This window comes from Pomacea canaliculata, linkage group LG12 (assembly GCF_003073045.1).
Source record: "Pomacea canaliculata isolate SZHN2017 linkage group LG12, ASM307304v1, whole genome shotgun sequence".
NCBI classification, from domain to species: Eukaryota; Metazoa; Mollusca; class Gastropoda; order Architaenioglossa; family Ampullariidae; genus Pomacea; species Pomacea canaliculata.
In genome coordinates, this window is record NC_037601.1 from 20,368,688 (window position 1) to 20,657,045 (window position 288,358).

Genomic DNA, 288,358 nt, shown 5'->3' on the forward strand with positions numbered 1-288,358 from the left:
ATACTGGGTAGATAAATTGTATATCTGGGCTAGACTATTTTTCACTGACAGTCTAGAATAATACATTGAATGTTCGTTGTACAGATTGCCCCTGAAGTGCTTGTTGTCACACACCTAACAGCCGCGCCAAACGATGTATTTATGTTTGGAACAAATATCTGGGAGCTCTTCACCATAAGGGAGGAAGCAGAATAAATCCAGGCAACGGACGATGGACATGAAACCCTGCGCTGATATTCCAGGCACGAGTAAGCTATTGAAAAGTATAATGTTATAAGTAATTTCCACAAAATGGTTTCTCTGATGCAGTTTTTGTAAAAAGACTGAAACCTTTCCTGAAAGTGGAAATGAGTAGCTGCTTGATAAAGAGTTGCAAGATAAGACTACGCGTTTTATTCTTAGTACGACGTTCGAACAAGTCAAAAGCCACACGCATTTCCAGCCAACCTACCGATTCTATCAAAGCCTTTTTTGTTTCCAGGCTCATAATTACTCAGAGAAGAATGTCACATACGAACCACTAAAGTTGTCCAATCTGGTTTAATGAGTCTGATTTGCAGTGCCCGCCACCAACCTACTGCAAAGACCACGTGCTGAGCAAAATCGTGAATATCTCGCTAGACACTCAGCGACACAGCGTCCATAGGACCTCTATGTAGATTATATTCTTGCGGTAGGACAGTTCTATCCCATATCTTCTATAGTAAAGGTAATTTAACAAAAAGAAAAATCTAATTTTACCCGTTCGACAAAACCCATTAACGACTCTTTACGGTTCTGTGTTTGTTCATTGTTCATGACTAGCTATATGACTGATTTAATATTTGTTAATAAATGATAAAGGATGAACGACTATTGTTGCACAACTAAAGATAACAACATTGTCGTTTTGTACAAGAAAGAAATACAATACAAGAAAGGAGCTTAAGAGACAAGATAGTAAAATCAAGGATGAAAGAAAGAAAACATAAGTAAAGTGCAAGAGGTAATCATAACTAAATAAATAAAAGAAATGCCTACGTTGAAATTATAGTCTTAGTTAAATGAGCATTGTTGGAGATTCTCATTACTGAGCTTTATAAAAGATGATTCGCTTCAGGAGAAGATTACAAAGAAATGATGTAGCTGTTGTAAGAAAATTCCAGCAATGTCTTCCAAAATGACAACGCTACGACACAATTCTTTATGATATGCCTTCCATTGCAGGTTTCAAACCTTTGGCAAGCTCGTTACAAGGCTCCACTCAGTGAAGAAACAGACGAACTCCTGCTGTACCAAGCACGAAACAGATTTCCTGCTGTTATTCAGAGGCATCTTCCTAGCAAGATAAATATGGAACCCAGAGGACCACAATTCGAAGTCATAAAGCGACCACTAAAGAACACAAGGAAGGCATCGACCAATCGCACTTTCTCTTGAACGATAATGAAATCACCGTTGTTCGAAAGAGCTGCAAATCGTAACCATTACTCACCATTACAAGACCACGAAATGCCTTATCTCATCTGGACAGTGTTCCAAAACATTCAGAGGATCTTAGAGCGCAGCAGGATAAGGAGCGAGAAAGCTTTAAAAAGCGAGCATCAAGTTCGAATGTAACCATGTCGATTTTGGAAAAAACGAGCGAACTGAACAGAAAAGCACAATTACAAGAAATGGAGCCGGAGAAAGACCAACAGAACAATCTGTCGATCCTCAGACACGGACACGACGTTTGTAAACAATTCCATGGACGTGGAAGAGATTCTGACGACCATCTACACACGTTAAACAATTCACAGGGATGGTATTTCCCGTTGACCATGGTCACACGTGCAAATGAACACGCCATGACAGCCTGTAATCTCTTCCGCCAAGGGGCAAGATCTGCCCCATATCACCAGATTGAGAAGAGATCTTTACTGTTCCAAAGGTCACACATGTCCGGTAACTTCAATGAGACTGGCCGTACAACACCAAGAAAGTCCTAGTAGACAAGTAAATGGTGACAAGAAGACACCGTGAACAGAAAGACGACACACAGAAAAGTGCCTTCCATATCCCAAATTGTAATCGGGACAGCAATACAAATTTTATGAGCAGTAGAAACTAGCATTACCCATCATCGGGTGGTCATCCAGTTTCGGATCCAACACAGCCAAGACAATTCAGTCTGAGAATGTTCATAACATGACGAAAATACGATAACTGACACGAACTGGGATTCAGCTACTGATTTAACAACTAATTCCTGAAAACAGATAACTTCTCTTGGTTCATTCGGTCACAACCATATTCTTCTGAGTGCTGAACCTCATCAGCAGGAACAAGCACTCAGAAATTCTCCCAATGCAGTTGCAGTCATCACACACTCTTTTCTTTGGCCGGACCACACTCAAAAACATCTATAGGTACTTGACATATGTATACGTGACGTACCGCTCAGAAAAAGAAAACTGAACCAGAAACATTAACATTAAATAACACAGAGCAATACACTGAGGAAATGGAACAACAAAGCAGCTCATTAGAACACTCTGATCATCGTCGCTTCGTCTTCTGCCTCGTGGGTTTCTTCAGAGTCCGGAAGATTATTCGAGCACAGCATGCTAGCTGCCAATATTGCAAAGAAGTTTTTGTCAGGAGTGCAGTGAAACACTTAACAACACGATGGACGGTCCACACTGAACAGCCAGCAACAGCTACAGCGCAGTGTATGCCTGCATGGACCAATGATCCCCTCAATGCAAGCCTGTTATGTCCACATAAAACAGAAACTTTAAAGAACAAAAGTGTTGTCGAAAGAAAACACAGACTGAAGGAGACGCGTTCTTTTTGGAAGTCCAATACATTGCCTCCTTTAAAATTTAATAATCCATATCTACCAAAAGTTAGCCACGTAGGATTGGGAAAATGGTAAAATGGACAGTTTTTCTAGAGACTTCATGGTTCTGGTAACAAGCTGAAATCTATGTATAGCGTCCACCACACTCTGTGATGTAAAGCTGATGAGAACACACTGTTTGCCTTTGATGATCTTTTTACACTTGTCAGATGCTGTTTTGTCTCTAGAAGAACTGAAATACATGTATGAGTCATGTAAATGAAAACCCCAATCGGTGCGCCGAATACTCAATCCTATTAATTAGACACAACTGATCACATTACACTTCATTATATAAAAAATCAAATTTGTACGAGGCTATTTTTCAGCTGCATCCCACACACTATCTTACAGAAATGATTGTGTGAATGTTATCGTGAGCATTTAGATACAAAAAATTATTTCAGTAGATACTGCATGGCTAATGCCAGTTTGTCCTGCCGCTTAAAGATGACTGTGCAGAGTTGAACCCACTGGGATCTGCGTGCGACCGTAGTCCACGTGACCTATGGTCACTCAAAGTCAAAACTACAGCGATCAGTAAACTGACAGTCAAGTGAGTTCATGTGTAATTAATACTCACTTTCAGCAGCCAATGAGCTGGGTGCAACAGATCAAAGATGTCATGTGATGAGTGAGAACATCACAATAATGTTTTCAAGTGTTTTAAAGGATGTATCGCTTTTAACTTAATAGCTGCACATATGTGGTAGTTTTTTTAAAGGACAGAATCAGTGACGACTGTGAATTGGTTCTGTCCCAGTATAAGACACGATCCTTTCCTTTAGAGTTTCTTAATCTTCTCCATTCACGCTAAAGAAAACTAACCTTCTCCGTTAGTTTCTATTATATCGGGTGACCGATGGACCGTCTTGCTAACCTGCCCTAACCTCATCTTGAATGCATTTGTTTCTTGTGGTCCTATGGTCATTGACCTAATCATTTCTTTTGACAGCTTTGTTGTTCTATACTACTGTACTGCGCATTGAACCTTGCTGTGAGTGACAGGCGTGTTTCTCACTCACTCACTCACTCACCAGAATTTTCCGATGTATCCCTTGACTTCTCGCCACCTTCCCGCTCTGTCAACAGCGTACATAATACCTTGAAAGAAAAGTTGTACTTCCTATGGTCGAAATTGCAGACTACTTGATGTTGGAATACAATAAAAACTTATTTACTCTCATTACACATAACAGGTTCAAGCGAGATATTTCTCAGCAAAAAAGTTTTATTTTAATTATTTAAATCAATGCCCTACTAGAAAATTTGCGAGGTGAAACATTATCTCATGCACGCTGTTCGTTTCGTAATCAGAGCCCGAAATATTGGCGAGAATCTTGATATCGGGTTCACTTCAAGACTTTCTTTATAAGACTCACATTGAGATTATGTGACCATGTTCACGATTTGGTTTACACGACCGTCATATACAGCATTGCAAAATATAGCTATTATTAAATAGCTTGCACCTGGTTAAGACAGCCGTTAGTTTTAAAGTTTCTGGACAGGTCTTGCCCTCCTCTTCTGTGAGTCAACTGATCAACCTTATGTTGCTGATGTTAATGTAACCGGTCAACATTCTCTTCATTTCACTTTTTCTTAGCTTCCGCAGATTTTTTGCAGTGTCTTAACCCTTTAAACTGCGGCCATCACTCTTTAATCACCGCTCGCAGCTAAAGTATTCGCATTGTTCTTCGTGTTACATCACGGAGTTTGATTGTCGTGAATTACTGTGATATGTACAGAATAATGAGTTTGCCTGATGGCTGGGATATAGCGCTTTACAATTTATTATTACTATTAGTATTGGTTTGTGTTGATCTATCACATCGAGGATTTTAATGTATAATGTCTATAGTGTCATGCTCTCTGATATTATTGTTTCCAAAAGACAATATAAATAGTTTGACTTCGTTTATTTCATTAAAATGATCGCTGCGCACTGAAATAAAATAAAATAAAATATCCTTAAATAAAGCAATCATACATACCTCTATTGTTGATATTCTATCATTCTGTCAGATATACATGTAATCAGAAATGTTTGAAGTGCCGTATGATTGACTGGATGAATTGTTGTTTTTTTACAGGCTTGCGTTTGTTTACTTCTACATGTATTACGTCTTCTCCGTTTTCCACGTATGCTACATGTTCAACATAATTGTGATCTCGCTGGACGTTTTGTGCTCATCATCTGTGTCATCGTCCGCTTTTGTGGGACTGTCCGCTATTGTGTCGACCCTGCGCCTTCATCGCCTCGTCAGCGCGTGAGCGCGACCCTGCTGTGCCAGTGTGCGGCCCAGCCATCGGGAGGGAGCACCTAGGGTCGAGGTCGACAAGCGGAGACTCCGTGACCAAGGTCTACGGGAACGAGAGCTGTGGGGTCAGCTGGACAGCTGGTCCAGAGGAAGAGGGGGGTGGTTCCGCTGATTCTACGAAGACTTTGAGCGGACACTTGACTGTGCTGTGTCGCAGTGCACTTTGTATTTTCTATGCTGTGTGTGTATTTTATTTGTAACCTCTTGGGGGAGGCAGCACTTTGTGGTGACTCACTCACTCACTCACTCACTCACTCACGCACTCACTCACTCACCACTCATCACTCACTCACTCACTCACCACTCACTCACTCACACTCACTCACGCACTCACTCACTCACTCACTCTGCACTCACTCACTCACTCACTCACTCACTCACCACTCACTCACTCACTCACTCACTCACTCACTCACTCACGCACTCACTCACGCACTCACGCACTCACTCACACTCACACTCACGTCACTCACTCACTCACGCACTCACTCACTCACGCACTCACTCACTCACTCACTCACTCAACTCACTCACTCACTCACTCATCACTCACTCACTCACTCACTCACTCACTCACGCACTCACTCACTCACTCACCACTCAACGCACTCACTCACTCACTCACTCACTCACTCACTCACTCACACTCACGCACTCACTCACTCACTCACTCACTCACGCACTCACTCACTCACTCACCACTCACTCACTCACTCACTCACGCACTCACTCACTCACGCATCACTCACATCACGCACTCACTCACTCACTCACTCACTCACTCACTCACGCACTCACTCACTCACTCACGCACTCACTCACTCACGCACTCACTCACTCACTCACTCACTCACTCACGCACTCACTCACTCACTCACTCACTCACTCACTCACTCACGCACTCACTCACTCACGTCACTCACTCACTCACTCACTCACTCACTCACTCACTCACTCACTCACTCACGCACTCACTCACTCACTCACTCACTCACGCACTCACTCACTCACTCACTCACTCACTCACGCACTCACTCACTCACTCACGCACTCACTCACTCACTCACTCACGCACTCACTCACTCACTCACTCACTCACTCACTCACGCACTCACTCACTCACTCACTCACTCACGCACTCACTCACTCACTCACTCACTCACGCACTCACTCACTCACGCACTCACTCACTCACTCACTCACTCACGCACTCACTCACTCACTCACTCACGCACTCACTCACTCACTCACGTCACTCACTCACTCACTCACTCACTCACGCACTCACTCACTCACTCACTCACTCACTCACTCACTCACTCACGCACTCACTCACTCACTCACTCACTCACTCACTCACTCACTCACTCACTCACTCACTCACTCACGCACTCACTCACTCACTCACTCACTCACGCACTCACTCACTCACTCACTCACTCACTCACTCACTCACTCACTCACGCACTCACTCACTCACTCACTCACTCACACTCATCACTCACTCACTCACTCACTCACGCACTCACTCACTCACTCACTCACGCACTCACTCACTCACTCACTCACTCACTCACTCACTCACTCACTCACTCACTCACGCACTCACTCACTCACGCACTCACCACTCACTCACTCACTCACTCACTCACGTCACCACTCACTCACTCACTCACTCACTCACTCACTCACGCACTTCACTCACTCACTCACTCACCACTCACTCACTCACCACTCACGCACTCACTCACTCACTCACTCACTCACTCACTCACTCACTCACGCACTCACTCACTCACTCACTCACTCACTCACTCACTCACTCACTCACTCACTCACTCACTCACTCACTCACTCACTCACTCACGCACTCACTCACGCACTCACTCACTCACTCACTCACTCACGCACGCACTCACTCACTCACTCACTCACGCACTCACTCACTCACTCACTCACTCACTCACGCACTCACTCACTCACTCACTCACTCACTCACGCACTCACTCACTCACTCACTCACTCACTCACTCACTCACGCACTCACTCACTCACTCACTCACTCACGCACTCACTCACTCACTCACTCACTCACGCACGCACTCACTCACTCACTCACTCACTCACTCACTCACTCACTCACTCACTCACTCACTCACGCACTCACTCACTCACGCCTCACTCACGCACTCACTCACTCACTCACTCACGCACTCACTCACTCACTCACTCACGCACTCACTCACTCACTCACTCACACTCACTCACTCACTCACTCACTCACTCACGCACTCACTCACTCACTCACTCACTCACTCACGCACTCACTCACTCACTCACTCACTCACTCACTCACTCACGCACTCACTCACTCACTCACTCACGCACTCACTCACTCACTCACCACTCACTCACTCACGGCACTCACTCACTCACTCACTCACTCACTCACGCACTCACGCACTCACTCACTCACTCACTCACTCACTCACTCACTCACTCACTCACTCACTCACTCACTCACTCACGCACTCACTCACTCACACTCACTCACTCACTCACTCACTCACTCACTCACGCACTCACTCACTCACTCACTCACGCATCACTCACTCACTCACTCACTCACGCACTCACTCACTCACTCACTCACTCACGCACTCACTCACTCACGCACTCACTCACTCACTCACTTCACTCACTCACTCACTCACTCACTCACTCACTCACGCACTCACGCACTCACTCACTCACTCACTCACTCACTCACTCACTCACTCACTCACTCACTCACTCACTCACTCACTCACTCACTCACGCACTCACTCACTCACTCACTCACTCACTCACTCACTCACTCACTCACGCACTCACTCACTCACTCACTCACTCACTCACTCACGCACTCACTCACTCACTCACTCACCACGCACGCACTTCACTCACTCACTCACTCACTCACGCACTCACTCACTCACTCACTCACGCACTCACTCACTCACTCACTCACTCACGCACTCACTCACTCACTCACTCACTCACTCACGCACTCACTCACTCACTCACTCACGCACTCACTCACTCACTCACTCACTCACTCACGCACTCACTCACTCACTCACTCACGCACTCACTCACTCACGCACTCACGCACTCACTCACTCACTCACTCACGCACTCACTCACTCACTCACTCACTCACTCACTCACTCACTCACTCACTCACTCACTCACTCACTCACTCACTCACTCACCACTCACTCACGCACGCACTCACTCACTCACTCACTCACTCACTCACTCACGCACTCACTCACTCACTCACCACGCACTCACTCACTCACTCACCTCACTCACTCACTCACTCACTCACTCACTCACTCACTCACTCACTCACTCACTCACGCACGCACTCACTCACTCACTCACTCACTCACTCACTCACTCACTCACGCACTCACTCACTCACTCACTCACTCACTCACTCACTCACTCACTCACTCCTCACTCACGCACTCACTCACTCACTCACGCACTCACTCACTCACTCACGCACTCACCACGCACTCACTCACTCACTCACTCACTCACTCACTCACTCACGCACTCACTCACTCACGCACGCACGCACTCACTCACTCACTCACTCACTCACTCACTCACTCACGCACGCACTCACTCACTCACGCACTCACTCACTCACTCACTCACGCACGCACTCACTCACTCACTCACTCACTCACTCACGCACTCACTCACTCACTCACGCACGCACTCACTCACTCACGCACTCACTCACTCACTCACGCACTCACCACTCACTCACTCACTCACTCACGCACTCACTCACGCACGCACTCACTCACTCACTCACTCACTCACTCACTCACTCACGCACTCACTCACGCACGCACTCACTCACTCACTCACTCACTCACTCACGCACTCACTCACTCACTCACTCACGCACTCACTCACTCACTCACTCACTCACTCACGCACTCACTCACTCACTCACTCACGCACTCACTCACTCACTCACGCACTCACTCACTCACCACGCACTCACTCACTCATCACTCACGCACGCACTCACTCACTCACTCACTCACGCACTCACGCACGCACTCACTCACTCACTCCACTCACTCACTCACTCACTCACTCACTCACGCACTCACGCACTCACTCACTCACTCACGCACGCACTCACTCACTCACTCACTCACTCACGCACTCACCACTCACTCACTCACTCACTCACGCACTCACTCACTCACTCACTCACGCACTCACTCACTCACTCACTCACTCACTCACTCACTCACGCACTCACTCACTCACTCACTCACGCACGCACTCACTCACTCACTCACTCACGCACGCACTCACTCACTCACTCACTCACTCACTCACGCACTCACTCACTCACTCACTCACTCACTCACTCACGCACACTCACTCACTCACTCACTCACTCACGCACTCACTCACTCACTCACGCACGCACGCACTCACTCACTCACTCACGCACTCACTCACGCACTCACTCACTCACTCACGCACTCACGCACGCACTCACTCACTCACTCACGCACTCACGCACTCACTCACTCACTCACTCACTCACGCACGCACTCACTCACTCACTCACTCACTCACTCACTCACGCACTCACTCACGCACTCACGCACTCACGTCACTCACGCACTCACTCACTCACTCACTCACTCACTCACTCACTCACGCACTCACTCACTCACGCACTCACTCTCACTCACGCACTCACTCACTCACGCACTCACGCAACTCACTCACGCACGCACTCACTCACTCACTCACTCACTCACGCACTCACTCACTCACTCACGCACTCACTCACTCACTCACTCACTCACGCACTCACTCACTCACTCACGCACGCACTCACTCACGCACTCACTCACTCACGCCACTCACTCACGCACTCACGCACTCACGCACTCACTCACTCACGCACTCACGCACTCACGCACGCACCACTCACTCACTCACTCACTCACTCACTCACTCACGCACTCACTCACGCACTCACTCACGCACTCACGCACGCACTCACTCACTCACTCACGCACTCACGCACTCACGCACTCACGCACTCACTCACTCACTCACTCACTCACTCACGCACTCACTCACGCACTCACTCACGCACTCACTCACTCACTCACTCACGCACTCACGCACGCACTCACGCACTCACTCACGCACTCACTCACTCACTCACTCACTCACTCACGCACGCACTCACTCACTCACTCACGCACTCACGCCTCACTCACTCACGCACTCACTCACGCACTCACTCACTCACTCACGCACTCACGCACGCACTCACTCACTCACTCACTCACTCACTCACTCACTCACTCACGCACTCACTCACTCACTCACGCACTCACTCACTCACTCACTCACGCACTCACTCACTCACTCACGCACGCACGCACGCACTCACGCACTCACTCACTCACTCACGCACTCACTCACTCACGACACTCACGCACTCACTCACGCACTCACTCACTCACTCACTCACTCACGCACTCACTCACTCACTCACGCACTCACGCACGCACGCACGCACTCACGCACTCACTCACGCACGCACTCACTCACCACTCACGCACGCACTCACGCACGCCATCACTCACGCACGCACGCACGCACGCACGCACGCACTCACGTCACTCACTCACGCACTCACGCACTCACTCACGCACTCACTCACTCACTCACGCACTCACTCACTCACTCACGCACTCACTCACTCACTCACTCACGCACGCACGCACGCACGCACTCACGCACGCACGCCACGCACGCACTCACTCACGCACTCACGCACGCACTCACTCACTCACGCACGCACGCACGCACGCACGCACGCACTCACTCACTCACCACTCACGCACTCACGCACTCACTCACTCACTCACGCACTCACCGCACTCACTCACTCACCGCACCACGCACTCACGCACTCACGCACTCACGCACGCACTCACGCACTCACTCACGCACGCCACGCACTCACGCACGCACTCACGCACTCACGCACTCACGCACTCCACGCACGCACGCACGCACGCACTCACGCACTCACTCACGCACTCACTCACTCACGCACTCACTCACGCACTCACGCACTCACTCACGCACTCACGCACTCACCCACGCACGCATCACTCACGCACTCACGCACTCACGCACTCACGCACTCACTCACGCACGCACTCACGCACTCACTCACTCACTCACGCACTCACCACGCACTCACGCACTCACTCACTCACTCACTCACTCACGCCTCACGCACTCACGCACTCACGCATCACGCACGCACGCACGCACTCACGCACTCACGCACTCACGCACTCACGCACTCACGCACGCACGCACGCACGCACGCACGCACGCACTCACTCACGCACTCACTCACTCACTCACTCACTCACTCACTCTTTTTTTATTTGTCACTGTCAGATTTGAACACACCACCTTTCAGTCTTCAGACCTCGTCTTTAGCCACCAGGCTATACAGCCGTTAGCAAACAACGTGTCTAAACTTTGTGAAAAAGTCAAGTTCGCGTTTACAATGAACAAATCCGCTGAACCGAGACGCACACGTCCCAGAACCGGTGACGTCATCGACAACGAGGCTGCTGTTAACGAAGATGACTAGTGCACGACGGACCACGAACACCCTACTACTGTCCCCCTAGGTCCCTCCAACTGCCAGGAACACACACGTCATACTCAATGGAGTGAACAAGATCGGAGTGACAGACGGCAACAACCTACCCGATCCTCTCCCCTCCAGACATCATTGTACGCGTGGTCAGAGTTGCCTGCCCAGTCAATGGAGGACATCGAAAACGGACAACAGTACCCTACAAAGAACACCAACAAGAAATAAGTGACAAGATGGCCGGTCCTCCACAGTTTCATGACAATTGCTATCCCATAATGTCGAGGACTTTGTGTGGACGGCAAGACACAAGCAAGACAAGGGAGAGAATAAGTTCCACTGACCCAGTGACTACGCGACACGAGGTGTCCGTGTTAATGGTCACCAGGACACAGCACGGGACTCACCCGTGAAAATATTTCACATCTTCAACTGCGACATCGAAGGTTTGCTCGTGAAAACACACTATCCTGGCTTTGTACAAAGCATTAACGTGTTTGTTATTGTGTTTGTTATTGTGTCTTACAGACATTGCTTGACGTCAGCAGTACACTGCAATGTTTCTCTGACTTCCAACGATATTTCAGTCCTGCTTCGACACTTACATCGCAAGGAAGAGCTGCCGGCCGATATCCTTGTTTTAGTAAAAAATGTATTTAATAAGTTTTTGCATAGACTGCAGTGTACGGTTGACAATTTGATTTTATTGCAATTTGACACCGAGTTTAACGAGACAAGTTCTGGACTTAAACCCACAGATGAAACGCAGGGTTCGGAGACAGACCAGGAGGAGATCGATCCTCGGCCCAGAACCGGATCCGCTGGGGTGGTATGGTTGCGGCACTAGGAGGACAAAGAAGACTAAAAAGATAAGTGGGTTTGTGTGTGTGTGTGCTGCTTCCACCATTTTGTAAGTCTATGATCATGTTGAAAGCACAGTTACATCTGGACTTACAGGTCTACCACAGAGACGTTAATATTCGAATTCCACTTCTACCTACCACAGCGTTCTCATGGCAACCTACTATTTCTACCTACGCATCTGGTTTTGTAACATCATTTCTCATCTCCATCTCTTCCCCAGAAGCACATTTTCCCGAGTTCCTCGACCATCTCACCGGAACATGGAGATGAAGCTGAGTTTGTAAGGTGGCCAGTGACAAATCACTGTCATGTGACCCCAGCTTTCATGCTCGTTGACCAACGGTGACCTCGCCACCAGCTCTGTCCATTTTTCACGGTTCCTCAAAGCCCCATGGGGAGTTAATCACACCAGCGCTGTCCACACTTTCCATGTATCCTCCTCCCTGTATCTTTCCTCTTCTTCGGTCTTCTCTTCTCCACTTTCCTTATTGTTTGGGCATCGTGGTGTTGATTCCCTCTCCGATTTAAAACAAATGATATCCCAGATGGTTGGCCTCTTCGAAAGTGAGACGTTTGCGATTTGTTTGTGGCTGTCGAACCTTTGCAGTCAGATGTTCCGAAATGTTTGTAAAGGAGACATGCAGGACATATAAGTCACAGGGCAGAGACATTCATTTCGTCCTTTTCAGTTCGGAAAAGAATTACCTGCAGCTGATATAAATTACATCAAGCCTTATGAAACTGATATAAAGCCTTGTGGTTACTACTTCATAGCAGCTCTCAGTTCCACGTTCGCTTGGCCCAGTGACAAGAAAAAGCTCTTCTAGGAGCCTAGAGCCAGTAAACCACTCACAGTTAGCCCACTCAATGTATCATCATCGTTATTTCCTCAGCTAGCACTGTCATAATCCACTTACCGGAAATTGGTCATGAAGCCTTTGTTGAAGCGAGACATTCGATGAGATAAAATCTGAGAGGAAGGGGAACTGCCAGGGTCAAGACTGGAACTGTTTTCCCGTCAGACAATGTTTCAAAGTACAGCACCCTTACCTTTCTTTAGCAACCAGTAGGCGAGAGAAACAACAAATGTTTAGCTTAGTCTCGGAAATTTTTCTAAACCAAGTACCTCTTTGACAGCGCCATCGTTAGGACAACAAGGAAACGACTTTCTTTGAAGTTATAAGTTGTCGGTAGCCGTGAGATCAGATCCCGTCCCCAACACACCTTTTTTTTTCTTTTTTTTTTTTTTATTACCTTCTTTTCCGTACTCCCACCCGGCTAGCCTCTTGGTGACAAATTATGGGTAATGATCAGTAATGGTTACTCGATGGCCCTGCCACCCGCTCAACAAAGCTGGGTGAGGTCGGGCATGCGCACAAGGGTTGTTAACGCAACGGTGCGAGGCGGAGCGTGGCGGGTGGGTCACGTGATCGGAGTGACAAATGAGCAGCGAGGGCCCCGTGGGTCCCTGTGGGATCACCAGCAACCGCGCAAGCTGACCTGCTGCGTGCGACAGTGTGGTGTGGCCAGGAGTAGGTTCTTCAGAAATCATGTCGGTTTGATTAACGAAGCTTGCTGCTAAATTCAGCGATAGCCTCTCTCTGACTCTCCACTCTTTCGACCCCTTGTCCCCCTTCCACTCCCTTTGATACACACCTACAAACGCACGAGTGCACGCAGGCACAAATGCATGCTAATTAACTGCATTTCTGTTGTAACGCTTGTAATAAAGTGTAATTTATTTTGTAATACTCATATATGTTACAAACTTTATGTGCACAGTTCAACTTCTCAAAGACTGTATGTGTAGACTGGTTGCTGGTCAGCTCGACCTTCTACTGAAATGGCGCCTGTTGCCATAACACAGGTGTGAACATCGGCTAGAGAAGAGCTGGACAGCCGGACCTGCCTGGAGAAAAGTAATCCGCACTCCCTTAGTGAATTCACGTGAATACAGGTATTCCTGTGTGAACATTGTGTATAAACCAAAGTTCAGTGAACTGTCTGTAGTGACATTAAACACATCAACAGGGACGTGGCTCATCGCATGCCAATCTCCAGTCTGCTATCCCGCCTCCTTCCCTCTCTGTTCACCATCCCCTCCCTTGCTGCCTCAGGAGTTCACCCTGACCTTTCAACCGCAATCATCTCTATCTACACTTGGCAGACACCAGAGTTTGAAAAATATCAGTCTCATCAAAATAACCGACCTGAGGTCACTTGTAGGCGGCCATCTGGATGCACATCAAACACATGAACAGATGGCTGGCTTTATGCTTACAAACACTACCTGATGGAACATTACATGTGGAAACACAGTGGCTAGTCAAGCAGCTAGTCTATCATGCCTTTGGCTTGAGTTTGTACTGAGCAACGCAAGCACTCGTAACCAAGCTAGCTATGTGCTAGCATAATGCTAGGCACGGCCAGGGTGAACAGATAAACATGAATAAATGAGCGAAGTAGTTTACTGGCAGTACGTCCCGTGGAAAGCGGAATCATCTGTAAGCTTTAAATAGCTCCTTATAAATCAGGTAGCCACTTTTATTTTTACTGAAAAGAATGAGCAGGATGGAGAGTGGGGGTGGGGTGGGGAAGCAGAATCCTATCCACAGGCCACAAACCAGTGACCATATGCAGTAACTTCCAGAACACGAAGTCTACCCTTATTCTAAGGGGTGACTAATACATTTACTTTTGCATTATCCTAACATAAAAATTCCATTTAAAATGAAAGAAAAACTGGATAAAAAATAAAATACGTTAAATGAACAATGTCAGTGACACTAACTCAGATGAAGTGATGATCCAGACATTTTAGAGTTGGCTAATATCGATGCAGTCTTGGCTTGCATCACATTAGAATGCTAAATTTTGATTGCCCGAGGGTAGTCACGTGACCGTGGTGACGGGCCTGGCGACCTACCCGGTCGTTAAAATATGCGGCGTTTCAATCGGAGCGCCAGTTGAGAAGGTGAAGAAATGGGTGATTTACCAGTCGACACACCACGTGACCTATCAGACGCGCGCGCAGCAATCAGCGGAAGGGGTAGGGGTTCGGTTACCAATTAGGTCGGGGAGTGCCGGCGATTAGCTGCCGAGCCTTGCACCTTGGCCCAGTGGGCCGCGGCGGACCGCAAGTCAAACAAGTGTGCCGCGCGAGGACCGGCCAGTGCACGTGCGACGCGCGGCGACACGGTGCGCCTAATGAGGCGGTCAGCTCGTGCCGCGAGGGGGCGCCCGTGCACCAGACCTGACGTCGGGCTGTTGTGCGGCGTCAAAAGTTGCAGCAGCTCGTCGAACGCCGCCGACCTCGGGTCCGAGTCCCCGATGTACCACTCCCGTGCACCCACCCAGCCTCAAACATCCTCAATAGCCTCCCTGGCAAAAGAGAAGTGGTGCGCGGGGAAATGACACGCCGGAAGTGGCATGAAAGTGATGGCGCCTTCACACACCAGTTGGCAATCATTGACTAGGTTACCGCAGCTTATTCTTCCATTGTCGGAGGAAACCAGCGAGCAGTTTGCCCTCGCCCCCGCTTCTGTCAGACTGTAGGCGGGACCCACATCTGTGTGCGCGCGTGCGAGAGAGAAAGAGAAAAAGAGAAAAGGATAATCTTTTAGGAGTGAATAAAACTTACATTTGATAAACACCTCCAAGAAAAGACAAACGTATAGTTCAGAATAAACGCAAAAATAAAAACGGTATCTGAGAGAATGTCGATGCCAGATATCAGATATCAGATATAAATTATAGCAAATTGTATTGAAACAGATTTTTCAATGGTGTGAAGAGACACGCTGGGTCATTAGTGTCAAAGTGTCAAATGATACAGTAAATTATTTAACACCTACATACAGCAAGGTACACGACAGTAAACCCAGACATTATTCGTGACTGTCTGTGGTAAAGTTTGTTTTAAATATACATTATTTTTCATAAAATAAGTAAACTATAAGCTAAACTACATCGTCCTCGTCATGTTGTCATTTTAAAATTTGGATGACATGTAGATTGTTAAATTGTTACATATTTTTAAAAAGTTGATTTTGTCAGAGCTTTCTAGCATCAATGCTGTTAAATTACAATAGATAAGTTGATGTGTTTGGCAAAAATATGTCGGACTTCTCTATTATATTTTATGTGAGATATGTTTGCACATTCACAGCTGGTCCATGCACAAAAAAAACAAATTCAAATTTCCGAACCCACAGTCCGAACACTTCCACTGTCACAACACATCTTATGTTCCTTCCGACCATTCAATTTCCCCTCCCCCCTAAAAAAAAATCTCCAGTTGAAAAATGACACCAAGTTCCACTTGAATATAAACACAAAGTTTCCACTTCTATGGTAACACAAATATGTCCACTTGAAAGTAACACAAAGTTTTCATGACACCATGCTCTTCATGAAGTTATTTCTAATTCAGCTCTGGTTGGTGAGCCGAGGCGGATACGATGAATAAGCGAGATAAACAACAAAGTGAGAAAAAAAAAAACCCACAAAAACTGGAGAAAAAGTCTTTAGCTAAATGGCAAGTTCAAAACTTAACTAACATTCTTCAAACATTAAACACACGCTCACCGAACAATCAACAAAGATACACATCACCTCAACAGATACAAATCTGGTCAGATGTGGCCAGTCCAGTCAAGGCTAACTTCCCCAATTCTGTTCAGACTTGTTAAATAACACAAATCTGGTCAGGATGTGCACAGTCGGTCAGGACTACAAACACCAAAGTCGGTTCAGACTGTTGCAAACAAAACGTACGGACACCTGATGGACACCGAGGAGACTGTTACTTCTCCCCGCCCCGTCAAGGAAAAACTCACCAACAACATCCCAAACACTCAAACACTCTTTCCTTTGTTCTTCGAACCCAAAACAACCTAATCAAACCGTTGATTAAAAAACAACAAAAAAACAAGCCCGGCGGCCATCCCTGTGTGGCGCGCACTCAGACAGTATTGCTGTCTTTCAACCTCGCCCTTCCAGTTTACTTTTCCCTGTCTCCTTCTAGCTCAAAAAAAAAAAAAAAAAATTAAAAATATAGCGCAGCAGGTTTGTGACATACCTCAATCATTTATTATACTTTCTTTGTTTAAACGTCTGGTAACAAGATTCTCCAAATCATGAGTGGGAGTCATATCTGTGGTCCTGTCGGTAGAGGTTGTTGTTCTACTAATCACTGAAAGACTTTGCAAGAATTACATATCTTGTATTATTTAATTTTAACATAATGATTATTTAAAATTGGAACTTTTGTAGTTAAAATATTTTTTTGTGCTCAACCACTCTTGGCAAACAGACAACAACAACAAAAAAAAAAAAAAGGAAAAAAAGAAACAATGTCTAACTTTGACATAAAGGACGAGAGTGATTAGTGTTCATGGAGTGGTGAAAATACTAAATTAAGGATGATGAAAACCGGTCCAGCTGATATTCAGTCTGCATCAAACCTTAAATGTCATGTAACATCATCTTGATGTGATAAATGTATGTGGACTGCCACTGTTTGGCAGTCGTAACAAGTTGGTTATTTAACTAATAAGCTTTGTCCGTCAATGGAGAAGCAGCCAGAGACATTGGTGTGGAAAAATGTGCCATGTCGCATTATGTAAAAATATGTCATGTTTGAAATGAGTGTAAATGGAAGCCTGCAAGGAAAAATAACTTTGGTACACGGGAAATGGCCAAAAACAGCTTTACATGTACGATCATCGAAACACAAATAATTTCCGGTCAGTAGGTCGCGCACGATTCTCGATTGGGTATGGAGCCTCACAGGGTGAAAACGTACCCACTCTTTGACTTCTAAATTTTGTTTCATTTTCATGTAATTCATTATTTTAGAGGAAACATCACGGCTTCGCTAGGGCAGTTGACTCAAGACTTGGAAACGTCACGAAAGCGGACGAAAACAAGGGAGACGACGACAACCTCTGCTCGATCTCTTCAATAGTGAACACAGAGTAGTCAGCTAGTAAGAGAGTCAATCGCCGTCCTTGATTACTGCTTGGAATGCAAAACTGTCCTTCTTCATGCTGAAAGAGAACGAGAAGTTTTCAAAAGTTGTTGTCCGATCACTGGGCCAGGAACGCAGTTAATGAGCAGGAAAACGGCGAACCAAATGTTGGAGGTAAGTTTTACTATTTTTTTTTCTTCCTTTTTTTGTTTGTTTTACTAGTTTATAGCTTTAAGTAGGGTGATGTATCCACATTAATATCTTTTGTTCTTGGTCACAGAACTCAAATTTCATGTGCCTCGACTACTTGCAGGGCGAGAAGTGCGTGGGCTTGGGACACCTCCTGCCTCAGCTCAACACCCTCAAAATCCGCATCGAGCAACAGAAGTCCAAGCTAGAAATCTGTGGTCCCTGGCTACTGCTGTCCTGAATGGGTTGGAGACCAGATTTGCTGATGCCTATAAGGACCAAGACCTGCTTGCAACTGTGTCGAACCCAAGGTGAGGGAGAGTTTTCGTTATTTCAGTGTATTTTTTCTTCATTTATAAGCTACTCTCTGTCACTGTTCTTTTGAGAATGAGAAGAATGTGAAGCGCTTAGAGCTCAGATTACACGAGATATAGCGCTATACAAATATCCGTAAAATAAATTAAAAATAAACTTTTGACGGAAGGTGGGGGAGGGGTGTGTTGATTAAAAAAACAAAACATAACTGGTCACTGGTCTTTTGACACTTGCCTACAAATCAAAATAAGTACCATAAAAACCAGTACATTTTATAAAATTAATTAAAAAACAACAATAAGAAAAAAAAATTTAACGAAATTAACAAGCATTAATTATTGTGCATATTATTGTTTCAGGTGCAAGTTGATGTGGGACTGAGGGACCAAACCCTGCGTGAGAAATGCAGATCCCTCTTGACTGCAGAGGCAGCATTGATGGACACGCCAATTGATGGACACGCCAGTCCAATCCCAACCAAGCTGCTCAGCTCAACAGGCAGACTTCATCATTTATGAAGAAGTTACCAGCACCCTGAGACAACTACGCTTCCTGATGTCTGGATTGTCGCAGAATGTCAATGAACTGGACAAATAGCCCACGGTCAAACAACTCTATCTGCGCCAACACCGTTTGCCAAGCAGTGCTGCGGTTGAGAGATAGTTCAGTCTGGCAGGACTTATCATGACAAAGCTGCGCACTAGGGGACAGACAGCACTTCGAGGCCAAAGTTCTGGTCCAAGTTCAATTCCATGGAGGACTGAAAGCATGTAGATTTGTTTTAACAGTATTCACAAATTATCAGCACTAAGTCAAAAGTTTTGTTTTTATACCTTTGCATTTTGTTGTTAATATGGAGTTTTTGGTAGTCTCAGATCAGGAATAAAGGTCAATGTATATAAAACCAGTTTTTGTGTTAGCAAGTAACAGTGTCTTGTGTGTATGTTTGATGTTTGTGTATGTTGCTACAGCCAGCTGGCTGCAGCTAACTTTTTATAACATCACGCTTTTAAAAGTAGCCAAAAGAAGCTGGCTACATTTTAAAAGTAGCCCAAAGTAGCTGGCTACGTTTTGGAAAATTGTAGCTGTAGTGTAGCTGGCTAGTTTTGAAAAAAAGTAGCTGTAGCGTAGCCGGCTACAAATTAAAAGTAGCTTGCCCATCCCTGGAAATGCTATACCCTAGTCCCTCTTGACACCGGAGCAAGGGAGTGAAGAAACTGCTTTTATTATTTCTTTTATTTGGCCTTGGGATGCTGACAACAACAGTTCAAAGGCAGTTGTTTGGGGTTTGGGTGCTCTTTCGGGGCAGTTGGTTATGATGAAATTGCATCGGAATAAAATTAGGCTCTGGGGAGAGAACAATAAGACTCTAGACAGCAAATATCAGGCAATTGTGCAATGAAAATCGGAAAACAAAAGTATACTTTTGTATTTAATCTCTAGTCTGCATTATTCATACGACTGAAAATAAAAACAAAATTACGGCTGAGTAAAACAATTGGATCACACGATGTACAAGTAAATAAACAAATCGCAGCTAAATTATCTTCAGATAATTGCCCACATGTACATTATTGAGGTGTGGTGGACACCCCAGCACGAAAGCTAGTAAGAAGCAATTTTACCTCTGCAAATCGGAAAAACTCCTCTCCTGCCAGAAACACACACAGGTGCATAAGCACAGACATTAAAAAAAACAAAAAAAACAAACAAAATAATAATAGAATGGTCAAGAACGAACTTGTCCATTACCAGCGATAAATATTTACTAACTTTAAACAAAAGTTCATTATTTTGTTAGATGAACTGTATTCAGACTAAACGACCCACCTTGGTAAAGATTGAAGTCTCTAGAAGCACAGAGTAAAGAAGTTGTGGGAAACGAACAATGTCGTGTGTGGGTAGAGAGAAAACAACACACCAAATAGCCAAGTCGAAGTACAAAGGCCGAGTGACAAGCCGCGGCTGACAGGCTTATCCAGTCACAATATCTGCTTCTTGGAGTAATTCTTTTTTTAAAAGGAGTTGCACATTTTGATAATTTCAAACCTAAAATGTATTCCTGGCAATAAAACCGTCGTTTGGCCTCGTCGAGCATTTATGAAAATTTCAAAACTGTTCAACAAAAATGTCGTTCCACTGTCATTTATTTATAATTTTACAAAATGCTTCCAAACTCTGCGTGTGACTGTAATTGTAAGAATAGAGTAAACTGTGTCTCACTACAGTTTTCAGGAAACATTAACATTGTTGCAGTGACCATTTAAATAGTCATCCTTTTTTTTTTTACATTATGTTAACAAAATTATTTGATCACAACACATAATTACCTCAAAAACCGAATAATAATAATAATTGTTGGCAATAATTCTCTTCTAGCGAGAGAGCAAACAAGTGAGCGAGTGAATGAGCGATGATATGTAAAAACCTTCCGTGAAAGATGTAGACTCGAGGTAATGTTGTATTGCTAACCTCTGAATGACAAGCATGACAGTCCTAACCATCGTCGTTTTTATCATCATCACCTTCTGGTCATCCCTACATTATTTTTTTATAATATTATGTCAGACTGTCAAGAATTCTCTCGCTTAATCGTGACGTGACAACAAATCATCAACTTTCCCGTAGACATGTAACAAGGCCGGACTGTTATTTATTCAACAAGATTTTTTTTTAAAGTTAGCTTTAAAGTCAGTTTGTTACGTCTGAGCGGCCGATAATACCTTTATTGCAACAAAATCAACTTACAGGGTGTAATACTTTCAGTACTATTATTCCTTGCTAAGCTCGGGCCGACACGAGTGAGTGAGTGCACGGGTGAGTGCAAGACCAGGGTGATTTGACGCTTTTAGCGTAGGCACCCAGCACATTTCAGCAACGTGGCTGTCCTGACAGTTCCTATATTTCCGGATGGGTGAGTCACCGACGCCAGGAGTCACGCGCGACGGAGGGGAGTCTGCTAAGGAGGGTAGTGGTGGACAGTGGTAGGCGAAGGGGGAAATGATTCACGACAGCGGGACAACTTTGTCGTGGCCTAGAATGTGAGTCGCCACCCAGACTGTCCTGCCTGTTCTGGGGCTTAGTGCAAAGTTACCTGTTGTCTAGCAAGCGAACTACGCACGCACGCAGATCCTTACAAATGAATTTCCATCGCTACTTTTCTTGTTCAGATGTAATACCAGTCATGTAAATTTTTCATGGTTATGACAATATTTATTTACTGTGTGCTGCACTCGTCAACAGAGTTATGCGTTCAAGCAAGAGTTGTTGTTGTTGGGTGTGTTTGGGGGGAAAGCGGGAGAACACACAGAGGGAAGAAAACTTCACTGTCTCAAGACAGGCGGGAATCGAACACTGGTTCTGCGCGGTAATTAGGCTACTCTACACCGACTGGTAAGATATTCAGTGTCTGAGCGTTAGTCCTGATAAACGCGTGCTCAGTGAGTGGGAGTGGTGAGTGATGACTCTAACAATGAGACGCCTGCACCCTAACATTACTCTAATACTCCACGGCAACCCCATCCTCCACAGTGGATCTCCATAAATACGACTGGCTTGCGAGGCAGGGCAAAGATTACCAACAGACTTGCTTTGGCTTCATTGCACTTGGAATTTTGAGGCTCAGAGTGTTTGTAACTTGTGTCAGAAAGGTTGTTGCTTCTCTCTCTCGACTGTTCATCAGGACTGCGAGTGCTTGAACTTCGTGCTGTCCAGAGTCGTCAGGAACATTTTTGTCTCCTTCTGGCAGTACGTTGTTGACCCAGTACAAGTTCCATGTTGTAGCCAAAGGCTGGCTGTAGTTTGACGAAGATCGGAGCTTCTAGTTTTTTCTACTAAGTTGTTTTTAAGTTAAAAAGTTTTTCTGCAAAGTTTACGCGACTGCTTTCGTAGCAGTGGCGTTAGGAAGATGTTTCGGCTTTGGGGGGGATGGGCAAACTCCTGCTGCAGTGAACGGCGTTCGCACTCGCACATTACGTAAAAAGGATGGGGGGGGGGGGGGGTGTGGTGTAGAGCACGCAGTGTCGTACGTGTGTGAGTGGTGTGAGCAGTGGTTAGGCGTAGCATCACAACACGTCCTGGTTTATTGTTAAAAGGCAAAGCTCAGTATTAAATAAGAAAAAACAAATTAAAGAATGACTCCCGCTAACGCATTCACAAGAAATGTGATAAACGTTATAATCATTAATCATATTAATCAGAGGTTGCAAGTCAGTGTGCCAAAAAAACTGCGTCTTCGGTGATTTCTATTAATGAACTCCATTGCATCTCGTCCCAGATTAAGCAGATCAACCCTCTCTTTAAATCATGCATAATGAGACTGTTATTCAAGCGCGTTTGTGTCATGGAACATTTTTCAGGTATGTTTTTGTTTGTTTGTAAGGCAGAAAAACTGCGTTCTGCAGTTGCCGTCGGTAACTGGTATAGTAAGATACCAGTTTCAAAAGCGTATCGATCTCGCTTAAGCATTTTCTCACTAACGTTTGTGCCTTCCGGCAAGAGCAATCCCCGTCTCCTGTGCATGTTACCTACTGGTCAGCTCTTCCAGTACCTCTATTACTAAATACACTACCGCCAAACAGTATACCTAAACAAGAAAACACCAAACCGCCCGTGACAGTAACGTCCTCGAATGCAACATTCCAGCTCTGCACATATACCAGCGCACACACCTATGCCACTGCGCGCTGCACAGGCCCGCAGATCACACTCGGGTCACACACCGTGGGTGACAGCGAGTGGGTGGGGGATGTTTTATGTTGGTCAAAACCGAAAAACCGCAAAGAATAAGGCGTCGCATATATGGGGGAAGGGGTGGAGGGAGACGAACCGATGTACCGATGTACTGTCCGGCTGCTTGTCTTCCTGAGGTCAACACGCCGCATAGCATGAACAATACAACGGACTGTCCCCGATCTGATCGTCAGATGGTGTTTGGGCTCCACTTGCCTCAGGCCCGCTTTTTGTGACGGTATGAACCGTCTCCTTTCTCTACGTTCCCCTACCTTTCTTAGTTTTATGTTTTGTGAGGAATTACGTCTAAATATTGGGGGGGGGGGGAGGGCAAAAGGATATTCTGCCCCTCCTGTAATTTCCTTGGGGGGGGCTTGCCCCTGGTTCTCCTACGCCACTGGTCTCGTAATCTTCGGTTGAAACTGTGTTTTCTTTTTGAGCAGTAATACAAACACTCTCACTCCGTGCACTGTGAACCATAAGATTCGTGATTATATCGAACAACCAAGGTTTGCGACCAATAAGAGCTGTCTGTACTCAGTGTGATTTATGACATGAACTGAAGCATTCAGTGGCCTGGGTCTCGCCAGTGGTGTCCCTTTGCCCTGCTGGCGAGAGGCCGACAGATCTCAATTCCGGTTTTCTTTTTTCGTAGATTTGCTTTACCCTTTGTGTTTACTGTTTGAACTGTGCTTCTGCTACGCCACTTACTGGATTATTCTTCTATGACTGCGCCACGCAGCTTCTTGTGTATCGACCGCTTCAACTGGCTGACTAGCGATCTCTAGTTACATCTGCGCCATCTTGAAAAAAAACCCAACCTCTAGTTAACAAGGCTTTTACAATTTAAAAAAATTTCATTACCTTTCCGACAACAAGAATTCTGTTTATTCACACATGCAAATGCACAAACATTATCGCAACACAGTCTCCCTGCAGTGTCAAAAAAAAAAAAAAAAAAAAAGTAGCAGACGACTCACGCATGTCAAACTCATCATGCGTACCTTGCCAGCCATGCCACATTTGAAAAGGTGTTACGGAGGCTGCACGGTTCACAGGGTGATCCCATTTCATCTTTAGGACTGAACCAGACTTCACTTTTAAAAAAGTGATAGTATTGTTCTTATAGGACCAGCGAGTAATGCTGATAATAGTTAAATCTCTAGCACTACTAGAAATCAGTGCTTTCGAGACAACATGGATGCGGCACAGAATCGGCTCGTTACCCTCTTATTTATTAGCAGGGTAATGTAATATATTCCTCTACACTTAAAGCACATTGTGCACAGAAAGTTTTCGCCACATGTATGTTTTCATGATGGCATACCATGTTTGTTTTTTGTTGGTTTTTTTTTTGTTGTTTTTTTTTGTTTTTGTTTTTTGGTTTGATTTGTTTGTTCATTTTCGTTGCATCTATTTCTTTATCTGTTTGATTAGATTAGCTGCAGGTTTCTTCTGCTCAGTCATCTAGCTCATCTAGCTCCTTCTTGATATAATATTCTTTGAAACAATCAGCTTGCTCTTCAACATTTCGTTTTAATCTTAGCCGTTGTTTGAACAAGCAAGCCAACACTTGTTTCTTAAAAGAAATCATATTACTACGAATAAAAAGATTTTACCTCCTGGACTTGGAATAAAGACATGAAAGCAATTTTCACACTTTTAGCTGCACTTACAGGCAGTCAAAACCGAAAACCCATTTTTGTTGTTGTTATTTAGTTCATTCAATAAACGGAATGCTTTTTGAGAACAGCGAATGCTATTCTTTTAGAGAAAACCATCCACATGAAAAATTTAATTTCGTATATGTTGCAGACATTTATACATATATGGAAAGCAGATACTTCTCTCGTGCAAGTCAGCCAAGAAACATAACCACCTTGACTTGACCAAAAGTGCGACCGACAGATGGCGTGAAGGCGCAGTATGTACACGGCCATCATCCTTCGTCCTGTGTGGTTTCCACTCACTCCACTGGGCAGTCTTCAAACGCTGTAGGCTTGTGCGCATAAAGGGTGAGTACATACACAATCGATTCCTTGTTACACCAGCTGGCGCATGTTTACCAGCATGCAGCGCTGTGCAGTACTGTATGTATCCCTTCTGCCACCAAGACACGTATGTCGTTTTATTATTCAACTGAAAGCATCAACTTTTTCGCTCGCCTTCTTGTAAACCACCCTTCTGTATATCTGTATTTCACGTAAAAAATAAAATAAAATAAAATACACCTATGTGGACATACACATGAACCCTCGCAGACACGCACGCATGCAGTCACATTGGTTTAGTAATGCTCGTTAGGAAAGAGATAAAGACACTTTCTTAATTTTTAAAGCTGCAAAATCAACTGTTAGATGTAGACCACGGATTGTTAACTGTGTTCTCGGGTCAGCTTAAGCCTTAAGGTTGGCCGGTTGTTAAACCAAACGGAAGGAAAAGGTCAAGTAAGCTATTAGCCGCTACTGCTGTTTCTTACCCCATGAATACACTGATCGTAGCTAGAATACCGACTGCTGATGTTTTCTTTGATAAATAATTACGAGACCAACTAATTTATACACTGTAGAAATTTATCAGAGACAGAATGGCTAGAGTGTGTGCATCATTTGGTGAGTGAGTGCGTGAACGAATCAGTCAGTAAACTGTAACTAAAAGGCACTATTTCAAGTTTTGAAACCTTATGCTGGAATGATATAGCTGTGAACAGCACGCAGCTCTCTTATCTACAGCTGCGTCGGTGTGCTTTTCTTGAATATGCCAATAATGTTGCACGCGGTTGCCATGAGATGAAGATCATATGATTTGTTAGTTATATTAACATTAGCTCAGACGTTTTACGGAGTTGAAGAAATACCGACGTTGCCTTCATTTGTTCAGAACACGGAGTGAATACTGTGTAGATCCTATTCAAATATTCGTTTGTTCTGTGTACAGGTTAAAGTTCAGTAACGGCGTGGTAGCTCTGTTTGCCGCAGTGGCTTTACGACGTCGGGAATATGTTCTGTGGCCGACAACCCAAACACTATAATGCCTCCACCATGGCAGTGGCTGCGGCTCAACCGCCGTAAATACGCCTTGAGCACCTCTCCCGACAGCGACTACAGAGAGATAGACCTTAGCACTGGTCACATGCCCTTTGACCCATCCGTCCTTCCAGAGTCTGCACCACGTCGAGGGCTCAAACCCTTCTGGAAGAAAAAGGCAGAACCAGACCGTAGCGAGCCGTTCTCAGACTATATTCAGACAGGACTTCTGGGCACAGAAGGCAGGTGGAAGGCTTTGGGAAGGACAGAGAGTAGTTACAGCCCTTCAGGTTCACAGGAGCCAGGCCTCTGTTCAGCTGCAGCCTGTGATCCGCCATTAGCGCGTCCTGCACGGAGATGTGACAGTCTTCATGCAGAATCACAGGACGTTGCAAGCATGCGCAGATTTCTTTACGGCAGACCGGAGGGAACTCGCCTTTGCTTAGCTTCCACTAGCGACTGGCTGACCAAGCGGAGTGTCGTCGACCGCGTGCCGGACAAGGGTCGAGATGGCAAATCCAAGAGGCCGCACGTCTGGGACATTTTTCCTGACAATAATGTGCACAGAAGCGCTAGTCGCGCCAGTGGTAAGCAAGGAAGAGACACAAGCGTTTGGAACCGCGCGACGCAAGGCTGGAAACCATCTCTGCTTACGTCCCTCGCGCTGTTGATGACAGCGCCATCTCGGCGGCCCTGAATGGCAGGAGGATGGATGATTTCAATCCTGATCCTGCCTGGAACCTGGCCTTGGGAAGCTTTGCTTCCTCGCCTGAATCATCAACCGAAACGCTTCCCGAACGAACACCTCGTTCTCACTTATTACTTGGAAATACTTCAGCCCTTGAATCTGACGTCACTGCATCGTCGCCATCACTATCATCTTCATCTACACGACACCAAGCTACGCCATCTGATGGCTTTCAAGCAAAATCGAACATTTTCATAGACTTTGAATATTCATTGGATGACGCGAGGTTACAGCCATACCCATCGTCGCTGGACACGATGTCTGACGATACACACGATCGACAGACCAAGCTTGGAAATGGTGCAAATCTCGATGCAATGTTCAGCTCCAACGGTGAAGTATTGTACTAGTTTCCTGGGGATTGCAGGCACTGTCTTCTATTTTAATTGAAGTATCGACAAGAAAGTGATGTAAAATGAGCTAAACATTGATTTTTCCTTTCTGACAAATATGTGTAGATAAGTATATACAAAAGACCCATAGGACCTAAAAATACTTCAAATGTCAAATGTTCACTATTTATTTTATAAATAATTATATATATAATGTGAGAACCAACTCGACACTTCTAGAAATGTTCACGCTTATCTCTGTAAAATCCGAACAGAACAAAACTGGGATAAAAAAAAAAATTAATAATAAAGATGACCATGAAGTGTGATTTGTTTCTTTCATTCTTTCTCATTCTTTCTTTGCATTTCAATACATTTCTGAAAACGCTTAATACGTTTAAAGCAATTCGAAGCTGTACCAGAAAGAAATTATAGACAGCTATACATTTTATATAGTTTAATATATATGTCCCCACGAATTTTACATCTCGAAAATCTTAAGGTGTGTGTGTGTGTGAAATATCAGTGTCAACGCAGATCGCAATTACTAACATATGAACTTCAGACGATCAATATGGATCAATATCAATAATTTACATTATCAAACCCATGTAGCTCGTAGGCTCACGCGACCATGCACGTATATATACGTTCATATGCACACATGTATAGTCTTTCTCTCTCTCTCACACACACATGTACATTCTCGCGTATACTCCCATTAAAGGCTGTTTTTAAGGGCCGCTACGCGAATATATTGAATATAACAGAAAGAGAAAATATAACGACACAGCTGACGGCCATGTGGCCGAAAAATATTATCGTGTTTATGATGTTTCTTGTTAATTAGTACGCTGTATTTATTAATAATAATAAGTGCAAAATTTGTAAAGCGCATTTATTCACACTCCTACGGATCGTATGCTCTTATAGCACTTAAGAACAAGAACGAAACATGGACAGCATACGAGAGACAGGAAAACAAACAAATAACATGAGCTATAAAAGAATAAATTAACTTTAACCGTAAGCATACTAATTATAAAACGAAGAATATTAAGAAAATTAAATACAGAAAACACGAGATCGAGGAAGCAAATAACAAGAACAATAGATCGATGAGATCGAGTAACATGATTGCAAAAGGAAGGATGTGAAAAATGAATAGCATTATGTGAAAGGTTGTTATTAATAATAACAATAGCATGCATATATGGAATTTATAAAGCACAATATATCAGCAAAGAGGCGAACTGCATTATTGCGCTGAACAATTAAAGATCCATGGAAAGTACACAAGCCAAAGCGTGCTTCAGAATGTCTATATTGTGGTCTGTACATGCGTGTGAAATATTAAAATTATTTATTTTGACGTATATATATATCCCTCTCAGAGAAAAAAAAAATTGCATATATATATACAGGGCCGTGCAAAGGGGCAGGCGGACGAGGCATCTGCCTAGGGCCCCGCGCTTCAAGGGGCCCCGCGCTTTTGATTGATATGGTAACTAGGCTAATGTAACCTATTGACGAACGTTACAAATAAATTAATCGTAGGCTTATGTTGTAATGTGTATGCAGCGTGCTGTCAATGATTATCTGAGGAAAAAAGTGACTTTAGATCCCAACTAAAACCGTGTGAATAAGAACGGCCTGTATATATAACTACATCTGCAATTTTAAGAATTAATAAATGTTTACTCATTATCTGTTCTCGTCAAACTATCGCGTGATCTAGAAACCGCACAGCAGTAAAGCAGAGCTAGTGCGGACGCACATTAATAGCTATCTAAGGTGACCAGACGTTTCGTGCCGATGATGGTGTCGTCACCGTCAAAAAACGCCGAAAAAAGTGATTTTTAAAGACAACGGGACATTTGATGGACTTGACATTGGGCGTCCCGCCCGATATTCAGGCGGGACACGAAGGTCAAAAGCGGGAGTGCGGACGTCTGGTCACCTTAAGCTATCAGACTATTAGACTATATAGATTACATATGCATGTCGATATATTGTTCCGTGTCATAGGTCAGACATCGCGTTATACAGATCGACATTCAGTGTAAAAATAGCTCTCACGTGATAGGAACGGCGCTAAAAATGGAAGATGACACGTTTCGCTGTGGTACCTAGCAGTATGGAAATCTGAGAATTCGAACTTATAGCTTCCTTCTCAGTCTATACTTTCCAAAGATGCCATTTACTTTAAGCATATAAATCTGTATAAGGCAATTCTTCTGGAATGACAGACATTTGTAAAGAAAGGCAGGTATGCAGGCAGAACACCCCTATACGTGCCATAAAAGGTAACTTCATCGTGATATGTTGTGTGCCGTGTACTACGTATGTAGGATGGCCGTTCTGTTTTCATTCACAATCAACTAATGTGTGCCAAAATGTATAGAAGTACATAAATAAACACGGATGATGAGCTGTACACGACATAAGTGGAAACATGAAGAGCAATTTCATTTTATTAGAATATTTAATGGAATATTAATAGTGGACGATTGCATTGAAGTTTGAGGCTTAATTGTTTTCAGATTTTATTATTTTTACCTAAAGGATGCTGTATAATTTTATGATTATTTAATTCTTCCAGAAAAATTATTATATTATGTTAAAATAATAAAACTATATATATTTTTTTCCTTTATATTTTGTATTCTTGGCAATGGGTTGGCACAGGCTGATGAGGTAGAAGCCTTATCTGCAATATATGGAGATGAGTGGTGTGTTATAGATGAGGAAGCTCATATTTTCTGCATTCGTGTCAGTGACCAAACCCAGAATGGAAAATGGACCCTTAGCATTCAGGTACTACTGAACATTAAAACCAACAATTTAATTTTTTTTTTTTTTTGGATGCATTTCATATTTACACTTTTTTTTATGGCTAATTCTTTTTCAAATTGGTTGATGTGAATTTGAAAATAAAATTTGAAAAAAGAATTTTGAGAGATATATATTGTAAGAGCTGGAAGATGAACTTTTAAAAAATACTACAAAATATGGATATGTAATGCTTTCCTGTTTCCCTTATCCCTCGAAATATATAATTATTACATTGTTCAAAATGGTGTATTATAACTTGCTGTATTCCAGATTCATTTACCAGATGACTATCCTCTTCAGTCACCTCCACAGTTCCAGTTGAAGTGAGAATTACCAGTTTCATTTCAATCTTGAACATGTTGCTTCATATGTTTTCAAAACAAACAAAAAAAGCTTATGTTTTACTAAATTTCACGCAAGCCTGTTTGATCTTTCCTCTTTTCCTGTCTACAAGTAGGTCTATGACGCTGTCGATAAATTAAGCAAATGGCCCTTTTTAAATGTAACACTATGCTGTTGAATGTGTGTCTTTTGATTCTTAAATGTTTACAATATTGTTTTTCCTCTCATCATGGTCTTGGGTTAAAGTTTCTCCTGGCTTATTAATCCGTCATTTGCTTTGAATAGTGTATTCTGATGTGGTCTTTTACACCTTTTCGACAGTGCACCATGGCTTCGAGGCATGGAGAGAACCAATCTTGAGAGCAAACTTTCACAGGTTTACTGGTTAGTTGTATAAAATCTTTTAACAAATTAACCATTAACTCTTAACAAAAATAATTGGATTGTGTTGTTGATGTGGATCTTTACTTATAAAATATCCATTTTTTCCCAAATAACTATATCAGGACTGTTTTATGCTGTTTTCTGTCTATAGATTACATTTTTGGGGATTGCAGGATAATAACACTTTTTTTTAGCACTCTAGCATAAATTTCTTTTTATAGCAAGTCACTTGTTTTGATATTTTTTTTTTACTTGCTGTAATACATTTATTAGCTTATCATAACATGATAACAAGAAACATGTGTGTGTGACAGTGCTGTAATACTTAAATATGTTGATAATCAACTATGCTTTACTTGCAGTGACAATTTAGGAGAAGATCTGATCTACCTTTGGGTAGAAGCTGTTAGAGAATTTCTGCAGAAGAAGGCAGATTATGCAGGTTTGTTTGTGCTTTTGAATATTACAATATGAACGAAAGAAAAGCTTTCCCAAAGATATGATAGGTGAAGAGTCAGGCTTGGGTATTTAGCACCATGGTCTAGACATTAGTTACTCAGGGTGCGTTGCCAGATACATCCTCACTTTTTATGGTTGCTAGGGCAGGGGAGAGTATGATAGAAGGAATGGCGTTAAAGAAGGATTATCATGGTAATTAAGTGCAGTCTGTCAACTTTAACTGACTATAAACTTTCAGATGCTTTTCTTTTCATACCCATCCTTTACCATGTTCCTACTCCAAAATTTTTAAGGTTCTTTTGTGAATTTTTGACATATTCTTTGTGCCAATCTGAGTTAAACTAACTCATTAATCTCTGTGAAAAGTTAGGAAAGAGTGTACTTTTAACTGTTAAGGCTGCTTGATAATTTGTTATGTTATCCAATTATATAACAGAGCTGTCCATCCTTTCAAAACCAGAAATTTTACCACTTTTCTGTAATAGCTTGATAAATCCCTTTTCTTGCTTCTCTACCATTGTCTGTTAATGTAACAGAAGTAGACACAAATTCTTCTGAATGGAAATCTCAGCGAGTGTCTGTCCAGACACAAGAGGCTGATGATGCTGATGATGGGTTTGATTTGTCACTACTGGAAGGAGTTTTGACTTCTTCGTTAGAAGATGTTGAGGATAAACATGAAGGTACACTTTTCTTGAATTGGGGGAGTCATTGGTGGTCTTCTTTTTCATCATCATCGAAATTGTTATGATAACCGGCAAAGGATGCTGGCGATAATGATTATCAGCAATCTTCAGAATATTTTCTGCACTAGTATAACTGTGGATGAAAGGTATATACTAAATGAAGCATTTGAAGTTGATATGGAAAAAAGCAAGATACAATAACTTAATGGTATATCTAAATTTCTGTAAATTTGAGTCGTAAGGAACTTCTCCTTTATGAATGTATAAGCTCATTTTCCACAGAATATGAATGCCCCAAAATAAATCATGGAGAAATAATAACTGATCGTCGTAGTACCTTCCAGCCACATCTAGCAGTTGTCTTCTTCAAGCAGCAGGTAAACATGTTAAAAGGTATTATAAGTAAATTAATTTTTTGTAGAAGTTTTCTTGAAAAACTGACATTGATTGCAAAGCAGTCATCAAACAATAGCATCCGTTTGTGGCAATCCAAAACTCATGGGGCTTAATTTGTTACTTGAATGTGACTTTGTATTTCTGGCATGCATTTTGAGATATATGGCGTGACTTTTCAACCCCATTTTAATAATTTGCCATAGTAATAATGTTAAGTGTAGGAGAACGCTTTGAACAAAAGTACATGTTTTACATTACAATTAATTTCCTAATGTCAGAACAAATAACTATTGTATCCTGGTAATTATATTCTGTTGCTACACAGAAAATATTTAAATTGATGTTATGTACAATCAGGTGCGACAGGTCCTTGAAAAACTCATACAGAATAAGAAGATTGCCAATGCAACACACAACATGTATGCTTATAGGTACTGAGATTAAAATCTTTCTGGCAGCTGAGTTTTTTCATTTAATCAGTACTGTTTTGTAAGGTTAAAAGTAGAAGTTTGTGAAAGTAATAGTATTTCAGGACTTGTAATAAATAGATTCTTAAATTTATACTTTTGATATTTGTATTTTAATGCTGTTCCTTACAGATCAAATATTTGTTGTTTTTTTTTTGTTTTGACAATAATTGCTGACCTGCATGTATCAAATAGCAAGTTTGTCCTGTTTACTTAGTCACGCCTTCTTACACAGCTCATGCAAAGCATAGCTATGTTTTTAAGGATTTACATAAAACTTGCAACCTCTGTCACTAGTAGTCAAATCTGCTTATGGTATGGTTGAGTTGGCATGTAGGTCGCAGAGTCAACCTGTTTGAGTTGGCAAATGAAAGGGTAGATGGGCTTAAGGGGATCATACATTCAACAAACAAAAAAAAGAAAACTGTTGGAAAGTTGATTTGAACATTTGAATTGATATTCATATGATGAAATTCACAATACATGATATGATTTTGATTCTTCTTTACAATAAGAATAGTACATCATGAAGGCAGCACACCAAGTATATTCCAGGGCTGTGATGATGATGGTGAAACACATGCAGGCTCTCGTATGCTTCACTTGCTTCAGGTAGGGATGTTGTCTCATTCATTTATTTTCTCCTCTGCACCAGTTAGAAGAAACAAATCCTTAGCTGAATGGTATCATAGTAGTTATAAAAGTAAATAAAAATCTCATCATTCTACTAAATGCGCATGTGTGCACTTTTTGCTCTGTCATACAGAAGCTGCACCCTGTGTGTGGTCCAACCCTGAGGCTGGAATAATAAAATTATTTCTCAAAAGATATTAAAACTTTTAGTGCTGTTTTGGAGAGAGTTCTTTTCATAAAAACATGAGAAGATCCTATCTTACAAAGATATTAGTGAATTGCACTATAATATTTCTTGGTTAGTGGGTTAAAAACTGCCTGTATTTTACCTTGATCTCTAAAAGAGGATGTATATACCAACATTAACCGATGTTACAGATAGTAAATGCAGAAAATGTGATGGTGGTGGTGTCTCGCTGGTTTGGTGGCATTCACTTGGGGCCAGATCGCTTTAAGCACATCAACAACTGCACACGAAGTATTCTGGAAAGTCATGGCTATCTTGCCCAGCGTGTAAGTTTCTTTTCCTTGTTCTTTGGTGGGAATGACATGAGAACTTTCAATGGTGACAGAACTTTTAATAGTTTCAAGAATGATGGTAGCATCAGTAATGCATGTTCACATAAAGCAAATCAATGTGTTTTGTGGTTTCCAGTTGCTGATTAAATTATAAATAATAAAGTATAATATTTGATTATTAATGCTTAAATCTGCAGTAATAGCTTTGCTTTAAGGAAAAAGTGGTTACAAAGCAATGTATGTGATATACATCCTTTTAATTGTTCTTTCTGCTAAATTTTCACTTTTAGGAAGACAAGAAAGGTCCACGGAGTGGAAAAAAAAGGAAATGATCTGAAGGAAGTGCAACTTGTACAGAAGTTGGTGCTATTGATTACAAATGCTACCATAACTTGTATACTGGACTTTGTATTTGTAGCTGCCACCTGTTCTATTATTAGTATTTTGTACAGTGATGATCCGAACAGTTGAGAAATTATCATCTCCAGGTGATCATGTGATAACAAAAAATAAGCATAAAGGAAACCCATAAAATAATGTGTTTTGATTAAAAAGCGAAAGCCATGCTGGCGAGAACAGAGAATGCTTGTATAAAGGCTTTTTTCATTTTAATTTACTACTTTTGGTTAATGATTCCAAAAGCTGTTTCATCTGCGTTTTCATAGTTCTTAGAAGATGTTGGAAACAACTATAAGTGGCTTTTTGAGTGGATAGATGTTGCAACGAATTCGTTGTCTTAAGACATGGGAAAATCACCATCAGCAGTAACAATAGCAACAATGAAGACTTTTGATTGCCTTTATTTTTTTAAATAAACTTGAAAAGTTTATTGCATGTGAAAATAGTTTGTCCATTTGTTGACTGACAAATTTGGGAATGGGATCATATACATTTATATTCCACCATCTTTTGGTGCTTTGTGCAAACGCCATCTTTTGAGACTATGTTCCACACTGCTTGCCAAGGGAGAATCCTTTGTCGAAATCCTGCTAACATCCCATATTACCTGAGTGAGAAGTTATGCATGCAATGTTTGGTAAATGAAACAATTATTTCTTCATAAGCATTGTTTTGTTAGGTCTGTTCAATACTTTTTTGACGTTCTCGGTTTTATAGTTTTCTGAGTAGGCATTTTGCAGGTTCCCTTTAGATATTTTACAATGGGCATGTATTGATCAGAAAAGAAACCCAAATGAAATTTGGCTGATTTTTTTTTTTTGGGTTTGTGAAACAGTAATTCATAAAAAAAATAGTACAAGAAGATTAATGAAAAAAATTCAATGAGTTATTATAAGGCAAAGGCAATGTAATAGTTTACTTAAAGCAAACAAAGTTGTCAGTTATTTTACATTTAATAAAACTAATCATATAACATATGTATGAATGTAAAGAATAAGTTGAGATGTAAGGTGGTGTTGCAGTAAACTGAAAATCAGTTCTCTTTGAGTTGTGTGACTTGTCCTGGAAGTGGTGTATAACACACACACGAAACAGATTCACAGAAAACTTTGTGCTAGCTCCGATGAATAAAGTAAAAATTTCATGCATTCTCAAAAAAAAATGTCTAATGCAGGGGTGCCCAACCTACGGCCCACGATCAAGGTGCACATGCCTTATCATTTTTAACGTCATGATTCTGGCAAAACCGCCATGTTCTGGCCCGCTAGAGTTTATATCACGTCCAGTGCGGCCCTCGGGCAAGAAAAGGTTGGGCACCACTGATCTAATAGGGGACATAATATATGGTTCTAGTGAAAGAATATTAATTAGAATTGTCTAACAGTAATGAAAATGTTTTTAATACATCGGTTAGCCGTAAACCAATCATGATATACCAAAAACTAAATGCCATTTCTTCGGAACACTGCCAAATAAATTTTAATAAATAATTTATATTCAGTTTTTAAAAATTACAATATATCTACCGAAGTTTGTGGTAAAAATATTATTTCCTTCTACTTTCGTTTTCTACAATGGGTACCGTAAGGGCGACAACCTGTTACAAATTTTCTGACGCAAATCAGCTACTTTTTATTTTGCTTATAAGATAGAAGTGATGCTTTTACAAATAATATAAAACTAAAGATAAACTTTATTAAGTTATACCAATATATTTCAAGGGAAAGGGTAGTCTTTGAACTTTTATTGCCATCTCTTTGTATACGGAAGCGCGGATTAATACGTGAGTGTGAAATTAGTTCTGATCCAACATGGCGTTCTCCCGACGACGTGTCGTTTTCTGCGCGTTACTAACTGTTTTCTTACTGACAACGTTCTTTGTGTTGAGGATGCATCAGACACAGACAGCGATAATGATTTATCAGTTGTTCGGAGGGTGAAAAGAGCATCGCTTGACAACCGTGGTGCAAACGTTCCCCCCAAAATTCCCAGTGGCAACGACGATGTTCTTGATAGACTCCCAAATAATCAAATTCAGGATGACAGAGAAAATCGTAGAAATCCTGGCATAGGTAACAGTGATCAAGGTGACACGCCAGTCCGTAATCGTGGAGATAATCCAGATATGCGTATGGGTGGTTTACAAGGCGGATTACCTACTGCGGATAGACAACCAGAAGCAAAGCCAAATGCCCCAGGTGTAAATATACCTTCAGATTTGGGAGGCATACCACAAAAGCAGCAGTATGGAAAAATCAAATTGTCTGCCACAAAAGAATGCGGAGCAGACGTACAGAAGTTTTGTAGTGTGGGTGTCAAAGACAACAACTTCGCTATTCTTGACTGTCTTCAAAATGATGAGCGGGTTTGTATCGATACCAGTAGTTTATTTTTAAAAGCAGACAACGAATTTTCCTAAGAAGTTAAAACTAATGCAGCATTTATATTCATACTAGGATATACTTATGTAGATGTGCACATGCAGAGAACTTTGCACGAATACTGATCGAAGAAAGTGCATAATTTTAGGAAACCTATATGTTGGGCATTATATATAGTCATTACTAATAGCTGTGCCTCAGTGTTATTGTCTCCTTACACAACCAAACTAAGAAGCAGATGTTTATGGCAGCTTCAGAATACAATCACTATCCAGATATATCTTGTTTAAGTAAATGGGTTGGATAGCAAACATGTAGCAGCATAGACAGAGAAGAAGACAGCCAGGAATGGAGAGAGCATTGAAGTGGGGTGTAGTGAGAGAGAAACCAGAAAAGAAACCAGGAGCCATGCCAGTGATAATAAATAAATATACATCTACTCATAAGTGAAGTTTGAATCTCAGTTCATTTGCCACTCTGGTGCACTTTCATTCTTGACAAGAAAACGCTATTAAGCTTGGTGTTAGTATGACATGCAATCATTGTCTGTTACAATATTAGGCAAAAGTCAGATTACTTTGTGCTTGATTCATCTTACAGTTTTCTTTGTTATCTGCTTAGTCAAAATATGCTTGCTTTATGTTTTTGTTATGCTGTACTAGTGTATTAATGAAAACTTTAGAAATCTCAAGGTTAGCATATTTCTCGTTAAGGGTGATGAAGGAAGGGTAAGGGTCTTGTATTTTATTCACCCGCCCTCCTCCAGAGCTGTTTACTATCGTCATGACTTCTTCATACTCTAATGGCTGTGTTTATTCTTAACAATCTCTTACTGTTGTGAAATTCTCGTCAACATTACAGTCTAGGATCTTATATCAAACATAAAAAGGGTCAAATATCTGTTAAGCATGTGTTAATACTAATGTTATAATAACATTTTAATAATTATTGTTGGGAGATACATAGACTTCGTGTATTTTTTTATCTTTTTTATTTTTCATTTCAGCAGTGATTTGATCTATTTAACGATCTTTGTTGATTAGACACTATTATTAAAACTCTTAGGCATCTCTAGCAAAGTTTGTAGGATGAACAAATCAGTTCATGATGTCAGTATAAAATTCACATTATAAGACTTCTCAAGAATCTCAGCCTGAACTAGCATGCTGAAGCAGCTCTGGGTACATTTATTGAAATTATCCTTAGTTCCTCCATAATTTAGTTTGGGAATACAATTAAAAGAGTCACAGATAATTAAAGGCCATTACCGTATGTTTAACAATTTTTTGCCATGATTTTTCATGTCTTCATGTTCTTTATATCTATTCAACCTTATTCCTCCTCATAAAAAAAATTGTCTCTAAGCTCTAATAAACACATCTTCCACTTGCCACTTTAATCTTGGTTCTTTTTAAACAGCACACAATAAATGTTCGGGTATATTTGAAATGAAATATTATAGTCTGTTGATTGATAATTTATTTACTGAACTGTATATTTACATAATTGCTTTGTCCCATTGAGTTATTTTCCATTGAATTTAGACCTATATACAGCAGATCAAATTCAAATTCTTTCCAGTTGGTTAAATCTCTACAATCTCTAGAAGTGACTGCAGTGTATGGTAGATAAGCAATTACATATGCAGCAATATGACACAGGCTGATTTGTATTTAGTACAGAACTAGAAACAATTTGCAGTATTTAAAGGCAAGGAAACAAATGTCCTGTTAAAAATTCAGCAGAAAGGTTTGTTTAGACTGGGAGCAAATGGAATAAATTTGTCCTTATCAATGTAAAAAAGAAGTGTATTTAATGGCTTGAAGCTACACAAGCTACCAGTTTTCAGTCAGTTGACAAATAACGTAAATGTTTAGAATACTGTTCAGTGTTTTACTTATATGTGTTATAATGACCACATTTTGTAAATAATATGAATGCATACAAATAGTTTCACTACTTTGTCCCACAACAAGACAAACATTTTTAAACTATTGAACGTGGCTTTTTGTTTTGTATAAAGCAATGAAACATTTAAGGTATTAGTGGTGTCCATTATATATTATTCATTTTTGCTGATTAATTTATTATAAGCAAAAAAAAAAAAACTGAAAAATTTAGTCTTTATGATAAAGTCTTCAGTCCTCTAAGTGCTGCCAGCATTCCTGATAGAGCTGATAGATGCCAGTATTCTTGATAGAGCTTATCAGGTGACTGCCACATGCTAAATCTGGTACAATGTTTTGATCTGATATGTAACTGAACTTTGTACCATGTCATATATCTTTGCATATTTGAAATAGAGATCACAAATGGATGTAGACATACAAGGAAGCGATTATTACATTATAACATTTTTGTGTTTTGGGCTTGTTTTTGGTGATTTCTTAGATCATTCTTAAGAAAGTATGGCTATAAATACCCCATATTATTAATTTGAAAAATAGTGTTGGCTGCACACTGGCATGAAAACTTAACACCATTACAAAAAAATTAAATAAATCTCCAACAATAATAATTAATAGAAACAATTATGATAATATTGAGCAAATGGTACTGTTAGTATTAATCTTGCCAAGACTATCCAATCTCTAAATATGGGTTGGTATGAATGTGGATCATGTATACCATGAATTTCAGACATTAAGCTATTTTCTCCAGCTTTAAACCCTGTGGCACAAGTAATAACTAGGCTTGTTTGCGGATTTTTTTGTTTCTTAGACATGGTTTAATTTTTGGATGAGCTCTATGCTTAAAGCGTCAGCTGTTAACATTTGTTACAGTGTAAACTGTTCACATTTTAAGATCAAAGCCACAATTGAAACATTCAGATCAGTTGCTAAAGCACACACTCTCATGCTGAAAACCAGACAAAATGCCTATGATACAGCTTTCATGCTGAAGATGATCGATCGATCTGGCCATTGAAAAAGTTGTATATATTTGCAATTTCTAAACCAGTGTGGCTCATTTAAGAATAAAGTAGAGATTTAAAAAAACATTAGGTGAAGTTTTACTTCAGGTGCGCTCAATAGACCAAAATTTACGGTATATATTAGTGAACTGGGCTTGTTGTCATGCTTCTGTATGATCTTAAGATTAATGATAAACATATAAGTAATATATATACACTTTTCTTTTTCAGACAAGTGGTGAGGTGTCAGAAGATTGCCAGCATGTAAGCTTGTAGAGCTGCACACATTGCAGTGATTTACTTCCTGTTGCTTGTCCTTGTAATTTATGATCATAAGAGGTCTTCCAACAACTAATCCATCAATATAATATATGGTAGCTCATTCTGCTCTGTGATTGATCAGCTTTTGATAATAGAGTAATACCAATAGCAAAAAGATCAAATGTGGTAAAAAATTTCACTTGTCTAAATTTGCATGGATAGGTATAGTTCACAAAAATGATCATTGACTGATTTAAACAGAAAAGAAAATTAGAATTGGCAGAAGTGCTGACCTTTTTTTTCAAAAGATTAATCATCAATACAGCATTATTGTTCATTCTTTACTCAAAAAAATACAAACTACAAAGGTAAAAGTACATTTCAGAAATTTGGGGGATGAAGTGAGTTAGGTGCCTTCTGAAAAGCAGAATTATTTGAAGCTTTTCTTTAAAGCAAAATGTATAGTGGTTATCTCTAATGGGCTAGTAACTTCCTTTTGCAGTTCCTAAAAGGTTAAATTTTAAGTACTTTTTTAAAAGGGTTAAATAGATATGAGCATGTATGCATGTGTCCAAATGTTTTATAATAGTATAAATTATATATTCTTATGGATGTCTTTTATCATTATAAAACTCAATAAATTAAGTCTTGTTACAGTTTTTTTCCTCTGTTAACTAATGAACTTCAAATTTAATTTCTGTAGATGTACTTTTATGGGAGAGAACTTTTTAGTTTTAAAGGATAATTTCTTGTTTGGTGGTGGTACAACTAATATGTTTTGAAAGTATGAATTAAAAAAAAAATTCACCTTTTAAAAAAAATGTGTCCAGATTTTCTCCTTGAAGTTAATCGAATCAGCTAACAGATATGAATCTTTTCTTTTTGTTTTTCAAGTGTAGATATTTATTTTTGTTACAGTATATCTGGGGATACAGGCTGCAACTCACAAGAGATGATCGATTTGACTCTGCAGTAGCTGAAGTTTGCAAGGCAGAATTGATCAAAGTAAATCTTTAAATTACAGTACTTAAAATGAGAGATAAGCTGATATAATGTAGGCAAACACTAGAGTTAGTGTGTTGACAGCATATCTCTTATTTTAATATGGTTGTATTTTTGTCTAAAAGTTGTTATAATGTGGATAATCATTCGCTCAAATCAGTTTTGTCCCTTTGGTTGAGAACATGGTAGTCCTTGAATTCATGGCTGAGCACCCAGTTATAAAACACTGATAGTGGATTTGCTAAATTTGTTTAAAGTTAAATAACAGTTTTTCTGCCTGGTGGTATGAAACACTTTTTACTCTAAGTTAGCCTCACACTGCCAGAAGTTTCATTCAAGATATAGGGTAAAAAAACTAATGAACATGCCTGTTGATTGCTTTTGGTTTTAGATACAAGACTGCCACGGACTTCCTGCTGGACAGGGGCAAATTATTCCATGCCTCATTGAACACTATGAGGAGGTAGACTCCAAATCATGCCAAAATTTCCTCAACAAGATGGCCACTATTGTGTTTGCAGACCACCGTCTTATCTTTCACTTTATGGAAAACTGTGAATATGACATCAACAAATTGGGGTGTGGCCGCTTTCCTCGTGGACAGAACGAAGTGGCTGTGCCTGATAGTGTATGTCTGCTACTTTCCACTGTTTGTGGTGTTTATAGTCAGGGAGTTAGTTTTGATTGTGGAACATCCAGTGCATTTGATCCATCCACACATCAGTTTGATATAAAAGATGTAAATAAGTGAGGTTAAAGGATGAATATACTGAAAATATTTTAATAGACTTTTGATAAAATGAGGGATATAAGACGAAAAGAATATATTTTTTCTAATATATTCTATATGTTACCCATCTTGGATTAGTCTAATATTGTGGACATTTTCTTTTTTTTTTTTCTAGTTTCAGATGCAGTCTCCGCATTTTCAAGGACAGACTATTGCATGCCTGGCCAAGGACATGGCCAACCTCAAACCCAAATGCAAGAAACAGGTCTTGCGTGTTTATGAGCTTCAATCTGATGATTACCATCTAGATCGCCCCCTGTACTATGCTTGCCAGCATGACCGTGAGAACCTGTGTGCTGATGTTAAGGCAGGCAATGGAGCAGTTTTCCAATGCCTGTACAATCATCTTGGAGGAAAAGATCTGTCACCTGAGGTAGTCAAACTCAAACTTGCTGAAACCTTGATGATTTCATATGTTAGATGACCCATAGCTGTGGTATGCAGATTTGTTTTCTGGTTCTGCCTTGCTTTCTTCTTTGTGCTTATCATTTCTTCTCCTCAAGTTACCACCACTATCATGCCACTGTTTGCAGTGCCAGGAAAAACTAGAGCTACGCCAGAGAGTGATGGCAGAGGATGTGAAAGTTGAGCATGTCTTTTACACAAGGTGTCGTGCTGATATCCAGAAGTATAGCTGCCTTGGTGGTTCAAACACCGAACCAGATACCAAACGTGCCCATGTTTTGCTCTGCCTAGAGAGTGCACACATGGATGGTATGTATAGGGGAGATTGCTTGGTTCTTTGTGTGTTTGTGGGCTTGGGTGCATGCATGTTCACAGATATTTGTGTGTGTCATTTGTTAGAATAGTGACAAGAGTTTTGTTTTCAAACCTAAGTTAAATGGATTGCAAGCTTTCTTAAATCTTTGTTGTATGGCGTTTTGGTAAGCTATGCTGATAAGATGTCAGAAAAGCGTAAAATAAAGTTTCATTTACAGTTTAATAATAATAATAAATGTAAAATTTGTAAGGCGTATACTCACACTCCTCTTAGCGCTTAAGAACAAGAACAAAACATGGACAGCATATGAGGGACAGGAAAACAAACAACATATGAACTATAAAAGAATAAACAACTGTACTAAACGAAGAATAAAATCAAATACAGAAAACACAAAGAGAAAGCAAATAGCAAGAACAAGAGCTGAGAGTAATATATTGCAAAAGGAAGGGTGTGAAAAAAGACTAGCATTATGGGAAAGGTTGTAAGGAGTAATGTTTACAGAAGAGGTGTGTGTTCAGTGTACGTTTAAAGGATTCAATAGTGGGTATGGAAAGGGAGAGAGTTCCATTGTTTCCTGCTCAGTAACCAAAATTCCTGTGGCCATATGTAGTGGTGACAGGAAGAGTAAGGAGACGATCATCTGACGAGGAGCAGAGTTGTCTAGCTGGGGCGTAAGGAAGAGCAGTTCAGAGAAATAATCAGGGCAGGCGCCAGCAAAGAAATTAAAACACGTCATGGAGAGTTTGTACTGGATGCGAGAACGAAGGAGATGGGTAGCATGGTCCTGTTTCCTAGCTCTAAGCACCAGATGTGCAGCAGAGTTCTGTACTGTCTGGAGTTTGTGAAGAAGGTATTCAGGGCAGCCAGCAACCAAGGAGTTGCAGTAATCAAGTCTTGATAGAACAAACGCACAGACAAGAGTGTTGGTAGCATTGTGTAGTTCATAATAGGCAGACTGACAAACAGTTGTAACTTGTTTAGCAAGAGTCATGTCTGTAGTGACAATGAATCCCAGATTCCTGATGGAGGGTGCAAAGGGGATGTTGGTTTCGCCGACCTTGATGTTACTAGGACAAACGAGTGAAGATGGATTTCTTCTTCTCAAACATAGGAGGGCTTCAATTTTATCATCATTGAGTTTAAGTTTGTTTGACACCATCCATACTTAGACTTCTTTAATACAGACTTCTATGGTGCTGGAAGCAGAGTGAGACAGCCGGTGGAGTGGAGCAATACAGGTGCATATCATCAGCATATGATTGATTAGAAACATTGTGAGACTGGATACAAGATGAAGGTGGCTTCATATAGAGAATAAACAGAACTGGGCTGAGTACTGAGCCTTGAAGGATGCCACAAGAAAATGGAGCAGGGCGAGATATTTGACCATCAGCAAACACAGTCTGCATCCTATCGGTGAGATAGGAGTTGAACCCCGCTAGGCAGGTCCAGAAATCCCGTAGAGGGTGTGTAGTCTACAAAGGAGCAGAGTGGTCAATGGTGTCGAATGCAGCAGACAGGTCCAGTAGAGTTAAGGCAGAAACATCACCACTGTCAAGGGCAGATAATATGTCGGTGGTCACTTTAATTAGTTTCAGTACTGTGAAAGGGTCTATATGCTGACTGATCATGGGGGATGAACTGGTGCTCTTGTAAGTAGGCCCAGAGCTTTGTCAAAACTACTTTCTCTATACCTTTGAGTGAAAAGACAAGTTGGAAACTGGGCAATAAATGTTCAACACATTGACATCAAGTGTGGATTTCTTAAGAAGTGGCTTCACCAGGACATTTTTAAACAAAGATGGAAAAACACATGATAATGAAATGGAAGGAAGTAAAATGTCTAAACGCTCAAGAAGAAGACTTGTGGGTATTGGGTCTAACTGACAAGTTGTTGGCTTGACTTTCAGAATAATTGTCTTTATATTAGCATCAGAGACTGGTCGAAATTTGGTCAAGAAGAATATCACAGGAGAGGCTGTCAGGCACCGATTAAGTCCAAGGATGATCGAATGTCCGAAATCTTGTTAGCAAAATAGTCACAAAATACTTGCGGTAGCTGTGAAGCAGAGTAGGCAGTGGGCAGTGGCATTGCATTGCTAATTCCAGTCATTTGATTGCATATGTCAAAAAGTGTTCTGGGGGAGGTGCAATTATTTATTTGGGCCTGAAGATATGATGTCTTGGCCTTGTTGACACATTTTGCAATGCTTTGCTTGGGGTTATAAATCTCTTTGTGGATGGTGAGTCCAGTCTTCCGTCAAACACGCTCTGCTCGCCAGCGAGAATGCTTCAGGTCACGGAGCTCAACATGGACCTGTGAATACAAAGGTGCATATTTGGATTGGCACATCAGACGTCGAGACACTGGGCATAGTCATCAACAACTCTATGCAAAACACAGTCAAGTTGCTCAGGAGAGGGTGGCTGAAGCAGGGCCATTTGGACCGTGACTTTTCCCCCCAGCATTAAACCCTGTGACAAACTGCAAAGTGGCTTGTTTGCTGATTTTTCAGATTCCGATTAATTTTTTTATCAGCTTCAGGTTAAAGTGTTAACTGTTCACATTTTAAAATCAAAGCTGCATACAATTGAAGCATTCAGATCAGTTGCTAAAGCACACACTCTCATCATGTCAAAAACAAAACGAAATGCATACAATGCAGCGTTCAAGTTGTATATATTAGCATCTTATAAACCAGTGCAACTTATTTGTGAAAAAAGTAGAGACTTTTTTTTGAAATTTTGTGTATATAGGTGCGCTCAATAGACTGAAATTAATGGTAGTAGCTGTAAATTTGAGACTGCCTGCAAAATACATATTTTAGGTGTATGACATTAATTTTAAAGGGAAACTTAAGTTGATGTGGACTTATTTGTGGTCTTTTTACATCTTCCTTTTTTTTTGGGTGCCTTTACAGAAAACTGCTATGATATTACCTGGATGTTAATGCCTAGAAGTCAGTCAAACTGGTGATGAAATATCAATGTACATAAATCATCCAGGTAGCATCTAGCAACATGCTAGGCACCAAGCGCCTTCATGAAAATGCTGGATTGAGAAAAAGAAACATGTTAAATTGTGAGGAATATAGCTGCGCTTATTTTAGTGCTGGCATGTAAGGTGATTCAAGTGCTGAATTTTTATTTATTTCTTCAAATTTTTTGTTGTTGATTGCTTATTGTCCTTTCATTCCTTGCTTAATCAGCCTTGTCAGAAGACAAGGCAGCAACAGGTCTAGCTCCAGAGTGTGTGCAAGAAATGATGGCAGTCCGCAAACTGCTAATGGATGACTATCGCATCAGTCCAGAATTGATGGTTCGCTGTGACAAAGAGATAAGAGAACACTGCTCTGGATTGGAAGCTGGAGGTAAAAGTCTCCATTGCCTGATGGCACTTGCAAAGGAAAGGAAACATAAAGCCAAAGAGATTTCTTCCGAGTGCAAAGCTGAGGTAAGAATGAAATATTTTCACCACTTACAGTTACAGGATTGTTCATACTTCTAATTTTTTTTTTTTAAGCTTATAGGAAGATGCTTTCTTGGCTGATTTTAACAATAAAGTTATAAGCTTAAACTCATGACGATGTCATCTTTTGCAAGCATATTTTGTGTCACAGCTTTCAGGGCTTTTGAAAGAAATCAATGTTGGAGAGAACTTCATGTTAGACAGACCTCTACATCTAGCATGTTCAAAAGTGGTGGAAACTCTTTGCAAAAATGTACACCCAGGACAGGGCGCGTAAGTGTTGATCTTTTCAGTCTGTGAAATGCAGTATAGAGGGGAAAAGTCAGCATTTCATTTAAATTCCAAACTTTCTCACAGGGCCGATAGAATCATCAATTGATTTAACCATGAGCTATAGTTGATTCGACTGCAGCCAACAGTTGATTCAACCATGACCATAGCCCATGGTCGATTTGACCATGACCATAGCCAAAAGTTGATTCTACCACTTCCGGTAGTCAGTTCAACTGTATCATCTGTGCAATGATTTTACCACTGTGCAATATATACATGAGCAAAACAAATTGTACAGGCTGCAAACAAATGCAAGAGATGTACACAATATTCACATGAAGTACAGTAAATATAACAGGTTGGTGGCTAAAAGTTAATATGAATGTACACATTAAATAATATGTACACAAGTAGATGGGGTTAAGTAAATTGCTATTGTGTAAGTATGCGTTTTTGCTCACTCGTATAGCCTTTGCACCTTATTCAAACAGCATTCATTTTTCATTTGATACAATACAACTTTATTGATCCCCAGGGGCAATTAAAAAATGATGGCAATGGTAACTAGCCTATGCATGGGATGCAGCTAGCGTTGAACAAAAATTCAGTTGCATTTTTTTTCATCAACTACATATAATTAGAAATGATCCTATCATTACACTGAATGTACTTGGTGGTTGAATTGATTGAAGCCAGTAGTCGAATTGATTGAAGCCAGTAGTCGAATTGATTGAAGCCAGTAGTCGAATTGACTTGGGGCTGTGGACAAAGTGTCTTGAGGCTGTAGACAAAGCAGTTGAAGTCAGTGGTCGAATAGGTAAATGGTTGAATCAACCAGAAATCTTTCTCAAACACAATTTCATTGCAGTGAAAGTGTAAACTTCTAACAACCATAATAAAACTTATTCATAAATCTGCTAGGAGTAAAAAGTAAAGAGCAATCCAATAATTCTCTTTTTATTGATTTATTATGTCTATTTGATCAAAAGATTAATTGGTGCATTTGTAGTTCAGGTTTGAATAGGAAATTGTGGAGACTTGTATGGTGCTAACTAGAATCTTTTCTTCTTCATCCCTTCCTCCATAAAATTTTCATACATGTATAACCATCCCAGAAGATATGTTTATGATTTGTTTTGGCATCACTTTCTAGAATAATAAACTGCCTAATGGACAACATTGATGAGGATGAGATGACCGATGAATGTGAGCAGCGCTTACTAGAAATTCAGTATTTCATGGCCAGGGATTTCAAGTATGTTTTTTGTTTCACTTTGAAAAGTCATGAACTATAACATTGATATTTTATCTCTTGATAGTAAGATGCAGATTAATTTTTAGGTCTGCTTTTTTAAGGAAGCTAACTTTAACATTCTTGCAAAGCTCAGGGCTATCTACCATAGTTTCTCTTTCTTCTTTTTTTTGGCTCTTAATGCATATTTCTTCTTCCATCTTTTATTCACTGCAGTCAGTCTATATATACAGAGTTTAATATTATACAGGTCATTCAAAATACCTTTCAGTCTTGACACATTTGTTCAATACACAAAGAGAAAATAGATTGGTAATAGGTATTTAAACTAGCAAGAGTGTGTATGTATATGGGCACACATGTACATGTTTACATGCTATTTATGCTTGAACATTATGCCATTAAATAATGACAGCTACTCCAATATATAAAGTGTTCTGAAACTGTGAACAGATTGGACACTGACTTGTACAAGTCATGCAAGCGAGATGCTAAAAAGTTGTGTCATGAAAGTGGGCACTGGGCAGACACTGAGTCCACAAATCCTGAGCAGGGTCCTTTGGTACTTGCATGTTTGCATCGTCACTACAAGAATCACAGTAGCAGCCCGGAAACCCCAGTGAGTGCAGCATTAGTGTTTATGTCTTCTTATATCTTTTTGGGCACAATTCATAATCACAAATAATTTTTGACAGTGTGTTGAGGGAGTGAAACTGAACTGTTTGACGAGAGAATTTATGTTTTTGTCGTCATGATTCAAAGCATTAATGTGAGCATACAGGTTTTGACACTTACAAGTTAATGTGACAAATTTTTTCTGGTATTTGCAGCAACTGTCACGTGTGTGTGTGCAAGCTATGCAGAGGGTAATGAGACAGAGGTCACTGGCTGTGAATCTGAACCCAGAAATTGAACATGCCTGTATGGATGACCTAGCTGCTCTGTGCTCAGAGGACCCTGAGGATGTGGCAAAGGGCGCAGTATGTACAATGTGCATTTTCTGTCAATGATGATAAAATCTTGTTGCTTGCAAAAATGCTCTTAAAGGGATTGTAACGGCAAAATAACACTGCTTAGATCGCGTAAAGAGTAGGATAAATTTGAATCTCGTCTATTTATATGTGTGTTCATGTGGAAAACGTTGAAGGTTTTTAGTAGAATGTTGTGTTTAATAAGAGAAATTACACGGGACTCTTTTTTTGCTTCCACGAAGTCTCGTTCTCCGTCACGTGACCCTATGACGTGTGGTTTCCATAGTGAGAGCCATGCCTCGAGAATGTGCTGCACCCGATTGCCACGAAAAGATGGAAGAAGATTCAAAATTTTCTTTTTATCAGTTTCCGAAAGACAGAGCCCTACAAACAGAGTGCGTCATACGAATAAAAAGACGACAAATCTTTGCAATGACCACAGACACTTCCTGTGCGTGTGACGTCATAAGGAGACTGATGTCACAAGGAGACTCGTCTGCTTCACCATCTCGGGAAGATATCATGGTTACTTGGCGGAAGGACACAAGGGTCGATTTCACTGGATTTTTTCAATTTTTATAAACATCGGCAACGAAAATAGTGCTAATAAGTGGTAATTAAGTGAGAAACGAATCCTTTATTTCTCCTGTATTGCTCTCGTGCTCTGTAATTGTAACTAAATATATTTTTGAAACATTTGACCGTCGCCAGAACCTTAATTATCACAAGCCTTGAGTATCCCTTTAAGAGGATGGAGTGTCTGTTATTTTCCATGCTGTTTTCTTTCTTTTTGTGAATAGTAGAAATCAAAACATGAAATTTATTGAAGATGGCTTGCTGTGTCTTTTGTATTCCTTGTGGGTGTGCAACTTTTCTTTTCTGCATGTTGGCACTACCATGCTATTCATATAAATGAAAGAGAAGTGTCATTCAATAATATCATAATTTTTCAACATGTCAGATATTACAAAATGAGCTTATAATATTAATTTTCTTTTCAACAGATTATCTAAGTGTTTATGACTTTTGAAGTGTCACACTTTTGAGCATCCTGATGAACAGGGAAATATGAACAATGCTTTTGCTTTGTGCAGGAATTGGAATGCCTTCAACAGAATTATGACAGCCTGAAGGAAGAGTGCAAGGCAGTCATGAGGAGCTTCCAGGAGGATGAAGCAGAGGATATTCGCATGGATCACATCCTCATGAAAGCCTGCACTCCAATGATAAGGAAGTTTTGTGAGGTAGGCCTAGCTAAATTATTTTTTGCATAAATAAGCTCATTTTTCATAAAAAATTTACATGGCTGATCATTTAGCTATGTAACCTAAGGTTTATATTAAACTTTCTAAACATATATTTTAAATTTTTTTTCATATTGTTAAGTCAACTGTACTTTAACATGCACAATGCATGCGCTTTCATGAGAGTATAATATTATTCTCTGCTAATTATTATGACCTTTGCTACTACTTTTTTGGGGGGATATTTTCTTTTTTTTCAGGAACTTACAATGTTCAGATATTTCAATTTTACAGACTGAATTTAATTTTTTAGATTCACTCAGCCATTCTCTTTCTTCCACCCACCCTTCTGTGCATGAGGTTGATTTTGTATTGCTGGATATGGTAATGTGTTCAGGATGAACTGGAAGGTAATGCAGAGCCTGACGAAGTGCTGGAGTGTTTAGTTGAGCACAAGAACCATGCAGACATGTCACAGAAGTGCAGGGCTGGCATTGAACATCATCAGCTGGTATGCATGATATTGTTCTGTCCATACATAGTTCATTGATACTGAGGTTGCTGGAAAGTATAAGAGGCTTAAAATTAGGGGACTCAGTCACTTACAGAGCTAGTATAACTACACAATTGGTAGCTAATGGAGCAAAACCCCCCAAAAAAGCTCATTACGAAGAAACAATACAGTAAAACCTCTTAGTTAAGATTTGTTAAAGACCAACCAGTTTGAGTTTTTTGCAGATATGCGCGATATAAATCTAACTTGTAAAATTCAGCCTCCAAAACTAATCCGTTAATTATTCACTAGCAAGGTACTTGATTCGCACCTGCGATCAAAAAGAACCACTAACAGTGCACTGCGTCACGTTGGTACACCATTCACAACGTTACTAGCCGTCAGCACCAATCAGATCGACAGTTCGAGTTATTTGGACGTTGAAAGTCTGCATTTCTTGTGCTAAAGTAGCAGTTTTTCAGAACCACGAGAAATGCAGACTGTCAGCATCCAAATAATCCAAACGGTCACTCATTCTCTCTCTGATTGGTGTTGACTGCAGGCAACTTTGTGAATAGGGTACCAATGTGACATAGTACACTGTTACGGCACTCGATCGCAGGTACAAATTGTAGCGGATAATTAACGGAGGGGTTTTGGAGGCTGAAATTTACAGGTTAGCTTCATATCGCCTATACCTACTGATATCTGGAAAAAACAAAAACGCAAACCGTTCAGGTTGGTCTTTTAAAATCCATTAAAATCAGGTCGTAACTGAGAAGGGGTTTAGTAGGGAAATCGATCAGTCTGCTTTCATTCCATGAACCATGAGTGCAACACCTATAAATTCATGCTTATTTATTTAAATGTTGAAAATAAAAGCTCTTAAAATCATATCATAGTAAGGTGACCAGACGTTTCGGGGGCGAAAGCGGGTCAACGTGGCGATGATGGTGTCGTCACCGTCAAAGAACGCTGAAAAAAGGTGATTTTTAAAGACAACCGGGACATTTGAGGGACTTGCCAGAAAGCCAGAAAGCGGGACATTGGCCCGATGAGCAGGCGGGACACGAGGTCAAAAGCGGGACGTCTGGTCACCTTATATCATAGTGCTTTTCTTTGTAGTTTTTGCTTTCGCTTGGTCATGTTTACTGATTCCACTATTATTGCACTTGGTTGAAGATATATAGCAGAACAAACTCACCAGATAAGAGCAATCAATCAATACATTTAGTACACAGTTACTAACATCTTATTTTTATAAATGGACAACGTTTGCAAAAGGTTGTAACTGAAAAACAATTGACTGATTTATGCTGGTAAACAAATAGACAACATTGATCAAGCAGTCTTTTCATAATGTACAAAATTTTACATTATTTGAACAGAAAGTCATAATATAGGGCAAACGGTCAGCCTGAAGCATCCTGATTTTTAAAAAAAACTTCCCTAATTTGTGCAACACGCAACTTCTGCCAAAAGAAAATCATAATAGAGCGTAAACTGTTGTAAATCTTGTTTTGGAAGTAGTCATAATAGAAATGGCATTTATGTATTATATATTAAATACATTCATGAATGTTTTTTAAGTGGTATTTATGAGGGAATCACATTTGGGAAGGTTTTAATAAGGTTTTACTGTACTATAGAAGTTGTGGATAACTGAACTTCCTGTTGCAGGAAAAATTGCTTTTAGTGTTAGAGTTCATGATTTAATACTAAAAGGATTGGTAAACTGTAAGTACTTTGCCATGTCTAATGATGTCTTATTCTTTTTCCTTTAAAAGGAATGCACTGTAGGTGTCTTAAAATAAACAGTCTATGCTGGTTTATAATACCAGATTTTACGGTTTTGCACGAAAATGGTGTCTGAGAGAAGCATACAGTAATCTTGTCACAGCCATAGGAAGACCATGTCAAATGTCTTACTTTGTGCTGGACAGATCTCGATGAAAGACTTCCGCTTTAATCGCAAATTCAAGGAAGCCTGTCAGCGCTCAGTGCAAGAACTCTGCAAAAAGATGATTACCAAGTGAGTTCAGCATCTAGAAGTTTTACTAGTTGGGAAAGGGATAGTTCTTAATGTTTACAGTAATTGGCTTACTCTTGCCTGGAGTAAATAGTGAGAAGTCTTTATTTGTAGGCTCAGAGTATTCTCTTTCTTTGCATGGTCATCTGATCAATTTCTTTTCCTTTTCTGTTAAATAGCTCGCAACTTATTTGTGTGTGAGTACATATGCATACAAATATGTCATGACCCACATTCAGACGTGCATTCTTTCTAAAAAAATCAAAACTCAAGATCACTCCAGTTTGGGAAGTCAGAATGCTTAATACACAATTTACAATACAATAAATTTCAAGATCAAGCAGTTTAAGCAATAAACACTTCTCCATTCACACGAACAATGTCAAATTCACAATAGCACACACCCAAAATTAATACAGAAACTAAGACTGCACACAGCCTTGTCTTTGTCAGTTTCTAAAACTGCAAACTTAAATCACAATAACACACCCAAGATAAATGCAGAAACTGAGACCACACGCAGGCTGGTCTTCAGCAGTTTCTAAAATTGCAAACTTAATTTGACAATGGCTACCAAAATATTTCAATTTCTAGACATTATAATTTTAAGTTCCGTAGAGCACTTTTCTAATCCACAAAAAAGTCCATGTGATCATTGGTGTTAAGCAACACCACACAATAGTCCTAAATAGTCCAAATCAATAAACCTACTCATACTCTGTAGATGAAAGTGGAGAATAATAATGGGGGTACGAAACCCTTCCCCTCTACTAGTGGAACTTAAAAAGGAAAGTCTTACTTTATGTCATGCTGACGCCAGTGGAAAATCGTCGATGTCCTCGATAGCCCACTTGTATGTCCTGCGTTAGAGGTCCCCCGACGTAACGGTGTGGTGCACACGGACGTGTGTATCCTCCACTCGCTGCACAGATTTAAAAAAGACAAAAGACAGTGATGGCCCTCCCTGTAGTTGGTGGGTTGTCGTCGCTGATAGGGATGAAGGTGGAGCCCAATTGCTCAACACTCTCAGAAGCGCTGATGGGATGCGTTCCGCCCTATCGCCAGCTCCGGTTCTTTCCCTGGCAACATTTCTTCCGCTCGGCGATTGTTCCCCCGCACACAGCAGCAGAACGGCGTAGATACTTCAGCAAACTTACGTAAGGCTTCTACCAGAAGCAGCAGTTCGGCTGAGGTAGCAATCCCCAAAAACAGCAGCAGTGGCTCAGTGTAAATCTGCAGCAATAGCAGCAGCAGCGAGTCAGTGAAATAAATCAACAAGTCCACAAAGTTAATAACAGCCGCCCACTGGCCGCTTACGGTCGGGCTTAAATACCCACCCCAGTCACACTAGACCAGGTGTGAGCACTGCCCGATTTGCACGTGGGGTTTACTGAATTTCTTGGCCCACGCTTTCCATGAAAAAAAGGTCAACCACAGGTGTCAACCTTCCCCCATCCCCTCTCTACTACGCACTTGTCCGTTACAAAATATGACAAGGAATAAAACTAATCTGAAACAGTAAGGGGGAGAAGAGCAATTGCAACTGAGATTTCTTTGGATGATAGTTCAAGAGTTCATCTAGGTAGCCAAAAAGATAGTGTTGTCTTTCTTGTTGATTGAGAGTGATGTTCCTTCGCCTAACTGGCTGGAGGGGACCAGCTCTCTGTCGTTTTGTGTTGTCTGTGGATCTATGTCAAGTTTTGGTTTCTCCTACTCATCTGTGATGTTTGTTATGCCATTTGCCTCTGTTATGGATTTTTCTTTAGTGCTCATGCTGCCTCATTTCTTATAATAGACATCTTCCACTAACGGCTTTTGTCTCCTTTTCTTTCATCTTGCTTTGGATTTTTGACTGTACGAGATTTTGTGCTTCCTTTACTGACACTTTTAGCTGTTCTAGCATTGTGGACCAGTGTGGACCATGCCATTTATCATTTTTTATTTATGTTTTACCATTGTATGTTGCTTCGTGTTCTGTAGATTAGATTCTGGATCTATGCACTTCAGCGATGTCGTCTAGTGATGAGATGTGTTTTGCGTGTAACTGACTGCTGTTGCCTTCGCTTCTTCAGTGCCAAGACTGTGCTCTGCTCTCAACTGTGTTGCCTTAAAACTTCAAATTTGATGTAGAAAACTTAGATTGCCAGTTCTCTTATGTACAGAAAGAAGTTGTATTAATCAAGCAGTTAAAACATTTGAGACTTTTCTCCCACATTACTGTGGATAGTCATACCTGTTTTGGGCTATGGTTCTTGCCGTCACCTGCTGCATGCCCATTTTCATAGCGATCTGCTGGAGCTAGAGGTCACATATATCTTGTGTATAGGGCTAGAAGTCACAGATATCTTGCATGCTCTGGAAGACTTGCATAGCAAAGTGTCACACATAGGAGTAGGAAGGCTAGCCATGTTTCAATATCAGCTAGCAGACAGGTATGTCCATAACTCTCCACAGTCATAGGACGCCAGCGCCTGTGAACAGTCTGTCTACCCCAACATGCTGATGGTTGCCTCCAGTATTTCAGTCCAGAAATTCTTGAACAGATCATGGCTATTTCTCAGTGATTGTAAACCTAACCTGATGATCTTACTGCTAGAAGTTAGCTTTTTTCAGTGACTGTTTTTGAAACCAGCATCCATTATTATTATATTTGTGTGTTTTTCTTTTTAGTAAAGCACTATGAACTCACCTTTAATGTTGGCGTAAAGCGCTATATAAATAAACATATTATTAAACATTGTGAGTATAGCCTATATCTTGACAACATATTGTACTTCACTTAAATGGGGAAATTTTTTATCCATTTACTTATTGTTGAACAAACTGAAGATGCTTTTTTTTTTTTTGCATGTGACCCTGTGGTATTGGTGTATTCTATTGCTGCATGGTGTGTGAGAAATGAAGTATGTGGTATGTTTACGTGTTGATTCGATTTTTAAAATAATGATGCATGTGTTTTTGCAGGTATGATGTGGTCAACTGCCTCAGTGAGCATGTGCGCAATGACACTTTACTGGACCGTAAACATCGCGTGGAAGCTGACTGCAGGAGCCAGCTAAAGGTGGAGCTACTTCAGAGGGTGAGCAGAGCTAGCAGTAATGTTTCATCATGAAGGGGGGGGGGGGAATTGGTGTTTTACACCGTGTCAGCAACTAAGGCTATATTACGGCAAGCAGCCAGCCCTGTAAACAGATGTCACGTGCAGAGAAAGATCAGCGTGCCCGAGACGAGAAATGAACTCAGGGCAGCCAACCTTCACTGTATTGGTGACAGGCGCTAACCGTTGCGCCACCGGACCGCTGTTTCATCATGGATAACAGACCCTTATGCAGTCTCACTTATGAAGTTAGCTTTGCAGTGTTGACTTTCGATATAGGGAGCTTTTTGTTCTAGTTTTCTTCCTATCAGAATAATTCCATCTAGCTTTAATTTAAAAAAAAAAAAATGTTTCTTTAGTCAATTTGTTACCACTCATTACAGAAGCAAACATCTAGACAATCATAGTGACTGCATTGCACACTGTAATACAAACTGAATAGTTTAGCAAAACACATCACACACTGTAATACAAAAATGGGCAGTGTCATAAAACACATCATTCACACATTGTAGTGGAAACACTGCAGTGTCACAAAACATTTTGCGCTGTGCAAAAATAAATGAATAAATAAATCTGTTGGCTCCTTTAAGGATTACTATGCATTACTTCCCTTATAGAGCTCAGTCAACCAATCTGGTATTATATTTGAAAGTGAATCAGTTGGTCTATTTACATCTCGTCTCGTTAATGGTCAGCAAAATGTGATTGCCATATTTATGTGAATTGTCATTCACAGCTTGTTTTATTGTGCAGATAATATACAAACTGCATCTTTATGTGCATGGCCAGACCATGCCAAGACATTTATTTAAGAAATGTTCTTTAAAATTATGCGTCATTGATGGCTGTCTTTACTGTAGATTAACAGGCAATACAAATCAAAACATCTTTATTAATCCCTAATCAAGGAATCTGCCATGAGAATATAACTAAATAATGCTTTTTAATCTTGCGTGTGTTAACATCGTCCCAAAACAGTTTTCTTTCATATAGCCAGGACAGAATCATTCAGTCCCATAGACTTCTATGATAAAGATTTTAGTCAGAGAGATTTAAACATTGAGCATATAAATAAAATTCCTGCATGAGAAAGAAAATAAATGAGGTTTATTGTAGGGATAGAGTTGTGGCATTAATAAGACACCGAGCATGTTAAAACCTTTTGCTTGGTAATCACTGGGTGCATTTAAAACATTGATGAGTTCTGGTCCTTGCCTAGTATCACTGACGCGGTCTTTTCTACTTGACAACTATATTGACTAGTACTGTTTTGGGTAATGATATAAAATTATCGTGTCCATCTTGACAGTTCTGGTATAATAAATTCAGATTATGGTTCTGATGATATGCAGGGTGAGAGCATAAAACTGGACCCAGAGCTTCAGCAGGCTTGTTCAGATGATGTTCAGAAGTACTGCAATAATGTCAGTCCTGGAAATGCTGCTGTAAGTTTCTTATTCATTCGCTTCATGTACTACAATTCAGTAGCATGTCAGTTTGGTGCATCCTGTGGGTACCTAGTGCCTAAGATTTGTTTTGTTTTTCTTTGGTTTTTTTCAGATAAAGTTATATTTCTTGCCTACAGTGTATAAATGTGTGGAGGAACAACAGAAGGGGGATGTTTTAAGAGGTATCATAGGTAGACAGGGGTGTGTCTGTGATGGGTTAGAGGTACATATGCATGTGTGTCCATGAATGGAGGGTGGGGGGAGTGATGGAAGCTTAGGGAGATCACATTTACCCCCAAAAATGTTATTGATGCCTTAATTCTGTAGCAGTAGCGGTTGAAAGATATTCTTTGTTAAACAGGTTCTGGAGTGCCTTAAGAAAAATCAGCGTAACCTAATGCCAGCATGTCACAAAATGCTGTTCAAGAGGGAGGTGAGATTTTGTTTGTGCAAGGAATCTGGATAAATGCTCACGTTGTGAAGAATGCGTTAAATTTTTCTTGTGCTCAATTTTTTACCAAAAGATATTATGACCTATAGACCTAAAGTGCTGTAGTATCTTTACCCTTGCATCAAATATATGCATGTATAAGTATGGCCATGTCTATTGTGTACTTATTCAGGCATGCCTAAGCATGAGTAACTCACATTTACAAATGCATGCATAGAACATTTTTTTGTGGATCTTGTTAAAATATTGTCTTTTCTCTGTCTCGCAGAAAGATGAATTTGCCATAGCTGACTACACCTTGACTAAAACATGCAAGAGAATGATCAAAGTAAGAGACTGATATTTATTGGATGTGCATGAGCAAATTAATAGAGATATATGGAGGTTTATCTAAAAAAATGTAATCATAAGAACATGTTCCCTTCGTAACCTTTTGTCTCTATGGAGAGACATTTAAAATTCTAACTTGTATAATTTGTATCCAGAAACATTGTGATGATGCCAGCTCTGAGCCAGAGATATTAGACTGCCTAAAACGAGTAAAAGATGAAGATGGATTTGATGCTTCTTGTCGTGCTGTTGTGATGAGGCGGTTGATCACTCAAGCACGGTAAGTGAGGATTTAGAGCATACTCAGTGTGCATATTCTAATTAGATGACAGATACATGCAGAGAAGTCTAAAGTAATGAGGCGTTTTACAATACAACTTTATTAATTCACAAGTTCCAGATAGTATTTGTACTAGCAATATATAGAGATAAAAACACATTCCTGTTGAAATAATTTCTCTCACACACACACACATTCACAGCAACAGTAGATACAGTTAGTGACTTGAGGATTGCAAGGTCACGGCCAGTAGAGTTGATCAAGTAAATGGCACGTGGAATGAATGAGTTGCGGGGACAATTGGTTCTACATACAGGCATCGCATACCTACAGCCAGACCACTGTACTCACATGCCAATATATCATCAGAAATAGAGGAAATGATGGATGCCTTCCTAAGGATTTACTAATGACAGAGAGCTGCCAAGCCCCTCTGCCTGATTCCTGTGATCTTGGAACAGATATTAACAAGGGAGACAAGGCTGTTCCTGTTCCCAATAAAGAGAGGCTGTAGATCCAAGAGATGAAAAAAAAAGTGATGAGACTTTCAATGAAGGACTGACAGAACGGAGTGAAGATGACAGAGCCGACAGAGATAGATTTGAGTTTCCGTAGGAGATACAGGCATTTCTGGCTCTTATGGAGGATCATGTCCTGTTGCTGTCCCATTTAGGCTTGTTATTGAAGATAGTACCTAAACATTTATAAGAGAACTAACTCGATGGCATCATCATGGATAGTACTGATGACTGCCTCAGTCTTGTTCATCTGAAAATCAAAGATCATTTCCTTAGTATTTGAGGCATTCAAGACAAGGAAGTGTTTGTCTCACCAGTAAAGGCAGAAACACCACCACTGTGAACATGTTCACTATCATACAAAAGTGACAAATAAGGGCAAATCAATCATTAAGATAGACGACAGGAAATTAAGATAGGGACTCTTCCTTTAGATCTGTTCTCTGAAATGACATGCAGTTGACAGATGGTTTCAGTTAATGTGTTGCTTGTTATCCCCATATTGTTAATACTGGCTTGCATCTGTTAAAAACTTTCATTTAAGCTTTAACTCATGAACAGCTAAATCTGATGCTTTTATTTTCTCCCCAACACAGATTATCGACTTAATCCCAATTTGTGGAAAGACTGCATTCAAGACATCCCCAAGTTTTGTGCTAAGGTGCTTGAGGAAGAAAAAAATGACGAGGAGCTGGAGGGAAAAGTCATCAGTTGTCTAAAAAGACAGTTTGCTGTTAAGGTAGATGCTTACCAAGTGACTTCATGAACTGTATACAGTTTGTGGAGCTTTTGACACTCAAATAAGTAGTGTAAATTTTTAACAATTAAAAAAAAAATTAACACACATAGACTGCATGCCAACTAGGAGGAAAGAACTGGTGTTATGGGTGATTGGTAAAAAAATTTTAATACTGAAAAAAAAAAATCTAGTCAGGGGAGACCATCTGTGGTGATTTGAAAAACAAGCTGCAGTCCCTGTTTACAGTATACCATCTTATAAAATATTGATAAGTGCTTCATTAACAGTTGTTAATAATAATATAATATAAAAAATATTTAAAAATGTGGATTTGTTTCTCTGTGTGGTTTTCTTGAGAACCCATTTCCATGTTTTCCAACTTCTTATGTGCAGCTTCAGTTGTTGGGTGGGAAGTTGGAGGGTTACCGGAGGATTTTCCTATTAGTTCATTTTGCCTTGATGCTTATTGTAGCAGAAATATTTTTACTGATTGGCAAGTGTACCCTTGAAAAATTAAAGATTTCTTATACTGTTATTTATATTCTTGATTGCCACAAACATGCCACTTGTCACTGAGAACAATAACAGTGGTGATGCAGGGAGGTGGTGGCAGTTGTGGCAGCCATTGTACAAACTAAAGCTCATGGCTTCTTTTTTCTTTTTTCCTAGCGACTTTCAGTCTCATGTGAGCACCAGATTCACGATCGTGTGAAGGCTGCAGCACTCAACATTGCTTTGGCACCAACACTTATGAAATCTTGTATGAATGAGGTAGGCATGTGATGCATTATGGGATATTAGGATAGTATTACTTTTGAATGATTTGACATAGATGTCATTGTCTTAACTACAGGACAAAGATTTCATAAACTGCTGTATTGGTAAGGTATATATCTTTTTGGTAGTTGCCCTCAGGTGGTACTTTCAGTTCTCCAAATATCTCTGAGTCAGCTGTTAACAATTGGGAGTAATTTTTGGCTTGATGTTTTTCCTGTTCCTATTACCAGCTGATGATTGGTTAGTTTGAATCTTTTAAATCCTGTAATTAATGAATATCTTAAAGCATTTAGTCTTTGTACCTGTGGATACAATCATATTCTCAAATTTCAGATCCAGCAGCACTGCCAAAAGGAGATGATATCCAACATGAATGATGTAGAGAAAATGCAAGTGCAAGACTCTGGGCCAGGTCGTGTTCTTGAATGTTTAAAGGCCAAACTGCACGAAAACCGAATTACCAATGAAGCCTGTCGCAAAGAGATTGTTGATATAATATCAGAGAGCCACATTGACATCAATGTTGACCCTCTTCTTCAGTCAGCTTGCCAGCGTGATCTCATGAAATTGTGCTCACACATACCTGTTGGCCAAGGCAGACGTGAGTGTATTTTTAAGGGGTGGGAGTTGGGGCATTGCTTTTTATGTTGTTTTGGAGGTTGGGGAAAGAAGCAAAGATTGATACTAACAGAGATACTTTGAAATCCGTAATAATATAAAATATTTCGCCTTCCTAAATTCTTATAAAAAGAGATTTTGTGGTTGTCTTATTAGTCTAAGCATTAATGACAAATACTTTTTATAAAACTGGTTTTGCGTTTTTTGAAAGTTTTTTAACTCGATCAGTACAGACTTATCAAGACAGTTGAGCTGTAGCTATGAAGAAGGAACGTGGATTGATTCTTGCGATTAAAATGTCATATTTACATGCAAAATCTAATCAGTGGTGGCTATATCAGCAATTGCATTTCCCTCAGTGAAAAAAGTTGTGCCTCTGTCTCATGTTATCCTGTTAGTAAGATCACATGACCTAAATCAACAGTCTGGTAAATAAATGCAAATATAAATGCAAATGCATATATAATTAAAAATGAAAGAAACAGCAGTTTGAGTATCAGATGGGATACATGATGACTGTTCATCCTTGGGAAACTTGGATCTTTCTCTGTCAGATATGGCTCTGTGAGTCATTAAGTCACTTTTTTCCCTTTTATTTCTTGATTCCAAAACCCCTTGCTAAAAAACAGTGTAGTCTCCCTTGATTACTAGTCAGGGATTTAGGTATGTTATCAGCAAATCCTCAGAAAGCCATTCTCAGCATTTCTGATAATTTACTGGCACACGAGTTCTTTCTCTTGCTCTTTGGCTGCTGATACACAGTGCCAGTGAGACTATTCACCTCTGTATTTAGTGCACCATCCACTAGACCAACTCTGCTGGCTGTGCTGATTGTGTCAAGCTTAATGTTGTTGCTTAAGGCCAGACACCGGTCGAAAAATTGTCAAAAATTTTTCATTTTGGCCATTTTCAGATTACTTCATACTGTCAAAGTTCATATTTTGTTCTATTCACTCGCCAAGTGGTTTTTCATAGAATAATCTAGAAATATGTCTATTTTGTCAATGAAAACATCTACTTCTATCCTATTTACTTTTCCGAGCGCAGAATTAGCGAGAATAGAGAATGTTTGAGACATAGCAACACACCTCGCCACGTGGGAACTGTGTCACATCGATATCGGTCGAAAGGTCAGGACATGAATTTTCAAACAAAGGCTGAGTCAAAACCCTTAGAAGGCCCCAAGCTATGATACAAGCTCTTTTCTAGACGACACAAAGGGTCGGAAACTTCCTTATATGGATGCATGCGTAACATACTTTGCATATAGCCAATCAGAATTCACTAATGCCGACCTAGAGGGTCATAGGGCACACGAACACACTTCGGCTGTGCTCTCCCACACGGCAACTGTCATGGCCTCCGGATGTATAAACAAATGGCGACAGCAAGTCAAAGCTAGTTCTGGGATATTTTCTTTTCTAAGACATTAACGTTGATATTAAATGTTTATTGTGACTGTCAGACGCTCATTTCTTCTCACAATACCACGTGCGAAAGAATAAAAACCACGTGGACATTCTTAGACCGTCATAGCAGAAAAAAAGTAACTTAGTGAACCGAATGTCGAAAACACCATCAGTCATGTGGTAAGCGAGCTGAAAATAAAGCGAAGTTTTCATTTTTGCTGCAAATCTCGTAAGTAATCAGGACTAGATGCGAACATTTACACATTTGAGTCAACTTGCAATGCTAGTTATTTATGTACTTTGTCAGAATGTAGGGAAACAGAGCTTAATCATTTGCACAGAAAACAAAGGATGGTCTTACTCCAACCAAATGTAACAAACAGAATGTGAAGACAATTATGTATAGCATTCCTAACAAACAATGAAACTGCTATCTAGTCAAGTTTGAAGCCATTCACTAGAGAGCACATCATTGTCAGCCCTAAAAGGCCAGACAGCTATAGTGCTTTTCCAGAAATCTTGACAGAAAATAAGAACCCCCTAGCCACAAAATCAACCATCTTTAATCCATGTGACTACAGAGGTAATTCATAAAATAATCCTAGCATACAGAGGAACAGAACATGAGCAGCTGCTTAAATTCTGGTGCACTCAGTGATGTATCTCTAGATTTCATGAATAGGTTATTCTATTTGCCCCAGTGGAGCATAGGGCTGCAAGAATTGGTTATACTCCCCTATAAGCTGAAATAATTTCTTTAATTGATGTTCATCTCATCACCCTGCAACTGAAGGCTAAGAAAGATGAGAGTGTTTCCTACTAATGCTGCTACTTCAGTAGATGCTCGTATATGCGACAGCATCACTAGCAAAAGACCAAAGATTGAAGCTAGTGGACACTGCCTCTGCAAACACCATTGTGTGTAAAGTCAGCAGTTGGGACACAACACAACCATGTTGCTACTGACAAATTGCAAAAGTCGTTCTATGATAGAAAAAAAAACAAGCAGCGCGACAAGTGCAGTAAAAATTTTTGTCAGGGCTAATAGCTGATACAAAAAAATCGCGTTGCTTAATATTATTGTAAGCAATATCGACACATTTTGAGCTGTAGAACTATGAAAGATGTTTGCATTTGCAAGTGCTAACTGTAAGTAAAGAGTTAATTATTAAAGCTTTAACATGTTTTTCTTTTCAGAAATGTCTTGCCTCCTGTTAGTCCTTGATGAAGAACCCCGTTCCATGACTCTTCAATGCCGAGATATGCTTTCAAAACGCAAAGAGATGTGGGAATATGCTGCTCAGGTAATTCGTTTGAGACAAGGTTCTAACTAAAGTAAGCTAACTGTTGGCTAAACATTGTCTTTTTAAGGGGTAATTTTTCTTTGTGTTTTTTTTTTTAATGATCTAATGTAGAAAGTGTGTATGTGTGTGTGTATATGTATTTATATAAAATTTAGTTTGGATGTTAAATTTCTGCTAGCTAATATACAAAACTATATGTTGAAAGTTTCTGTAATCTCTTGTAGTTTTTGTGCTTGCATGCCTACTATTTTTCTCCTGAATCTCTACTACAGGTTGCACCTCCTGAGACCTTCCATGATATCTACACATCTGTGGTGACATCGCCATCAAAAACCTACTTCATTTCCATTTTGCTTGTTGCCATTGGAATAATATTCATTGTAGGCTTATCCTGTGGACGAGTAACAAAAAGAGTGAGAGCAGAAATGAAAAATAAGTGATTGTTTCTCACAGGTTTCGGAGATTTTGTCGTGTGACTTGTGGATGGATGGATGTGAAAAGTGTGTGTATTTGGGTGTTTGCATGCATGGGTGCATGCTTGTGTTCCTGCATACATGCATTTTTTTGAGGGTGATGATTTCTTTTTTAATGTATCTACATGAATGTGTGGAGGTGCACTGATGAGACACCATACGTGTGAAGATTAAATGTCTTGAGGTTTTTCCCTTCTTTTTAAATTTCATGTGTGACTTTGGAGAATAGATTTAAAGTAATGCATTGGATATATTCTTCAGTATATAAATGCTCTATGGGGGTACTTGGAATAAAGGTTTATTTTCCATCCTCCAGCCCCATTTTGCTGCAGGTTTATATGACATGTAAAGTATAAAGCTTGCTTAGAAAGCAACTACAATTCAGTTATATTCACTCATTGTTTTTCATTGCTTTTCTTTAATCCTTATGTTTATATTGGTGGTCTCATTATGTTGATCATGAATGAATGCGAAACAGTTATGACTTGATTTTGAACAAAGTTTAGAATTCTTCGTTTTCTCTCTTCCATTATTTTTTGTTAGTTTGTTATCTAAGTTACCTGGGTACTAATTTCTGATTAGGAGTGGCCAGCGATAAAGAGATTTATAATCAGTGAACAGTTGCCATTTATGAGACAAAGTACTAATTCTCACTTGTCTACCAGTAGAATTCTTTTGCCCCTCATGGTGCATACATGAAAAAAAATCAAATTTTTGATGAACAAAATACCTTTAAACATTGTCAAATTTTTCTTCTATATTTAAAATTTTTGAAATTATGGTAAATTTTACAGTTCATTTGGATATTTTAATACAATGGCCTAATGATGCATCAGTTTGATGCAGTTGTCTTAAAGAACAACAGGGTGTAAATAAATTTAATATCTTTCTTCAGATGATGAGACTGCTTTTACCATCCCTTTTATTATTGGGATTTTTTTCTGTCACCTCATAAAGTGGTTTATTTGATGCATTGGTATTTTGATGTATCAGGAAAAAACAGGAAAAAAAAAACCTTTAACATAAAGGTAAGTGTTTACGAGCTTTACTTACAAACTTGGGGCTTTGCCTGTTTTGAACTTAAAGAAAAGCAGGGTTATATTGTGCAGTTTTTATAAAAATTTTTTCATTTGTCTTTTATTTCAAACCGTTGAATTTTGTTTTTGTTTTTTTCTTGCCTTTAATATTTACAATACAGATGTCCCAAAGGCTTTAGCATTGTTTAGAAGTTGTCCTCAGGACATCTTCCACTCCCTCACACCACTCTTGTGAAACTGTTTATCTGGCTGACATCCATGTCCACTTTCACCCAGAAGTATTATAAACCAGATGCTGGTGTACTTATGACTATATTCAAAACTGTATTATATGGAAATGGTTTATCAACTGGAACCATTTCGAAAGTTGTTACTTTATATGTTGCATGGAAGCAAGAGTTTTCAAAGAATTGTTAAAATAGTTTGTGCTGTGCTATAAGAAGTGTTTTTGTAGTCATTTTAGTAGGACAACCTAATCACAACAATGCACATCTAGTTGTGTTGCAGTCACTGAATTTGTATCAGCTAAGACAGCAGCCATTCACATCGTCAAATTTCAAAAAGACCTGGGACCACTAGACTCCGTTTTCCTTAAAACTGTATTTTAAAGGGGAGACTGCTGTAGGTTGTGCTCTCTACTAGACTTTGAAGTATAAGACAACTACGCTTGCCACTAAATATAATTTTGAGATAAGCTATGGAGCTCAGACACAGTGTGGAGGGGAATCATGTCAGAACAGTACATACATTGACTTCTTTTCTGTGTTATGATGGTTGTATGAAAAGTGGTGATTACCATGGATCAACATAAAGTTTTTGTTACATGCTGTTTTACTAAGCCGTAACTTGTAAATTTCAAAGTATGTGACACATATTTTTGTTTTGCATATGAAAGAAAAACCCTTTGAAGTGATATTTTTAATAAAAAGTGAAAAATGCTCTGTAGTTTGTTTTTGTTTTCTAATCGACCCTTGAGCTCTCTTTTTCAGGCTGCTTGTATAGTTTGTTTATTTACTTCACCAATTTTTTTTAGCCTTCTCCACCAAGCATAGTTTTCTGATGATGTTTATAATCTGTTCTTATAACAGGCTGCTGTAAAATTCATTTTGTCATCAGATGCTAATGCACAAGTATGTGTGTGTTTGTGCATGTATGTGTACATGTGGTTATGCTTATGCATGTGTGCATATACTCTTGTTTATATTTGATTAGGTGCATATGTGCATACATATTCAAACTAACCAGATATCACTTTTTTCTTAAGGAGTACTCTTTTTATTGAAATAACTGGTGTCTTAAAGTGGGGATTCTAAATATAACTTGCCTTTATTGAGTTTAACAAGAGATTGTTAAAAATAAAATCTCTCTGAACATGTTCGAGAAAAGACACTGTTCTTTGATCATTGTGGTAAATTGCAAAGATGGTTGAGAATAATACTGTTTCTTAACTTTGGTAAATACACCATACTTGACTGTACGGTGTCCAGATAAAGCCACTTCTTAGATTGTTGTCATCCATGCATGATATTAAAACCCATATCCCATCTCCTTACATAAAGATGTATGGGAGTCTTATACACAAGTGTCATATTAAGAGTGAAAATTATTGCTTTGTCATAGGTTTAAGCACTTTTTCCACCACAATGACACTGAGAATCTTGTGTTGTATGGAGATGTGGCATAGTGAAGCTTCCAGTCTGCTGGCTTGAAACTTTTTTCTTCCAGTGTTATTGAGTCTTGAAGTTTAGTGCATTTGAATTTTGTAATGATTTTAACTTATTTTGTTCTGCTGTTGCATTGGCTTTGAAAATTGCTCACATTTAATGCTTATCTGAAAATTAGTGACCTTTGTGTGGATTGTGCAGAATATTCTTCAATAATTTGAATATAATAGAATCAACATAGTAGGTTGTCATTACATTGTATAGTCCTGGTTTTTTAGGCAAGTATTTTGCTTTGCTGACAATGTCATAATATTTGATGAGACCATCTTATCAACCTGGGTTCTTTAAATTGTTCTCGTTTTATACATTTAGGTAAAATATGGAAGAATTACTAACAAATTGTTGAATGAAAAACTGGGCTCTGTATGTCCTTTCTGCCCAAGAGTTGGTCTTACTCATTACAGGTGGAAAAGTTGCCGAACAATTTTTTTTCTTTTTAAATTATGATATTGTGGACTTTTTTTTGGTACTTATTATCTTTTCTACCCAGGATTTCTATGGGAGAAGAGGAATAAGGAACACTGAAAAATATCAACAAGAGACAAGCTTGACTAACTGGTTGGTTCAAATGCAAATTTACTTGCATTTAGAAGGATTAGAACTGAAAGTACCCAGTTAACTGGTAATAAGGTACAAGAACAAATAGATAAAATACTTCACATGAAATGACAGTCAAGCGATGTACACCCATTCAAGGAAATGTTTCTGATGGAAAGGCAGATCACATAGTCCAAGTTTGTTCTCAGATAGCCAGAGCAATAATGATCTCAGCTTCTGCCCATTCCTCTGTACTGCCACAGGCTACTCTTCTTTATCTTAGGCTTGCCTGTTGTGGCATAATATTATAACTAATGTTTGTATCAGAATTATGAGGTTGGAGTAAATGCGAAAAAGATGAATAATTTCCTACGAAAAAGATAAATAATATTAACACAATGTGGTCATCTCAAGAAAGAACAGTAGGAAACTTCAATTTCTTGAAGGGTTATTTAAACTGGGTTTTGAAGACACTGGCTTTGTGCTGAAGTAAGCTCAGTGGCAGGATATTCTCTCCTTCCCTAAACCACTTTAGAAAAGGTAAGGAAGGTTTGCTTAAAAGTGTGGCTAGATGTAGGATTCAATTGAAACTGAAGCAACAATAACGCATATCATTTAAAAACAAAAAGTAGCCAAAAGATGTTAGTTAAAAATATAATATGACTTAAAATTGTCAGACACTAAGAATAGTATTGGTGCAATCCTTGGATCTGTACAATCATTTTATGCATCTGGTCCTAAAATAACACCATGAATCTAACTTTTTTCAATCATACTTTGTATACCATGCACTTTGTTTATAATTACAGCACCTACTTTATAATGTATTACCTATTTGAAACTAGATTTAAGCTAACAATTTTAAAAGTTTAAAATGAATGTTACACCAGACCCATGCACGTGCATGAACTGACATTTGCTAATGTTCCATGGAAGCAACAAGATATGTAAGAAGTTTGCATCTTTATTGTAATATGGAACACGTCATGGGCATGTATGTAGGCTGAAGGCTGCATAAGAAAAGACATTTTGTTTTAAGCAGATCTTAAAAATTGTAGACAGACATTGCATGCCAGTGATTCTTGCTTAAATTTTGATCGCACTTTTTTTTGATTTGGTGACAAGTTTTCTTTTTCAAACTGAACACTTTATGCTTTGTGTTACTAAATGTTATTTTTACGAATGAGATCACATCCTAATGTGGAAGACTGCATTAATGACCATCTTCAGGAACAACACGGCTTCCATGTAATGTTTCATTGTAATTAGGCACAGTCGCCCAGTATGTGCCAAACTAAGGTCAAAGGGTTCATTTTTATCTGTGGTGGTGTGTTCCATAGGTTTATTTCGTCAATTTTGTTTTAAACATCATCTTGGCACATATTGATGTATTGACCATGACGTGTTTAATCTGAAATCTGCTTTAAATTTGGTAGCAAGATGGGGGATGAGCATAACATAGAGCAATCAAAATAAATTGAAGAAAATTCAAGTTACTAAATGAAGATGTGACAGAATTTTTTTGGCTGGCGTTAACAAGACGCCTTCTCCAAAAGTGCTTTTAAATAACATCTGGTTACTTCCTTTAACACAAAAAATTTCTGCAGCTTGTACAGGTGGCAAAACTGGAAACTGAACAAAGAAGTAACATCCTCATTTTCACCATTTAATCAAAGCAACCCGACGGCATTACTTTTGGAAAGAAAACTTTTTGTTTTATATGTTGTTTGTAGCCAAATAAGTTAGTTTCTGGGAGTAGGGACATTTGGTTTTTCATTTTAATGGTGAAAGTAATTTACTTTGCTCAACTTGTAAGTGGATGTGGTTCATTGCCAGACAGATGGTGACAGGCCCAGTGGTGGTTTCACAAGAACTAAGGAACTAGCATTGTCATGCTGGCAACATTTGCATTGAACAATGGAGAAATGAACATGAGATCATATTTTGTAAATGGTCTCTTTATGCCTATCTACATTTTTTAAAACTGTATTAACAGTTTTAATTCATCAACTATTTTTTTTTTTAAATTTCAAACCAATTTACATGGATGGGAATCAATACATAGAGATGGTTATTTGTAGGGATTGAAAGATTTGTATCTTACATGTTTGGCAACATGCCTATTGTGCAAAATCTAGTTGCTTCGGTCAACTTATGAACGGTTAACCTGATAGCTGTTCCATGTAGTAATGTGGAGGCACAGTCAGATGAAATGTGAATGTGAACAATTCCAACCTGTACATAAGAGCCAAAGGATCTCTGAGGTTACCTTAGTTACTGTGAATGTGTGCACTTCTGAGCAAAAGAGATGACAGGTCTGTCGATCAGTGATTCTTTTAACTTTGAAATCTTATTAAAAGATAAAAATTTAAAAAATTCTTGTTTTCATAAGCCTTGCAAATGAGATGAAGATCGATCAGTGTTATCAATATTATTCCTGGTGTTGCTCCATCAAATGATCTGACTTTAAATTTCTTAGAACACGATTCATGCTTACAAAACATGCATCTGCACACTCAGTTTAGCATTTCAAGGGACACAGACTGAAACCTTTGTTACCTGAAGGTATTTTCCGCATTGGCTGGGTTTTTGTTGTTATTGATGATCTGCATACATATTTCCTCTGTACAGGCCTGCCATCAACTCCCATCTCACCTTAGCTTTTCATCTTATTTCCTTTACGTGCATCCACGACACGCGCTGTCGCACGCCAAGCCAAGCCCATGATCTCTTCTTTCTCCTGTTTTTTCTTGGACATTCCCGTCTCCTGTTCCTCCTTGTTCACAGGCATGCACATGCACCTGCAGGTTGAATCTACACGCGCACAAACCGACAGGCAACTGTTGCTTTATTCTTCAAATTGACAAAGACATGGAAGGGATGACTGGGCTGAATGCTTGCGGAACACTTCATTGTAGTCATTGCTCTTGTGAGGTCCATTCTTTCCCCTGCTTTCTAGCGACAACTTGCGAATGTGTTTATTTTCCCAGGTTAAAGCTCAAGGTGCCAGTTGGTTCAAAAGACCATTCCGTGAATATTCCTTAAATGTACAACTAGGCGACTCTGTAATGTGGATAACAACCAGGGTACTCTTTGCTTTTTTTTTTTTTAATGACATCAAGACTATTGCAAGATGTACAGCAGTATTATTCAAGTCCATACAGTTTACTACTCCGTTGGTTTCTATATTTTTTTGTAATGAGAAGTCTGCTGTAAAACAAAATCACATAAGGAGAATGTTGTAGAAAGATTTGAAGGAACAGGATGCCGGAAGGAGCTCTGCTCACACGATCGTCTCCCTCATGCACCCGTACTCGTAGGGCAGCAGCGAACGCGACGTGGTGGACGGGGTGGGGCTGACGCGGGGACCGACAGTCTCGGGTGTCATTGGCGTTGTCGTCGACTGCTCCACCATCATCACAGTGGGCGTCTTGGTCTTCTCGCGATGTACCTCCACAGCGCACGTCACCTGGTTCTCGGGAGGGATGGAGCGGGGGGCACATTCCTCGGACGCCGCTCGACTGGGAAGCCCGTTGACCTGGGGGACGCCGCCCACGGAGGGTAAGGGCGTCTCCACTGGCGTCATGGAAGGCTGCGGCGTGGTGGTCATCGCACCCCCTAAGCCTACGATGTTGTGGTTGTCGCTGCTGCGAGTCACGCGCACCAGGTTCGTGTCTTTATCTGCGTCGGTAACCGATCCTGGAAATGATGGCAGTGACACGATGCTGACCTTGCGGACACGCTCGGGGGCAGTCAGTCCTCGTGCCTGCATCATAAGCAAATTACTGGGTCACACTGGGTCATGAAGGAAGGACACGCAAGGAATGTAGGAATACGAGGTACACCTCATGTCTAAATATACAGATATATAAGCGGCCGGCACTTGTACGAACACTGGAGCACAATATGAAGTAAACAAATAATTACAAACCGTAAATATACCAAAAACAATTTAATTTCATTAAGAAGAGGCTTCAATGTTTTAACAAAAAAGGTCACAGAAAAAAATCAGCTTTCTTAGAAATTCAAGCCATTATGACCCATCATGCTCGCAAAAAGTGACATTACAGAAATAAAAAAGAGAGAAGATTTTATTTTAATAAAACTCAAACGAAAGCTAAAAAAAATAAAAAAATAAAAAAATCATGACCATTACTTTTATGAAGCTATGCGAATGTTGGGGAGCAAAAGAGCGATGAAAGAACACGGACACACAAATGCGAATGGACACGAGGACGGGTAGGACGCAGAGAGTCAAGTGCGGTAATAAGATGGAGGCAGTAGCCACTGGCACATGCACTTACCTCCCTTTGTTGTCAGCTTCTTCATCCGCCTTGTGGGTTGAGGACGCGAGCTGCGTGGTGGCCGGACTGCTGTGTCGTTTCTGCAGAGCTGGATGCTCGAGAGTTGCTGCTGGAGCCGCGGTGTCAAGGTGGTCTTTGCTGTCCTCCGGCGTGATAAACTTCTCTGTGCTTTGAGTGGGGAATCCTGGCAACGACCGAGTACGAGACTATTACACAAAGAATCCCCAGAATCCCCAAGTATTTTTCTGGGAGCTACAGAACCAAAAGGGAATCAGAGAATGGAGAAGAACGAACCAAACTGGAAACTAAACACACTACACCCTAGGATATTTATTATTTAACCCCGACAGAGTACATCACTACACCACACTAGACCCACCTGAATCTTGACTGTCATCGTTGATGCTGATCTTCTCCGCTTCATCGCCTGTCTTCTCCTTCATTTTTCTCCTTTTCTTCTTCACATCTTTTCCCCTCTTCTGTTTCCACATGTCGGGTTCCACGAACTCAGCATGTCCCTCTGGGCAGAAATTCGTCTCCTGGGAAACAGGGTCATATTCATCAGAACAGTGATTTCTTTCACCAGTCTCTACATCGGAGATGTCTGAATCTTCCGCACCCAGATTTTCGTCATCTACATCCAAGTCTGGAGTGGCCTGTTCAATTCTCTCAACGATGAGTACTTCGTCACATTCATTGTCGTTGACGTCGATATCTCGGTAGTCATCGCCGTAAAAGTCTGTTTTAATGTGAGGCTGCAGCTGGAAAGAAAACAGTAGAATGTGATTAAACACAATCTTTTGGATGTGTTCAACACAATACTCATTATTCGTTGCATGTTTTCTTTCTCTCCCATTTTTGTCTCTAAGCTCCAACTATTCTTGTCTCGTCTAGGACCTTTAAATCCTGTTGGACTTTTTAAAAATTGGTAATTAGCGTTTGATGTGTTTTGATACGATACGTGAACATATCCACATTATCTTCAAAACTCAGCACCTGTTCGTCACTTATGTCGAAGGCCATATTGTTTCTCTGCGCATGGTCGATGTTCCGTGTTTTGTGTTGAGGACCAGGTACCTGCAGGTGATTCCCATTGGAAGTGGTAGAAGAACGTTTGATAGAAGAGCCCAACCGCTGGGCCACCGTAGACTCCGGGTTTAGCACCTGTTGGAAATTAATTTTTTTATTATCAGCAGCTGCATAACAAATATGTATATTAACTCAGTCATGACACACAACTTTCTTTTGTATATATAGATATGTATACAAAAAGCAGCAGTGACTCTGGGGGAAAAGGCGAATAAACTAGAGACTAGACCAATGAAACGAAAGTTAAGAAATGTTTTATGTATAAGTTTGTAATCACCTTCCTATCAATCATTCAAATATTCCTGCATAATTTTTCCGTAGTCGTTTATGCATTAGACTTTTTCTGCACTAGACGTTACTCTCAGAAACATTTAATCATTTAGACCACCACCTGCGTAGACAGCCCTGGTTGTTACCTGTAGAACAGTCTTGACCAACTTGGGTGTTTCTGAGGGTGGTTTTATGATTTCTTCGGCCACTGTCTTCTGACACTTCTTTTCCAGCTTGGCGTTTTCCCTCAGTAGCCTCCTGCAGACACAGCAGGCAGATGGTTACAAGGCTAGAAGCACCACCAAGGGCAAAAACGAGTGCATCATTTTGCTCAATACTCAACATTCGAAACATTGTTTTCCCACCCGGGTGCTCCATTCTTCGCGGGAAAAACGATTCCATCAAAGCATGCAAGTTCCCCAGGAACTGAGCAGCACTCACTTGGCCCGCTTCTTGAGGAGCTTCTGAGCCTCTGGGTACTCGGTCATGGCTTCCTCGAAGTCACTCTTGGACAAAGTGAAGACGTTGGTGTAGCCCTTGCAACGAACGTCCGCAGTGCGTCGGTTGCCTCCCCCTGCCATCGCTAGCAGACTTATCTCCCCGAACACGCTGCCCTCGGTGAGGGTCGCCAGGACACGCTCGTTATTCTCTCCTCCCAGCACCTCCACCTGGCCTTGACTGACGATGTACATCTCTTTCCGACTTCTCCCTGAAAATCATTATCATATCAATCAATCAATCAGTCACAATCAATCAATCAATCAATCAATGTCTGTAAGTTTTGTTTCTATTTTAAGCATTTAGCCAATCCGAAAGCTAAAAAACTGGTAATGACAGATGAATAGTCAAGTCAGTAATGAAGTACAAGAGATATGTATAACGTGGAGGAAAGAGACCTACCTTACGACAAATGTAGTCGCCAGGCAGAAAAACATTGGGCTTGAGCTTCAAGACCAAGTCATACAGCAAGTTGCGCTCACAGTCCTGGACACAATGACAGCCGTCAGTAATATACAATACAATACAACACCGTGGTGAAAGGGGAAAAAAAAGTATTTACGAATTTTACTCATATCGGAAAAAATGTTGTCCTCGGTTAAATGCATCCATCTTCCGAAATTTCCACAGGTAAAAAATAGAAAAGAGAATGAATAGCAAGGTGATGTGAAGGAAGACATTGAACGAAATTGGAATCAGTTGCGAGCAGTGGTCACCTTGAAGCAGTCACTCACTTTAGCAAAGTCGCTAACAGCCGGCAGGTAAACACGATAAACAGTAGTGGAACGAAAGTTATGACTGTAAATAAGGTTGGGTTGTCAAGCACAGATGACGAAGTTTTGGTAAAGGTGTACGTTTGAAAGTTGATTCAACTGACACTCTATCTTAGATACACAGACACAGGCAAGAGAATCATTTTAAGTTGTTAATGCATTATCATATAATGCCCCGAGGTTGAATTCCTTACAACTCTATATTTTCTTTAGGTTTCTAGTAACAGACACAAAATGTCAAAACTACAAAAAAAAAAAACAAAAAAAAATACGGATTGGGTAAAAAAAACCCAACAACAAACAAACAAAAAAAATCCTGTTAGCACGTACCTGAAAGAGTTGCACTTTACTGAGAGTATTGAAGTGAACATTGATAGCGAGGTCAGCCTGGAGCTTCCGGGGCAAGGCTGCCACTAGTGAGCGTTCGTCTACAAAATAAAAACGTGATAATATTTCACTGATCCTCGCTAATTCAAATAATAATATAAACGTAACTAAAATAAATAATAAATAAATTCATAATAAATTATAGAAAAAATCTTTGGGAAAGTTTTATAACCAATCGCTTGACCGGGGAATCTGGATTACCATTAGTTAAAATTACACCCCGATGATGTCTTAGTGAAGAAAAGTACAGGAGCACTAAGAAAATGGCACGCGCACTGAGAAAGGTACCCGGATTAAAGAAAAGTACGTGTGCACTAATACAAGTACCCGCTTACTAACCAATCGTCTTGGACTGCTCCCAGTTGTACAGGAACCACTTGCGCACCCGGTCCTGGATTCCGTGCGAGATGTTGATGGACTGCATGTACCACATCGCGGCGTCCATCTTCTTGCGGTAATTGTCCTTCACCTGCCCGGCAGCCTCCACGATGTCCCGAATCTGTGTCAGAGTCAAAGGTTGAGGTCTCCACTATACCTCTTGCAAAACTTCATTTACTATCTCTGTGGACTTTGTGGCATTCATGCATTTTTAACAGTGTTGGAGGTTTGTGGTGGGAGTAAGCAACTCACCCTCCCACACACTCAGTCACATGCAGGTCGTCTCGGGTTGCTTAGTGATTGGTTTGGCGGGAAAGTGCTTCCACCTACAGGTAATTTCGTGCTATGAGGAGGGAAAGAGGTGGGGGGGGGGACCTAGAGAAAAATTCCAACAGCGGGACCTGAAAATAGGTGTCACATGCAGAGAAAGTGCCCCGATACGAGATCTGAACCCAGGGCCTCTCACTGCAGTGGTACAAAGCGAGTTTTAACTACTAACCCTCGTGAAATCTCAGGTGGTTGGCTGGTTGCTTTGACGAGAAAGTGCTTCCACCTAGAGTAGATTTTGCACTATGATGGGACAAGGAGGGGGAAGGAAAGTGGAGTACCCGCAGAAAACCACCTACTGGACACCCTTGTCGTATATCCTGTAGGCATATGCCGATGGCTCGCCCTCTACAAATGAATATGACACTGAGTGATCGATGTCATGATGATTATATAAATTACCAGACGTTTATTGCCACGTCGGCAGACACAGAACCCTTTGTTTCAAATTAATCTAATGATACGAGCTTCTTTATATATTTAGCCATACATGGGCTTAAAAAAATCACCCATCATTTCATACGGAACTTTCCTTGAACAAACACTAAGACAACTAATAGAACGATTACCGAACGAACTGGCCTAAACCTAAAGTGTAAAATCTGACCTGGCCGATGAGGAGAGCGAAGACAAAGACGCCAGACAGCCAGTAGAAGGTCATAAACATGTACTCGAGGTTGTTGGTGGGCTTGGGGTTGTTGCCAATGGAAGTTGCCGTTTTCGTGGCCAGGTAGAAGCAGCGGATGTAACTGCAACAAGCGACCAAAAGATTCCTCTCTGCAGCTTTCCCCCAAAAGTAAAAAAAAGAATACAAATTATGTCAGCAGTTATGTGCTGTCCCTTCGTGTTCCCGCAAAAAAAAACAACAACAAAAAAAACAAAACAAAAAAAACAACAACAAAAAACAAAAAACAACAACGACAACAAAAAAAAAACAAACCACAAAACCCCAAACAAACAAGAAACAAACAAAAATACAGACGTAAATATATTTTCAATCTCATGACGCACACTCTCTCTGTATACTTGAAACAGGACACTTAAATATCTTTAGGAGAAACGTTGAAAAAAGATGATGGAAGGGGTTGGGCTCCACTCTTGTCCCAGTGAACCACTCATATAGTTCTCTGTCCCTGCGGCCTAAGCGCTTTTACCTTTGTTTCTTACTCTAAACTGACTTCTGAAGTATGGGCAGTGTGTCCTACAGTGTGTCCACACTTCAGTACAAGTGACTTACGCATTGCCCTTGCCACTGTACACCCAGCGGTTGATGCCGATGCCCTCGTAGACAGACACAGCGTAGTAGCCGCACGTCTCGATGTGGATCAAGTACAACATGTACGTCATCGTCTTCACGATCCTGCAACAGCAGTGCACGTGCTGTACACAACGGCCACCGACCAATTTTTTAATTACTCCAAACGAACACAACAATATCGGCAAAGACTGGGCTCTAGAATGTTCGACATGCTGCAGACAGGCCATCATTTGAAGACTCCACATCGACATCACTGAGCTGGTCACTTTTGAAAAACATTCAACTTCATGTAAGTAACAGCAGGAATACAGGTTTGTGTCTCTCACGAGAATTCAGGGGTCAAAGAGCATGCGCGGCTTGGAGTGCAAATGTGCGACACGACTGACCTGACAGCATGTGCAGATGACTTGGCAGCCTGGTCGCAGCGCTCGTAAAACTCCCAGAAGGTCTGTATCTGGATTATCACAGATCAGGCTCGGGCATCAGCGGGTAAAAAGGGAGAAAGCGAAAGATGCAATGAAGAAATAAATGGAGGGAGATATCACAGATCTGAACAGGCAAGTATAACATTGTGTGTTTGTTACATACGAGAAAACAGCGAGTATAAAGTGTGTGTGTGTGTGAGAGAGAGAGAGAGCAAGACCAAGTGTGTGCATGGGTTCATGAGTGAATGGAGTAAAAATACTTGCCATCGGGAAAAAGAGAATACCTGCGGGATATCACTAATCTTTAAAATTCACTATTTGCTATTTTCATGTCATTTTATGCTGTCATCTTAACATTTATTACTGCTAGACACGCACACACACACACATACAAATAGAAAAAAAGTGGAAGAGAGACGAAAGAAGAACATTTCATAACTATGAAGAGAGAAATACAAAGCAGAAGAGTGGAAGGAAAAGTGGGAGGAAGATAGGTCCAACAGGGACCGACATGCTGCTAACCGAAGAGACGTGTCACGTGACGAAAGAAAGCAGTGACATGGCGCTCACCTTAAAGATGCGAGGAAGACGGAGCCACACGCTCGTGCCACTGATCCCCACCAGGATGTAGAAGAGGTCAAGGGGCATCAGCGAGAAGATGTCGAACTGAAACAGACATAACACGGGTCAGTGAATTTCCAAATCGAATGAGTGATCCGTGTCCTCGTTGCTTTGCGAAACAAACTGGCAATGACCTGTGACCTTACCGTCATTTACATTCTGACGATGGTCAGCAGTGTCATGCCTCGTGTGAACCAAACATGAGAGGTCAGAAGTCGATGATTTCGCCTGATTTGTGCTCTGAGAGGCCAGTGATTTCGCCGATACATAGACATTGTTAAGTGACAGCCAACAACATTATCCTAAAACTATCGCACAAAATAATAATAATAATAACTGTCATGTTAGCGCCATATGTACACGCGCGATCTAAGAAAGAAATTGTCACGTGACTTGAAATCCTTGAGAACTGTAATATGGGGAAGTAGGCAGAACCGAAGGTGGGAGTTCAGAGCAGGGAGGAGAGAAATAAAGAAATAAAGATAAAGAAAGCTATAGAGAGAAAGAAGGTGATTTTTTGTCTTACCTTAAACATCCATTTGCTGTAGTAGTGCTTCTTTGTTTTCTGTCTGTCTGTCTGCAGCACAGAATAAACCAAATCATTCAATATAGCTTTACGGATCATTTTCAACAAACAGTTTCATTCAGAAAATGTTATGTAAGTTCTTGAGATAGCCTCTGTTGAACCACCACGTTGCCGAGGTCAGGTCTGGATCAAGCAGAAAGTAGAGACCTTTCAAACCAAATGTGTGAGAAAAATCTTCAAGATACTCTGGCCTTACACAATTACTAACTAAGAAATCCCTATAATCCGAAAAAATAGAAATGGTTAGACCATGTCTTCAGGAAGGAACCAGCACCAGCACCCAAAATAGCCCTTCATTGGACAGCTGATGGCAAAAGGAAGAATGGTCGGCCAAAAGAAACATGGCAAAGGTCAGTAAGAGACAGAACTAAAGGACCAGAAGCTGTCCTGGAACAGCATGGCTGTCTCTTGAGGATGCTCATGTACCACCTTAGGTACGAAGAGGATTAAGTATTTATTTATTCATTCGTTCTCAGTCTCAGGCTAAAACTGTAGCGATTCACTAAAGGAAGGTCGCACCTGCAAGGATTGCTGACGGTCATCAAGAATCTGATTCTTTGTAAACATAAATAAATAAACAAACATTTGGCACTAACCTTACGCAATTTACGAGCGAAAATTACTTTGTGGCGAGTAATGCATTTTGGTCTGGGAGCTCAATGTCATTAATTTCGCCAAAAAAGACAAGAAACAAGTCCTATCTCCAGCACCACTGGCCAGGACTGGATCGAGTTATGCGAGATTAGAATCGAGATTCCTTGGTATCAGTTACCCCTATGGGAGGACAATAATTTCGACCAGCATATTCTCCCTTCCCTCTATTTGTTTTCGCAAAGTATTTCCGTCTTTTGGACTTCTGCGAGATTTTATTGCCCATCTGCCAGGAGGATCCAAGTGGTTCTGGAAATAGGACTAAATGTATTTTGGAGATCGATGATCATTGCTCCCTAAACGCAAACATGTCTAAAAAGTTCCATAAATGGCTAAAGTTCATTGAACAGAATCCACACCAACATGCTGGGAATTTATTACATATGTTACAGCTTTCGTCGATGCATATGTTCGTGCGCGCGAGCACACACACAGACTCATGAACAAAAGCATATCTGCTTTTATAAATGAAAATATTGAGCTGAGTGGTCCTGGAAATCGTGACTGTTGCATACCAGAGTCGGGATGAATATCCCTAAATTATTAACTGTCCGCTGTCATGGAGAGCTTAGAATGAACCCTGCTTCTTCCCACAGTCGTCCATCAAAACCTTTCTCTACAGTCTTATAACCGCGTGTAACCTACCTCAACAATACCGTTGTCGGTAAATCTGAGTCTCCCTTTAAAGATTAGTATGTCCAGAATGTAGATGATGTCGCAGGTGTAGTCAAAGATGAGCCAGTAGACCGTGTTTTCGGTGTCTGGTAGGGGAAGACGGCGCGCAGTGGGATGACAGTCACGTTGTACATGTAGGCGACCATCACCACACACAGCCAGGAAGATACAGCTTGCCTGAAATAACAGTGAAATAGTTTCTTTTTCATTAAATAGCAGACACAATGACATGATATGACACAAAGAAGCAAATCTTCTCGTTTGAGGCTCGCTATTCAGCGAGATTCCGTGTGCACTGACACAGTCTCACAAGATGTCCCGCATGTCCACAGCTTGCCCAGGAGACCATTACCCTCGGACCGGCTGGTTAGTATCTTGTTTGACACAATAATTTTAGTGCTTGACACAGTAATTTCAGTCTTTGATCCGAATACAAATGCGCAGATGCGAAGTTAATATTCTGACAAGCACAATTACCGACCGTGTGGACAAAAATGCAAATTTGGTTTCAAATAATGAAACCAAGAACTGTTAAAATGAAATCAGAACTATTTGCCGCTGTAACACGACTCTGTTTTGTTATAGGGCTATAAAGTTCGCCACTGCAATCCTTTAGGCAGTTAAACGAAAATACAATAAAATTATTTATTGAGCGCATTTCCGCCACAAAATTAAATTAAACCAAAATATACACGAAACGAATGAAGACAAACAGTGAATATGCATCAAATGCGTTATAACCATTGTGAAGAGAAGAAAAAAACAAATAAAAAAAGAATGAAACACTTACTGTGCGGTTCAATGGTCTCGGGGAAGCGCATTTTTCTCTTGAAACATTTGGGCAACTTGAAGCGGCAATGGCCGACGCCGACGAAGGTCTCCTGGCCAGGCTCGGAGAAGGCGTCGCTGGTGCGCGAGCCCAGCGGAATGAAAGAGTTGAAGCGAATGTTGCGGGGCTGAGGCTTGTCGTCCAGGGCCGAGATGGCTGCAAGAGAAGTTTAAACACACTGCATGTCCACGTCACCATTGTACAACCCGCTCACATGCTCATTGCGCCTTACAAATGGCCTCTTCGATCGCTTGCCATGGGGGGAAGGAATGAGAATGCAACGTCTTCTTGGCCGACATGGGAGACATGTTCTTCAATATCTGCAGAATGTCAGAAGCACGAAGACTGGGAGCAAAGATGGATAACTGCTGTTCAGTGCGTGTTGGCAAAACTGTTATTAACGAAGGAGAAAAAATAAGGACTCGCTAAGACAGGACGATGAACCAAATGTCGATAGCTGGAAGAAACATGAGCAGGACAAACAAAAAATATCGCCACACAATGGACACAAGGCTCACACGCACCAACACTCATAATACCAATACAAGCAAAAAAAGCCTCACACTTGGAGACACGTCCACAATTTTGTGATTAGCAGAAACTGAAGGAAAAAATTAATCAAATAGAATATGCTAACTTACTTTTTTTGTTACTTGTAACCCCTCTATTGTAATTAAGATGCAAGAATTATTTCAAATGTCATAATGATTCCCGCGCGATTATATTACAATATTAAAAAATTAAAATATATTAAAATGCTTGCATATATCTCTCTCTCTCTCTGGTGAATAGCATCCAGCTAGAATTAGGCACAATTATTATTAATTATTATATTATTATTATTATTATTATTATTATTATGCTACATCGATCAAAATCTGACCGCTGCAACTAAAGAAACTTTACAGAGAATGGAAAATGTCAGCGAAAATAAAGGGAAGCAACAGAAAAAACTAATATAAGAGAAAGAAGGGAATGAACATCTGCCATGCCTCTGGGTTTGCTACCTGAGCGAGCGTCTCCACTGGAAGAGAGACGAAGGGGTGGGAGGCTGTGAGATTCGCTCCTTGCAGCGCTGGGTGCGACTGGAGAAGGCGCGGACAAGCTCGTGCATGCGGTCGCCCAGACTGCCACTGACATTCGACAGGCTGCTGGTCCCCAGGCTGAAACGAGGCCTAAAAGTCATCAAGAGCATCAGCATACCATGTGACCGACTTAACAAGGTCGACTTAACAACAGGACCACCTTAACAACGTGGTCGACTTAGCAAACAGGGACACGTGACCTCAGATCCATGTTCATTAATTTGAACTTTGAGTCATTGATGATGGAGGGAAGACCTAGGTTTGGATGGTTTGTCTTAAACGGTAAACACCAATGTTAAGGATTGTTTCTACTCAAAAGTTTGGGCTCAAGATTTACAATCGTGTTGAAAATTCTGCATGTTTAAGGGTCGGCCATGTTTATACTCGTTCGGAAAGGAAACAAATTAAATTCGTGACGAGGGAGGAACTATTTGGACCAAGAAGTATTATGTCTCCTTGCACTGCCCAAGAGCTGTGTTTTATAAATGATTGTAAGTAAAAAATTGTTTTATTTTCCGAAATTCTGATCGGCAACGATTGAGAACATCAGTATCTATTACTTAATCTCAACTTGTCATTTAACATTTTCCTCTAATATCAATCAATCCAACAAAATGTGACAGGCAACACTAAACAGTCTACATAAGTTGGATGCAATACAAAATCACACATAACAATTACAACACTCAGGCAGAGAAAATGAAAGACCACAGTTAAATATGAAGCAGATTAAACACAGGAAAATACACCACACCGACAAGTAAACATTGTAAACACTTAGCAAGCCAATCAGACTACTAACATCACAGAGAAAACTAAAGATGTGATCAGAATTAGTTTCCTCGAGCAAAACACACTTTCAGAGCTTGTAATGGCGATTGGTTTCAGTCCTGCACGTCGGACACAATCATGTCATTGAGCAGAAATAAATACTGAAATATGCAAATGAGTTGCTGAACGACCACTCCTGTCTCCCTGCAGCTGCAGCTAATGGCAAGGAGTCGATCGTCGGCAAGATAAGGATAAGGATAAGGATAAGGATAAGGATTTGTCACTGGTTCAGTTTCAGCATGACAAGGAATTTTTTTTTCATCCGTTTCAGTCGCGTAGTATGCACAGAGAAAGGTCAACAACACAAACATCAGGATTGTATATAATCATATTTACGTTGTCATCTTCAGCCAATCAGACAACAGGGACCATAATATAATAATTAAGGGTTTCTGTGTATAAGCATGACATCAGGAGTTAATCTTTTTCCCGCTCATGTTAATGTTTATGCATGCGAGTAAAGGGATTTTTTCCCAGATGTTGGAAAATTGAGTTTTATCCAGTCATTGGAAACAAAATGCAGGCTAGCAGAACTTTAATGTTTGTGATTCTGTGGGGAGAAGCCTAACGGCCAAGTTACAGCTAAAAACGACCTCATGTCTCTCCTGTCCTTCTGATGCACACGTCGCCCCCGTTATCTGATAAGTCCTTCTACATCGACATCTCCATCTCGACATCTACATCTACATCTACATCTCCATCTACATCTACATCTCCATCTTCTCCCCAGCGCGGGTGGGGACTTGAAAGCGCGAAGCAGGTACTCAACTTTCATACCTTAACAAAAGCTGAGCAAAACAAAACAAACATAGTACATTTCTACAAGTCTGGAGACATTTTGAGAGAGTGGAAAAGCTTGGACTAGAGGGTTAGAGGTCGAGAGATGTTAAGTTGATTTTTTATATAAATTTATATAATTATAATCTATACTGTAACTAAACCATTGTTGCTTTCAATATTCAAGGTAACTATTATCTTGAATTGCACTTGTGGATAAATAAAGTTGTGTTGTATTTGTGGAGGTTATTATCCTGCAATTTTCGGTAGAAGGTGGTTTATTCGCTAAGATCAACAGTTCAATAAAGGCAATAAGGATGCTTTTTGAAATACACCACAGAAGAAAAAAAAAATTAGTAAAAAAAGTCGAATTCCGTTGACGTTGGGATAATCACGAAAAACCCAATATCTTGTTTCTCATCAAATGTGTGTGGGTGGTGTTATCTTACCTTCACATCAAACTAACATCGCCTTTCTCGCATCGGCGTTCTTTTTTCTGGACAGGAATTTCAGTTTTTTTCTCATTATACATTTGCAACAGAATTTCTTGTGTTCTGAATCTTCGTGTGAACTAGCCTTGTGTTAAGGACACAAAATTCGCTCACAATGTTTTTAGATTTCGTTTAAGATGAGAACGAGCACAGAAAACAAAAAAATAAGGCTAGTCGCTAAATAAAACGTGTAACCGAGGAGAGAGTTGGAGAGGAGACAGCGACCGAGCGAGAAAATAGAAGAAAGATTAAGGGAAGAAAATAAGAGATGACCTAATGACAGGTTTGTCCGAATAAGCAGCCTCCCAGCTGTAGGCAAAGGGTGAAAAACGAATATTGATGTTTCTGTGATCATCCCTCAGCTCGTCGTGAACATAGTAACATTCTCCTTCTCCACATCGGGACACGGAGACGGTCAGAGAGGATGCAGTGGAGAAAGAAGATGGTAGCCCGAGCAAGAAATCAATATGAACTCGATTTCATTTCACGAACATGAAAAAGAAATTCTTTGTGTGCAAACTATCACATGTCCATGCCAGCCTTTTAGTTTCTAATTATGAACAGTGTCCCTGTGGCTCGTTAATGTGGAACTGTAACAGTTACTGGAAAAATCCACATCAAAAGCCATCATTGTATTTGCATTATTTTTTCACTAATATTAACTGTTTATTTGCCTTCATTTTGTTCATTTTCATCGTTGTTTTTTCCCAGTAAATAATGCCAATTATCGCTTCTCGCATGTACAGAGTAAGGGTGGCTTAGTCTTTATTGAAACTGTTATACCTGTAAATTCATAATAGACAAAAAGATCGAGCTCAACCGAGACGATTGAGGCAAGATCGAGATTAAGATTTTGTGTTAAGGTTTTATTCACTCTTTCTATATAGCTTCTGCCTAAATTATGTTTGAACAAAGGGAAAACTTAATTAAAGAATAAGATCTACGCAAACTTTATCACAGCAACACCATTAGACATGCATCTATCATGCACGAATAAAGATACAAGATTCAAAGGAATATAACCAATGCCATTGCAACATCTGAACATTGGCCGATACCTAGCAAAGATGACCCTCATCCTCCACCCCACACTTTGATACCGGAATCTTTTGTGTCCTCAGTTGCCAGATGAAAAAAAAAATTTTTTTTCAATTTGGCCAGATTTCCTCTCAGCCAGTCAGCTTCTGGAAAGCCTCATCGGAATTCTGTAAATATTTGTGCGCTAATAATTGTCAACATTATGCAGGAAATGGATTTGTGGCTCCGAGAAAGAGTTGGTGAAAATGTTACAGACGCGTGAATGAAATACACAAACAGTTTACTACACACAGACGGTGTCTTCCATTTATGCACAAGAGTTTGAGTGGATTTGTTAAATTTTATTACTGGCGTCCACATTTCCCAGACTGCCCTCTTCCCATCTTTATTTTCTCACTTTTTACACCCACAAGCACGTGAGCATCATGATGTATTTACGCCCACAAGGTTCTGCTCTGTTCATGGGAGGGAACAACAAACGATCGCAAAGAATCAGCGAGAGCTGTTGACCAATAAAAAGCCTACTTCGGTCTTGTCACACCAAGATTGTGTTCATCACACTAAAGAACTACAAAATGAACTGCCTTACCAACGGGTCCTGTGGGAAACTTGTGCACTTCTGTAATGTTCCGTAAGTCCAGCCTCCTCCTTTGCCTCCTGTCATCCCACGCGGATGCTTAGAAATGTTCTTCTCACAGGGTGACACAGATTTTTAAAACGAATCGATAAACAGTTCGATTCTTTTCCCGTTTGTTTTTATAGGAGGGACACTTAGGACAAAAGGCGAATGAGCAGCCAGACCTGTGGTTTCTTGGCGGTTAGGGCTGACATGAGAGTCGCAGACAGTCTGCCAGTCCCCGGGAGGTGCCGGTGTCACCTACAGCAGGACCGGGGGTGTGGCGGCGCGCGAGGCACAGCACGCGCACGCTTTGTAGTCAATGGGTTCCTTGAAGGGCGGACGTGGAACTCGTCCATTCCAGCGTGCCGAGGTTCTTTGCATTCTCATCAAGGGAACGGTAGGAAAATAAAGGACTATGTACATTGCAAAAAGGTATTTACAAAAATAGGTCATTAGGTCGGTATGTATTTGGCATGCGTTGATGACGATGATGATGATGGATGATGATAGACTTTCAAATGAAATGGAGAAAGAAAAAGAGGAGGCACATAAAAAACAAAAAAAAAAGAGACATGGAGATGAAAGACAGCTTCGGAAGGAGAAACATAAAAAGCTCGAAATTGAATTTACGAAAAGGGTTTGAAAAAGAGAAAAACATCCATCATGGACATCGAGATTAATAGAGTAGAATAGGATAGGAGATCTGGAAACTGCTTTTGATGGTTGATGACACGAGCTTCGTTTTCGCAGATGACATTTTTGTCTGGACACTGGTGTTTAGAAGCCTGACACCACAACCAGACGGTGCCAGACGGCGAGTCGTTATGAGCTGCTCCAGCCACAACTACACCGAGGTGTGGGTCAAGGGGAAAAGGTCAGAGGGTCTAAGACAAAAGGTCGAGAGTACCTCCCCGGTCGCCGAACCCGCTCCCTGGCCATCCAGCACTGGAAGGTGCGTGACCTCCGCTCATATTGCTCAGCTTCAGTCAGGGTGCCACCGGCCAGGCGGGTATGGCAGCTCGAAGCAGTCACAATCAAAGGACTCGTCTACAAGTGTCTTGCGACCTGACTCATATATTACTCGCCAGCACTGTAGCTGAGAACCACTTACCACCCTCTCTACACCCTACTCTACTGATAGTGTCGGCTGCATTCAACCTAAGGTGCCATGGCACAGACTTGCTCGAACAAAACCTTACATCCCTATAAAAGAACCTTTCTGTACAACTGATAAAAGAAAGGAAGGAAGGAGAAGATAAGCGTGTCAGAGTATCGATTTCGGTCCGTTGCCCCCAAAACGGGAATTTTCTCTGTCTGCAAGCGTTCATTAGTCTGTCCTACGAAATACTGAGATTTTCTCATTTATAAAGCCTAAATTACTAAGACTGACTTATTTCCTGAGATTTATTTACGCAGGTAGGGAATTGTGAATTTCTTATTAATCACTTACTCGAGCGGTTCCACAAGCAGTGGCAGGACACTGGCCACCGAGACACGATGGTCGCACGCGAAGGTTCAGATCTCGTTTACTACAGACACATCAAAACAAACCTTCTGTTAACAACAAACACTAAGAGTAAGAAGTGTTCAATTTTGTTTTCTCTTTTGTAGGAAGACGGGACAAAACCGAGTGAGCGGACAGAACTCAGTTCCTGGTCTTTGGGGCTCCACGGGAGAAAGTCGCAGTCCTAACCAATACTCATTCCGGCAGTGTCTATCGACATGGAAGGGAATTTAGCATTTCTTTATCTCTTTCCTTCTTTCTCTGTCCCTTGACTGTGACTGTTCGTAGGGGGAGCATAATGAGATTCAGCCATGGTGAGGGCGCGCCAGTCGGACCGTTCAGTAGGTCTCGAACTTGGCGGCCTGTCAGGTCTAGCACCACGACCTCAGTATTCTGTTGCGAGGTGGACGATGAACAGACTGCTGCAGGCTCAAGGACTTGGAGAACCAACTTTCCTGGCGTTTTAAGGCTATGACATGGCGGTCAGCCATGTAAACGAGCAGGACATCCTGACCGGTCTTAACCCCTTACCAGCCACACTCACTTCCTAACACTTTATACACTTCTGTCATCGACCCGATGCAGAAAGGACACCGACGAAGGAAAATGAGGAAGAGGGTGTGATTACGTGAGCGAGAAATCGAAGCTGCGGGATTAACACATCAGATCTGCTGACATCGAGCTGTCCCTCCTTCTGTCCCTCCTGTCCGTCTCTATATCGACTTTTCCCTCGCAGGTCACCCATACTTCACAGGGCGGAATGAATGGAATGAAAGAAAGCAAGTACATATGAAGAAGAAAAAAAAAACAAAAACCGAGTATACAGAATGAAGAATGAAGAAGAGATATATTTTGCTCCCTATTTTTGTCTGTTACCTTCACATATCTTAAATTATATTTTAATATCCGTTGACCATTGGATGTGCCATAATCAATCTTCCTCTTTCAACCTTCCCGTCATCCAAACACATTTTTTTTTTTACATTTCAGGGTTATCTGTATGCTACCTCGTTTCTGGCATGCGAAAAGGTTGTTTGCTCTTGCATACGGATCAGAACAAACAAGACCTTTATTGACTTCCATCAACGAAAACGAGATTTGTCGCCCCTGGAGGACATACCGTGATGACCCCCGTTTAGCAAGCCATTTCCCCCACACGCCGAAAACAATGCCAGGCAGAGCGCGAAACGAGAAAATTCGATGCTCACATGTAACTTCTATCATCTAATTGTTCTTTTTGTTGTGCGCAGAAAAGCAGTTGAGATTGTCTTGATGATCGCTTTTTTTTTTAATTTTTATAAACCAAACCTCAACATGTACAGCTGAAAATTTAAATTTTATTGGTGGAATAGCTTCTTTGGAGTCTCGTACATAATTCTGGTGAAAGGAAATTATTTATTATTATTTCATGGGCTTAACAGTGTACGAACACATTATAAAATAATATAAAGTTTCTATATCTGCGTTTGGGCTTTGGAGGTTCGGTATTTTGTGGGAAACTTGTGTCAGCCATGCTGTGGTCACCCATGTTGTCACCGGTACTGACGTCACACGACTCGGGGACACAAATGGAGATTTGAACAGGCGAGGATATCATTTTTAATTTTTGGAGATACGTGTTTCTCCTGGGCATCGATAAGTGACATGAATGGAGTCTTTCAGCGTGATATGTCACCACTCGAGTAGGTCTTTAGGGAATCTTTGTGCTCACAATCTACAGTCATCTCAATAACAAGTGTGATTAGGATTGTCTGTAGCATCTGTGATGTAACTGATTAGTCCCCTCAAGTGAATAGGCAAACATTCGTGGTGAAGACTAAAAGAAATTTTAGGATGCAGACATATATTCAAGTGCAGGAACAGACAGACTGATGTGCGGGAAGTTCTCGCAGACTAGCTAGACACATCTCGCTAATAGTCACACCAGGTAAATAACAGGTATACTAGCTCTAGTTATACTACTCTACAAGTCACGTCAGCTACATACTTGTCGCCAACAGTCACACATGGACATGGACATGCTCATACGAGCATAAGCATATAATATATACATTCAGCGATAGACATACACCGATACACGCACACACCCATACAGGCACACAACGACACACACAAGCGCACACAAACATACACACACTTACTCTCTCTCTCTCACACACACACGTACACACACAATGATACACCCACTCAAAGGAAGAAAATAGGGATGTGGAGGGGAGTGAGAGAAAGTTGCATTGTGAACAGTGGGACACCATACAGAGCGTGGCCAGCCATATGACAGGTGCTCCCATCAGTAAATATCTAACAAATATTGACACGAGAGAGTGAACCAACCAACAAACGAACGACCATAGATTACTGCAAGCACAACACGAGAAAGAAGGTGCAACGACGAACGGAGCGAATCTACTTGCCAGCAGTGTACATCACGACAAGCGTGCACACAGCGGCAGCAGCAGCAGCAGCCGAATGCAGCTGCAGCGTGAATACAACCTGTCCAGGGGTGATTAAAGGGTAGGGGGTAGGACCACCATTGACAAACACCAGACAAGAGCGGGGTGTAAAGAGCTTCCAGACGCCCAGCAATCGCAGAGGAAGCAGGGGGAGACTGGGGTCAAGGCAGGGCATGGGGCATGATTACCTGCTGAAGGGCAGGTCAGTGTCTGTGCTGTAAATGGACAGGCCTCTGCTGCGAATTGAACCCGACATGCTGAAATGTTCAGGGAAGACAATTAATATCGTGCAAGTCACCCGGAACTCGTGAGGTAAGTCTTTCACAATCTCGTTATCCTGAAGGTCAAGGGGTTAAAACATACTGAGGTCATGCGTTCAACTATCTTGAAGGTCAAGGGCGAAAGGTGAAACATCATGAAGGTCAAATGGTCAAGGGTAAATATCTTAGAAGCTAAGAGTTGAATACATCCTGTGACAAACAGCAAAATGAATACACCTCTCAGTTGTTTGTCTAGCTGCGTCTTTCCTTCTTGACCTCAAGTCATTTAAAAAAAATTTCATTAACCAAGTTTACGAATGAACTAATTTCTATCACATACTCTAGTTAAACCTCTTGCGAAGAATAAAAAAAGAAATAAATAGAGAAAAAGTAAGGGCAGTCAGTAGTAAATATTCCCTGAATAACAGGAAAAAAATGGAGGAAATGTTCGCTTTTTGTGTGTCCCTACTGCTCGGTTCGATTCGTTCCAGCGCTACATTTTTTTCTAACTCTGTGTCGTCTCCGGGCATCGACCAGCAAGGCAGAAGAAAATTAGTTCTTGGCTGAGAACCAGAAATTAGCACGTCGACACGTTTTTTACTCGTGCTATGAAAACATTGAGTAAATAAAATTCAATCTATATGCGAATTTAAAAAAAATTAGATAAGTACTACTTTTGAAATAGTCTGAGATATTTGTCGCCATGGCAAAAAAAAAAATTGCTTGTAGTTTTTGAAACAGCTATGAAACAAGTAAAGAATGGCTGCATTCTTTTACAAAAAAATTATATTGTTAAAGCAGCCCACTTCAAAGGATAAAGGCGAAAACTAAATGGCGAGCACCCTAGCTATGTAACATTATTCTCACATTCGTCTTCAGAAACTCTCGAGATAAGATGTAGAATCATGAAAGTATATATTCACATGCTGTGACAGAAACCGCATCAACATTTCCGTGTCAAGGGTGTTGACTGCTCATTTTGTTTTGAAAGCCTCGTTCAGAGCCGCTACTCGATTTCCTCATTCAATTTCCGTAATTCCTTCATACTTTCCTTCCCTTTCTTTCTTTTTCCTCACATTCTTTTTTTTTTCTCTTTATGTATTTCTCATTTGCTCCATCCTTCTTGGTTCTTCTCATGAGTTTGCAATCTGAGCTTTGTAATTTTTTTTTTTGCAAACGAAAACGCCAGGATATAATCAAAGGGCAGCTACCGCGTTGTTATGAAGAAAGATGAATCAATGTTTACGTCCCCTTGTTGACGCTAACCTCAAAATCATTGCCCATTGCTTCTCTCAATTAAAATGTTTTGATAAATAAATTTCGGCATCAAATTTACATGCTTCTGTCTTTTAACCGTCTGTTAAAGAACATTTTCACCAAAGTTTGTATATTTTCTGACCCAAGCGCACTCTATTACACTTATTATTTTTAAAAGCCAACAAAAGAAACAGAAAGAAAACCTCTACAAACGAAAAAAAAAAATGGCAGAAGCCATGAAAAGTATTAAAAAATAACAATTTTATATGAAATAAGCATCTGTATGCGTGTAACAATTAGAAACTATCTAAACCCTATTACAACTATTTTTGTTTTGGGTCTAACGTTACAAGCACGTGTGCGTGTGTTTATTTCTTTTATTCAAAGAGGTAAAAGTATTGTGTATAAGAAATGACCAGAAATGCAGTAATGCTAGACATTTAAAGGGTAAATGGAATTAAATCCAAAAGAAACTTGCGATGTATTATTTCCCATCTCTTGTGTTGTAAAAGACACAGTAATTGGCATACTGCTGGTCAAATACACAATTTGTTAGTGTCTCCTCCTTGACCATAAAAATAAATTGTTCAATGTTGTCTCTTAAAAAAATAAACATCGATGATTATTTTACTTAAATAAATATGTTTATAGTTATAAAACATATAAGAGAAATTACAAAAACACAATAAATAAAATAAATGTTGGATACATTTACATGAAAGTACTGGCTGCATGCGGAGCAGCAAACATGTACGAAATGGAATATAAAGCATCACAAAACCACATGCACACTCAATGAGATCATACTGTCGATTTTGCAGGCAGCAAATCATTTTTGAAAAATAGGAAACTAAAACAAGGGGTCTGTCATATATAACAATGCAAAGTGCTGGCACAGAAGCTTACTTGGACATAGTCTCGAGGTCAAGGTTGGCGGGGGTCTGCAGGAGGTCAGAGGTGCTCCACATTGACCGCGTGCTGAACAGCCCGGGGCTGGGCGCCGCCTGCGACCGCACGTCGGAGGAGACATCGATGGTCAGCGACGACACTGGCTTCAGGCGACGTTTGGGGGAAGCCAGCGACATCCCCACAACACCGGACGAGTCTCTGCTCCATGTTGAAGCTAGACTCTGGCGTCTGGCTTCTGAACAGTCACGAGTGGAAAAGAAAAAAACATTTTATGAAAAGTAGAACAGAAGTCAACAGTAGACCTGTAACAATAAGGTCATTGGGGATGGAGGTGTTAAAAAACTGCATTTAATGGAAGATCAATTGTTTTCAGAGACCGCTGTCTCTCTGCTCTCCAGCGCTTTCCCAATTCTTTACGGGGTCAAATGGTCACCCAGGAGATGGATCAGCTGGAAAAAAATATTGTTAGCCCCAACGGGTATCGAACACACTAGTGTACGAACGCTTCCGGTCTCCTAAAATGAAAATGTTGTGCGGCATGAGTCATCACATATGACATTCTTGGCAAAAATCTCAAGATTGATGGCTAAAGGGACAAGCTAATTCTGCAGGTAACCAAAATCCAGATTTTGATTGGCTGTTTCGTTCGATAATTTACACTTCCAAGGGCAGCTGAACCAGTAAACAACTATTAAAACAAGTAGTGCCATCCATATAGGCATAAATTTAGACTTTTTCACTCAATTTTTTTAAAAGGAAGAGACAATGTATATTCCCTTATTTCTAATTTCTGCTGTATTTTGAAATGAGTTTGCTGCCACCATGACGAACTGTATTTTGTTTATGGACGCTAGTTGCTTACAACTGCGCAGCATAGGATTTTTTTTTGTTGTTCATGCAAATACTGTGAATTTTGCAGAATAAAGCGTTCAGTAAGAGTCAGGTGCAAATCTTTTGATCCGACATGTTTAACGGTTCTATTTTTTCCTATAAATCAGAGTCTCCTTTAACGAACAAGCAACGGATGCTGCATTTTACAAAAAATTCCTACAGAACGAATAGTGATGTAGTTGTTGCATATGTTTGTAACTTTAATATTATGAACATAAAAATGATGAGATAGAGAATAGTCTGGCCTAAACAGGAAGCAAAGTTCTTGTAATCCACTGAGTTGTCGAACTGAGTTTGGAGTAAGGACAGAGCGAGCAGAAAAACAAACATAAACATAAAACAAGATAAAATGATTTAAAAACTAATTAAAATAAATGAAGATAAAGCGAAAGTAGAAAAGAAAATTCTATATTTTCAATCCACTAAGGTCTGACTGGAAAGGCTGGGGCAGCTGCATTGACAGCTGCATTAAAACAACACGAGCAGCTGCGCCGGCTCCACCACTCTCTTCCACAGGAAATATTGAGCAAGAGTTTGCGTCTCTTGAGAGTTTGAAGCCTAGAAACTCCCAATAATCGGATGCAGCTAAATGAAATCTGATTCCACTTAGCATTTTATTATTTTCAGCAGCAGTTAGGACATCGATTTTCACACGCACACGGCGTGCGGGAGCGGAGAATGGAACTCGCTGTGAATAGGTTCCTCGTTATTACTCGTTTATATGCGGCCTATAAAATGTTGAGTAGTATAGCTGATGAGCTTTTCTGATGAGAGAAAGAGGGCGGGGGGTTTCCAAACAAATACACAATTCAAGTAAAACTATAAAACTTGGTGAGCATTACCTGTTGTTCAGTACCTGTGATGGACCCAGCTGACAGTTGTTATGCTCAATGATTGTGGTTTTAATATTGTTTTCACAAACACCAGACAGAAATCTCATAAAATGATCAAAGCGAAAAAGACAAAAGATAGCCCCTCTGGGAGAGGCACTTAAAAGACCACAAAGACAAACACGTTTACAGACATAAACTGAACCTTATTCAGGTCTGAACACACAATGAAATCAGTCATCAACCCACACTTAACCTGAGTCAGGTCTCAATAAAACACTCGCACACTGCTCACTGACTCACACTTGCACGTGAAGGTGTCCGACAAGATTTATGCCCGATATCCTCACTGAAAAAATTTTGCTTTTCCCAATCAAACCTCAAAACTTGTGAAGATTTGTTTTCATCCACGAGAGCATGTCTTTGTATTCAAAATAAAGACTCCACGTAATGTTTCTGTAAAACCCTTTGACTCATTCCATAAATTGTCTCAGTTTTCCTTTTCTCGTTCCGGTAACCCTAACATAATCCGGCAAAAAGAGTTATGAATGAAGTGGACAGGACACACCCTGCACAAACCAGCTGACACCATGGCCAGGCAGGCCCTTGACTGGAACCCTCAGGGGAAGAGGACAGTTGGGAGACCGAAGCAGACTTGGAAAAGAACAGTAGAGAGCGAGGCAAACAGACATCGGAAACACCTGGGCCCAACTGAAGGGAGACTGCCCAAAACTGGGTCCGTTGGCGAGGTGTTGTTGTAAACTAAGCTAAAACATACTGAAAGGTAAATAAAATAACGATATTTGCATTAACTGTAGGAACAGTAAACAATTAACAAGAGTTTGAAAGCACTCAATCAAACAATTTAATTTTGCGACCTGGGAGTGAGATAGTGGTGTTGTTCCAGTAAATACATAAACATGTGTACAAAGTCCTATGCACAGAATATTGTCTACACGAGCAGAGCTGCGGACAGAGGGAGGGAAATGCGGAGGTGGACTGAGGTGACCCAGACGAGTGTCGTGCCTCTGTCAGACTCTGTAATCCCTGTCAGCATAAACCATCCACTCCATTAGTCCATTAGCCGCACCCTCCTGTCGGATTCTCTTTCATCACCGGCCTGAACCCGATAAAATGATTTACAAACAAATTTCGACACTCGGGCTTCTAATTATGCGAAGACGGGAAAAGACTCCGGAAAGAGTCATTAAACAGAAATTTCATGAAAAAGCAGAGAGAATGAGAGAGAGAGAAAGAGAGAAAGAAAGAGAGAGAGAGAGTTGCAAATTTTACACAGAAAGTAAAAATGAGAAACAGTATGTACATGTACACACACACACACGAACGCACGTGCACCTGCAGCTCGCATGCACGCACCAATGGGAATATTTCAAAGTCTCGAACCACACATAATGGACCAACACTACCGCCACCTCCCGGTCGATCCCAGTCGCAAAGATCCATGCTCGTGGGATGCTCCCTAGTTTCCTTTCATGAGGTATACACAGTTTACTCTGGTGCATTACCTAACGGCCGGTAATTCAATTTCCAGTCTCCAGTTTCCCGATAATAGTTACTGTGACAACGGTTTTTGGATCCTCAGCCCTTTCATCATTCGTTGTTAGAGATGTGGACTTCAAGAGATCCTGTTAGTTCGCCACACCTGCAGCCTTGACCTACTCCAGCTGACATCGCACAGCCAAGATGAGTTTTCTCCCCATAACCACTCCCCCTACAAGATAATTTATCTCCCTTATACCACTTCCCACAAGCTGGCTTATCTCCCCATACATCCCATATGACACTTCCCCACAAGATGACTTATCTCCCCATATACCTCTTCCTCCCAAGCTGATTTATCTCCCCATATACCGCTTCTCCACAAGGTGTTTGATCCACCTACTCGTCCCCCCCCCCCACGATGATGATGTCAAGGGAAAATTATCGCTGACCTTTAGGATGAGAGAGAGTTTCCCACAAAGCCTCTGTTTTTCATGTCTCTCCTGGCAGTTATTTCACGGCAGGAGGAGCAGAGGTAGATTGATGAACTGCAGGCTGGAAACCAACTTGTTTTCTGGACTAACAGTCGGGGGTTGTGTGCCTCCCACATGTCGGACATCCCCATGAGAACTGATGGCGAGTTTACTCTCGACACGGTCCGTGCAAATGCTGCCAGTCCCTCCAGTGCTCGTGTCAATTTTCCACATAATTCGAGAATCCTTTATTATTATTATTTGTATTTTATTTTTTTCCGGCGTGCAGCAATTCTGAACACATTATTGGTTGTTAATGGCGAGACGGAATACGCAGAATTATTATTCAAATCCCTTCGATTATTGCCATAGAAACGTGCTGCGTTCATTACTTCCATGCCTCTGTATGTAGTATGACTACAAACTACAGAAAACGCAAAATGTGTCAATTAAACAAAGAGCTTGATATTGTTTGAATTTTGTTGATGACCAATCCATGTCTGACCCTTTCTGGGGATAAGAAAACTTCGCTTCTTATGTTGTTACGAGTTAGTGACCCCTGGCTATGCCCGTAGTAAATAAGAAAACCTGTTTGAAAGTTATTTATTTACCTACTCAGTTTATCATCTCTTGTTAATAATGTGAAAACAATGTCAACGCGATTTAAAAAGTGGAAATCCATGATTGATCAGAGTTAGCTTGATGCACGGCCAAGCCCTCCGCTCTTTCCATTTTATTTTTTAGTGAGACTTGCATCCGAGAATATCTCAAGGCTGCTTTCATCTTCATGGCTTGCACATGTGGTTGATAGTGGAGGGAGACCTGGGTGTCTTTGCAACAAGTTAAGCTCACTTTAAAGGACAATATTTCCATTTTTCTAATGCTTTCGGGAAGCCTTTAAAAAGTCTACAGACCAAGCAATTCATATAGTCCTCGTTTTTTACCTGTTCCAGACCACCGAAAATGGCATCAAACTTCCTTTTCATGTCTATATATATATATTTCTCGATCCTACGATTTTCAAGAAAATGATTTTTAACTCCTGGCGGATTTTCCTAAAGCTCAACGTAAAAACATCTTGATGAAACGAATTTTTAATGAAATGTTCGAGATAAAGAACTCTTGTAACTCCATCCTGCACATTCTTAATCACATTCTGGAACATTCTCAACAGTGTCGAATCACTCAGCTAATAACACTCAGCAAGTATTCTTTTACGGTAATAAAATGGTCAAAGGTGACATCCTGTGGTACTCTCCAATCTTTAAAGTGTCTGGGTCCTCGAGGTCAATAGCGGATAAGAGGATGAGACCAAGGATAAATCAGTCAGCCCAGCACTTGACAATGGAGTTGAACCAAGTCACAGGAGCCATCAGCAAGGTCCATGGCTTCCCTAACATCAGTTTACTTCTCTGATTCCTTGCAGGCCATGTTGATGAGGACCTTCTGCAAGACTTGCATCTGGCAGTTGGTCTTTCGTGGTTCTGATGATACGAAGATCCAGGGGCTGGAAGCAGGGTAGTTTGAAGCAGGTACTCGAGGTGTTCTCTGAGGGAGGCAGAAGTTGTGGACAAAGCATTTATCGATCATGAAAAACTCTTTTGCTTCTGAAGCTTCATGCTTCAGCAACCACCTTTGAAAATGCTGCTGGGTCATCTAACTTTTCTGTTCGCTTCACAGTCACAAGAGAAAAAAGTCTATAAACAATGTCGTCAGCAGGAGATTCAGTTGCTGCGTGCTTGCAGCACATCAGCACCGACAGGCAAAGCTTGAATGTCTGTCCTCCCGACAAGCATCACTTGTCACAAAGTGCGACTGGGATAGCAGGTGATGGAAAATCGCAGTTTGGTTTGTATTCCAAATGTCTTCATCGGTGTGTGATAAGAGGATTTTCTAGGTTTCGACTAATTGCCATTCATTCATCTGTTACTTCTCTGAACCTATCGAGAAAAATTCTCCTTGTCCGAGGAATGCTGCACGTTGTATAATTTTTTCTTGTAAAATTGAGCCACTCACTGATTCTTTGAATCAAACAAAAGGAGATTTTTAAAACTCTTCGTGTAGAGCAGTCTTCATCTTCTTTTATTGTGGTGCTGTGCTGCTCCCCCGTAGTCTTGCTTCAGTTTGAAGAACCGTTGATAGAGTGGATTGTACAATGTTGAACTCGTCAACCCCATCTTCCCCATCAGCTGCAGAGACGATCTGAGTTTTCTCTTCCCACATCAACTGGAGCCGCTTGTTTAAAGCTTAGCTCCCTGTTGTCTCATAAGGACGACCGTTATTTTAACCCTCTTGCAGTAGACAATACTTTCTAGAAGCTTGGTGTAGCTGAATGGAACATCAAGTGAGGGTTAGGGTTCAGATCCCGACGCTTCACACGAGGCAGGTCGCCGCCCGACAAATCCTCTTCCCACTTTGAGCACTTTGTGTAGTTGCTACACTGGCAAATGGAATTAGCATCCCAGAAAAGTTCGTTCCAACGGAATTTAAAGAAAAATCTCTTTTGACTTGAATTTAGTTTGAAGTTTTAGTTATGTTAAAGAAATTGTTATATTGAAATTCTTTTTATTGATTTTACATGTTAAGCTGTATGAGAATTTCCAGGAAAAATTGGTTTTATCGAGATTCTACCTGTGTAGCTTACTTTCTCGCTTGTCCGAATGGGTTCGCTATATCGAGGTTAGACCCGGGTATGTATGGGTAGATAAGGGCAGCGTATCTTTGAGGTTAGTAAGTTTGAAGCACCTTGTTCGGGGTTGTTCGGACATGGGTCGCATCTCGCAAGGACTAGCCATTAACCTTCATGACATTTAGTTATTCGATCTGTTGGGTCTTGATGTGGATGCTTGTGTGAAATGTCGACCCTTTACTACACGTACACAGCAAAGTGAACACTAGAACCTTTTCCAAACGACAGAAAAAAGTGAATTAGCCACTGAGAAAAATAAAACACACTTAACATTAACAGTACATCCACATTTTTCTAAAGTATTTCTCTTCTGTCAGCTTGCCTCATCGGAAATAACAGACAATAAAGACGATGAATTCTTTATTACCTGGGGGCAACCGACACAACATAATCAACAAGTTCAAGCGTGGTTTGTAAACAAGTTGAATTAATAATTTTGATTTATTTGTGATTTTTATTTTAAACTCTAGACTTGCTGTTTTAATTTTGAGTAGTGTGAATAAACATAAATCGCAAATCATAGAAGCTTTTGATTTGTTTATTACTTTTCTGTGAGCAGCTTTCTTGTGGAGGCTTACACGGCTAACGGTTAATATTTTATGAGTTTGAAATGTCACTGAGACAACGAGGTAAAAGCGAGATGAAGTTGCTTTTGTCAAAATGATGTAAGGAGGCCATTAGGATGATACTTTTGTATACTTAAACATGAGAATGTCAAAACTCGACAGACATCTGTGAATACATATTTTATGTGCATCGAGCATTGTCAACGGCGTGTCACATCCTCTGTAGTTTGTTATCAATCTTGCTAGAAATATTTACTATCCTGTGATATGAATGGCCCTGTACTAAAGGCTTGGACTCGTACAGCCACTTTCTGTAACTGTAAGGGTACTGGATGTAGTAAATAGTGACCCACACTGTAAAACACTGATACACCCTAAAATATAGTCTGATAACTGTGGTCAACGAAAATAAAGTCAAATTAAAAAATGGAAATATACAAATAGCTAATTATTAAAACTCGCTCCAATTATGTCAAGAGCAGTCAAGTCAGGTTTCTGCTAAAATTAGTTTCTTTCAGGTGTGTGTGTGAGAGAGAGAAAGGAAAGACAGACAGGCAAAAGGAAAGACAAAAAATATCTACTCAGTGAAGGTTAAACCATATGAACAGAGAGATAGAGAGGAAGAGAGACACAGGCCAGGTTAAGTGTATTGAAGGTTTAAGGTCATAAAGAGAGGCAGAGTGACAAAGTCCTTAGGGAACTGAGCAAGAATAACTGCAGTTAGCTTCAAGTCAGCAAAGCCACTCTCTCTTTGAACCAGAAAACCAATAAAATTAAATGTAAAGCCCTAAGCAAAACTTGCCTTCTTCTGCAGAATTTTGAAGAGTTCTGGTAATGTGATCAGTAAGATTGAATATACGTACACACACACACATACAAATTAACACCATATACACATATAAAACAACTGGCTTGAATGCAAACAAATTTGTGAAAGGCTGAGAGACAGAGATGCTGACCTACAGAACAACAGAAGTGCCGTGTCTCACTCTGTTAAAAGCTGTGAGCAAACACAAGAACCTGATCTCATGCACACACACACCCACAGCTCCCAGAGTCGTGCTCCGTGGCTGCACCAGGAGCAGCTTCTCCAGGTTCCACAATATTCATGTGCAAACACTCTGCTGAATGACTTGCATGCACAATACCAAAACCGGATTGGAAACAGGAATCCCAACCAAACATTTACCTTCCCAAACACAGCCAACAAGCAGATAAGGGCAGTCTGATGAACAAGTAGACATGTCGGCGTTTGATGGAGAGAAAAGAAGCCTAAAGCTTTTAACAGGATTTTTTTCAAAAAGTTTAAAGAAAAAAAAAATCTTACTTTTGACGTCCAGCTTCGTCTCCTCGAAACATTTTCTGTCCTTGTCCTTGTCCTTGCCCTTGCTGCGCAGGCTGCCCGAGGCACGTGACGGGGCAGGGTTAAGGCTCTTGGGGCATTGGCCAGAGGTCAAGAGCGGGCAGTCGCTGTCGCACTGGTGGAGGTCGTCCAGGGAAATGTTGTCCCCGTCGTTGACGTTGTCGAACATGCCTGTGGAGCTCCGACGTTCTCCCGTCCCCGGCCACAGGTAACCCGCCACCTTCCAGATCATTGGGGTTCCCTCACCTCTCCCCCCACTCGGGCCACCCTCATCACACGTACATCCAACCGACGGGTACGTATGCACGTCAGCCCCGTGTCAGAGGTCAAGGTGTGACCTGTCCTGTCCAGACTCAGATTAGCTGTGCGATGTTTGTCTCAGCCTCTAGGAGATATCCACGTTTTGCTGATGGCGTGTCTTCGGCGTGAAAGTCGATCCAGAAAATTTGACCTTTTGGTCCGGTGGCGAAGCCGCTTTTTCTCGGGTTAGTCCAAGAGATCATCAAAAGCTGCCCAGAAGCATTCACCCATTGACCCGTGGTTACATGACATCCACTTGGCTTTAATCTCCCAGCAGCCTTTCCGCACAAGACCTGTGATATTCCCAGAAGCACGACATCAGAGAAGGAGAGGTAAGTCACTGGGCAGAGTTACCGGAAACGACGAGCAGATGCCTCCACGTGGCCCAGATGCCTCTAGTTGTACATGACACGATCAAAGTACCTCCTGCTGAGGCCAGGAGCCAACGGATGAATGTAGGAAGAGATCATCAGGGACATGAGAACTGCAAAACAGGCGACATGGCTACATGGACCTTCCCAGCCACCTTAAAGCTCAACTCGAGTGCTTTGTGTAAAGCTGCATACATCACACCACTGCCATGGGAATGGATCCGAGTACCTTTGTGTTTAATATAACACACACGCAGCACCCTAGATGTACTCGCTATACTTTACTCCTGATTACAAACTACTTGTACTTCAATGACTGTCAAAGGAAGCAGCACTTTCCAGTTTGGTTCATTGAAATTTTCCTGTTTTCTGTTTCTTAAAGAGGCAAAGTTTCAGTTTCACTATTTAAACTCTATTTTTAACTTATTGACTATAAATATTTTTGTTTTAAAAACATGACATCTCATCAGAAAGGAGGCAATAAAACATTAAACGTCCTGCGGGCCTTTTCTCCTGACGATGTCTAGTGTCCTTTCATTAAAAACGGGAAACCTATCATTCTTTTTTCTAGCTTCACAACGCCTTGTTTACAATGTAAGATAATAAGTTTCACTTGCATCGTGAAATAAACATTAGACAGTAATGGATGAACCTGTATTTTTAATAGAAAGTTTAATAGAAACTTGTAGTAGCTCAAATAGTGACATTTATCCTCCATTAATGTTTTATTAAATATTTCCCTCAGGTTGGCATGGACAGTGGCTAGAAACTGCAGATTTTTGCATCAAGCATTTACTGTTTATACCCGTAAACAATTTATGCCTGCAAACAATTTATAAATTTTACAGTTTGGTTACCATGGTGCTGCTAATCATTCAAACGCAGACACGTGCAGCAATATCTTCCTTACAAAAGCTGTACAAAACCTAATCTGAGGTCAGTGTAAGACAAGTGTTTAGTGCAATTATGCTTTTGTCCACAATAATAGAAATGTGATAACAAACTCGGAATTTTCTTCATAATTTATCGAGTGATTTATTGAGTGACCAGAAATAGTGAAGTACAGATGTCGGTGCACCAACTGACTCATCTCTATTCATATCAACACCGGTCTGTAACTATACTCATTTCTAGGAGTGGAAACATCTTTAATCAAATACAGCTACGGGTTTAATTGTGTTGTTAACTTACTCTGGAAAATACTTTCGCTCAAGAACAGATTACTCACTGACAGCGAGGGCGCAGGTCACGAAATGCTTCACTGACGATCAAGAAGCCGATGGTGGACATCAAGTCAGTGATGACACATCTCTCACTTCACTCTCACTGCCAACATCACAGCTACAGAATACTTCATTTCTCTTGGACTTACAGCACAAATAAATACCGAAACATAGACTGGAATCGCTGATAATATTTCGGTCTGCAGGAGACGATCAGTCGGCTTCTCGACCACAAACGACACGATGTTCAGTTTGCTAACGATGGTACTCTAGAGAGCGAGAAGTGAACAGCAACTCTGCTGGCAGACGACACCCCAAGAGAACCACGTCACACAGTAAGACTTCCGCCTGGAGGTCCGTGCAGACAGAAGGCAAGAGTTTAATGAGGCCTGCTTTGCCATTCAGTCAGCCAGCTTCTGACCTCTGGCTAAGACCTGACGACGAGCTCCGTGCACTTTGTCCGCCGCCCGCCGTGCAGCTGCCGGGCGCATCGCATCTCTTGCCTCCACCTTTCTTCCTCCTTCCTTCGCCTGCAAGTCGTCTTCACCCGCCTTCTGCACGCAGGACGGGCTGGCATCGATCGGCGATGGAGGCGAGGGTACAGCACCCACGTTTGGGAACTGCTGCCACCATTCTTTTTGGCCGCGTCCTTTAGCTGGCAACTTTCTTGTGATCCTGCTTGGCTCGCTTGTTTGCTCGAGCAAATAGGCACTGGGTTTTTTTTCCTGCACGATTTACAATAGGCTGTGCGGTGTTCCACGGTTCCAACCCACTTTCTTGTCAACCAGCCGACGCTTTGCAGGTCGAGGATTGCTCGTGTCTGATTCCCCTTCACGAATTAAGGTTCTCGTCATTGGAGGCGAAGGACCAAACTATTTCTGGAGGAGAACAGGCCAGGGTGTTATACTCCTGAGAAACGACATCTTGCGCTTTCATTCCTTTACCGGAGAATTTATCAGAAGAGCCATGTGATGGTAATTTCGTCCATAACATCGTATATATATCTTTACCGATTTATTCATTTTTAGGTCGGCAGGTCTCTACTGAATTCTACATCTACACAAACAGCAAATCCATGCTGAATTATACATATCTTGGAGATTGACCAGACACTTTATACTGATCACGGTTGAATGATGTTGGTCAGATACATAATGGTTGCCATGGCATTTGCGTATTCAATATAAAGTGCACATCATGTGCCAACGGTCGATGGATGCGCCGATCTCTAAGGATTACAGAGTGAATTGATGAAGACGAGGAGAAAATATTTGTTGCTACAAAAATAACAGATTATCGTGTGCAGCTTCTTAAAGCTAGAAGTCAGAAGAATTTTTGCTGCAGAAGTGAGACCGGCCGCAGTGAACCATGACATTTATCTCTGTCCATGAATAATCACACACTCCAGGACACACGATGTCTGCACGGACCACTGCGCACACATGAACTGACTCACCGGTGACACATAACTTATATGTAAAAACACATTCCTCATTTCCATGTGATAAATTTTTGTTTCTTCTTTACGATGAAACACAAACCTATACAACTGTAGTAAGAAAATGGCACAAAGTGTGGCGATGTCTTCCTATAGACTTTCTACAAACATGAACACAAGTCAGAAGCCATCGCCACTGGAAGGAAAAACAAATCCAATCCATCAACACGAAACTGAAATTAAAAATAAACAAAACACCTTAAAGTCTTGTTTAGAACGGCAACCTGGGCAATAAGCAGCTGCCTCAGTTTTATAAGGATGTTCCTTTTGATTATATATAATGTGCCCGAAATATAAAAAAAATTGAAGATAATCGCGGAAAACCTATCAAAATAAAAAAAAAAAAATTAAGTGGTAGCCATGAAGGAACCAACACACGCGAGCCTGTACTAGCAGAGATGGTGTCAAGAGGGCAGGTGACAAAGTAACGACCGATCACCGACATTTTTTAAAAACTGGGTTGTCTGCCCTCTTCTGTGACAATGGCCTGCCCAGCCAGCGACCGATGAAGATGGACAACAGTTGAAGAACGACTAGCAGCTGGCTGGTGTTAGTCTTGGGGATGATAATGCTGCAACAACAACATTTAATTTCTGTCTGACAGTGCTGTGCCTCAGAAATGTGGTTTCTACACGTGTCTGTTACTTTATTTTGTGGATGTTGGACTTAGCAGTCCTCCAGCCCCGTGTTGCCTGTCAGCCATTGTCACGCAGGACTGACGGCCGTTACCTCCACATTAGCACACGACATGAGGCCAGGCATCGCTTTCATCTATCGGCACTTACCTTCGGGGGTAACAAGGGAGATTAGAATTAAATACATGCAATCTTTTCTAGAGGGGCTGGATAGTGTGCTTCTACAGACAATTTGATGGATGGAATCAATATTATTTATGTTTGCGAGTGGGTAGGGTGCGTGCACGTGCGCACGCGTGTTTTCTCTCTCTCTCGCTCATGCACTACACTTATATATATATTATTGATTTTATCAAATTATATTTGCGGGTGTTTGATACACCCACCCACCCCCTTATAGCTACAGAGAAAAGAGAGAGATTTGTGAAAAAAAAGATTATTTTGTGATTAGATTCACCGCCATGAAAAGTTCCTGCGAAGCAGAAAGTCAATTTGTCACGACTCGCGCGGAAATAAGTTTCTGCAGACACCAGGCCAGGAACATGTTTTGCTCTGCGAATATGATCAATGCTTTTTTTGATGTTTTTAAATGTCTTAACAACCTGCTGACTCAGGTGAATTCTTTTCATTGATTTTTTGAAATATTTTCTTGAATTTTTTTATCACAGGGAGGAAAGTTCGATTCTATGCCTTCTCTTATGTCTAAGGTCTCAACTACATCCACACTGACAGAACTCTTTGCACCTTAGTCACTTTCAAATTTGTGTAAACAACACTCAACAAATTAAGCACTAAATATATCAGGTGACAAATATCGTATATGTCTTTCCCGCAACTGAATATAAGTTTCTTGAATGTTCCAGACGAAGCATTGCCTCTACTTTAAATGTCATCCTCCATGTCTGTCCAGTGATGCAAACTCGGGAAGCTTCTTCAGAAACTATTTTCAGCATAAAAGCATCATCGGTCTTGCTAGTGATGACCAGTGGGATGTATTTCATAATGTCACATTTGTGTAGCGAGCAGAGAGGAGGACATTCTTCTTGCTTTTGTTTAAGCCTCACAGGAAAGAAGTGTAATCTGAAGCAGTAAATGAATGCTGCCATGGAAGATAGAATATTTGTCTTGTCAGTAAACAAACTATAGATGTTTTGCTTCAGATAATCGATCTCAGAGAGACAAAAGTGCGAGGACATCCGACTGTTTTTAAGGTTCAGTTCAGTCAAGATATGAGTTTTTTTTTCAAAGTCATTTGTTTTGGTTCAGCTGCCTTGGGAGAGGCAAAAAGGAAAATAATGAAAACAAATGAGACAGGGTCGGACTGAGAGGGGGGAGGGGAGAGAAAAGAAATAGTGACAAAGATAAAAAAAAGAGTATGGAGAGAGGGAAACAGAAAAATAAACACTGGCCAGTCAAAAAGATGAACTAGTCTGCTGGTGATGGAAGGACGGGGTTGTTGAGCAAACAAACTGAACAGAAGTAACAAAAAAATTAGCCTCGAGCGGTGAAAGATGGAACCTGTAGCTGAATGCAAGTCTTCTGAGGGACACAATGAAAGACACAAGATCAGAAACCAACTAGAAAGAACCACTGGATGTATCAATGGGGATACACATTCTACTTTGATACCCATTACAAGAACATTTAAAAGCAGAAGAGGAGCTCTCTGGCTGAACTCTTCTCCTCTTTGTGTATTCCATGTTTTGGGGTCAAGGAGTACGAGTGGGGGGGGGGAGATGTTTATGATAAAGGGAGTTAACAAATGGTCCTTCGATGTGGAGGTCTTAATGAAAGGTTCATCAAAAGTATCATCACATCCCGAAAAAAATTAGGAGAAAAGACTGTGGGATGGTGGTTCCCTTGAGTAAACTAAATTCGATCAGTACACAGCAGATATGCTCTCGTCTTTACATACATCTCCCTCCCACACCTCATTCCATTTGGCACCAGCGACTGTCCTTCACCGTTGGCAGAATGCCATGTTCATCCTGTCCAGAAGTTTCTCGCTCACCACCCACTCGCACAGTTCATTGTGTGGAAGTTTTTGTAGTCGTTGTGAAGGCAGGTGAGCGGCTGTACACTGCATCCTTTGAAGATCCCCCTCATAGATTTTGCCAGCTTCTGCCACATGTTGCTCGCCTGCACTCAGCCTCCTCCGCATCTTGCAATCATGGCTTGCTTGACATAGTGTTTGAGTACACGCGACTGATGCACACATGCGTTTGTATGTCTGAAAGCTTACATACTGTGGGTGGATGGGCGTGGGTAGGTCTAAGGACCTGTTAACAGCATTGCAATAGCTTACTATCTGTTCTGTTTCCATTAATTTGAGAGACTTTACCTGATGGACAGAAACGCACGTGTTCATCTTTGAACTTTAACGAGGCTCTCAGGCTAATCGTCATCCCGCTAAGTGCGCTTTGCACAATCTTTTTCCATTTCTCGGGAAAGATTTTTTCCTTTGGACTTGTCAATATTCTTTTATCTCGCTGTCCATAGAGCTATTCCGCAGAATTGACTATTATACAGAACTAATTATGAGGTTTCAATACACTCCTATTCTGTTCTGCAAATAGAACAGGGAATCCAGTTCACTTATTAGCAGCGCTCAATCATTCACTTTAGCAATCAATTTAATGTAAATGAACCCCAGCAAAATGAAAGAAACCCAGAAAGCGAAAACAAATCAAATTAAAAGGATGTCATATGCTGTTTGTTATCAAATATTTGTCGGTTTTCTCAATGGTTATGTTATTACAATGTAAACATTTGCCATGCATAGTTCATTTTGACAGTACATTCGTCCTTCTCTGACTGTTTCTCGTTCATATCTCCATCCTGTGAAATGTTTCACACAAAGCCGTCGATCACTATTGTGAATTTATTTAAGTTATGATTTCATTTCCTTCTAAAATTTCGGAAATAAAAGGGTTCTCGTTGTTTACCTAATGTTTTTATGTTTTTATTGACCAATTTCTAAACATTAAACCCATTTGACAAATGCTTGGCTTCTGGTCAATATACGATGCATTTCCCCAAAAAGATTCAAATTTTGGCGAAATAAGAGAAAGTTCCAGAGAAAAGGCCGCACTGATGGTTCTCAAAGTCAACCTCACATAAAAACTCTAGTAGAAGAAAACTTACTCTCCAACTGAAGGTTTGGAGGACAGTCCTCCCCATCGTCTCATCTACCTAGAGGACACAAACAAATCTGTCGTCGGCCCACAGTGGATCAATAAAAAGTTGATGCTGACCTCCCTGAACCACAATACGAACTGTTATCGATCTGTCGGCGGCGAGGACCAAAGGCGGCGCGCGCAGGGAAAGTGTGTGAAAGCGACACGGCTGATTACAAAAGGAGATCGATATGACAGATCGGCCTCCTTCTCCTGACAACTTACAGGCTCATCGATAAACAAATCTGACAGACAGCTGAATACTGAATACAGCTGAAAAAGGTGGGGAGGAAGCCTCTTCGTCTTTTATCTTGTAAATGGCGACGCTGTACAACATGGTTTGCTGTATTTTCTCCTGAATAATAAACTTTACACTTAGAGTGTAAGCTGATGATACTGATGTAAACAGATATGTGTATTCCCACTCCTCTCCCATCTCCTCAAGCAGGTACATTCCCGTTTCAAACATATATAGAGAGAATCGACCGTAAGTGGTTCAGATCCCATTACGGGCACATATTTTTTTCTGTACGTGGATTCTATTTAATTGCTTCGCCATGATAAAGCATTAGCTGCTGAATCGATACAGAACCCTGATCCTGCTCCCAGCATACCACACACTTTAAAATACATAATAAACATTTTTATTATTGTTGTCATTGTTACTATTAGTAAGAAACAAAGGGAGTAACAGACAAGGCATGGGAGGGGAAAGTCTTGTATTCCACGAAGCATCTCTCTGACGATGCCAGTCATGGTGGCAAATACTTGGTAAGTCTGCGGACCGACCTGAACTGTGAGTGCCAGTGTGACTGGGTGTGTATGTCAGTGCCTCTTCATTGTGTGTGTGTTTGAGAAAGAGAGAGAGAAAAAGAGAGACTGTATGTTTGTGTATTTTATGTGTTTGATTGTACGTGCACGCGCGCGTGTGTAACCTGACGTGAAATTATCTATAAATTTAATGTCATACTGCCATAGATATTGTTAGCATAAAATTGCTATTTCATTTTGTTTTCGATGAAAGAATTGTTAGAGTTCATGAACTTTTATAAGGAGCGAATGACTGTCAGTGCTCACAGACGGAATGAGAAAATCGTGCTGACAAGCGGGAGGATGGATTGACATTTTACCCCGAGCCTGGAATGAAAGCTGTATTGTAAAAGACAGGTCAAACTTGTTTTCGACAAAAGGTTATTTCAGGTCTTATGACCATAAAATAAATCATTATTTGATAATAATACGCATAGGAACATAAACGTCAAGTAAAAGACTTTATGCGGATACCCATATTTACTACTCCCCGTGTTGTTTCATTTTAGGACGAATAAAATATGTCGTTAGGACCATGTCTCCCTTGGCAATCTGGCATTGTACCTCTTTTTATCGTGCAGTTCAACACAAATCTCGGGTGAAACAGATGACTGTCGCATGTCTTGCTACGGCAAATGGCAGCTGTTGTCAATGTGTATTTTACGGACGTCCTGCCTTTACTAAGTGAGTTTCTATTGGCTTAACCTGTCGTCGTCAGTTGAAAGCTCAGGGATCTTCTCAAAGAGAAGATAAAAAGGAGTGTGCATTTTCCGAGTTCAACAATAACTAGATAACTTTGTACTGCCCGCTAATGTTAGAAGTATCAAAATGTCTTGGAATAAAAAAGGTTCCTCACTTTTGCTTTACATGAACACATTTCACAGACATGGTAACAACAGCATCATAGACCTACTCGCCGCCATTGCAGAAAAATTTCGAAAAGGGGAAGAAGTTGGTGAAGTCGAGTTACGTCTGCTTCGCTCTGTCAATACCCTTAGTCCTAAACCCTAACACTAAGTCCTACCTAGTTAATCCCTGCAAATGTGACATTTCTGATTGGACAGCTTGTATGTCAGTCTGTTCGTGTGGCGCTACACTGCATTGGTGTAGACATGAAGTCTACTTGCTGTCTACTTACTGTGGCTGAGGTAGGGGACAGCAAGATTGTCCTTGTCCACCCCTGACAGGGAGTAGCTGTAGCTGCCCCGGCGATAGGATACGAACCCTGGAAAGGTTGGTTCACTCGGCGACCAGATGGGATCCACAGGAGATGGCGCCCGCGGGAAGAGGGAAGCAGCATCGTGCGCAAAGGCAGGGTTATCCTGAAACACGAAGGGTATACATCGGAGATAGCAGGCTTTTGTTGGATATGAATCTGCTTAAGAAGGGAGGGTTGGTGAGAAGGAAACTCCCCTGACTCCCAAACATCAATGTTGTAAATACATCGTTCTCTGATTATGACTTCAGTAGGAACAAGTTAATTATGCACAAAGCAGAGACTGAAATGAGAACAAACCTCGAGTTGTTGTTTTGTGAGAACGTACTTGTACCAAAGATGATATATTACAGAACAAAGATCTTTATTAAACATATAGTCTAGCAAGCGGTTATCTCCCTTAGTTTGTCCATGCTTGAGTCGTACATTTACTACTAGTGACCTTCACAGCTCACATTGTTCCACACAAGAGTATATATTATCATGCAATTTGTGTTATCGTTTGGGTCTGTACATTTGCTTTTTGATATAGTTGTTTGATACTTTTCTACACATTTTTCCTGACTTTAGACACTTTAATATCCTAGTTTTGTTCTTTTGTTCTTTTTTTCTTTTTTTCTTTTTAAATTTGTTTTTGTGAGCTTAAGATTTTTTAGATTCGTTTACTGCAATATCCATAAAAGCAGATTAAGAGATGATGAAATAAAATCACACACACACACACGCAGTGCGAACAGAATTTTGTTGGCGTGGTGTTTAATTTACAGGGGCCCATATTTGAAAACTGTGGAGGCGGCCTTTAATATATATATATTATAAGAAATATCTGATGCACACTGAATCACTGTGCATCAAATCAGTATAGTACTTGGCATAGCAACTTCACTTCTGAATATCCGGATAACTTTTAGTGACGATATGAAAGGTCTAACTGAGATATCGCTGAAGATCATTGATAGAAGGAAGAGGTCTTTAACTACTCCTTTTGTGCAAGAAGAAAGAATTCTGACGGAATTTATAATGAATGAATTGAGAGATACACATATTGTATAGGTTATTTTTGTGAACTGCTAAAAACCTGTCAAAGTGCAGTAAATATATTCATCAGCAATAACAGCAAACTGAGTAAAAGTAAATTTATTCCTTTACCTCCCTCGGGTTTGCTACAAGAAAACTAAGAAAAATAATATTTTGAAACTGTGTTTTATTGTTGCCTTCACTATATGTTTATACATCACATTGTTTTAACACAACATTATTTTGTGTCAACCGCGCGATATGTTTAGCAACTTGTTCAGATTGTAGTTACTGCCAGCTGTGGGGACAATTCAGGGGAAGTAATGCAGAAAAGTGAGTGATTGAGTTCAGTCAGATTACTTCCCATGATTTGCTGTTTATTTGCTACAACCACATCGACAACCAAAGTTTCCCTTTCGCTATGTCTACATCAGGATAAGGAGGGTAAGAATACAACTTTTCCAAGAAAGCACTTCAAGTGAGGCTTATGTAATCATTGCCCACCTGTCCACCCCGATAAGGAGGCGAGTCGGGTGCCTTGGTGATGAGGTCTTCCTGAGAACCCATTGGCACATGCGGATGGGTCACCTCGATTTTCGGGGTATCCTTGGTGGGAGATCGAATGTCGAGAGCTGACTCCATGGTCGCACTCTTCCAACACGTGCCTGTAATCTACCTTCAGTCGGACAAAGTCTCACCTGAAATGATAGGGAAAGCAGAAAAAATAATTTAAAAAGAGAAAGAAAGATTGTCACCAGTAATACTCCACTGCAAATATATAGTGCTTGTAAACAAACTGCAAGACCTTAAAAAACAAGAGGGCAGGCTTATAAACAGAGAAGACTTTGCATACTCACTATCATATATATTTTACGATTATATGTTATATTACGATAACATTACGATATAGATGTTTATCCGTTTCCACCGTTTTATTTCCCTGTAGTGCCTGCTCTCTTCTCATCATGGAAAGACAGTCAATATTGTATTAACAGTCTTCATATAGCTACAGACAAATATTTAAGGGAAAATGTAAAAATTTGGTGCAAAGCTGCCTGGTGTTATCGACCTAAGACACTGACAATACTTTCCTCATATCGATTTATGTATCTTGCATACGCACAAAAAAATAATCAGATACTGTTGTCAAAAATCGGTTCTTGTCTGTCTAGGCACATGACAGTTCCAGACAGATTGATTTCCAACAGAGTATCTGAAGTAAACACCTTGACTCCTGTACACCCTGTACTCATGACTGGGCTGAGCAGTGTCTGTTCTTCAAATCGATTTGAGATTTAGTATGTGCACGAATATGATGTGGTGATTAAAAAGCATCTAGAAGTATATTAATGTAGGTAGCGGTCGGTTAGAGGACTGCCGGAAGGCAAGTAGATCGATACTCATGTGGCGCAAAGCACTTTCCCAGTCCACCCAGCCATCGGCAATGGGTACTTGACTCCAGAAGGTGATTCAGCGAAAAACAGGAAATGGACACCTTCCATAAAGCGGACCCCAAGAAAGTCTCGAGCACCTCACTTCCCAAAGACATAAAAAAGGTTAGGGGAGGATCTTTTATCGTCGTTTAATAGATGAAACTCTGATCGTTGGCTGGCTGGTTGGTCTGAATGGCTGGATTACAAATAAAATGAACAAGTTAATGGTTGATGTAGAGGGGTGGGAGTAAGTTCTTTTTTATAGCGGGTGGGGAGGAGAAGGTGAGCAAGTTAAAGCTTTGATATATGGATATGTGTATGGGGAGCAGTGGTGGGGGGGGGTGGGAAATTATCTTTAGTTCCATCACAACATCATCGGCAGAGGCGTTAAGTGCGTGTGTAAACATTACATTGTTACATAACTTTCTTACTTTATGTCAGTTATGATTATTTTGATGGCCATGACTTCAGTGAAGAGTCTGAGGCTTTGAGAGCTTTGTCTAGGGCCACGACACGACACTGCTGGAGGTTATGGGATTGTTTTGACAGCATCATCTCACAACAAGCTCTCGTATCTGATGCTAGTTGTATCCTCCTTTGTCGCAGGTCTAGTTAGGTGCGTGTGATGGACGGAGAATGGAAGTTAACTACACTCTCGACTACTCCGTATATACCTGTGCTCAATACGCTTTCACTAAATTGCTAATTAATAATTTTACAACTACTCGAGCCCCCAGCGTACATCCCCAATAAACGATCACGAAGCAGTTTAGTGAAAACAAGTTAATTATTGATTGAAAAAATGTCGAGAGCTTGCACAAATGTCAAATCACTAACATCAACTAAAGAAGATAAGATTATGCAAATTACTATCCTGGGTAATTATCTAGGATGTTCCGCAATCTATCTTCCTACCACTAATCCAGATATCTAGTGGGTTAAAAGAACTTTAACTACCACACATCATACGCCGTATATGTTTCCAGGCTCCACACGTGACACATCCATCCACCACTTAACTCCACTGAATGGTCTTTGCTGTCTGGAATAGAATGGTCCTTGGTGGTGTGGCACACAATTACCCTTCGTTGTCTAGAGCAAGTGTCTCTTGCTAAATAAAAATGTTCTTTGTTTATGTACACCATTGTCCTTGCTGCACGGAGGGCACTCCTGGTAAGACGCAAAAGAGATGGCGGCTACTGACCGTTGATGTTCCTTGTCTGGAACAGCTCTCCATGGTCCCAAGACACGAGACACGCTTTGGAAGGAGTTGGGAGGTGCGCTCGTGCGTGCCATCCCCTTGGAGTAGTGTGTAACCCCTTCCCTGTCATCCGAAGGTCTGAAGCTGCTACAGAGGAGAAGCAGAGCCTGGCTTTGTGACCAGAGTAATGTAGAAAGACACTTTAGAGGGTGAGTGGTTACCCTCCCGACATTCTGTCTTCAGAGTGGGCTGCACACCTCTGGGTGGGTCTCTTGTCATGTGGTGGTAGACTGGTGACAGCGGACTTAACACTTGATAAATGAGGCTTGACTTTAATCAGTCTCTCTCTCTCTCTGTGATGTGTATGCTCCAAGAGTTTGGTGGCGTAGCAGCGATCCTCACTCCATCACAATGTTAAATTGCCGGCTTAGAGTATCCATGGTTGGTCAGCCACTCTCAAACCCACACTCATCGCTTACCTGTCTACATAAATACAAGCAATCAGCCCTAACGACCTACACTTTAGACACGTGAGATGAGAATCCTCATCCCTAGAAATCGTAGCCAGCGCAACACACCCCTTGATTAATATTCAATCTCCCACCCCACGTTCCTACTTGGATACCTGAAGTTTAATCTGTTTCGATAGTGTTTTATGGGGACACGACATACCCACTTAAACACGACACTTACCCACTGCTCTACCCCCCTTGCTCTCTGGGTGAGGGCATTCTTACACAATCGGTCTCCCAGCTTTGAACATTTTCTTTTTTTTATGGAAGGTGGTATCAAATACTGGTCCACCTCAGGAATGTATGTTGCTCCCAGTTCTCTTTCAATTATAATGAACTAATTTGTAATCCATCAATACTTATCTTAATTAAATATACAGTTTTTTGCCACACGAAAACTTCTATTATAATACAAAAATTGCTCGATTGGAAATAATACTAATACTAATACTGGTTATCTGTATAAATGCAAGACTATGACTTCCGCCAGCACCCTCTGCACCACCAGCCACTTTTAATCGGTTGTACGAGGTACTCTGTGTGTGTGTGGTATGCGTATGTCTGTGTGTGGTGAACACAACAGAAACCTTACAGGCAGCATCACATCTACCAGAAACTGTACAGTCGGCCCTGAAGGAAGCAATCGGCGAAGCCCAGTAAAAGGCACAGGACTGATGAAGGGTTTTTTTTAACAATGGCCGCCACCAAGTCAAGAGACAAAGGCACGATGAACTGGGTTTTAGAGAGAGAATATCGAGAGACAATGTGTCTGACAGCGCGGCAGCTTGACTATACAAGTTTGTCGTACAAGATGTAAGTGTGGTCTGGCAATCCATTTCACTGCGTACTACGGGTCACCACACGTAATGAAAGTCCTACATTTGCTTGATTGCTTTTCTGAAAATAGATTAATAGAATTGTTACATCTTCCACATTGTTTTACTTCGATGCACTGACATGGCATGGTCGACTGACGAAAGTAACCCCAAGCCATACTTTAATATGAGTTTCCTTGTAATGAAAAGGAGGACCAACTGACCGACCGACCGACCAACCGACCGACAGACTGAGATTGCATTATCAAACTTGAATGCACTTATTGCGTGCCTAGACAAGGTTTAATTTCTATGTTCCCTGTCGCCACTTATCCCCCAGACAGATCCGCTAAGAGAAAGGTTTTTCATCGGTCCAAGGCATATGGATGTCTCGACACAAAGCTGTCACGGTCTCTTTGAAAAAGACGAACAAAACAAGGAAAACATGCAAGTGCTAGACGACGAACGTAAATCAATAAACCATTGTTGTTTATGTTTACTTCAAGTATCGCTTTATGCATTTTAAATACATGTGTGCGATTTTGTGGGTACATGTGAATTGTTGTTTATTGACTATGATAACAGTGATAACCACCTAAATCAAATTAAATTGACATGTAAGTAGATAGCGATAACATGCATAGAAATGGTCTAAAACATGATTTCGGAATGGAAAAATTCTGTTCTTGTTTAAAATCGTATAATGTACATGACACACAGAGACTGAGACAATATTCTTACATCTCTTGCACATAATATACATGTTGGGTTCCAGCGCCTAAACACCTTCTGTCGGCTAGAAAACAAACAGCCTCCTACCTTTACTGAGGACCCGGCCTCAGGTCCCCCGGGAGGAACTAGCTGCATTCAAACACAAACACATTGTTCAGCAAGTCTGGGAAAGCGTTTGAGGTTTTGCGCTTTCACCAGAAAAAAACCTTCAAATCTGCGGTCGATGTTTCTTTTGTTTGCGTCATCGCCAAACGGTTTGTTTTTCAAAGTTCAAGGACTCTTTACGAGGGCTTAGAGACCCAAGGTATGAACGAGAAGCTAGCCATTAGGAGACGGTGTATGTGTGTGTGCGTGCGGGCAAACCGACCTGCACCTCCTCCCCGCGACACACTCCCCTCCCCCCGTGTAAACAAAAACAGTTGAGACAAGGTGGCAACGACAGGGCCGCCAATCATTACGACCACTACAACCATTATTTCATTTTTTTTTTTCATCTTACTTGGACACAAGGCATAAAAAGTGTTGGAAAAAAAACTGATTTATTTTCTGGCATTGCATTTTTTTCTCTGCGACTCTTGTCCATTACCTTGGAAACACTGCTGTAGAGAAGCCAACATGACATTGCGGCGGGCTATCCATGAGATAGTATCGCACGAGCTCTAAGCACTGATTACATGGGAAAGGATTGATGCTGGCAGACACTCATTCCTCTCTCACTCTCACTATTCATTTAGCGGGCTTCTAAAAACAAGTAACAGTCTGTGTTCGTGTATGTTTTTGTGGATGGTTGAGAGAGAGAAAAAAAAAAAAAAGAAAGATCACTTTCAGAAATATCTCCCTTAAAAAATAAGAACCGAGCAGAAAGAAGGCATACGGTGGTATCTTTCCTAGAGATAAATTTCAACACAGACTGATTGACCATCTGACAGAGCACACAGCCTGCACAGTCGGTTGAGAAGAAAGCAGCCGCGCTGTAAACATCAAAAGCAGCTTACCATGCGTGGCGAGGACTGTGGTCACGAGACTCCTCCATCCTCATCACCACATGCCCAGACAGTCACAGACTCTGTGATTCCGAGGCCGGTGAGAAATCGACACAAGCTAAATATTGACTGAGGGACGACGCTCCCAGTCCATTAGACGCCCATCACTAAGCGCACAAAGCCGCTCCTCCCGACAACAATTAACAAATACAGAAAGACGACCATTCCACTGGAAAATGCGCTGTCATCCTCCGCCTGTTGAAAGAAGCAAGACATGAGAAAATGTGGAACTCACCTGACCAGACAATCATCAGGTGATGCTGCTCCACGGGCTTCGCTTACTGACACCAATGCAGTTAGGCTAAGCGCCGCTTGCTGTCACACTTCCTTCCTTCGTGCAGTATGGATTCGTGTCACAGGTAACTATAGCAACGCCTCGGCGACAAGGCCGTACTAGTCTAACGGCGCCGACGACCGAGACTCGCTGGAAGGATGCTCCTGGGGAAGGAGGTGGAGGGGAGGAGGGCACTGGATGGAGAATTGGAGACGGGGATGGAGGGGGTCAACGTGGCGAAGCGGGTATATCTTGTGTTACGCACTTGTTTGTTGTTTGTATCGAGAGTGGAGATAAGTCAACAACATACAAAAATAGCCGCCAGTGACGATGACAGCACTAAGTGGGAATAACAATCGTGAAGAACAACAGTGACATTATCCGTCGCCCATACAGTGAAAATAACAATCTCTATAACAAACGGCAGTAATTATCAATAACAGTTATGCATTAAGTGATGACAGTAATCATGAAAAACAAAAGTCAGTGACATTAAAAACAATCAGTGTCAGACGTCAGTGACAATAGCAATCGTTAATCAGAGGTCATTATGAATAAAAATAACGATCGTTAGAAACGTTCATCAATGAACAGTCAGCGACAATAGAAACAGTAACAGCTCAAGCATGTCATCCGCTTTAAGAAACGTAATTCGAAGTCATTAAATTCAAACTGGGAAAATTGGGGTGGAGGAGATGGTGATTTTCTTTTAAAGCAATTGATCCGCCATTTTGAGAGTAGCACGTAGTTTATTTTATTAACCATGTCGACAGCACGTGCTGAGTCGTGACGGCAGGCAAAATGTTTGTGACCCCCGGTGGTCGCGGAGGTCACAAACTGTTGCTTGTTAAATCAGAACCTTTTCCCTCTCTCCCTTCCTTCTCTCGGAAGAATTTTTCTTGTGTCGCCTTTCTCTTTGCGTATGAAAGGGCGGTCTGGGCTTCATGTGTATACATTCCTGCTTACCTCTAATGAGTGTTAGCGAGTCTACCTTCCTAACAGATTAAGTGTTGTAGCGAGTTCCAAGAACAGTACGGGAATACACTTGTGCTTAGTCTCATGACTTTGCTGTTGTCCATGCTGATCTTCATCCCATATGCGCTGGCACTGGCGGGAGTTTGTTAGTGAGGATCCGTAACTCACCATTGGTGTCCGCCATCAGATCGATGTCATCAGTAAAGCGGAGGTTACTGAGTGCGCTCCCCCCGATCGACAACGAGATGTGATGGTCCTGGAATGTATCTCCAGGTAGATGTTAAACAATACTTTGAACGAAGGCAGCCCTGACGCACACCAAACTTCTAGAGGAATAACTTATCCACTTGGTTGTTGAACAGACTGAGGTCCTGGAGGCGTTTCGCGGTGCCTTGATAATGTGTACAAACCCTTCTTCCAACCTGAATGTCAGTAGCACATTTCGTAGCTCCTCGTGCTGTACTCTATCGAAGGCCTTCTTGAAGTCGATAAAATTATGGTAGAGATCCTTACCGTGATGCAGGTGCTTTTCCACCCAACTGTTGAAGATCTGATCACCAGTGCTCCCTCCTGCCAGACTATTACTCTGCTAGCAGCTCCGCTACGGCCAGAGTTAGGCGATTCTGGATTTCAGTGTAACCTTTTCTGGGTGACTTATCAGGCTTATCGTTCAATAGTTTTGACATTGCCTTGGGTTACCTTCCTTGGGTAAGGGTATGGCCAGTGACTGCGTCCACTGCTTGGTTGCAATTTTCCGAAATAGTGTTACAAACGCCTTAGTTTTCTTTTCCCCGCCACCTTTGATCATTTCTGCTGGTACGTTGTCCATCCCCGGAGATTCACCTCCCTTTAGGCTCTGAAATACCCGCTCGACGTCATCCCTTTGGACCTGCAGGTTGTCCGGGTCTTCCTTCGTTTCCTGGAGGATATTTGGGTCCATCAGAAGCTGTAAAGCGACCATCTATCTAGGACTGCTTTGTCGTCCGAAAGCAGGCGACCCTTGCTGTCTTTGGTTGCTAGCGAGGGTCTTGAGTAGGCAGAAAGCCTTACGGTTGTCACCTCATACCATCCCTTCATTGATCTCACAGTATCTGTCCTGACTGTATCTTGCCCTGACTGCCTTCATGTCTTTCCGAATTTCGCGGTTGTCATTGTAGGCCTCAAGACTTTTTCTGCTTCTCATTCTTCTGGACACGTCGGAGGTCGAGAACCTCCCTCATAATCCAGGGTTGGAGACATTATCTCCTTCACAAGGACCAGAGTGCATATCGATGAGATAAATAAAAGTACTTCTGGGACATATTGTGGAAAACTGCTTCCTTGATAATGCATCATCTCATTTGCTACAATACATCCAACCAAACACTACACTCCCTTTAGTCAACAGGCTATTAACTTCCTCTACAACGAAGTTGAGCAAACATCCTCTTATTTGAAGTATTTAATGATGTAAGCTTATTACTGGTCAACAGAAAAAAACCTCAGGTTTCCTGGCCTCTTCAGCATTCCACTTCAATCCCTAAACTCCCTGATGTAGTGGTTGTTAGGGAGAATTGGAACCAAAAGCCATAAACCTGCACTTTTCTATTGCACGCTTCTACAACAAAACATCACTTTTAAAACTTAAAAAAAACAAAAAAACTTTAACATTGTTTTGAAAAATCTGATAAGAAGTAAGCACAATTTCATGTTCTCTTTTGCTAATAGTGTGTATGCAAGTGCTTTATCTGTTAAAGGGGGAGTGGGGAGCAATTCAGTACTTCCACAATGATTTATTCGGCAGGTTATCGAGAACGCAAAAGAAACTGGATGCACAATGAACGTGCTGTCAGCAAACAAAATTCAGCCTTTCTGTGAGCAAACACAAAACATGATAAAAAGAAATATATTTTTCAAATGCACAGGTTTAATTAGACATTTCAACACACCTTTTTAAAGTTTGTTGTTGGATCATATATTAGTGTGTAGAGGGCAAATCAGAAGCTGGTGAAATTCATCTTTCTCCAAACCAGCAGTGAAAACTATTCTCGTTGAATTCTGGCCCATTTCAGAATAATATCTCTTTCATACTGACTGTTTCAAAAATCTTGACAAATAATCATAAACAGCAAATTTCCTTTTTTTTAAATTTTTTTTTTCAGGTGTTTCTTAGTGTCCTGACATTTCCAGAGACTGGAAATCATTTTTCAAATTTTCTAAGAGGTCACAATTTAAGTCTTTCCTGACTCCTATAAACTGTCAGCTGAAAAGAATTTTATTCCAATTCTTTTCATGCATTCCCATGCACATGACCAAATATTTACCAAGTACACCTGAAAATCAAGTTGTATGATAAATATTGAACTATTTCATTTTTTTTCCTTTGGACATTTGGCTCTGCAATATCTGCATTTTGTTTTTCTTTCCATGGCACAGCCAAAATCCCATTAAGGAAAACAGCAGGTAAGCAGACGAGCGCATGAAGGAAATGATGAGTTGCCACAAATTCCACTTGTATATGTCATGTTACCCACCCCTGGGTTATGCTCTTTTGTATTTATGCTCACATGGACTGCATTGCCAGCCAGCCTAAGGAAGATCATAATAAAAAACAGTTATTTTATCCACTGCAATCCAAAGCAACACCTAGCAGGCATATTAAGCTGCATTTAAACCTCGGAATAAAGCTTTCCTGCTGATTGTATAAAAATTTCTGGGTTACTTTGCTCATGTCCAGGTATTTTCTGATCATTTATTTTCCTGTTCCCTCCTCACTCATTTAAACACACCACCAACCCCTAAACCACACATCCTTTCTCTTCACATCATATACAAGCAAACAATTTCAAGCGTGGATAAAATGCAGGCTCTAAAAAAAAAATGTATGACCTGTCTGGAAAAGACGATAAAAGACAATATAACGAAATCCCCATGAACATTTATTAACTTTATTACACCAAGTTACATCAGGTAAAACCAAATAAAAGTGAGGTTACCATAAACATCAGATCACTGTGGACGCCCTCCAAGACATTGGTTGATGACATTCAAAAGATGAGGATTCTCTAGGGCAGCAGCAACTCTTTCTTTGTCAGCCAGCTGCTTGTTAACTGCAAGAAACATCAGGCTTATCACAGCATCTGTGGTCTTTGCCATGGAATATACAACTGGAGTTTCAATAACAGTTCCCAAAAATAGTTTTCATCAGTCAAGTGTCCATAAATGTATTGAAATTATTTACATAAAAGTCTCCATTACAAGTAACAAGAACAGACTGTTCATTATCACATTTTCCTCAGCAACGCTGAAGCTCATCAAGGGATTTAAGACTATGTAAAACCTCTAAGTTGATTTGATGACATCAGTTGTCCTAACAATCGTGTCACCATCAATTTTTTTTTATATGAAAAAGTACTTCTGGAAAAATTTCAATCTTTGAATCAGTTTTCCACTTTTCCTGTCAAGGGAAGTAACTCTTTAAATGTGGCTCGCCTTTATAAAATGATTGGAATTCATCCATTGTTCAGTTCTGGAATAAAATGATTAAATATGACAGACATATGGGTGGCTCAGACTAAATGGGCTTAACATATTTGTCCTTCATGGGCTCAATGAGTTAACATTTCACTACATAATATGAAATGATCAAGACATGAAATAAAGGGTACTAGTTCTCTAGTGCATGCTGGCTAGATTCTGTAATTTGTACAAAACACATTTAATATTAACAAAAAAATCCCCATTAAATCATTAAGGGTTTACTTGAAATTGAAAATAAAATTTTTACCACTCCCATCAATTTAAAGTTAACTTACTGAAGAGGTCATTCCAGGGACAACAGGCCTTTTCTTAAAAAATATTTTTCTCAAATATGTGACATTTCATCAAAATGTAAATACACCCTGTCTCAAAAATCATTAGCACCATAAAGTAGGTGTGCATGAGAATACTTATGCAGCAGTGAAATAAGTCAATCATGGCCTTGGATGTTGCTGTGTTGCTAAGATTTTTACATTTAAATAAACCATTTCACACATTGATATAAAGTAAACTGACGATACACTACAGATTGCTCATAAGTAAGAAATGCAAAATAACTACTTATTACTAAATGCACTTATAAGAATGTACATCAAATTGTGTCTGCATTCTACTTTCAACAATAACTTGCTTTATATTGTGCTTCAATTCTCAGCTAAAAATCTCTCACTAGTTACAGCCAACCAATAAAACGCAAAACAAAAACAAATCTTTAAGAGCTTAAATTAATTTCCACTGTACTATAAGATGACTTCCAAAACCTACTTGCTTTTTCCGATACATGGCTGCCAGGAGTTATCTCAACTTGAACCTGAAAAAATTATTGCATTTCATGATGTCTTAGCATTACCGACTTAAACAATTCATGCTGCTTCCAAAGTCAGTGAAGTAAATACAAAAACCCTAGCAAGGAAACCTAATTCATTATAAAATATGAAATTCTTAATTCTTTGTGTAAAATATAGGGATGACCTGAATGATGTTAAAAGTAATCTTTCAAATAACAGCATCTTGAAGATCAAATAAAAAAGTAACTTTTTGTCAGAATGTCATGGTCAACAATATTAAAAAAATTACCTTAAAGCGTGCTGGGAGAGTTCGTAAGAGCTTAACTCGGATAGCCAATCCAATGAGTGTAGCCATGGAGCAATGCGGAATGGTTGGGGTAAAACTAATATCCACTTCATTGCGATCATCATCAACCTGAGTAGATAAGTTTTATGTAACAGCAAAAGATTCATCATCCTCTCAGATCCACACTCTCCTTACAGACATTAAGCTTTTACCCTCATGGTTTTATGTGCATGTGCACAATATAAAAAGTAAAAAATCTTAAGAATGTCATCAGAAATTGTGATTTGCAAACAATGTTTTATAACTTTGTCTTGTTGCTTTCATGAACTTACTTTGACTTTTGACTCCTCCACAACATTCAGTTCCTCAAGAGAAAGAGGATGTTCAGGATCATTAATACTTCGAATCAAGTCTGCAAATGCAATGTGTATAGCAAGGAATGACAATGATCTCTATTATCACTCACATTATTTTTAATAGTTTTAATACATATTAATGCATATAGTTTTTAACAAGTATAATTTCCTAATCATAGGGTAGAGCTGTAGACACTTTTTTGATTGCACTATATATCTACTAGATATCAGCTAGAAACTACATTTGTTATGTGTTGTATAGTGGTCAACTGAGTAGCTGCAATACTTTTTTAAAATGTTGACTTTAGTTATATATTGACTTTAAATATTTGTTTTTAATATGCTTTAATGCAGTTATATTATTTCTTGGTCGCTCTTTCTCCAGTTTCTTATTAATAAAGCTGTCAAATTTCGACAATATTTACTTGAAAATAATAATAAACTTTCATGTGGGTGAAGATTAAAACATTAAAGCTCTCTGCCACTTTCACTACTTTAACTGTTAAAAATAGAAGGTCGATTGTTCGCAATGTTGATAAGAAAGTAAGGCAAAGAATGAGAAATATTCGATTAAAAAGTGTGCTTTCGATATACCAAATACTTCTCTGTCATCAATCTTATCAACAACGTTGTCATCCTCTTCTTCGGGCAAGATCTGTCTTTCTTTCGATCGTTGAAACACCAGAGGGTTGGCGTTTTCAGGTTGAGCCATCGCGAGCTAAGGTACGCAACCCACTGCAGACATTACCGGAAACTGCTTCAAACACGGAGTTTTCAAAATAAATAGACCTCTGTTTTGTCAACTTCACTGAGTCCTTCGTCTCTTTCCTACTTCTTCTACACAAACATCTTATACAAATAATTATTTCAGACTTCCTTCATTTCCAAATGCTTTTCGGTAAGCGGAGTCACCACGCGTCTAGATAAAGCTCTCTCGTCCAGCATTCATTGGACAGAATGCATCAACACACTATCACGTGATGTGTCGTCTGCTTCTTCAGCTTCAGCTCGAAAAATCATTTTCTCGTTTTGTATATTGGGTACGTCTTTGATGCATTAATATGTATATTATTTACAATTATACATGTTTACATGTTATATAAAATATCATGAAGTGTGTAAGCTGCATGAAATGACCAGTCAAATATTTTTAATGTTCGCTGAACATTTTTTAATTCGAACTCTGTCAGCATCGGCGCCGAAAACCCTCGATCCCTACCAGGTTGGCTGGTTTGAAGGTAAAGTGCTTCCTCCTAGAGGTGGTTTCACACATCTAAATAAACAAAAAAAAATATATATATTAAATACAAAATATGGGAGTGGAAGGAAACTGGTGCCCCGAAGTCGTGCGGGTCACGTGGTCATATCTACACTGTGGTCAGAAGAGGTTCCTGCATGGTATGGTCACCATTTCATAGCCATTCTCGCCGGTTTGTTTGTAAGGTCTTGCGGTTCGCTGTTACTGCCTGTCATCAGATCACTGTCGTCTCTAAATGCAGTTTGCCTGTGGGTCCCCCATCGACGGATGGGGAAGTAATTAAATGATCTTAAAGGGTTTTACTCGCTAGAACAAGAAAAGTACTTTCAAAACATTGCAATTAAAATTAGATCCAATTAATATTAAGAATTAATTTATAATACCTGCAAATAATAATGATCTTTTAAAACACTGCAGTAAAAGGAAAACAAAAATAAAACAGCTTGTCTAAAGGTAAATTTAAAGAACTATTGCATGATCATGATGATTACAAACCATGCAAGACAAGTATTTGCTACAATTTTTTTTCTAGAGCTATCTGCCAATGTATGCTATGCACAGTACGTGCTTGCACATATACAAATAAACTCATAACGGCAAACAATTTTTTACCTTTTACTAGAGCTTGTTCATTTGCTTATCCGTTGGAAATCCATGAAAGGATAATATTGGACGTTTGTAGACGTACACTAAGGTACACACCAGTGTCGACGATCGTTTTTCATCGTATGAGCAGACATGGTTGAAGAGCGCTACGCACATCAACAGCCGACATCAACCAGAAGAAGTTTTTTACCCTCGGCTTTAGGGGGAAGGTCACATGTATGCCAATTCTCCAAAGTTGTCCACACAGGTCGCGGGCAGCCGATGAGAAGCATACGTGTATGTCCCATCATGTACTTGTAGGTGCTCTGTATATCCAGTAATAGACGTTCCTTAATTGGGTATCCCTTATCCCATCAATTCTACTTTAGCTGTTTCGAACACTCAATACAATGGTGCCCTCACACTTGCAGCTGCTTTTATCATTGTGCTGAATAAAGATACAACTGAGGATGTGTTTGTGACTGTGTTCCAATATTACTTGTAGATCACATGATTTAGAAAGTGTCAATGCTGCACATCTAGTGCTTGACCTTTGTTTAAGCTTTTTACCAGCAATCGTGTTGCTTATTCCTTTTCACTCCTCTAGGAGCATACTGCAGAGCCGCAGCACCAGTTGTGGTTGGTTTTAGCAGCTCGTGCCTGTACAGTAGGCACTGCAGTAAGATTTCTCCTTTTTATTGAAAATCCAGACTTGGCTTTACTGTATCAGACTGGATAACAATCGCTTTTAAGATGTTTTGAGCAAATTCTTGAGTACTGTGTGGGGACGGTTTGTTTGATCTCCATATCCACATCTCTGAACAAAGTATAACCAGTATCTTTAGGAAACGACAAAACAAACACCGAGTGTTGAAAGAACATTTAGCAACAGCAACTTGTGTCCTGGTTTGTTTTCTTTTACTGAGGATTGCATCTTTCTTATTTGAATTCAGCTGATGCAGACAAAGCTACTTTTAGAAATACTGTCCTTTTGTCACTTCCTCCTTTCTTGAGAAATTCAGGTTTGATTAAGTGAAAACAATTGATATAATATTTTTCGTGCCACTTTGTAAAAAAGTTCCCACCGGAATATGTTTTAGTGATACTTTATGCAATGTTTCCAGCGATTTTCGCTGAGCAGTCTTTAACAGGAAAAAAACCTGACAAACTCGTTCAGGTGCAGTTATTTCACATTTTAAAAATTTTGCGGTTCGTAAATATTCTAAGCCGATAATTATACCAACATAGGAATTAAAAGGGAAATTAAAGTATCAGCCATGGCATGGCTTGCATAACAGAAGGAAAGGAATACAAACTATCTTGTCAGCAGTATTTTGCTATTAATTTCTGATTGTAATAATTTTATAACCAGGGTATCTTCAAGTATTTCAGTAATTTTTGTTACATAAATTGTCAACAATGGTACAACACTTCCTATTCCTGCCTCTGGAAACTGCAGAGCTTTGACCATTGCAAGGCCTGATGAGATTTTCCTATTTTCCTGAACATTTCAAGGCTCGAGCTATGCTTAGGATTGTTCCACAAAAGAAACATCTGAATAATAACAGTAGTGGAGCTGAAGTTACCATGTCTGAGAGCACCAAAATACATCTACAACTGTTTTTTCCGTTCTTATTATGTTTGTGTGTTTTACTTTTCTTTCTTTTCGTTTTTTCTTTTCTTTTTTTCTTGAGTATGCGCTTTGAGCCTGCCTATAATGGTGGGGAAAAAGCAATATACAAATTCAACATATTATTATTATGATTAACAACGCATCTCAGTGCATGAAGCTTGTCACCGGTTTCAGATGAGGGTTTTCTAAATAAATTGGACTCTTCGATGTAACATAAAAGCTATGATTTTTGTCATAGCCAAATATTTTGTAGAGAACTCTTCCGTACCTAGAACTTAATCTAACATAGCAGCAAAAGTCTATCCCTCCACCTCCAAGAGTCGAAAGGGTTGTGCCGACTTCCAGAAAAATGATCCGCACGTTGTAATAACTGTTGTTGAATGAGCTGATCGTGGGCTCCAAATCGTCCCAAATATTTGCAACTGCTACGGGAATCGTCAAGATGACTGAAAAGATTGAAGTCATCAGTATGGTTAGGGTCATCTGACGCTCGGTTCGCAGTTTGATTTACTCCTGATTGTTGATTGCAGGTCTCTTGTCGTCAGATTGTAACGCCGTAGAGCGCAGGCCGTCAGCATATTTAAAACTATCTGCAAAGTCAGTGCCAAGAAGACTTGTACGACTTTAGCAGAAAAAGAAATCCCGACAAAGACATCTTCGTGGTTCAAGTAAACTGACGACGGCACGTAAATGTAAATCGTCGTTGAGTTTGTTGTCAGAGTGGTGACCTCAGTATTCAGCATGAGGTAGATATGCCAGAGCGCCGTAGTTAGGTACGTACCCAGTGTCAGGGCCATGGAGTACTGGCTCAAGAAGAAGGTCTTGATGTGTAGAGGTCTGAGCACAGCGTACAGTCTTTCCACGGAGACTAGGCACGTGACCACTTGAGATGCTCTCCTACATATGATGCCGCTATAGTTCAGTACTCTTTCCCAGAAGAACATCCAGAATAAACTCCTTGAGGGCTTTTCTGACTATGAACGAGTGAATTACTGTTGTTGCTCTGCCCAGCATGACCACAATCTGCCAGCGTTAGGCCGATGACGTAGGTTCCGGTGGCACTGCGCATGCTTTTGTGGCAAAAGACAGTCAGATTGCACACTGCAAGAGGCATTGAAACAGCTATAATAAGAAAACGGATAATAAATAAAATATTTAATATGATATCTCTTTGCTCGGTAGAAATAAGTTGAGGCTGATTTGGGGCTAGGTAGAACAGTGTGTTGGATGTAGCATTATCTGGTGATGACTCTGCCATTATGTTCGTATCTGTCAAAAACAAATGTACATAATCATTTCTTCGTCATTCAGCCAAGAGTTAAAATATAATTAGTGTTATATTCTGGAGATACTTATTGTTTTCTACAATGATTAATTTAAATTATCATCAATAAATTTAAAGAAGCCAAAGACTACCATTTAAGTGACGACCAGGCCATCGTTGTAATCTCTGTCAAATTTAAATGTACACCTTTATCTGAACGTGTGCCCGTGAAAAAAAAATAAACAGTGAAATAACAAATACTAAAGTCTCTCAAATTAAGTGGAATGTTACTTTAGTTGGCAGTCTGCGCCCTCATCTCGAAAAAATCCTGTTAGAACATTGTGAACATTGAGACAATGGGTGTTCTCAACATCTAACACTGTACTACACTAGCACAAAAGACTCTATATTACAAGCGTCTTTGTTAGCACTTTCAAGTCTGTCACTAGTGTTTTGCTATACATTCAACGGCAGATACTTGCCAGAGAAAATGCACAAATATGAACAAACTCTAATAGCAGCACTTACGATGCAATCATCTGCTTATTCTTTTTGCTTGACAGGACATCGACTGTCAAAAGACTACGGTTATGTCCTCTTCTTTTGCAATTTTTCCGAGACAAGTATGGAAGGTGAAACAGGACCTCCAACAGAAGCCCGTGACTGACCTTCGCTGATAATGCTTCATGGGTAAATATTTCATTTCATACTTCTTCGATCTTACTTCCGATACAAGATTACTTCACATTTACACGTACATAAAGAAAAGCAGTCAAGTGGCTCACATGATGAGTGCTCTATGACAGCGCTGTTAAAGAAAACAAACTTTACTTTACTTTTTAAAACAGTCAGTTTGTCACCTCTGACGGTCCTTTTATTCTTCCATCCATTAGTCAATGAGAGAAAAACATACATTCATATGTATGAGAGAAAAAAACGTACATATTTATGAAAAAAGCTATTTATACACTCAATCATCGCTTTTCTCAGACGATACTGCAGCTTCATGCGGACAGTCTTCGTTTTTTCTTACACATCGAAGCATCTCTGTTTGATATTTATAACGAACTCTCGACGATCGATGATTTAAGTGTTTTGGGAAAAAAACCATGATTTTCTTTTAGAAAAAAGTAAACAAAACGCTTCTCTCTATCTGATTGCACAGAAGCGGGGATCTCAAAATTTCAAATTTCTAACATAAATACACATACACAAATAAATCTGCTATTTTATTTTGGTCATGCTATTTATGAGACAAACATCGTGAAGATCTTGTTCAGAACAAAAGACTAATTAGAGTACAGTAATAGCAAATATATATATAATGTCGCCCAATGATTTCCGCGTAACACATCATTTATATTCCGTTTTGGTCAATTATCTAAACTACTGGAACTATATTTGTCTTTTGTGCTTTGTAAGCATGAAAATTGCTATAACCTATTTCCGTCCCCTTCCTTCTTACTGCGCAAAGGACAAAAATGAAGGCTTTCGTAGCTGGGGGCTAACCGTTTCATTATTGTGTGTTTTTACAAAGTTCGTTGTGTGGGTGGGTGGGCACGTGCATGTGTCTGTGTGCTTGTGGATTTGCAATTAAAAGTTTACACTAAAACATAATTTAATTCATGATAGAATATACTCATTATTTTATTAGTTTATACATATTTCCTACATAGAAATACTAACATGATACAAATGGTAATTATAAATTTACATGTTAATAAATATTAATATAAAGCTTATTAATGAGCAACTCTTTTCTTCTCCCCGTCTCACTCTCGACACCCTTCTCCCACTTAGTCACGAGAGGTTTTAAATGTCAGCCTTAGCGACTTTTCATTGCTGCTTCGATTCTTCCGAGAGATCGGTCGTTTAATCAGCACCCAACAAGTAGGTGTTTTATTTTATTTTTCAATTAGCTTGCCAGGTGTTTGTCTGTAGGTTAAATATTTGAATAAGATGTCGCAGTCCCTATTTGATTTATGTCTCCATTATTATACGCGGGTACAATGCAAATTAAGGAGCGCTCTACTGGCGTAGTAATTTACGGGTTATTCTCGTAACTTTTCTAAAAATAAGAATTTGTTTGTGTTAAGAATAGGAGCCGTGGAGACAGCGAACAGCAATAGGAGATAAACTAAGCATGTTCAGAGAATAGACAGGAGTCCGTTGCAGATGGCGCTACTCTGTAGCCTGACCCCGGCTCACTTTCGTCTGTTACGTTTTTGACTCGTTTTGATGTCTCTGTGAATTTTGTTTCTACCAACTCGTGCACAGATGGACATAACTCGTACTGCAAAGTGTCTGACTAAGTGGGGTGCCATATCAGTAGACCAGCCCGTATTTTGTTCTCGGGGACTTCAACCGCTGTGATGTAAGTAAGCAGCTTTCCTGTCTCTATCAACACGTGATGTATCCACCCGCCTCGACAGAATGCTAGACAGGTGTTTCCGTAATGTGTTGGAGGATTCAAAGTGCCGCCCACCGCTTGGCGAATCAGACCACAACACTGTCCATCTGCTACCCACATAGTCAGCTACTTGAGCGCGAAAAGCCAACAACGCAGTGTATTAGGACCTGGATATCTGAAACAACTGAGATCACAAGAGGCTGCCTCGAGGCTACCGATTGGGATTTGTTCTTCAACAGCTGTGGAGCCAACCAGGACTGTCTGGCAGACACAATCACCCCTTACATCACCTCTGTGAAGAGTCTGTCATCCATACCAAGCACACCTGCAGCTACCAGAATAGCAAACCATGGCTGAGTAAAGAGCTGAAAAACTGACTCAATGAAAAGAAGCGAGACAAACAGAAAGCGAAAAATAATGATATCACATAGACTTTTATACGCACGTAAAAAATTATATCACATCAACTGTTGTTCCCGTCGTCGTTTTAGCCCAGGGGTGGGCAATTAATTTCCCAAGGGCCGCATGAGTCATTGGGATGGTTTTAGAGGGCCGGACTAATATAGTTAACTCAGTTTTACCCAATACTGTATATACAGTATATATCTACTGGCGGGCGGGCGGGCCAGCGGGCGGGCTGGTCAGAGACAGGAGGCGGGCTGGATCCGGCCCGCGGGCCGGCCTTTGCCCAGGTCTGTTTTAGCCTATAGTATATAAATCTGGCAATATTTTGTGAACAACGGTTATTAGAACATTTTAAGTACATTAAGGTAAGCGTTTCTATATTTTTCAGATCATTCAGTTATGTGCACACAAATAAAAATGTGTATTTCATCATCGAGGTCTTTCACCCCATGTTTAAATACCGAATAAAGTTTGAAAATAACTACTGGCTAAGAAATTGTTCTTTCGTTGAGGAAAAGGGAAATTACTCCCTTTGTACTTGTGTATTTTTCATCGTCTATTTTTATATTTTTGAAAACAATATTCTAGGCTTATTATAATTGTTATGCTCATCATGGCTTCCTGTTTCTGCTTAGTGCGGTAATAATACTTTTGTCAGTATATATTTGAAGACCCGTAAGTAAAAGTACCTAACGTGGTTTTAAATTTCTCTTTTTTTTTCTTTTTCCAGTTGGGATATAAAGTGAGGGAGGCATATTGCAAAAGGTTAAACAATAGTTTGACGAATTGCTATAGAAATGTAAATCTCGACAAAGATATAAATATAGTTAAGAGGACTTCCAGCCGAAATTTCCTGCGTGCAATCGGGAAAATAAAACATTTAGACCATTGGCCACCCCTAGTTGCAAATAACTATGGGTGTGTTCTTCACTGGCGTTTTGAATGAAAACAGCCTGGATCGGATTTTTGTCTGGAAAATACCAGAAACTAAGTCAGCGGCGGAGCTGGAGAAAGACTCCCCTCACCTGATGCCAAAATATCAAGGTGACCAGTTTATTTACCGTATTTTAGGTGTCAGATTAAATTATTATTCTTATTATTCTTGGTACTATTCCTGCGCGGAACTATTGGGTAAGTTAAAGCGGTACTTTGTTTTTATTATCGAAATAGGCAATGCATGTTTATTAATCCGAATTTAAGTGAATTGGATCAATCCATTAATGTTTCTTAATGAAACAGTGTATTGGCTACAATAGACTCATTTGTAAGTGAATGGGCAGAAGTCCGCCATAGTTTGCGAATACAACCACCGGCGATGGTCGACAGAAAAGGTCTCATGCCGTGTAAATTAAAACTTAACATCGCTCATATAACCAGGTATTGCTATGTCTGAATATCGAAGAACCTTCATCGTGCATATTCTTCAGGCCTTACTTACAGTACACATTCGTTTATTCGTATCATTTATGTGGTGCTATCCGGAGCAAGACTTTTAAACCGGCTTCGGAAAGTTCATTGGTTTTAGAGAGTAATATTTTTGTGCAAGTGAAAAAATTATCTTGTTTTGTGTTGTCAAAATTTTGTTCAGCTTAACAATGCTGATTCTGTGCATCATTATGCGTTTTCAATGTGGACTCTTCAACCCATGATTGCCGGAAGCTGCTGCAAACAAAGACTTATTCAAATTAAATAGAGGCACTGACTTAAATAAATCATTATATGTGTCTTAAAGTCTGCGCATCTTCCAAAAATAATATATAATTAGTTCCTATTATCTATGATTCCCAGCTGTTATCGCCCGACAGATCGCGATAGTAGACACGAGTCTACATACAGCGTATGACCCTTCACCTTTTAAACTAAAAATATCACGATGATATTGCTTGTAATTATGTGAGTGCTATGTTGTCTGCTTTTTATATTGTAACTCGAAAAATATAGGTCTTCTCATTTACATTTATCCACTCATTTTCTCTATCTTTGATGAATATTATGTCCAAATATCGGATGAATTTAATTTGTTTTGTACATAGACACCAAAAGATCCTTTTTTAAAATAAAAGGAGTGAAACACGGTAGAAAAGAAACATCAAACGCTTACTTTCTAATTTATAAATAAGAAAATATATCCAATATAAAGGCGGGGATTTTTTGAGAGACGACATTGGACCTAAAGGAATTATTTTCCCCCTGAAGTTTATGCAGATTAGTGATTGGATAAAATACTTCCTTACGACCGAATTCTTGGGAATAAATTTCTGCTGGATTGATTGCCCACCCCTTCGTGATTGCCACTCAATTCTAGCAACTTACATTCAAACTGTTTGAATAAGATGCCTCTTATTTTACATTAATGGTCAGCATTAGGGTTACATACTCTCCACACTCCGCCATCCGTGTTCTCGTACAATTAAACTTCCCTTTCTTCGCTGTTATCGCTGCTAGTCGATGATGATAATGGATCAGGATATACGACCTGATTTCTTTATATATTCTGAAAAATTTAATCATGTATTTTGTTAAACTGGCATTCATCAATATTATTTAGAAAAGCCTTTGAAGCTGCATAAGCATACCTTACATTAATCCGAAGAATAATCACAGACTGATTTTCGTAGGCAAGAAAGACGAACATTATATATCAAAAGGAACAGAGCAAAATTAAGCCAAGATAATAATATTAATTCATACAAAGTACTAATAATGTGCTTTTGAGCCAACTTGTGATATATATATAAAGAGAGCATGTATCAAGAAAACTCTACTCATACGTTAAAGGATAACACGTTCTGCAACAAACTAAATGCAAATCACAAAGTTTGAATTATTACATGTTTAGTAAAAGTTTGGCCGGTGCCTTCACCAAATGTGTGAGGCTTTTTCTCTTCGCAGACGCAGCAGATATGAGATGTTAACATTATCACTCACTCAAACTTGATTTTTTTATCATTCTATAAGCGCAAGGACTATGAATATGTAACAGAACTTATTGCTGACGGACTATTCAACTTATTGTTACCGGCAACATTTCAGTATACAGCACCTCAGTTATCTCTTGATTTTGTATCGCTTGTTACTGGTACTTGAACTACACTTTCTAAGTCCGTCGATTTCTCCGATTTATTAGTAGACTTCTTTTCACAGCAAAATATCAGGTGAAGAACATATCTGTATCGAGAGCTTAATCTCATATAACAAAAAAAATCGACCCCTCCACAGCCAACTGCCGAAAGGTTGACGGAAAGTTCTTGGAAAAGAATCCTCATGTTGTAGTAGTAGGTCGATGTACTCGACACCGGCTCAAAATCATCCCACGTATTCGCGACCGCTAGAGGCATGGTCAAGATGACCGAACAGACTGTCGTTACCAGTATCGTCAGTGTCATCTGGCGCTCTGCTTGTACTTTGGTTTCACTCTTCATAGTCGACTGCATGTCACGTGTCTTGAGGTTGTGACGTCGCAGGGCCCAGACTGTCAGCACGTTCAACATTATCTGCAACGACAACGCCATGAACACTTGCACGACTTTAGCTGACATGGAGAGTCCGATACTGAGGTCCTTGTAGTTCTGAAAGAACGACGACGGTACGTATGTATGGACCACTGTCGAGTTCGTGTAAGAGTGACCACATTAAAATTCAGCACGAGGTAGAGATGCCACAGCGCTGAGATCAGGTACGTACCCAGGGTCAGGAGCATGGAGTACTTGCTCAAGAAGAAGGTCTTGATGTGTAGAGGTCTGAGCACAGCGTACAGTCTTTCTATACAAACCGTGCACGTGACCACTTGGGATGCCCGCCGCGAGACAATGCCGGTGTAATTGATATACAGAACCATATGCCTCCAGGGTAAACTCTGTGGACCATCTTTAATACCGAGTAAGTTTATCACGGCGGCTAATCGGCCCACCATGAGCACAATCTGTGCAAGAGTGAGACCGATGACGTAGGTTCCGGTGGCACTGCGCATGCTTTTGTGGGAGAAAACAGTCAAAGTGCACACTGCAAGAGGCAAGGAAATGACTACCGTAATAAGACGAATGATCATTAAAATATTTATTGCTGTGTCCTTCTGCGTGTTAGAGAGCAGTTGAGGTTGATCTAGTAGAATGTAAATCGATGTCGTGGATGTAACATTGTCTAGTGATGACTCGGCCATCGTGGTCATATCTGTCAAAAACAAAGGCATAACTCAAATTTTTACTTCTTTCTCTGAAAGGAATTAAAATACAATCATATCCAGACAAATTTACTTCTTCCCTTCAACAAGTTGTTCGAATGATCGTCAATGAACCAAAGCTTTTCCAAGAGAATTCAAGTTGTAATTAACGTCTTTAACTACTTGCCGAGCAAATGATATTTTTATGAGAGAAAAAAACAGAAATCAGAAAGGAAAGGAATTTTAACAGAAAAAAATCTTGAAATACTTAAAGTAAAGCCACAAAAATTTCAGAAAGAAATTTCTTCAGGCAACAGTCTAGGCCAGCACACTGAGCCAACCATCCTGGAATATCTTCGGTGAACAGGGAATTGTCTTTCAGGAGATATTATCATTTATGAGCTTAGTGCAGCAGCTAGTGACTGTTCCACAGTAGCAGTAGTACAGACGATTGCCAGAAAGCACACAGAGGAACTAAACACAGTTGTAAAACATTGTCTATAAAGGTTATTCCACCCTTTTGTCTCACAGGCATCAACTGTAAGAAGATTGAGATCGCACTTCTGCCTTCACCTCCACAGAATAGAAGATGAAACATGAGTCTACAACAGAAACTTGCTCTTCACTGATCATCTTCCCAGTGAGTGTTGTGGAGTCCTTCACTTTTAACTCAAACACCCTTTAAATTCATACCTAACCCCACCTCTCATTAAGAGGCTTACCTGAACGACTCCTATATAAGGAGATATACCATGGACACGTGGGTAAAAGATAAGCTCAATAGTCCGAGGACTGCTTAAAACAGATCAACAAACTTGGCATTATATTAGCAAGCAAGAGTGAGATACCCAGATTGTTAGCCTGTCCGTCCTCATTAGTAAATGAGACAACTATATTTATATTGGCATGTACGCATCGCTTTTCCTAACGAAGTGGCAGCTTCACCTAAACTTCAAGGCTTTGAATACAAAGAACTAGTGAACATTTTATACACAAAACTCAAACCCGGTCGATGATTTCGGCATGAAGGGGAAAAAATTATCTCGTTTTTACAGTCAAAATGAAATGACCTGTATTTAAATATTTTAAAAGAAATTTACAATAAATGGTTTTATGAAGCTAGAAGCCACTAATTTTCAAAAACCCAATAAAACAGTAAAGTAAATAAACATGAATATCTCAGTTACTTTAATTGAAATTGGAATGATAGAGGTTTTGCTCAATAAAATGTAGCAAGATGGTCCAAACTCACAATTTCTTGTAAATATTGCAGCAGTGAAGTACTACAAAATAATTTTCCAGTTAACGCTTTAGTCTTAAGACAATTAGCCAGTCGACTGTAATATTTGTCTTTCGAAAAATGAAAAGAATTATATTAGTTTTGCTCTTCTCTCTGAGTAACTGAAGAGTTCGGTTCCAAAGATTCAACTAAATTATTTAGTTTTGTACAACTGTTATTTTTAATAGAGAGCTATTAGTGAATTATTATTTCTTCTTTTCGACATTTCCCTCTAGCTTTCCCCTAAAAAGCTTTAAATGTCAGCCTACAAGTGTTTAATGCTAATTAGGACCTTCAACATTTAGAAGATATTCTGTGTAAATTCTAATATTTACAGTAAATTGATTTTACTTTTCTCTAAAACTACTTAAAGAAAGAATAATCAATTGATGCATTACTTTTGAAGACAATTTTTGGATTCGTACTTACTTTCCCTTCCTCTGCGAGTTTTGCGTATCTTTGAATGTATGTTGCTTTGGTCTTCTCAGATTGTTTAGAAATTCATGACTTTGGTTTTGTAACTGTATATGAATGGTATATGAATAACTGTCTATGAAACAGATAACTAATGGTTACAGCTCTATCGCCTAACTCTCAGGGCTCACATCAGCCGCTTCAATACCTGTGTTGTCGACAACCTCACCCACCTGTGGCATGGGTGATGGGTCCTTAGAGGGTTGGGGAAGGTAAGAGACAGTCTACCTTTTTATCTGAAGAATTATTTCCTTTTCCCTACTTACCGACTACTGGAGCGGATTGTAGTGGGTAAGGGTGGTAGAGGGACTAAGAAGTCTTCCTACAGCCTGAGTTGTATCAGGCAGCCATTAGCAGTAACTACTAGTATCTAGAGTTCTTTGATGTAGTTCCCTTGTCTCTGTGACATACATGTGCTGTAGGTTTTCTGAATCAGTTGTGTTTTCCAATTAATTGTTATAACTATTTCGTCTCTCCCTCGGGGCCTGTTGCACTAATCACTATGCTCTCAGTGTCTCCTTATGCAGTTAACGGGGTAGAACATTCCAAACAAATGATTTTCTCGGTAACGAATGCAGCAGCAAACTTCAAGAAAAACCGACGACTGCTGGCATTTGTTCTTGATGCTGTGTCAGGATCAATAACTTTGTTTACATTTCCTTCTCTACTCTCTCGCAGCACAACAGGTATTAAATATTGAAGGCATTCGTTTGACCACTTTCATCATCATAATATAAATGTGCACTATAGAATGTTCTGACAATTTTTTTTGTTGATAGTCGTGCATGTGTGTGTGTGTGTGTCTGTACTTGCAATCAGGAGATAGACCTACTTTTTGTTATTCAAGGACTGGAAAATAGAAATAATTTCCTTATATTTTACAGAACTTTTACAAGCTCTTAATATATATCTTATATAAATTATTACTCAGCACTTTCTTTGTTTCTTTTCTCGATATTATTCTTCTATCATCTTTCACAGAGATTTTTAAAAGAGAATTTCTTACATTTTCATTACTGCTTGTGCTTTTCTTGGGTGTTGGGGAGTTTAGAGACACGCATTCTGAATCACTCAATAGGTATTTGAAGCTTACTCATTAAATCTTGAGCCGACAAGTCATCATCTCTGATAAATTTTAGGAAATAATACGAGCTTTTTTTTTTTTTTTAGTTTATGTATTGGATGCATGACCACAATGAGAAATCCAAGAGAACAGTCCGACCCTGGAATAAGCCCAGTTCATGGTAGTTTTCCTCACTCGTTATAATTGCACGTTGTGCCACTCAACGCAGTGCAGGTTTCTTCTGACCACCTACCTCCCGCTCCCATACCTCACCTGACAAAATAAAATTGCATACACGCAAAACACACACACACTGCATGTTTTTAATGTATGAAAATTGCATACACATATATTAATGTATTATATACAAATATGAGTTACATGGACAGGCACATCCCGCTTTTATATGAGTGCAATCACCATACAGTTACAGCTGATTTGATTAAACGGAAATATAAGTAATGATCATATATATATATAAACGCACCACATCAATATCATTATGTTAATTTGTGTAGAGAATCAGAACCCATAATCCATGATCATAAAGAAACAAAGTTCATCTCAAACTCGTTCATTTAATATTACAATTGTTTCCTTCAACACTTAACATATTTACTTATTCATTTTCTCTCGGGCCAGTGATCAAATTACCAACCGTTTTGTTCATGTTACATATGCTGTTAGTAGTTTATAAACCAGCTATTGTGACTCACTGCTGTGAACGAATTTTTAGCAACCCTCTCTATATCCGATGCTGAGATGGAACCATTTCAGAGATTTTTTTCTTTTGGTAATTGAGGGTCTCTCTTTCCTAGATAACAGTTTTCTAATCATCTGTAAGCACTTTACAATCTGCAATAATTTCTCTTGTGTGCAAAGGTTGCATTATTAATTATTATATAAGGGACTTAGGCAAGAAAATAAACCAGTTTCCTAGAACTCATTAATGGCATGTACTTATTATTGCTCTTTCAGTATTATATCCAATGTTTGCTTAATCTTTGGCTCTCAGTTCCCTGTGGGGGATGATTTTGAAGATAGACATAATACACAGGGGAGTACTATTTAAGGTACGAAATAATGAGATATGTAAATATAATATTTACATACACACTACTAAAAGATTAAGAAGTCTTATTCTATTTAACAGCTGATGATATTTAAAAGAATTTGTGTTTGCAACATAATATACTATAAGGAGTAACTTTGGATTCATACCAATGTATGACAAAAATCGTGAAACACATACCATTTCCGCTGATTTTCACATTTGATATTTCCCTGGAAATGCCGAGACCTGTTAAGTTTTATTGTGGTAGATTTTTAGAATATATTATTATATTTCTCAAAATAAGGTTTAAATAAGTCGTTTATTGCTATAGTCGTAGGATCTTGTTTTAATTTCTTGAATTATGGTTAATCAATTAACCATAGCCTGATCTTAATAGTCATTGAAAACAAAAACATTGTTTAATGTAATGCAGCGACCTGATTGTTTGCATAGGAAAAAGTGCTTATTATTTACACTGTGAACAAAACTTATTATTTTTAATTAAATACTAAGCAACCTGCCCTTTCTATGAGAGCTTCAGGAAACAGACTCAACTCAACAAGACCTAAAAATGCTCTTGCAGTAGTTTTTGAATTTTCCCATTCAGTAATCTTTTCACATATGAATATTTTGTCACAATGGAGGAAATTGAAAATAAAGTCTGTGTGTAATTTACGATGAGTAAAAATTACAAAGAAAACTTCTCCAACATCATCAAACTGATTCTGTAGTCAAATCGTCGATTTGTAAAGCACATAGCCTGGCTAAACAACAAAATAATTTATAAAAATATGCACCGTTACACTCTGGATAGTTTTGTTAGTGTGATGAAACTGAATTTATTTAAATTCATGAAACGTGTTAATCTTTGGATCCCCCAAAAAGGAAGTGCTATTCAGGCTTAATCTTTTTCTTGGAAATGTTTCTCCTTCACGAGGATATCAAGAGACAGAAGTATTAAAGTCTGTTACACAGCGACCAGGAGAAGATGACAAAAATTCTGTACTCAACTTTAATAATTTTGGCAAGGTCATTTTTGCCAACAGAATCTTCATTAATGAACATTTTCTGCTGAGACTGGTTGCTGTGCAGTTTCTGGTGGAGTTATTGCTAGGTTTCTGTAATCGTTGTACCAAGTCTTAGAAAGCTGGAACTGACTGAGGTGGCAGCAGTCAACCACACGGTGACATAACATGCTCCGGTTGAGCTGAGATTTCGACAGGCATTATGTCTTTAGGTTGTCTTTTATTATTGCATAAAACTCACTTGTTTAGTGTAAGTCCAGTTAAAACATTGTTTTTATTTCCCGACGGGAGTGAAGGTTACATCTACGAACATGTTGGTATCGGTCAGTTCTTGGATCATCGTATTTTTTCCATCGCGTGCACTTGACTTTACACGAAAGCCTGAAGTCTGATGCTGCTATTGCTATTTCCCAGGTTAGCATCCAGGAGTTCTGTTCTAATATTGTCCAAACAGGATGAGGGCCACCCAATAGATGAGGCATCGGTCAAGGCTATCATCTCTATGTTTAAATTTATCAAAGAGTTATTCATTGTTCTTTCTATTGATACATAATTGTTAGAAATGTTTTTAAACATCTTGAGAGCTGCCTCCGTCGTTCTTTTTTTTTTAGTCTGAACAGGTTAACAATTAATTTGTTTTAATTTCCCTAAGTATACAGCATCACCAGGAAACATAAAATTTAACTTACCGTTTCATGTCTAACATATTTTATGTTTAATATATTTCACACCACTATGACAATTCAAGAGGTCAAAACACGCGAAACTTACAAAATGATCTTTAGACAAAAGGCACCTTAATGAAATTTAAAAATTTGTTTCATTGTAGACACAGGTAAAGTCGTATGTGTGTGAGGTCGACCTTTATTCGACCATTGTGTCATTTTACACTTTAAGTACGAGGTATTGTGTTGGTGTTATAATGAGGATTTCTGATCGCGATAATCCTCCATATGACCGAGAGGATGTGTTAAAAGCTAGGACGGATTGTTGTAAGAATTCTAGTTACTAAGGATGAATCTTTCTCACGGCCATTTGCTTCAGAACCGATGATGTACTTGTGAAGGTACTCTGCCGAGCTCAACAAGGTTTAGGAAATCACAGTGTAGAAATACTTTATTTCGGATATCACATACTCACAGGGATGCTAAATTTTATATTAACTTTTACATATTACAACTGTTTCTCAGTGGATAATGCTTTTAATGTCGCTGGTGTCTGATAAAGGTTTTCTGAATAGTTCTGGCCATCCGGTTTGTTATGAAAACTAGAACTTTTGTCAAAGCTAATAACCTGGTGGAGAACTTCTCTATACTTGGAGCTTAATCTCACATAACAACAAAAGTCCACCCCTCCACAGCTAAGGACCGAGAAGTTGATGCCGATTTCCTGGAAAACAAGCCGCACGTTGTAGATTCTGCTGTTGACTGAATCGCTCATTGGTTCAAAGTCATCCCATACATTGGCTACCGTTAGAGGAATCGTCAAGATAACCGAACAAATGGTGGTAACTAATATTGTGAGGGTCATCTGACGTTCCGCTCGCAGCTTGACCTCACTTCTCCGCGTGGACTGCACGTCACGTGTCGCCATGTTGTGACGTCGCAGGGCCCAAACCGTTAAAACGTTTAAAGCTATTTGCAGGGTGAGGGCAACAAAAACCTGCACGACTTTAGCCGACATGGAAAGTCCCACGCAGAGGTCCTTGTGGTTCTGATAGAACGACGATGGAACATACACGTGTATCGTTGTTGAGTTTGTTGTCAGGGTGACCACATCGGTGCCCAGAATGAGGTAGATGTGCCAGAGCGCCGATGTTAGGTACACACCCGGGGTGAGGAGCATGGAGTACTGGCTCAAGAAGAAGGTCTTGACATGTAGAGGTCTGAGCACAGCGTACAGTCTTTCCACGGAGACTACGCACGTGACCACTTGAGATGCTCGCCGTGCCACGAGGCCGCTGTAGTTCAGCACATACTGCCAGAGATATTTCCAGGCTAAACTCTGGGACCCGTTGCCCACTACAAACGTATTGACGACAGTTGTTGCCCTGCCCAACATGAACACGATCTGTGCAAGCGTTAGACCGATGACGTAGGTTCCGGTGGCACTGCGCATGCTTTTGTGGGAAAAGACAGTCAAGGTGCACAGTGCCAGAGGCATGGATATGACTGTGGTAAGTAAACGAATAGTTATTAAGATATTTGTTGCTGTGTCCTTCGCCTCGTTAGAAAGCAGTTGAGATTCATCTGATGTGATGTAGAAGGATGTTTTGGATGTCACGTTGCTTAGTGATGACTTAGCCATTGTTGTCTCATCTTTAAAAACTAAACTTCTACATCCATCTTTCTATATTTCTGTCGAAAGAAAATAAACATAAAATTAGCTTAATGTCTGCTAGATTCTTTCTATTAATTATTATTTGTTTAACAATCGCTAATGCTGACCTTGTTCTCCCACAATAGTAATGAATGGAAGGGCTAAAGAATGCTGTGTAAGGCAGACGATTTGAAGAGAGAAGGGATACATAGGAACTAACTAGAGTGACAACCGAAAGATCACAACTTTTTGTTATTTGCTCTTTGAAACCACTGTCAGAAGTCTGCAGACGCTAGGACATGACTGGCATCTATCGTCACTCATGTCATTAAATGTAGAAACAGTTGGAAAATTGAAACATGAGGCTTAAATATTAGCCGATACTAAGTCTTTCACAAAAGCATTCACTAACTCAAAGTTTCTACTTTCAAAGTGCAGAACTGGAAAGAAGTCAAATGACTTACCTTGCTTCTTCATCAAAGAAAAAACACAATAAAAATGTCGATAGACGACATGCCGATAAACTTCCTGAACACTTCTTTAAAAAGTGAACCCGTAAACTGAAACAGAATCAGTGAGCAAGTCACTAAGACAGTCAGGTACTCAGTCAGCTTGCTAGTATTTATGTCCGTCTACAATGCATTGCAAATGTGCCGTACATATATTCGTACATGTATCCAGCCAATACTCCTCTGTCTCTTTCTGTCTCTCTCTTGTCTCTCTCTCTGTCTCTCTCTCTCTGTCTCTCTCTCTGTCTCTCTATCTCTCACAGGACGATCACATTCAATGCCACACTCACCATGTTATTATTATTCAACAAAAGAGTCTGTGTCTGTCCTTCTTGTCTTTATAGGCAGCACTCATCCCCAGTCGATGATTTCATCATTGTGTGAGCAAATATTTCAGTGATGTGTTGATTCTCACGATTTGGAAAGAAATTTTAAGAGTAAACATGTCTCTGTCTATGATTATATATAACTACAAACCTCTTATGTTTAAAATCCCAAAGACAACACTGAAGATGATGGCTGTGCACCAACAAATCTGTTCTGTTATTTGTTCATTCTGTTTATAAGACGTGCAGGAAACTAAAGCTTTCGAGTTTTCCTAACTGATAATTTTCTTGACAATTAACGAAGCAGTATAACCTTTTAAGGCTTGAACCACAAAATAATATTTCTTTATTTCCACAGAATGCAAATTACACATTACGTTTTTAGAAAATTAGCTGAACTGACTACACTAATATTTATCTTTCGGGCTTTTCTAAAGTTTATCTTTTGGGCTTTTCGTGAATTATGCTTGTCATTTTCTCCATGTGTGTGTGTGTGTGTGTGAAGTTCTGCTCGTGACATCAGTTTTATTTAGCTTCACCATGGGACGATTTGTGCCTACAATATCCAAAATATTAATAAAAGGCTCATCAGTGAACGATTTTCTTTATCATTTTCTTTCAATTATATTTTATCCTCGGAAGGTAAATTTGAGATTACAGATAAGTGGAGTCAGCTACTTGTGTTTTATATTTTTAGAACGATTGTGTCCGACACAGTCAAGTACAGACGACTAGTATGAGACCACAAACATTCTCACTGAGGAATAATGGATGTGAAACATTTTGTCTACACTTGTCAGGATTGTGAGTACTTCACTGTTATTCATCTTGTAAATTTGTCTGTGCAAAGTGGTTTAATTGTTATATCACTGATGATGACTTACATGATTTCTTGCACAACACTCTGAAAGTTACAGCCACTGAAACTTGCTAAGGATTATTTATCACCGATGCTTGCAGCGCCTCATCCACTGTTTCTGGCGCGTTCTTCATTTTCATTTACCGCGGTCCCTCGCTTCCACTGAAATTTTCACCTTCCTGTTGATACACATTCAAAGTCTCGGACTCAGTAAACAGGGAGAAAAAGCGAAGCAACATTTTGATGTCTCCAAAACATGTCACCAAAAGAGGCGTGGTTATCCAAATTTTATGAATTTAGTTACAAAGGGACACTACCTTACGGTCTTTCCTACTTTCTATTTACCTTCCCCTGTTTCACCAACCTCCTTGATGTTTCTCCTTATTTTGATCAGAAGTGTAACCTGGAATCACTATAATTTTTTTTTTTTAAATTGAAAAAAAAGACTTGTTTGTAACAACCAGCAAACACATCAGCATGTAAATAAATAAACTCAAACATGAATTAAAATGTTTACTACTCCATGATTTGCTGTTGTGATGTTATTTTAGAAGTGTATACAAAGTCTAGTGGCCAGGGTCAGTAGGACTGGCCAGTCACACAGTTTCCCCGATGTCTTATTTAGAACAAAGAAACAACGGACATCCTGGCCCCTGTTTTCTTTGTGCTAAATATGCCAAAATGAGAGAAAAAATACTACTTACAGACATCGTCGTGTGTGTCCTCGTTATCTGCTGAGAAGAAACAGTGAAGTGTCAGGGAGGTTATAGCTAACGAATCGAAGCAAATAATGCGGAGGGTCTTGAACAATAATTCAGCTGTTACTGAACTGTCTTCTTATGTTAAAAGCCATTATTTTATATTAGACTTTTTTGCAATACTTGACATTAGCTGAAAAAAAGCTAAAAATATCCCTTAGTAAGTAAATTAAGACAGGCTTTGATATTCCCCCTCTCTCCACCAAAAACTTAAAAAAATAATCGCAGGACAAACTAGTTTTACTTGCTGGAGATAGTGAAACAAAAACGTCTTTTCGTTAATCCATTTTTCTTCCTTTCTTTTTTTCTTATTTGTATGTATAAAATTTATCTTTTTCTTTTCGAAGAATACAAAACGTTCTTCTTGTGAGCTTTGTGAAAAGTGAGTGTATCAGTGTATCCCTTCCTTCCTTGGAGAGAACACCAGGGAAAGAGATAACATAAAACAAAGACAGCGATAAACAACAGAGAGAAAGAACAAATTCAGACACAGAAAGGCGCACGAGGGAAAACAAAGATAAAGAGAAGTTAAAAAGTAGGGGTAGGGTGGGGTTGAGAGAGACAAGAATAAGGCACGAGGAGAAAGAGAGAGGAACGAACAATTTTATTGTTTAATTCATCGATAATATCACAAAGGGTAGTTTTATATTATATAAATAAATGAAGCTATGTACATTGTACATATTACAATAATGTAACCACATACAGAAAGAGAGAGTGAGAGAAGAAGAAGGAGAGAAGGAGAAGGAAGGAGAGAAGAGGATCAATATTTGTCAGTGTATTGCATGTTGCGGGTACATTTTTTGTACATTCCAAAGACTGAACTGAGCGACTGCGGCGATGAGCTTTTCTGAAGAAACGCTCCTGTTACCGATGTTGCCGGGGAAACATGTCGTGCAACAGGGTGCTATTACCCCTTTAAAAAGCTCCCTGGCTGCCCATAAAATGGGGTCGACACAGCCATGAAATGGTCGAATCATTTATGATGGTTTTGTTGACAACATCAGTCATTTGCGAGTGTCATGATGGCAAACGCATGGTCGTTTCAAAGTTCGCGGCAAGATAATTGCTTCCCCACCTGTTGTTGAGCCAAAAGTGTAGAAGTAGAAGTCTCCCCCAGGGAGAAAATAAGCAGTTCAAGCACTGTGGATGCGCCTTATTGTGGATTTATTGAATATAAGCAACTTAGATATATATAAGGCGAGATCCTAAAGTATGTGTCTGGTCGGAAGAAAAGGCAAGTTTAACCAGGTGAGCGTGCCAGTCTGTACAAATTGTTTCAAAATGAGATATGTACACACATCTCCCATCTGAAACCATGAAAAGGTATTCTAATTTCACCAGAATATGCAAAGAATTTGGTTATTTTTTTTGTTTCTTCTTTTGTTCTATTCTTGAGTAGGCCGCTTGGAAGCAGTTTTTACCAAACTTTCAATAAAAGCTTGAAGATATTATTTCTACAAAGAGTCTCAAAATAAAATATGAAGAGTAATTGCAAAAAATGATATTTTATAGTTATGAACCCTATAGCTATTCATGAAGCTTTTTAAAAAATATTTATTGTATTCCTTTCACTAGGTTTTCACCCTCTTGTTTTAGTAAGCTCGCATATATTTTGGTTGCAATCTTGTAATATTAAATTTAACACACTTTTTTTAAAAAAAAACTAAGAGGAATTCCATTAGAAGCGTGAGAACTGTTAGTTGTTGTCCTTGGCTGGCGCTGAAACTTCATTCAGCTTGATACAAAAAAGCTAGCGACCGGTGTCTCTTAATATCTTAATTGGGTTTCGAGATGGCGCTGATCTGCTCCCGCCCATTCAAAATAAAGAGAATACCATTTTCTGTTGCTAGCTAAGTGTTCTAATGGGTCAAGATGGAGGAAGCCATATGGAGTTGTCCTAAGGAATAACCATTTGCAGAACACTAGAGCTGAAAGAGTAGAAATAGTCTATTTTCTTTTTTTTCGAAGAAAAATATTTACGATTTGGAGGGTTAAACATTATTGACTATCGTTTAACTCTATGGTCCTCTTTCTCCGCCTATGTTCCAGAGGTTTTGGGTCTGGTTCTGTCTCTTTAGTTTTTTTCCTCTCCATTCCTTTTTTTTCCTACTCATCTTTCATTCTCTATTCCTCTGTTTGTTTCTTTCTGACTATAAGCGTGAGTGAGCATATGTGGCTGGCAATGGCAAGCCAAGCCAGTTAATTTTGAAAGTTATCTTCTGCAGCCCTGATACGGAGGTCTGGTCTTTCTCTTCGCACTTTCTTTCCCATGCACTTACCTCTGAGGTCTGTCTGTTCCTCCCTTTGTGTGTGTGTGCGCGCGCGAGTGCGCTCATGCGTTTGTGCATATCTGCTCGCACATTTACTTACATGTTACGGTGGAGTTACACTTGTTTTTGCATATTTATGATTCAATATTTTGTTTTTTTTTTAAGTGCTGTCGACTTTCGTTTGCAATAAGAGATGTAGAGGTTTTAACAACCGAGGTCATGCTACACGATGCATCATGCAACTGAACCTGGGAAGTGTGTTTGAGTATTTGTTAATAACACTTCATTTGTGCCTAACAGATACAGCATTCAATATGTATGACAAGTGTTTCTTATTCGTTAATAAGTGATTGATTAACACGTTCCTTAGGGAATTTTATTAATCAGTCTTGTTTAGAGGAGGTCTGCGCATGTGTCAGGATGTAGGTGTTTGACATCGAGGAAATGTCTACAGCGACTGGTCTTAAAATACCTGAGAAACTATGACTATGGAACACATTGTAGAAAAACGTACACACAGCCTACCTACAAAACAAAATCATTTAACTCGAATGTGCTCCTATTTGAAAGCTGATTCAAGGTAGTCATGGGTATTTTCCGTCGTGACAAATAAACAAGTCTTTACAGTGCCTGTCGTCATGACTACATTAGGAACATTCATTATTGTCGGAAGACACAGCTAATAGGAACATACAAAGAAACACTAAGAACATGTTATGAGAACAAGACTTACCTGGTCTACACGCGCCTAATGCAGTTTCTGTGTAGGGATTCAAGATTGACACGACACTGATGTATGGCCAGGTAAGCAAAGGTGTTTCTTAATGTTCTTTTCCACGCACGCGCGCCTTTTTACCTGAGAAAGTGCTATATTTAGCCTTACAAGCACGGACTGCCCTTGTTTCCGTCTTGTTAACCCAGCAAGCGCTGAGTAAAAGCTTTTATCTTTCAAACGATAACGACTTTCTTTTGGTTCCTTTTTGTTTTGATAAAAATACCTTTTGTTCTTACGAAGGTATATTCTTTTCTTTTTCACTTTGGGTTTTTTCTTTTTAATTCAGTTCTTTATTATGATTTAATTTTAATCTTTGAAATATATCATCATGCATAAAAGGCTCTCTATCTTTCTATATGCACACTTTATGGCGCTCGTAAAAGGCTCATTTTCCATACCTGACAACCTGTCTTTCTATTTTAAAATCAGGAATAAATAAGTCACACTCACACTCACGCATGCTTTTATTTGTGTTATCTTTCACCGTTTTATTTTGTTTTGATATAACCTTAGTTGTTGGCACGGCGCAAAACTCAACCAACCACCTTGTGATGGAGATGATGCTTGTGTTATGTAGGCAGTTCGATGAGTGCAGAGAGGTGACTTCGTTTAATGTATCTTGGTGATTGGCGGTAAGTCGTGCCACCTATCAGCAAAGATAATCAGTATGACAATATTTTTATGATAAGCTAGTCTTGAGAGAATTCCATCTTCATATCAACACCAACCAACCAACCAACCGACCCACCAATCCACCAACTGACCGACCGACCGACCAACCAACCAACAGAGCTCTATTCCATGTTCTCCATTGGATGTTACTTCTATCAGAGGATAGAGGCTGTAATTTTCATACGCTCACTTCCTTTTTTAACCTTGGCTTTGGATCACGCGCACTTTCCTCTACAACTGAAGACGGCCGGAAGTGCAAGTCATGTCGGCTCCTAGCAGGAGAAAGGGAGATAAGTCGTTGTCTTAAAGCACCCGGGGTCGAGCTCTGTCGTCTAAATCAATTAAAAATCTCGTTTCTCTGTGAGTGGCGTCGGTGCTGGACAAAGGAGCGTCATGCTGGGCGTCAAGTGTTTGCCGAGGGTTTGGGATAACGAGCGTGCGCCTGGATGCTACATGCAGCGCCACCTATGCTCCCATCCCTGCCTACCTGTGACCGACAACCACCCCACTTCAGCTTCACTTGTACAGCAAAGTGCAGAAAGCGGAAACTGGGGGCAGCGGCTTCAGTCATCTTATAACTTGGACTGACATCGTGATAATGGGATTGACAATAAGAACACGACGATGAGGAAGAAGACGTGCAATAGCATTAGTTACTTCTCCAGCAGCCTAGCATCAGGCAGTCAGAGATAACTCCGCACGAGGGAGAGATGTGTAGACTACTACGATAAGCCTGTCGTAAGAGTTATGCATCTCGGAAGTGGAACGAGGCTTCTTATTCTGACTGGTTTCAACCCTTAATTTCTTCCCTTGAAGTGATATCAAATATCTTAGAGTTTAGTTTCTTCCATGTTTTGATATTTTGAATATGTGGCTGGTTATCAGTCAATGAAAGTGGAGTAAACATTTGTTTACAAGACTACCACCACCTTTGCTTACTGCGTTACTTTTATTTGTTTCTCTCCTCCTCACCCTCCTCTCTCTCTTTTCGTTTTTCGTCGAACTCACTATACCGTCGTTTTCTTTCTTTCAGAATTCCACTCCATCTATCTTGTCAGATCCGGTGGAACTCTACCTAGTCGTACACATGAATTGAAATCGTTATTTGCACCTGCTGTGGGTGGGAAGACGTTTGGACAGCCGACTGAAGGTGTAGGGCAGGACAGTTACGCGCTGTTAACAGCAGAATATGTCCTACCTCGGAAGTTTTACACACACCCGAGCTAGAAAATCCGGTGCTCCATGGGTGGACCACTATCTCTGCACTGGCTTGAATGTGGTTTGAATATTTTTGTTGCAAGATGCTGTTTGAAGTACAGAGATGGAGTACATTTACTTTCGGTCTCGTTAGCTTTTACTTCCTTCTTTTTCAACTACATTTCTGTTCTCGCTCCTCTTTCTCCATCCCCATAGACATACAGATGCCGTGTCCTGTCATAAAAACACAGCTCATGTTTCTAAGAAAGAGTACTAAACAGAGTACCAAACCCGGTGTAAGCCCTAAATGTGGTGTGAGGGACATGTCAACAAATATTTAGTCGCACCGACTTAGTCGCTGTGTTTGGGGCCTTGTCGCAACACGTGACCTCGTCAGTCCCAGAAGCCAACGAGGACCATGTACTATCTCGCCGCCGGAAATAGAAGACGGCAATAAAATGGACTGTTGTATCAGGTTAGCACTCACATGTCAACATGTTGCACTACCTCCTCTGCCTCCGTAAGCACGTGTACAGGTGATGGCCTCTCCTCCCGATAGTCCGCCTCCGTCTATGGCGCTCCATCACTGTCAAAATTCGGCGATTGCAGGTGTGCGAGCTGGCTGATGGTAGGTCTTTCCCTACAATGAATTTGCTGCGAAAAACAATATGTTAAAACATCTGAAAGCAAATTGTTGTTTGTGTAACTGTGCTCAAGCTACAGAAACATAGAGAACATACCGATCTATCTTAAACTGTCCTGTACTTCTCCTTCTTTCTGGCCATCTGAAAAGAGTCTAGTCTGCGGCTGAAATACACGAGATTAACTGCATAAAAAGTGGACTGTTGATGGAATGAGTGATGAATTATCAGGTACAGCTGGCAATTAACCTATTGAAACAAATTACCCTTGAGAGCTTCCTTGTCATCTGATGCCTATGCAACGTCAGTTCATTATCAGTGCATGAACCGGATGATAGATTGAAAGTTCATTTGTTCAATTCCTTATCCAACTATACTTACTTACACTGGGAGAAAGGTTTTCATGTATGAAAAAAAACACACCCTGTCTCCACAGCAAACTGAGGTGGTTACAAGCACAACAGAAGGAGTTGGTAAGTTTTAATCGGCAGCTTTTGACGGAGACATGTGGAGTATCATATCCGTTACCTGACATTTATTTCGCAGCTCATGCAGCACGCGCCGCGGATGCACACGACTTGTGTTTCACACGCTCCTGCCTTTTCAGACGAGCGATAGCACAGGCCGGTGAAAATTTAACACGACGGGTGTGATAACATCTTTCTGTGCAGACCCTACCCAAGGTGAGGAACAGAACATGTCTGCTTGCTCATGCACCTCGTGTCAGGAGGATGAAAATTCCCGCGTCGTGAGAGAAAAGTAATCGAATGAATCAGAATGTAAAGGGTCTGGGGTATGTTTGGGACATTGGGTGCAATATTTGTCCACAAACCACATTAGATCGGAAGTATTTAAAGGGAAGATGGAATAATACTGTGGATGAATGTTTTCTTTACTTCAGGTCAGGTGTATGTGATTTTTATTTATTTATTTTTAGTGATTACAAGCGTGAAATGTTGTCTGGTGTAAGTCTCGTGAGTACCGTTTGAGTAAGGTATCGTACTGTACCAATTTATTCAACGGTCAAGAAAACGGACCAGATCCATATTTTGTTTTCATTCTGGTGTTAATTTTCCCCCGTTACTTTTTAAAATTTTATTTCCCTATCTCTTTTTATTCCTTTGTGTGTACAACGCTTTAAAATTGAAATTCCTTTTGTGAAAAGCAATAAATATAATGTGTTCAAGTACACTGGACATCGTATGCGATCGTGATTACAGGTTCCACTTCGATCACGTGGTCCTAAGCAGCTGTGGACAGTCAGTCACAGTCAGCTGTTTACCAACCATGGTCACCATCTGTAAGTTGCAACTTGTGTTCAGGGGGCTTGCAAGGGTATGGCTTCCTGTGTCTATTCAGACCTGAACTCAGTTCAGACTAGACGGGGGAATCGTGTGTGGATCGACCCCGAAACTGAAACTAAGTTGCTCATTAAATTCTGGCAGATAAATATTAATCCATCAAAGATAATAAACACACCAACCAATCTTTTACTACTACTAAATGTCTTTTATTTGAATTTCCAGTGGCTAGTCGTTCTGTCATAATTTTTCTTTCCTTACCCTCCTTTTCCCGAGAGAAGTTTAAACATAATTTCCACCTGCCATCATTTGCATGTGTTTCACGCCTGCCATGAGCCGCAGAATGCGTACATCCTAGCAACAGTGAACACGAAAATCCTCATCTGCAATGGGCTATAGTTTGTCAAAGTTTTCCAGTCCTCGCTCTTCCCACCAGTTCGGAGGACGAGGGTCAAAATGTTTTCAAAGTTGTTTGGAATGATTTCCTACACGAGAGTAAAGATTGCTTGTATAGTCATTGCTTGGAGCAGGTTCAGTTCTCGCCAGAGCACGTCCAGTGCTAGATGGAAGATAATGAATCACACCAGCATCCATGGTGAGGTCGGGACCGGGTATAGAGCCCTTTTGTCTCTGTGGGGATCCCATTAGTGGGGTGGGTAGCTTTCTGCGCGCGGTTCATGTTAGCACAGTGTTGTCTCCGAGTCTTGGGGGAGTGTGGAGAGAGAAAGAGGAAGGGAGGAAGAAGAAAGAGAGAGAGAGACAGGCTGGTAGACGGGAGTCCATGAGAAGTGCTCACGCCACCTTCAATAAGCACGTTGTTAAGATTATTTTAAAAATGCAGCAAAATGTATAAACAAACCTGATAAAAATAAAAGTAATTAAGTTTCAGACCACCAGTCCTTTCTGAAGCTGAGAGAGGTACAAGGGGAGAGAGTTTTTTTGTCTTTGAGAAATTGTAGCTTTTTTGTTAGTCTAATTCGCTTCCTTTGATCGTGACATTACACAGGCCCTCCTTAAAAAATAGTTGCTGGTGGAAGAAAAAAACGATGTTAGATGTTAGTATAGCGACAACTCAAAAGCATCTCAACAAAATAAAAGAACCTCTTGTCTGATCGAACACAGAGTATTCTACATTCGTAGTTTCAGATTTTATAGTTCATATCCACAATCACTGCCTAGAGTTTGTTTTAGCCAAACAGTGCACCCAGAACATCGGGGGTAGGAGACCAGCTGGCGAAGCCAGGGCGTGTCCCCCTCCGACAGACGAGAATTGATGGCAGTGCCGCTGAAATAAAAGAGTTCAAATGAATGTGAGAAGGGAGCATTTTCGACACTTCGTGATGCATTTGCACATTCCTCGGCGACTGCCGTTCGGTGGGACATCGGCGCCTCATCTCCGTGGTGCGGCCTTTCTTGTGCCTCATCCCGACCCTCGGCAACCGACCTCCTCCCTGCCGTCTGCTTCGCTCAAGTGGATCGCAACTGATGCTCGCGGCTTCTCTCGGCCGACATAACACAGCCGGCCCCGCCACGCTCCTCCCCGCTCTCCTACCTCCATCACCATTAGCTACAGCATCACTGGTGTTGTTGTGCAGCCTCCAGCCTCCAGCACCAGGCTGGGAGGTGTTCTGGCAGAGGTGTGCATGCTCCCCATCTTGTCACCTGTCTGGGGAGCGTGTCGGACCTGCAGGTCTGTTTCCCGAGTTATTGGCAGTCTTATCAATAGCAGGCTATTGTTGATAACTGATAGCAGGTAGTGCAGCATGTGATGGACGTGTGGTGGTGGTGGTGGTGGTGGGGTTGGGGGACAGACTCTCACACGCACCGAACTCTTGGAGGTCGGAGTGATAACACATTGATGAGTCTGACGACCACGTGGAGGCACGAGGCATCGCATTAGCGTATCTATCCTTCTTTTTATTTTTACTTACAGTGAATAGCAGAGGTAATGGGGGATGGAGGATTGACTGAAGGTTGGTTTTCTTAAGTTCAACGGAATTACCATGTAGACAGTGGAAATTCGTTATAGCGTCCATGTTCGTTGTAACAGATGGTGTCTCGGGTGTGTTAGGAAATTCTGCTCTCGCGCAGATAGAAAGACAAACATTAAAAGAAAGAAAGATGGAAAGAAGCGCAGCAGTAAGAGCAATAAACAAAAACGAATAGGAAGCGGAATGTTCGCTCATTGTAGACCCACATCGAGGCTCTTGCAGGCGAGAAGCTACTGAGTAGGGGGGAGACTAAAAATGTCGTTTGGGTCTGCAAAGTCAGTATGCACATTATTTTTTTCTCTTAGGGTCTTAGACTTAAGAGACTTTCCATTATACCTGACAAGGAATGGTTTAGAGCTCCAGGTGAGTGCAAGACTGGTAAAATGTATGCGTGTGTGTGTTCGCCATTAAATACACAAAAAAACTGATTGTTTCATTTCTCATACAGTCTTTACATTCAGAAAGTCGACTTTTCAAATTACAAAATTTAAGGAATAAAATGCTACACATAATATTTCTCCCAGTACTGGATTGATATCGGGGAAGATGTGTGGATTCTAATATTTCCCAATTTCCTTCATCCAAACACAGAACCTTCGCTAGGTACCTCCAACTTTCGTCTAGGCAGCAATAATTTATTTCCTCCTGATCACACCGTCGGCTACTGTAATTTTTTTTCTACCAGCAGACGACATGTCTTGTCTTCCCCCATCCTCAAGCTGTGGGTGGGACGATGTGGAGGGACACTGACAAATTTATTGGTGTGGAGGAAGACCTCATGCCGAGAAGCAGGTGGACTCAATGACCACAGCACTGGGGCACCTCCCTTGGTGTTCTGCCCTGCTCTGCTTTGTTTTACGAGACGAACAGTTGATGGACCCCACACTATACAAGACTTTTACTAGTTCCACATCCTCTGATTTTCGGCCATCATTCCAGATTAATGTCTTCATCAGACTTCAATGTGAAATGTTTTATTCTTTTAAAGTTTTTGAAATATTGCATCCAACAACTGAGCTCTGGAACCATTAAAAACACTCCCCATCCCACATACCCGTGATATTTTATTATTTATTTCGCGGTGTCAAAAGATTTGAGGGTACAAAACATGATAGAAGGACTTGCTGGGTCGAGGGGGGGGGGGTGGCAGGAGGAGCAGGGGGACAGGGGAAACAAGTGTTCGTACAACAGTCAGTAGTGTGGCAAGGAAGCCATCAAGTCTCCTGACAGCTCGTTCTCTACCTTTTCCTCCACCGCCTTTATCGTCACAGACGGTGGCTGCCACCCTCCCAACTAACGGGCACCACGCGTTGGCAGCGCGCTTGGCCGCAGTGCGCCTGCGCAGAGGAGATGCCGCGGCGCGCAACTCCGACCGGCCACTGAGTTATCTCCCTCTCCGCGGCTTGTCCAAGCAGTTTTATCTCGCCTTCTCTCGCTTCTTGGGCCCCGGGCGGGTGGAAAGGCAACTGTTTGGGCTTCGATATCAGTTGATCAGCTGTTCGACCGCAATCGTGCTTTCCAGATCATTGGCGCATTTCCTAAAGCTTGCCTGGAAACTGAAGATCACTTTTTTCTTGTCCGGAAAAACCTCCTTCTTTGCGTCAGACAAAGTTTGACATTGCAATTTTTGTGAAAAGACTTAAAACAAAAATGATTTCATCTCGTTTTTAAAATCGTGATTAACAAGAACAATTACTGTTCAATTGTCAAAAAAGAAAAAAGAATTCTGGTGCTTCAGAATTTCAGGGGAAAGAACCAGTCTTTCCAACATGACAGGGTCAAAGTGGCAGAATATCTAATGTTGTATGTTTTTCAACCATCACTGTGTACGAGATTATACAATATATTGTGCCTATTTCTTAAAGAAATGAAAAATATTCAGTAGGAATGGCAACACGTGACAATCATCGGGTATCACTGGACGTTTTTCATTCTTTTGGATGTTTGCTTCCTGATTCCTGAGAGTCGACAGTTTTCCCGAGTGTCCCCATCGTCTCACTAAGCGGCCTCCTCCTGTCTACTCGCCATGGATTACATCTCACGCGTCTGATCACTGGAATAGCAGGTGAGAATTGTTTTCACCACAGTTTTGAGATTTTTCGTTCAGGTGTCTCATACTTTTTGGACATTTGAAAGAATTTTCTTTCAGGAAAATTGTTTCCGCACCTCCCCAATTTACTTATTACCACAATTCAATATCATGACTTTTGTGAATGGGATAGCCGAGAATGGACCGAAAGTTTTACCTTTGTTTTGTTATCTTGCTGGAAGATTAATGCATCAGTTGTATAGAGCTGATGTGTTAATGAAGTATTATCTCAGTTGTTGAACAGGATATATATATATACGAAATAGCAAAAAGGATAGAAGGAAAAGAGATTATGAACTTTTTTGTACTTTGTTTCATGGATAAGCTCAAAACAGTTTTAATAGAAAGGCCAATATCACTAAATAATAATTTAGTTCTTTAATTGATTCACACTTTTTACCGATCATAATTATTATTCACTATTATGATTTAAAACAGTTTTCAAACCTTATCCACTTATCCAGTTCTGCTGTTTCATTGTCTGAAACAGCAAGGCGAAAGGAAACATTGGAAAATAACAGACCTTTTCAAAATTTCAAATATCTGGTGTCCTTTCTGAACATTCTGATCAGCAGTCACTGTTCTCCACCCTCAACATTTCAAGTTGTTCTGACTTTGTGTCAGACAACAGCACGTGACGCGCGTGCCGGCCCCTCGTTCTGGGTAAGAGAGAGCGCGCATGGACTGGGGAAGTAAGGAGAGAGAGACTCAAGTACTGAGGTGGGCAAGTCGGAGTGATGGTTCACACCTTTTATCTACTAAACATTCTTTGCGAATATTACCACTGCACTAAAAGCTGCAGGCTTGATTGTCTAATCAAGAGCACTGTAATCATTTCCTGTAAACAGTAATAAGTTCAGGATAAAAGGAGTTGGCTTGACACGGCAAGAACATTTTTCTCAAACATTATTTATTGATATGATTCGTCATGTTCTTATTTTTATTTTTGATGTTCTTGTTTTTTTCGGGGTTATTGAGGATTTGTACCAGATGTAGCTCAGCTTTTGGAAGGAAAATGTTTTGGGAGTGGCGAAAGGTTAAGCAAGAGTGCTTTCAGGGTGCGGTGGGGACTAAGGATACTTACCCTGTATGATCAGCAGGGAAATGAAATTTCGAGAGTTGTAGAATATGTCTTTGTTACAGAAATAAAAAAAAAGTTAAAGCACTTCATAGAAGATGGCTGAAACTCTTTCCGTCTTTCTCTCTGTTCTCTATCTGTCGCTTCCAAATGTTTCTTATTCTTATAATACAATATTAAACAAACCTTTGTTTGTTTCTTATCTTTTTTATTTTCTTTCTTTCATTTTTTCTCCCTCTGTCTCCTCGTCCCTCCACTTAGGCTCCTTCTCACTTCCTGAAATGCATTTGGGGCAACGAATATTTTAGGTCAGTGTCATGTCTAAAGTCAAAGTTGAGGTTAAATGCTTAATGCGATTTATGTGAAAATACACTTTTCTATTGGGAAATTTGAGATTTTAAGTTATTCGTCAAACGTTTCACATTGCTGATTTATTATTACTTGACATAATTGCTTTAACGTTTGTTTACAGGTTTGTAGTATACTGTATATTTGTCCCTATTTTGACCAATATATCTAGTCATACTTACTGTTACCTTTGACCTGACCCCTGATCACATCAACGCTTTATACATGACCCATAAGTTCTCAGCCCTTATTTACAATGTGTAAGTATATCTGTTCAATAAGAAATTCCTTCGATTGCAGTTACATTTCTCCATGGGGACATAAAAAAACTTAGAATTTAGAAATCTGCAGGTCTGTAAAATTCAAGCGCAAAGGTTCCTTGTGCAGACCTGTAGCAACATTTCAAAAAAGAGTGTTGGAAAAAGGAGAAACATACGTCCATCATTTGTAAGGGCTTGTTTTCGGAAAGAGAAGACTGCTCGTAAATCTTTGTTTTTTTTAAAAAGTTAGGAACAAAGCTGTAGAGATGAGCCAGCCACAAAACCATTTGTTTTCTTCGGCTGGCCCCGGATGCTTGTACTCAGAGGCCTGACACGCTGCCGCGCAGTCTGACAGATGTGCCGCAGGGCTGCCAACATGGACAATGATAAGCGAGCACGACTTTTTCTTATAATTTTTGCCCCCCGAGAGAAAACAAAGTGCAAAATCGTCTGGGGAGTGGAACATCTTACACTCTTTAATGAAAAGAGCCTGGACGTCGTCTGTAACCGAAAGCTGTTGCCGAGTGTCTTTGTCAAAACGTCCGATTCTCTTGCTAAAGCACTTAATAGTCATTATGTTCCGGACTTAATGACCTCGGTGTTAAAAGTTATAACCGAATGCACTCAGGTCTATTCGTAGCTTTGCTTGACTGATGAGAAGTTCAACACCACTGTCTGTCTGACTCGAGATGATATAAATGTATCACAACTCCCGCCCACCCCCTTCGCGAAGTCAAGTAAGGTCAAGGAAGAAAAATTGCGAAGATTGTAAATGCATTAAGGACCGACAGGTGGCTCCTGTGATGATCTTTGGTTCTAATTGCAGCTGAAAGAATCGGACACAAAGCGGGAACTGAAGTAAACAACACACCTTAGTACCAGAGGCTTGACTGATGTTTGAATGGTGTTGGACAAGTGTCGGACTCGACTAGAGTATGGTGTAGAGATCAAAGCATCATACCCGACACATTTTTGTGTGTTAAACTTGTCCTCAGAACTCAGAGACTGCATTTCCTGTGTGCAGTCCATGTTCCTTCACGACCTTGTTAGAATAATGCATTTAGAAGGCAACACCCAGTGAGAACGACAGCGGTTACCATGGTGGCATTCTGACTTTCTCTCTCTCTCTTCTTCAGCACGAGCAACACTACACGTTCTCCCTCCCTTTTCTCTTTAATGTCAAAACAGATGGATTTCTAATGATGTATAGGCCCCCTGTTTTCATCACATGGGCCCGCTTAATTTCGCTCCCTGGTTTGGTGAAGGTAGCCGAGACATTACTTGCAGCAGCTTCTGTTAGCCCTCGCCATCTTCTTCACAACCTCGTCAGGCTGCGTCGGTTTTTATGCTCTTTACGCTGCACATTTAAGTCAAAGAAGACATAAATTCCATAATTTGCACCAGCTACTTCCAGTCTCGACTGAAATGTACAAAGACAGCTGCAGCACTTCCTAATAGAAAGGGCTCGCAAGGTTCATCTATTTTCATTAGTAATTTTACGTAACGATTAGCATGATACCCGTCCACTACCCCGGGTCCCATTGCTATACCCTGGAGGATAATTAGACATGGCTTTATGGCTGCTGTTCTCGTGTGCATTCAACTCTTGTTCAGTGATGATGATGTCCTATATTGATAATGCAGGCGACTATTGCTGAATTTTCGCTTGCTTGTCAAGAAGGGAATCGCTGTATTCCGGAGCGAGGGCTGTTAGTGTAAAAGATTCTAACATTGTCTCTCTGTCCTTTTCATTGTATTTGGAGATGTCTTTCTGCCCCTGTGTAGGAATCTGGCAGAGTTTGAGTAAATATAAGTCTTATCTCCTGTTTGTGTTTGTATATACATGTGTGTGAGCGCGTGCATGTGTGAAGATGGTTGTAAGCAAGGATCAGAAGCAAGACAGAATCAGCAGTGTAGTGCTACTCTCTCTCTCTCTCCCCAGCACTCACCCCTCTCCTCCTCGTTATTGTGGCTGAGGGATGCTGACTAATCCCCCACCAGCCAACCAGCGCAGGCCGCGACCTAATTAGAAACACGGGTATCCTCCCGCGCGCTGGCTCTGGTGTTTGCACGTGGGAGACGAGGGCGGAACAGACACTTTATGTCTTGCACACACATGGCAGCACGTGTTTGGCGGGTACTTCCACAACGACATGCCTCCTTCTCTTCCGCCTGGGATTAAAATCCCATCTGAAAAGGGCACACGCGCCATAATTCCTTGGAGTTTAACATTCCTCAGGCCTTATTCTGAGTGTATTGCTGAATAGTTTTGGGGGAAATTTTCTCGTTTCTTTACTTATATACAGATGTGCACTTTCCCGAACTTTCTGCCTAATTGACGATCAAAACCGTTACACTGTTTTTTTTTTTTCATTCCTTCGTCACAAATGCTAAGGTTGGGTACTTGTTCGTCTTCTGAACTGCTGAACTCATGAACTCTTGAAGATATTATTGTGGTTTTTAATTCTGTTCTTCATCAGCGCTTGAATTATTTGCTTTGTTAAACATAATTCCTCTATGTTTACAGTAAACTGTATTTTGTAACCTACTTTACACACGTGCAGCACCATTAGGATTACTATATGCCATAAAGTGACAAACTAATTTTCCCTGGTCACTGTAAATATTCCCCTTCATTCCCCTTGTTATTTTAAGCCGTTGGTGCTACGTCAAATGCACGAACCTATAATACAGAGGCTGACAGGAGGAGGATGGGAAGCCAGGCAGAGTGTTTGCACCTCCCTAGATACTGTCAGGACATTATATTTAAACAGGTTTGAAGATATGTGGATGGTAAGACCATGGCTCACACAGTTACAGGAAACGTGCTCCTCTCCTCGTCAGAAAAATCTGCGAGCCGTGATTTTGCGAATGGTTACCCGACACCACATGAGAAGCGGGTTTAGTGATACAGCCCAGCATCTCTAAACTGTAATCTGTAGCTCGTCTTCCCCGGAGCCGAGTATTCTCGCCTTTATCCATCTCTATGGTCTCATTTGAAACTCTCCAAAATTCTAGAAGCCGTTTGTTAAAAAAAGATTTAACCGAGGAGGTTAGACATGTGGAAAACTTTATATGGACAAAGAAATGTTGATAACATAGTCAGTAATTTATTGGACATATGGGATTTTCTGATCCTAGCAGGTTATTGTAGACAAGGGGGTGCTTCGACTGCGGGTAATAACAGGCCGACTGTGGTTTTGATAGACCAGAGGGCGCTGGATGAGGCTAAAACCACTTTGAAGTCTCTCGAGTCTTGTTGTTGTTTGCTTATCTCAGCGGCGGGACCACTTGATGACCACGGCGCGTGCGTCCAGCTTGGGGTATGGCTCGCGAGGATCATCGCATCAAAGCTACCCCGCACTGGAACAATCTAATGATCAGCAGCTTGAACAAACAGACCATCCTAGTCTGTCGAGAACTTTGGGTAGGGTCAGTCAGATTCCTAGCAACGAACAACGGACAGAGCTTATTCAGAGGTGATACCCATCTCCTGCTGGGTGTCCTGCATCTTCTCTTTTCAGTTCTCCTCCATTTTTACATGTGTACGAGTTTCTGTTTGCGTGTTTCCGTGAGAGTCTTTCTGTTTGCGCCTCAATGCACTTAACCACAGTTGGTAAACCTCCATGTCCAGATGACCTTTGTTCCTCCCTGTTTCAGTAAAGAACGATCGTTCTCTCTCTTTCTCTCTACCTCTCTCTCCTTGTTTCAATGATCACTGACAGGAAGTAATGGTTCCATGTCGTGCAACTTCCGGTGTTAGCAGCCGACACTGGCGTAGGCTGGGCTGTGAGATGGAGGTCAAAGGTCAGCGTTGCACAAGAAATGAAGGCTCGGAGGCAAGAGCGGCGGTCGTAGGCGGATATTGTTGCTGGATCAACAGAAGCATGGAGGCGGTAGAAGCCCTTGTCGGCACAAGGAAAATATCACAGGTGTTTAGGGCGGGTCGCCGACCTACAGAAGCTCGTTGTAGCTGCTAAAAGCCGACGACCGAGTTGACGTAGAGGGTGTTGCTGTGGTGCTAACCAGTCTCCTCTGAGATCAACTTCAATCGCAGTCCCTCCAAACTGTTCACAGTAGACAGTGGGTTCCTTTCATAAACCTCCGCAGACAAGAGGAGGTTCTCTCAACCCTCGCCCGGGTATTCGTATTTCTAGTCTCGTTTGCGGCTCATCTGCGGACAGGAAGGAGGTGGGAAGGTCGTAAACATAACAAGTTAAGAAAACAATTCGATGAACGGCAGCAGAAACTAGTTTGTTCGGATTTCGAAATCTCTTCCACTGAACAATAGAATATCAGTCAGTGTGTGTTATTATAAGAATAAACTACAACTTCAGAGTTCTGAATAGAGCGGGCATGGTCCTGACAAACCTCCCTCAGTAGTTTATTTTAGTTCATTGTACTTACTGGATGTCAAACCTGATTCAATAAACATCACCAGTGTATTAGCTCTATCTTGGGAAACCTTTACAGTGTGTGTCTTCTTGGAGACTGTAATGTTAGACATAAAATATATTTTTTCCAGCCAAAGCTAAGGCAATAAACATGCACACACAAACACACACACACACACAACACACACACACATGCACTCTTTCATGGTGACATTCCTTGGTTGTGTGTCGCCGTGCCGCCTCTTCTGGATTGCTCATCTTCAGGCTCCGTTTGAACCTCCCAGGAAACTGTCTTTTATGTTATCCTCCGGGGAAAGGGTTTTTCCCCCAGACAAATACTTGAGGATTCCAGAGAGTTTACCACCCAGAAAGAATACAAAGCAACTGTGCCGTTACTTCTTGTTCCTGTTCTTTGAGCCCTCGAACAAACCTTCTCCAATGTGTGATTATTTGAGGAACAATTCTCCTCCATACCCGCAGATAGGTGTGTCTGTGCGCGCGCGTGCGTCTTCGAGTGATTCACGTCCACGTGTGTGTGTGTGAGTGTGTGTGTGAGTGTAAATGTTAAGAGAAAGATAGAGAAGCGGCGTTGCCACAATTGTTGCCCGGACAGATAAGTGGTGATGTCTACATCATGTGCCACCCACAATTCCCCGGAATCTTTCGCCAGTCTGACGCCGCGGCCAACGTTTACTGCTGGCGGCTGGAGCGTCCTCGCGCCATTTTGGTTCTACGAGCACGTGATCTGCTTTGTCCGGCTCAATCAGTGTCACACCCGTTGTTTGCTTCTGTATGGTCGGGGTGCTTGGGATAGCGACTTGATTGAAGTACTTCTAGCAATAAAGTAGTAGCGACATCAGCAATAACTTTGCCATCTGCCATCACGAGACACGCGGTACACTGACTGGCTCGTAAAACTGTCGGTCCTGCCTGCTGGAGAGGAGTGGCCAGGGATTGCCAAGTAAATGTTTCACACTTATTCAAGTCTCTCTTTGGTGTTTATTTCAGTATTTAGAATTACTGTTTGCATAATAACATGTGTCCATTAGACATCTGCAAAATCCTACAGCTAATCTTCAACCCAATAACATGTGTCTTAGGCGGTGAATAAAAAAACAAAGTAGAGAACGATTAAGCGACCACTCAGCAAAATATTAGAAACAAGTTAGCAGTTCAACTGTATGGGGCGCTGAAAAAAGTACTAGTGCGTGCGTTGGTGCGTGCGTCCGATAAGTATAGGAGGTCGTGTTTGCGTCAATGTTTCAAGATATTAAAAACAAACTCACACAGACATTTATATACTTGTCTGTCTGTCTGTCTGTCTGTCTGTCGCTGTCTGTCTGTCTGTCTGTCTGTCTGTCTCCCAGTCATACAGACACACACGCTTGCGCAAGGAGTATAGAAGCCCACAGAGCTGTATTATATATACACGAGTTTCATACTTTATCAAACACATCTCTGACTGCCAATGGTGCTTCGAACAAAATGTTTAGATAGTATTATCATTGCTCTCGCTCAAGGCAGTTCCTCGCATACAAAAATCATCACGTGACTGCCAGAGCTAATAGGAACCGACACAGAGGAAATTCCAGACAGGTTCGCAGAACTGGAGGGCTGCAGGAAGAAGCCAATGCACCCCCGAAGGGACCACGTGGAGGTCCAGCGAGACCCCGGGTACAGGGCGGGATGTTTGTGAAGCCACGACACGGCATGTCTTCCGCACTGTACCCGGCTCTCGCAGCAGGCTCGTAGGGAAGGTAAAGAAGTTGGACAGGAGGCAAGAGGCTTGAAGACCGCACACACCGAGGTCTCCACACACAAGACTTGCTGTCAGTCGGAGGCGAGAACAAGCGCCTGGTCTTGTGTTCTGGTCTTCTGTGTAAGCTTTCCCATGTTTGTTCATGTTAATCTTTTTTTTTTATTCTTTAATGAGTTCTTCAATTAGTAGTCTCCCACGGTTTAGTGTCATACTGCTAACTGATTGCTCTAATTGCTAATTGCTCTAGCCAAACGATGTCCCGCTTTTTGTGAGCGTGTGCGTGTATTTGTTTGTGTGTGTGTGTGTGTGTGAAACTTGTAAGAAGAGACGATTGAAATTATGGTCCGCTGGATGTTGTTCCTTCTCCATTCCCCCACACATAAGCTGTTTCCTGTTTGGGCGTTTAAATGTCAGGGTGACCGTGCAAGGCACCTGTGCCTGCTAGCACAGGCTTCACTACTCGGGTACATGAGACCGTGTCACTGGGTGCAAGAATATTTGGCCAGCAACAGATGCCACCATCCGGTTTCTCTAGCAGCCTTGAATGGTCTTCCACTCCTTCCTTTTTCCTTGCAGTGATTCCTGGTTTTGAGATTCATTTGTCACAGTTATTAACAACTGCTAAATACTATCAGAACCACACTTTGTGAATGAGGACTTCGATACATCTTGATAACTTTTGTTTTCAGGTGAGCAATAACATTTTATTTTCAAAACAAAAAATCTTATGTCAACGTCCGCCTCGAAAATCAAATAAATTTTACAATTCGGTTAGTAGTTTTTGAATGACTACATTGTGAAGTTGAGGACAGCTACTGTTCAACACATTTTTTGGTTAGTTTTCTTGTGCTGCGATTACTCAACATTGAAAATATTTCCTTAATAAGGGTAAGCTGTCTTGTCTGGTCTTTCGCATGTTTGTAGAAACACTGCTGACATGCATGCTGACTCGAGTTCAGATGCTGCCACCACACCTGTTACATAGGAAGACTCTCGACAGCAATGTTACCAGTCGGCATCGTTGCTTACATGGCCGATGGCGCTTGCTTGTGTCGTATTTATCATGTCTACGAGTGGACTGGCGCAATATCCGAACTCTAAAGACTCCGGAGGGAGCTGCTCTGTGCTGAATCAACTTCCTTTGTTTGAAAGTCTGCCGGTGGGTGCGCACTCTCAGACCGGGCCTCGCACCAAACAGGAAGGGCCTTAACTCCACGCTAGGTGACGTAAGTGTTTGAGGTCCCTTGCATCAACTCGTGCAGCTCAGTCCTTATCGATGCCCATCCTTGGGTGGCATCGGCTGTTACGATCTTCGGGAAAACAGGTGAGATGAAATGGTGCTCAGCAACTCTTCCTTTAAAGAGAGCGGTAACCACGAGGCCGATTTATGACTGTGATTAGGACAGAGCCTTGTGGAGGGCTTGGCGAGGGCAGGGAACGAACCGCCGATACCGCCCTCGATAAAGTGTTTTCCCATCAGAACTTGCTAACAGCAAGGTCATACCTTCAAGTCTTTGGTTCTGGACAATGAGCAGTTAGGCCTGAAAGTATTCAGGGGTCAACATCCCAGTGAAGGTCCAGGCAAAGCAAAGAATGAGACGAAACAGGTTTTCAAGAAGCGCTTTCCTGTCTGTACTCCGGCGGCCACGCCTTTCATCGGGCCCAGATGCCCCTCGTTCACTCGCTGGCTTGATTTTGTATAAACTGAGAAAAGATTGAAGGCAGGCAAAATCACCAAAATTGTCTTAACACAAAAACTGGGACTTCCTCCCGCACGGACAAGTCTGCGCAAATAAACTTTATCCCTTGGGAAGCTGACGTGATAAGAACCAGGCGTCCTTCGGTGGTTCCCCATCCTCTTTTCTTCCTTTTTTCAAGCGGGCTTGGCTCGGAGGTTGAAGATTAAAAGCTTTCAAATCGTTTTCTTTTTATTTCTGGTAACGACTCTATTAAGAATAGTCAGCTGGGAAAGTGTGCGGGGCAGCAAGTGGTAGTAACAATAACATGGTGGAAGCCAAGTTGTGTGTTGAATATCGCACTCTGTGTTCACCTGTCGCACATTTCAGTCAACATTTCTTATTTACTTCAGCTTTGACATTTAAGTGCAAACCCAGGGAAAAGAAGACCCACGCAGTTTCAGACATTCTGAAAGAATGGAGATGAATGTAAGATTAGTTTCGGTAGACATCATCGCCAGGAGGTTCTCTCAGAATGCGATACTCTTCAGATGCCGTGAGATTAAACAAGATGACAGGTACACTTGAGTTCGACTGGATAGGACAAAGACTTCATCTCTGTGTTTTCGGCCATCACAACCTTGATCCACATCTTACATATTTATCTTCCTGGCTGACATTGTTGTTATCGTAATGAACCCTTCTCTCTTAGCTCAGACACAGGTCAGACGAGTGCCCTTGACCCCACGGTTCAGGAATCTGATGAACTGTCGCTGATGATTATTATGTCTTCGAGTTCACCGTCAGCTGGTCGGCACTGGCATCGCTTGTCACTTCTTTAAACAATCTTTGGACCGAATCAGATCGCAAACAAGACCCCCAGACTCTTTAGTTATCTATGTTTGTTTGTTTACCAGGTCTTCTAAAGGTGAACTGACAGCTTAACGGTATTGGTGTTCTTTGGAAGACGCTGTTTCTTGGTAAGTCTGGGCATTCAGGAAAAAGTCACAGGACTTACAATCAACAGAAACCTAGTCTGATTGGTATTTGGAAATAAAAAAGTGCTTGTTATACTGATGCCGCTTTAAGAATGTACACAAAAGACAAGGGAGGTAAACTGAACATGCACGTGTTCACTCCGGTTCCATTAGCGATGAAATTCATCTTCTCTCCCTCTTTGTTTCTCCCCATCTGTCTCATCTTTCTCTTTGCTCTTTCACTCGTGTATATGTGTCTGTGTGTGAGAGAGAGAGAGAGTGTGTGTGTGTGAGTGCGTGTGTGTGAGTGCGTGCGTGGGCCCTGGGTGATGTACCCCGTTTGATTCGCTTGTGAGTGGATCGCCCCGCAGCTGGACAGTCTGTCACCAGAGTTTATACCAGAAGCCTGGATGAGACTTCAGACACAACCTTTGCTCTCATCTCATTAGGGTTAGGGTTACAGGTTTGTTTATCAGACTAAATAAACCGCAAAAACTTGATCCTGGCCTGACACGCGGTCACTGAGATTGCAATAAACAGACCGAGGCATTGAAGAAACCTGGAGACTGCGGCTTACAAGTACAAACCACACAGAAACTCTAAACTAGGAATTCTTGAAAAGAAAAAATGTTTCAAGCTCACTCTGCAGGCAAAGTACACTTACTTTAGTGCTAACAAAACATTTGTGTGCACGTCAATCAGCAGTAGTCCCTCGGAACCTGTCTGCGGGGCTGCCTACCTAATATTTCACCACCAGAAATAGAAAAAAACCCTCCCCACCCTTGTCTTGAACTCCTGACTCCTGGCTTTTTTGTTCAGTTTGAGTGACTCTGCCCAAAAGGTTCTTAGTGACTTTTTAACTCGGGTAGTTGTAGGTAGTTGTAAGGTCCAGGGGAAAGACTTTGGCTCGTCTTCGTCTTCTGGTGGCGGGTACATCCAGTGTGTCTCTCAGTTGTCATTCTAACAGAATATTGTGACAGACTTTGTCAACCACCCTGATTTATTAGAGCGACAGGTTCGACAAAATTCTCTGCAAGACAAATCTGGATTTATTTACGACCATCCCACTGCAGCTGTTCGGCATGAATTTCGGTCTTTGTTTTGGGCTCATTCATAGTAAAGAGGACAATGAGACAGAACATGAATGACATGCCATGGGTACTTGAAAACTGCTTTTTGTGTTTAACGTATGGCCTGCAGCTGTTGGGGGATGTTTGTCAGTCTGTTTTTCCCCCTACCCCTATTACAAAACGAGTGATAGTCTGAAAGAAAACGAAGAAGCTTCTCAGTTGTTGCCAATATATTCTAAACCGATTATTGTACCAGTTGTGGGCAATAGACGAGTGACAGGCCATAAGAAAGCAAAATAAGAGAGGAGAAAGAGATACGAAAGAGAAACTTTCTTCACTTCTTTGATGTACAGGCTGTTCACGCTTAACGAGGCTGTACAAGAAAAAGCTAAAAAAAAAATAAAAAAATTAGCAGCTTCCCTGGCAACACTTGTACTTCTCATCTTTGTGACCTCGCGTGACACGGCGCGTGCGTAGCTGTCTGTCACTGCGGGGCTGAAAACATCTGAGGTTTGCTAATGTATGAAAGATAACAGCAGGTGCTGGATCATCATCATTATCATCGTTGTAGTCGCCAAGTGGACTCTTGAGAAATTTATTAAAAAGAAAAAATGCATCAAAGCTTGAAAACAAAAACTATTTAGAAAAAAACGAGCAAGCTCGTCAGATTGTTAGTAAGAATGTTGGGTTGTTAGTCGGTTCATCACATCCTCTGTGCTTTAATGTTCGAAATATAGTCTGAAGACAGATTCGGGGTGGGGTCATGCTATGAGAACAGGAAAGGTCGCTAAGAACATTTCACACAGACAGGTCAGAGTTGTCTACACACTGTGTGGCCCTGAAAACACGGCGCTCACACTCTCACCTGCTTAATGAATCATTTAGAATTTGCGCGTGCGTATCTGACATTGATGGATAGACCCGTACATCAGTTCACCCCCACCCCGGGTAGTGGCCGGCACTCCGCCCTCACACGCAGCGCCCTCTGTGATGGTGTTGTGACGTAGTGGGGCGTACAGCAAGGAGAGAACGGGGCAGAGCTGGAGGAAAACATTTCTGGAACTTTCTTTCCTTCGGGTTTGGTTTTTTTGTTGCTGGAGGGCTTTTCTTCGTTCATTTTTTCCCCTCATTTTTTTCCCAACTATTTTTTGCTCCGTTTACACTTGTCTGTCAATATGTCTGTCTGTGCCTGCAGCTGGTGGCTTCAGTTCATTAAAAGGTAGGAAGCTACTGTGGGTTTCGTACCATTTCTGTTTTAGTTTCCTTGCTCTTTTATATCCGTCGGTCAGGAACCAGTCTTTTTATAAGCTTTGAATTTGGTAAAGAGGAAACATTTAGCAGACCACCATTCTGAATCAATGGAATAGACATCAGTTTGTAAACTCTTGCGTACACCCGTTTATCTTTCTTTCATCCATCCCGTCTTCTTGGCTGATTTATTTACTGACTTCTATCCTCTAACTTCCTTCGCATGTTCACCTGTGCAACGAAATCTTGTAAAGGGGAACCTTGACCGTTGACCCTCGCCTGGATTTACTGTGAAAGTTGTGCCAATAGAAAACATCAACATTGACAGTTCCAGCAGAGGGTCAAGGACACCATTCATACAAAGCTGAAACACATGTTAAGACACCAGAGATAGGAAAAAACATACAATACATTATTTGACGGATGGACGGACGGACGGACGGACGGACGGACGACGGTACAGACAGACAAATTCTCACTCGTAATGATAATACGAACCTGGAAAGCTGTGAACAAGAAAAAAGAAAATATTTTCTTTGGCCTTGGCTGTGCCCAGCTCGCTTCTCTGGTTGTTGAGACCGCGAGCACTGCTATCATCTTGCCTGCGTCTGCTTTCACCTGAGCGCAATGTTACACCTCAATGTCTCATTCATGTTATGGAGTGCGATATGACCTTATCTCCTACCCGCCCCCTAACACAGTTTCTTTCTGTCTTTGCGAAGTGAGTTACTGGCTCCACGCGAAACCCTTGATCTTGGTGATATTTTTAATAGTTGTATCAGTGCACCCCGAACTACTTCTCTCTCTCTAACGTTTTCTAACTCATCCCTGCGAGAAGGGCACACTGAGATACACTGAGATCTATGGAACAGGAAAAAAAAAATCAAGGAAAAATGGAGATGAATAAAAAGACAAGAGCAACATTCTCTGAAAAAGTAAAGTAAAAAATATTCATATGGACACGTGTGAAAAATGTGTAATAAAGTATACGCTTATTACTTTGACACGGTCTTCAAATATTATGACAATGTGAAATATATTTCTTTTCTAGACTCCTGAACTATTATTGTCCAAATTAAATTAAAAAAATATGGGTCAGATGGGCAGATATATATTATGTAAGTAAGGTACATTCTCTGAGTAACAGTTTAGTATTTGTAAGCTCTAACTACCTATTCAACTTATTTTCAATTTTTTAAGTTTCTCGTACGAAATTCATTAAAAATCTCGGTCCGCACCTTTGTCAAAGAAGAACCAAACCAGGGTTTGAACACGATGCCTATAGTCTTGCACACCTGTCCGGATGGCCACAGTTCCTTTGGCGGCGAGCCGTGTCCATGTTTGTTTGAACTATTTGACTCTTAGTTGCCGGCGATCGCTGGGGCTGCAAGTGTAACAGATGTTCGCAGGACCACGTGGCACGTCGTCACGTGGCGTGTGAAGGTCAGGGCTGAGAGCACCTTGAGTAACTGGAGCTCTCCACCACATCATTCGGTAAACACTCGGCGGACGGGCCTGAGACTGGCGAGGGAACTGCAAGGCAAATGTTATGATGATCTCTGCACCTCGAGATGCTTCTCGTATCAGCAGATGACTCAGATCCCCTTCATTGAGAATTTTACTTGGCGAGAACCGTTGTAGGCATTTCTTAAAGAGAACACAAAGCTTTAAGGGTAACAACAAATGATTGTTTGTACTGAGATAGTACAACAGTCGGCGCTACTTCCACTGTCTGATCATCCTCCTCAGCTTAGTCTCTTCTTGTTCTTCTTTTTCTCTAGGTCAGAATGAAAATGCTGGACTTTGTCTGCTTACATGAAGAACTATATCATTTTCTCAAACAGGAATTTTGTTGTTGGTGTTATTATGTCAGTTTGCTGAGCTCATATTCGGTTTATGTTTCTGGAAGGATACATTATCTACCACCAGAGAAGATTTCATGTAAAACTATAAACTCTTCCAAAAATTCAAACACGACAGCCACTCTGGCCTTAGCACGCTCCTGGTAAGTGCTTCCATCCAATACCACCAGAGCCAAGTGCTACTCTTGGTCTCCGATTTCCGGCAGTCACTTGAAGAACTCTCTCGGAGACATCTTGCTCTCATTAACACAAGAGCAACCTCTCCTCAGCCTCTTTACTAAAGGGAGATCACGCTTACAGCAGATAAGGCTTCGTTACCAAACCTCTTGGGTTACGTAACCTCCAAGTCTTGGTAACCTGCAGCTGGGTACACGAGGGCTAAAACGAGTACTGTCAGGTGATGAACAGTAAGGTGTACATCCAGGTGATGTACAATGAGGTGTACAATCAGGTTATGTAAGTCAGGTGTACAATCAGGTGATGTACAGTGAGGTGATGTACAGTAAAGTATACAGTCAGGTGATGTACAGTAATGTCTACAGTCGGGTGATGCACAGTCGGGTGATGTACAATCGGCTGACGTACAATCAGGTGATGTACAGTCGTGTGATGTACAGTAAGGTGTATAGTCAGGTGATGTACAGCAATGTCTACAGTCATGTGATATACAGTCAGGTGATGTACAGTCAGGAATATACAACAGACCCCAAAAGTTTGCTTTCTGAAAGGGGTTGTAATATCAAGTGCTGTGGAAGGGATCCAGCCCTTGACTTCAAGCAGCGAGGCTCTACTGCAATAGCCGGTTAGCAGGTGAATAGGCATGTTGGTATTCACATACGCTTGCCTTTTGCTTCAATCTTAAAACTAAGTAGTATTGAAAACTTCTCAACCTCTTTATTACAAAATATGATATGGCTTCGTGTAGACACTCATTTTTGGCCTAAGTAGGTTTTCTTATCTGGGCCGGGAAGAGGGAGGGGGTCGAATTCCATTTTTACCTTCTCTGTGGGTTGTTGGACAAGTGCAACTATATATTGCAGTGCTGATAGGGATGGTAGAGGGAACGATACCAAAGGCTGGAAACGCCTCCGAGCGGCTCGATGTTGACATCTGTCCAGATTACTGGGCTCTTCATTAGCACCCTGTCAAACAGCCACACACTAATTCGCTGGCTGCATCCTTGTCTTCTTTCTTTATTTCTTCTTTTCTTTCCCTCTCGCCGCCCTTTCCTGCTCCTTGTTTCCAAATATATCGTCACACACCTTTTTATTTGTTTTTTTTTTATTGTTGCTGTCTTACGCATGTTCCTGTTTCGCTGTTTGTCCATTTTTTATAGTTTATTAACAGGAAGGGTGGAAAAAAATAGTTTTGCTGACAGTTTTGTTGACAAGCTTTCTATCCCTGGCTCAGCACTCACAAGTTTCAAACAACGATTTTTACAAACTCTGGATGTACTTGAGAGGATGAAAAGCTTTTCAAGTTGTTCGTGGGTTCTTCCCTGTTCTAGGAAAGCTTGTCTTGAGCCTGACTTCACTTGTCACTTTTTGTCATCGCCTGTCGGTTTGGATTTATTCCCATCCACGGAATACTGAAGGCTGATCTCTTCATTTCAACAAAGCACATGGAAGGATGTCTTGTAGCTAAACACTGGCTTCTCGAGACTTGCAAACGGTCAAAGAATATTCAAACATTTCATGCTTCTTAGAGCAACAAAGCATGAAAGAAAGTTTAAATGAAGAAGAAAAAAGAAAATATACACAGGAAGCTCGACCCAAAACAATTAGAATCCAAAGTTTCAGAGTTCCCAGTTCCTTCATGAGACTGGCTGATGGTCTTGATCATATTTATTCTAGTCACAACTAAAGTGATATCCTTACAAGCTCGTCCAGCATTTCAGTATGGTTGGCTGTCTCAGAGAACTTGCTAACTTCCTGTTGTGGGAGGAATAAGTGCTTCCTGGCTTCGCTGTATTGCCTCCCTTCAATGACAAGGACAACCCAGAAATGCCAGAGACTCGTTAGATAAGACCTTTCGCTCAGAATAACTTGCAGGCAAAACTCCAAGATATATAAATTGCTCCTGTGGCAAAATCATACCTCCAGACAGACAAACAAATGTACATCAGTATGTTTAGCCCATTAATCTCTCTGATATCTGCTCGAAAAATATTCTTCTTTATGATCAAGATTTTGAAATCCTACATTTGTATACTAATGTAAGATAAACTATTATTAACCCTTTACCTCTGGTCAAAGGCTGCTTCCTCAAGCCCTTGTGCCTATCAGGTTGTATTTGCCTCACCTGCAGCCAAGTTACACACAGGAAAGGTCATGCCCTGCAGAACATCCATCTGCCTGCAAAACTATTTTTTTCCACGAGTGGATTTTTGTTGTTTTTTATGCATTTTGTTTTCGTGTGGAGAAAAGGGGATGGGTCAGCTTTCCTAGAGAATGCAATAGCAGCTCTAAAGGCAGACATTGAAATGTATCTTTTAAAATTTTATTTCGGAAGAATCATAGAGGTGGGTGAGTGGGGACTTGTACCCTGTACAGGCATGTCGTCTGCTTTGGTCTGCAGGTAACTCCTTACCTGCGTGGTTGGCAGGCAGTCTGACATTTTACCTGTATCTCCCAATCTGTATCTACGGAAGATGAGTGGATGTCACACTCAGACTTTCTGGCGAAGGTAGCAGCGCCGAAGGTCAGGGTGGGTTGTGTGTGAGCCCACATTTCATGCACCCGTCCTTCTCTCCGGGTGCTGGCGGTGATCATGGCCAAGATACGCAGCGTCTGATGGCTGCTCAATGGGTAACAGAGGGTAGACACAAGATTTTTATTCCTTGTTTACATCATTGTTTTGATGCCTTCCGTGTGCCACTGAGCAGGTTTTTATTCCTGGCAACATTTGACTTTGGCTTTTCTCCTTAACACCGTTTTGCCTTCTCAACAAATCCATCGACCAACACACATGAACGCACGTACTCAAACCAACAACCCAGCCACCCACCCACCCACCCACCCACCAACAACCAACCAACAACCAACCAACCAACCAACCAACCAACCAACCAACCAACCAACCAACCAACAAGCAACCAACAACCAACCAACCAACCAACCAACCAACCAACCAACCAACCAACCAACCAACCAACAAACAAACAAACAAACAAACAAACAAACAAACAAACAACACTTGTGTCTTTCCTAAAACAGAGTTTCACAATTATAAACTTCGCTTCTCTACCTTTTCACGTGCCCTGTGCCATGTTTCTCTTGATGTCTGGACTTTCCAAAGCAGGGATTGCCAAGTTTTCTGTCAGTTTTTTCGTTAAAATAACTGGCATAGCCTTTTTGTTTCTTACGCAGAGCCCATCTCTTTAATGCCGATAAAAACACCGCCCCAGTAATAAATCATTTTCTTTCTCTCCGCGCTCCCTACTTTGTTGGGCCTTGGCATCCGATCCGCTTCATCGACTCCCGAAAGCCATTACGCGAGATTAAAAGAAAACATGAATGAGTCCGGTATCTGGCTCTGTGAAGCATAATGATCCAGCGCCTGGCTGGTCGGGTGCCGGGTGTCCCAATGTAGAATGAGGCTCATCACAGCTCTTCCCTGGCGGTACCCACGGCAAGGAAACTCTAACATGGTGCTTTTGTTTATCTACACGTGTTCGCCGACTCCAATTACAGCAGTTTGTGCAAGAATAGTTTCAAACGCCCATCTGTTATTTAATTGCCTCCAGTTTGTTTTTGAATTTCCTAGTTCAATCTGGTTTTTCGGATATCTTTATTTTTAACTAGGTTAGAGGGACTGGTACCTAATAACATTCTAGATGAAAGTTGTGGATGTGCAGCCCAGATGAGTGTTGGAACTGGAAGGAGGACATGGTGATGGTGGTGATGATGATGATAGAGACTGTTCTTGTGGGATATAGTTTTGGTGCGGAGGTCGTTGTGATGAGGTCACAAGGTACCTTTTGTTTCTTATCCTCATTTATACCCCGTATTTCCACTTCCCCCTCCCCACTGCGCTCCTAATTAGAAGCACGTGCACCTGCCTGAAGCCCATGTCGCGGCCTCCTTCATCCGAGGGACTATTAGACGAGAAAGAGGCTCAACCGACAAACTAGAAAGACGCCGACACGCAGGCAGACACATAGACGAGCATGGAGAAAGACAAGACAGGACAAGTAGAGAATGAGGATTACCTCTACCAAACATTAAAATTTTGGTGACGAAAGACAGGCTTAAATGAAATATAGTAGCCACCTCTTAACCACACCTATTCAGTATATATCCCGTAAGCTGTGTATATAGACATCGTTTGGAATTTTTTTTTTTTAACAACTAAACAACAGTTCTCCCCAGTCAAAGCACAGTTCAGTGTGCACGTGCAGTATGTAAAAAAACTACCAATTTCAGAACAGGCAGAGAAACTACAGGTTCAGTGTATATTAAAAAAGTACATTACACCCACACCAGTTCAGAAAAAAAATGGGGAATCATTGGTTTAAGCGGAATAACCGCCGCACAGCCACAAATTCTTACGCGCGTGTGGTGTTATTTCTTGTCGAGGTTTACAGGTAGCCAAGCTTCGTTCGCTTTAAATTTATGTTCTCCGCGGGGCAAGGAGGGTTTCCGTGCCTGTATCAGCCGACAGGGCTGGCAGGCTTGTCGAAATAAATGAGGGAAGCGGTTTGACGAGTCGTGTCCAGGTGTGCAGACAGCCCGCCAACAGATCACAGAGGTGGAGGAGATGCTCACAGCCCTGCACTGACAGAACCTCACAGCCCTGTGTTCAAAGCCCTGGCGCCGATAAGCATCAACAGTAGAAGCGCACAGGAGCTGTCTGAGGATGGTGCTTCCAGTGCAAGGATACAAGATTTCTGTATTACAACAATCGGGTTAGGTGTTTGTACTCGGATTTAAATCCAACAGTTTGTTCCCCCTCCCTATCAACTTCTTTCGCTCCTCTGCCTGCTCCATGTCTGTACTGTGGTTAGTTATGATCAGCAATATCCTGACTTACCTTACATTTCTCTAATAATGAGTTCGGTTAATGTAACATCAGTTTTTTTATAATGGGTGGATGATCTGATTGGTATGATTTGTATTCCTGTGACCCGCTACTGACCCGTTTCTCGTGTAGGTGTGTGTTAGACAGGTATATACCCGTCTTCTGCGTTTTTTACTGCAACTCCTCTGCCTCACCTGCCCGAGTGTCAAGGTATATGGCAGCCTCGTCTTGTCACATGTGGGCGGATAGACACGGAAAGCGGGCGGACAGCGCGCAATGATACATCATGTAAGGAAGTTGTGAGGAGGCTGGACTTGCTGCTGTCGGCTGCCTACTGCTGTATATCACCTTGTCTCACCTGTTGTACTTGCACTTCGGTCATAAGATGATGCATGCATTTCTGAGGGAATTGTGAAAGTTATTCGTGATTTTATAATAGGCACTTATAGGTATCATCATCATCATTATCATCAATCATCATCATCTTCAATAAAACAAGAAGAACCAAAAGATCAAAATGAAAAGTCGAAAAGAATGCGAGCAGCATAGGCCAACTATTGTGTAATACTGGAGACCGCCTCAAAATACTGCTTCCACAATGAACTATGACCTTTATTTAAAAGTCTTCAAATAAAACCTAGAGTTTCACGATGGTGATTAATATACATTCTGACAAGTGATCCTACCTGGTTAATTCCACCATTCTGTCTGCAGACTACACTCCCGCTAGAGATATGAAATCTTTTTTCATCTTCACACTGGGGAGACCCTCGGCAGGTCTGAATAACGAGGCTATAAAAGTTAACAGTTTTGTTTTTGTTGGGGGTGCTCAGTGGTAAGTAAGACATTTATTGTTCTCGTCAATATTGCTGGACTTTTTTGTTGTTGAGGAGAGTGAGGCAGGAGTTTTACCGCCCTTGTCAGGAGAGAAGACAAGAAGGTGAAAGTGGAGGCTGGCAACATGCAAGACGCTGTGTCCATCCTCCCTAAAAAAGGAGAGTTTACTAAATGCTATCATCAATCGAAATGTTTTACCATCCTCTGTCTGGTGTTTTCCTCCCAGGGGTCTCCTTGTGTCGCTGTGCCTTGACATGTTTATAGAGTTGTCGGTCGTGGATGTGTGTAGTGAGCGATGGTGGCGCTGCGGTGCGGGTAGCCAAGTGAGAAGACGGATGACGGTTGGCGTACGTGGGGTGTGCGTAACTCATCGGGTGCTGGGAATTTCACGGGGGAATAGAGACCATTATCCCCAGGCATTCACCTTTTGCTTTCTCCTTCTCGTGCACAGCGACAAAAAATAAATATTTGCGCACCTCAGAGATAGCGCCTCTCTCGTCTGGCATTGTCTGCGCGGGACGTGAAGCATGAGATCATGTGGTCTAACACTTCTCTTGAGAAGAGGCAATAGATAAATATTTGCATGCCTGTTTGCGACAGTTTGCTTCTTTGGTCAACCGTGTGAGCCTGCTGGCTTTAATGTAAATCTCTCTTTGCCCCATTCTGTCTCCGTAACACACACTCCGTCCGTATCTTCTGTCTTCCCTGGTCTGAAGGTATGACAAGAAGTTTTCACCTTTCTAACCGTTTTAACCCGTTATTTCGTGACTTCCCCCCTGTTTTAGTTGTTTTAGTGGCATATCATTATGGTGTTATAAAAACGATTATAAAAATCTGTGTCAAGGCCAGGTCAAGGAAGGGCAGACATAGGGTGGATTTGGCACAGGAGGGAAAGTCTGTCCTATGGCAGAGTGTGAAAACACCCAATGTGCTTACCACACCCGGGTGAGGACTTCTGGTTCTAATCGCCATCTCAGCTGCTGTGGTGTGTGTGCGACCCGGTATCCTGCCAAACATTTCTCTCATTCACCTCTGTCTTTGATCGCAGCGTGTAAGACTCGCAGGAGTCTTGTAGTCTACCCGTAATGTACATCAAGGAGTGACTTACACTGCTGAGCAACTGCCATAGTCAAGCACAGTGAATGCAGCTCACTAGGAAGATGCAGCTTACAGCTGTAACACAACTACATCTCTCCGACAGGTAAACTGCAGGATGTGAAGGAAAGAGCAAAGTTCATTTATCGTGCACGCATGCGCTAAAGCTACGGTCTAAAATAAAGAAGTTATAAGAACTAGAGATGTTTTATAGAATAAGAATTGTACAGTTTGGTCTACATTCATGCATGTTTAATTGGAAGCAATACTATAACCTCACACCTGATTATGTAACATCAGTCAGCTCTCGAGTCCATGCCTTTCTTCTCATAAGCACAAACACACATACACACAAACACATACCACACACACACTGTTTGTACTTACACAGTTACACAGACAAAGAAGCATCAGAGAGCTTTCCAAATACCATCTGTTGAGCCCTGGAGTGTCAAGACGGACATCTTGCTGAGCGGTGTCAGAGCCGCTTACAGCGCTGGAAAGAGAAGCTCAGACTTCTGCCACCCGCTCCCAGCTCCAGTGTGGTGGAGACTGCCACCTTCTCATCTATCATCTCCACCCTGGGATCTGGGCTGTGCCTGACGTTTTGACGGGTGTGGTTTGTCAAAGGGTCCAGTGTTGGCCTGGACACCCTGCTGGCTTATCGCCACGGACACCCGGTCGGTGAGTGAGGAGGGACAGTCAGTAGAGCAGATAAGACATCCAAGATGTGGCTGACCGGCCGGCGAGAGACAGAAACGGGGTTTGCCACCCTGCCCAAAAGTTGCCACCCTGCCCTGACAGCTCTTCACAGTAGACTACCCTGGAGAAGATGCGAAAATTTAACACAGCAATGATGTTGGATCTTGATGAGGGTATCTGTTGTGGAGCTTCTGGTGACCATGGCTACCAAGCAATTACCTCTCCGAGATGTACTCCATTCATGTAGATGTCCTCTTTGCTATCAACAATGGTCACTACTTTACTTTTGGCAGTGCTGGTCCCCATTCAGAATATGTTTGACCTGTCTGTCTGTCAGTCTGTTGGTAAGGTCTTGCAGGTCTGTTAGAGATGGTCTGCAAATCGTAAACTGCAAATTTGCTGATAGAGATGGAAGTGTGATGGATATGAAAGCTTCACGCATGATGTTTCTGATATTCAACAGTACAGGCGACAGGGGTCACGCTGGACAATCACCCACATTTTGGGAATGTGATATACTTTTATTCACTTACAAATATTCACCCCACCTTTTGCTGAGACTCATCTCCCTGATTATGTGAAATTGCAAAAGGTTAAGAGGAAGTAACTTTTATTACATACACACACAAGCACCGCAAACACTGAATTTTTTGTAAGCACAACGGAAAGATCGGAATTTTGAGAGATTAAATAAAGCCAAGCCACAGACTTGTTAATCAGCATAAATACCAACAGTGCCTGGACTGTGATAGCCTCACACCATGGAATGTCTCTGACAGGACTGACAGGTTGGCTTGAAGGCTGCGGGCCTTAGAAAGGATGATCATGCCAGGTGAAGGGCTCGATCCCTGTCATCACCTGATAGGAGTCAGGACAGCCCTGAAATAAACTATTGATGTAGCAGGAAGGTGAGAATAAGGGGCCTGTGTTCGTTGACACACACCAGGTTTTATACTAGAACTTAGAGAAAGAAAGATGCAGCAAACGGTGAGAGAATTTGAACGACTCCAAAGTTATTTCAAGTTTGATTTATTAACCTAAGTTGTAATTTTTCATTTTTTGTGTCATTCATTTCCACATACCCTACCAGGATAGAAAACCTCCCAGTTATTCCTCATCACCATTGTGAGGTCCTCAGCACCAGGTGTTATATATAATCTGTAATTGGATTCAAGTATGTTCATTATTTTGGGTGTGCATTTTTCTCCTACACCTCTTATCCCATCCCAGCCCCTTGCATTTCTTGGTTTTTCACCCATCTGTCTTCCATTCTCAGTAATGTAAAATTACTATTCATCATCATCGCTACAATTTTTGGTCTTCCAACAGAAAAACTCAATATCTGTCATATTATTAACTTCTGCACATCACGAATTGGTAGTAAGACCACGTGTAGTCTAGCAAGAGCATGCAAGCACGCAAACACATCGCCACACAGGATTGAGGGAGCTGACGACCACAGAGACGAAAACTATCATTGGTAAACAACGGCAAAATGGCTTTCACGGCAGATTCAAACAGCATGCATGAGAAGCTCTCCTCCAAGCTTGGCACCTTGAATCACTTCAGCCGGCGAGGCCAGCACCTCATAAACACACCTCAGCTCCGCTCACACGCGTGGTGATGTTTCCCTTGTGAGCTGTAGGTCTGCAGCAGCACCCACAGACGTCACACCCCATCATATCAGGCAGACAGGAAGACCGGAGAAGACCAAAAACGCTTTTGAGCCTCAACATCGTTTCTTCCCTCGCTCCCCGAGCAGCCGCAGCTTCAAAGTCATGTTACGGGGTGCACGAGCTTTACTCACGGGTAGAAAATGTCGGAGGCACGGGACAATGTGTGTAGATGCATGATACATGCCTTTATTATTTTGCATAAACGAACAATGTGATGTCACGTGATGAATGTACGCTGTTGATGTGAGGAGGGGGGATGTAAACATCTAGAAAAGAATCTTTAGTGTCCAGAACCTTTGTCTCTTTACCCACAACCCCGAGATGCTGTTCATCAAACTCATTTCTATTTTATTTTTTCTTCGTCCTTTTTGAGACTCGTTTTAAGCTGATGTGGAACATTACTCATAAAGGAAAAGAAAAAGCTCCGTTGGAAGATCGTCCATTAGAAGTTCACCCCGAGTATCAGTATTGCTTTGGAGCATACATTCAAAAGGCTGGAGGTCATGTTGTATTGCCTCTTACGATGAAGAATCTTTCAGCCGGAGTTTGTCAACTTTTTCACTGACTTATGGAAAGAAGGTTCATGTGATGTTGAGGTTCTGGGGGTGTCGAGTGTTCAGACTCCTACTCTGTTGGTGGCCACAAACTGCGGATTGTGACACTGGTGTACTTTGTATGACATCTTTTTGCTCGTGATTCGTCTGAGAAGAAATACACATCTGGGAAAATGTTTCTGGTGGTGCAGAAGACATCAGAGCATGTGTTACAAACTTTCTATTATTGTCTTCATATGATCGCGAAACTTTGCCACATTTACTATTTTAGCCAGGGATCTGACCAATATTCTTATGTAATGAGAACTTAAATCTTGATTTTTATTTTCTACTTTTTTCGTTGTGTGTTTTCATGGTTCTAATCGCTTTCAAAACGCCGACCAACTGAGAAAGCAGACGCACTAATGCTGGTTTCCTGGCAACCATTTTAACCGCCACATCGTGCATGTCAAAAGCATCTCGAGGTCCGATTTAGTTTCCCTGCACACCCCGGGATGGCGCTGAGGGCGATGACTGATCCCATGGGGGGGATGATGCGCTAAATTCATTTTTCCTGCCGAAGCCATGCAAGCTTTTCATCACATCCATTTTTTGTGATGCGGGGATAGGGAGGGAGCAAGGTGAGAAAAAGGAAGCATACAGGGGAGGAGGAATAGGGGTGCAGAGTTCTTTAATTGCTCGCGTGGGGATAAAACGTTTAAATAAACAGGAAATAACAGAAGTTGCAAACATAAGTAAGAAAACTGAAATTGAGGACAGACAAATATTTTCGCTTTCCCTTTTTTCACAACATAATCGACCCACATTCTTCTCTTTCTTCTTTCTTTCTCTCTTCCCACCCTCTTTGTGTGCGCGCGCATCATTGTGCTGAATCTTTTTTCTTAAACTCTTCCGGGTGGCGCCACAAAAAGCTTTAATTAAACAGCTATCGCTTGCCATACATTATTAGTAACATACATCTATTGTTTCTCAACTGCTTCACTTTCTTTATCTGTGTTGGACATGGCGATATCTCTTGCTAGCAAGCCTCTTACTTTGCATGGACTACAGCTGATAAGGATGTCTTCCCTCCAAGGATCCCGGCTACTTCCCAAGATAAATTGTCAAGGCGGCCAAAGCATGTTTTAGCCATCACTATTTTCTTTTTTTTTTTTTACTTTGTCATTATTCAATCTTATGGTTGTCTGCGCTATGGAGTTCTCTCCCCTCTGACATAAAAAAGCTGCAACTACCCTGACTGTCGACAGGGAGTAAAAACCGGAGAAGGTCCTGAAATATTAGTACCGTTGGCTGTGTGGATGGTTGCCAGGTTCTTGGTGTACAAGTCCTGGAAAGGAAGGCCTTAAATATGACCTCGATGACGGCGATGACAAGTGCGATGTGGATCTTTACCTTCATGTTCTCGGCTGACTGGATGTGAACACCACTCTGATGACTTACAACCGTGTGTTCATTGGGCTGAACAGCAGGAGAATGTGTTAATTATTTCATGTGCTGCTTTGGTACTGCGAGTAAATCTCATTTGCAGTTTATTTGTCACAAAGTTTTGCATTTGTTTAGCGGGAAACTACCCGAATATCAAATTTTGAAAAAAAAAATTCTTTTGAGGTTGTTTGATAAGTTGAGAGACAAGTGTTTATCTTCGGAAGTAGCAGTCATCAAGTAACACTTTTTCTGTAACTAATTCTAGTTTTCATTGACCTTAATAGGTTGGCATGGAAAAATATTTAAACCTGTTTATTTTTCACAGTATGAATTTAGCTAGCAGTTGACGAACTACACCTGTTAACTTTATTGTCCAGAAAACTACAACTATTAGCTACACTAACCAAGCTAAACCAACAACTATAAGTTAAACAAAATAAACATTTTTAATCAAAGTGTGTATTGCAAGTCTTGGCTCTCAGAAGTTAAACATGAACTTGAAACAAAGAAGAATTTGTTTTTATTTGGAAACTTTAACAAACCTTGACCAAAAACTGTTTATCGCTATTTTTCAATCCACTTATCTGGGTTTTTGAAGGCACGTTCTTGGCTATCAAACAACTAACAAGGAGCTATGACCTACCAGGGACATTCCTAACTACTACAGCTTATGATGATAAGACCGATTAGAGGCGAAAACAACTTGTTCACAGCCAATTTCAGCTAATATCTCCCCTGTGGTAAGCTAATCTACTTAGGATTGTTTAAAGGGAGGGACAAGAGGACCACCGGTTAGAGCTACTTCATACCAGCTCCACGAACTTTCAGCTCGGCAAAGAGAGAGAAGAGAAAGAGATAGAGAGATAGAGAACGAGAGAGACTCTGATCCTGCAAAAGCCAATCTGCTCTCCGATCTTTCAGCTCCAGCCGCCAGGGGTAGGAGGCCCAGATAAGCGGGTATCACGGTCGGACGGGGAATCCATCAATTTGTCATAGCACGGTGGTGATTCCCGCTCACGCGCCAGGACGCGCGGCCAAGAGGCTGGCGAGGCGGACAAGAGGTTCTCTGTGTTCACACTTCAACTTATCAGCCACTTCATTAGCAGCCCAAACAACAACCGATGCTCTCTTGAACCGAACGAAGGAGGAAGGCATCGTAAAATTCCTTCTGTGGGATGTTGAAAGTAAGCTCGAAAGTGTCGTTAAAAATGGAGTCAAGGTTAGTTGCGTAAGGTTTGTGGACCGGGTGGACACCTCATATCTGTAATGAAACCCGCAGGGCATGTGTGTTCATGGGGAACATGCTTACAATAATCCTTGTATGCGATCAGTTCACACACTCACACACAGACATAATTCTGACCAATTATATTCAGGTATGTAACTCATGGGAGACAACTCCAACGTTCTGTTTGAAATAGCACGTGTGTGTGTGTGAGTGTTTCTTTTGCAAGCATTATCAAATGCCATTCGCCATGCCAGGCCCCACCCCCTCATCAAGCCAGGCCACCCACCTCACAAGGTGATACAGAGCCGAGCACGGAGGGACTGGGAGTGGAACTCTGCACCACCTCGCACGCGCCGCTCTCGATGTTAGTCCCCGGCGCACGTGCACTGACTGCCAACGTTGTGGTAGGGACTGGTTTGTAGTCTGAGAATACCAGTGCTGCGTTCTTCTCTCTTGCCAGAAAACGGCCCGAAAAGGAAAAAAGAACGTGGATGACACGTTCCTCTCCGCCAGATGTCATATAATAACAAATAAGAAAATAACAGAATAGCAATTAGCTAGAAACCTAGCATCAGCTTCAATAGTATCATATAAGTCAAGCTCACACCACCTCACACCACGGCTGTAGATTGTACCACTCACACTTTGCCACCAGCTCTAGTCACGGTCTCTTACTTTTGTGCTACCTGACAGGTGGAGGTTTTAAACAAACATTTTGTTTCTGTCTCCATCAGGTGTTAAGAACTCACCACCGCGCTGAGAAAAGCTTAGAAACGAATACTCGCCTGCTTCCAGACGCAGTTTCCAATAAAGGTGACAAGTATTTACACCAATTAAAATGTAGACACCGAGCAAGCCAGAACATCCACTCGCTTGTTTGTTGGCCTTAGCTATCGAGGTGCCTACGTGAATGACCATTAAGTATTAGTCAATGTCACTTGTTATCAAGAACGTTTACAACGTTATCTCTACGTCGTCCGGCCGTCCTGCCAGCCGGCCACCATGATCCCGCCTCCTTCACATCCTCCCCAAGCTACAGTCCATCAGCACTACACTGACACAGACAGTTCTGTTGTTGTTTTTATGAAGGAGCTAAAATAAATGTTATCCTTATGTAAACATTTTTACAAAATCTTTCATTTACCCTCGGTAAAGGAGAGCAATGACTTTTTTCTTGTTTCTGTAGCAATTCTCTCTCTCTGTGATATCTAGAAACAGGCAGGTGGGTCAAGTTCTGATTATTTTTAAGTCTGTTCATATGTCTATTACATATCTGTCATCTGGATGTAATGGACATAATTGCTTAACTGTGAGACACATCTCAGAGATGATGGAGCTGAAATATATATGCAGGTCTGTGTATATAACTGAGGTGTGATGGATAAGTATTAGCTTGATGTCGCTGTGAGCAATGAACTGAACACAAAAATAAAGGACACTTAAAGCAAAGAATGTGCAGTCTGCATGGTGTAGGATACTGATCATGAATTATGTTTGCTTAATACCTGTAAAAAAAACCCTAAACCCTTTTCTGGATGTCTGCTTCTCGCACTATCTCATCTCAGGTGTTTACCTGGCAAACAGCGCAGGTGAGAGAAGAATGCACGTGGTATTCGGACTCTAGGTACCGGCGTGCTTTGTGGGCAAATTGAGTGAATACGGAATCGAAGTTTGTTTACCTGTAGCTCCGAGATCATTCCACTCTGAATCCGTTACCTGTCCTCACCATCCCAATATCTGAAATCTTTTTTTCCGTTTATTTTTATTTTCGTGTTCTTTCAGTGCTTCACCTTGCCTGGAGTCAAGGTCGGCAGTTTGTTTCCCATTTGTCGAATTTTTTTCAATCACTGTGGTTTGTTTTTTAAAAGCTAAAGTCAGTTAAGAAGAAAGGTGAGTGCGAGCTGGTACACACATGGAAGGAACCACAGGTGTCCATCATATATATGGTCCCAGCGCCAGCTTATGAAAATAATCATTAGATATTTCTTGGGGTCACGACGAGTTAAGGTCGCGTGCTGGCCTTTAGACTGTTCCACCTTCCATCCATCCTGTGCGCCATGTTTACTGCCAGGGGGAGATAGTCAAGAGTGGGGACCATCCTGGCCTGAAGTTTAGCTGTTTATCGGGACAATGGCGTTGTGTAAACATGTATTCTCGCGAGGCGGGAGCGAGATGCTCGGCATTTTTGATGCAGGTGCAAGGTGTGACGTGCGCAAAATTTTCCTCCGTGCGAAAGCAAATCTGCAAGTATTCTAATTTTAACTGTTCTTCGCCCTATAACAATCGCACTCTGCAGCATTTTGTGGAAAGTGTGAGCCTCATTGTTTGTTTGTTTGTGTTTTGCGCGTGTTTACGAATGGTGTGCCAACCGTTGTATTCGTTACGAAACATCTCTCATTGATTTCGGGTAATAGTCTTCTAATCCAGATGTTTCTCAACGACTTCTTTCGTTTGTTGCTTCAGACGATTGAAGAGAAGCCAACAGAAGCGAGTAGGTTAGTTGGCAAGGTGTGGTTTGTTCTGGCTCCCAGCCGCCGCCTTGAGAAGGCAAAAAAAGAAGATGGTGGCCTTGCCTATTTGTGGACCAGATTGAAAGGCAGGAGACGTGGAGGGAAACCTTGACAGAACCCCCGTTGTGTACACAATCCCACGGCTCCTGTACGTACGGGAAGTGGCTGCTTCGCTCGGTTCGTCCTCTCCGACCAGAAGCCAGGCTCTGGCTCCCAAGCTGCGACACAAAGCACGTGCACTTCGTTGGCCGAGCGCGAGGAAGATTGGTGCTGGCGTCTCGCCGCGTGTGCACATTAGAGTGGAGTGAGTCCCACGTTTCGCTCGGCAACCCTGGGAAGAGTTAATTCATTCCCACACGGTTCTTCTGATGATAGTTATTTCGCACATTAATCCAACATTCCGGAACTCTCTCGTACTAAGAAGTATTTATGTCACAAAACACCATATGTTCCAAACACAAGCAACTGCTCATAAAGTTTTTTTCTCTCAGAATGCCGTTCTCACCTGTGTTTCCTTTTTGTTTCTAAACGCCATTGAGGTAGTGAGTGTTCTGTTTTTTCTCCATCATATCCTCTTCTTTATTGTCTCCGGCAAATTATAGGTTTGACCCCCATGTCCCTGTCGTAACTTTCCAGTGCTTTCTTACCTTCTCTTGTTTAAAGCCGCTTGGATTCCTGAAACAACTGCCAACACGGAATAACCGCCAGGGGTACAAGGGGGCCAGGGGCAATTACTGGGCCCCGTGTTGGGAAACAGACTTACGGCCGGTGCTTTTTATGTTCTTTTAATGCCCGAGCTTTTTGCGGTCCGCTGCGAAGATCTCCTAACAAACCTCGGCAAGTCCTTTGCTTTGCCTGCAGGAAGTGACGACTGACGTGGGCTTTAGTAGCAGAGGAAGGAGCAGACTGCACTCATCCTCCTTTCACTGGCAGGCTCCCGTGCAGGGTGCGAGACATGGCCGAGGAGCCGACATGGACTGAGTCGTAGCAATAAACCCAGTCCTTCCGCCATTTTGTTGACATAAACCAAGTCTTGTCCACTGTTTTGTTGCCATAAACAGAGTGCTGTCCATTGACTTCTTGCCATAAACCAAGTCCTGTCCATTCACTTCTTGCCATAAACAGACTGCTCTCCATTGTTTTCTTGCCATAAACCAAGTCCTGTCCATTGACTTCTTGCCATAAACCGAGTCCTGTCCATTGTCTTTTTGCCAACGAGTCCTGTCCACCCATTTGTTGACATAAACCGAGTCCTAGAGACCTGTTGTTGATAGAAGCACTTGCAGGCTTCACACACCGGCCTCAAAGCATCTGAAACTAATTACCTCACTCATGCTCCGTCATGTTATACCTCCACAGAATTATATACTTCTTGCCATCATCGTACTCTCCATGTCCAAAGACAGGCTCAAGCTCCCTACAAGCACTTTGTATCAAAATACAGTCAGTCTGACAGGCATACTCTTTAGTTTTATTTTGTAAACTTTCCACGGGTTTAATCTCCTTCAGAATTTTTTTGCCTTTCTTTGGACTTTGTGTCCTCTGTTGTTTACTGCCTGCGTGGGCTGACAGTTCTCATTAAAATGCTAAAAATTAATGACGAATACCTGTCATGGCTTGCAGGCGAAGCTAGGTCGAGTCACACCAGACTGGCCTTTGGAGGTTTTGTAGAAATTAGCAGAAAAATGCTTCTCTATTTCTGACACATTTTCACAAAGAAAGGAAGCGGATTCACATTAAACATACTCAGCTGGTTGTGAGGTGCATGTTATTCCAGCTTTCTCTCTCTCTGTTCACTTCTTGTGAATTCTCACTATTCTCCAATTCTCACCTTGTTCTTTCTTTTTCTCAATCGAATTCTATCAGACAACATGTTCATTTTAACAAACACTATTTTTAATTAATAGTCTTGAAAATAGGCTTAACTGATTTAAATTAGATATTAAACAACAAGAACAGCTTTGTCCAGGATTGATTTGATATAAACTTCATTTAGGCTATTAAATATTTTATCTTGTTTTACATTCAAAAATATAAATGAACTTAATTTCTAATCCGTGGTAGTAGAATAACAAACACGGCTTTTAAACTTCGGAGATATGCAAAGCAAAAAGAAACCCTTGACGAGAACTTAAACTCTTTTGATTGAAAACAAGATAATGCGGAGGTTCATCAAAATTCCTGAGCGAAGCGCGCAGAGTCTGTAAGGGTAATGGCCTCCAGGGTGCTGTACTGACTACTGGGTGGGATGGTGAGGATGTGTGGGTAGGGATATGGAACACATTTGGAAGCTTGCTACTGCTGGTGTGACTGGTAAGGGAGGCTGGTGACTCCTTTGTCAGTGGGAATGTTGGACCAACAGCAAAACATTAGCCGCCAGTAAACATGTCTCCAACCTCGAAAGACTCAAGCTGCTGATCACTACCTTTTCTAAGAAAGAAATGGTTAGCTGGCATGCTACCTACATGTCTACATACACTACCAAACGAATTGATAAGCTGGCATACCGTGTTTGTACGAGTGTAGTTAAATTGGAAAGAACAGCCTTATGTGGTATGCCACCTATGTCTACCTGCACTAAGGGAAAGACACGGTTATCTGGCATGCCACCTTTCTCTACCTGCACCCAGGCAAGACTGCAGTGCAAGCCAGACCCACTTCATGTTTCTAATAAAAGCAAGATAAAGGAGTTAGCGGCAAGCCGTAAATTTTTCGTGTGATTGAATCCGACAGATACAAGGCGGAGCAGTGAGAGCTCTGGTCGCTACAATGAAGTCTGAACAGGTCAGAAACCTGTGAGCCAGCTTCCATCCTCCAATGCCAGCACTTGTTTTCCCCTCTGCTGCCTAGAACCTGTCATCCAGTCATTCTAGTCGACTACCCGTCCAAAGGTAGTAGCCACGTGACATATCAGGTGATCTTCGCGATTGGCCTGTCCTTGCTCGACACGTCACAAAACGGTTCCACGGGTCTCTCCTGTCTTTGTCTGTCTGTCGCCATGCCTTCTCACTAGCCATACTTGGTTTTCTTGCTTAATCAGTAAACACATCATGTGTGTAAAGGACAACTCGCTGTAATATTCAGAACGTAAGCTGTCATCAAAAACAAAAGAAAATCAAAAGACGGAAGTCGACTTTTGATTTTGAGTAAGTCTTTGACTGTCAGCAAACAAAAAGGAAGATTTTAAACATTAACAAGGTATGAAATATGACCTACAGCGTATTTTTAATTAAGAAGAACTTTGGAGTACAAGCGACACACTAAACTGATTGGATCATGTACCCGTACTCAGTGACAAGATCGGGTACCAGGCACACAAAGGACTGCTCCTGGTGACCCGGGCTCTCTCCCAAGGTTGAACTGTAGAATCTAGTGTTGCCTTGTGATGCAGAATGTCAAAGACAATACTTTCCATCTCACAGCTCACATCTAGAGGGCACACAAGCCTGCTGCCATTTCACAGTCTGGTCCTGTTTACGATGTAAGAACTCGATTTCCTCGATACTTCTTGGCGCGTGCAGCAAGACTGCACTAAGGTTTTGTCTTGAAGACCTTTTCAGCGGTAGTGCCATGTAGTGTCTACCCCGCTCTAAACAAAAGACTTTTTTTACCAGCCTCCATCTGAAACTCTTGCAGGCAAACGAGACAGCGGTGCCTGGCGGGAGAAGGTTTTGCTCGATGCCAATGGCGATAACTGCGCCGTCCTGTTATCACTTTCCTCCTGATACAGCCTGTGGTGATGAGTGCTGGGTTACAAGGTGATCTTATGTATGGAAGGGGCTAATAGACAAGGATTGACAGCTCGTACATGCTGCTCCGCCAACCTCTCATTGAAGTACATGGTAATGTGTGTCGAGGGTATTTAGAGTGTAGGTCACCTGACTGAACAGACACAACCACGTGAAGTCATCCATATATACGTCTGCACTCGAAACAGGTGGCTTTAATGATGAAAGCTAAAATGCCTGTAAATTTTATGTGTGTGTACTTAAGAAAAGAATGGTACATTTATAATTTTATCTATGTTCGCTACATGTTTATCCAGTAGTGATTCGTCCTACGCTTGTATTCCCTAGGAAAATGTCGAGAGCATCTTGTTTGGGTCAGACTGCCTCTCCAGTTGGTGAACTGTGCCATCTGGTGGGTGTCATCGCCTGTTGTAGCCCTCACCCATCTACCCCGGATAGCGATGTTATCAGTAGATGACAGCAGTCCACTGTTGAAGACAGGATTGTGAGCTCGTTTGTTAGTCGAACTTTGTGTTAAGGGAGCGCCAATGTTTCGTGGCGGAACATCCAACAAACCTCTTCATTGATGCAATGAAGGCGGCACATCCGCTTTTGTTTGCGCATGTCTGCTCAACATCTAGAGTTAAACATAAACAAAAGTTGCTTTCGACGAACCGTATATGTACTTTAAAATTTGATAGGTATTAGACGAATTTGTGCCTCGCACGTGCGCCTCACCCAGGGCGTGCCTTTAACCTCTCGGCGAACACTTAACCCACTTGTGGTCCTGAAATAAGACTTTGGCAGCCAACAGGAAGTCCGCCATTCGTCTGCTCAATGAAGGCGCATTTTTCCGTGGCTTTTCGGAGAAGAGAATAAGAGGCACATGGCTTTAGGATAAACCTCTTCATGTCAAACATTAATGCACGTATACAAGAATCTTTCTTGGCCTGATATTTCTGTGAAAGACACCGCTAGGAGAAACTAAACCGTTTTATTCTCTCTTCGTTTGATTGGATGCCAGATGTGACCAAGTCATTGAAAGATTTTAAACCTACTAGAGCTACTAGCTAACATACACCTTTGGAGTAGAAATAAACTTTACTATCCTGTTTAACTTTAACAGTGTGCATGAACTAAGATGAAAGCCTGGAAAAATTAATGATGTTACGAATTGTTTTGGTTAAATGTGGTTAACAGCATTTTAATTCCCCATTGGCTGTAGTCTTTGGTAAAGATTGTAAAAATACATTTTTGTACACATGGTGATAATTGTACACCTGTACAGGTCGTTAGGGGAGACCTTTAACTCGTGAAGACAATCTACTAAAGAGAACATTTTTTTTTCTGTTGCAGTTCCTGTTGTCCTGGTCTTGACCTGTGTGACATCTTCACTTGCCAGGGGCTTCGACAGGATGTCAGGTAAGACAACGGGTTTTGTTTTCCTGCAGACACAAGTTTGAAGAGTTCAAGATATTTTCGGTTGACCTGTCCAACCTTTTTGGTATTCCCTCACTCTTTGCAGCTGTCTGCCGAAAATAGACGGCTCTTGATTCGTGTCTTTTATCTTTTGCCTTGTTCTCTTCTTCTTTAACACACTCTTTTTTTTTTTTTACCTCACTCATGCGTGCATAAAGACAGTGTTAGCTAGAAACAGAGAAGCAGACAGATAAATGTGTAGAGACTATCTACCTATCTATTTTATGATGGGTGGGAAATGGAGTGATTTATTAATTCGAAAGGTAGGATGGTTGAATATCATGTTTATGTGGCATGGCTGCCTGAACTACTGAACTTAGTTTTAGTAACAGAAGTACGCCCTCGCAATCACCTGAGAACTGTAAGCAGGTGTCTCAGGTTCCGACTGTACGCCTCAGCTGTTTTGCCAGTGTGAGATCATGTAGGTAACACCACCCGTATCTACACCACTCCACTAGTTACCACCCCGCGTGACTCCGCAGTAAATCGCGTCACGTGGGCAAAGCACGCGCGTGAACTGAGCTGTGCGTGTGCCAGACAACCGCCAACCAGTTTCCTAGACACGGTTTTAAAAAGATAAGAATGAGAAGATGTCTTCTTGACCCATGGAATGACACTGAGCCAAGACAGCATCGTCTGGACTCGCAGCCTGAGTCTCTCCTCAGTAACAAACTGCTCCCATCATGGCGCGTGCGCACGGAGAGGAGACACGAACGGAGGCAAGAGAAAGGTAAGGAAGGAGAGAGCGAAAAAATAAAACCAGTTGCAAAGAACACTATCTCGAGGGGCCATCTGAACGGCGAGGAAACGTCTAAACATACAAACTTTAATTGTTTGACCTCATAAACAAGCCGCCCGCCAGACAACCTCCGATGAAAAATAAAATCTTAGCTCAGCAGCTGCGGCTCCCAGGGGAGACCAACAACAAAAACTGTTTGAATTTTAATGCGATTCTCCTACCCCACCCAAAAATAGAGCCAGCAATTTAGTCACCCATGCTTTTAACCGCACTTACGTACGTGTGTCAGTGCATATTCAAGGGCGACAACCGCACGATTTACACACACGAGTTATCTGCGCATCATTAAGGGCGGAGGCTGGTAGGGGGAGGTCAGCGGGAAGGCGTAGGAGGAGTTTTAGTGCTTTTTCCTTCCTTCCGATTCTCAGTGCTTCATTTATCTTCAACATTTTTTAAAAATATTTTCGTGTTCGTTTATGCGTTTGCTATTAAAGTTGAGGGCTGGAGTTAATGTCAGGTAATAAAATATCTTCTTGTGTGTAACATTTTACTGGTTTTTAAATAGTTTTAGCCTTCATATCTCTGAAAACTTATGACCCAGCTTAATTAATCCGTTTGTTTTTAATTACTAATGGTCAAATATAGCAAAGTTCTCAAACAACTAGTTCTAAGGATGGCAGCTTGTTTACCTAAAATTACATAAAGAGATCGTCATAAACTAGAGATATATCAACTATAGGTAAGTTGGAATTATTGTCCCAGATTGAAACCCTGATGATATTGGCAATGGGTCACTAGAGGCACATTTATATTGCATGATGTGAAACAGCTGTAAAAACTGAGCTTCCATAAATTGAATTTTTTTTTTCATGGACACTAAAATTCGTCTGTGTGATTGCGTGTAAACCGGTAAACATGACAAAAAATTAATTCCCTGTTTAAAGAAGTACGGGTGTTCTTTAGAATCTGAGGAAATTCTAAAATAAGTTGTCTCGGTACATGCGCACCTTCCATCGTAAATTCTGGAAATAAGAACAGGAAATGTTCTTTGATTTCCGTCAAATATTTATGCTTTTATTTTTGCAAATGCTCACAAAAACCAAAAACCTTCAACAAGCAAGGAAATAAATCTGAGGACAGAATTAAATACTAGAAGACCTGGGTCAGCTAATCGTTTAATTTTACGACAGTTTCGTACAATTTTTTTCTGTTTGTGAGTTTCAGTTTCTTTCTATTTCTGTTCTTCCCTTTCCTCCCAGGACCTGACTCTCTACTCTCCCTCCATCTCGTCTGATATCGTTTTTTCTCGTGTTATATGACGAATGTCTTTTGTATGCACAGCGAAAGATGCTGTAATAAACATGGCGGCGGGGGTCTATCAGTCTCACTTTTCTCCAGTCTGTGTGCGGGCCTGGGGTAGCCACACACCCATGGCTGGCGCTGCGATGTTCACATCCGGGTGGCATGTTTGCTTTTATCAACAGCGATCACAAACAGGAAGAGAGAGTTCACGTTTGTTCCCGAGATACAATCGTGTGGAAATAAACAGTAGAGAACTTTCTGCTTGTAGTGCGCGTGGCCACAGTAACCATCACTACCGAGGTCACCACCCGACATCCCTTGTGTTATCTCTTTTTGTATCTTTCACTTTCTGTTATCTCTTTGCGTGTATGTGTGCACGTACGCATACAAATCCTGCATATACCTTACATACAAACATATATCAAATAAATCAAATACGACAGTGAAACGAACACTTTGAGGATTGCAGACCGAAGTGTGAAGTGAAAGTGAGAGTAGCAGCTTGCATTTTACACAAAAGAAAAAAGAAATATCTTTTTAAAGCACCATATTTCTGCGATTTTAGAAGTGCTCTTCATTTCTTTGGCGCCAGAGATGATCATTGGCATCCAGCCCTTGAAGTTTGTGCGAGTTCGCAGAACTGTTTGTTAGTGAAGTCTCATACCCCGCACCCGCCATCAGACCCACCTCGGTGAGTGCTTGCAAGTCGAGCGTGGTCTCGCGAGATCTGCTTTGCTATGCACATGCACATGCGCGTGCCAGCCCTCTCCTCTTCACATTTCACATTTCACACGTCTTCTTTGAAATAATGAGCCGTATAGAGCTTCTCACCTGGGTTATTTGTGTCGATGTTAAACGCTGCACGCACTGGAAGTTAACCTTTACGATGCTTTCATCTTTTTCTTTTTCTTATCATGTTAGATGCTCATTCATTCATTCCTTCTTTCTTTCTTTTCATTAGCCGCTGCGTCTCTCCAGGTTTCTGTACCGGTGTTCCGGCAGGACGTGTCCTCACCTGGCATCAGTCAGGCAATAAATGCCGATGATAATTTCTGCTGATACCTGCTCTTCGAAATTTACATTCTGTCCTGTACTACAGCTTCCGCGACTCTAAAGTCCGTTATATTCTACATTCGCTGTGGTGATTTGAGATATCATGTTCTGTACTTAATTGTCGTCTTCATTTTTTCTCTGACTTCAGAGTTTGAAATATTTTTTGTTGACAGATGCACCAGCTACATTGCGAATCCGCCCTCCACCGATGATCGCGGACCCTGTCTCACCTGAGTGTTACAACTTTACTTACGGTAACTGGCGCAAGCAAGAGTTCTACTCTCCCAACTACCCGGGACCCTACCTCAACAACACAGACTGTGTCCTCTACCTGGAAGGTAGGCTACTTCAATCTGGTTTTCAATCACTTTCATATAAAGTGTCTTTTTTCTTTACATATTTGTTTGAATGTTTTAAATTCATTCTATAGTTTACGGAATTTTTGAAAAGGGGTGGAGAGAGTGGGAGGGGTAAAGGCACGTGTTTCCCAGCCTTTGTTTTTAATACAGCTTCCAAACATAGTTTATGCATCCGAAGTGTGCACAGCGAGAGTGAAATAAAGATATTAACTGTCTAGAAATGTCATGTGAGCAAGCCATAAATATTATTTATCCACCTCTACAGCCTGCTATTACTATTATCATGTGTGACTCATAGAGTGTGAGCGAAATGCACGAGAAAAAAAAGGAAGGAAGAAAAAAAAAATAAACAGAAAGGACGAGTGAAACAGTAACAATATAAAAAAAGAAGAACTAAATCCTCGGGAAGCTAGTTGCTAAAAGACTTATGTTAAGTCTGGTAAAATGGTAACGGCATCCATCTTTGCGACCTTCACCAATTATAAGACAATTAGTTTGGCTGCTCGCCTTGGCAAAACCCATTGCGATGCCCTCAGTTTACCGTTCAGCACAATTTGCCTTTTCTGCGTTTTCCCTTCCACTCTGGCAACAGGAAAAAAGAAAGAATGAGGAACTAAATGTGTATTCCGTCTTATCAAAACACTCGCCAAGTTGAGGTAGGCGTCTGTTTACGACTTGCTTTCAGACGAAATTGCTGGAAAGTAAATTGCGATGACACTTTTAACAGTAAATGCCTTAAATCCTTTTCGCAATTAAGTAGTTTTGAAGAGAATGCAGGAGGAAAGCTAGAGTGTGAATGTTAAAAATTAGAAGGGCGATGTAGTCCAAGAAGGAAATTTCGACTGAATTCTTTCTCGTTTTTATCTTTGTTAGTTCTAAAAATAAGATTTCAAATGAAGATAGTTTAACATTTTTCTTGCCTGCAAGATTTCTAGTCTTTTGTCCCTCTTCCAGTGTCCTTAGGACTGAACTCACCTGTTGTCAACTTAGTTTACAGAATACAAAGTACTGAAGCTATTACTTACCCTGAAAAACGTTTATAGTATAAAAAAAAGTCATAGCTTATTTATATGTTGATGACATTAAGCAATCATTAGTCAAAAAATGTTCTCTAATACAAACAATAAAGAATTAAAACAACACTAAGGAAGAAAAAGAAGATTAGAAATGCAGGGTACACCACCCGCTCCCGTCCTACCTACAGGAAGCCTGTCAAAGAAGCCAGTGCATGCTAGGCATTCCTACCCGTAATAACTAGGACTTTTTCTTCATTTCGTGGGACCCATTACCCCGTTCATCTTTCTCCCCGTTCGTTTTCGTGCCTGGGCGGTTACGAACCTCATTACCAGAATGCTAACCTTTCCCTTTCTCTCGGCATTTCATTCATTTTTCACACAGTCCACGAGGTATTGCGCCCAGCTGGGGGCCATTTTGCCAGCTACCATTTTGAAACACACAGGATGCTACAGTAAAGTGTTCTGTGAGCCTGGAGGCTCATTCCACCCATGGTTCAGTGCTGACATGAGCGGAGTTGTCCAACCGTCAAATGGTCCCTGACCAAACAAACAAAGTTGTTTACACGAGCAGGCGAGTAACATAAGCAGGAGGTCGGGGGATGAGGGAGGGGGATGCTTCGTCTACTGCTTGTAAATGACTTCTTGATGACTACAGACATGACAAACAGTTGGTCTTACAACGTGTGTCACCAGACACTCCAGTCGCTCAGGTGAGACATGTTTTTTGGTGCTCAGGTGAGACTAACACATTTCATATAACTCAGTTCAAAGAGTTTAAAAAAGAATGAAGGAATTACACAGTCGTACTCGGATAAGTGCTGGGCAGGTGCCAAGGTGCATGAGAAACCTGCTGACTTTACGACAATGTAAGATGAAGATTTATCAAAGAAACTAGATGTGATGGTTCACACTGGGTATTTTTTAAAGCTGGTAGAACACCCTTAACTGTGGGTTTTCCCGCCACGGTAAAGGGTTTGTGTTGCGAGTTTATCTCAAGCATGGAGGCAGCCATGAAATACAGCAGTTTTATTTTATTTTATATCTTGAGTTGTAATGTTTACAATCCAGCCATCAAACTTTACGTGTCGAGAGACACGGAAGCTTTAATTTCGGAACCTCAAAGTTCGGGGAAGCAGGAAACGGAAAAGAAGGAAGTTCACTCTCATCGCCTCATGTAGACTACATTGAAGTATCTCAAGATCTGTTGGAACACTTTTTAAACTGATGGTTAAATAATTAACCGAGATTGTTTAGGTTGTCACTGACATGACGGCAGGTGATCGGGTGTGACATGACAACAAGCAGCAGGTCTTCTCCATCTCTGTTTGCAAACATGATCAAAACAAACCTGGTCGGAAGTCCGGATGTTGGCAGGACATACACTAACACAAGAAAAAAACACCAGGTGAGGGGTAGAGGAACACTTAAAGGAGGAAATTAGCAGGAATCACTTTACGAAGCTTTCATTACAAAACCATTAGATGCAATCAACATTTTCATTTATATACATTTTTTTTAAAAAAAAAAAAAGCAAATAGTCTCCGCACTGCATAACATCTTAGAAGTACAGAATGAAAACTTTTAAATATAGACATATTTATAAAACTCATATCAGTTTTTGTCTTCTTTATATGTTCACTTGCTTCATATCGCAGTTACTAGAGCATACTTTATAGATATATTGTTAATCCAGAAGCATCTACCCCACAGAAACAACATCCAGGACCACCAGTGAGATCCTATTTTTGACTTCAAAGAAGATAATACACGCGCCTGGAGTCTTCTTCCAGTAAAAATACCAAGATGTTCCTACCTTCTTCCCTTCTACACGGATGCACCGTCGCGTGCACGATCCAGAAATTGTTGAACCTTCTTGAATGATCCGGTGGTCGGTGGGTAGAGTCGCTGGAAGCTTTTTTTGAAACTTCTGTACACTTTTTAGGCAAGATCAGCTTTATTGCCACAAAGCTTATCCCATCTCCTTCAACAAGAGAAGGCCTGGAGCTGGGGAAAATATGTCAAAACATTTCCCCTTGCACGCGCTGCCATAATAAACTTCGCAATGAGGCTTGCGAGGCCTCAAGAATGTTCCACTAGACTCAAAGACCGGCTTGTCTGCCGAGCCTGGAGCAGCAGATGAGATCCGATGTAAGAAAAATGCTTATGAAATAGTATAATATTGCTCTTTTATCTCTGTCCACTATCTACAGTGGGTTGTCGATCGTCATCTTCATCATCATCATCATGAAACTAATACCTCCTCCTAATGGAGGATCTCAAGGTACACGCAACAAACGACACACCTCTTGTATGCAAATAAATTAATTACACTCATACACATCTGTCCAATCGTCCAAAGTATATCACACATATCGAAAGGTTAGTAACAAAAAAGTCTTATAGTCGTCGCTGAAACATGCAATGGCAACAGGTAAGTTTTTCCAGACAAGAGAATAGAACGTGGTCCTTGAAGTTGCCTTGTTCTGGACAATAAGAAAGATTGTTATTAATTAACAACGACCTCAAGAGGTTAACTTCAAACGACTCAGCAATCAGTTGAGGTCACCTGGTTAGCTACCTGCCGGCTTTTCTCATATCCGCTCCCTCGCAGGAAAGGTGAGGGAACTTGAGTCCCTGTTTGAGATTACTCATCTGTCTCAGAGTTCACAAAGTTGAAATGTGTTTTTAATATTCCTGTGTCGAAATACGGGATTGTTTTAATGGGATGAGCACGAATGAGCGTTCCTAAGCACGGTCAAGCCGGATACAATATCAGCAACCAGCAGCTTGCCAAACACCCAAGACCATAAATTATTCAAGAATTCCGACAGGTTCAGGTTGGGCTCCTGAAACTGGCGAGCAGGTGCGCAGACTCGTGCAACAGCAGGACAAGAGAAACAAAATAAAACAAAGAAAATTCTCGGCATTGTCTGTCAAAACATACTTTACAGTCTTTGCATGATATTTGCATAATCTTCATTGTGTTAAGTCTCGGTAGACATTTTTCTCTCATCTTAGGTTGCCGTCAATTCCATGCACCGCATTGACCAAACTTTTCACTAAGTTACGAGTTGCTAATCATGGAAACCACCTTATAAATATATCATGTAATATTAAAAATAATCTTTACTCCCTCATGTTTCCGGATGTTTTGGGGCAGACACACCTATACTTGTTGACAGATGTCAATGAATGCATCGTAATTGTGTGTTACAAAGAAAATGGCGCATGCGCAATCCTGGTCTAGAGACTTTGTGTCTTCACACTCGACTAAGTCTCTTGTTAAAAACTTATCATGTTGATGATTTGCATGACAACATAATCGCTTGTTACTCCGCTTTCAGTCGCATCTCCATCACTGCTGCTCAGCTCCTGCTTCCAATGTCGGCAGTTGATGATGGTCGACTGACTTTGATGTTCTTATCTACGACTTTAGTCTTGCTTTATCAGCCACCAACTCTGGGCAAAACCTCTTTTTTCACATCAATAAAAATAGTTTCTTTCTGGTCTTCTTCTTCAGTGCACTGACTGATGTCCAGCAGGATGGGTTCTTGCTTCGTTTGTGACCTCATAATTTATTTCCCTCACTCTATCGCCCTACTTTTCTCTTCTTTGCATCTATCTTCATCGCTGAAGCTGAATTTTCAATCGCTCTTATCTTTTAAAGTTTTATCTGTGAATTTTGAATAATATATGTGTCGAAAGTAGCATTGCAAAAATGCAGAAGTTGTTTGGAAGCATTTTTTTTCTCCTGTCTTAGCTTCAAAACTCCGGAAATCTTTTGAGAACCCTCCCCCGTCTCCCCGAACCTTTAGCGTGTCACGTGTGGAGAGCAGAGGATGAAAATACTCACTTGGGAGGAAGCTGCTCCGTCTGCATCGTATGAGAGCCTCATGGGTAGAGTTTATGTTGACCTCCGTGGGTTTATACAGGACGGCTTTGCCGTACAGACCTAGAGAACGCCCTCGACTTTTATACAAACAGTCCTCCCCAAGTGGTAGTGACAGGTGTTTTGTGACGTCACCTAACGGCTTCAAGATGGCACCCTTGGGCAGGGGACGGATTGTCTTCTCTTGATAGACAGAGGAGCAGGAAGTGGACATGAAGAAGCTTCATAACAATTATGTCAGTGGAAAGTTTCTTTTTCTTGAAAATTTATTGACATTAAGCTTCCGCAGTTTTATTTTTCATTGAGCTGTTTCTAAGATGTTCTTGTAGGACGAAACAGACTAGACTTCTTAGGTGGATAACAAAAAAATAGTTGAAACGAAGATTGTTTTATACACTACCTTTTTTTTTTTTTTGATGTGTGCTTCTTACTGCCCCTAAACTACAGTCAAACACAGTCTGTGTGTGTGTAAGTGTGTGTGAGATACAGAGAAAGATATAAGCAAGACCATTATTGTGACACAAAAGTGAAGCTCTAGCAGGCTGGGCTGTTAGCTTCAGAGAATTAAATATTTTCAATATATCTTCATCTCTCTTAATTAGTAAACTTGTTTACCATCTGGGAAATAGTTTACACCCCATGGTTTTATTTCATTAAAAGTAGCAGTTATTTACCTGCCGCATCTTGCGTGAACTCTTGAGCCACACCTGTTGTGCACCATTGGGATGCACATCTGCTTTTGATTGAAGCTGCGGTGGCTACACTTGACATTATCAGTGATTGCCTTTAGCGTTTAATGAGCAAAATTGCCTGTGAAAGGCTACTTACTACAAACGACTCTTGGACAAAGATATATTCATTACAACTAACGAGATGAAATGCCTAATGAAAGTGGCTTCCAACATCAAAAGGCGAATCTTGTCGAAAGCTGTTTGTTTACTTCAAAGATCATGTTAAATTGTGAAGGATGGAAGTTACCATCACAGCTGGAGATGTGCAAAGAGGTCGAGGAGGAAAGCTAGCAACCTCCTTAGAGATTGCATGCTTACTGGTAAATGCTACACACTTTTTGTGACACTTTGGAGTTGTAAATTGACAGGAAAAGATGTTGCCAGTAGCCTCAGGCCTCTGTCTATCTGGCTGTGGCTTCAGCTTATTCTCTCTCCCCAGTATTAATTTCGAATGGAATTTTATCCCGCAGAGATTATTTTGCTAGATGGCTAAAGAGAATTTATTCAATAAACTTATCGGCTCTTGATTATTTATTTTTCGAAACTCGGCGATTACACCATGGAGGATAATATCCGGGTCAGCGTGGGTTCACTTTCCATCCTGTGTGAACTGTCTTCGTCCTCTTTGGTTTTTTGGTGCTTAGAAGGGATGCACACGTGGTCAAAGTTGATAGATGGTTTCTTGAAGTTTTAGGTTTTGGAATATTTTACTTGGTTACTTTAATGTTTAATACAAGACCTCATTAAAGCGTAATACATACACGACATTTTAAATTTAAAATCGGTTTAGATGTTAATAATCAAAATAACAACAAATATTGTCTGTTTTTTACTTTCAGCACCTTCCGGATTCCGGATTCAACTGGACTTCAGAGACCAGTTTACTTCTGGAGAAGTCTGAGAACTGCAAATACGATTTCCTAGAAGTCCGCGATGGTCCATTTGCATATTCTCCATTGCTTGGTCGATTCTGTGGCCATAAATTTCCACCTTTGATCGAGTCGACCAATCGATTTCTTTGGATGAGATTTAAAACTGACGACCTTTTAACCTATGAAGGCTTCAAAGCGATCTACTCTTACCATAAAGATCACAGTAAGTGATTATATTTTACATTATATGCAAAATAAATAAGTGATCGTGTATAACAGTCTGCTATGAAAAACTTATTTATTCGTCCACCTCAAAGTGCATTTCAATCTTACAAGTAAAGTTTGCTCATCCCGTGATCCTGTACAAATGTAAGCTTTTGTAGGCTCAGGGCTTTTGTTTTCAGGACTAGTAGAGATGTATATTTTTCACACTATAAGGTAATGCAGGACACTTTCCCCCAAATCTGGGTGTATATCCCTTTTTGTTCTCTAGATACAAATTTTAAAAAGTCAGAATTAGCCATACCTACCTTTACAATCATTAGCTAAGAACATATGTTAATTAGATATTGTGGAAGTATTTAGTGGCAAATGAATGGTTAGTTGACATTGCCCATCAGAATACAGTAAGTCCTAGCAAAGTCAATGGCTGAGTGACGTTTTGTGCATTGCAGCGCAGAATGACGGCACGGCTCTTGCCAAAGGTACGTAACACCAGGCTAGTATGTCACCTCGTCTCACCACCTGGCTGGCTGCTTGTTTGTGGAATGTTTGGACTGTCATTGTCTGTTGTTGCTTTGCTCGGTGGCCATTAAGTCTTTTTGTCAGGTAAGAGACTGAGAGACAGGCTTGATGTCCAGCTGCTTAATTCCTTTGTCGCTTATTTTCTTCTTTTTTTTCCACACTCACTACTGTCGTGTACAATTTTGGGAAGGAGTGTGTGAGGTAGATTACCTTTTCATAATAGGTGTGTTTACTACAATAAGCAGAGGTCATCATTCATGTCTGTTTTAACAGTGGGCTCTACGGTATGCAGAATACCAATAAAACTAGGCTCTAGCTACCTGGACGGTGAGTTGACCTCACAGGAAGTGCCCTTTGGTGACGTGTCTGACCCTAGTTATCCCAAACACAGGCCGGTGGACTGCACCTGGGAGATATATACAGACCAGGGCAATTCAGTGAGCTTTTCTTTTGTTATACACTATGCTAAATTGTTATTAATTTTCTTCCTTCTCCCATCATCATCATCATGGTCATCGTCGTTGTCGTCAAATCAAAGCAAGCACTACCTCTACCATAAAAACAAATTGTGTAAAGAAGAGAAATATATGTATAAAGTTATTTGCTTTTTGAAGTAGTTAAAGAGAGTGTAATATGTGAACTGAGATACATCAGTAGCTTAGAACAGTTTAAACAAGTAGAAAGGCAAAGACATCGTTTGCTGAGCAGATCAACATCCGGGCCCTGGCCATGAGGCGAGCCACCACCGCACCATGTGACAACAGCTACGTGGAGGTGTACAAGGGCACCACCCTGGAGCGAGACCGCGCCACCTCCCTGTGTGAGGACAAGATCGGAAGCCCCATGTCCATCACCTCGGACCGCAATCGTGTCTTTGTTCGTGTTTATGGCAACAGCCTCCAGGAGAAGCCGGACCTCAAGATGGTGTACTCGCTGGTGAAGACAGGTATGGAAGTCAACTGAGGAGTTTTACTTTTCACTAATTGTGGGCAAGTTGTTCGTCGTGCTTCTGGTTGTGAAGTTACTCATCATCTTGTGTTTTTCCCCATTTCGTCTTTCACAGTCTTCATTTTGTTTCCATAAATATATTTTTTCATCTTATTGTTAGCGCTAGCTTTTTCAACTCATTCTTTTCTGCTATCTCATTTTCTAACTTGTCTGAAAGTTGTTTCTTTACAAACTTCTGTAGTTGTCTCATTTTCTAATTGTTCTTCCCTCTCTTCACTCCTCCTCCTTATTCTTTCCTCTTTCTACCTTCTTTCTCTTTATCTTGCCATCCAGAAGCAGATGTAGCTTTTTCATTTTTTCTAATACTGTCCTGTGCCCACTCTCTGCCTTGTACATACAGGCTCCTGTACGAGTGGCTACACGTCCTGTGGCGACTTTTGCCTCCCCAACAGCCTGCGGTGCAACGGTCTGCAGAACTGTCCAGATGGTCGAGACGAGGTCAACTGCCCCAGAGGTAGCCCCAAGACTCACTCTGGAAGCAAGGCACGCCCAGCCATCGACTATGACATGTTCACGAGACATACAACCAGCCAGGGGCTCACCCACTGCTGCCAGCAGCCCGGGAGATGAAAACAGAGATGATGCCGCCAAAGGTGCAAATTAATTCGATGTTGTCCTTGCTTCCTGTGTGTAGAGTAGTTTCCCTTGATTCTCTTTTCTAAACAGTTTCTCTTTGAACGTATTGATGTGAGAGATGCTTCACACATTTGTAAAAAGGCATCAGGAACTATAAATAATCAGTTGCCCTCAATAGAAATGATAAAATGATATGATAGGCTGGGACAAGGAATAGACAGAGAGAGACAGAGACAACGAAGCAAATTAATGCACACTTATAATAAAAGTATGTCTAAATGAATTACAGAAAAAAATGATTAATCAGTAAATCAATGTCTATGAGTTAGTCAATTTCTTTACAAACCTATGAATTATGCCCACAGAAAGCTGTTAGGCCCTAGCTGGATGCCAAACTCATAGCAGTTAGCTTATTTACAGTTCATCTGACTGCTAGGCATTGACCACCGGCGTACGGTGCACCCCGGGTATCCGTGCAACAGGTACACACTGACTTACTGCTGTTGCAGGTGGAGGGAGCGAGGCAAAGATTCCCCTGCATACCATCATCCTAGGTGTCATCGGGGCGTGCTGCTCACTGCCATTATCTTCGGGCTGTGCATCATGTGCAGGTTCCGCCGGCGGGAGGCCAGCAAGAAGAAGGAAGAGCAGAGGCAAAAAGAAGCCAATCAGCGATACGCCGCCGGCCTGTCGGCTGTTCCACCCAGCGCTCCGACCACCCACCCGCTGACGCGAACTAACACTAACGAGGCAGGCAGAGAGGATGTCAGGGCAGGGGGCAAGGGTCAAGGACAGGCGCCGGGTCGGTATCGATCTTTTGCCCACGTGACACCCACCCCAAAAGACAGTCCCAACCGCTACAGCCTGACTGGATCCAACCCGCAGATACTGGACGTGGAACCCGGCGAGCAGACGAACGAATCCGGCCAGTTCCGCCGCTATATCACCATGGAGATGACTCCAGACGACCTGGACGAATCTTCCCCGTGTCCGTCCATCTACTCTCAAGGCAATGTCATCGGCATGACCCACATACCTTCCCCAACCACCTCCATCCCCCATTCGCCAGTGGAGGGCGGGTACGTACCCGGCGTTAAGTACAGCACTGCCGGAGGCCAGTGGTCTCGGGTGGTACTGGAAGACCCGACTCTCGTATACCCGTACACATCCAGCCTTACCCGCCCAACCCCGTTCCTAGGCCTGTCCAAACCCTTCCAGCAGACGGCAGAGTCGAAATATCTGAAATCAATGCAAGCTCTGAAGTCAATGGACGAGGAGATCATGCGAGAGAATCCAGCAACATAGGTGTCAGCTCCAGGACAACGATGAAATCCAGAACAAAAGAATGCCCGCGATGTTCTTCTGTACTGATTTCACAGGAACATCGGTACTCCATCATGTCTGAGTGTCTGAAGGTCTTCAAACACAGAGAGACTATTGACAGGCGAGTGGACATCGTGGGTGAGACACAGACCCGTCCTGTGGGGATCTTGGTTAGAAACATTCGCCACTAAAGCAAAGGTCACCAACGAAATTCCTCTTAGAAGTGCAAACTAATCATTTGAACTTTTGCTGTGCTGGAGAATAATGACTATTTAAACAACTTTACTAAGACATTTTGGACACTTTCACCACGATAACATTCTTTTGCGATTAGCCAGAAAACTTTGGGAGGGGGATTATGCTCCCTTGAATCTTTATGAGAGTTTAGGCCCTTGTTTTTATATTTGCACTCGTCGGGAATGCCATAAACCTACTTTTTTTCGTCAAGGTAGAATTCCGAATCTTCCAGGTGTTAAAAGGAATGTTCAAAACATTCTTTTCCTGGGTGTTTCATTGAAACCAATCTTTTAAGAGACGAAAACACGGGTCCATAACTCAACTGCTGGTATTTTTTCCATCCAAAGGGCGATATTGTTTCCTAAGGGCAGCAGCTTTCTTTTACTAGACAATCTGTAGTATACCCTCATGTCATTATTTACGCCACAGCACGCGCTTCATGGCACGAGGGAGGTTGTGACAATGGAGAGGTTTGCCCGTGTAGAACAAGCAAACAATGTAGTGTGCCTTGCACATATCAAAAAACCACTCTTACCTGGATAGGTGAATCCAAACTGATAAAAAAAAAATATTGTTGTTGACGCTTCGAGATATACGATGTGTAAAGCAAAGCTCGACTGCGAGAAGTATACAGGTTTTTCTAATATGGCCAAAAAGGTCAACAGGGTTTGAAGGTATTTTAGATTACTCGAAAAAATCTGGACAAAAAAAAACACATTCTAACGACTGAAAGAACAAGTCAACGTTTGTAAAGAAGACAAGATGGATAAGGAAAACCTCGAAACAGTGTAGTTAAAAGAGACAGCGATGACCAAATAAATAAGGTCAAAGCATGCTGCAAACACAATTTTTCAGATTCAAAAAAGTTCAGGTAACACAAATCTGTCATGATACTGAGTGTGAAAAAAACACCAAAGGAGAACCCTTTGAAAAGAGTTCTGGAGTGTATAAGGACGCTAACTATGAAGAGGAAACTTTTGATAGCGGGACACTTTCAAGTTTTATGCTTTCAAATTTCTTGTAAAAATAAAAACTCTAAACTAAACTTACTAATTTCTCCGTTTTTTTCTCAAAGTATAACTTCAAAAAGTGTCTTCTTTCATTAAGATTTTGTTTGCGAAGATAATGTGAATTTAGCAGTCTGGAGGACAAGAGCTCGACACTCTTACAGGAGATGAAGCACCATAAAGACTACATGTCCTGAAGTTTGTGGAATGATGGCGACTGGACATTCAGTGGGTGGGTGAGAGGATGGTGTTGACCTTTATGAACTACTTTATTAAATTGAGACTTTCAATAAGAAACAACGAATCATCATCCTGGCATTTATCATCACCGTCAATGTGCTAGTCTACAAACTTCATTTCCAGAAATTTTGTCTCTTGTTTTTCTGTTCCATGAGTGTCAAAGTGTTGGTCATGTCCTTTTCTGATGGGCTGCTGTAAATTTATAACAGCATGTCAAAATGAAGGTAAAGTGAAAAATAGTATTTGTCACCAAAAGTGTCTTCACTGGGTCTCATATCTGTTATACACATGGTTACCACCCCACTCTGGACTCTGTTAATACAGACACGATAAAATTGTAACATTTAAGTTTTTTTTCTTATTTTTGCTGCATAGCTGGCAGGATGGTTAAGTTAGCAAGAAGCATGTGTGTGTGGGTGTTCATTTCTTCTGGTGATCAGTATTCTTGTTTTAAAAATCCTTTGCTATTCTCTTCTATCGCTTGTCATGATGGAGAGAACTTTCAGTTATACGTCTGCTACATATACATTGTTATTATCGTCTCATTCTAGAGAGACGAGTTGTATGGTGCTGAATGGAAAGTTACTTTAGTAGGCTGAAGACAAATACAGTAAATTTATTTTGATAATGTGTTTATACGGAGTTTTGTACTTTTGTATGTGTGTCAGTGTGGTGAGGAAGTGTGTGTGGGTGAGGTCAGTCTCAGATGTCATGGACAATGAGTTCTCTCGATGGATGATGTCTATTGGGCCTGACCTCTTAGCTGACATTTATGTTTTATACATTCACTTTAGGTGAGTTTGAGGAGTCGATTTAACATGATGTATTTAGCTGATGTACTGAGGAGTTTAATTTGATGATATTTTGATATTTCAATGTCTTACTTTCAGCAATTAAAATGTAATATGCATGAAGGCTTATACAGAGACAGTTCTCTCTCCACATTGGATGATTTTTGTCAGGTTGATAAGATGTGTTTGTTTAGTTGTGTCTGTGAAATTCAGGGACTGACTTCGTGTGACTCATTTTTGTATTTTACTTTGTAGAAAATTACTTGAGTTTTACATTTTGAATGTTCGAAATATCTGTAACTTTTTGAAACAAAGTTAAATTCCCATTTTCAGTCATTTGAGCTCTGTGTGTCTAGGAATGATTGGCTATTAACAACAGCTGCGTTTAGTACCTGGGTGGATTAATAACACAGATATTACTTGTTATCTTGCAAATTTATGGCAATCCTCGCCAACAACCAACCTTTTAAAACTTTTGTATTCTAATTTATTGAAAAAGTACAGTAGCATTTCACGCTTCTTCCTAGTAACCTTTCATCGAATGATTTTACAACAGATTTTTTAACAACTTTTCAAATGTCAGATATTTTATGGACTGCAAAATCCAGTTTTATAAATTATGAAGGACGCTGCATTGTGTACAAAACTTATTTTTAAAGGTTTCATAGTGAATTTTATTTTGTTATGGTCGCTAGTAATGCATACATGTATTTCTCTTATTGTGCTTGTTGTATCCACTGATTCTGCTTCACCCGCCAGAGGCTGGGGAGGGTCTGGGGTTTGTGCTATTTGTGATGACCTGGAGTGCTGGAAGCTGCTAGAACCATAGTCCTGCTCTCACTGCCATCTTGAGTACTGCCAGCTGTTTACTGTCCCTTTGCTTGCCTCCTGACACCAAATAAAGAGAAAGGAAAAATCCTCTTGGTTCTTTTGTCTGTTTTGCTTCCCCATCCGTTCCTTCCCTTGAGTCATTTTGTTTTTAAGTCTTAGTATCAGGAAATGAACTTCTCAGACATTTTATTGTTTGTTTCTGAGACAGATTGGAGTTTTAATTGCTTGTTTTCTGGTTAGCTAAATGTTAATTAAGATTTACAACTGCATGAATCATAGTCAGTTCAGCCAGTGCTTGAGTAAATTACGATGAAGTTTAATAATTGATGAACGGGGAGGACCGCCGGTAAAGTTTATTACAGAATGATGAACACATCGGTTAATGTGATCCCCAACACTTCTCACAAAAATCCGTATCTGACAAACCCCTGAGGAGGGCAGCAAAGGGGAACTGTGGATTATAATGTGTTAACGGTGCAAACACGTGTTTGAGACGTAGTATGATATCTTACAGCCTCCACAGCTTCCTCTTTAGCCACCTCTTTCTTCTCCATCGCCTGCTCTGCATTCCTCCTGCATCCACACCATTTTTTTACCGGCTCCACTCAGTCGTGGTACTATCAAACATTGTACCAGAAGCTTCCTTCACACTTGAATGGAAGACGAGAGCTGCAGGAAGCAGAAAGAGCAAACCCATAACTAAGCTCAACCTGGGGATTGGTTCTTGCCGTCTGCTTGTCGTCTGCTACTGACAGACTTCACTCAATGATGCTTGTTGCTGTTATCCTCGTCTGCACGTCTGCTGTTCGCGCACGTGGTGTAGATGAACATCCTCACTCCCACAACAATGAGCATCGTCAGATGGACCAACTGCTGCCCACGCCAAAGCTCAGTTTATCAAAGTCCCTGATTTTCTCGTTAGTCCCTGGAGAGTTCCACTCCATTTACCGGAAGGACTAACCTCTTCAAGTCGTAAATATTTCGTTAATTTGAGATTATTCTAGCAGTGATAAATATACTGTATTGCCAGTTCGATTTTGTTTATTTTAATCTCCGATGATTATGGTAATAATCCGAATTTTTTTTTTTTTAAAGAGTGGTTCACATGTCGAGTCATCTTAGTGTGTGTGTGTGAAGATGAAGACAGTGTATGCGAAGATAGGATGCAGAACGTTATCTTGTGAATGTTTTTACAATTAAGGACGGGAAACACGTGTTTTACCTTTAAATTTATCATCCTCATAATTTATTTATGAAATGTTGTTTATGCTTCTCAGTCCTCCTTCCAAAACCAGAATGAGAGTAGAAATAAATTTACAACATTCAAAAAAATAATCTGCGCCTCGCAACACGCGTGTCGGGCAAGCCAGACTTCCTTCTTTAATCATTCGCATCCACCCGCTCAGCGCTGGCAGCACCCTGAAACTCATCATCACTTTCGCCTCTTTGGTCTCTCCCCCCATCGCTGTGCCCGCTTCATGTGCCGATAGGAAACCAGAGACCCCATGGCGGGACTCCATTGCAAGAAATGTGTCTGCCAAATGGAGCAAATGATGAAGTTCTGACGACTTTTGCAGTTTGGCAAGGTCTAAAAGCGGGGGAGCAAAAACACAAGTTTCGCCCTGCTTTATGCCTGTTTAGTCGGGTATTAAACTAACCGTCCCTACAGACAGTTTTTAATTCCCCAGTTCCTTTTTTTCTAAGTTTGTTTCTTTCCTGTGCATAGCTTTCTTCCTCATTTGCTTCTCGAACTATTATCTGTTTGAGAGTTTGTTTATGTTTTAGCTCAGGCTTTGACATCTGTCTGCATTTACAAACAGGACTTTTAGGCTTTTTAAGCGATCTGTCATTTTCTTGGTGTAAAGGGGTAAAAGTTGCTTATTCTCTCTTTTTTTGAAACTTCCTTCTTCAGTGTGGCATAGTACATTACAGGCCGGGTGGCTAGTCGTTCGCTAGGTTAGTATGCGGTCAGACAGATGTTTGGCTGAGCAGTAACAGACACAATCAGGCGAATTAAATCATGTCATGGCCTACTCTTGCCACTAATTTGTAGCCATTAATATGTAGCCCAAATTGAGCCTCGTTTTGGTGTCATGACCTTAACCTTAACTCTCACCTACGTCACAGAAGTACAAAGACAAGGGACACCAACTTGAAAGAAGTGGGAAGGATTCTGCACCTAATTATGACCGACTGTACTTATTTCACAATGGTTTAGAGGTGTCCGATACTATGCTTGTGGTTATTTTTTTCTTGACATCATTGCTTTTATGGATAGCAGATGTGAGCTGTGAGTTAAATCTGGAGTTGTGAAAAAACAAGTTTAGATGGAGGACTGTGAACATCTGATGTCCTTCAACTTTACAAAACGATCCCATTCCCATCCTCCCGTTGTATATCTTTAATACGATATACAATCATGTAACAAAGCAGTCGTCTTCTGTGCATGTCGAGTGCTGAATAAATTCTAAATGTAAACATCTTATTAACAAAATAACATACAGGTGTTTAAACGAACGTTTGAGTGAACAACTTGTTTCTCGTTCGACACCAAACTGCTGACTAGCCTGATGTTGCTCTCGATTCCATTCCCACCCCAAAGCCTGAGACAATAACCTGGGATATTTTAAATCCATATTTTTCTACCCCTCTTTGGCATCTGTTTGCGTGAACTTCCGGTGCAGGCAACATGCGCGGATGAGTGCGCCGCGCGTCAACAAACATCGTTTCCGGTTTGTGGTAGATGAGAAAGAGATGAGGGGGAAAGGTTTTTGTTGTGCGGCTGCTCCCTTTCTCAAGCTGACATAATTTCTAGGAGGTTGTGTATTTTATCTGTTTTGGGGATAACTGTCTGGGGATAGACGTGGAGATGGATTTCATTAAATCCGTGGGCAGCAGATGTGCGAGCAGCTGAGGGCACACAGGGCACCTGCGAGGCCTTTCCACTGGGAGGTGGAGCTGCGCTCTTGTTCCTTCTGTGAACTTGTTATTCCTGTGTGATCACAGTTTTACATTGTGGAATTTCAAGCTAGCTTCAACCATCTTTCTGTTATGACATGAACAATGGGGAACATGTTAAAATTTCATAATAGTCATCCATGGGTCATATGATCTCCAGCGGGCAACACCAGATGGCGCTGGAACTGTCCAGAAAACGGACATCGTTGCTCGGTCTGGATGGCACGCTGGCTGTGGGTTTTTCTCGCTCAAATATTACTTGTGATATATATATAGTACCTACGCTCCTTGAAGTATTTCCTTTTACTGATCTGCTGGTGTAAACGAGGTCGACTGAACTCTCAAAGTGCGATTTGTGTCATCTCGCCTTTTGCTCCATTAATATTTCTAGAATTTCTCGTACAACTAAAATTTCTTCGGCGCCAGAACGAGTATCACTTCAACTGTCTGGCCGATAGAAGTTCATTCAAAACACGACTTCAAACGAAATTTTCTGACACAACTTTCTCCACCTTGCTTTGAACGCAAAATCTTCCTTTTTAATGCTGTTTAATGTCTTTTTGTATATTTGCTGCCATGTTTCGTCTATGTAATGTTCTATTTTTTATTTGCATACTTGCTTGTTTTTATTTGCGTATTTATCTTTATTTCTGTACGTCGCACTGAGCCTACTTTAAAGTTGGGAAATGCGCTATAAAATCTTTTTGTTATTATTATTATTATTGTTATTATTATTATTATTATTATTATTATTATTATTAATCTTCTGCGTGTGTTTATATATTTCGGAGTAACAAATTACACACTTTGCGACGAATTTTGTAGGCAGCCGAAGTTGTCTTCCGTTTGAGATAAGAACGGGTTTCAAGAGAGTTGACTACCAAGGAAAGGATCGTCCATCCAGGCTTGTACTTGCCACAAGATTTTACCTGTGTGAACCTCACAGGCTGTTGTTATCTGTGTGAAACCTCACAGAGTGTTGTTACTTGTGTGAAACCTCACAGTGTGTTGTTACCTGTGTGAACCTCACAGTGTGCTGTTACCTGTGTGAACCTCACAGTGTGCTGTTACCTGTGTGAACCTCACAGTGTGTTGTTACCTGTGTGAAGCCTCACAGTGTGTGTTACCTGTGTGAACCTCACAGTGTGCTGTTACCTGTGTGAAAGCCTCACAGTGTGTTGTTACCTGTGTGAAGCCTCACAAGGCGGATCACGGGCTTCTCCAAGAACAACATGCACTGCAATGTGTGCTGCAGCATCGCATCTTCAAACTTCTGTGCGATGTGGGAGGCTGGGGGGTAACAGCTTGAAAGTAGTGTCGGCCTCCTTCTTCATCCTTTCTCCCTTTCTACCTTCTCACTTGAGACAAAAAAAAAAAAAACAAAAAAAAAAAAAACCAACCTCACCGCCATTTGGCTGCAAAACCGATCCCTTTTTCAAAAAAAGTAATTGCCCCCACACCTGAAGGAGTCAAAAGGTGTTAAAAAATAAAGGGAGTTGCGTGTTTTGCACTTATAATACCCCGCAATTAACTGTCCGTATTTAAATAGTGGGTATTATATTTCGTGTAATACACTGATTTTTATAGATGTTATCTAACAGAATGACGAGAAGGCAGGCAAACCTCAAGATTAAAGAGGATTTTTGTTTGTTGTTGTTTCCAAACTAATCGCTGAAGCAAACATAAGTTTAAAGACCTAGGAGTGAGGTAATGAAACGTGTGAAAAAGTTGCCGAGCACTGGATATTGGCCATTTAATCGCCTGGCGATTTTGTTTTACGGTTTCGAACCCCGTGCTTCACTGGGTTTTACTTTAAACTCAGCTCTCTCCCTGCCCACCACATCTCCAGCCCACAATTTGTTTTTTTTTGGGGGGATGCTCTCCAATCCTCAGATGCAGACCGCGTGATTGAGATCTTACTCACGAGAGATGAGCCTGCACCTGCTTTGAGTGTTTTCTCTCTTTCTGTTTCTTTCTCTTTCTGTTCTTTCTCCTACCCTCTCTTCTTGTTCCTGTTAGCCACCCTTCTCTCATTGTCATTCTCCAAACTTTCATCGCCTCTCTTGCTCTTTTCGAGATGCTTTCTTTCACCTATCGAACGGAGTGTGCACTTACAGGAATTGTTCCTCCATCGATTACTTCCCTTTAAAGTCTGAAAAAGTCAACCAATCAGGTGTTTTTTTATGGTTCAAGGTAGGCGAAGTTTTTGGTTAATCAATGTGGACATTCGTTGCCGGTTACTCAGTTCGATGTGGATTTGCACTCAAACAACAGAAAATAAATCGCTCGTCCTGTGGATTGTGGGCTCAACTATGGAGCAAGAAGATCGTGTCTGTCCGGTCTGCTCGCCACTGCAAACATCGCTGCTGTCCACCAAGCATCTGCTAGCCACAATGGATAACTGGTTCCTCAAATGACGGCTGGAAATTATTGCAATCTGCTTTCCACATGCCGGGGCCCTAAACACGATGAACCACTAAGCTATGCGATTCTATTTTCTAAGCCTGAGTACGGAGGCACCTTTTGTCAAGCTTTGAACAGTCACAACAAACCAAATGCGGAATCGCTTGTTAGCCAGAAACAACAAACCTCAGGAAAAAGTGAAAAAAGCATCCCCGAGAAGAGTGAGAGAAGGCCATGGCGGTGAGGAGAAAGAAATGGAGTTGACCTTTCACAGACAGTTTTTAGCTGGTGACCGTTTCTCATCGCTCATCTTCCAGCTTTCAGACACCGTGCAGCCTGCCATTACCTTTCCACCTCCTCACTCCTGCTCCTTGCCGGGGCGGCGATGATATCGTCTGTCCTGTGTTTATTTCCGAGAACGCCCCCAGCTTTGAAGACCAGCAGTGGGGTCAGCTGTGGATGTCGCCATTGTTTCTGTGTAGGCTTGAGCGCAGATGTTTCTGGACTCAGTTTTCAAGATTCGCCATCATCAGGAGGGAGAGTAACAAACAGTTATGCTCTCAGCGATCGTCGAGGGTTTTTTTTTCGGAATCACAAGATGCGGGGCTGTGATGGCTGCCAACATGGAATCTGAGCAACAGCTGATTGGGAGGGGCGGGAGATGGGACGTGCCTGAGGGAGGCTCACTGAGCACGCAGATGTTTGAGCATGCTGAGTAGTTTTAACTGGATGTTTTGGTTCCTACAGTCGTCTTCAGGGCTACGGAGTTCAATTAACACAAAGGTGTATTGCCTTGAATTGTTAAATAGTTGAGTTGATTAAAAGATTTGAAGACGGTAGGAAACAACATTAGGCACATCGCCGACATTGTTTTTTGTGAGTTCTTCACCACAGAAGAGGATGCTGGAAGGTAGATATCAAAAAGTTGATAGAACTTTCTTTTCTTCAAACTAACAGCTTGCTTTCTAATAAAGTAATAAAGAGAAGTCTATTTGGTAATTATTATTTTGATGTTTGATGATGAAAATATTGTTGTCCTCAATATGTGTGGCGATAAAAGATAAGAAAGTCAAGTTTTGTTGTACCTTTTTAACCCTCCATGCACACAAAACTAATCTACAAACAAGAAATATCAACTGGATAGTTTTTTTCATTTGTCGCTCTACTGTCTCAGGCTTTTCTATATAAATTATTGTTTCACACGTATGCCTGCTTTTGTTTATTCGTTCCATTGTTATTCCTTCATTCGTCACATCAATAATCATCTTGTCTTTTTGTCTGTCGTTTTGCGTTTATTCATTAGTTAGCATGCTTGCCTGCTCTCTGTAAGTCCTCTGTTAGTGAACTTGATGAGTTGAAATAGGTTGATGCAGCATGCGACACAACATTTCTGGAGGAACTCTGCGGAAGCTTCTGGAAGAAATTGGCTCATGTTCCGACAACGAATCCCATGTAGGACATCATACCCAGGGTAGTATATCACTTGTATTAGTAACCCGTGAGGTCTACGCTAGTGTCAGGTATTATTTCCCGTATGTCAAACATTCTAGTGTTTCGCTCTGACATTTGCAGGAGTGCTGACATTCAGTGACATTCAGTGACATTCACAGACCAGCAGACCTCAGCTTCCCGTCAGACCTCAGGCAGCACCGGGCAGTGCCACGTGATCCTGGTACTCCCATGATCCTCTGGTTCCTTTATCCTTGACTGCAGTGGCAGTTTATGTTCACTCACCATCTTAGAGAAATCATCGTTGCCATCATCTTCCTTATTACCATATCCTTCATCGTCATCGTCCTCCTCATCATCATCATTATCGTCGTCATCGTCGTCGTTCTCGTGGAATATCTTCAATTAAAGGATTTTCGTTTACTCTCATACCTGTTAAAAATGTCTAAACCTACTTACAGACCTTTTGTTTAATTTCTTCATTGCAGTCAAGGGTGCAATGCAAGATACGATAGGGAACCAGTTAATTAGGGGTATCGATAATTTTTCATGACATCAATAGTCTAACCTTTTTGTGCTGTGTGACCTTTTCAAGCTTGTATATTATAACAGGTACCGAATGGTTCATGCAGAATTAAAAAGTAATTTCTTGCAATCATGCCAGCACATCATTTAAAGCAAATGTAACCTGTTCAGCTTCATGAGGTGCACTAAAGTCTCTCACAGACGCTGCGCTGTGTCCTCTCCCGGCCCTCGCGCCAATCATCGGATCAAAGACAGGGGATCTCTTTGATGGAATTCCATTCCAGGATCTGCAATAGGACCACAACTTTGCTGCAGGTCATACACCATGACAAAATATTCCATGCAGTTGTGCCTCTGATTCAAATGGTTGTTTTCCTGGAGCGACCATCTTGACAACGAGTCAAAGACCACTTCAAACGGAAAGGAAGTTCTGCAATCACATTGGCCTCCAGTTCTACCCGCACGGTTCCATTTAGCGAGCAGCCGAAAGAGTGGGGTGGATTCTAGGCAAGAAGATCCCCCAGAGATGCCATGACCCTCTTTGTTTAGCCACGAAATGCAAATATTTACTCGCTTTTCTGAGGCCATCTCTAATTGTGCTGGAAGTACCTGGGGTCAGGCTAGTGACCTTCTGATCACACAGCACAGCGGGCTGTACCCGTATAACAACTGACTGCACGTGTAGAGTATGCCAGTGGTGGTGGTGGAAGGGTGAGCTCTAAGAACAGTGGTTACGAGCGATGAGATAGCGACAAAGATCATCTTATTTATCCATCAACAGAGGAGTAAAGGACCGTCTATCCAATACAAAGTTAACTTTCTTAATTTTTACCCGCAAATTCGCTTTGAAATAAAATGTGTGTACCATTGGTCTTTTATTTAAAATAACGAAAATTGAAATCCAAATAGCAACCTAATAGTGTTTAAAGAAAGGATTGAGCTTTAATCAAAACATGGTACAGTTGCTTGTTGTTAGAAAGTTATCTATGTTAACTGTATTAGTGTTGTCAATTATATCCCAAACTTGCTTTCAGGCTTTAAAATAATCTACAAAAGAAATGAACAAGCTAAAAAGAAAAAAAAATTAAGCAGCTTTTTAACCGCTTTTTAAATTACAGTTAACTGTGAGAAACTGTCTATATAGTAAGACAATATTTCAAAAGTTCTCTCATTGCATATTTCTCTTTCTCTCTCTCTCTCTCTCACACACACACACAAACGAAGACCAAAGTACGCGAACACACAAGCATATGCCTACAAGTAACACATGCATGCACCTAGCAACACAAGAGTGTGCGCATGCAAGCATACAACCTGATCTTACAATTGGACAGCAGCCAGCCAAGTGTCATCAGGTTCAGCGGGGTTCATTAAGATCAGAAGAAGAGATTGTAATAACAATCTTCACCTTTCATCAAAGTACTAAAGTGAGTGTGCGAGCGCGCGCGTGTAGGTGTGATAGGTCTATGTGCGTGCGTGAGTGAGAGAAAGAGTGTAGAAGAGGTCTACTAACTTGCACTCACTAAACACAAGGTGCTCACCCACTGTTCTACAAGAAAAAGATAAAATTCAGATTTCACACTCATTTTACATACTTAGTTCTTCCCTCGACACGCACCTGTGTGTATCTGCTCCAGGTGGGGTGGACGAGCGCTTGGTCCTCTGGGAACAGTCAACTGGAAGCGTTGGTTGTCTCCTGACAGAGAGCAAGTCTCTCACCTGTTACTGAAGGTGGAAGCACGTAACCGATGTGTAATGACCGGAAGTTGTGTAATGACTGGTGCGCAGGTCTGTCATCTCAATGTTTCACACAGGCTTGTATCGCAAAACACACGTTATTTCCCTTTACAGATGGCTTAAATCTCTTCTTTTTCTCCAAATTTTCCTTTTCATCCTCCTTTTTCAACTTCTTTCCTCGAAGAAGCAAATATAAAATGTTGGTATTTTACTTACTGTTCTGTTATGTTATTGTCGTACTCCTATGTAACTCTGCTATTGTACTGTCTCACTGTTCTACCGTTCTACTGACAGCTGTAGCAACATATCAGCTCTCTTTTATCGCACATCTCCCGCCACATTGTTTTCTCTGGTGTGTTGAGAAGAATATCTAACACATCTAACACATCTCATCTAATCGCCTGCTTTTTGCGCGCGCTTTATTAGCAACGAGATAAAAACTTAACTCAGGAAACACAGTTCAAGGTATTTACACCGCCTGAGGGTGTCCACACATTTCCTTGGTCCTACCCTTCATACACAAAGCCTGCTATTTTATTTGACGAGAGGAATCCGTCAGTGCCCTTGGTCTTAATAGTTCTCCATGGGGGAATACTAATATTGTTGGCGATTTTACATGTATAAACATCGCAGTCACTTTGCCTGACATGCAGACAGATTTATGTAATGTCTCGCAGTAAGTTGAGATAGGTATAAGTGTTATTTATCAACGATGAGGGTTTATTAACCCACAAACAAGCAGGACGTTCATACAACCACCAAGGACCGCTATACACACACTTGGGGAATAAAGGGAAGCAATCCATGACAAAATTTACTTTTTATTGCTGAGATGGCCTCCCTTGATAAACGCTTGTAGCTTACCCCGCTACCTAGCCACAGCTGGTGAAAAGAAATATAAACAGAAAAGTTGTGTGTTTAAATTAAAGAAACAACATAACAACAACAACAACAATCTATTATGATAATAACGATGATGATGATGATGATGATGATGTCCCCGAAAGAACAAAATCAGAAAGATTTGACACGGTGACCCTTTATTACACAAAGACACAACAATAACCCCAATACCAGACAAAAGAGTACTTCCTGTGAGTCATCAACCATATTCATGTTCTCCATTTTCCCAGGCAGACAGAGCGCTGTCACCCAGTGAGAAGCAAGGCGCCTACAGATCGCCCGTAATTAGCGTTTGGTCTGTCTTGCATATACCCGCCGGGATTAACGATTGTGTCGTCACTTCCTGCTGGACACCTCCCTTCTATGCAACACCTGCACTGTCTGTCGAAGTACTTGCCTGCAGGACAGCGGCGCTGCCGGTACTCGCCATATACACAGATGACGTAGGAATTGCAACTCTCCACACACGGCCGCGCCTCGTTCGATACCGAGCACTGGTAGGGGTTGGCTCCCATCATGCACGGACCATCGATAGAACACTGTGAAGACAGCTGGCATCCTGGAAATAAAAAAACATGTTATCAATACTCTCTGAAATATTTCTGAATTAGCTTGTCGGTCACTGTGTAGTAGTCTGCAAATGAAGATTACAGGCTAATTAAGTTCAGAGATTAGTTTTCCCCAGTCTAAGTTCTGTAGAAATAAACTGTACTTACTTCCTGTTCCTGAGTCAGATCCAGGGGACGAGCATTGTAGGAGGGACAGAAACCTGAGGGGAAGGTTTGTCCACCCAAACTGGCAGCCGCCTGGAGGGAATCTTGACGGGTATCCACATCCACTCACTCGTGTCACAGGCGCCGTCCACACACAAACTGTTCTGAGAAGCTTGAGGCTGGGTGGCGGGGCACTGTCCAGGTGAGGGGCTCATGGAGTTGGCTGGAGGGTATCCAGGAGGGCGCTAAGGAGCATACCGATGGAGTTGCCAGGGGGGTTAGCAGGGGTACAGCCGGAAGGATTGCTCGGGGAGTTGGAGGGTAAGACAGGTATGCATTGGGCATTGACCACGTCACACGATAGGTATTTGCTGCCACAGTCTGGCTGGCTGGCCGAGCACGAGGGTGACGGGGCGTACGTGTAGGTGGAGGTCAGGATGTCAAGGTACCCGTCGCGGTGGGTCAGGTTGCCAAAACCCATCGAGAAGGTCGGCAAGTGGAAGGGAGTCACTTCACCCACAGGAAAAGCCTCGGGGTTTTGACCTCTGTTGCGCACCTGGTAACGAAGAAGAAAACAAGAATGTTCGTTTTCATAAATGCCTTTTTAACTAAAATTAATATTTCCTATTATATAACTGATTATAACTTTTTAATCTGACGGTCATAGAATGCATCAGCTAAACAAACATTCCCCAATGTGTCTTTAGTTAGAAAGGCCTTTATGAGCGTTAATGGTTACCTGTGTAGCACTTAGATGATAACCTTTCAGAGTATTGAACTGTTATTTTTACCTACTGAAACTGTAAGCGAAGTCTTATGGAAACCAGGTGACTGTATGACACAACTCACTACATACTGCATCACAGCAGTCCACAGACAAAAGGCTCAGACCCCAGGAGACCAACAGTTTTACTCTACAATTAAGCACAGTTACAACCGACGAAAGCGAACCAGGTGTGGATGAGGACGATGGTCAGCTGTGGGCCGTGGGCCGAGCTCTCTACATCCTTGTGATACATCTCTACTGTGCTCACCATGATTTTAGACGAGTAGGAATACACTACATATCCCGGGTGCTTTTAGTGAAGGTCAGCTATCTTCCAAACACCTAGACTGCAATTCTCGGATCACTTCTCGTCCATTTCGTAAAAACATTATTTCTTCTTGACTGAACGTCTGATTTGTTCAAGTTCATTTTCCAGTCTGTGTAATTTCGAAACAGAGTTTGTATAATTATTGTGCCGACAGGGCCACCACATTTTATCCGCCACAGAAAGACTGTTTACACTTGTCCATACCAAGTAAAGGTTTTCCGTTAAAGATTTTTGTCTGTTTATCAAACTTTTCCGAGCAATTTGAAGAGCTCAGCAGACTCAGTACTTCTGTTGTAAGGACCAGGGTTTAGCTTAACACATAATTATGACAACAACTCACATGAAAGGCTGTGAAATATCAGTGTTGGGGAACTTGATTGTTGTATTGCAGGTTAATCTCTATGTAAGTGTTGCATCAAGATTCATGTCCAGGCATGCGATGAACTGCAGTTGATTATCATAAAACTCGTCTGACCTTTACACGAAATAGCTCCCAGAGGTAGTCGATGAAGGCGTGGTGCATGAAGAAGAGAGGATCGTTGGCTGCGGTGTTGAGGATGGACATGTCACCCCCGATGTAGACGTGCACACCACCGTGGTGCAGCTCGAGGTTAAACTCGGGGTCAATTACCGGCATGATGATGTCCCCCATCGTGTCACGTGACATGACGTTCTTGATGGCCTGACGTGTGATGAGCTGACCGTCGTGACCGATAGCACGCCTAGGTGAAAGGTCAAACAGGATCAGAGCATGGAATTTCAGTTTACAGCTGCTTCATTGAGGTTTGGCTACTTTCGGGACAGCAAAGCATCACAGGAAAGCAGCAAATAAGAAAAGGAAACACGCAAGTGGAAAAAGTCTTGTCATTTATTTCTTAGAAAAGAGACATTCTACTTCGCTGAATGTGATGTCGTTTTGGATGGTTTTGTTTGTTTCTTAATTTACTTTTGCTAAAATTCTCTCGGCAAAGTAGAAAAATATATTTCAAAGTGTCGAGGACGCTGAAAAAAATGTGAACTATTCCCTCGTTTTACTAGTCTTCTACTGTGGAATAAATGAGAAGATACTCAGAAAGGTCCTCTAGTTAAAAACGATACTTCATGATATATTTTTATTTACAAACATTAGGTTCTTTTAGAACATCGATTTCTTTTGATTTATTTTTCTTAGGTCTCTGAAGAACTACATGCTGTTTTTTCTGTGAATTAGAATGACCGTTTTGAAACAAAGTGTTTTAGGAACTCAAAGTGCAAAATTTTGTGTTTGCATGATTATTACTGAATTGATGTTAGGCTATGTACCAAAGGAACCTAGCTAAAAATTTATAGAAAGAGAACATTGTATTATGCGATTAAAAACTACATATTGGTATTACATGAGATCGAGGATGTCTACAAGACAAATTGAACAGGACCAATTTAAGTCAATAAAGCGATTTGTTCACCATTTCCACAAGTTATTTTTGCGACAGCAACAATTCTTGCCATTTGTACATTAACAAACAAACAAACAAAAAAAGATTGTCTTTAAACGTTACATATGACTATACATGGACATGTGATCAATCAGTTGATTGCTGACTACAACTCGTGAGTAATGATGCATCTGATATAGTTACCTGGAAAACAACTTTTTCCAAAGGTTTTATGATTACAGCGCCAAGCCTACCTGAGTGGAAGACCTGAAGGAGTGATCCAGCCTGCAAAGGGCCGGTGACCACTGGTCCCTCGCCGTTGCCAAAGAAGTCGGCGGTGAAGACGGGGGACATCGCGGGGTTCGGGAGACCCGAGTCTAAGGCGGAGTTCCAGTAGGGAATGCAAACACTGGGGTCTACATCCTTCAAGGCAGCCTGGAACCTGCAAGAGTCATTGTGGAACCCTATACATACGTTACACAATATTACTGTAATGTAAACTTGACTCAAAGAAAAAAAGCAGCTTTTGGAGACTAAAATAATAAGGAAAGTGATACAAAATGGCCGCACCACCACTTCCTCTACCACACAATCATAGCGAAAAAAGTGACAGCGCCCTGACTGATGAAATAAAACCTAACTACGCAGTGTCAGCGAAAATTTTCTGCTTTTATGAGGTTCCTAAAACGGGACAAGGCTAAATAATGAGGGGAAGGATGTATGGATGGCTAAATCAGACCACAGTTTGGGTCTTATACCTTGTGTTCGTCTAGACCATAGTTTGGGCTTATGCATGCTTTCATGAGATACGTGTGAGTCTGTGATGTTAAGGCTTCCATCTCCATTTTTAAGGCTCATGATTGCATACGAAGTAGGCCCAGATAAAAGTGACCCTGAAATGTGACAGATTCCATTTCCATTTTTAAAGCTCAGTATTGAATGCAAAGCCGACAAAACGGACATAACAAAACCTTATAAAACATAATAAAACTTTTTTATGGCCGTGACTAAATGACAGACAGATATATGACCAGGGATTAACTCACATAAGAAGGTAAACTCTGTGCCATCCAAGGAAGCCTGGACCATGGTGGGCCATAAAGGTTGCGAGTCCAGTGTGGACGAGGGCGAGAGCATCGTATTTGTTGGGCGCCACCGTCTGCAAAGAAAGTAGTGCACCTTGTATTACATGTGTGATGTAACATTACAATGTAATTCACCTTGTATTACATGTGTGATGTACCATTACAGAGTAGTGCACCTTGTATTACATGTGATAGACCATTACAAAGTAACTCACCTTGTATTACATGTGATGTTCCATTACAAAGATGGTAATAAATGTGAACACTACCCAAACTATACCAAAGTACAGATAAGAAGCATAAAATATTTGCTTAAAGTATTGCAGCTAATGTTTTCTCAGTCAAGTTTATAAAAAACAATAATTCGCACTGTGAAAATAAGGATGCATGTTTATACTATGGATAATTTTTTTTTTTTTTTTACAAATACGGGTTTGAGTTTTGTCAAGAGGTTGGAAATGTAAAGAAGGAAGACAGGCGGAATAAACTCATCTTGCACCGAACAACTTCAAGTCTACCACACCACAGACTAGCTTCCTTCAACACATAAAACTTACATACATGAGAGAAGCACCCATAAAATTCAGGCTTGGGGTAAGTCATACGGTTCAGCTGGGAAGAATAAGTGTCCATTTTATGGAATATATTCCCTTTTATCTCGTCTAGCACACTGAGATGTATACAGTGCCAAAAGTATGTACAATGGGAATTTTGATTTTGCATTTTATGTTAGTTGACCGGATAAAGATAACCACTAGCATAGAAAAATATGTCTAGGCAACATTAAGATGGAGAGAAAAAAAAAACTGGAAAAAATTATCTTGTTCCTTTTTGCATAAAACACTGCTCGTAGTCTAAGTAAAGACTTATCTAGAAACAACAGGTTGTTGAAAATGTTGAATTTCGCAACCTTGCAATTTATTTATATTTGAAGTCAACATCTACATAATTTTATTCATTTTTTTGTTAGCCTGAAAAATTAACATTAAAAAATGCAAATATACCACTACTGTTCTTATACATCCAGTCAAGACCATTAATTGGTAGTTACACCTTTTACACCTTTGCAAGCTGTTTCCATTGACTCCCTTTAGTGAAGGGTGAGAGCCTACCTGTCTAGTCTCTCTACACCATGCTTTCTCTCCTCCTATCCATTTGCATCATTCGTCTTCCCCAGTTCCAACCACCACCACCACCACCAAGACCACCACCACGTGCTCACCGTGTCTCGCTTGAGTGCGTTGATGGCGTCGTGAAAGCGTCTTCGTTCCTCGTCGCTCAGGGTCCGGTACTCCTTCCTGACGCACTGGATCGCCTCCCCACCGACAGCCCCTTGTACGAGGTACGGCTCCACGTACCGAGTGTACAGCGAGTTCAAGTAACTGCGATACGGTCGACAGTCATTAGAATATTATACCTGAAGCATGGCATTTAAACCTTTGATACTTCTTGATGTTCACTCGTGCAGAATAAGCAACTTTGCAAGAAAAGTTCTTGGCTTTTAAAATCGTGGTTGAAGGATGCTGTTTTGCATATTATAAATAATATTTTTAATGAAATGTAATATCAGATTGGTTTAAAAATAAGCAATGCATTCTAGCTTTGTATGCCCATTTTTTCATTTAAAATTTGAAGAAGAGCTAGGTAGGCCAAGGATGTCACGTGCCTGGCTTTCTGTTGATCGAAGAGTGCACGTCCAATCTGCTCTCGCAGTGGAGCCTCACAGAGCCACTGATATGCTCTTCCAGTGGAGAACCTCTGTCCGAGCTCATAACACTGGGTGAGTTGGTCCAGCAAGGGCAGGAGAGCATTGGTGCACAGGGTGAGGCAAGTAATTATCCCAAACACCAACAAACCCTGCGGCGAACGACTGGCTGTCAACTTCATCTTCATCTTGTTCTTTGTTTTTTTACTGAAAGTAGAAAATGTTGTTCGAAATATCATTGTCTTCCTTTTAGTATATTCATCGTAAGTCGATAACACCTTTACTGCTTTAGTCTTTAAATTTAGCATTTTTTTAAAAAAGTTCTTTTTAAGCAAATGCTTCTTTGCATCTGACTAGTCCATGTAGACGAGGCCCGATCTTCTCTGTTGCTTATGTCAGAGTGACAAACACGTGTATGACTTTCTCCCTTCTAAAACGGAAGGACCTTTAGGTTTTTGTTGATAACCTTGATCACAGGATCCTTGTCCAGGGAATTCGTGGGACTTTAGGCCTCTCTAACATGATATTATTATTCCAGTCCTGCCTAAAACATCGTTCTCCTCTGTCAAAATTTTAAAAATGGACATCTACGTCTACTGGGGTGAAGTATCAGTCGCCACATCTTTTTTTAAATTTTAGGGACAGTTTTATTTACCCATTTCCCTAAGTAAACCATCTGGGAGAGCTATCAACATTTCAGAATCTCAGTCTTTTCCACTCGACTTCTTCTGACCTTATACTGCGGATTAACTTGTGTAACAATTTTAAACTGTCGCTCTAAACATCTTGTTTACACGACTGTGCAACCACGTCAGCATTTTATTGGAACAACATGATATTATTTCATTGCTACAGCGCATATAAAGCTCAGAGAAAAACACCTTTCTGAAAATATATATATATTATCTGCTTACTATTGAAGGACACATGAATTTTTCTGAGTATAGTTATATCATTCGTTAATCGAAGTGTCTGAATTCAAACGTGCGGCCTTTATTGTCAGCTGTTTAGAAGGGTTCTTGAAACTCTGTTTTAAAATGTTGTGTTTAATGTTAAATACAAAGTTTAAGTAGTTTTTTTGGTAACAACAAGACTTCTTAAAAACAATCAAACATTTTACTTACGTGGTGTCCTTTCTTGAAGTTTATATGTGTACACTTTCCATTCCTGCCCGGTACAGAGGAGCAAAGCCGTGCCATTTATTTCAGGGTTCTATATATACCTTCCTGAATCCGGGGCTGAGGATGAAATGGGTAAAAGGTCAGAGTTTGAGACGATACATTGGTCCCCTTTTCTTCTCCTCTTTTTCCCCGCCAGTCCCTTCACGCCAAGTGTTGGGTAGCTGTCGTCACGCACGTCGTGCTCGCTGACCCATAACCAATAACCTTTGCCCTTGAAAGCCATAACTTAGTGTTTATGTGAATACATCTTCTTTTTGGAAGGAACTGTGCACGTAGGAAGTTAGTTAATGTGGAGTTTTGCCAATAAAGAAGACATTAACAGACGTAATGATCAAAAGTAAAAATAGAAATTATCTCTTTGTTCCCACAAGGCTTCAGGAAGGACTGCAAGAGCAAGGACCAATGCTCACGCTCAAACTACGTGACTAAAACGTGACAGGAGGAGAAGAGGTTTGTAGTTTGCGGTGACTGACAACAGTGGGGAAGGAATCATGGCAGAGTGACCACACTTTTATTTGAAATGTATTGTAGAGGGTAAAATAAATTCTTTCATTGGGTATCTGGATTTTCTTTAAGACAGCTTAAAATATGCAAGTGTGATTAGTATTTGTCATTTTTATGTAGTAAATTAGTAGTATTGGAATTAGTAATAACATAGATTTTAAAAAACCAGACTCCTGATTCTCTGGTAAGGTATAATATGATGGGGTTCTGACAAATATATGTTAACAAACAGCGTTGGAATTTTGTCACTTTCTTGCAACAAACAGCACGGATCTTTGTGGGGTACCTTGATTAAAACGGATTTTAGAACCATTTGTCACTTCTATTTTAGCACAACAGTGTATTTTCCTATTTGTTTAATGACCAAGGAATTCATTTTTACCTAAAAGTGAAACTGCACAAAGTTGACCCCAATCACCTTTCCGGGCAAAAATGTTGTGTTCGAGTTAGAACTCATTTTGTAGTGGCGAGTCCCAAATGTAATATGTTGTGACCAGTTACACTCTTTTCTATTCTCTCTGTCTTCTTTCTTTCCTTTTTTAGGACTCATTTTGTGGTGTGGGTCACAAATACAATATGCTGTACCCAGTTAAACTTTTTTATTCTCTCGTCGTCTTTCTTTCCTTTTTATTCTGTATCAGAGGTACGTTTTGTAGGTGTGACAGGTCGTGTGGCCCCAGATATTTTGAGCGATGAACATCTTGGAGACCTGTTTCGATGCCTGGAGGACTGTTCCTGTTATAAATAAGTAAATAAGAAGGATAATTTTTAAGAAATTATTTTTTTCATGGACAACTAAATTACCCATCTTATATAGTGATCCGTTGCAGTTCTAATACGCTGTTCTACTGTTGACAGCTCCATAGCTCATTTCGACAAGAAATTACACGACAAACAATAAAAATGACAACATTTAGGTAATTAAATTTTGAATTTTTCACACATTTTAATACAATTATTATGTTTGTGTTATGTTTACGGGAATTTTTTATGTTTACCCAAAGAGAGAATATCTCCACCAAACCCAGTGTAAAATTAATTTCAAGTGAGAAGAGGTTTTTTTATATGAGTGAGAGCAAACAGGTGTTCTTGGATTGTAGATTGTGTGGAAGGTGTATGTCGTTGGAGCGAATGTATGAGTCAACTGGTAATATATTATTCTGTTGTATACACAAAATAAGTTTACTCAGCGATGAACACGGCTTCAAAATATCACAGTAAATTGCTTCGATGCTTGGAATAGCTGAAAACTGCTAGCAATTTTTATATTTCAGTCTGAGTAATTCATTGCTGTGTTATCCCTTTGTAAACAAAATAATGTGCACATGTAGGTAGGATGGGTCTGTGTGCGTACGTGCAGAAAGGATGTGTAACAGGGTTATGGTTGTAACCCTTGTAAACGACACACGAAAACATTTTGACACACTTCTTTTAATTATACACGAAAAAGACAATACTGGGGATTTCTCAATGCAATAATGATAGGGAGAAATTGAAGAAGCCAACCAAAAGGACAGGAAAAAAAAAAGAGATAAAGCGTGGAAAGGGAAAAAGGTTCTGTCTAATTAATAACTGAATGAACAAATTCTATTATTCAACAAGTCCATGAAATAAAAATAAATGGGTAAATTATGGTAAAGAAATCCTGTAGACAGAAGACAGTAGAGGACCAGAATTGTCTGTGCAGCCTGGCTACATGTTCACTGTCCAAGATTTTGAGTTTGGACCTGAAATTGTTTGTGTGATCGGAGAGGTCATTAGAACATTCACGAATGTTTAGATATCCGTAGGTCTAACCAGCTGTAAACAGGTTTACTGCCTCCAGTCATCACTCACTTTTGCTCCAGTGAACAAGGTTCATCTGCCTGTAGATGAATACAAAAGAAACTGGACTGAAATGACGATGGCGTCGTCGAAGAAAGGACTGTTGGTCAACAAAACATTCAAAATCCATAGCAACAGCCCGGAAATGAAAGGGTCGCATAGTTGTTGATATATTCCCGGTTTATGCATCTGCCTGCAGCTGTCCAGAGAGATGGCTTCCCTTTGTGTTGTGCACAACGTGCTTCTAACATAATACATTATATGATGTTACAGGTCGTCCTCTTCCTAATGCCCATATAAAGTAAAATGCTCCATAGCCAACCTGTTTCTTAATTTTGCATAAATGAGAATGTTTTGCGTGGTTCTAACCCTCCATGGTGACAGTTACAGCTGGAACAGGAGATCAGTTTTTATTCACGTGGACGATAGATTCTTAATTTGTTTTTCTGGTTCGTTGCGTCATGCTGTCAATCATAAAACTGTTTACAACATTGTTTTCCAGTTTTGTTATGTAAATCCAACACTTTCCAATCGTCGTAATGCAGAATTATCATCACAACAAAAACATTTTTTAAATCATCACACATCCCTTAACTCGTGCCACCTAAGCATCAGTTTAACCTGCCCACCCGACTGGTCGACGGGGGGGACAGGGTGAGACGCAGCAGCTGATAAGACTCACCCTGAGAGAGGTGAGCAGGTCTTCATCAAGCATCCAGTTTACTTGTTCATGTTTGCTATATACTTGTTTCTCTATCTTGAAGTCGATCCCGTCTGGTCATTGGAGGACAGTCTAACACATTGTATCACGATGAGAGAAAAGTGTTCTTGATACCTCGCGAAGATTGCTTTGCACTTCGCTTAAAATCGTTAAAATCCGTTCCATATAGGTTTCACAGTTTTATTCTTGTTTAGCTATTTTGTCCATTTCGCGCATCCGTACATCAGGATAGAAGATACATACGACTATCCAGTCTTGTTATTTCTACTTTTGATGCTTGACTGTAGTGCGGCATGTTTCTTGTTGTTTGTGGTTGCTTGGATCTTTTTCCAATGTTAAGCTGTGATATTTAAAGTTGATACAAACATTTAAATGTCTTAAACCAGATATTTGTTTTACAAGTTTACAGTGTTAGTCCTAAAGAAAATAGAGTACCAATGAAACAGGTTCGTTATAAAACCTAAACTCCTTAACAGCAAACATTATATCTTCTTTGAATCCTTTCTTGAAGTTTATTTCTCTACGCTCTCCACTTCTTGATGCTACAGAGGGAGAAACCGTTCCAAATTGATTTCATGGTCCTTATATACTTATACCTTACTGAATCGGGGGATTAGGATGGAATAGAAAAGGTTAAAGTTAGGTCGGTATTTTTAACCTCCTTTTCCCCACCAGCCCCTCCACGCGCACTGTGTGGCAACTGTCGTCACGCATGCGCCACGCAATGATCCAGAACGATTAACCTTTGACATGCGATCGCCATAACTTCGTGTTTATATGAATACATCGTCTTCTCGTGGTGGCTGTGCAGGTGGGAAGTTTGTTACTGCGCAGTTTTTGTAACAAACCAAATATTACATACATAATGATCTCAAATAACACATTTTGCTTGAAGAAAGAAAAAAAAGAAAAAGAAAGAAAAAAGATGCCAAAGGTCAAGCTACGTGACTAAAACGTGACGGAAGGAGAAGGAAGAGACTTGTCTGCGGTCATCGGCCTGACAAAGTTGGACATGAATAAAGTGAGTGGTACATCAGCATCTTGGTCAGTGTAATCACTATCTTTACACAGATTTATTGGTGAGGTGGGTTATTTGTACTAGCCAATGAGCGAATGACCATCCCAATATTTGTTTTGTTATATTCAAGTGATTATGTCCTAGCGTATGAGTCCTAGTCTCACAGCGGATTGTATAGTTACATTCTAGAAAATCCTCGTCTTTCTATGAAGATGGTGGTTAGACTTTGTCCTAGTATGTCCATATTTTGCAGGCCGGAACATTGCGGGTCAAAAGGTTGTCTCTACGTACATCACGTGACGTGACTAATTTGTATAATTAAAATGTGATTTCTTTTAGTATAACGTATAACAAATGTGTCATTAAACTGGATATTAACTCCTGTACTTGGTAGGTGAATCGGTCGGTAGCCTACACTTGTTGCTGGATGTGTCTCATGGCAGGAGATCCATTCCCACCAGCTTGCAACTCAGTTATGCAAATCACAAAAGCAAATGCTGTAAAATATAATTGCAATGTGAATCATTTTAAAACAAATTGCCTCATTTTAACCATTATTCTTTAATGAGTCCTACTCAGTGAAATGTCAACATATATGACATTGCATTATACATTCTCCTCCTGACTCCTCTTCTTTTCCTCGTACTAACTCCAATGTTCCTTCACCTCAGGCTCAGCGTCCTTTTTTCCTCCTCCAGCTTCAATTTGTATGTCTTCCTCCGTATCCTGGTCTATTTTATTGCTTTTTTTAATGCAGATAAGATCCGAGTGAGATCAGTGCTTGTCATCATACCCTTCTACATCATACCCTATGTCACGGAATTATTGTTTTTCGTGTCGGTTTGCCTGAGCTATTATTTCTGAGTTGTAACACCCGCCCTTTTCATTATGCAACCTATTTCCAGGTCTGCACATCACAAAGCCCCGTTGTCTCTCGTCTCTTTGGGCGGGATGTCACGAGAAAGGCCTTCCAAGGGAATAATGCAAGCGGAGGGATCGCAATGATTCTCAAGTGGTTTTGTTTTGCGATTTTCCTGAGTAAGCCAGAGTGATGGAAGGAGAGTGGCACATTCCCTTTTATACTGGATGTTTGAAAGAAACAAAGAAATTTATTACAGCGCCTGTGCCACACCACAGATATGGAAATCTGGAGACACTGGGGTGAGTGTTTATGAAAAGTGAATATCCAACAATAAAGCTGGTTTTTGTAATAACCATAATGGTACCCAAATTTAAAAAGGTTCTCTTGCACTTCCTAGATATTTAAAAATATTTCTTTGTTCATCTTCTGGGCGATAATTTTTGCTAAACAATTTCTCTTCTGGTTCTTTATGGTCAATAAATAAAGCTTAAAATGTTTTTTTTTTTAATAACCAAAGTCGGTGGATTTTTTAGTTAATAAATTCTCTAGGACGAGCTATGGAGCCATTCTATAATGTTTAAAGTCCATTGCACATGTAACAGCTATTGATAAGAGTGCATAACAAACACTCGTAACAAAAGTTGTTATGGGTCTGGTTGTTGCCACGCAATAGACTTTGAAGTATCATCGTCTCCGGATTGTCTTTTACTCCGTCCCACTTACTTTGTCTTCTTTTTATTTACTTTTGTGCTTATCTGAGCTCATAGTGACACCTCTTTGTGTTATTTTTGCATTAAACCTTTGTAGCCATTGATAAAACTTTTGAAAAATCACTGATTATCATAACATTTACCACCCCAACCCCCCGACTACTAGTATCTGCTTAACTGCCAGTTGGTCGGGGGATGTGTAATGATAAATGTCATTAAATATAAAATAATATTTATGATGTAGACCGCAACAGACGCGAGCAGGTGGGGCACTGAATGTCCAGGTGTGTCGGTCCTGCTTGTTGACCTTTACAGACAACTGCTTTCTATCCAAAGATAAACGAGGGAGCAGATAAAGAAGGTGATGTAAGCAGCAGACGTGAAACCTCAAGCTGATTCAGACCGGTTCAACTTTTGTGTTGGTCTCCGTTTTCCTATTGGTTGTGTCTGACATCTGTGTTCTTACTCTTAATTATTGCTGTCGTCATATGTTATTAATTATTGTGACAGGTAGCCTTATCCCCTCAGCCAAAAATGTCTTTGAGTTTAGCTCCTTTTGCATGCTTTATATTAAGTTCTTCTACAAAAATGTAGGAAAGTATTCTAATCTCAGCTCGGTGCTGAAGAAAAAGAATAAGTACACTGTACTGGAGTCCAATACTTTTTTTAAAATAAGAAACTGTCTCACGGTATTCTCATTGCATTTCATGTTGGTTTTAATCAAAGTGAGGACATAACTGAATAAGGATTGACTAGGAAAGAAAAAAACTGGATACGAGTGACCATATAAGACGAAAATTCCCCTGATGAGGGGAAGACTGGATTTGTCGGTGGAAGGTAAGCCAAAGGTATGCATATTAAAAGACATCTTTTTCAATTGTAGTTAAAAACAGGAAAATCCAGTAAAACTATTTTTTTCCCATTTTTCACTTAGAGAGACAAGAGCAGAGATGTAGTAAAGTAACAACAGCTACAACATCGAGGAGAGCAGAGAGGTATGTTCAAGGGAAGATGTCAGTGTCTGGCCTTAAAGTGGATATTATTTTATACAAGTAGATATTTAGCCTTGTGTTTAAATGTTTGTGGTGGTATTAGCAAAGTATTGCTGAACAGTTTGCAGATGATGGATTATTGTCAGTTCCAGGGCCTCTCCATTTATTTATAAATTTTAACTAAAGTTTGTATAATTCCGCATGTCTAATCATAGCAATGACTAGTAGCTTCTGGGAAAAAATTCCTAATCTTTGTTTTGTAAGGCATCCATAATACGTGAACACACATTTCGTTTTTTAGCTTTCTCGCCATCTACAATTCGTGAACAATGGAAACCATTGAGCTGTTCCTCCAGTCCCCCTAGTCCTTAGTCTCACTCTCACACGAAAAGTAAGCCAGTGGGACTCGCATGACCCAGTTCTTTATGCCCTATAATATTGCCTGCTTCTCTGTTTATTGGGGCATAAAGTTCACTTCACAAACTAAACTATTCTATGTCAACTTGACCTTTGTTATTAACGATCTAGATTAGAATTTTTAAGAGTAAAAGATGAGAAAACTTGTATAGAAAACATGTAAAAAGAGAGGAAAATGTAAAAGTCAAATAAAACTGTAGGATTGGTCTAACTGTCCAGCCTTTGAATAACTTGACTGATTATTCAGTCCAATAAAACTAAGAGCGCTGACACCGTTCTAACTTTTGTAGTTTTGGCCTTGATTACAAGTTAAAGACATTGTGATAATATTTTAAAATTATGGAAGATGGTGTCTTTGATTAAAATGCTAAACATTTACACAATGATTAACTTTTATGTATGGAAACACGTCCATTGTGTCTGCTTCTGTTAACGGCCAATAGACAGAGTATTCCCTAGGGACTGTTTGCTCTATAGGTAAAGAAGCAGGCAGGCCAAAAGCCTGCAATCGACAACCGTAAATCATAATTATTTCTCATTTTATCTAGTGATGAACCTGGTGTCTGTGTCAGACCTCGATGACAGTTAAAGTCATGTGACGAGATGGTCTTCCTCCAGCCTCTGAAGGTTGGTCCTCCTACTCGGATGCCAGAAAATCTTTGAGTGGAAGCTCTGATTGTTGCTAGTCAACTGATGCGTGGAGTGCAAGCTGTTTATTACCAACATATCTATCCACCCAAGACTAGTCATTTCCATGGTACACGTAGAATGACATGACAAAGTCACTGACAGACTTTATGTCAGCAAAATCTGTAATATATTGGGAAAGAGGCAGTGAAAGAGGAAGTATGGTGAAATGCATAAAGGATGAAGATCAGGTGGAGTGAACATTAACAATTATGCAAAATTCGTGGCTGTGTCACTGTTCATCTGTCAGTGATTCACGATGAGTGACTTTGTCTGTCGTAGTTGTTGTGTTTATTAGAGCTGGGGCTGCTGGTTGGCCGAGTACTCACTTCTTCCTTCTGCATTCCTCTTCTGCCTCCCTGCACTGTAATCTTTCACTCGAAATACTTTGTCAGAACTGAAAAGGGTTTAAATGACCTGTTTATGTACGGGTGGCGATGTCATGGCATGGCGCACAGTCATATAAACTACACACGAAAACATCTCTCTCGCTCTGCCTGTCTGTGTGTGAGGGTGGGCGGGAAGGTTGGGGAAAAGACTAATCTGTATTTTCAACTCTTGCATGATATAATGATAACAATGATGATAATAACAAAGAACTTATAAATCTGCAGCAATAATTGTACATACAGTACACATACATAGAGTACATATACATTCATACACATGCGCCCATGTACACAGGGTACACATACAGTACATATACACATGCGCTCAGGTACACACAGTACATGTACAGTACATATACACATGCGCTCAGGTACACAAGCTAAGAAAAGGAAGGTGCTGGCAGCAGCAAGAGAGGAAATAAAACAAATAAAAAGGAAGGTCACGGGCATCATCACGGCCATGAATGCTCATAGCCTTACCAGAATAATGTGGATGTTGAGACTACACGGTCCTGGCTGCCATGGCAACAGCGCAGCGGGACCGCATACTCCAGTGTCAGGCGTCTAGTCAGTCTATAGCAGCATTCCTGGGTTAGTCACTTCTATATGAACTTCAAAGTCACCTAAAAGGTTACAAACAACTTTGAAATCTCCCCCCTCTAGAGTTAAAGTTCCTATTTGAATATGACAGCATGTTTAACATTCCAGCTCCAGAGAGGCAACAAGTAGCAAATACATGTAACTGATAATTTCATATTTAACAGAATTTGTATCCGTCATTTTTGCTTTTGACTAGCTCATTAAGATAAGATATAATTATGAACAGGTAGATATGGGATTCCACTAACATCTTGAGGTGTTAATTTCCCACACAAGTTTCATGAGAATTATTCACCAAGTAACACAGAAAGGCTGTATGAATGTAAGCTAAACCAAAAACCATTTTTGTTGTAAAAAAAGTGGCCATCTGGCAGCCAAAGAACAACAGTTCTATGAAGAGGAAACATGAGGTGGCAATTGTGTACTACTACTACTAAAATTTATATTGGAATTGGGTTATCCACAAATTTAAATAATTAAATAAAATTGTTATTGAAACTAAGAGAGACATCACTGAAAATTTCCTGGGTAGCTAATAATGCAGTTCTTGTATAAACTGCTATTTGATATGCAAATTTTAATTGTACCCATGTTACTCTAAATGTATGAAATACTAATTATGTTTATTGAAACTTCCAGCTGTACAATATTCAAAGAAATCTTGAAACCACAAAGAGTACAAGAAAATATATTTTATGATGGGGCTGTCCTGTGCTTACATGCTTCTTGTGACTGTGTCACCTGATCATGTCATATGTGCCAACATTTGGACAAAAAAAAAATTAGTTTCTCGGGTTTCTTCAGCTCTGACTGTAGTTAGCGGGCCTTTGCAAGTGTCATTTATCTGTTAGTAAGAGATTTACATTTTGTATTATATTTTCTTTTTGTCTTTTTGGTTGTTTATGGAAAACACTAAAAGCAAAAATCTAGATAAAGGGAATTAAGCCACGATTAAAAATCTTTTTGTTGGTGGTGGCTTCCCTTGAATGGGTGGGTTTTGGATATTACCCCTCCCTTCTCCCTATCTATGGTTGACACAGCTGCAGGAGCAATGGGGAAAGCAGGACAGAAGGGTCAATAAAAACTCAGAAAACAAGGAAGATGAAGATAAAATAAAATAAACAAATAATAAACAAAACGTTTCGACCCATCTTCAAATCTTTTGCTAAAAAATGACTTTGGGAGGTGGAGCACCATTAAAATAAAGGGATTCTAAAGGCGAAATAAAACTGCTTAGTTAAGGCAGTTAAGGCAGCTGGTCCTAATAAAGTGCTGTGCTGACTATTATACCCCAAATCCCTGTCAACGTATCCAGTATCTGATTGACTATTCCCAATCCGTTGTCGAGATCATGATGCCATGTGCGTGCACTTACCTTGTTACTAATTATACACACGACATCCTGATTTTGACATCTGTGCATATGAATGTTTGTCTGCCTGTGAACGTGTTTACTCAGATTTGTGAAGAGGGTATCTTACTCTAAGCTTTACCCAATCATTAAAAAATTGCACTCCTATACTTTTATATGCTCCTCTCATTACCATGGATTATGCCGTAATTTGAATAAATCATTTACAAGACTTGTTTCTTCTTAATACGTGGTTGATGGGTGTCCAGTACTTAAACTGTCCGGAAACAAAAAACACAGCTATACGTCAGTCTTAAAAAACAAAGAACAATTAAGAAGGATCAGCTTTATTTCAAGAAGATCCATCAGTAACCCGAACACCGAAGGACAGTACAGCACTGCTCACTCGCTCTGATTTATGTATGGTGATTTATTTTAAGCAAACATGAGAAGACTGAAGGGGATAGGGAGAAGATGACCCAGAAAACAGATGTGATCTTGTGTGTGCACACGTGTACCGTGGTATGCGTCGTCATGCACGCGCGATCGCTTTTCTCGGTCATTGACCGCTTTTCATCCTCTTAAGGGCAAGGCACTGATAAGTCTCCCGTAGTAGTCACCTGCCGAAGGTCCTACCTGTCTGACATGTGGGTTCCCCCCATAAACAACGTCACTTCCTGTTGGACACCTGCCCGGCACGCAGCGACCGTGCTGTGGATTATAGTAGGATCGGGGAGGACAGCGGCGCGGCCAGTACACCCCGTATACACACACGGCATAGGAACCGCAACTCTCCTCGCACTCGCGAGTCTCGTGATACTTTGAGCACTGCACGGTGTTACCTCCCTTTGTGCACGGGGCGCTGATGGTGCAGCGGGGAGACAGGTGACATTCTGCAAACGAAATGCAGAAGGCATGAGTTACATGTGGTTAGTAATCATCAACACCCTGAGAGAGATGCGGGGAAGTATAATTTTTTCGTTGAAACTATCGGAGATATTGAGCCACAGCTCGCCATTGAATAGATGAAGCCTTGTCATAGGCGGCTAAGTAAGCAGGTTGTCAACCACAACTAACTGATCCCAAACTTTCCAGTTCTTTATCCATCTCTTTTGAACCTTTCGAATCCTTCCTTATCTTCATATGCTTAAAAATTCTTTGTGTCTATAATAATAATAATAATAATAATAATAATAATAATAATAATAATAATGAGGAGAAAAATTTCATCGTGCCTTTATCAGTGCGTTGTACAAAAATAAACTAAAACAAATTCAAAATAAAACTATAATGTACAATACAAATAAACTATACAAATATATACAGAGCACGCACACACATAGACCGATAGAAACAAAATATACAGTGACCACAACCACATAACATACAAAAGCAAGATCGTGCAGATGATGTAGAGAAAAGTTTATGTTAATCTCTAATTGTGTTTACAAGTGAACTAACAGTGGCAACACAGATGAGAGCAGAGCACATTTCTGACACCGAGGTGACATTTGTGATGACGAGGGAAGACTATAAATAGAAATATTCCTGTGCAGGACAGAGGATGATGAAAAACACACATCATCAAAAGCAGTAGTGTCAGACATCCGTGGTAGTTTGTTAACATGCTCGACAATATTTTTACTGTGGAATATCACACATATATTTTTGGGTAAAAAAGTGTGCTCTTTACTGTTTCTTAAGTCAGCTACATCACACTGCACTTCAGTGTAAATTAATTCGCGACAGTTTGTAGTGATAGATGATATAGTATGCACAGTTATTCATAATTATTGTTATGATTAGAACACTTTTTAATAAAAAAAAAACAAACAAACAACAGCATTTGGCACAAAAACGTTTTATTGCAAACAGATAACCATGCTATTACAAGTGTAAGTTTGTTTTTTTATTTAAAAAAAAGAGTAAAACTGATTGAAATTTGCATTCAAAATATAACAAATCAATTATATTTAAAAACAGGTTAAGCCTGTTGCACATTCGACAAACAATATTACAAAAGTTATGCGTGTGTGTTTATAAGTGTGGTTGTTTGTCTGCTTGCGTTTGATGCGTGTCTTCACGGGTATCACTAAGAATACACAGTCCATCTCATCAGTTGACCCTTCCTCTGATATTGTACGAGCTTATTAGTCGTCCAGCATAGTCACTCCCCACCATGGGGCTACCACTTCTGACGTCACTACCGGTCAGGCACTTCCCAGGCACACAACGGCTTTGGCGTGCATCGAATCGCGTGCCGAGAGGACAGGTGCGCGGCCAGTACACCCCGTATATGCAGACAGCGTACGAACTGCAACTTCCGTCACACGGCCGCATCTCGTAATACTTAGAGCACTGGTGGGTGTTAGCTCCCTTCATGCACGGACCGTCGATCGTACATTGTGGCGACAGCTGGCATTCTGGAAACGAAAGTCAGAAGGCCGTGGATTTAGTGAGAGCAGCAAAGCGCAGTCATCGCCACGCTTACAATAAGCGCAGCTTCGCGGGGCAAAAAAAAAAAAAAAAAAAAAAAAAAAAAGCCGCAGGTAAAAAAATCGTAAGATGTTCCTGAGAAACGTATCGCTTGCTTAATTTAGCTGGGATATAGTTGTACCTCAAGATTCGCCGATACGAGTTGCTAGAGGTTTTCTATTGCACGCGTTTGTTGCGCTGGTTTCAACTTAAAAGATTTTTTTTTCGCTTTTTACGAAGTCCACTCTGCATTTTGTGCGACTCCCGGGTGGATGATCGCCACGGGTGGAGCTTTAGCGCGCTGCTTTATGGCAGGCTGGCTGGCAGGACCGCATCATGCATTATGCTTAAGTATAATGATCATGCTTTTTAAGAAATCGGAGACAGAAAGCATAAATCATGTGTGTCAAAAACTCATATTGAAGAAGAAGAGAACGAGAGCCATGTCCTATGAACTGAGCTGCCTCTGCATGTCATCACAATACTTAGTTTATTGTTTATTTACTGTTAAGACACTTTGCATCAAAAGCTGCATTTCACAAATGAGTATCGCGTGTATTATTTAGAGAACGTTATGTTATGTACATTGTCTACTAAAGAGTCTAGCGGATGAAGGAAATAACTATCATGTAGCTCTATGTTCTTTATCTTGTCTTCGCTTTGAAGCTTTAGTTTATGTTTATACACATGAAATTTTAATCTGTTTCCTTTTCTTAACCTGTCACCTAGTGTTACATCATTTCGCAAACTTGTTTTGACTTGCTTTCTTTCCATCATGTCCTGGCCGACAACCCTGGTTGATCAGCTATTTTGTGTCCTTCACTTATCTTAAATAAAAGACATGAACTAGAAAGTTTTCAGCTGTTTGATGGACAAAGATTAGACATTTATGACAATGAGAGTGTTAGAGACAGCACGCCACAAACAACGCTGTTAGACTACATGCCACCTAAACTCTCCATGTTTTGTTTACTCCAGTAAATAAACGAGATGTTGGCTTCAGTAGAATATTACAAAATAAAACTGTGCTTACTTCCTGCTCCTGGAGCGGGTGGAGGGACAGGCACTGTGGGAGGAACATAAGCGGAAGAAGGTTTGTCCACCCACGGCAGATGGTCGATGTAGTCGCAGTAGAAGGCGACGAAGCTGTCGAGAATCACCGATGGACATACTCCGTTGGAGGCGTAGTCGAAGACGTTGAGCATGGCGCTGGCGTAGGTGGCGCCGTAGCCGAGTGGCTGTTCGGGTGTAATTTCCACGATACCCGAGCAAGGCTCGTAGCGGGCAGGGTTGCTGTTGGGTACTCTACACGCCGTGCTGCACACGCGTCCGCACGAGTCATGCGCACGAAGGAGAGCCTGTCATATGGACACGCAAACCACAATACTATGTCACTTCCTGACAGGACATGCGCAGTAGACAAATATCTTCATATATTGAGGAGCAGCCGGGTACTAAATAAGAACTTATTATGCATGTCGCTAAATATAAACCTTTTTTTTCTTTTACTGTTTTACGAGGTAAACAAACATTTTTATTTAGTATATTTTAATATTTTTTGAGGGTGCTAGGTGCTAGCAGTCTGCTTCTCGAACAAGAAAAAATAGGGATAAATCATCACCTTGGAGACGCCACCGATTGCTGGGTCCTTGACGGCGATGTAGGTGACGGAGACGGAGGAGGCAAGACGCTGGTCGATGATGGAGGACTCCTTGTACGCTCCGTCATAGTCCACGCCGGTGGAGGACACGAAGATGCGGCCAACACCATCATCTACAGAGCACTTTTCGTATCTCTTAGGGTGTCCTTCGCTCTGAGAAACGTATCTGGTGGTTGAGAAGAAAACAGAAAATTTAATTTGGCATAATTAAAATATTAAAAAAAGTGCTAAAGAACTGAGAATAGAGAGATATTAAAAGGCTTTTTTTTGTTTTGATCAGGATCGTTACCAGAATTTGTTCTTATTAAAATGAGATTTTAAGAATTTGGATTTAGGAGAGCCTGACTTCAAAGTCGTTGGCCTATTTTTTGATGCCAGGTAAAGCAGAACCTTTCGAGTTTAAACTTGGCGAAAACTAATGTCTTCCTATCAATACCTGCTGGCGTCCATGTAGGAGGAAGGTTCGTAGATGTCGCTGGTGCGGGAGATGGCGCCGTTCATCACTGGGTATGAGTGGTAGCGCTTGAACTCTGGTGGCCGCTTGGACACGATCTTGACGGGTATCCACACCCACTTGCTCATATCGCACGTGCCGTCCATGCAGAAGCTGTTCTGGTAACCTTGAGGCTTGGGCGCGGGGCAGGGCTGAGGCAAAGGACCCACGGGGTTGTTGGGAGGGTTGGAGGGCACGATGGGCAGGCACCGGGCACGGGTGACGTCACACGACAGGTACTTGGTGCCGCAGTCCGGCTGGCTGGCCGAGCACTCGGGTGAAGGGGCGTAAGCGTAGCTGGCGGTTAGGTCGTCAAGGTAACCGTCGGCGTGCGTCAGGTTGCCGAAGCCCATCATGGCTGTCCCCAAGTGAAAGTCGTTGACTTCACCCACAGGGTATACTTCGGGATTCAGACCTCTGTTGCGCATCTGTAAATATCGAACAAGATGTAACAGCAGGAAGCTTAAAAAGTAGGCTATTGACTAACAGCCTGAATGCTAGCGGAAGTGCGTGACGAACAACGAGTGGCTAACAGGGCCAAGTCACGAACACACACAGAACACACACAGCTGTGACACCTGCTGTCTTTGCTCAGGTTCTGGTTGACAACATAAACATAAACATGAATGTTTACCCTCATGCGGAACATCTCCCAGATGTAGTCGACAAAGGCGTGGTGCAGGAAGAAGACGGGGTCGTTGGCCGCGGTGTCCAGCATGGCCATGTCGCCGCCGATGTAGATGTGCACACCGCCGTGGTGGAACTCCAGGTCATACTGGGGGTCAACTCCTGGCAGGGCGATGTCCGCGTGTGTGTCACGTGACATGATGTTCTCGATGGCCTGACGTGTGAAGAGCTGACCGTCCCGACCGACAGAACGCCTAGGTGAAAGGTAAAACACGGTCAAAGGTCATCCATTACACTGCAAGCTTACAGACGATACATTGACATTAATTTACTTCTTTCAAGCGAGACTCGATCAAAACTTTACCATAGTGTTTTGTTTTAGTTTGGTTGTTGTTTTTGTTTATTCCTAACTGGTCTTAGCTCGGTAAACAAAAAAGTATGAAAAGGGGTTCCCCGGATGCGATGAACACCCTCTTTCGTTTACGAGAAACAACTTATAAAGCCCAGCATGAACAGAAAGTAGTTTAAAGTGTGACATCACGATTATCCATGAAAGATACGATCCCATTCACCTGCCACAGCATTAACACCTGTAGCGAATCCAATTAAACTGGTGAAAGTCGACCTATCATAACGTTTTCACAGTTTTCACGTTATAACTATTTTTTATAGATCAACACACATTTTATTAGCTATGAAAACTTTTTTGACATGTCCCATAACATTTATAACAGAATAATTCCTTTTTCCCTTTTTTTATTTAGTGGATCTTTTGGGACAGAAGCAAAACATTCAGAGGCGAGATTTAGCGGCAAGACAGAGGTTAAACATTAAACACTAAAAATATTATGTAGGAAGTATTGTAAGAAGTCAAAGGAAAGAACTTCTGATGTTCTGGCGAAGAAAACTTGAAATTTTATATTTAGTTCTCTTCTGTAAAATAACACTTTTCTACGTAGGCATCTTTCTTGAAGAAGTTACATTCGTGTTCTTTCTTCAGCAGAGGTCAAGCACAGGTCAAGTAACAAATTTCATTCTTCCCGCCTTCGGTCCCTCTCGTGATTCGTTAGAAGGTCATGTGCCATCAGCAGGGGAAATAAGTAGTTTGGCGACATGAAAGTCTACTAAAACTTTCAAATTATCTTCTGATTTATTTATGTTTACTAACACACATGGGAATGTGTATCTATGTCGGCCTTGGTCTTGAAGAATAGCCATCTAGTGTTGTGTTTGTTGACTGGTTCTCTACCTGAGGTCCTACCTGACAAAACAAGTTGCGAGATGTCACGAAAAGGTCACCTAGTTACAAATTACCTTTTTGATTTATTTATGTTTACACACATTGCAGCCTGTGATAGCATAGAAATATGTGTATGTATTTGCATGGCGAGGTTTTAAGTTTTCTGAAAATTAGAAAAAGGCTTGAAGCACATTCAAGCCGACATTTTCAACGATGTAAATTATTTCCAGTTTACTTTGCTTTCGAGTGACACGATGTTTCGTTTGGCAGTAGATGAACTCCACACAAGACCATCTCATTTATCCTAAAATGACTGCATTTCCTAGAGAAGACATTTCACTCGTCCCTTCAAGTGCACGGCATGCAGCTCACCTGAGAGGAACACCTGCAGGAGTTATCCAGCCTGCGAAGGGGCCGGAGTCCACGACGTCATCGCCGTCACCAATGAAGTCGGTGCTGAAGATGTGGGACTGGGCGGGGTTCTGCAGACCCTCGTCTAAGCAGAGTTCCAGTAGGGCAAACAAACACTGGGGTCCACTTCCTTTAGGGCAGCCTCGAACCTGCAGACACATCATTGTTGTCATCATATCTCAGTTGTCAGTTAACATTTTGAATTCTGTAATACTGTAACCTTACGTTCAGTGAACACAAACAAATAAACAATTCTAGTAAAACCCAGTTGCTACAAACATCAAAAACAACACAGGTCATAATAAAACTAAACGAATAGATTCTTAATTAGAAAGAATCACTAATAGGCATTTAATCGCATAGATAAATGTTCTTACGAGTTGTCTGAAAGGTCATAATCACCAGAGGTGCGAAGCTCTGACAATGATTTATGGGTGACTAGTTGAGATAAGCCGTCTGCTTCAGTTTCGTGTTACATTTACCTGCTTTGTGCGCGGTTTTAACGGGACTACAAGTCTGGGATATAACAGCCGCTTACATTACCATTTTTAAGCTAATGACTGAATATAGAGAAGGAAGTGAAAAATATGTCTGGGACATGACGAAAGTGAAAAATATTCTTTTATGATATCTTAAGGTGAGACTTCATTGTCAAAGAAAGAAAACTAAACAAGAAATGTAATTAAATAGATAATGAACTCACAACAAAAGGTAAACTCGGTGCCATCCAAGGAAACCTGGGCCTCCGTGAGCCATAAAGGTTGCGAGTCCGGTGTGGAGGAGGGCGAGAGCATCGTATTTGTTGGGCTCCACAGTCTGCAACAACAGCTTGTTGTTTACTGTATTGTGCATATCATTATTGTCACGTGTTGTTATTGTATTGTAGAAAGTAATGTCGCCACATATGAGCAAAGTCGTAATTTGTTTCTTCTTCTGTCTGTCTCTCTCTTACACACACACACGCACACATGCACGCACACCACTCCATGCTCACCGTATCTCGCTTCAACGTGTTGGCGGCGTTGTGGAATCGTCGTCGCTCATCGTCGCTGAGGGTCCTGTACTCCTTCCTGACGCACTGTGTGGCCTGGCGCCGGACGCGGCCTCCACGTCCGAGGTATGGCTCCACGTGATGTGTGTACAGCGAATTAAAGTAGCTGCAAGAAACGGAAACGGAAATAAGTAAACATGGACATTGACATCTGTAACATTTCTTGAAGTTAAAAAAGTCGCTTTACGCGGCGTCTTTACAACAGCTCCTCACCTGTTGGAGAATATTTACGATTTCAAATATTGATAAATATGTTTTGTGAGAAGAATTTTGTTATTTTTTCGGATGTAAAAAATTATAAATTTTCAATGAGCTATATTAAATCTTTTACTTAATATTCAAAAGATTAATTTTGCTCTTTTGACCTTACAGCTAAAGAGGAGGAAAAAGTATCACGTGCCTGGCTTTCTGGGGGTCGATGGGTGCAGGTGCTCCTTTGATCTGTGCTCGAAGCGGGGACTCACAGAACCAACAGTACATGCTTCCGACATAGTTCTGGGTGGAATAGTTCTGTGCAAGCTGATAACATTGCTTTAACTGGTTGAGCAAGGGGAGAGAACGCAGGAGGGCGCTGGTGTAGAGGGACAGGCACGTGACTAGCCCAAGCACGAGCAGACCTCGAGGCGGGAGGCTGGGTATTAGTTTCATGTTCTTGTGCTGCTTACTGCAAATACAAGTGTTGATCAAAACATAATTATATTCATTTTAGTATATTCCTTGTAATCAGCCGAAAATTTTACTTTTGGAAAGTAGTCTTTGCACTGAAAACGGTAACGGTTACTTGCGAATAATGATGGTGCACATATTTTGTTAACAATTTTGTTTGAGAAAGTGTAATCGGATTTTTCTAACTTTCAGTGATGCGCACATAAAAGTCATGACCTCAGGTTTGTATATATATACGCCTAATTAACATACGATTCAAACTTTCCTGTTTGGTGACAATTTACAATGAGCGTGACAACAAACAACCCTGACATCTGAATTGATCTCTTCTTATGCATGTTGATGTTTGTAGATGTGTATCTCGAGAATCGAAGGGGAATATTCCATCAGATTTGGTGAAATAATATCTTGCACTGAGTTTTATCCAATCATTAAACAATGTTTATACCCTACTAGGTCTGTAACCCACAGTAATTCTTCCTCATATAATAAATTTCTTAGACGTTCAGAAAATCTTTTTGTAATAAGTTCTAAAGTATTTGTATTCTCATGTAGGAAATACCACATAGCTTGACTCCTGTTGAATTGAATTAAAGTATAAAACAAAACTTATCTCTTACATAACCTGCTTACGGAAGTTTTAATTTTACAAATTTACTGTTAGACGAAAGAACGGATATTAAATGGGTTATACATAATTCTTGTGATATAACTGAGACTGGGGCTGACAGGAGCAGTAAACAAACAGCATACTTACTTGTTTTTTTCTTCTTGTCGTATACTTGCTGTACAGTTCCTAGTTCTTGTTGATGTCACCGAGGTGGAACCCGTGCCATTGATTTAGAAACCCTGCGTCTTATATATACCTGGCAACGAGCGACGGGGCTGCTGAGGAGGAAACAGGAAAAGAGCAAAGTTTGCGATGATTGATAGGTCCGGTTACTTTGTAACTCCCCCTTTTCCCCACTAACCCCTTCCACGCGCACTCTGTCGTCACGGTTGTCACGTACGCGCAGCTCACTGACCCGGAACGAGTGACCTTTGGTGTACTTTCGCCATGTTTCTGTGAAAATATCTTTATTCTCTAAGGTTCTAAGTATGTGGGAGGTAATATACTACAGGGTTTTATACTAAACGATGTTTACAGAGAAGTTGACTAAACTTGAACTGGAAACATCTCTTTGTACCGACATTAAGGAAAGGAACGACCGCAGCGATGAGAGACACTGACGTCAGAATACGTCACGGAAAGATGTCAGGGAGGGAGCAGAGAGAGGCGGTGGGGTGACTGAGTAAAGAGTGAGGAAGGGAGGGATGAACATTGAAAATGTCTCCATGTCATCCTGCTCTGCTTCCGTCATAAATTGTCGCCGCCAACAGGTCCTCTGGCTGGTCGCAGGAGACGAGCGAATCGTTGGAGAGGAGCTTGGAGTGAGTGTCTGTGTGCGTGACACAGTCAATACTAAGATAACAACTTGACTAATGACAACATGTTCACGGCATAAGATTAAAATAAAATAAATAAACCCTGTCCCAAAAGGACCTTATACTACTTTTGGGCCAGTCCAAACTGACGCTCACCCAGAACTCAGATATATTTTTAGTAATTTATAATTTTATTAGACATACTAAACGTTTAAGTGATCATCTACTTACACAGTACATGGTTCTTAACTTTTATGCTTTAGTCTTTTGTTGAGATTATGTAAACTATATAATTGTATTCCACTTTGTTCTTTAGTACCGAACACCAAACATTTATTTTATATAAACTTTTTATTTTAATACTCTTGAATTAATGCTCAAGTTTTTTTAATTTTCTATTTATAATTTAAGTAGGCGATTGTCTGAAAAGGTGTTCTTTCGGGGTGACCACACATCATAAACACACCGACCGTGATTTATATCAATAAATGGTTGTAATAAAGGACACTGGTAGGAGGAACAATGCACAAAGACTTGAAAAAACTTGTTGTGGGTGGACAGCAAGGTAGTTCAGACAAGAACTAATGGAGAAGACAGGAATCTATCCATCACAGGTTCCGGACGGCACCGAGAGGAGCAGCCTCGTGTCACACCAGGTCAGGCGGAGGGCTGCCAATCAGCCTGCACACGGGAGGCTTCATCGTCGATGAGTCATCTTCCTCAAGGCATGGTGCTCAGCACAAAATTGTCATCAGTGATGTTTTATTTTTAGTGAGCTCTTAGGAGACAAGATTCGTGTCCTGTTACCTTTCCTAGTCAAGAAATAAAATAAAGAGAGAAACAGAGAGAAGAGATGTGTGGAGGCGGGGTGGTGGACATCAATTTATTGGCATGTGGAATAATTCTATAAATAATTTTGCATTTTAGGACACAAGACTTTTAAAATATTATGTTAGTATATTATTTAGTATGTGTTACTAAGTTACTTATTATGCGTTAATACTTTATTTAGGATCTGCTATTTGTGTAGGTTAGTGCGATGGACAAATATTGTGTGTTAGTACATGGTAGTCAATGAATATTTATTATATATTCTTGTAGCTCTTTGTCTTAACTCGTCTTTCTCGTCTCGAGTCCTACCCTCCTCCAAGATTCTCAGTTTTCATGTCTTCAGTGTCTCCTTCCTCCTTATTTTATTGTTTTATTTATCTTTTATCTTTTACACAACATTCGGAAACAGACCTTCGCTGACTTACTTAAATGTCTTAACTCCAAAATTATTGCTTTGCCTTAAGGTGTTATTGCTGACTTTGTAATGTCCGCCCTTGCATTATGGGAGCTCATTTCCTGGTTGGCACGTCACGTGGTGTCGTTATCTCTCGTGGCTCCGGACGGTACGTCGCGAGAACAACCTTGCGAGGGAGTGGTCAGCTTGACGCAAGCATGACGATGATTCTGAGGTCAACAGTTCGGATGAACCCTTTCAGACAGGTAAGACAAGGTCGCAGTGACCCACATACGTCATCAGGACAGGTGCTCCGATCAATCACCATGCCGCAAAGATTATACCTTTACTGAATATTACAGAAAAACGAAAAGAAATGACAGATAGTTTTAGTTGGTTATTTGAAGCTCATGTGAACATGGCTTTCTGTTTGTTCGGATTTTACTTGCGTCTGTTCTCGCGAGGTATCGTCCAGAGTCACGATAGATATCGAGGCTTTGTGACTTGTTCGGTGGTGTTTAAATGGAAGCTCGAGTCAGAGATGAAGAAAGAAAGAAAAACTCTTTGAATGTAGGAGTCAGATTCTCTGCCCGTGAATTCCTCAGATGTGGAAAAACTGTAATGAGAAATTTATGAGGCGTGAGTGTGAAGCCACGTAAACTGTTTTATTTTCTTTTTGTAAGCAGACGTTAATCATAAGGATATCCAGCTTGTAAAGGATTTTCTCCAACTTTCTTTGATGTCTTTTTCTTTCTTTCTTTCCTTTTCTTTAATTCCTTAACTGTGCATCTTCCAGACTACATTCTGCGTTAAAGTTCTCCTCTAACTCCCTACTTGCTTTCAAAAGCTTAAAGTAAATATGAATGTCTATTCGCTATGAATGTGAAACAAAGACTTTGGCCTCCATTTCGGACTCAACACCTGCGTGTAAGAACTTGGAACAAAAGCAGTTATAAACACTTTCAGCTACCACTATTGGACATGAATATGAAAGAATATAAACGAAAAGAAAACGGATAGAAGACAAACAATAACAAATAAAACACAATTGCTCACTTTTTTGTGTGTGTCTTTATACCCTCCAAGCTTTTAAAATAATTCTGTTTCCGCCCTGCCAACTGTTTGCGCAATAGACTCTTAAATGTCAGGCCGTGACATTTTTTTATGCAGCTATACCCGGAATCTGAATAAAATATATATTTTTTTTTACTTTGGGCATGAAAGAGTGGGATGTGGAGTCTACTGCTCGAGGAGTCTGATCTCATATGACTCCAGAGTCCACATAAAAGTTTACACTAACTGACCGATAAATTTGTTGAAAAGTCTCTGACCAGTTTCCATGTGAATTTGGAACGGCCACCGACTGCCCCTCCTCCCTTTCTTAGGATCTTAAAATAGACACCATGCCATGTTATCCAATGACCTCATATTGGGATGTTGAGAATGTGTAGTGTAGCTGGTAGCCAGCAATAAATGTCAAAATGTTTCAATTCCGCTCATCAACCTTCGCAAACAACCGCCTTCGGTCCACACTGTACAGGTGCGAGAGGGAGTGGGCTAGGATGGTCCTGTGTCTGACATCCCTGTTCTTATGCTTTAAGTATTGCTGCCATCATATTTCATTCAGTATTGTGACATATTCTCAGACCCCACCCCTACTCCCACCAAAAAAAGTCTTAGGGTTTGGTTCTGTGTAACTTTTATATTGGGTTTTATGAAAGTTGATAGGTCAAAATAATTATTCGTGGACGGTAGAAGGATGCTGTTTAGTGTCCGCTCTGTTTGTACACTGTGTTGAATCTGCTACATTCTTGACATTTGCACCACCTTATTTTCTTATCTTAGTTTCTTCCTTTTTCCGTTTTAGCAGAAAATATCTGCTGTTTAGCCGGATGTCTGGCTATAGCTCAGCGTATCTGGAATAAAAAGCTGACTTGTTTGTTGCTGCCTTCTAATTCAAGTTTAATTCCTCTTTGTTTGTGCCTCTTATGTCATGAATAATTCATGAGCAATGACCTGCTGGCTCTGACCTCAAACGTGTGTAACTCATGTAGTCCCAGTGTGCCTTGCGCTTTTGCCGTGTTCATTGTTGCAAAACTAATGGGCAAGTGCTGAAGAAGACTGTCAGTTAATTAGACTGTCAAAATACTTTTCACTATTATTCACCTTTAATTGAAGATAGGACTAGTGTTAACATTTTTTTTTTTTTGTAGAGAAGCGCTATTATGTATCTCGCATGTACCTATTATTAATGATTTCCTTCTCATAAAAAATAAGTATTATCAACTTTGTAATTAACATTATCGGCTTTCTCTTTGTAAGATTTCATTATGATTAACGTTGCAGTTGACAAACCCTTTATTACTATTAACTTTATGCGGCGAAAACAGCTTCTTTAAAGTAATAACTGTTATTTCCATTCTTATTCAAGGAAGCCACGATTTTAACTTTTTTTTTGGAAACCATCATTTCGCCTACGAAGAAAGATACCAATACTATTAGCTATATTATTGGCTGAGGCGCTGTATTCCCTGAGTGCTGTTTATGTCCACTGCAGGTGCCCTGACAAGGCAAACATTGCACTTGCTCACCCCGTGTGTGTGTTTGGACACGTGTGTAGTGGTAAAGAAGACAACAGGTAAAGGTTTCTTTTAATTCCACCATCTTGTCATCGTGTCCACATTTTGAGAGAAAATAGACCTCTGGACGTTTTCTTCTTTTTTCTCTTAAAATATTGTAGCGAATACAGAAAGCAGTTCAAACTACACTTGCGACATCAGGAAGGACGCCAGGTACATTTACTACCGACGACGACAGGACGAGGACAACCTCATTCATCACCTTTACAGTCATGACGTCTCTGTTTGGGTTCAAGGCCGCTCGTAAAGTCAGGCCAATAATGTCGGTGTCGACATCGCACGCTCATGGCTGCCATGGCAACGCCTGTGGACCACGTACGAACCGTTACAAGGGTCGTGTGGGTGACTAGCCGCGCTCATGATGTCGCACACATGGTGACCAGAAACACCCTCAAGTCAGCTCAACATTTGCGAAGAACTTACAAACATTTCTTCAGGTCTTGAATATTTGACTCATTAGCGACAGTAAACTACATCCAACATGATTCCAAAAGGGACAAGCAGTCCATACTTTTCTTATTTCTTGTTATTAACATGCTTTAACAGCCGTAAAGAAAGAAATTCAAGTCGACAACTGTCGAAGGCAAACATTGGAAACAAACTATTTGGGAGATAATTCTATGAAGTGAATAAATCGCATGATGACAACGTACAAGCGACGTGATGGTAGTACAAGGGAAATAATTCCCAAATAAAAACTAGTCACATAATTATTACTCCCCTTACAGAGTACATGTGCTTGGATGCTTGACTGCAATGAGAGGTCCTGCTAACATTTGGCAGTTAGTGACCTTGTAAATATATATTCTTAACCATCACCTTGTAAATATCCACCCTTCTTTACGTTTATTCAATTGTTTTCTATAATGCTTCATTAATTCATTTATTTAGTTAATTTCGTTCCCTGTAAAGGGCGAGGGCTAAATGGAAAAAAACGCTCAGTTGTTTCCCATCGTAAATAAAGAATTGTAATTGTAATAATTGTAATAAATTTTTTATTAAACATTTATTTTCCATTAACACATTACATTACATGACAAAATCATTCAAATCATATTCCTTGAAGTATAACTAACATACATAACAATATCACGAGCATTAAATAGTGCCAGACATTTTTGTCCCCAACATTTTATGCAGGACTCTGAAATAGAGTCATTTCAATATACTATCTAGTATCTAAGAACTAGCCTTCTTTTTAACGTATATAAACATTTATTTTTCTCTTTATTATTATTTGCACATTATTTTATTTATTTATTTTTTGAATATATAAACATTTATTCTTCATTTACCCATTAGTCATATAGCATATTCTATGTTTAAGCCATTCACTTCATTGCATTTCTAACATTTTAAATGTAAAATCCGACTTGTTAACAGTAAGCATACACTAAGGTCCAAACCCAACACTATAAATGCAATTTTACAATAATCCACTTGTAAAACCACACAATGATATTACTGTTTTAGTAATTACTGTTTTAGGTTTCAGGTTATGTAGTAAAAACACACGAATTCTTTTGTATGTTTTATCTTTAAACTCAAATAGCACATATGTAGCCCCTAGCGGCCTAGCCCCTATAATAATGCCTTCAGAGCAAACAATTTAATAGTCAGTAGTATTAGTCTCCTTTATAATCAAATGAGGCACATTGCATACTCTTGCTTTTAAAGTATTATTTTAATGTTTGATTAATTCTAAAACTAAATCAGTAATGGACGCTAGTTTCTCTTAGCTCTGATCAGGGCCACGACAGACTGGAGGAATGCTTCAATCATCAATATTCATCTGCGTCCACAGAAGGGTGCGAAGACGTGAAGTCATTGAACTTTTCTTTGTCTTTATGATACACACCTAAGGTTATAGAAGTGAGTGCGTTTACATACCACTTCAGGGGATGCACCAAGGACGGACAAGTCGACACATGCTGTCTGATGTTCATGAGTACTATTTGTTTTTCTGCCTTCTTCAATGAGGCGTTCGCATTCTGCCATTGGAATAAACCCTTTCTTCTTGCTCTTTAGGGTCTGCAAAAGCTGATCGGCTTGCCGCTTAAGAGAGGACAATGTGTCTGTAGAATTAAACAGATGATAGGAAGGTATTCCTTTAAGGCAGGTAAGAAGCACTGTGTACACCAATCGCCGAGTCTCTGATGTCAACTCGTGCCGACGCTGCTCACTCATGTTGTCCACTGGAGGCAGCACAAGTCTCTTTAAGGACTCGACATCATCTTGGAGATCACTGATACTATTCCTAAGGAACGAACAACACAGTAAAATTGCATTCACTTTATTTAAACGATTATCAAATCGAAGTTTATGTCTTCCTTATTCATGATAGAGAAACAATCCAATAACTTCTGGTATTTACTTCTTATGTTCTTGACAATGTAAAGATCTACAAAATATTATAAAATGGTCTTAAGGCACAACAGAATAATAAAAGTTTCGTAAAGCAAATTGCAAAATCCAAACCAATACCATATAAATTATTTGATTCAAACGTTTCTTTAAATTCAAAAAGAGCAAAACAAATGATTGCATCCAACCTGTCTAAAACCCGGGTATTTCGTAATTGAAGAAATAGCTGGTCAACCATCTCGATCATTCTGGCGAGCTTGATCTGATTGGTTAAAGCAAAGCATTTGTTAACATCCAGGTCTGCCGTCTCCAGAATTCTTCGTAAGGCGCTGGAAGAGAAGCTTGGTGGGTAATACACATCGGGATCACCTTCTCCACCCGCTGGGTACATTTTCCACACGGTTCGCAGCACTTCTTGAGGCAGAGGTGTCCTTCCGTAGACACAGGGCGCCCACACTTTTTCGTACACCTGCAAGACAAAACTGTCTTCAGGTACATACAGTACAATCCGTGACAGTCTTTGAATGTCAGCAGGTGACAAAAAGAGTGTTTTATGTCAGGCAGGAAAATCAAGCTTCTAGTTTGTCTCGTTTTAAAATCTACAAGAAGTGGATTCAGGTAACTACAACTGTGAATTAATTATTATTTTAACTCTTCTCTTCAGCTGGTATTAATTAAATCTATAAAGTTTAACAAGTATAAAAATATTCTAAATGAATAATGCTTTCTCTGCTTGTTTATGTATTTATTTACAAGAGTCGGTCAAGTAAGGAGCGATAAACCACTTCTTCATGCTACACCAAAGCTAATATCGCAAAGTTCTGAATTCAGATCTTGTTTTCGGAAGTGACTTCTGTTAACAGTGATAACTTTTCTAATAATTTTGTCCACCTTTATGTCCTCTTCATCCTTCCCACATTGCAAGGTGTTTGCTAAATGAAAGCCCTTTGGGCGCCATTTCAAAGATGATAACTAGTCCGAAGCTCAGCCCTATCTACTATATGTTGTGTTAGACACGTTAAACCATTTACATCACTTACTAAAACTAAGATAAGGGACCCTAAACACTCTTTTGGCTTTCACCTGACGGTCAAAAAGCTCGAGTGCATCGAGATCAGCAATCAGGGAAAATGTGTGGCGAATGCACAAGAATCTGTTGCCAAACCTGTGTTATTTCATATCATTGTTGCTAAATTGGAATGATTTTATTTTCTGTCTTCTTAGTAAGAGATTTAAAATTTTTAATCTGTCAAGCATTCCGAATTTTCATTGAAGTATGCCTTATACATCTTTTATAGTCTGGAGTGTTCACAAACAAGGAAAAACAAATAACAGCTTTCTTCGTATAAAAACATCTACTTTGCCTGTTCTAGTTTTGTTTTTGTTTTTGTTTTTATTTTCGCCACCAATAATGCATCTTATAATATAAAACACAAAACGTTACAAAAAATATAATAAATTAAAAAAAAAATCACAAGCAAAACGTAACCTATAAGCGTTGTAATTAAAAAAAAGGAGTACTGCAAAAGATTTGTTTAGGATTGAACAGTGTGCATCTGTACAGCATTCAAAAGAAAGGTGCACACACAAAAGAGCATAGACAGAGACTGAGAAACATGAAAGGGAGTAAACTGTACTAAACTTCCCAGCAGCCCATAGACATAAGTACTCGTTTGAAGTATCAACTGACCAGTAGGAGAGAATAAATGTGTCACCAAGAAAGCAAAACACCATCACTGTCCTTTGTATTCTTCTAAAACATACTTCTTGGTTCTCTTGACACTCTGATATATTGTTTTCATCATACCTGAGTTTTGGGTTGTACTAGTACTACAATTACTGAAATGCATACAATCAACCCATTACCTGGAAAATAATTCAAATTGAAGTGATCTGTGTTTAGCAACAGCATAGCAAGGCTCCCTACACCTGCACCTTTTTTTTTTTTTTTCAAGCATTCTGTTTATGTCCAAAGGAAACTCTTCTTTCACAAGGATTGATTCAATACAGATTATGCATATTTCTAATGTAGACATTCAAAAATTTTGACAGTACCCATACGTTTCATTCACAATTTGACCATTTCCCAAGCTCAGAAAATATCCACATAAAAAATATTCACACTAGAAAAACTCTGGAAATGATATATTAAATGACCCCTCTTAATTAACACCAAAAATAACTTAAACAAAATGTTAGTCACTGAAACTTTGACATGAAACCATTATTTTCATTCCAAAAGTTTGCATATGTAGCATCACTACTAAACAGACTTCTCAGTCCTGTTTGCCCCCACTGGAGCATAGGACTGCAAACAATTCATAAACAATAAACAGTGCCCACATAAATAGCAGATCAATAGAAACAATTAGAAGTTGCACAGTAGTTGACGTGATCATTGGTAGAATATGGAAGAAATAATGTCTGTTTAACATTTGTTTTTCTCTGTACCTCCCAGGTGTTTGTTTGTTGAAAGAAAATAGGACTTTTAAAACTAAATGCAAAACCAATTTAATGTATTTTACTTTTCTTGTTTTACCTATCCCCCCACCAGGCAGTCACATTATTTTTTATTTTTTATTTTTTTTTTTTTAATATAAAGTCGAGAAATTATATATTTTCAGATAAACTCATAAAATTCATATAATCAGCCCAGCTTATTATAAATTCCTGCAATTTCATATTAGCAAGTGCGCTAAATTCCTCAATCTTGTATTTTCTATTTAACTGCAGAATAAAAACTCTTAAGTCTGGCTGTTTCTTCTCTATTTTACATTTATAGATAAAAAAACTTTGCTTCTAGTAGTATATTCTCTAATGTCTTATCTATTGGACAGTTTGCTTCATATCCAAATAGTATTACAGATTTGTTAAGTGCTAATTTATTATTTTTAGAGCATTTTTCCCTTATTGCCTTTTCTAGGCTTGTCCAAAATAGTTTGGTTTCTTTGCAGCGCCAAAATAGATGTTCAATTGTCTCCCTTGCCACAGAAAGTACATTTATTATTAACTTCTATCCCCCTATATTCTGCAAGGGAGTTTGTACCTAGAATTCTGTGTGTAATTCTGCACTAAAACCATCTCAGTTTAATATCTTTTATTCCTTGAACCTTGGAAAATATTATTTTCCAGGGTAATTGAGCCCCTATTTTATTTTCCCACTTTTCACAACATTTGGGCCTGATTGTATTTACTGTCAATATTTTGTAATAATATTTGGAACCTTTCTTTATAGAATTAATTAAATTTAATAGTTTTTGATGTTTCTTGTGCAGTGTTGTTCCTAATTGTAATGCCCATTGACTGAACAAATTTTTAAATTATTTTTGCACAGCCCATGTATATAACTATATCTATTGCTGTTCCATACATGGCATTAATTTCACCCAGGGACAAAAGTACACCAGATTCATTATAAAAATGTTGAATTCTATATAACCCCTTACTAACCCAGTTTTTGAAGAAAATAACCTTCTTGCCAAGCTGAAATCTACTGTTTAAATGTATTGGTTCTGCCATCACCTCCTCTGATGTCTCTGGCTTGACATAATAATAAAATTCCCTATAAGCATTTAATATATCTTCCCAAAATTTATTTTTATGTTGTGTGTCATAGTACACATTTGTGCCATATTTATCTATATCTACGAGTTTTGGGTATATCTTTATCACTACATCTTTTCATTGGTGTTCAGTGACATTTAGCTTTTTAATCCAAATTAGCTTTAGCACTTTTATATATTGATAAATGTTAGGTATATTTAAGCCACCATTACGAGATGGAATCAGCACGCATGCATCTCGAAAAAGTTTGCTAATATGGTAAAGACAATAACTTTAGGACAATATTTTGTAAAACAAGAATAGCATGCGTTTAGCAAACATACCAAAATATGGTTTACTTAATACTCTTCTGGAAGGAGAAAACCGAGCTGCATTTGATTCTCCTATGTGTTGTCACAACCTAGAACCTACTAGAATGTATTTGTATGAAAATGGGTGAGACAGGGTTAGAGATTAGCTTCTACGCTTTTTATACGTTTACTAACTAAACTGTCGGGTACCTTAGTGCTGTAGGCAGGGAAATTGTTATAGAAATGCTTATCATATTATTATTGGAAATCCTACTCACTGGTATTCTTTATGGTCCATGTCTTATCCATGACAGTCTCTCACACACGTGACCGCAGGTCAGTCGGAAAATACACGACTTGCGACATCCGCCCTCCGGAACATTTTGGAAATCCTGCAAATGTAAAACAAGGACTACAGGTGTGCTCTTTTAATAATATACAATAAGAAAAAAAAGAATTGCGTCCGCTGTATTATTGGCAGTTGTTTAGTTTTGTGTTCATGTGTATTGTATTGACACTCACCCAATTGTATACTTGCTGCTACTACAGCAAAGTTTTATATCATCTAGGTTGTACTTTTTTCATTTTCATTCCTGCAGTTTTTATAGTACATCGTTATAAAAATTGCACATGCGGATTTGTTTTTCTAAAATGTTTATGCTTAATTTTTAATATGCAACGGTATCTCCTGCTGTTTTCTCGTAGCAGACGAGATAGTTTTCTATAGGACATGTACCATGAGGGTCATCAATGAGAAACATCTTCAGCGAAAATTTGGTGAACATGCTAACTAAGAATTAAGGTGCTTGCCAATACATTTGCTGAAACAATGGATTTGTCTTCTTTTAGTGAATGGTTCCCCCTTTAGCACTTTTCCAGGCTAAGAACATCATTTAGACATCTTACAGAGCCTGTCCTTATTCCTTATTCAATGAATGGAAGTTGACCATAGTGGTTAAAAGTACATTACCTTTTATTCCTTGTTTCAGCAGCTATAACAAAAGCCTTAAAGTACTGTTTGTTATAAGTACTGCTGTTCTTTTAAGATGCAAAATGAATTAATAATAAGTGGAAGAGATAAAAAGGGCAGTTAAATTTTATTTAAAGAAACAAAATTCCTTACGTCTTTATTAGAGACTTTTGTTTCAGTCGTCGGGTGGTTTTCGCATCGAAGTACCAAGCTGTCACCAAGTTGTTGGTTACTTTTTGCGGTCTTTATAATGTTCTTCCAGAGTTCACTTTTTTCTGCCAGTATCCTGCAGGACACAACAATTTCATGAGACACAAGAAGTATATTCGACAAAGAGAGAGTTCGAAATCTTACAAAATTCCAGTAAGTAGATTAAAATAAGAGAAAGTTTTCCAACTATAATATTTTGACAACTTTTAAACTTTTGACTCTTTTTGTGAATAAATAAAGCCTGTTTACAGGTTGGTCAAAGCAACGAACTCTGCAAAAGTTTCCCAGGTTTCATTAGCCTCGTCCTCAAACAAAGATACAGACGGACATTATTTAAAGTAGGCATCACTATTTCATTTTAAGTAGATCAATAACTAATTACATAAGAAGTACGCCATAAGAAGTTTTCTGAGAGAAACATCTGGCAACATACAATTGATCGTACTGAAGGTGTTTTCTGTATATCACTTTTGGAAAAAGCATTAATTGTGCTTTTTCTGGAACATCTACAGAGACATCTCATTCACTATGCTTTACTAGTGAAGGCATCACGAATATAAATAAAAATTTGTTTTTTAAAACATGAACAACTGATCTTCTCATACTCACCTTTGTAGAATTCTGCCTCTTTTTTCATTCGAGATTTCAAGGCAAAGACCTGGCCGGAGTAGCCTGTGAGGATGGTGATCTGACTTGTTGTGTAGCCCTGTTGTAGCAGGTAGCGGCAAAGACACAGACAGAAGTCAGCCTCATGATCATTCAACTTGCTGCTCGTCTCGTTCGTTCTCGTCTAGCCAAACTACAAACAAATAATTTGATCATAAGAACAGGAAATGGTACAAAGTCTTGCTAACTGTTAAACAAATAAATATAAAAAAAATTATCTGAGAGTTGTTGAGACAGCATTTTGTTAGCTTTAATTTTTTTTAATTATTTAAACTATATGAACATTCATGTTAATATTGTAAGAAATTAAAGGGTTCTATAGCTGATAGGAACTTATGTGATGGAGGCAGTGAGCACTTTTCGCAACAGCAACATATTTGTGAAAGTTTCCTTTCTGCGTGTGTGTGTTGTTGCGCGCGCGTGCGTGTGTGTGTTTGTGCAGCTTTTGATTGCACACTTGTGCATACATGTATGAACTGTCCTTACCTCGTGGTGTAGGAGAAACACGTCTTGCTTTACACCTTTAATGCGCTTCCTGTTCACTGTGGTCACGTGATTCTTTAAGTGCGGGTACACGTGACGTACAAGGTTGGCGATTTGCGGTTTCATGCAGTGCTGCAGGGTGGTGTGGTGCAGCTGGTTCTGGATCAGGCCCTCAAAGAGCGAGATGTCCAGGTAGTTGGCCATAGCCTGTTAACCTGCCACACAATTATTTCAAACAATTTTCTGAAACATCTTCACTACTAGGACAAGATATGAAAAAACTTAATAAAGACTACCCCTTGCGATAATATAATGAATCTACCTGTACATCTGGGCCCTCATTTTCGGATGAAGAAAAGGAATTTGGCTTGCATCGATACTGAGCTCATGCTGCATTTCTGTGCCTTCTAGAATCTGTTGCGTCACTTCCTGCTCCAGGCCCTTGTAGCTAGTCTCGTCAGATTCCCCCAGCATCCCTTGTGTTAGCCAGTTTATCATCACCGACTGTCGTGCACCTAATAACCTCCTTTGAATATTGCTGACCAGTGACGAGTAGTGATTGTCAGGCATTGCTGACCGCAGTGCACTTTCTCCAAGAATGCCCTTAGCTGTGGCTTCCAACCTTGCCGACACCCGCTCCACTCTTTCTCTCAAATTACACAGCCCCTTAAAACAGTCGTTGATGCTGTGTTTGATGTCCAGTTTGACTCTCTTCTCCCTCCTTATCTGTGCTCTAATCCGCTTTAAGTTGAAGCGCTCCAGTTGCTCAGTTTTGCAGCGGCTTCCGACTCGAACAATGCCGTTTGGGCAGAATTCTAGTATTCCTTCCAAAAACTGATCCAAGGCATGGTTGGTGTAGCAAACTACAAGCATTGGCTTTGCATCGGTCTTTGATGTCCAAACCTCTCTGTTATCTAGAAGTACTTTGGCCACTTTCAGTCCGACACACGTCTTGCCTGTTCCAGGAGGTCCTTGGATGATGGCGATCTCCTTTGTTAAGGCCGTCTTCACGGCATCGTACTGTAAATAAACGTTTGTCAACTTTGTGTGTTTAAAATGGTTTAGAAAAAAGTGCCGCATGATTAATTCTGCATATGTATCCACAAAAGTTCCGATTCGTGGGCAGTTTGTGACAAATTACAGGCCTTGTCTCTTTTGTAATGTGTTACAACGAGTAAAAAAGTTCTATTCATTCATTTCTTTCGTCGTCGTCGTCGTCGTCGTTACCACCATCTATCAAATATCTAAGATCAACAATGACAAGAAAATCATCAGTATTTGTTTTGATTATAGTTGTATATTATATTTTAAACATAATTTATGTCAAAGGACCAAAGCCATACAAGTTTTATAAAACCGTCAAGATGGATGATGACAATAAATCACATTATTTACACTCTTTAACCTTTACACTCTTTCACAGACGTGAGCCGTGCACCAGACCCCAAAAGAACTAGTAGTGAAATTATTTTAGAATAAGCTGATACCTGTGACTGGTTAAAAGGTGTGTTTTCAACGGGTGGCCAACGGGTCGGGAGCAGTACTGTTACCTGCGTATTCTGTCGGCATTCGTCTTTCAGGAGATGCCTGATATTCAAGGTGGTACCGTAGCCACGTGCATACTGGGGAGGCTTGATGTCAGTTTTGCACTCAACGATGTAGCGAGCGAGAGGAAAGCATGTTTGCATCTCCTGGAGACCCTCCAGCACGGGTCTGTATGTAGTTTCTGCCATGATGAAGGTTTCGCCCGAAGCGTTGAGGATCTCACGAATGCTGTTCATAAACTGAACCTGAAGGATGCCCTGTTTGATGTCCTTCATGTCCCTGCTGGTCACTATTGCAAAGAAAGTGTTCTGGAAGTCATCACTACTCAAGCAGACGAGTGATCCATACAAGAGCCGTTTGGAAGACTCCCATCGGATGTTCTTTAGGTGCGAGTTGTCGAACTGAATACGATGTTCTAGACTTTCCTTGCATGCCAGACCAATAACCTTGATATTGTGGTACAACCTGCACAAGGCATATAAACAAACATGCAAATATGAAGTATTGATTCGTGATACGGAGGACTATCAGAACTTTGTCCGGTAGTGTTCCTGCAATATAAAATATTAGAAATGTCACAAAATTAACTCAAAACAATTTTTACATTTTACTGTATTTTCACCTTTTCCCTTAAACAAACATTAATAACCTTTTTTTCTCTCCCTTTAAACTCGCCATTTGTAAAACTTCGTAGTTTTTAGTTGGGATTGGTAAGGAATCACAAACAAGTAACAAAGATGTAGAACAAGTTAACACAATAATAACAAAGATGCAGAAAGAAGAACAACGCGAGGACTAGCTGCGTGCCGACAGTAAAGGGGAATAACTGTAGATGTAACGGTAGCGACTACAGAGAATCAAAGTCCTCAGGTAAATACTTGGAAAAAATTGAGTAATCTTGAAAATATTGAGAAATGTTATCACATGAAACTGCAAGAGGGTGGTCATCACCTTTGTTTATTTTTTAAACATGGAGAATAATGACCTGGAAACATAATTAGACATTTTCAAAGATTTTGTAGTCCTTTATTAAAACGACAAGAATAGTCCTCCCTCCTCCTGATGAGATAAGAAGACGGAATACTAATGTAGAAGACGAGCTGTCACCAGACGAAATAAACTAATCTGTCGTCTGGGAGCTGCCTGCTGTCAAGCTCCCACAATTCCCCAATTCCCTCCTCACTCTCTCTCACTCCCCTCCTCCTCCAATCTTCCCTCCATCGTTGAGGAGGCAACTAGCATCAGCGAAGACACGACAGTCACGAGTTGTAAATGGTTCATTTGCACAGCTGCCAAGTCATACACCAGACACCCCAGAGAAAAACATGGCCTCGGTCCTGAGCCAGTGATCTCAGTACAATCAGGCTGTCATCGTCTGATTTGCAGATTTTTCTACAACAATGGCCACAAGCTTGCTTCGTCGACATCGCTCTGAAGATGGATGAGTCATTGAGAAAAAAAAACTGTTACAACCGACAGTACACCCGTTATATGCTGCTGTCAGTAGTATACCCACTGTATGTTGTTACAAACACTGAAACCAGCTACCTATACTTCACATGTTACATATTGCTACCCACACCACATCCATACTAACCACACCCGTTATATATTTCTATCTAATGAGCGTTGGATGGTTGGGGTGGGAAGAAAGGATGAAAGATGTCTGGCCCTGGTTTCGGAGCCAGGGAGGTCTGTCTTCTCTCTTGTTCCACTTGCTTTCGTGTAGACGTGGTGTAGCCGCGAGAAAACAAAGCTGGAGGAGGGAGGATGATGTGGGCACAAAAAGTAATCAGTAACAACAGAAGGAGCGTGAGACAGTGTAATACAAGGAGCTAATGACATGCAGTGCGCGAATTACTGCATGCTCCACACCGATCCCTTCAGCCTCGTTCCAAGATGATAGACATACACAAATATACAGATATGTATCCCCCCACACACATACAGATATGTATCCCACACACACACACATACATATATGTATCCTCCCCCCCAAGACACACAAAGATATGTATACCGCCCCCCCCCCCACACACACACATATCTACTATGCCTAAGGTCAAAGGGTAAGAGACTAACCCCTCGTACAGAACCTCACTCACCAACACACTCACTCAGTATCTCACTGTATATTCTGGCTTATTGTGTCAATTTTGCTTCAGGTTTAACAGTCGTTGCACGGTTACTAAACTCAGATCACTGAGCTCAGCTCACTCATTTCTAAAGCATAAGCTTTGAAGTCCAACACTAAAATGGTCGGGAACATGCTTCTTGCAGTCATCGTGTTTTCTGGAAGCATGTTCTCTTTTTTTCTGCGATTGCGATAAGGCAGAAACATGTGGCGAGAATATGGACCGTCTGTGATCGGTTACCCCAGAGACTATAGCAACAGATAAACTGACTGCGCATGCGCAGTAGAGTAGCTGCTGACGAGTTGTTTACTGTGTGGACGGTTTGAACTGGACATAAAGCAACTTCCGCTTTCTCTGTTGTGCTGTGCAGAAGCATGAAATGGTTTAAAACTGATGACATTCTCTCTTTAATTATGTTTTGATAACATCTATTCACTAGAAAGAAATCAGAAAAGTTTCAAATTAACCTCCACATGCATCGAGATGGTTGCCTCATAAAATTTAAAGACATCCTTCATTTCTCAGCGTATGTAGAATTTGTGAGGACATTTTGAAGACAAGATGTGTGTCGAAAAGAAAGGATTCAATAAGGATATTGCAGTTTTTTTTTTTTTTACTTCTTTAAATTTTTTATAAATATTTAATTAATTGTTAATAAATCCTTTGCTTTTATATTTAATTGTTTGCTTTGTCCTGTAATGTGCCCTGTAATTTATCTCCCGTAAATTAGGCAAATATTTTAACTGGTGATGACTAGCAGTGTTGCGTGCCTGGTGATGAAAACAGTTCACTGGAGCACACTCTTTTTTTTCTCACAATGACGAGAGAAAAAGAAAGATTTTTGCTTTCTTTAGGTTTTCCTGGAAAGTTTGACTGTTCAGAGGTATGGAATGAACATTTTTGGACAAATACACATTTAAACGAATAAAGTTGCTTACTTGTATGTGTCATCTGTTTGATCTGCTGCTCGTCGTCTAGTGAAGATGTTTCGGTATAGTACGAAGTATTTTATAAGCAAGGCTGTTCTAATGGAGTTTATGACCGGAGAGGAATGCATTGAAATAATGGAGTTCATTCCAAAGCTACCCTCATTCTTTGTCTCTGTCGTCTCTGCCGAGCGACAGTTGGCGGTCCAATCTAATAATATATTAAATGTCCTTGGTTGAAGCTAGAATCACAGCGATTCACAGCGATTCACAGCTCTCACAACGGTTCGCAACTCTCACAAGACCTTCTTTCCACTCTTGATTGTCTGGTTTTCGTGAGCGGAAAAAGACCAACCTTTTCGCACTCAGGGCGGCCTGGAATCGTACAGTTAATGCCCGGCATTTGTCTTACGGACAACCGGAAAATACGAGTTATCTCAGTCCAGCGCATGCGCGTCCCAAGTAATTGTTTTTGCGTGAAATATTGGTTCATCTGACTTATCATCCTTGGCTACTAGTGAGATTTGTTTGCTTGACGGGAGCAGAAAGGTCGGTGGATTGTGTTTTTCTGTGCTTTGTTCAGGGAAAAACTATCTCTTTCTTTCTCTCTTCACCCAACCATGATGGGTACCTGGATCAGGTTAAAGTCGGTGGAAAGAGAGGGTCTAGAGCAGGGGTGGGCAATTAATTTTCCCAAGGGGCTGCATGAGAAACTGGGATGGTTCTAGAGGGCCGGACTAATATAGTTAACTCAGTGTTACCCAATACTGTATACATAGTATATATTACTGGTGGGCGGGCCAGCGGGCGGGGGTCAGGAGACAGCGGGCCCGGGCCGCGTTTGCCCAGGTCTGGTCTAGAGTCTAGACTAAGCCTTCTGCATACTGTTCCTAAACACGGGGAATCATTTACGGTTCATTGCCTGACCAGGAACTCTAAGCTCTCCGTATATTTAAGGAAACAGGTGAGAATCAAAAGACATTTTCCGGTTTCATGACTTAGGGACAACAAGGACAAAGAAGCTCAGAAGATTTTCTACTCACCATTGTCATCATGACCAATGTACTGCGCTGTCACAAACTGCTGCGCGAGGGACGTCTTGCCAATGCCATCAGCGCCCATCCTGTTGACCCGGAAGTAAGCGGGTGACGTGGAACTGGAGGAGCTAGGTCAAGGAAGCAGCTCGAGAATGGTGCGAGGGTCCCGCCCCTGGCTTTAAGGACAGTCCCCCCAACAGTTCGCTCGTACATAATCTGTTATCTATTATTACATCAAGGTTTTAGGAACATACCAGCTATTTCGCAATAGAAGTTTGCCGGCGGACCAACTCAGCATCATACTGAGTATACAGAGATGGTGTTTACAAAGGCAAACTCAGCATGCGACAGTACATTTCGTGACGTTCCAGTAGTCTGTTCCCCGCATACTCAATATACAAAGCTTTACAATAACAAGGGATTTAACTCTCCACTCGTTCTCCTCTCTCTCTCTCACTCGCGAGCTTGCACCACACACTCCCTCTCGCTCGTACGCATGCAAGCGCAACACACACACTCTCTCTCGCACGCGCACGCACGCAAGCACACACACACTCTCTCTCGCACGCACGCGCACGCACGCAAGCACACACACACACTCGCTCGCAACAACACACACTCGCCGCACACACACACATGCTCGCACGCACGCAAGCGCACACACACACACTCGCTCGCACGCACACAAGCGCGCACACACACACACACTCTCTCTCTCTCTCGCTTGCACGCACGCAAGCGCACACACACACACTCGCTCGCACGCGCAAGCATACAAGCGCACACACACTCTCTTTCTCGAACGGGCACATTATACGTTCTCTCTCTCTCTCTCGCATGCGCATGTACACACATATACTACCCCACTTTCTCTTGAATGTGCACGCGCACACACACATAGAAATAAATAAGATTAAAACCAAGAGATAAAGAATGACAGCAGTATTAAGCAAATAACAGAAATTATCTTCATAAAATTTATGAGCTAATTAAGGAAAAATCTATCACATTTTATGCTACATGTACAACAAAAAAAAAGGTAAGGTATTCTCTCGCTCTCTTTCTCTTAACTCTATTCTCCCTCTCGCGCACGCATAGATCTGTACACACGCAGATCTGTCATTCTTTATGTCTTGGTTTTAATCTTATTTCTATGTGTGTGTGCGTGCACATTCAAGAGAAAGTGGGGTAGTATATATGTGTGTACATGCGTATGCGAGAGAGAGAGAGAACGTATAATGTGCCCATTCGAGAAAGAGTGTGTTGAGCTTGCGTGCGAGCGAGTGTGTGTGTGCTTACGTGCGTGTGCGTGCGAGAGAGTGTGTGTGTGTTGCGCTTGCATGTGTACGAGCGAGAGGGAGTGTGTGGTGCAAGCGCGCGAGTGATAGAGATAGGAGAACGAGTGGAGAGTTAAATCCCTTGTTATTGTAGAGCTTTGTATATTGAGTATGCGGGGAACAGACTACTGGAAGGTCACGACATGTACTGTCGCATGCTGAGTATGCCTTTGTAAACACTATCTCTGTATACTCAGTATGATGCGAACCGAGTGGTTGCCGACCTTCTAAAGACCGCACGGCGTGTAGAGAGAGAGGAGGAGGAGGAAATAGATCGCCTAACCGCACGAGTCAGTCCTCCCAGCCTCACAGTACACAACAAAGTAATGTCCCCTCCACCCGCACGGCACGACCGGCGGCACTTGTGTGCTATTGCTGCGAACGATAGGGACACCGGCCCCCGTCGTCTGTAACAGGGTGACGGGGAAAGAAAGTGTAGCTGGCCTGACTGGAAAGTGTCAGACTGCGGAGGTGTTGTCAGGTGGACCAGTGCTAGGGTACGCTGACTGCACACAGCCCTTTCATTGTAGATACCGATGCCAGCAACGAGGGACTCGATGCCATTCTGTCACAGGTGCAGGAGGGCAGAAAGCGGGTTATTACCTATGCCAACCGACGTCTGCGCCCCACAGAGCGAAATGACAGCAATTACAGCAGCATGAAGCTGGAATTTCTTGCGATGAAGTGGGCGGTGACTGACAAGTTCAGACACTACCTGCTAGACGCACAGTTCGTCGTGTACACCGACAACAACGCGCTTGTCCATTACCAGACTGCAAAGCTGGGAGCAGTGGAACAGAGATGGGCATCGCAACTGGCACAGTTGACATGACTGTTGTGTATCGACCAGGCATTCAGAATCCTGCAGATGCATTGTCTAGACCTCTAATATCTGACGGTGCACATTCCGGTGTGTACCTCTCTGACTCCAACGGCACTCCCATTCCAGTAGAGATTTCGGAAGCGTGTGAGCTGTGGTGTGCACAGCAGCCATGTGTTGTGCACGCGTATGACCAGTCCATGGATGATGACATTATACCCTCTATTGGAGTCTTTCCCCACCTTTCAACCGCCACATTGAGGGCATTGCAGGCTGAGGATCGTATCCTCAGGGCTAGCATTAATGCCTGGCCAAAGTTACCTCCGCCTTCACAGGAACACGAAGCATGCGCACTGAGCAAACAGCACTCAAGACTGTTTAGTCAGGACGAGCTGCTGTTGCAAAGAGTGAGTGACACTACACCTGGTGAGATAAAAACAACTTGTGCTTCCCAGCGCCTTCAGACCCGATGTTCTCACATTAGTGCATGACCGCAGGGGTCACCAAGGATATGACCGGACTATTTCACTGTTAAAAGCCAGAGTGTACTGGCCGGGAATGTACACCGATGTTAAAAACTATATAGAAAATTGTGACATTCAACTGCCGGAGGCGCCATCCTTCAGTATGACGACAGTGAAGAAGAAACGCCAGGGTGGTATGCTACTCTCCCAAACCATCAATTCAGAACTCTTGTGACAATGCCTGTGGTGCCAGAAGTAACAGTGCCTGTGGTGCCAGATACAAGAAGTACGTATGTTGTTGTCATATACGACCCCCCCCACCACCACCACCACCACTCGGTTACCTCTTCACTCTCCATCATAGCCGCTTGGAAATTGTCTACCATTGTCCCAGTTCCGAAGAAAGTTTCAGCTCGGCAACTCAATGACTTTAGACCAGTGGCCTTAACAACATTGGTCATGAAAGTATTTGAGACAATCATCAAGGCATTGACTCTTCAAGCCACTAACAATTGTTTTGATCCCTGTCAATATGCATACCAGTCCAAACGAAGTATTGATGATGCTAACCTGTTCATACTCCACACTTTACTCCTGGGCGGAGAATTCCGATGGAAGTTAAAGACAATCTCTTTCGTCTTACTCACATTAAGTTCTGGAAAGCTGTCATCGCACCAGACAATGAATTCCTCCAAAGCTACACCGTGGGTATGCCCTGGCCCGCTAAGGAGACAGCAGTGCAGTGTCGTCAGAGAATTTGACAAGAGATTGACCCTCATGGCGACTGCGACAACTGTTGGTGTACAGAATAAACAGAATGAAGCGTGTGGGGATAGAACACAGCAAACAACAGTCAAGCACGGACTTGAGGATTCCCCCGCCTAACTTTCAGAAAAATAAACATAAACTATTAAAACAAAATAAAAACTCTTGAACAATAACAAAAATTCCCCCTACCTCCCCCCCTGTGGGTACCGTGCCAAAAGCGCACTGACTACTATCTGCACGAGTTGAGCCTCGAGCAAATCTGCTTCATCTGGCGGTAGCAGGGACAACAGATAATTGATATACAGAATGCCCGGACGTATGCCTTGGGCTGCCAGGTGGGCGGGAGCGTCTCCTATCCCCTCAAGCTCAACTGGGGGGGGTACCTGAACGGGGGGAGTACAGGAACTGGAGGGGGTACCTGAACAGGGGGGAGTACAGGAACTGGAGGGGGGACCTGATCTGGGGGGAGTACAGGAACTGGGGGGGGTGTCTCGCCGCGCTCTTCCACCTGTTTCAACAAAAAGGTCCGGCCAACGGTTAACATTTAATGTTCTAAAAAAATAAATGGCAACGGAATGAGAAAGAAAACGATGAAATATAGCTCTACAATTGCGACATGTAATCTACAACTTTTAAACGCTATGAAGGGCTGCATACAGTTTATTGTGACATGCAAAATAGCTCAAAGCCTACAACTGATGACAAGTAAAGGTAAAATAAACGAGAGCCCAACACAACACAGACTATGTTAAACTACAAGTAGCTTACATTAGAGAGTACTGTAAGCTTTCTGTAGCCTAATGGATAAGATCGAAGCCTTATTATTGACAGTTGCCGTGTTCATAACTTGCAGTGGGATTTTTTTTTCTCTGGGATGTTTTCGTTGTCTAATATGATCAATTTTCTGTCAAACCTTTAACGAAAACCTATTGATTGCCAAGCGAAACCATAAAATCTAGTGGCTACAAGCGACCATTAATTTTGTTTGATATGATCGACTATGTTAAAATCTAGGTGGAGCTAATTTTTTATCTATTTTGTTTTTTGTTTATTCTTTCCTTAAAATGAACAATTCTGTCAACCATTTCATGAAGACCCACTACTATATACACACAGCGTTGGACAATTGCTTCACTAATTGTTTTAAGATAGAAATCGCATCAGCAAATATAAGTGTTTTACTGAAATCGCCCTTTTCTAATCTGGGACAACTCTCACGAGGAAAACGCACGAACGATCGAGATGAACATTTTCTCAGCATCTACTATCAACTACAGTTTGATCTGTTAGGATGACATCAGCAGAAATGGAACAGAGAGATTGCGAGCGGGGCTTGGCTACTACAGCTGTTGCAGACTGACTGCACATTTAAGTGACCAACACATAGACTTGTCACATTTTTCGTTTCTATTGAAAGTCGCCCGCTCTTTGACAAAGGAAAATTCACATTAAAATTTAGGTCACCTTTCTTTTTTCCCACCATTTGCACCTCGATTGGTGCTTAGGTGTAGTAGTGGTGAAGATTTACATTTGTCGTTTAGACCGTATTTCCTCAGCCGGCACTGAACTCCTCTCTTAACTCTCTTTCGCTTTTTTTTTCTGATGGACGATCGAGTCTTGAGGTAGGATATTAGTTGGAAAGGTGGAAGTATCATAATGGACTAAATGGAGGGTCGCCGAAGTAAGAGAGAGTGCGTCAGAAGGTACTCACGGCTATACAACATAGTGGAGGTCCGCCATGTGAGAATTTAAAGTGAGACTTAGTTTTAGAAAAAAGAAAACAGTACGAAAAGTAGGAATCAGATCTAAGGTAATGGCGGAGAGCGTAACCGTTACAGTAAAATCCACAGAAAGAGAAAGCAAGGCAATCGCAAGGAGTTAAAACAGCAACAAAGTAAAATTTAAGAGAAACAAATACAACTTGTAACTAAAAGAAATCTAAGGATATGGAAGAGCAAAGACGTTGCACAAGAAAGCAAAAAAAATCACTGGAGAACAAAGCCACTAAGCCTGTCAGGAACAGCCTCTTTTCCAAACTCGACATTTTCATTAAATACATAAAAGTATTTCAAAAATGCATACACACAATACTATATGCCAAATACCAAAATGGTAAAACAGCAACATGCAGGAATTACCTCTCCCTCTTCTTGATTCCTCGATCTGTCCTCCATTTCTGCAATTTACAAATCAAGAGAAAAGTCCGTTCAAATTTGTTTTGACAAATGATAAGTTTTGGCCTGAGAGTTGATTAAACTCAAAATTAGTGCCTGGTTGATATTAGTCTACGGAGAATTTAAATTTGCAGAAATTCTGTAAATTTTTGGTACTCACCCCTGCTTTTAGTTCTCTTAAAGGCCTATTTCCAGGCTGCAATGCCGTTGTACAAAAAACTCGCGCCCACGCAGCTTAGTGCAATGCGTCCTATTGCCACGTAGCAAAGCCACACAAGTGTCTTGCGAATTGACGTCATCCGCACAGTGCATTGTGGGAAATTAACAATATGGCAGGCAGCTGATTTTTTTTCCTAAACGTCCCAGTGAAGGGAAAAACTTCGGAAGCGTGACGTCAGCGACCTTGGCCGAACGCGCTCAAAGAAACCCTTCGCTTCAATCGTTGGATGCTATGAAAAAGCTATGAAACTTGCTCTGGGGCTAATTCAACTACTGTTAAACACTATGAAGGGCTGCATTAAATTAATTGTGACAGTCAAAATAACTCAAAGCCTAAAACTGATGAGAGGTAAAGTAAAATAAATGAGAGCCCAACAACACAACAGAGACAATGTTTAACTACAAGTAAGTTAGATTAGAGAGCGCTGTAAGATGGGCCTCTGTAGCCTAGTGGTTACGAAGTCTCAAAATTGATAGTTGATGTGTTCAAATCTTGGAGTGGGGTTTTGTTTTGTTTTGCGTTGGGATGTTTTCGTTCTCTAATATGATCAATTTTCTATCAAGCCTTTCATGAAAACCTATTGATTGCCAAGTGAAACCATATATATAAACAATGTCAACCATTTCATGAAGACCCACTACTATATACACAGCATTGGACAATTGCTTCACTAATTGTTTTGAAGATAGAAATCACATCGGCAAATATGCGTGTTATACCTTAATCACCCTTTTCTTATCTGGGACAACTCTAACATGGAAAACACGCGAACGAAACCAACATTTCCTCAGCATCTACTGTCAACTCCAGTTTGATCTGTTAGGATGGCATCAGCAAAAATAGAGCAAGTACAATGGTCGGGTGAGGAAGGCGTTTTATTGCCAGGCGAGTCGGCGGTGCCTCTGATCTCTACTCCGCCTTTGTCCGGGTACAGTATTCCATTATCTTTTTAATTGTAACAAATTTGATACCCAGCGCAAATATACTTATCAATGCTACTATACTCGTAACCCAAATGCTTACAAATTCCATTCTTTATTAGTCTCAAAAAATAAAAAGACCCTCAGCAGATTTAGCTCGATTTGTAAAGATACTACTAAGAACAGTGAAATTAGTTAAATTGATTACAAAACGTGTGAGTGGAGATATTGTACACAGGGATGGATGGGAGTGCACTAATATGTAACATTACCCCTGTGATAAAAGAATAGTAAAGAATACGTAGAATACCTGTGAAAGAGAGTGAGAGAGAACAGAGAAAGTGGTTATCCTTTTGTTTAGATATGCTCAGATGCTTTAACCTACTCGTACAATATTACACGAAGAGACTGAAAAAGGAAAGAATGCGTGGATGATTTTGAATATATGTGAACGAGAGACCCTCTATATTTAATGATAAGAATGTGAATGTAATGCATGGATTTCCTAACTTCTCAATACCCCCTGGAGGGCGACAGAATAAAAGAATCTTGAATCTTGAAAGTAGTAATTTGAGACGACTGGACACAAATAGTCAGCGCCGCGTGTACTCCTACCTTCCCTCACACGGGCGGTACCACTGTCTTCCGTCCGGATGGTAAACTTCGGCCTTTTAAAATAGCCATGTTCGACGAGAAACGTCCAGATATCTGGCTGAACACGAGTCCTCTTCTGTTGCCGACCTTCTGAAGACCGCACGGCGTGTAGAGAGAGAGGAGGGTAATGATGACGGAGGATGAAATAGATCGCCTGAAATAGAACGCATTCTGAGGCGTCGGGTTTAGGGCGAGAGCTAACTCGACCTCTCTTTCAACTCTTCGACACTCTGAGTTGGTCCGCCGGCAAACTTCTGAAGGCGAAATAGCTGGTATGTTCGTAAAGAGGGGGAGGGGGAACTGGTGTTTTACGCCGTGTCAGCAGCTAAGGCTATATTACGGCAAGCAGCCAGCCCTGTAAACAGATGCCACGTGCAGAAAAGATCAGCGTGCCCGAGACGAGAAATGAACTCAGGGCAGCCAACCTTCACTGTATTGGTGACAGGCGCTAACAGCGCTAACCGTTGCGCCACCGGACCGCTCTATGTTCGTAAAGACTTGATGTAATAATAGATTATGTGTGACACCAGCTGATGATCAAGGGAAAACTCGTCTAGGAGTCTTCTAGCTAGGCTATGTGTTGAATAGTGTTGAAGGCCGACGAGAAATCAGCAAACAACAGTCGAGCATGGACATGAGGATTCCCCCGCCTAACTTTCAGAAACATAAACATAAACTATTAAAACAAAATAAAAACTCTTAAACAATAACAAAAATTCCCCCTACTTCCCCCCGTGGGAACCGTGCCCACATCCTGTTCACTGCTAGCTGCACGGCTTCAGCCTCGAGCAAAGCTGCTTCCTCGGTAGGTAGCAGTGACAATACTCGGTTGATGTAAAGGCAGCCCGGACTTATGACCGTGGCGTTGGACTTCCAGGTGGGCTGGGAATGCTGCCTGTACGGCGGCGGACCGTCTTCTACTTTCTCGCGTTCTTGTTCGGCCGGTACCTGAACTGGGGGTACCTGAACTGCAGGACCCTCTCCCGCGGCTGGGTTGGCCTGCTGCCCTCTGTTTTGGCGGCGACGGAGGTAGGGGTGGCGGCGGCGGTACCACTGAAAATAATAATAAAGAGACTTAATTAATACATATGTGGGTGTTAGGGTACATTGGAAACAATCATATAAAAATTTGGATCAGAGATTTGTGGGGGATCAGAGAAGAGACATGGCAGAAGATAGAAGAGAGAAAGTCAGCCAAACAAAAAATCAGCAGCACTAGATCAAAACGCCTGTAGGAACAACACATACAAAGATATACAAAACTAAACAAAGAGGTAAAGAAGATGACAAAATCTGACAAAAGAGAATTTACCGAGAAACTGGCAGATGAAGCTGTAAAAGCAGCAAGGAAAAATGAGCTGAAGACTGTAACGTTTTGAGGAGAGTGCGTTACGAATGTATGCGAGCGCGTGTAAACATCTACATGTAAACTTCGCTCGCCGCACTCTTCCAACTTTTTCAACGAAAAGGTCCGGCCAACGGTTAACACATTTAATGTTCTAAAAAAATAAATGGCAACGGAATGAGAAAGAAAAACGATGAAATATAGCTCTACCGCCTACTGTCTACCGTCCGTAGAAAGTTAATAATCCTTCCGACACTTGACCCTTCGCTCTTCTGGTAATCTGATACCAGCAGTCCGATGATTCACGCACGCACTCTGTCGGTACGTAAGTCCTGATTCCCCGGTAAAGCACTCTGCCAGTCGTTTTTATGTTCATAGGTACTACTGTACCATTTTTGTATAGTCTACGCTTTTCCTTCTTATTGTCTCCTTTGGCATCCTTTACACCTCTTTCCCTCTTATCTTCTTTCGTATCCCTCTTCTTCTCATCTTCCTTTATGTCTCTCTTCCATGCCTCCTTCTCCGGTGTGTCTGCTTCCGCTGCGGCCGCTGATTTTTTTTTTTTCCTAAGCGCCTCGATCACCGATGAAGGGAAAAACTTCGGAAGCCTTCGGAAGCGTGACGTCAGCGACCTTGGCCGACCGCGCTCAGGGAAACCCTTCGCTTCAATCTTTGACTGCTATGAAACTTGTAATCTACAACTTTTAAACACTATGAAGGGCTGCATAAAGTTAATTGCGACATTGCAAAATAGCTCAAAGCCTACAACTGATGACAAGTAAAGGTAAAATAAACTAGAGCCCAACACAACACAGACTATGTTAAACGACAAGTAGCTTACATTAAACAGCTCTGTGAGCTTCGCCTCTGTAGCCTAATGAATAAGATCAAAGACTGAATATTGACAGTTGACGTGTTCAAAACATGCATTGGAATTTTTTTTTTCTTTGGGATGTTTTCGTTGTCTTATATGATCAATTTTCTGTCAAGCCTTTAACGAAAACCTATTGATTGCCAAGCGAAACCATAAAATCTAGTGGCTACAAGCGACCATTAATTTTGTTTGACATGATCGACTATGTTAAAATCTAGGTAGAGCTAATTTTTTTTATCTATTTTGTTTTTTGTTTATTATTTCCTTAAAATGAACAATTCTGTCAACCATTTCATGAAGACCCACTACTATATACAAACAGCGTTGGATAATTGCTTCACTAATTGTTTTAAGATAGAAATCGCATCAGCAAATATACGTGTTATACTGAAATCGCCATTTTCTAATCTGGGACAACTCTCACGAGGAAAACGCACGAACGAGATGAACATTTTCTCAGCATCTATTATCAACTAGAGTAGAGTGATGTCCCTTCATTTAACTACCGTATGTCAGCACTTCGGCATAATTTGTATTTGCCCGTTTATCTGCGTCAGATTTTGTGTACCAATGCTCAGTGACTCTGTGATATCATTATCTATCCTTCTGGATTGGTTGCTGTGTCTTCGTGACTTCTATCATTTATCTGGAGCATTTTATTTCAACTCTAACGTCCGCGCCATCTTGCCATATTTTAGATCTGTGCATCATCTGGATTACCGTGCCCACAAACAATTGTATCTTTTCCAGTACTGCTGAGCATTGTGTTTTTTCCATTTTCTGATTTGTGGACCTGTGTTTGTGTAACCAACACGTCAAGTGGCTACGTACAATGGGCTGTCGTACCAGAAATAACAAAGATTGAATTCCGCACTGAAGTGTTTTATTCAGTTTTGCTCAGCGTCTGGCCTAACTGCTCTCTCTAAAATTCACAAAAGCTCCCATCCGACTGTCAGCCCTACTATTTATTCTCCCTACCCTCGAACATTCTAGACCTCCCTCGCAACAATGACATTCTACTTTGTAGCAAAAAAGACATTTAACAGTGTTGAACATTGCAGAACCTTCTAGAGTCCAGATGCAAGGAACAAAGACATTCTATTCTACTTTGTCGCCATCAAAGACATGCTACTTTGTTACATTACTGCCGTGCAGAACATTCTAGAATAGATCGGCAAAGACATTACGTACACTACTAGAGTGCTACATTTGTGAGTGGTGTTCATGCGCTTGGAAGCAGCAGATTGTCTCTCACATTTAAGGTCCTTTTCAGCCATCAGTTTGTTTGGTACTCTATAAATAATGGTATGAACTTTCCTTTTGGTTTTCTACAACTGCTGATGTGAATATTATTGGAGTACTTTTATGAATTTTGGTGAAAACTGGAACTTGAAGTTGCTACTGGCTTTACTCTACTCACTGACAGTGGCACAGGAGAATTAGAGGTTTTCCCTGGTCTGATGTTCAGAGGCTTTCCGTTGGGACTATGGTATACTTGTATTGTGAGCGATGGTAGTGTCAGGGCTTCTCCCTGAGTAATGTTTGACAACAGTATTTTCCTGTGGACAGCGACAGTATTGAGTGGTTGGACAAACTGAGATTGTGCTTTGTCTACACACTGCAATATGATCATGTTCATCTTTTGTGATTGAGTCAATTACACTACTCTGCTTCTGTGTTAAAAGACCTTGCCAACAATGTGACTGTATTGGATATTGTCATATTGCAGAAAACTTGGACTAATTAAGAAGAAAACCGTGCGTGGAGTACGTGGTGGGAGGATAGTTCGAGCATGTAGCCTTGCTAATTCCCGTTCAGACAGTGCAAGTGTTAACACCAAGCTCTGGCACCAGTGAGCCTCTAGGACTTACAGACTCTGTGGATAGTTTGTCTTTGGAGCTACGGCCTTGTTCCTGTAATTCTTCATGCTGCTGCCCACCCCTGCGCATTGAGCGTCTCTCAGTGATACGGAATTTGTACGTTATAAAACTCCATCATCATCATCAACTACAGTTTGATCTGTTAGGGTGGCATAAGCAGGAATGGAACAGAGAGATTGCGAGAGGGCTTGGCTACTACAGCTGTTATGGGCGATCATGCCTGCAACGAGCAACAACTTAAGTGTGTGCAAGTAAGTGTGATTCATTCAACTGACTTTATTTTTTTATCCAAAAAGAAGATGTAATAACTGCAAGCAAAGCGCGCGAGAATCGGCCACAAGGACGTCGATCACATTTCGACCGCGCGCCGATCACTGAATTTATACTCACACGCTTGCACAAGCAAATAGTAATAAGATCATATCACCTCACAAACTTATTTTGAAATCGGGTTCATACGAGACAGAGTGGCGCAGACCATCCAAAGCTCGATGTTGAAGCGAGGTATGCTCATGTGTAGAAACTATGGATCTTCTAGTGTTTGCTGAATGGATTAGCAGACATTTTCGTGGTATTTTTCTAAATCAAAACCAATAATAAATAGTGAGTTGTGTGTGTTTAGCCTTTTCGTGTTATTTTTATTTAAATTTGACCTGTAGTTACTCTTTAGCAGATGATCAAACACCCACTCGCGCAGGGATATCAAACGAAAATAGTCCACTATCCACATCACTTTCAAGCTATAATAATTTGAACGTAAAAGTTACAATTGTTTCTCAACTGTTAAATTTAACTTTGTAGTATTTTTTTTTTCATGTAAGGTTCAGTACATTCTCTTCGCATACCTCGCTTCAACATCGAGTCTTGCTCAACGTTCTATCATGCTACACCACGAATATCTTGAATGGGTCGTTTTCACTCACGTGATACACACGTTAGCACAAAGGCACTGTCCGCCATCTTGTATCCCTAACGCTTCGCGTTTCTTCAGCGACTCTATATCGGCTTGTGGCCATGTGTCACGACACCGCTAGCGTCTCTCGTTCTCACTCTCTCGAACACACCAACGGAGTCAGACAATTGCTCGTTCTTTCTCTAAAAACACAAAATGATTTTGCCTCTACGAGTCTGCATACGTTTATTAATAATAAAAAAAAAATAATAAAAAAAAGCCTATGAAAACACAGTCACTATCACAATGGCTCTTCCTTTCGTCTAACACATCTACCAAGTGCACTGAACTCAATGCTCACTATTAAAACTCACTGCCTTGCCAATGTCTCCTCTAACACAATCACACAAATCCCTGTATCTATTACTCACTATTCAAACTCACTGTCTTGGCAATGGTTCTTCTAACACAATCACATATCTCTACTGAATCTTCTACACATTGTCTTGGCAATGGCTCTTCTAGCACAATCACAAAAATCCATGGAATCTACTATTAAAACTCACTGTCTTGGCAATAACACCTCGACTAACACAACCTCCAAACTAAAATGTACTCGATCTCTTTGCACACGTAGTGAGGCACAGAGGTCTAAGGCAATGGCTCTCTACTCTTAAACAAGCGTCCACCTCTCTCAGAATCCTTTTCTCTTCTCCCTATTAAAACACACTGTCCCGGCAGTGGCTTCTCCCTTCAATAAGAAACACAATCCTCCTCCCCTTCATTAAGCGTCCAGTTTCCCCTCCTCTCACTCATTGCTTTCTACCCTAATCTCTCCTAGCTGGCCCCTCTCTCCTTCTCCAGTCACACCTTTTCTTTCTTCTTTAACATCAAACAAAAACTTTTGCACATTCAAATACATTGTTATTAATTCTTTTCAGAAAACTTTTGTGTCTGCTGACAGAACATAACTTTACATAAAAAATCATTACAGGCTAAGAACGAACATATCAAAATCCCAATCTAAATAACATCACTGATATGGATTACTAAGAACTATTGGTTAGGTCAGGGGTGGGCAAATAGCGGCCCGCGGGCCGCATGCGGCCCGCCAAGTGGTTCTCTGCGGCCCGCAGAAGCCCTTTGGCAACACACAAAAAATATTACCGAAAACAAGTTACGCTTAGTCCCTTCCCACGCCTGCTGCGTACGTAATGGCCGGCCTTGAACTGTCTCGCCGGTAGCCAGTGGACCCTTTGTTACACCTGAGTTACAAAGCGGCCTGACCAACTTAGGAAGGTCATGACCAGACAGGGGAGGGGGGATGTAGACGCGCCGTTAGGTAAGGTGACCAGACGTTCATGTTGATGATGCACCTGATGAATTACAACTTGAACTGATACACCTTCAATCAGAACATGCATTGAAGGAAAGGTTTTTGTTCCCTGTCACTGGTTGAGTTTTATAAGTGCCTCTCCAACAAATCATTTCCTTGTTTAAGAGTGTTTGCTGCCCAACTATTTTCAATATTTGGTTCAAGTTACATCTGTGAGCAAAGTTTTTCCTGCATGAATATAAACAAGTCAAAGAACAGGTCATTGCTTTCAGATGCAAACTTGCAGTCAGTTATGAGAGTATCTACCAGTAATTTTGAGCCAAATTTTAAAAGAATTGTTCAGCAAAATTGTATTCAAAAACATTTTTCTCATTAAATTGTGTGTACTTAATTGTTCATTCTGGTTTTATATTTAATCTACAGTGTTACATATTTCATGTGCTCATTATTAAATAAAATGCGTTTGTTTACATTTGGCGATTTTACGTCGTTTTTGTATTCAATTACAAGGTGCGGCCCTCGGACTAGTCATGACCCAGCAATGCGGCCCTCGCAACAAAAAAGTTTGCCCACCCCTGGGTTAGGTAATCTAAAATCCACAAAGAAGCTCTGGCATCAATATTGCTCTGAATTAGCTTCTGAGCATTCAAATGACAATAACATATAACAATAGCACACATCCCAGTTAAATTGCCCATTGGGATTAATAAAGTCAGTTATTATTGTTATTATTGTTATTGTTAACATTTGATTCAATTATACATGTTTGAGTATCCTGCTAATAACTTACCAAGTAACTTATCTGATCAGTTGGATATCATAATGCTATTATGAAGAAAGTGCAAAAGAAAAAGAAGTACAGTAAGGTAATTGTGCATTTTATATCTGAGAATAACTTCTGTGGTAATGTAAACATATACTGATTGCAAGCATGCATTCTGAAAATAAATGCTGATTTCAAACTAAAAAATTGCACTATATAGCTACTCAATATAGGCACTATGGATTTATGTACATTTACAATGCAGCAACAAAGCCAAACTATTTTGTCTATGACTGGATTAATTATCATCACCAGGCTTTGTTGCCATCAGGTCAATAGGCACTTTAGACTGCAAAATGCCAAACTTTCTGCGAACAAAGCCTATAACTCTCTCAACATGAATTCGTACATGTCACGGACCAGTCTGTTAGGAACAGGGGGTTGTTGCCCCTGTCTTTTGTTTGTCAGAGATTATTGCCCTTACCAGTATCGGAGAGTGTTTTTGGTTGCATCGTGTTTAGCGTCAGAACACTACGTCATTTTATGACGTAGTTTTAGATGGTTAGGAGAGTGAAAATTTTTGGAAGAAGCAGACGACCGGAGACGAGATATAGAAAGGACAGGCGTGAAAGTGGTCTGACTGTACGTGTGGATACAGGGACCGGTAGAAAGTAAATTAGTGCCTTGCCGAGTGAAGGAAGTTACTCATCGAGAGAAGTCACTTCAGCAGATGATAGCAGCAGCCGTGGGTATTTTATGGGTTTCACGGACTCGCTGTTGCTGTTTTTACTGCGGAGCCGCTGCTGCTATATGTTGGGACTGCAACTTCAGTAGAACTGCTACTGAAGGTTCCTCGCCGAATCCGCTACTGGGAGCGGTGGACATCGCCGAGCTGACGAGAAGTTCCAGAGAAGAACAACCCGAGCCGACGACAATAGGCGGGCAGCATCCCACCACAACTGGAGAGTGTTGAGCAAGTGGGCTCCTCTCTCGTACCTGTCAGCGACGACAACCCACTAACTGCGGGGAGGGCCGTCGCTGTTGTCTGCTGTAAACCTGTGCAGCGAGTGGAGGAAAGACACGGGGTGTAGTGTCGAGCACTCCGAAGATTTGATGCTGGTGTCGGCAGAACATACAGTAAGGTTTTTATTTCTTGCCCCACCAGTAGAGAGAGAGAGGGGGGGGGAAGGTTTTATACCCCCATAGTTACGGTTCACCCTCATAGAGAGAAAGACTGTTGAATCGGACTTTTAGCACTTTGGTGTGCTGTTTCCTTTGTATGAGCACTCGGACTTTCTTAGCGAGTAGAAAAGTGCTCGGAGAGACAGATCGGTACTAGTTACTGACATGGACATGTTTGATAGTCTTGGTTAAGTAAGTGCGGACTGCTGGGGACCTGCCGCGGTGCGGTCGTAGTAGTTACGTTAGTGTTAAACATTACATTCTTGATTTCGTTGTGTATGAGTGGAAGAGTGTGAATTCACTTACTCATTTTTGGAAGTGTCTTGTATGGTTATTTATGTTTTAAGTTTTTCATAATAATAATTATATAGACGTCCCAAACTGAAGTGATCTCGTGTGTGTTTTAATTTGAAAGAACGCGCAGTCCGACTGCCGGTCGTGACAGTACAGAGGCTACTTTTCTCGAATTTTCAACTTGTAGTGGGTGTAGTTGCTTTTTCCCCATGGGTAAAATCTGGAATTATTAATTTAGCTTGACAAAAAAGAACTTCATCTTCAATGTTGAAACCTCTGTCGGCCATAATTACATCACCTGGTAACAAGTTGGACAACAAAGAAGTATTTTCAATGATGTGTTTGTCTGAAGACCTGCCACCAAATGCATCCGAAATGTAGCTGATTGACCCTTGTGGTGTGATCCCAATCAGATATTTGGCAGAATGATATTTTTTATAGTTGGAATAAACTTGGATCTGATTGGTTTGGCCTGAGGGTTTCTGTGCTTCAAGTTATAAACAGTCAACAATAACAGGAACTTTATCTTTAAAGTTTTCTCTAAAGCACATTAGCATAGACAGTTTCAGTGCATCTCTTGAAGGCCAGTGCAACAAAAAAGACAACTGTGCCACAAGTACATCAAGAGTTCTATGAAAAATCCTTTGCACTGTTGACACGGATACTTTCAGCTGATATCCTATATCCTGTAATTGGTAGTTCAGCCTGATCTTAATTAAACACAGCAAAAACTCTTGCTCTTTGGACAGTGACTGTGTTTGATTAGACATGTATGGCTCTATCGTTCTGAAAATAAGGTCCAATACTGCCAATGAAGGAAGTCCTGTGTAGAATGGAACTTTAGCTTCATCTTCAACATTCACCTGTCTTTCATAAATAGAACAATGTTGTCAGTTTTTAACTGAATCAAGAAGTCTGGTCTCAGAGTCCTGCATGATTGCATCTATATTTAGTCCAGTCAAATCTGTATCATTTGAACATGAATCTTCTATGTCACCATGTAAACTTTCTTCGCAAGCACTTGAGCAACCAAAATCACTTTCACACAATTTTTCTTCCTGGCTTGTCTCACTGCTGATTGATTTTCGCTTCTTGCCTGCAGTATGAAGAGTAGGGACAGCTGCATTACTTCTTTTGCGAGACACAAGCCTCAAATACCTGTTTTTCAAAGTCTCAGCCTCTGAGCAAGTACTTGATCGCTCATGTCCCAAGTGTAGTGTGAGAAGCCAGGAAGGGCTGTTCGGGAAATTCACATAGGCTGGCTTTTCTAGACACAAGAATAAAACAACCCATGAATTACATCTTTGTGACATTGACTACAAAAAAGTAATAATAATCAGCACTGAAACAAAATAAACCAAATACAAGTCTAAAAAGAAAAATAATGAAATAGAAATAACATTTTTTATCCTCTTTCTCTCTAGCTATAGTTTATTAGTCATGGTCATGCATAATGCAAGTCTTAATAATGCATCTAACGTTTCTCGTGACAGACGGATCTTGATCTTCAGCATCTTTGAAAATAATCTTGGAAATGACAGCGGTCATCTTAAGGATCTATCTTTGATCTCATCTACTACGGCATCTTGATCTATTGGCCTTCTATACAGCTTATCTTATCATCTTGATCATCCTTGGTTACCAGATACAGCACCTTCGATCCGGCCTTTCGCATTGGCCTTCCTTGACTCATCACGAAGACTACCTTCACCTTCTTCCTTTGGCCTCACCTGGACCTTTGGAGCTTTCCAGTCCTTTCGATTATCACCTTCAGCTTCACCTTCGTTTTTCAGCGACCTTTTGCTAATCGTCTTGGATCTTCAGATTCACCCAGCCTGGTTACAGCTTGCTACAGCCAGCCGATCCAGCTTCATCCAGACACTTTCAGCTTACTGATTCCACCTTCATAATCCGAAAACGCACCGAGCTTCATTGCAGCTTTACGATTTAGTGATTTTGAGACTTATGAGATACTGTTACGAGATATACAGCACCTTTGATCCGGCCTTTCGCATTGATCTTCCTGGACTCATCACGAAGACTCCCTTTCCATCCAATGTGTTACAAAATGGATTATATAACTTGTTCAAAGCATCAGGAACTGTGATTCTGTCTTGGATATTGGTACCACATACAGATTTCTCTTTGCCATAGTCGACGGCTTCAAGGCGCAGTCGGGTGATGGAGAGTCTGGTAGGTGATCTCTATTGTTGCCCTAATTTTTCTAATTCGTAATATTAAATTTATTTCTAGTTGTTAGATATACTATATAATGCATTTTTCAGATTAATTTTTTTTAAATAACCCTTCCGTAGCTACATGTTTGTAATGGGGGATTACCCACAAGTCAATAAAGATATAAATAAGCATTGTGGTAAAATTATCACAAGAAGTGTAGCGAAAAGAATGGGCTTTGAGGATGATTTCCTCGTTAGTGAATCAAGCAATGACTCGGTCTCACCAGTAGTGGATCATATTCCGTTTGAGATTAAATCAAATGAACTAGACTCTGACTCTGCTACTGATTACCAAGCAGTAGTCAGCAGAAACCGAAGAAGGAAGCTTCTTCCTAAAAATTTTAGAGCTGAGAGACAAGGGAACGTACCTGAGCTGCGATTCCGTCGTAATTACCCCTGCACAGAGGGACAACAAGGCAGTTGTTATGGCTGGTCCTGTAAAATTAACTAAAGAAGTTAAAACTAAAATAGGTGAGGTTGTAGAGATACGAGGACAAATAAACTCATCATTGGATGCTCTAGTAAGCTCCAACAACAGGAAGTGACAAACCGTAAACACTTTTTGGGTTTCCCAATATTATGTTATCTACCAGGGCAAAACATACCGGTTAAAACAGACAAAAAGAGAGGATTGGGAGTGGTTAAAAACATTCCACTTGAGGAAAGCCTAGAGGACTTAAACCAGCTGCTAGGCCCAAAAGTAAGAGCGCTGAAACGGTTTACTTTCAGCACTAAAGAGTGCAAAAATCACCCAAGTAAAGCGATCCTCCTTGAATTTATTGATAGCGAGACGCCTAACACCATTAGAATAGGCTTTCAATCGTACCATGTAGAACAATTCAATTCGACGGAACACCAATGTTACAATTGTAATGGGTTTGGACATATTGCGGTTAACTGCAAACTTAAGGCTGTCTGTGGACGATGCAGCAAAGGGCATGACACCAGATTGTGCACAATACAGGAACATAAAGAATTCACCTGCATCAATTGTGGCACCACCGGCCATAGCTCTCGGTATGGGGGCTGTCCCTGCAGGGTTATACATAAACAAGCCAGCCAGATCAGTGCGACTGGCCAAATGTCCTACCGGGACGCTTTGATTTCATCCAAAAATAAATACTGGGCAAGGCAAGCTACAGCACCAGTTAAGACAACCACGAACGTCCAACAAACTTCTCCACCGGCCCCCCCGATAGTTACCACCCTACAGGAACTGGTCCTAGCCTCTCAACCTCTAGCTGACACTGAAACAGAACTATTGACTGATCACAATAGCCAGACTACTGATATGACAGTGACCGTTCCTCATGACAGTCACCTTCCTCAGGCAGCAGAATCGTCAGATGACACGGAGAGTTATGATAGTCTTTCAGCTGTTGTCATGTCTCTAATGAGAAAAGTGAGTGACTATAGCAGTAAGATTATAGAAAGTACAAACCTAAGAGAAAAAGAAATGCCAGTCATGTTAAATATGCTCTGTACCCTGTCAGGGGTGATGGACTTACTACTACATGGTTAGCGTGCAGATAAAATTTATGCAATGGAACTGCCGGGCACTACAAAGCAATTATTGTGAACTATTTAAATTTCTTAACAGTAGTCTTCCAGTTGTCATAGATCTGCAGGAGGTAAACTTCATATACAAGTCAAGGCCTCACCCGCTCAAAGGAGAGGGAGTAGCTATCTATGTCAAAGATGAATTGACAGTCACTGAAGTGTTCCACCATCTTCATCCCGATATAGAGGTAATCATAGCTAAAATCACTTTGACTTCTGGTAAAAAACTTAAAATAGCCAACATATATATATCTCTAGCTTGAGTAAATACAACACATTAGCAACACACGATCTGACAAGTGTCTTCCTATCAGCTAATCTAATCCTTGGGGACTTTAACGCTAAAACCCCACTCTGGGATCGGGAAAAATCGAAAGCAGATAAAGGAGGCAGGATGTTAGAAGAAGCGATGGATATTTCTAATATGTGTTTGTTAAATAATGGTCAACCCACTCACTCTATTGTCAGGGCGACACAGACTCTACGTTAGCCATAGACTTATCGGTATGTACCCCGGAGATGGCGAATATTTTGAAATAGGAAGTTTATGAGGAAGATACCCTTGGGAGTGACCACTTCCCGATCATGATCTCCATGCCAATAACCAAAATACATCGTCCTAACCTTCCACGTTTCAGAATTAATACCAAAAGAACTAATTGGAGTCTGTTCCAGTCACTGATATTACTGAATGATATATGGCTCCCTGATGAGGACATAAACACGAAGACAGACAAATTGACAAACAGCATCATAATAGCTGCCAAATCAGCAACACCAGGAGGCAACGGTAGGGAATATAAATATGCTGGTCTAGCCTAGTGGAATAAAGAGTGTGAGAAGGTGATTAGAAACAGAAAACTTAAAGATATGGAAAAAAATAAAACCATAGAGAATAGAATAGAATACAGGAAAGCAAGGTCAATAGCAAAAAAGACTATCTTACAAGCCAAACAAGAAGACTGGCACAGGTTTACAGAATCTTTAAATCTAAACCCCAACATCAATGACAGCTGGAAAAAAGGTTAAACGACTTAATCAGGGCCCCAGATCTACCATGCCAACCCTGTTGAAAGATGGTTTGAAGTATGAAACAAACCAAGATAAAGCCAATCTCTTAGTGGACCAATTCCAAGAAGCTAGTTCTGATTCTAATCTAGACCCCGACTTCAAAATACAGGCTGAACGAGACTTCCTACCTCCAATAAACCAAGAGGATCCTTGTCACTTAACGGCAAAAATAACTATGGCAGAGCTTGAACAGGCCCTAGCAACAAAGAGGCTGGGATCGGCTCCGGGCCCGGACCTCATCACATATGACATGCTTCGGAGGTGTCCTTCTAAAACTAAACTTACTATCTTAGAACTTTTTAATGATATTCTAGATAAGGGTTCCTTCCCAGATATGTGGAAAATGGCTACGGTTGTCCCAATCCTTAAACCCGGTAAAGAGAAAACTACACCCGCTAGTTACAGGCCTATAGCGCTTACCTCGCAGTTAGGCAAGACGTTTGAAGCAATTATTAAATCGAGACTTAACTACTTCTGTGAAAAGAACAACATACTGCCCCCGGCACAGTGTGGTTTTAGGAATAAACATAGCACAATGGATCATATAACAGCTCTACAACAGGAAATAATCAACACCAACACAGAAAAAAAGAGTAAACCTATGTGGAGTATTCCTGGACATTGAGCGGGCCTATGACATGCTCTGGCATGATGGGCTGATCCAGAAACTCTACCACATGGGCACTCCTAATAAAATTATCCAATTAATCAGCTCCTTTTTATCAAACAGAAAAATCTCAGTCAGTGGTCAGCCAGACGTCCAAAGAGGTGACGCATGATAACAGAGTGCCTCAGGGGAGTGTTCTCAGTCCATTACTGTTTAACATAATGATTGCGGACCTTCCCAAATGTGTCAAGTATGTCAGAGTCAAACAGTTTGCTGGTGACACCTCCCTCCTAGGAAAAGTAGAAATATGCAAAACATGCAACCCGAAAGTACCTAAATACATAGGTATTGCTGAGATCCAACAGGATCCAACAGGATCTCCATGAAGTAGCAAACTGGTTGAAATACAAGGGCTTTAGGTTATCTCTTCCCAAGATGCAGGCAATAATATTTAAAAAGCCGAACCAAACAACAGAATATCCCAAACTAATGCTTAACCACACAATCATTGATTATAGCTCCCAGGTACAATTCTTAGGAGTCATATTCTCGGATAAAACCAACTGGTCCCCTTATGTAGACAAGATAACGAAATCTGCAAAAAATGGAATAAACCTCATGAGAGTAGTAAGCGGTAACAACTGGGGCACCCACCCGAAATCTCTACTTAACTTATATCAAGCTCATGTCATGTCCAAACTGCTCTACGCAGCCCCCCTTTTCGTACACTTGAGGTCTAACCATATAGCCAAACTCCAATCAGTTCAGGCCAGGGCACTAAAAATAGTGCTGGGTGTACCTTCGTATACACCAAACTTGTCAGTATTGGCAGAGACAGGACAAAAACCAATAGAGCTGATTATCACAGAGAGAGCTGCCAACTACTACTGCAAAATGCAATGTCTCCCTCCAGTCCTGCGGGTCCACTCGCAACCCCACAGACACAGAACGGGTCGACCCACCCCTCAACCAACTATACATCATATGAAACAGTTAGAAAACACAAAAGGTACAAAAACAAACATAACAGCACCTTACCCACTAACAGACAAGACAACTCCACCTTGGATACTTCCACAACCGCTTATAGACACTGATCTCTCTTAATATAGCAAAGAGGAACAACAACATATCATCAGCTCAGAGATCAGACTCAAACTAGATACCATCTACAAGGATCGACTACATACAGATATACACAGATGGCTCCCACAACCCAGAGACATTCGAGACTGGAAAGGAGTCTTTAGTCCTGACTACATAAACCTTTCACTCAAATTACCAACTCACACCTCCATTTTCACAGCTGAGATGACTGCTATACGGACAGCCCTTGAGAATATACATCTCACAATGGGAAACATCACCAACCAACAGTTTTTAGTACTTTCAGACTCCCTTTCAACACTCCAGGCTATTCAAAATTTATCATCTGGAAGACTTGACATTGTTTATGATATACTGTCCATCATAAACAAAATCACTGCTGGGAATGGTGCTGTCAGGTTCCTTTGGGTTCCATCCCATATTGGGTTAAAAGGGAACGAGGAAGCTGACAAACTGGCCAAACTGGCTGTAAATCAAACCAACAATCCTAACATTAATACCCTAAACATCTCTATTTCACCTGCGGAGAGGAGAATGGCTATAAAGCCAGCGATGCAATTATGGTGGAATGAGAAGTACAAGTTTAAAGGTAAAGGAAATAGGAGATTGCTAGATGATCGTCCTAGTCCTACCCTGATTTTCTTTGGCGCTAATAGATTCAGTCAATCAAAGATAGCCAGAGTGAGGCTTGGCAGGGAATATTTCACCACATATAGGTTACACCCTCTTTCATGCATGTGTGGAGGTAGGCTTAGCACTTCGCAAGTGCTCTTAGAGTGTCATGAAATCAAAGATGATAGAGTTGTCTTAAGTCAGGTCTTACATAAACACGGGCTATCCTTAAACTTTATCATCTGTCTTAACCCACCAAAAGATATATGGCACACCATACTGTCATTGGTAGTAACAGTGGTAACCTGGACTCTACACCACCTCTGCGGACCTGGCAGGCCTCCGGACCATCCTATGCCCTACATCATAAATGTTACATGGCTCCTATAAACAGTGCTTGCTGAACCCGTGGTTGGCATCCTTTCTCCCTTCCCTTATCCTTTTTCCTACTGGTTCCGCCACCCTCCATACTCTTCCCATCTCCTAACCTCTACCTCCCTTACCCCCTCCCACACAATGCGAAATCACCTTCAGGTGGAAGCACTTTCCCTTTCCAAACAACCAACCAACCATGCAAGTCTTGTTGTGATGTTCACTCAAGTCACACAAACTGTCACAAACCTACACTAAAGAGAACATTTATCGCAATATGTACAACATGCAGAGCAACTTTAAACACTTTAGCAAATTTGAAAACGTCTGGTTTCTTACCGCCAACAAAGTGTTTTGAACAGATAAGTATTTTGTTCCACTTCTCTTCTATTGTAATATCCTTTCGGTAAAGCAGACAACGTCGTTCTTCTGTAAGTATTCGTTTCATCACCTTGGTTCAAAATAATTTTGGGTGTCCTATGAAAAGGTACATCTAGAGCAGACCTGGGCAAAGGCCGGCCCGCGGGCCGGATCCGGCCCGCCTGCTGTCTCTGACCGGCCCGCCTGCTGGCAAAGGGATATTATATATACTATGTACATGTATACAGAATTGGGTAAAACTGAGTTGACTATATTAGTCCGGCCCTCTAAAACCATCCCAATTTCTCATGCGGCCCCTTGGGAAAATTAATTGCCCACCCCTGATCTAAAGGAACATTTCGTTTACTGCAGGGCTTGTTTCCGCATTCTTTTATACCGCAGACGACCATGATAACCGATCAGTTGCTAGCAAGCTTCTGTAACTATGCACTGCTTTTGTATGATAAACAAAATGGCCGCTGAAGCAGCTCGCAAAAACTGATGACGTCACGTGAAAAACGATTCATATCCAAGGGTGTCATACTGCGCTTTCTACCTGTCACTTTCTGGTCTTACAAAAACAAAAAATACACTCTCAAAATTAGCACGGATCTTTATGGCAAAATTTTAATTGTAAAAAATCCGAACATGTGATCTGCAGAGAACTGATTTATACTGTCTGGACAGAGTTTATGAGGTGTAATGATAATCCCTTCATTTTCTTATGTATATTTTTCTCAGTTAACTGTGTGAGCTCCCAGAAACAAAGAAAACTTTCTGTCTGTTGTGACCAGACATAGACAATGAAGGTATCTTGTATATCATAGTAGCGTTAGTACTAGAGCGATAGCGTTAGGCACAGGTAGATTAGGTGACGAGTAGTCACGTGTCTGCTTAGTATATAGTTAGCGGTAGATGTATACGTATCATTACGTGGATGATGATGTGATCAAATTGACTATGGGCTGGTCGAATCAAATGGTGCAGTGGTCGAATCGGCAAATGGTCTAATCGACAAGACCCTAAGCAAACTAGAGTTTTATCAGAATATCATACATTTTATAAAGACTAATGTCAAAACTGAGTGTATGCTATGTTTTAACAATTAGTATATAAGTATTATAAGTTGTGACATCCAAGTATACATCTTATACTGCATGTATGTTATAAATGTAAAGACAGAATAACAAATGCCAATTTGGTTTGAGTCAAATCAAATAGTTTGCATGTGTGTATATGTGTGTGCTAAAAGTATTCTAAAGCCAGAACTGAATGTAAGTATAAGGAAATGTAGAACTGTATACACACAAATATAGGAATATATAACAAAATTGATTGCAAGGTCATTGACACACACCAAGATTTCCCCTTTTTTCAGATATGTTTTATCATTACCAAAATATAAAACGTTTATATATCTTCATTTGGATTGTACAACAAAATATGAATATTAATTGTATATCTAAAAGATGTATAAATATCATGATTACACAGTGGAGATCACAGTCACAACCACTGGAATTCTTCTTGTGGTGTTCACATTTACAACTGTAAAAGTGATGCGCATCTGAATATGTATTAGATTAAGTTTGTATTTTTAAACAAACAGCTATCACAATCAGTTACACTTATTTATAAAACTTGAATAACCAACTGCTTTAAAATTACAGACAAAATTCTTATCTCATTATTTTAAATTTCCAGGAAATTTTACCACTTGGCTAGAGGTATAAAGGGACATCATTTCAACCTAAATCTGAGGGAAAATTCACCTGTGAAGTTCGGCTGGCAATATTTAATACAGATGGTACAAAACTGTGGCTTCAAAAATTTCAAGACGGAAGCAAGGTTACATTGTGTGCTAGGGATATTGTGCCAGCACAGGAAGGGGACACAAATATTTATAAACAATACTACCGATGCCAGCACAATACAAGCCCGGTTTCTGCTACAGCCAACAGCCATCTTGGTTCCAAGAATTCAGAATGTCCCGCTCTGCTAACAATTGCTATGAGGAGACAGCTTGGAAAACTCAGCAGGTACTACTCTTTAAGTGTAAATGTTATGATGATCAAAAGAAAGATAATGAATATGGGCAAAGCATTATGTTAGGTTCACACATATTTTGTCTGTTGATATTTAAAAACATAGTAACTACAGTCTGTATGTCATTAATTTTAATAGTACAAAGCACTCCTCTTAAATTAAGAAATTTTTGTGCGTATTGTTTTAGTGTAACCAATACGTCAATGGCTACGTAGGGTTGAGCTACGTTGTACAGGAAAACACAAGATGGATTTCTCTCGTTGGAGTTTCTTCATTCAATTCTCGGTTGCTGGCCTGCCTCCTCTCTGGCCCCCCACCGACTCGCTACTGTGATGTGTTTGGGAAGGAAAAGCCCCGACTAAACATCTACCGCTAACTATATACTAAGCAGACACGTGACTACTCGTCACCTAATCTACCTGTGCCTAACGCTATCGCTCTAGTACTAACGCTACTACTGCCTACTGCGCTATTCCCGTACCTACTACATCTGCCACCCCCGGCTCTAGTTCTCGATCCCCTCCTAAGTCACGGCGCCCTGTCAAGTCGTAAAAACGGACAGAAAAGGTTTCCCCCACTGTCCGCTGTTACTGAGCACCGCCTACCTATAA

At 41.0% G+C, this 288,358-nt stretch overlaps 10 protein-coding genes and 3 long non-coding RNA genes across 16 annotated transcripts in view; 6 read left to right on the forward strand and 7 right to left on the reverse strand.

Moving 5' to 3' along the window:
- The first annotated feature begins 25,376 nt into the window (after positions 1–25,376).
- Positions 25,377–28,414, forward strand: LOC112553392. 2 transcript variants are annotated; one of them, XM_025220581.1, is made up of 2 exons: positions 25,377–25,999; positions 26,922–28,414. In XM_025220581.1, the coding sequence occupies exon 2, from the start codon at positions 27,015–27,017 to the stop codon at positions 27,705–27,707; it is 693 nt and encodes a 230-aa protein (XP_025076366.1). In that variant the 5' UTR covers positions 25,377–25,999; positions 26,922–27,014; the 3' UTR covers positions 27,708–28,414. The 2 variants fall into 2 exon arrangements, with proteins under 2 accessions (XP_025076366.1, XP_025076367.1); XM_025220582.1 differs by lacking the exon at positions 25,377–25,999 and adding an exon at positions 26,012–26,102.
- Positions 28,415–30,148: 1,734 nt separating this feature from the next.
- On the forward strand, positions 30,149–36,249 carry LOC112553271 (protein IMPACT-like). 2 transcript variants are annotated; one of them, XM_025220376.1, is made up of 11 exons: positions 30,149–30,359; positions 30,779–30,907; positions 31,196–31,248; positions 31,589–31,651; positions 32,014–32,093; positions 32,647–32,793; positions 33,079–33,173; positions 33,550–33,623; positions 34,175–34,271; positions 34,671–34,805; positions 35,102–36,249. In XM_025220376.1, the coding sequence occupies exons 1-11, from the start codon at positions 30,333–30,335 to the stop codon at positions 35,141–35,143; spliced, it is 942 nt and encodes a 313-aa protein (XP_025076161.1). In that variant the 5' UTR covers positions 30,149–30,332; the 3' UTR covers positions 35,144–36,249. The 2 variants fall into 2 exon arrangements, with proteins under 2 accessions (XP_025076161.1, XP_025076162.1); XM_025220377.1 differs by lacking the exon at positions 30,149–30,359 and adding an exon at positions 30,398–30,433.
- A 741-nt stretch (positions 36,250–36,990) lies between these two features.
- Positions 36,991–69,779, forward strand: LOC112576510 (Golgi apparatus protein 1-like). The gene is made up of 24 exons (XM_025259011.1): positions 36,991–37,575; positions 40,737–40,769; positions 41,685–41,771; positions 42,160–42,396; positions 42,674–42,931; positions 43,092–43,272; positions 46,492–46,736; positions 46,903–47,024; positions 48,178–48,279; positions 48,730–48,895; positions 49,107–49,256; positions 50,342–50,491; positions 50,889–51,002; positions 52,928–53,016; positions 55,978–56,092; positions 57,466–57,558; positions 57,923–57,994; positions 58,281–58,340; positions 58,498–58,622; positions 59,735–59,879; positions 60,549–60,650; positions 60,990–61,257; positions 63,881–63,987; positions 64,260–69,779. The coding sequence occupies exons 1-24, from the start codon at positions 37,336–37,338 to the stop codon at positions 64,425–64,427; spliced, it is 3,429 nt and encodes a 1,142-aa protein (XP_025114796.1). The 5' UTR covers positions 36,991–37,335; the 3' UTR covers positions 64,428–69,779.
- Positions 69,706–116,962, reverse strand: LOC112553123. Its single transcript, XM_025220147.1, is given in 25 exon segments — positions 69,706–71,543; positions 72,063–72,246; positions 72,442–72,823; positions 73,059–73,226; positions 73,568–73,679; positions 73,863–74,130; positions 74,318–74,405; positions 75,023–75,120; positions 75,419–75,578; positions 76,392–76,533; positions 77,022–77,144; positions 77,429–77,496; positions 78,038–78,133; positions 78,615–78,665; positions 79,971–80,080; positions 80,083–80,177; positions 80,353–80,374; positions 80,791–80,839; positions 80,841–80,985; positions 81,837–82,004; positions 89,816–89,884; positions 92,051–92,288; positions 109,517–109,700; positions 111,116–111,309; positions 116,583–116,962. Coding segments are annotated over 24 exon segments (3,660 nt in total). The 5' UTR covers positions 111,254–111,309; positions 116,583–116,962; the 3' UTR covers positions 69,706–71,041.
- A 2,563-nt stretch (positions 116,963–119,525) lies between these two features.
- Positions 119,526–123,468, reverse strand: LOC112553262 (mitotic spindle-associated MMXD complex subunit MIP18-like). Its single transcript, XM_025220364.1, has 6 exons — positions 123,140–123,468; positions 122,522–122,601; positions 122,193–122,318; positions 121,881–121,926; positions 120,572–120,685; positions 119,526–120,164 (listed from the first exon to the last, which is right to left on the reverse strand). Exons 1-5 carry the CDS (start codon positions 123,255–123,257, stop codon positions 120,585–120,587), a joined length of 471 nt encoding a protein of 156 aa, XP_025076149.1. The 5' UTR covers positions 123,258–123,468; the 3' UTR covers positions 119,526–120,164; positions 120,572–120,584.
- Positions 123,469–140,327: 16,859 nt separating this feature from the next.
- Positions 140,328–141,461, reverse strand: LOC112553124. Its single transcript, XM_025220148.1, has one exon. The coding sequence runs from the start codon at positions 141,459–141,461 to the stop codon at positions 140,328–140,330; it is 1,134 nt and encodes a 377-aa protein (XP_025075933.1).
- A 12,469-nt stretch (positions 141,462–153,930) lies between these two features.
- On the forward strand, positions 153,931–202,722 carry LOC112553287 (neuropilin and tolloid-like protein 2). The gene is given in 10 exon segments (XM_025220398.1): positions 153,931–154,840; positions 189,667–189,732; positions 193,057–193,221; positions 199,718–199,766; positions 199,768–199,973; positions 200,425–200,454; positions 200,768–200,931; positions 201,203–201,440; positions 201,843–202,095; positions 202,588–202,722. Coding segments are annotated over 8 exon segments (1,089 nt in total). The 5' UTR covers positions 153,931–154,840; positions 189,667–189,725; the 3' UTR covers positions 202,073–202,095; positions 202,588–202,722.
- Positions 202,723–216,598: 13,876 nt separating this feature from the next.
- LOC112553125 (putative tyrosinase-like protein tyr-3) lies at positions 216,599–223,801 on the reverse strand. The gene is given in 9 exon segments (XM_025220149.1): positions 216,599–217,041; positions 217,199–217,751; positions 218,765–219,011; positions 219,959–219,995; positions 219,998–220,146; positions 220,751–220,863; positions 222,012–222,171; positions 222,456–222,701; positions 223,619–223,801. Coding segments are annotated over 7 exon segments (1,278 nt in total). The 5' UTR covers positions 222,683–222,701; positions 223,619–223,801; the 3' UTR covers positions 216,599–217,041; positions 217,199–217,406.
- Positions 223,802–234,081: 10,280 nt separating this feature from the next.
- Positions 234,082–243,282, reverse strand: LOC112553218. The gene is given in 11 exon segments (XM_025220299.1): positions 234,082–234,643; positions 237,259–237,583; positions 237,847–238,051; positions 238,322–238,806; positions 239,013–239,259; positions 240,618–240,747; positions 240,750–240,805; positions 241,360–241,472; positions 241,651–241,813; positions 242,108–242,371; positions 243,131–243,282. Coding segments are annotated over 10 exon segments (2,292 nt in total). The 5' UTR covers positions 242,356–242,371; positions 243,131–243,282; the 3' UTR covers positions 234,082–234,323.
- A 1,894-nt stretch (positions 243,283–245,176) lies between these two features.
- Positions 245,177–248,202, forward strand: LOC112577161. Of its 2 annotated transcripts, none has more exons than XR_003102017.1 (2): positions 245,177–245,289; positions 247,764–248,202. It is a non-coding gene; the product is annotated as an uncharacterized LOC112577161 (long non-coding RNA). The 2 variants fall into 2 exon arrangements; XR_003102018.1 differs by having other exon boundaries at positions 245,208–245,289; positions 247,581–248,202.
- Positions 248,203–255,045: 6,843 nt separating this feature from the next.
- On the reverse strand, positions 255,046–262,222 carry LOC112576462 (NFX1-type zinc finger-containing protein 1-like). The gene is made up of 6 exons (XM_025258900.1): positions 261,859–262,222; positions 257,697–258,219; positions 256,532–257,229; positions 256,213–256,424; positions 255,670–255,859; positions 255,046–255,136 (listed from the first exon to the last, which is right to left on the reverse strand). Exons 2-4 carry the CDS (start codon positions 258,027–258,029, stop codon positions 256,382–256,384), a joined length of 1,074 nt encoding a protein of 357 aa, XP_025114685.1. The 5' UTR covers positions 258,030–258,219; positions 261,859–262,222; the 3' UTR covers positions 255,046–255,136; positions 255,670–255,859; positions 256,213–256,381.
- Positions 262,223–263,269: 1,047 nt separating this feature from the next.
- Positions 263,270–267,763, reverse strand: LOC112576464. The gene is made up of 3 exons (XR_003101847.1): positions 267,576–267,763; positions 267,380–267,417; positions 263,270–265,749 (listed from the first exon to the last, which is right to left on the reverse strand). It is a non-coding gene; the product is annotated as an uncharacterized LOC112576464 (long non-coding RNA).
- Positions 267,764–276,772: 9,009 nt separating this feature from the next.
- Positions 276,773–288,358, forward strand: part of LOC112576463 — a 14,812-nt gene continuing 3,226 nt past the window's right edge. The window contains exons 1-3 of the long non-coding RNA XR_003101846.1: positions 276,773–277,436; positions 279,269–279,968; positions 287,406–288,358. The exon at positions 287,406–288,358 is cut by the window's right edge and continues 3,226 nt beyond it. This is a non-coding gene — a long non-coding RNA (uncharacterized LOC112576463). The remainder of the gene's footprint in view (positions 277,437–279,268; positions 279,969–287,405) is intronic.

Coding starts and splice junctions, on each gene's coding strand:
- LOC112553271 (XM_025220376.1), top strand. CDS start 30,333: ATGACAGACATTTGTAAAGAAAGGCAG. Junction 31,652..32,013: donor AAACTTTCACAGGTTTACTG/GTTAGTTGTATA, acceptor CTTTACTTGCAG/TGACAATTTAGGAGAAGATC. Junction 32,794..33,078: donor TGTTGAGGATAAACATGAAG/GTACACTTTTCT, acceptor CATTTTCCACAG/AATATGAATGCCCCAAAATA.
- LOC112553124 (XM_025220148.1), bottom strand. CDS start 141,461: ATGGCTAAGTCATCACTAAGCAACGTGACATCCAAAACATCCTTCTAC.
- LOC112576462 (XM_025258900.1), bottom strand. CDS start 258,029: ATGAAGGACATCAAACAGGGCATCCTTCAGGTTCAGTTTATGAACAGC. Junction 257,230..257,696: donor CACCTTTTAACCAGTCACAG/GTATCAGCTTAT, acceptor GTTTATTTACAG/TACGATGCCGTGAAGACGGC. Junction 256,425..256,531: donor ATGAGGGCCCAGATGTACAG/GTAGATTCATTA, acceptor ATTGTGTGGCAG/GTTAACAGGCTATGGCCAAC.
- LOC112576510 (XM_025259011.1), top strand. CDS start 37,336: ATGCGTATGGGTGGTTTACAAGGCGGATTACCTACTGCGGATAGACAA. Junction 43,273..46,491: donor AGAGAGTGCACACATGGATG/GTATGTATAGGG, acceptor TTGCTTAATCAG/CCTTGTCAGAAGACAAGGCA. Junction 50,492..50,888: donor TGATAAGGAAGTTTTGTGAG/GTAGGCCTAGCT, acceptor TAATGTGTTCAG/GATGAACTGGAAGGTAATGC.
- LOC112553392 (XM_025220581.1), top strand. CDS start 27,015: ATGCCTCCACCATGGCAGTGGCTGCGGCTCAACCGCCGTAAATACGCC.
- LOC112553262 (XM_025220364.1), bottom strand. CDS start 123,257: ATGGCTCAACCTGAAAACGCCAACCCTCTGGTGTTTCAACGATCGAAA. Junction 121,927..122,192: donor CTCTCCCAGCACGCTTTAAG/GTAATTTTTTTA, acceptor TAATTTTTTCAG/GTTCAAGTTGAGATAACTCC. Junction 120,686..121,880: donor CCATGTATCGGAAAAAGCAA/GTAGGTTTTGGA, acceptor TGTTTCTTGCAG/TTAACAAGCAGCTGGCTGAC.